Source organism: Melospiza georgiana, chromosome 6, assembly GCF_028018845.1.
Source record: "Melospiza georgiana isolate bMelGeo1 chromosome 6, bMelGeo1.pri, whole genome shotgun sequence".
NCBI classification, from domain to species: Eukaryota; Metazoa; Chordata; class Aves; order Passeriformes; family Passerellidae; genus Melospiza; species Melospiza georgiana.
Genome location: NC_080435.1, coordinates 20,346,627 through 20,613,622, shown reverse-complemented (window position 1 = coordinate 20,613,622; position 266,996 = coordinate 20,346,627). Strand labels below are relative to the sequence as shown.

At 39.3% G+C, this 266,996-nt stretch overlaps 6 protein-coding genes and 1 non-coding gene across 15 annotated transcripts; 5 read left to right on the top strand and 2 right to left on the bottom strand.

The window, feature by feature from the left end:
* The first annotated feature begins 58,457 nt into the window (after positions 1–58,457).
* EIF4G2 (eukaryotic translation initiation factor 4 gamma 2) lies at positions 58,458–70,368 on the top strand. Its single transcript, XM_058026649.1, has 24 exons — positions 58,458–58,522; positions 58,643–58,799; positions 58,932–58,970; positions 60,511–60,575; positions 60,707–60,772; positions 61,197–61,322; positions 61,663–61,765; positions 62,452–62,583; positions 62,677–62,743; positions 62,826–62,977; positions 63,394–63,504; positions 64,020–64,103; positions 64,189–64,287; positions 64,472–64,613; positions 64,704–64,864; positions 65,289–65,402; positions 66,171–66,296; positions 66,530–66,634; positions 66,719–66,934; positions 67,225–67,483; positions 67,698–67,902; positions 68,344–68,555; positions 68,665–68,786; positions 69,084–70,368. The coding sequence occupies exons 1-24, from the start codon at positions 58,458–58,460 to the stop codon at positions 69,147–69,149; spliced, it is 2,994 nt and encodes a 997-aa protein (XP_057882632.1). The 3' UTR covers positions 69,150–70,368.
* Positions 65,444–65,611, top strand: LOC131085367 (small nucleolar RNA SNORD97). The gene has a single exon (XR_009114630.1). It is a non-coding gene; the product is annotated as a small nucleolar RNA SNORD97 (small nucleolar RNA).
* Positions 70,369–84,847: 14,479 nt separating the features above from the next.
* Positions 84,848–105,589, bottom strand: CTR9 (CTR9 homolog, Paf1/RNA polymerase II complex component). Its single transcript, XM_058026859.1, has 25 exons — positions 105,506–105,589; positions 103,638–103,736; positions 102,641–102,880; positions 102,187–102,304; positions 101,518–101,607; positions 100,100–100,248; positions 97,664–97,771; positions 97,063–97,170; positions 96,704–96,940; positions 95,891–95,980; positions 95,659–95,787; positions 95,371–95,554; positions 94,731–94,819; positions 94,289–94,474; positions 94,029–94,116; positions 93,650–93,798; positions 91,508–91,624; positions 91,188–91,333; positions 89,724–89,795; positions 88,775–88,910; positions 88,211–88,357; positions 87,622–87,779; positions 87,211–87,307; positions 86,792–86,904; positions 84,848–85,932 (listed from the first exon to the last, which is right to left on the bottom strand). The coding sequence occupies exons 1-25, from the start codon at positions 105,548–105,550 to the stop codon at positions 85,521–85,523; spliced, it is 3,507 nt and encodes a 1,168-aa protein (XP_057882842.1). The 5' UTR covers positions 105,551–105,589; the 3' UTR covers positions 84,848–85,520.
* A 24,904-nt stretch (positions 105,590–130,493) lies between these two features.
* Positions 130,494–202,356, top strand: IRAG1 (inositol 1,4,5-triphosphate receptor associated 1). 6 transcript variants are annotated; one of them, XM_058026118.1, is made up of 22 exons: positions 130,494–130,716; positions 167,389–167,452; positions 170,469–170,546; positions 171,578–171,766; positions 176,713–176,813; positions 178,026–178,096; positions 179,432–179,605; positions 181,061–181,110; positions 181,529–181,570; positions 182,134–182,724; positions 184,524–184,602; positions 186,997–187,117; positions 187,964–187,994; positions 189,036–189,176; positions 191,203–191,334; positions 192,159–192,300; positions 192,973–193,022; positions 194,542–194,649; positions 195,828–195,895; positions 197,211–197,330; positions 197,947–198,078; positions 199,044–202,356. In XM_058026118.1, the coding sequence occupies exons 4-22, from the start codon at positions 171,698–171,700 to the stop codon at positions 199,282–199,284; spliced, it is 2,463 nt and encodes an 820-aa protein (XP_057882101.1). In that variant the 5' UTR covers positions 130,494–130,716; positions 167,389–167,452; positions 170,469–170,546; positions 171,578–171,697; the 3' UTR covers positions 199,285–202,356. The 6 variants fall into 6 exon arrangements, with proteins under 6 accessions (XP_057882101.1, XP_057882104.1, XP_057882100.1 ...); XM_058026121.1 differs by lacking the exon at positions 130,494–130,716 and adding an exon at positions 143,266–143,322 and having other exon boundaries at positions 199,047–202,356; XM_058026117.1 differs by lacking the exon at positions 130,494–130,716 and adding an exon at positions 143,266–143,322.
* A 94-nt stretch (positions 202,357–202,450) lies between these two features.
* LYVE1 (lymphatic vessel endothelial hyaluronan receptor 1) lies at positions 202,451–214,326 on the top strand. Its single transcript, XM_058026123.1, has 7 exons — positions 202,451–203,555; positions 205,157–205,515; positions 208,832–208,991; positions 209,098–209,237; positions 211,489–211,788; positions 212,550–212,628; positions 213,331–214,326. Exons 2-7 carry the CDS (start codon positions 205,434–205,436, stop codon positions 213,515–213,517), a joined length of 948 nt encoding a protein of 315 aa, XP_057882106.1. The 5' UTR covers positions 202,451–203,555; positions 205,157–205,433; the 3' UTR covers positions 213,518–214,326.
* A 3,148-nt stretch (positions 214,327–217,474) lies between these two features.
* On the top strand, positions 217,475–229,708 carry RNF141 (ring finger protein 141). 3 transcript variants are annotated; one of them, XM_058026211.1, is made up of 6 exons: positions 217,475–217,558; positions 219,411–219,610; positions 221,074–221,182; positions 222,147–222,328; positions 225,280–225,387; positions 226,924–229,708. In XM_058026211.1, the coding sequence occupies exons 2-6, from the start codon at positions 219,426–219,428 to the stop codon at positions 227,072–227,074; spliced, it is 735 nt and encodes a 244-aa protein (XP_057882194.1). In that variant the 5' UTR covers positions 217,475–217,558; positions 219,411–219,425; the 3' UTR covers positions 227,075–229,708. The 3 variants fall into 3 exon arrangements, with proteins under 3 accessions (XP_057882194.1, XP_057882196.1, XP_057882195.1); XM_058026213.1 differs by lacking the exon at positions 217,475–217,558 and adding an exon at positions 217,798–218,082; XM_058026212.1 differs by lacking the exon at positions 217,475–217,558 and adding an exon at positions 217,798–218,987.
* A 3,042-nt stretch (positions 229,709–232,750) lies between these two features.
* Positions 232,751–265,762, bottom strand: AMPD3 (adenosine monophosphate deaminase 3). 2 transcript variants are annotated; one of them, XM_058026640.1, is made up of 15 exons: positions 265,623–265,762; positions 262,298–262,523; positions 259,630–259,825; positions 259,081–259,246; positions 256,829–257,048; positions 254,257–254,386; positions 246,251–246,445; positions 245,872–246,003; positions 244,808–244,971; positions 243,527–243,653; positions 242,570–242,733; positions 240,443–240,563; positions 238,323–238,496; positions 237,151–237,261; positions 232,751–236,213 (listed from the first exon to the last, which is right to left on the bottom strand). In XM_058026640.1, exons 2-15 carry the CDS (start codon positions 262,516–262,518, stop codon positions 236,037–236,039), a joined length of 2,298 nt encoding a protein of 765 aa, XP_057882623.1. In that variant the 5' UTR covers positions 262,519–262,523; positions 265,623–265,762; the 3' UTR covers positions 232,751–236,036. The 2 variants fall into 2 exon arrangements, with proteins under 2 accessions (XP_057882623.1, XP_057882622.1); XM_058026639.1 differs by lacking the exon at positions 265,623–265,762 and adding an exon at positions 265,224–265,304.
* Between the last annotated feature and the right edge of the window lie 1,234 nt (positions 265,763–266,996).

The following is a 266,996-nucleotide window of genomic DNA, read 5'->3' as shown; positions in this document are numbered from 1 at the left end:
CTGCGAGCGCGGCGGTGCCCGGGGCCCTCCCGGCCCGGCCCCCGCGGGGATGCGGAGCCCCCTCAGCCCCGGTACCCCCAAGGCCACCGTGCGCAGAGCGGGACCCGGACCCCCGTGCCCGCACCCCCGGGGCTCTCGCCCGCCGCGTCCCCGCGGAACGAGCGGGGCTGCATCGCCGTGGGCCGGAGGAGCCGCTCCGGGCCGGGCGCTGCTGCTCGTGCTCCGACTGTGCCGGGTGCGGGACGGGGCCCTGCCCGGGCTCGGTTCTGCTCGGGCCGCTCACCCGACACCTGCCAGGTGAGATCTGATGCTCTCCCTCCTTTCCCCACTTTCCCTGTAGCTTGTGCTCTCCAATGCAAAATCCTCTGGGTTTAAAAAGCCAGTGAAAACTGTTTATTATTTATTTCTAGAGCACGGGATATTCTTAGAAAGAGCCCCGAGGATCGTCAAGTCAAACGATGGTAGGGGACTGGCCCATGTGGGCATTAAACTCGGAATCCTGGCCTTCTCAGCACCCTGCTCCAAGCACCTGAGCCAATCTCAGGGTCACGAGAAAAGTCCTGCCTGGGATGGGAATGGCTGCTGCCAGCAAGGGAATTCCTGGGAAAATCAGCACATGCTCTGCTAATGCTGCTTTGCACACCAGCGTCTGGAATGGCTCTAGGGTAGAACTGGCTGGCATCTGACACAAAAGCACAAAACTCTTCCCATAATCCTGATTTTCTGTGTTTTTCAGCATTTCCCTGATGGCTGTAAAGGTGCTGATGCTGTGTCCCTTTCCAGGGAGAAACGAGCAAGGCCAGTCCTGAGGGCTCCCTTGCTCCCAGGCCGAAGCTCTCCTGCAGTGTCAGGGCTGGTCCCGCCTGCCGAGGGGCGTTTCCTGCAGGTGAGCGCTCACAGCCCCGAATCACGGCGGGGCTGAGCCCGGCGCTGCTTCTCAGCCCCGGCGCTGCCCGGAGCCCTCGGGCCCTGCTGCTCCCTGCCAGGAATGTCCCTCGGCGCTCCCTCCGTGTGTCCCGGCCGGCCGGGAACGCGGGGCGGGAGGAGGCCGAGCCCCGGGAGGGAACCGGCCCCTCCTGTCCTCGGTGCGGGAGGGCAGGAGCTGCGCCTCAGTGTCCTGCCCGTGCGGGCAGCGTGCCGGGCACACCCGGGGCGGGCACTGGGATGCCCGGGCAGCGCTGGGATGGGCACGGACCAGGGGCTGCTCTGAACGGGCCCCGGAGCTGCTGCAGCCCGGACAGAGCCCCCTGACACCCCAAAAACACCCCAGGAACAGCTGCCATTGCCCGGGAGTGCTGCACGCTGGGTCTGCAGAGAGCCCAGACAGCAATTCCCGGTGCCACCTCCTGGAGCTCCCACACAGCCACCAGGGGTGTCCCAGCCACTCCAGTCCCTTCCCTTCCAGCCTGGGGACATCCTCCAGCAGCAGCCTTAAAGCCAAGGGAATTCCCCTCACAGAAATTCAATCCCAAGCAAGGCCCTCGGAGGTGCCCTAAAACAAAAGGTTAGAGTTAGATGAAGTTTTGTTTGGATGAAGTTTGGAGTTTTTAGGGAGCCAGCTGGAACTGCAGAACTGCTGGGAAGCTTGCACAGGTGGGTCAGCTGCAGGTGCCCTGAAGGCAGGGATGTGCATCCCTCTCCTCAGGGAAAAGAACTCCCAGAGGCCACTCCTGCCCTGGGCTGCTGTAAAACATCAGCGGGAGCCCGAGCCCAGGGGTGGAGCCCATGGAATTCCTGTGGAATGGGAACTCTGTCACGTGCCCATGGGGACATGGGTAGAATGAACATTTTGAGGTAAAAATGAAGTTTTTGGTAGCAGACAGATGGAAAATTTGGTGGGGAAACATTTGGCTGGGGGACGGGGGTTATAAATAGCAAATGCTATGGAATATCAACCTGTCCTTGTCCTGATCCCAGTGAGCTTCATTGGAGCCTCTGCTGGCTCCTGGCACAGCTGGTGTTCAATATGCAGCTCTGTGTAGGAATATCTATGCTGCAGGAGGCACTGAGAGGTTATTCCAGTGGGAATTCAGCAAGGAATAGAGGACTACAGGTATAATTCCTCTAAACTAGCAAAGCTGATACTGAACCTCAAATCTAGGCACCACATAGGGAACAATCTTGCTGCTACCCTGTCATCCAAAGCCCCTGGGCTGAGAAATTTCAGCAGCCAAATATATGGAATTCTCTAAATCCCAGTACCCAGCATCCCCCAAAAGGACAATCTCAGTCCCAGGGTGAGAGTGCTCCTGTCCTGATGCTGGCAGGACAAATTCCCTGCACTGTCGGCGCCGGCTGGGCGGGAGAGTGGATTGGCTGCCCGGGAAGTGCTGGGAGATGAGGCTGCTGGAAACTCATCTGAATCAGCTGAAATCATTCTTGCCCTGGAAGAAGACAGGAGTCAAAGCAGAACCCTCGTGGCCAGGCTGGTGGGCAGCAGCTGGATCCCCTCTGGAGGAAACCACCCTGCCCCTGCCAGGAGCTCTGACTGTTTGTCCTACCAGCTCCTGAGCAGTGTCAGGGCCACTGTGAGGGAGTTCAAATCCAAACAAACCCCAAAGCCCACAGAGTGAATAATCCCAACAGAGAAATGCATTGTTGTCAAAAAAGCTTAAAGATATGTTAAAGATGCTATGACAACATTGTAATGGCATTTCCAGGAACCTTCCCAATGCTCTTGCTTCCATTCTTACAAATTTTTAGTCCCTCAATGGGCAACTTGTAGAGTTTATCCTGGGATTTAGAGGTTGAGCAGGGTTGGCTTTGGATTGACCTTCACCTTTGGTCCCACTTTGTGCAAACACAACTTGGGCCAAGGTGGGTGAACTCATTACCTCAGCTTTTCTCTCAGAAATATCCCTGATTTATTACCCTGTAGATGAACTCAGATTTTGTCCCAAACTGTCCACTCCTCACCTCCAAAGTGTCCATTCTGTTCCCCACAGGTGCCCTGGTGATGCCAGGAAGGTCCCTTTGCCCACAGTGCCTTTCTCCTGCCCCTCCCCTGCCTGAGGCTGCTCCTCTGCTCACTTTCTCTGTCCTTGCCACACACAGTGGGGCACCAAAGGGGCAAGGTTTCAGAAAACATTTCTGAAGGGTAAGAGGGTATTATGTGAGTAAAAGTATTACTACTAACTATTAAACTAAAATTACTAATTACTATTAACTATTAAACTATTACCATTAACTAAAAATAATTAATAATTATTTCCAATTCCCAGTGAGAAGAACATGAACTCACCACCATTAAGGCCTGGCAGTTCCCTGCAGTGAGAGCTCAGTGCACATCCACAGAGGCAATTCCAGCATCTGAAAGAAAAAGCAAGAAGAAAAAGGTGATTTCTTCTCTTTCAAAGTTATTTCAAGTTCTCAGACCCAAACCAACCTTTGCCCTTGATTTTGGTGACTCCTGAGCAGTGGGCACAGGTCCTGTCACTCATGCTGATGGGAGTGATGCTTTCTGGGGAAATCAGCTGATTTCCAAAGTTCACTGCCTGCCCCGTGCCTGATCTGCACAGGAGAAAACCTCTTGCATGAAGGGATTTGGCTCCATCCAATCCCCTCTGCCCAGGCTGTTCCATGGGGATGTTGCCAGGCTGGGGCAGCACAGGCAGATGCAGCTCTCAGCCCTCTCTGCTCCAAACACAGCTCTGGGCTCTTTGCAAACTCCTCTGCTGTGAGGTTTTCTCCAGGAGAACTCAAGGAATGGCTCACAGCAGGTGGAGATGAAATTATCACCCAGGGAAGGAAAGGATAAATATTCCTGTAAGAGCCTTTGGGATCTGCTGGGCTGAACTGGGAAGGGGACATTCATTCCCTGCAGTGCCAGTGCACAACAACCTCCCACACAAAGCACAGACTGCCAGGTGGGGTCTGAATGCACCACTTGCACAAACCTCATTGTTCTTCTTCCTTTCAGGCACTTCTGCAATCCAACCCTGAAGCTGAGCAGCCCAAAAGCTCTGGAGTCTGCTCTGGAACAAAAGGATCCTCCCAGGGGTGAGGCCCATTCCCAGCAAACCCTCCCAACAGGCCCAGAGGCACCACCGGAGCTCCTGTAGGGGCTGGGAAGGGCTGCCAGGAGGACACAGCCCCAGGGGGTGGCAGTGGCAGTGACAGCAGCGAATGGCCACGGTGGGATGGCACAGCAGAGACCAAGGCCAGCAATGGCCACGGCAGCTGCAGGGTTAATTCTGCTCCCTGCGCTGCCCCAGCCCCGCAGGAAATGCCCGGGGGGGACAGAAACTCTCAGGGTGCACAAAATGCAGCATCTGTGCCCCTGATCCTGCCTGAGCTCAGCGTGGGGGGCCAACCCCCCCAGGGTCAGCCCTGCCCTGCCCTGGATCAGCCCCAGACACTGCCCCAGCTCCCAGCTGCTCCTGGGGCTGCCACCATGCCTGGCAAGGGGACAAAGGTGACAGAGCCCCTTTGGACAGGGCTCTCTCTGGGTCTCGGGCACTGGGGACTGCAGGGACAGCCTGAAACCAGGGCAGATCCCTCTGGGTTTGTGACACTCTGGGGACAGCTGGGGACTCACCCCACACCACGGCAGGGCCAGGGACCCTCCAGTGCAGCTGGAGCCCGTTGGGTTTGGCTGCTCAAACTCCAAAGCTCTGGGCAAAGATGGGATGAGTTAAGTGGTTTTTCCTGTCCTGAAAGAGAGGAGAAAATGGAAATTAGGTCCACTCTGGAAATAAAAGGCTCCTGGCTTTCCTAATTCTGTTCTGATGGTTCACTATGGGGTTCTATCCATAAAAAATGAAAGGTGACACTGAATAAAAGTGCCCCTTGTCAACATTTTATTCCCTACTATTTTAATACATAAAAAAGATGCCCATTTTTTCTTATCACATTCTTTGCCTAATTTTAACAGAACATTTTCATTCCAGGCCCCACTTGTGAGTTCCTGAATCCTTTGCCATTGGACTTTGGACAAAGGAAGAGAAGGATCTGTTCCCCACAGGTGTCATCCTGCAGGGAACAGCCCCTGTGCCAGCCCCAGCCTGGGCAGAGCACGCTGCCTCACTGCCCCATTCTGCATCCTGGCCCCACTCCAGTCTGAGTTTTCCCCCATTTTCCATGTCTAGAAACAGGAACTTGTCCTGGTCAGGGTGTAAGACCTTAAACTGCACATTGATCTGGGGGCTGTGACTGGATTCCAGCAGGGAATTCATGGTTCTACAAATGAAAACTTCCAGGGAGCAGCACTGAAAATTTGGGAGCTGCTGCTTCACCACACGGTGTCAGCAACAGAGAGAAAACACAAAATGTGTATCCAAAAACAGGGATAAAATGATTCCTCCTGCTTTCAGTGGGACCAGGGCTAATTCTGCCCTGGAGTGACAAAGTGCAGCAGGGAAGGAAGGAAAGGCACCTCTGCCTCACCTGCTGGGAACAGCACAGGTCCTGCTGCTCCTGGGCACTGGGAACATGTCTGGAGCCAGGAGCTCCTTCCCAGGCTGGAGGGGCTTTCCTGAAGCAGCACCTCTGGGAAGGAAAGGGCTGTGGAAGGCATGGAGTGGGAGTTTACAATAACAGTAATAGTAATAACAGTAACAATAGAAACAATGACATAAATAATTAATAATAATAATAAGGAAGAGCAGCAAAGGGAGCAGCAATAATGCCAAGGGAGCAGGGAGGCTGCTGAGCTTTAAACAAGGTTCGAGTGAGGCAGCATCTCCTGGTCTCTCTGAAGCACAGCTCCAGGCCTGGGATTCCAGGAGCAGTGCAAACTCCCACTGGCCAATCCCTGGATTTGCCTCCTGCCAGCACTGGGCACCTTGGCCACGTCTGGCTCAAGTGCTCCAGTGCTGCTGCCTGGAGGGATGGGGAAAATGGGCATTAAACCCCTTCCCACAGGGCTGGCTCTGAGCTCTGCCTGGGGAAAGCATTGGGCACCTCTGGCATTTCAATGAAATCAGTTTCCATCATTGTGAAGAGATCCTGAATAAACCCAGGGCACATAAATAAACCTTTCTCCATAAGGACAGCCCCAGGGAATCCACAGTCATTCCTATGCCTGCTCAAACAAACAGCAGCCAGTTTTTGGGGAGAGACTCCAGACTCTTGTCTCCCTCCCTGGCTGTAAAACACTTGCAGAGGCTTTGGAGTTCACACAAGCTTGTCAGGATCCGGATATTTAATTTCAATTCCATTCATATACTAAGGGATTGGAAGAGTCCTAAAGGCACCTCCACTCACACTTAAATTTTTAGCCCACTACCACAGATGAATTGGGATGTTCTTTTGTTAGGAACACCCCACCTTCCTCAGGCATCTCCATGTGGGAGATAAAATAAATGTGGACAAGAGTTTGGAATGCAGCTTCCAAGTCAAGCTCCCTGCTAGGAAATGACCCCAGCTCTCTGCTACCTTGGGCTGTTTCAAACACAGCCTGACCCATGTAAGAAAATGGAATCAACCCCTTTGTTCCATTGGCCTCACACCCCAAATTCCAGTGGGACAGACAAGTCCCTCTCCTTGGAAGGCAGCATCTCCTACCTGGAGCTGGGCCTTCCCCAGCCTTTGGTGGCCGCTGTCTCCATCCTCCCACACCTCCTCATCCTCCTCCTCGCCAGGCTTGGCTTCCTCACCCTGCAGAGCAAACACAGGGACGGTCACCAGCCTGCTCAGCCCGGCCTGGGCAGCAGGGACGGGCTGGTGGCACCCTCTGGATGTCACCCTGTGCCTGGCACCGTCCCTGCTCCGTGCCCATCCCCGTTCCTGCCCCGGCAGCTCCTTGGAACGGGATGTGAAACCACAAACGTTTGCTCTGCTGGGGCTGGCACAGCAGAGACTCCCCCGGGGCAGGGGCAAAGCTCCTGCTCCCACATCCTCTGCCTCCCACAGCCCTGCTGGGGCTGGCACAGCAAAGGAAACGCCTCAGCTCCTGCTGGAAACTCCCTCCTGTGCCCATAAACCCAGAGGCTGTGCCTACAGGAAAAAAACTTGTAAAAGTGAGATAATTTAAAGAAAACTCCTCTTGCTTCCTTTGAAGTTACTAAAAAGGGTATTACGTGAGTAAAAGTATTACTACTAACTATTAAACTAAAACCACTAATTACTATTTATTAAACTATTACCATTAACTATTAACTAAAAGTATTAATATTAACTATTATTACTATTAATATTTACATAATAATTTTTGGCTTCTAAATATTAATGTGTCTTTATTCTATCCAGTTCATCTGATCAGTAATTTAACTGATCCTTCTCTTACCTACTATTCTGAAAGACCACTTTTAATCCTTGTGGATACCAAACAGAATCATTATGTTAGCCTGGGAAACCTGTTGATGCTACCTTGGAAAAAGAATCTCTGTCTCTGTAGAAATGACAGCACAACTTTTGAGACAACAGGAAATCCACGAGTCACAAAATATTTAAGCTTTTTCTGAAAATAACTAAACTGCAGTGATGAAGTATTGGAGTACCTTTCAGTTCAGTTTCAGTGCTCAGTGTCCTGCCATGGCAGTTTTATTTCACTTCTCTGGGTTGCTGGGCAAGGAAAAAGCCTTTTATAGACATTTTGAATGATCAAAAAACTGGCTCTTGCCCAGAGAAGCCCTTCCACCTGGGAAAAGGCATGGCAGAAGGAGAGAGTTTGTCTTAAATACCTAATAGGGCTGCAGGGACATGGAAATCTGCTGAGCATGGCATGGAAAAATGTCACAGGTGAGAAGAGGTACAGATAGCAGAAATGAAAGAACAATTGGGCTTCACAGGTAGGAATGTGGAAATTACATGAAAAAGAGATTAATTCCACAGATAATTGAAGGAGAGTGCTGGGGATTTTCTGGAGAGTAGAGGCCAGCAGCATTTGTGTAACTGCATGAGTAGCAGCACAAAAGACTGGGATTATCTAGGTAATGCATCAGAAATGCCAGATCTGGGTGTAGATGCCGCAAAACTGGGACCAGGATAAAAAGCAAGAGAAGGAGAAGACTGGATAGGAGACAGGGAAGTATGCCAGCAAGGAAAAGGGGACAGGAAATGGGAAAGGGGATAATAAGGTATGAAAATCATGTTTGCCTTGGAGTGCTTGCTGGGAAGCATAGAGTTCCAACAGCTCAGCCTAAATCAGGAGCATCAAACCAAAGCTGTTGTTCTGGCCATGCCACACAGCCCAAACCAACTCCCATGGCTGGAGACACAGGAGGAAAGGAATCCTTTGCCTGGCAATCAAGGGATCACCCCCAGACAGGACAAGCACCTGAACAGTGTGACAGCAATGGTGCTACCCACTGCCTCAGAAGAGCCTGCTGAGTGCTTTGTGAGTCCTCACACTCCCAGTGAACTCAACACTACTGTGCCAATTGCTCCAATGTCACTGAATCCAACACAATACAGAAAGCAGCTCAAATACACTGCTGTTACCCTGTGCCTGAGGTACCAGATGAACAGAGGGCTTCAATAACCAAAATGAAACAAGAACAAAACCACTGAGTGCAGCAACATGCACTCATGCTACAGATTTAGAACTCAAAACACCCTTCAGAACAACAGATGTTGGGGTTTGGTGGTTTTGAACCAGTACATCTCAGCTTAGATTTGCAAGTATATAGGTATATTTAAAAAAACCCCCAAAACCACACAACCAAGTCTTTGTGCCATGTAGTAAATGTTTTATTATACATTTGATCTAGAGTTTGGAATTTCCTTACTGCCAGTAGAGGAGAGTTACACCATCACTGGCTGCCAAGAGCATACAATTTATAAATGACCTTGATAACAAACACACTTGGAACCAGGATGAGGACTACTCCAGATCCTTACAGCATGATTTACAAAGCAGTCTAAAACTGCCTTTTAGATAATCCTTTGTGTGGATTAGTTCTCAGTAACATTTTGCCTCAATGGACAAAGAACATGATTAATTCAGTAGGTTATATTCATCACAGCACCGAGTTTAACTACTGGCTCAATTTGGAGTTCCACCACCCACTTAAACCTGACATATATTTTCTGGCTGTATATAAATGTTAATTTTAGCCATTACTGACTTAGATTTTAGTAAGAACATCATTTGCCTCTCACTCTCAGAAGCAGAAAAAACTGCCAGTGGCTGGCTCTGCATATTCATAATTACTTCACATTTTCCTCTATATTTCTGAACATCCTGTTTTATGGAGCTTGTGCAAATACATGGGTGAGCATCTGCACCACAGGCTGGTGGAACTGTTAGTAACTAATAGGGGAAAACATCTTTCCATCTGAAAGATGCTGTTCCCACACTTTGCTCAGAAAGGATCACTTTCCATCACACAGATGTTTTTGGCCTAAAGCCTCTTTTCAAATGACATGCAATGCAGCAATACAAGCAATAGAGACACCTCATGACTCTCATTTGAGTTAATAGTCCAGTCATGGTTCACTTTCCTGTTTGCTGGACTTGATCTGCAGCTTCACATCACAGTTGCTAACTTAATTAAAGTAGCAAGGAAAACACAAATACTGTTAAATCTTGAATAGAAAAATGAGCTTGTAATGCTATTGTCTGTAATGCAAACTAATAGGGTTCACTAAAGAAAAGGGGCCTTATTTTTTCTAACTAGAGGAGAATACAAACCACTGAGTATGCCCAGAGCTTGCTCATCCCACTATTTTAGGCTACCGAAGCAATGACATGCAAACAGAATCTGACATAGGAGATGTGAGAAAAACTGGAATAACATAGTTAAAACAACCCCCTAAATTAATGGAGAAATCTAAAGAACAACTCATAAAAAGTGTTTATCTCTAAATTAATCTAAGAACTATCTTCAGAGACTCTTCATTTTCCTTTATTCTTTAAATAAATCAATTTATAAAAACACTGATCAAATTAACAAAGGCAGTATAATATTATTATTCCGTGTTTGATGGGACAAGGCTGTTTTCTGACACTGCTTAGTTGAAGTGGAATGGTCCTTGGATTGGAAGTTTTCCAAAGAGCCTTTGCCATCAGCAAAGAAGGCAAGTTTGTCACGTGCCCTTTCACTGCACTTTTCCAGGCCAAAGAAAAACCACACAAACAGTCTAAAGAGACACCCTGCAGGCTCAGTCCTTTCAGACACTGCAGAATCAGCTACATCTACTTAAATGCAGCTTTGGAAACATCACTGAACTACAAAGGCACCAGGGTACACCATCCTCACTGTGTTTGAGGAGCAGGAGTCCTTCTGAACACACTGCAAAACAGACATTTGTGAGCCAGCACCAGGCACTGGAAACAATATTCTAACATAGCAAGAAACCATCAGGATTGCTTCCAGTGTGAACTGAAGGGGTTTGAAACATCAACCTGGAAACTCTGCACACAGAAATCTTGACTTAAGTTTGTGCTGCAGCCCCACTCAGCTTTTTTGGAAAGGCTTTGTGCAACAACTACTACTGAAAAACCCAACCAAACAAACAAAAAACCAAAGAACTATTTTCCCCAAACCCCTAGACATTTTTCTTAGGTCCAGGAAATGCAAACAAACCCAGAGATTTTGAGATCTCTTCTGCATGTTGGAAACATTGCAGGTATTTGATAAACCTCAGTTAGTCATCAAGAAGAGCCCTTAGGCAAGCTTCACAGAGCTTCAGTGCTATTTTTAAAAAGCAGAGTACTCCTGGAACAGGACACTGCTCTGTACCAGTTGCCAAGAGTGTTATTAAGGAGTAAAGGAGTTAAGTCCTAGAAATGTAATGAGAAGGATTATTGCAACGTGAAGCCACCCTCATGAAACAGATTATATCTGGAAAAGAATTCAAGTCCCATTAGAAACCAATGGAAACAAATTTCAAAGTGATGGCAAAGTAATTTTCTTTCAAATTACTTAGCTAATTTAAATGTATTAAACCATTAAATTAACAAAACACATTTTTAAGTTACAGTGATTTCTTTAAAGAAACTTTAAAATCTCACTGGATTCAAACATGGTCTAAAGGTTAATTAGTTTTAATTGTCACATTAAAAAACAAACCTTTATCTTAAGGGTTTTAAAAATATATTAGGCCCCATCCTGCTCTTCCATTTCCTTCATTATCACACCAATACCACGTGATTGAATGAAAAATGAACAACTGCACACTAACAATTAATTAAGTCCTCAATGTCCTGTAAAACCAGCATGGAGAAAACAGCACTGAGAACAACTCAGGTAGCAGAACAAGGAGAGACGATTAAATTCACATGTATAAAAGTATCAGAATACATAAAAGTTTGGAGTTTATTCTGTCAAATATAACTAGCATCTTACCAGCTTTTTAATAAAGTATGTCAGGTGACACTATGTGAAAACTGATCATTTGAAGATTTATGCTCACGTGCACAACTATTAAAGCAGCATAAGGACCACCCATGGAAATCCAGATAAAAATAAGAGTTTAGCATAACCTTTTTTTCTACTTATGCACACTGTACCAGTAGGGGAGACAGGGAACTTTCAATAACTCTTTACAATTGCTCAGTACAAGGTGTCCTATAAAGGTAAATTAAGTGATGCTAGTAGTGTCATTCCTGTCAGTGGCACCATAAATCACAGCACCAAAGTTAATGAATCTCACCAGTTCAAGGAAGGTTCCACACTCACCTGACTGTGCCCACACTCTTTCAGTCTGATTAAACTCCACTGACATGGGAGCTAATCAGCTCCATGCAGAGTTCTACTTGTACCTGCGGCCCCTTCTGAGGTTATTTGGGACAAAGGAGGTTGTTCTTGTCACAAGGAGTTTCTTGGCTGCCTGCAGTTTCCAAGTCACTCTGCAGTTTCTAACTACAGCTTTTCTATCCACACCTTTGGCAACATCTGAAAATGCAGGAATATGATCTAGCTGTTCTGTCTACCTGTAATAGCATTAATTGATTTAGGAATTTCTATACAGCAATCAAAATTACCTGAATCAGGCCATAGTTTACAGTTCAGCCTTGCTCTGATTCAACATGAGTTTCAAAGCCCAAAACTCCAACAGAAAATAGGCTTAGAACACCTCATGACTCTCATTTGAGTTAATAGTCCAGTCATGATTAACTTTCTTTCCTGTTTGCTGGACTTGATCTGCAGCCTGAGCACCATCACAGTTGCTTAATTAAGTAGCAAGGAAAACACAAATACTGTTAAATCTTAATGAGAAAAATGACCTTGCAATGCTATTGTCAGAAGGCAAGCTTGCCTTATGTCCCTTGCTTCAGTGAACTAGGAAACCTTAGGCTGACTCAGCTGTACTTCTTACAGCATTAGCAATGATCCAGCCAGCATCACTCTGCACAAGAACATCCACAAAACCTTCCTGGCAGTGAGTTTCTCTTGGAGCTCATTGCAAACCTGTTGGGGTATTTAACATTCCTGCTCATGCAAGACCCAGTGCACTTCAACAACTTCAAGGTTCAACTTTTTAAAGAGTTTGATTATTGTTGTTCACAATTCCAATTTTCCAGGTTCCTTAGGTCAAGTGTGAACAGAGGCTGTTACACCAGAGGGAAGTTGGTGCACATCCTCCTCCCCTTATGTGGGAGCTCTTACAAATCCTATCAAGTTATGTCAATTTCACAAATATCCTGATGCAGCAAGCCAGGTTCATAATCCAGATAAAATGATCATTGGAGAAAAAGTCCCCACTAAACCCAGTAAAATAATCCATGCAATGACACTGGATTTACTCCTCAGCATGACAAATGTTCCTCTCTGTACCCAGATTTACAGATTAGCACCACAAAAACTTCCAAGTGTTCCTGCTGCCCATCCGTACATAATACATCCAGTATTACATCACACACAATCAGTTTGGTTCATGTGAAAAGGTCTGCTACAACATCTGATTGATAAACATCATGCACTGCACAGATTTTCTTTTGGAAAGCTGGTATTAAAAATGCTTGCAAAACTTTCAGCAAGAAAAAAATTTTCAGCAGAAAATATTTTGAGGGCTAGGGGTGAAACACAGGGAAAAACCCAGAGATTTTTTTCATACTTTTAATGCAGCAACTGTCAAAAAAGGCCTTCCTTGTGTATGAGGAGAAATTTTGTTCCTGTGTACATGTGAGAGTACAGACTGGCTTCTCCTCTGTTTAAAAATGTCTCCCAACCCTCTGCATCAAGCTTTGACCTACGCTCACTCCTGCCTCCACTGTGTTGATGTAATTGTGTGGGAAGTCACTTTACAAAGCAGACAACTGAAATACTTGAGTTAAAGGTATGAAAAGAACAGCTCAGTGTACAAGAGGAGCTCGGTGAATAAATAATCTTCTCAAAATGTAAGAGAAATGCCAAACAGGATTTACATCCAAGCATTTACTTCCATTGTGCATCATATATCAAGCAGTGATTGATTTTTTTTCCTCCAGGAAATCTTCAGTTTTATAGTTTTTTGCTAAAGACTGGAGATAAACTCAGCAAAGGATTAGAGGGGATGTTGCCCATGTGGAAATTGCTGTCTGAGAAACAGTATAACAATAGGGAAATAAATATTTTTCTAAAAGGTTCACAAGATAGGAATGTAAATTTTCACCTGTGCCTAACTAGCAAAAAAACCCCAAACAACCAACCAATAAAAAAACCCCAAAAACCTCCAACCCAAACAAACAAAAAACCCCAAACAAAACCAAAACCCACCAAAAATAGGTAATATCTAGGTTGTTTTGATAACTTGTTTAGATCCTTCTACCATAAAGACAAGGTGGATGTTGTAGACTTTTGCCTCATTTGCCTAGGAACAGTGGCCATTTCTTTTTATGCACTGAGTCATCTAGAATAAAATCGAGCCACACAAATCAAGACTATCATTCCCTGGAATTCTTTGAGAATAATGTTGTAAGAACATCAACAAGAGATTGGCAAAAAGAAAGGATCAATCTCCTTTTGAGCTGGGGGAAGAAAAGTGACTAGAAATATCAAAAGTTGACAGCTTTGCCAAAAGGGAACCTAAATCTTCTGAACTGATGTCAGTCGGTATTTCTTCATTTCTAAAAGAGCAAACACTAAAACCTCTGAAGTTACATCCTAATTCCACAACACTGCTTTGATGATCAGTGTTTAAATGTCAAAAGCTACAGAGGAAAGCTGAGAAACTTCCTGCAGAACATATGATGCAAAGCAACAACATAAATAACAAATTACAGCAAAAAACAAAAGTGTTTACTTTTCCTAATGAAGAAAACAATGGAAGCACAACATGGACAGAAAACTGAGCAAACTGATTTTACAGTGTTTGATTCATTAGCAATGCTTCATCCTTTTCTTATTAATTCCACACTCACTGGAGCCTAAGGAAGGAAAAATTCCCTATCTTCAGAAAGAAAATAATGTTGGTAGAGTAGGGTCATTTTTTGGTCTTTCATCCATTTCAAACCAGAGAAACTGTTTCCTCCTACCTTCTTTCCACTGTCAGCTTCCCCACAGCAGGAAATGATTTGTAGCTTGCCAATTATTTTCCTGATGACAACTTAAGAAAGTCTTCAGGACTCCCAATAAGACACTGAATGTACCTTAAGAGGTGAAATAAAGAAGTAAAAATAAGTCAGTTCTATATTTAGGGCATTTCTGAGACAGAAATCATAACCCTGAGTTGCAGCAAACAAGTGTTGAATAAAAAGGAGTGGGACAAAAATCACCAAAACCTTTCTCCCATTGAATCATGAAATAAAACAGATTGGTTCTAAATGTATGCATGCAAAGGCAATAAATGGAATAAAAATGCAAACTTTAAATACAAGAACAAATAAAAGATGGCATCTCTGATCAATAACAGTCCCTAAATGCCAAGACAGCCTCTGGGGAGTTAAGGTAAGTTGGAACAGGCTGGTTGTAAAGTCCTTAACATGGAACAGACTCCAACCAGTGTATCTCACACACTAAAACAATGGATGAAAACCCATAATTGTGCTGTAGATACCATTTTTAAAGCAAAATGTCCTATCCTTCCATCTCTTCAGGGACCCATAAGCAGAACTAGGAGTCTGATTAATTAGTTTTTCTTTATTTTTGCTACTTTGCCCTCTTTTAAGTGTCTACAGGCTTATATTGTTCAGCAGTAACATATTCCTGGGCTCTTACTTTTATTTGATATCATAGGTAGTTCCAATAAAACAGAAATATATTGATTTGTATTGCTATATTTCCTGTTTCAGTTAAAAAAAAATACAAGATTCATTCCTGTGAATTGGACTAGATTTGCCAAGCATGGAGAGGGAATTTCTCCAGTTCTTCACATTACCTCCTAGACTGCATTGATTTCATTTAACCCATGTATCTTAATCCTGGCCCAGGGACAGGATTCCTAAGTTGACACCTATACTCAATTTAATTTTAATAGTTTAACCTGTGAAGTAATTAAAAATGACCGTCAGGGTAGTGCTAGTCAGAACAGGATTACATGTGCCATAAATAAATTCAGTGTCTGCATTCCCTCACTGTGGTGTCAAACACACCCACTCCTTGTGTCTTGCTGTTCCACAGTTCCTAGAACTTCCATGATGATCTGTTCCTACCCATAATTCAGGAAATTACCTGATGCTTCAGGTACTACTGTAGCTGCCTCTTTTCTCTGCCTGGTGTAAAGAGCACAGGGATGGGGAGCAACACTTAGCTGCTTTTCCTCATAGGAATATTTTCTTCCGAGCTCAACTAAACCATTTCCCTTAGACTGGTCTGTTTCACTCTTAAAATCATTCCCACCATGAATTGGGACACTATTTGGGATCAATATTTTCCAGTCTGACTCTTAGCAACAAACTCCTGTATTAGCAGAGATTCATGGTGCTCCTGATCCCTGTTTGGATCCCTACCTGTGGGAATTCACAGGTTGCCTAAAACATGCACACATCCAAAATGCCACTTCTTATTAATTTCCTTAAGAAAACATCCAAATGCTACTTCTTATGAACTTCCTTATGAATTGTTGCATGATTCAAGGACAGGACTGGGGAAAATATAGTTTCCATTCCTGTTCAGGGAGATTCTTGCCATTAATTTTCAGGGTAGGAGATAAGATATGGTCCTTACATATGTTGTTTATCTTCCTTGAAGTATGTATTTTGTGAACCTTTTTAAGCCTATATTTAAGCCCCCTTTCTCTTCCAGGCCTTTATTTGGTTAGTTTAGATGAAGCAGTTGCTCTTCAGAAACTGTCAACTAAATACTAATTTATTTTTCAATATATAGAAATCACTTATCTCATTGCTACTATTACACCTGAATTTACAATCAAAACCACTGCAAGATATATTCCCAAATGTAAGAAAACAGGGTGCAGCTTTTTCCAGTTTAAAACAACAACAAATCAGTTAACATCTAAAGAAAATGCTAAATGCCCTGTTCCTGAAGCATGTTCACCAAACTTACAAACTGGTAGTATTCAATGGAACAGCTGATCTACATGATCACACTGGAAAACATCTCTGTATCTCCAGCTGAGCTCCAAGCCTGCATGGCTCTGTCAGGTCCTCAGGCTTCCCTCAGGCAAGGTTCAGACAATATTCACACACTAAGGGATGCTGTTCCAGCATGGAAACAAATACCAATCACAATCTGTGGGATCATCCTCAAATCACACCATTTTTCCTTGTCATAAGTTCCACATAATTTTGCCTTCAGTGTAATATATGTAAAGAAATAATTTTTTCAGAAGTCTTAATGTGCACATAAATGAACATAAGTATTGTGAATACAAGAGAAATAGACCCTTGAGAGCTTTTCTTTATAAAAACTGGTACCAGAACTGTTCTGAACAGCTGTAATGGGCTGTTCAGTTCATGTCCCTCCCTTTTGCCAGAGGGAAGGTGAGAAAAGCAGGGGAGATCACGTTTACCAAGTTCTGCCTTTCAACAGGAAAATCATGATGACTGATACTATGAGCTAAGCACACAACTGAACCAATTAATTCACATTTCAGTGCCTAACACAAACATGTTCAGGATAAGTTTCAATACCCATGGTTTTAAAAATTAATCAATTATTTATAGACACAGAAAAAGGGTTTAGGCCTATTATTATATTTATTAAATATCTGATGAAAGAAACCTGAGGGAGTATTTTCCCCACTTGTACATAAAAGCCTAAATATTACAAATGTCTGCTCTCACCTGTAAATGCCTGCTTGATCAGACTGTGTCAGCTTCTCATTTGTAGTCAATGACCCAAATGCATGGTCTAAGTATAACTCTGAAGGCTTAAACACTGCAGAATAGAATTATTTCAAGAAAAACATTTTATTTTGTACTCAAAAATTTAGCAGAAGTTGGAGAGTTAAATGAATGTAAATGCTCTGCTTTTTACAATGTAACTTTCTTTGAAAAAGAATAGATACAAGAAAGGAAATTAATTTTTTTGAACTACCTTGTACTTCTACCTCTAAACTGGAAAACTCCTTTTAGTAGAAGACCAGGCTTGAAAACACTGCTGCAACAATTACCTATAGTCTCCCAAAAATGAATCAGACTGTAGGGTATGAGGTGTAATTTTGGTTCCTAAATACTCAGATAATACCATCAAATACATTAATGATAATTATTGCTAATATTTTCAATGGAAATATCAAAGAAAACTGAATATAAATATTAAAAGTATATTTTTTCTAACAGGAACAAAGTCTGTATAGGAGTAACACAGAACCAAAGAGGCTGTATGTGGTGGCCCTGCATGAGCAGTCATCTCTCATTTAGCAGACACTGAAAAGGAATCAGCCTTTTCAGTCAGAGCCTAAAAGACCAAGGAAGGGCTGCCAAGAGCCCTGTGCAAGCTGCAATAATTTAGGCCTGCTTTTGTGTGTTCAGTAACTCACAGATGAGGCTGGAATACAAACACACTGATTTAGCATTTTGGGACATACACAGAGGAAATGTCACTGACAAATGAAAAACTAACTTAAAGCAGGTTGGGACTCAACCTCTTTCTTTGGGCTTGCATCAGCTGCTTGCACCAGCTCTGTGGGAGCAAAAGCCAGCAGGGAACAGAACTCCAAATTCATCCATGGGGCTTTCCTTCCAGCCCACATAAGTGCTTCCTATGATATGGATACAGGGAGGAGAGGGAGGCTCCTACATCCATATAAATTTGATCCCCTCTGCTCTGACTTTGAATCAAAGTCAGGTGACATTTGAGTATCAAAGACATGAACTTCACAACTCACCTTAGAGGAACTTTAATTTCCAAGTTTGTTTGTGACCAATATATTCTGACATTATGGCTGTCAAAATAAAGGGCCAAATTTCTGAGCTGTGTCATTGAAATGTAATTACAGAGGGGCAGTTTTGTGCTGTTCTGTGCAACCCTGAAGAGAAGGGCAAAATAAAACACCCCAGAATCAGGAGCATCCTGTGACAACCTAATGAAACACAGGCAACCAAAACATGTGTGTGATATATTTTAGATTGCTGCTTCTAGTAGATCATTGCAGAACATCAATTAATAAGCAGTTTAGCTCATTGGCCTGACCCAAAATGACTTTTGAGAGTGTATTCACTAGGGTCAAGTCTCTCTTGTATACTGAATTTACATAAGGAAGTGGTGGAAAGGAATGCAGTGTTGTCCATTCCATGCCAGCCACTTCTGTATTCGGCCATAGAAAAGCTACAATTGCAAGCAAAAAACCCCAAAACCATAAGCTACAATTGCAAAAAACCAAAAACAAACAAACAAACCAAACAAACAAACCAATCCAAACAAACAAACAACCCACAAAAACAAACAAAAAACCCCCAACAAAACAACACGAAAAAACCTTTCACAAAAAACCCCATAAATAAAAACAAAAAAAATTTTAAAACCCCAAAAATCACAAGCCCTCCCCCTCCAAAAAAACATAGTTCTAAGCGAAGAAACTGAATAAGGAAAGGTGAGATATCAAATATAAAAAAAGAGGAAATTTATTGCAGAGTAGTATCAGGTCTCCCAAGCACAGGGGAATTGTTTGAAATAGACTCATGAATACTTTCTGTTAATACCTGAGAATTTTATCCAAGTGCATCTCTACACTGTGAAGTTTCACAAATTCATTACCTCTCCAGAAATATGCTACAATCACACAAGTAAAACCTAGCTCAACATATCATCATTACCATCTTTAGCACTTTTTCTCCTTAAAAAAACACAGTTAGAACCACGAGATTAAATAAACATTTAAAAAAACCAAACAAACCACCAGGTATCAAGTTGATGCAGACAATCCCTTAGTGTTAAGTTCCCACAGACCTAAGCGAAGAGTGACATCCAGTGGAAATAGAGTTTATATCCTCTTGATGTAGCTCAAATTAAACCATATCACATCTGTACTATGAATATTCAGAGAGATCTGTCTTGTATTATACATGTCACTGAGAAGGCAAAGGCGTGCAAGAATGAAAAGCAGTACTGGATTTCCACAGAGATGACAGTTGTGCCACATCTTGATTCATTTGGCCAAAGAGACAAAATTCTTAATGGTTCACCAAAACAATTATCTGCCTCAGAGTTCACTGTTAAACCAGGGAGACTTTGTGAAAAAAAAAATTAAAAATAAGAATAACAACATGCTTCTGGTGCTACATTTGGATAGGGATTTATTGTCATTGATAACAAAGCTGTCTTGGGTAATACTGTATCCAATTCCCTAATGGCAATAAATATTATGAGGTAAGAGAGATAATGATGGAAGCTGGTATGTTTTGATCAAATGGAGCTGAACTGGGAACAAGCTGAGTAAAGGCTGACAAACTGATTTTTTTTTTTAAGAAAGACGGAAAAAAATCCCTTGTATATGAACAAGCCTGTTCCCCCAGTTCATCTCTTTGGATACACACCCTTCTGGATGGCAGGAAAAAACCCAAGGAGTCACATTTCACTGAGTCACAGAAACTTTCCTCTGTGGGAGAAGGGAGTATTTATGCAAAGGGGGATGTGCTCCATGTCACCAGCAGCCTTTCCCCCACTTTCTTTCACCCACAGGAAGGGAGATCAGCCATCCATGATGCTGTTCTCCCCTCCTCAGGTGCCCCCAGCAGTTGCAACACACTGGCCCTCACTCATTATTCCCTGAGCAGACTGGGAGGAAAGCTTCCCTGCGCTCTGGCTCCATTTGCACTTTCTTATGTTGCTTCATGTTAGATTCAACACATCTTGAGAGAAAGGATTGGGTAAAACAGGGCTTTTGCTTCCCATCACATGCCTGCAGCTAATGACTCTTACCATACCAGGTCTCACCTCTGCAAACTCACTGAAATCAAAGTCTCACAGAAATCTGGTTGGTGCTAGAGAGTCTCCCTGGCCCTGTCAATAAAGGACTCAGTTGATAACAGGCACTGAGAGAAGACAAAATAGGCAAATTACCACATGGTGATTGTCTGAATTTCTGTCATCCTGAAAGAACGCTCACTTCTGATCCCAGTTGCAAAGTAAATCCATACTAACTATAACTAGACATGGTTCTATGCCTAGACAACTTGAAATCCACAATCAGGAGCTCTTATTCAGCTGCTCACTACCTCTGAACTGCATAAAATATCGCCTCTGCAAGAAAAAATGGTGGTATTCTACTCCAAAGTTACATAATAACCACTTTCAGGGTATGGCAGCAATATTCTTCCATTGGGGTATTCATCTTTACAATATTCCAAAGCACATCTTCAAGTACTTTCCCAATATATTCCCTGGTTTCCAAATCAAATAAGCATTAATAAAGAAAAGATAACATTCATATCTCCAGCATTCTGCAGGAGATTGCATATAAAAAAAGACACTGAAGTAATTAGTGTTGAGTATTTTCCTAAATTCTTGGACAATTAAAGCAAGACCACCTTTGCTTAAGGAAGGCATCTTTCCAGTGCTTAGCTTTCTGTTCACAGAGTTTAGTTAGGGCTTAGTGTACTGGCAATCACTTTATTCAATTAAATTCTCTTTTTATAACAGTAAATTATCTTTTTATAGGAGAGAATATATATTTTTATATATGTATTTTATATATGTATATATATAAATATAAAATATATATAGAATACATATAAAATATATTTTTATAAAAATCACAATATAAATATGTTATAAACTATCTATATATTTACTGTATAAAATTATGTATGTTTTTATAACAATAACTATGTATAGTACCAGGTACTGTAGCATAAAAGTGTGTGTGTGAGTGATGTTCATTATTCAGAGTAAATCACCCTACACAATACTCTTTCCATCAGTAAATAGAAAAATTATTTTCATTCAAAGTGTCCTTAAGAGTCGTAGGAGTAAAGCAAGCCTAACCAGATGATCATTGGCACTGTCCAAGAGCAGAATTTCTCTCCATAAAATTAGGTTTTAAAGCCAAAAAGGACCAGCTTCTCAAAGACACAGCAGATGAGGTGCTCATCTGCAGACATAGAATCTCTTGTCTAATCAGGATGTGCTCTTTCTGTAATATTAGGAATTACTAAATGGGCAACCAGCTGACCAACATGTCATAACCAAGCAGTACTGCAAAACACAGGAAACAGAGTAAAAACAGAGCTCTGAAATCTTTATTTGCCTATAACAAATAGAAAGCATGCAGATCTTCTAATTAATGCATTGTAGATGGAGCTGGTTAAACAACAAATATGATTGAAAGTGTGAAGTATAGAAAGATCTTTCAGAGATAGAAACAGTGGCTATAATAATTGAGAATGATACTAAGTCTCAGAATATTTTGATGGGAAAGATGTAAGACAACTTGGATAAAAATAGAAAGGCATGACATTATGCATTGGGTACACTATAAGTTGATTTTTTCTCAGTAGAGGAAAGAAAAGCAATTCTTGATTACTGAATCCTTTGAAGGCAAATTGTCACCTTTTTTCCCCACTCATTTATCCCTCAGTCCTGCAGCTAGAACTGCATGAAGAGGCTTTTACTCTCTTTGTACTACACTTTCATTTTGGTAGGAGACTTCAGTGGAAAATATACCAACCTTAATATCTAGCACAGTTCAAGAAATATTCTAAGGATAGAAGTATAATCTGCTTTTTGATAGAATTCGTCAAAAGCCTGCTGTTGTCTCACCATAATTGAAAGCAGCCTGGAAAGTGGATAAAACAGGCCCACTTCTAAAACCAGAAATAGTTACTGAAAAGCAAAAAGGGATCATGGAGCTAGTACTGAGCATTGAGCACATGTTAAGGTGCAGCTCCGGTCATTTTTGTGTGGCTACCTAAGCAGCTACAACATGGCAAGAACAGCTTAAAAATCATAATAGCATATTGAAAACAAAGTGAAGTTCTTCCATTGCTTTAAAGCAACATAAATCCCTTTAAATCAATAAAGATCTGTGAAGGCTGCATCAGTTGAAATGCATATTTGACATATTTAAACTGGCTGTTTACATGTCACCATAACTACACTGGGAAAAATCCCACAAACAGGGTGCTGATGTCACCTGAACAGCTACGTCACAGCAGATTAAACTATGACCCAACCAATGAGCCCAGGACTGACTGAATCAGCAGCCATCCTAAGAATTCAGCTGTGAATCAAACTGAGCAACAGAGCAACAAGAAATTAGGAATTACTTACATCACAGGCAGAATAGAGCAAGAACTAGAGTCTCCTGACTAAACAGAGCAAGCAGGAATCAAAAAGGCTTAGGGATGTTTCTGGTCCTCAAATATTTCTGAGCAGATGAATTAAAAGGGTCCCTCAGGTCCAATGTCTGCAATGGGCAAAGGAGGAAAGGTCACTGTTGGCTGCACCAAACCTCATCAGCCTGCTCTGAGCTTTTATATACCCAGCTTGTCAGTGAAAGCTGACAGAATTGAAAGAGTAACTATGGGACAGAGGCAGCAAGTTAGAAGTAAAGAAAGGGGTTTGTAACCAGATTTAAAGAATTTGATTATAAAAGATGATGGGAATTTAATTTCACTTAGCAAAGTGCTTCACCTAGGGACAAACCAAAAGAAGGAACTGTATATTAAATGAGACAACTGTACTGCAAAGTTGGTGAAAAGAACAAATGAGGCTCCCTGAAGCCATTTCCATGAAGTTACGAGCACACACTGACAATATAAAAAGGAAAAATGGGTACAAAGATTCATTGCCCACAGAGAAAAACAGTCACAAAATATTGTTTGTAACTGTCAAGACAGGTTTATATTATTGCTAAAAGAATTTCTGGGAAGTACAATCTGTATTCTTACTCATACTTCTGAAGCTTTGAGGGTCAAGCAATCACTTAGGTCAGAGCTCCAGGTTTTCAGAGAACCTCATGTAGACATAAATCTGAACAGGGATCCTATAACTACTCACTACAAAATCAAGAAGAAGAACTTTTAAAGTATCCATGCTTTCTCCCTATTATTATCTCTGTGTCAAGGAATGTGGCCTGAAACACTGTCAATAGCGCTATGCAGAAATTAGTTGTGTTTTATTTGTCAAAACATCTTCAGAGGGAATGCAAGTTAGACTTGTTTTTTCACAGTGAGAATTCCGCTGGAACTATAATTAAATATCGAAGAAGCAAGATAAATGTGCCACTGGCACCAGGCAAAACTCAAAAACCATCACAAAAATAACAACAGAATATAAAAGTGGACATGAGTCTTCTAACAATGGAACAGTCTTTAAATGGACTGGGGAATATGTTCAATTTGCTGTAAATTATAGCCCTGATAGAACACTGCACATTAAGTAACAGCATTGAGTGGCTGCTATAAGAGGCATAAATTGTCCAGAAGTGCCCTGTCCTACAGCACTGCCAATCAATGTGAGTGTCTCTGAGGCTCTCTGGAAAATACCATTAGAGGAACAGTCACTGCAGATTGCTTGTGCTGAAACAAAAGCAAAGGCACTCAAATAGCAATAACAGCCTTGATTTGCTGCATGAGCCTTACTAGTAACAGTGCGGCTTAATGAATTCTATGAGGACCAGAAGGGTGTCACATTGGGGCAGTGTTTTTTATTTGGTTTGTGATGGTTTCTTTTTTTTTTTTTTTTTTTTTTTTTTTTTTTTTTTTTTTTTGTGGGGGTGGTGATTGGCTTTTCTTTGTTCAGCTTTTTTTTTTTTTGTTGAATTTTCTTTGTTTGCTTTTTTTTTTTTTTGCTGGGGTTTTTAATATATGTATTGCAGCAGCATCTAAAAGCATCATTAGAACTTAAAACTCCATTAGACTAGCAAAGCAAAACATTCCAATAGAAATAGCTCCCTGCAGAGTTGATTTAAAAGGGAGCTGGGAAGCAGTTCCTATGAAAAACGTCATAAAAGCAGTTCCAAAAAAACAGTCATAATTAATCTTCAAAATATTTCAGATCTTCATTTAAAAGTTGCAGATTTCACTTTTGGCATAGACTTCTTCAGCAAAACATTCTAAGTATGCAGAAAATATTTGTTTTTAAAAAAGAAGTTCTATACTTATTCACTACTCAAAAAAAATGTAATCTCATTAAACACAAGATAAAATTAGAGAATGGAAAAACACTATGAGGCAGACAAAAATTGCTAACATAACTACTGAAGGTACTTAATCTTTTGAGGCATCTGTATTTTAATATTTGCCTTGTTGCAGCCTAGGTTTCCCTCAAACTGCTGGGCTCTCAAAGACCAGCTATTTCTAACCTAAAACCCAGTTCCTCTTAGAGCAAGCTAACTAACCACATAGAATAATCATTTGTACAACAGGATAAAACACTGAACATCAAATCATGATCCAAAGCTTTATTTGAACACGAAGGTTATAGAGAAAGCAACCAAAAATCTAAATGTTAATGACTCTACTCTTACAAGCTTTGGGGAAATCTACATGGTAAGGAATTGAAATACTCTGTATGGTATTTTACCACTGAGATGTCCTAAATTTTTTAGAAAAAGGTTCGTGCTGCAATCAAAAGTTTTGTGATTCAAAAAATCCAAGGCCAAAATCTCCAAAGACTTAACAGTCTGCACAATTTTATCTTCTGACTGTATTAACACAGTGCTCTGCACACATAAAAGAACAAAACCACATAATAGTGAAGAATATTGACGGAGAGATTTAATTCCTTATATTCAGTCTATTAACTCAGCCATTATCCCCAGTGAGAATATACACTGTGTTGTATAAGAAAATGGCAAAAATGTATTCCATTAATCTGCAAGTGGGAATAGTTCTCTTACCTCAGGGAGAATTGAAACCATTTTAATTTATTCCAAACTGTGCCAGAGGCCAGCTGCACAAAAGCTGCTGCACAAATGAAAGTGCCAGCTCACCAATGATATCAATTCCTTACAAACCTTCCATCAGGGCCTCGAGTGCACCAACAGCCCTAAAATGACTTGGGAGCTGCAGCCCCAGGAGCGCTGTCTGAGGGCCCAGGGGACAACAAGGGACTGTCCTGCCTAGGCCCTGGTCCCTCTTGGCTCCTGGAGCATCCTCCCTCATGGGACAGCCAACACCTCTCTGCTGCCAGGTTCTCCAGAACAGAACTTCTCTCCTCAGGAAGGGAAAAGGCAGGGAAGTACCACCCATCCATCTGTTTGATCTCAGTGGCCAAGGTGTCAGTTAAAAGCCATCAACAGGATTCCATCTTTCACAGGTACAGCAACTTCCTTTCTTTACAATGAAAAATTTGTCTGCCTTTTCACTCTAATTAAATCACCAGTTCATCTCCCCCCCCCACTTTAAAACACTAAAGACAGCAAGTTGGAAATAATTGGAATAAAAGCAGAGAATGCAGTCAGTGCCAAGGCCTGCCAGAGGCCAGCCAGCCACTGCCCAAGGACAGAACTGCTGCCCACTGCAGCAGGGAGGAGACATCAGCTAAAGAGCACCACAGCAGCAACTAAATAAGAGCAAAACATCTGGGAAAGAAGTTGACGTTTCAATGATTCCATGACAAATTATAAGCCCCCAAATTATTTGTTGAGTTTGGCCCAAGTGTCAGGTAGTATGTTCTTTATTTCGCAACACGGACTTTCAGCATTTTCTTCAGACTGAAACTCTAAGAAATGTTTATATATCACTGTGCTAGTCTGTGAAGATGCCCATGAAAATGTTTCATTTTACAGACCCATTCACATGTAACTCTAAAGGACAAAGCTAAGTAGGAAGAATGAAGTGTTTTAATAAACAAAATTAGGAGACAAATGAGAAAACAATTCAGTAAAGGATTAAACTCATCCTTAAAAAAGGAAGGTGAGATTAAAACACTGCCAGTATATTGCAGTCTTATTTCTATCTCCTTTCTTACCTCATTCAATACCTAAACCACTTTGTAACATTCACTTAACAGCATCTTATTGTTATGTAAATTACCACCAAATTGTGTTCCTGAATTAAAGCATTTGGTTTGTTTTTTTAAAATTATCCACAAGCATATTCAGAATGCTGGAAAGTGATACATGGAAGGAGTCTCCAGTGACCCCAAAATGTCTGTTTCCTGGCATTGTACTCTCCCAGTCATTCGAGTACCATGAAGGCTTCAGAAGGTTTATACAATTAAATTCTTAAATTCAGAAAGTTTATACAATTAAAATATTAATTGGTTTTCTGCTAGTTATTTTACTTTTAAAAAAACCCAGATCAAACTAATAAAAGCAGAAAGCAGCTACAGTTTGGGATGCTTTTACTGTGCAGCCATTGCAGAACACATGCTGCTCTCCACGACAGTGATGATGGAATGTTGAGGCTTGGAAGGAACCTTCTGGATCATTTTAGTCCCAACCTCTCTGCCATGGGCAGGACACCTGCCTGAAGACAATGAGAAACAGGGAGCTTAAAACATTAACTTTCATTCCAGCACAGAATGCTGGAACTTGGTAATGAGTGTTTGAATAAGGACTTTATCTTTCTATTAATTTCTTCCCTCTCATTTCATCACGGAGGAAATAATTTGGTCTTCCTTGATGTAGCCACAATGGAAACGAAAAAGTGACAGAAATATAACTTTTCTGTAGGATTTAGGAGGGAGGGGAAAGAACAGGCTATCAGAAATGAAGCCTAGTTTTGGAAATCCATATCTTCTTTAATGGAGAGTTCTTTCATCAGCTAAAGACCACCAAGGCAGCAATTAAATAAGAGCAAAACATCTGGGAAAGAAGTTGATGTTTCAATGATTCCATGAAAAATTATAAGAATAAGCCCCCAAATTATTTGTTGAATTTGGCCCAAGTGTCAGGTAGTATGTTCTTTATTTCACAACAACGACTTCCAGCAGAGCTTCAGACTGAAACTCTTAGAAATGTTTATATATCGCTGTGCTAGTCTTTGAAGATGCCAGTGAAAATGTTTCATTTTACACACCCATTCACATGTAACTCTAGAGGACAAAGAAACTTGTCTTCAAGTTTCTCCCATTTCCAATTTCCCCTTTCAGATGCAATTAAAAAAAAGTCCAATATTCAACAGACAGCAAACTAATTGCTTGATAATGACCTTTTAAATGCCCAGATTAATGGCTTTAAGTGGAATTTTAATGAGTTATTCTGAGTATAACTAATTATTTGCTGTTTATACACATGTACATGAACAGAGTATTTTTGATTAAATGAAACTTCATCATAACTGTTATTCCAAGCTGCATTCTTTGCACAGAGCTATAGCATAGGAGAAGCCTACATATGAATATATTCACATAAACTTGTGCTCTGGCTTGACAAGTCTGTCCAGTGGCATGGTTTGAAACAGGGGATCCATATTCAAGTTCATGCCCTGCATGCCTCCAGGTAATGCAGGATAAACTGCTCTGAATCAAGAAGAGCAGAGATTTAAATTTAGACTTCCCACATTTTGTGCTACTGCTCTGTGCATATTGGTGATAGTCATACACATAATTCCCAAAATTAAAAACTGAAATTCTGACTTGAACAACCCAATTTCAGGAGAACAGCCAAAATATCTCATACTATTCTGGCATAAAAGAGGGAAACAACTTAAAACATCAGGAATTCCTTTAAAACAGGTGTAGAAAGTATAGATTTGCACTACAGCTTGAATTAGATTTGCATTTCACTTGCATAGGGCTTTACTATGAAAACCAAAAATTGTTTTCTGCAGGAAGGAGGTAAGGAAGCCAAACTCCGAATTTATTTAGCCTTTTAGTCAATTGACAAGGTGAAGACAGGTTTGTTTTGCTTTTGATGTAGTTTTTGTTTTTTAAAATACAAGTAATGTTTATTTTACAACTCTTCATTTCAATATATGCAACTCCTAGGGTACAAAGATTGAGAGAAGATAATACCTATAAAATTTACAAAGGACTGAGAGGAGAAGGGAGCATTCTAAGTTGTTTTACAAGCCTGGGATTGAGTGGATCAACAATTAATATCTTGAAATATTGGCTTCTTTCACAGGCCCATAAAACCAATGCTGATATGTGCTATGACATGGCATAAACTTGGACATAACCACTTGTACACTCGAGTTTGTGCTGAGCATTTATATATCTTCCAGACTGCACTGTCAGATGAACTGCATCCATCTCCATTTCAACAACTCTAAAACTACATTTCAAAATGTTTTAAATAGGTTGCAAAAAACTGCCTTTAACTGTGAGCCTGTCACTCAGCTACAGTGGAACTTCAGGATATAAAACAAAACCAAAGTACAGATAATAATTGAGTTCTTCTCACTTGGTCTTAATTGGGATTAATTCACTCTTATTTTGCTTTTCTCATTAAAAAGTGTATCTCATGTTATATGATATCTGCCACCTGAGATGTTCATATACAAACACAAAAGATCTGAAATTTACTTAGAATATCTATAAGAAAGTGTTTTTTCCCCCATTTGTTTCCCACATGATAAAATGAAGGTACTTACATGCCAAAAAAGCCACATTAACAAAAATTATTAAAAAGCGAAGTTACTTCTTTATCCAAAAGATGGACAAAACAAGCTTAAATATATTTTTGGAAGTGCATTATCTTATAGGTTTTCAGGAAGCAGATAGCAACTTCAGAAATCCAAGGCCAGCAAAACACAGAGTATCTCCAACTAAGAGAGCATTCAGCTTTACCTTTCAGCCAGACATCAACTTCCTTGTATTTTCAAACAACAGAGAAGCCAGAAATGGCATTCAGCCACTGTCCTTCATATCCTCACCTCTTCAAAGTTCTCCGTTGTAATTATTTACAAAAATATTTTAAGGGTGGGGGGGTGTGGAGATTTAACCATATTGAGGTAAAACGTGAGATATCTTGAGACATACCTACCATGATGTCTCACATTCTGCTAAACCCATTGGCTAAATTCCATAATAAATCAGTGTATTGGGTCTGACCGAGGTAAAATAGCTTTTATGTGCTAGTCTGTTCTTCATTGTAAAGCCTCTTGCCACAGCAGAAAAACATCATTAAACCAAAAGGAAATTATTCCCCCAAGACTGGGAAACTGAGGGCACCAAAAGAGAGTTTTCCATGAGTTAGTACACTAGCACAGCAGAACCCCAATATTGTAAGTTCATGGAGCAGATACTCCTGGAAACTGTGCTGAGGCACATGGGAAATAAGGAGGTGACTGGTGACCGTCAACATGGCCACACCAAGGGCAAGAAAGCTAAAAAAAGAAATTTCTCATACCTTTAGGTAGCTAATAGGAAAACAAAGCAATTTTAAGAGTCAATTTAAATAGGTTCTTTACGATAAAAGTCAGCAGAACTCCTCCAAGTAGCAGTATGTGCTATTACACTGCTGTGTCTTACTTCTCAGATGTCAAAGGTAACTTTACCCTCAAGAATTCACTGGACAAATGTGTGTACAGAATATTTCTTTTTTCTTAAAATAATTAGAAGGATATAAAGCAATACTACCTTTGCCTGATTGACAAGTTAATGATCTGCACTTCTCACACATCAAGACAAGCTAAAGAAAATTGAAACTAGCAGAGGAATTGAGATACCCATCACCATCATTAAGGGGTTTGTTTCCAAATAAGTACAGAAATTCAAGCTTTGAGGAGTTTGGCACAGAGTGATGCATTTGTCATTTAAGCACATTATAATCCTCTTGTGAGAGATGTTGTGTGACACACAGGCACATGGCATGTCTAAATGATAAACCACCAGCTCTTCACTGACTGGCTCACAGTTATTGGCACCTTGGTAAGCTGCAATCATTTCATATTTCCAGGAGAAAAGGAAGCAGAAAATTGGTGTGGCAGAAACAGAGAAAATGGCCATGTGCATTATGTGCTTCCAGGGAGAAAAGGAAATGTCAGCTGACCATTGGGAGTGCAACCAAACTCTGCTATTTCACCCTCATTTCCTATGGGGCCCAATGGGATTCATCCCAGGGTACGGCAAGAGCTGCCTGATGTTATTGCAGCACCTCTCTCCTTATTTTTGAGATGGTTTCATTGTCCACAGAGCTTCCACCTGACTGAAAACTGGCAAAAGTTCAAGAAGGGTGAGAAGGAAAACCCTGGAAATTACAGGCTTGTCAGTCTCACTTCAGTGCCTGGTAAAATTAGAGAGAAGGTTTTTCTGTCAGTCTTGGGCTCTTACTCAACAGATTCCAATATCTCATAGTTGTGATGTATCCCATGTTTGATCAGCAAGTTTGGAGAATATGCTCAATTAAAGGATATGAAGCAATTTGCTCCTGATTCAAGGTTTCTTCCTAATTATAAAAGTTAACAGCTGTGCACAGTCACTCCAAAATTATCATACTCTAATGCCATTAACCTTATATTCTACTTTCTGTAGACAATTTCAGTTTATAAAATACAACCTTTGAATAGATTTCCCCCCCCCATTATATTTAACAAAAAAAGAAGTTTTCTACAATCATGACACAAGGAAAGCATATTTTAAACCAAACTTCTCATGAAATACAGCTGGTGAGCAGAGGGGGACACAGCTGGCCTAAAACCTAGGATAGCCTAGGTCCTCAATCACATATAACCTACATTTTCATTATAACTGATATATCCTGATATCCCCAGGCTTCAGCTGGGCTTATTAGAATGTTGAAACAGTCAGTGTATTTTTTATTTGGAAGTAGAAAGGCAAAACACAATTTAAGAAAAAATTACTATTGTTCATAGAAGAGCCTAGCAGTCACCTATGAAATATAAAGTTCAACCTTGATTTCTCCTCAAAATGAGTGAGCTCAAATCCATGTCTTCCATTTCCCCAAAGAATGCATTAAGAAGCCAGCTGGAAACTATTCTACCACATTCAGCAGAAGCTGCATTATTACAAGGAAAATAATTCAAGTTTTCTTGGGCCCAGTGGAAGGATCACATTTGACAGAGCAACACAGCATCTCATCAATGATTCTTACATTTGTTATTGGTGATAGAAATTTTACTGGAAGCCAAAACAAAAATTTGAAGTATTCTTCATCTCAGACAGATGCTCTATTGAGTGGAATATAGAAATAGCACTCATTTTCTTGATGGCATAAATACAATTATAAATGCCTTGAAACCTGCTATCCACATATTTACTCAAAAGAATAATGAATCCATTAGTTTCTAGTGCTCAGTTTGTCAAAACTGAGAATGTTTTAATCACACTGGGGAACTTTCAACTACAAAAACAAGCAAAAAATGGACTCCACATGCCAACAGAAAGCAAGCATTTTCAGAACTGCAACTTAGACATGTGACTTTGACAAAAATTATGCCTTTAAATATATGACCTTTTGTGAGTTTCAATAAAATTTAGGCTTTTACTCTAAAATACTGAAAATATAAAAGCAAAAGACAGCCATGAAAAGACAAAAAGCATAAAATCCAAAATGTTTCAATATGTTACATTCTTCCACCATAATCTTCTGACAGTGGGTTGGTGCTTTTAAGGGATTAAAGGTCAAATAAGGCCTGCAATCTTTAGCAGAAGCAAAAACAGCAGGCCAGGAAACATGTTACATTTCTGCCTTCTCTGGTCTTACTTTCAATACACAATGTTACAAGGAAACAGACATGGCATTTTTTCATGTTTTTACCCAGTAAACACAATCCTCCAGTGTAAACTTACCAGATAGAAAGGTGGAACCAAACTGAGATCCTCATGTAGATGCTGAAATGTCTCATTTCTTCCTCCCTAATACAGCTTCAGGTATGAAATCATTCCACAGAATTTGTTATCATCTCCTGGATAATGGTATTTCTCTGCCTTAATGGTGGAAAGTATTTTGAAGCTAACTTTTGGGAACATACAAATTAACCTCACACCTGACAACAGCACTACATGAAGTGGAAACTGATCTGTTCTCTCTACCCCTCACAGTTGGCAGCTCCAACAAATGAAAATCTTGTTTGTGAAACACTTAGCAGAGAATTTTACGCCTTGCAAAAACAGCAGCACTTGACATGAGACCATGAACAGACCTCCTAGAGAGGCAATGTGACAGGAAGTTAATTTAAAAACTCCCCCAATTAGGTGTTCTTACCTCAGGTAATTAGATAATTGCCTGAGTAGTAAACATGTCCAAGAGAGTAATCAAACAATTGGAGTAACGAGGAGACAAATACCGTCACTGTTAAATGGAAAGTTAATTTAAAATCAGCTGCTCTATCAGCAAAGCCTGTTTTAAAATGGTGTGTGATACTATTAAATGAAATACAAATATTTGGCATTAAACATGGTCAAACTGTTCATACTGCACAATAACATTCTTAATAAATAACTGAATAAACTTGAGTCAAGCTCAGTCTGGTGCCTCTGAGAAACTAAAGCCTCATTACCAATATCATTATCTAAAACTAATTAGTAGTTGGTGATTGTAGCCTGCTGGCACTAGGAAGCTGATTAACATTCCTCAGAAACAAACAGGGCTGGGTTGGGGGAGGAGAGGACTATTTCCCTTTTGCTTCAGACTCAAAGAACAGAAAAGGAATTAAATATTTAATACCTGTGAACATTGCAGCTCAGTTTCTTTCATTAATCTGTATAATGGGCTGGTATTTGATGTGCTTGAGGCATTTTCATTTCTTGCCATGCGTTGAGTTCAGAATTTTTCGCCTGGTTGGATGACAGAAATAGAAGTTTTAAAAGTGCAATTAAATATTTTATTACCATTGTTTAATTAAATAAATACTGGATTAACTTGTCAAAGCAGACTTCACTGGCATACAAGAACAACATTTTCTTTTTTTCTTTTTTCTTTATGAATGTAATCAATGCCTAAATACAGTGATGATTAGTATAATTATTTTAAATAGTACTGGATGCATTCAGGGCAGAGGGATGGACTAATTACTGAGTATTCCACAGAAAACAGATCTTTTAATTTCCCTAATAATTTGCTATGTGACCCTTTTCCTTCTTTTTTACCTGAAGAATGAGTCCATTTAAAAATCCTACACTGAAGTTTAGGTGAAACTTCAAGTCCTTATCAGAAAAAAGCCCTGCATTGTGTCATAAGTCCAAGTTTCTAATTCAGTGGTCATATTAAGGAGCAAGATCTGCAAGTAAATTTCCAACAACTGAGATATGTGTATTGGAAAATTTTCTTTCTGCTACTATCCAGCCACCTTGAAAACCTGTGTTGTTATAAATAATCCATGTCCAGTGTAAGCCCCTGACACAGTAAAAGCTCAGATGAGCAAGGGTGAAGCTTCACCTGTATCTCTGCTGGTTTCCACAGGGTGAGGTACACATTCCTGTACATCTATATGAACATGCACAGACTCAGATAAAGTATGGAGAACAGACAAACCTGTTGACTGTGCTGAAAACAAAGCAGGGTTATTTTTCTATCTGTGTTTTGGTTAATATTTTGAAGCACTACATTGAGAGCTAAGACAAGACAGTGCTCTGCTGACCTCCAGTGAACCAGATGCTCAGCACCATGACCAAAATCCTCAAGGCTGCTTCTTCAGTTTCAATATCTTCCTTTGTCTGGGTGGGAGATTATCCCGTCCAACTTAATAAACTGGCAGAAAACTAACATTCATGCAGCCCTAAGTAAACAAAAATATACTACATCAGCATTGTAAAGAACACTAAGTTTTGACAGAAAAAGAAAAGTTATTTAAAGTAATATGACACAAAGAAAAAGCAGGATGTTGTACATAAAAGTCTTTCTGACATAACCTAAATACAAGTAGTAGACACTTTATTTAAAGTAATTTATTAAAAAGATTAATTACAACACTCACATAATGTGTGCAGCATTCAAAATGTGCCTTGGTGCAAAAAATACACAACTAGGACAAAATACTTCTAGAAACTAGTGAGCAGTACCAGTAAGACTGAGATGAACAAATTGAAAATGCTGAAGTTTCTTAGCTTTGTGTTTTAATGCAGATGATCATGAGGCAGATCAGCAGAAATGTTCACTCTCCATAGACAGCAACTGAAACAAATTACATATTAGGTATTTCTGGTTAGAGCAATAGTTTACTACAAGAATGGTACATTTTACATAAATACATGTCTGAATGCTGAAGAATTGCACAGTTTGAGTACCTGCATTCCATAATTCTAACCTGGCTTAGGAGGACATCATGTGGCAGAATAATATATGAACAGACACTGCAACCTTTCCACACAAAACCCCTCCTTCTGCAGCTGCTGCCCCTTGCAGCCAAAAATATTCAATACTGTGGAGAGACATAGTGAATGTAGAAGCAGTGTCCAAAATTGGGTATAAAGATACAAGAGATGATTATTAAGACGATCCGCAATTCTGATACAAAGGAGGGGGTGCATGACTGGATTCAGGAGGTTTCCTCAGTTACCAAGCCCTAGGCAGCCATTTTAAAATTTTGGAAGCACACAGCCCCATGTACAGTATTAAATTTCCCCCTTCTCTGCTCTTGGATCAAATTGCCTTTGCCAGAGCCCTACCAAAAGCAGGAATTTGTGCAAATGTGACCTGAAAGCATCAACAAAGAACTCCAAGGAATATATGAAAGAGCCCCATCCTACTTCATCAATGAAATCTCTCATGAACAACTCCATGATTACTAGAATGTGAATCAAAAAATAAGGGCTATTTCTGGATTTTTTGTTGCATTTATCTTAAAATCTATTTGATTTTCCTTGTCAGAGGCTGATAGCAAATTCTGATATTCTTAAAATATCAGATGAAGGTGGAATCTACTTACACATTAATTTTAAAATTTAAAAAGAAAGTGATCTGCTTTAGTTACAATACCATTCTATAAATTATGGAACCAATTCAGAATGTTATGGTATCAGTCCAGGAAACAAGAACTGAAAGGAAAAAGAATGCTGGACATAGCTAGAAATTCACCACTAAAGACCACAAAAGTTGTGAATGAGGAGAAAAATTCTGGAAAAGAAAATTTCAAGGAGATTCTTGTAATTCTTGTTCCTGCCAGAAGACATAGGCTTGGGTCATGCTACTTCCTTTCATAAAAGGCCTGAGATGAGCTCAGTTGGTCAGAGCATGGTGTTACTAACACCAAGATTGTGGGTTTGAACCTTGTATGGGCCATCCACCCAAGAGTTAGACTAAATGATCCTTATGGGTCCCTTTCAACTCAGAATATTCTGTGACCACAGAAGCATTCTTAAAGTATGTTTTTTCACTGATTTAGAAGAACTATCATAGAGACAGTAACACTGCTTTTCAATGCATTCTAAACTTAAATCCTCTCTATGGATGAGAAGAATTCTGTAATGCTGAATTTAAACACACAACTGAGATGTCCTGAAATATTTCTATTTACAAAGCTTTTGTAATCAGTCTTAGTCTGTTCATTCTCAGATAATCCTGGCATTTCTTCCATTACTACAGTGTCATTCAGCAACCCTGGATCTTCCACCCTATTCCTACATTCTTCATGTAATATAAACTGACAAAATAAGTTTGTGCATTCCCCTAAATCAGTGAGCAATCCCAGACTTATTTGAAACAAACCTCCCCAGAAGAGTTCTGACAACACAAGAAACTGCATGACCAAATCTGCAAGCTGGGTGACACTTCCAAGCACAGATCAATTAGCCAAGAAGGCTGAGCAAAATAATTGTGTTTCTAATCAGTGGGGTCCCAGAGCAGCATCCTGGCAGGAGCAGCTGGAAAGAAACACCTACATACCATATTTTCATGTGTATATCTTGGGAAAAAAGACCTTAATTAGCAGCAGTGAGGAGACCTGAGGCCTTTCAAGTTCATTAACAGTATTTTTTAAACAATGTAAGATATCTCAGAGCAGGTGAGGTGCATGACAAAGCAGTTTCAAGACTAAGTTTGGATGTTTTTAAAGGGAGTTTATAAGATGGGATGAATGCTGCAGCAGAGAGGTGGATTCTGTGATCCAGTGAGTCACTTCCAGTCCCACATCTCTGTTCTGCAGGCAGAGATTGGGAAAGTATAGGGAAAATAAAAGTAGCAACTTACAGCAACACCACAGCTGTTCACTGCCTTGGTCAGAATCAAACTTAAGTACAAAATAAAAGAAACCTGCTTTTCAGGTTATTCTGACAGAGAAAAGGGGAAAATTGCATGGTTAAAATCACACCATATAAAATGGGAAATAGGATCACCAAGTCTGCTGGTGACTACATTGAGTAAAACTCATTACTGAATAAAAAAATGAAATTGTCTTTATCTGGTCTCATCAAATCTGCTGTGAAGAAGTCAACAGTATAATAAAGTGATTCTTCTGTCATTCTTGCTTCCTTCCTGCTTTAACTGCTTTTGTTTTTCCTAGGCAAATCCATCAATAGGTAGAGTACTTTTAAGAAAGGAAAACCCCAGTATCGATGAAAGCACATTGGTGTTGCAGAGGAGACTTCTATTTAAAAAACAGATCCCTGCACATCTATTGCAGTGAAGGACAGAGGGATTACAGAGACTGTGCCACCAGAGCATTATTTTATCTCAGTGAAGGGGGAAAGGCAAAAGAAGAGTATTTACAAGTGAACACACTGTTCTTAGAACCCTGAAGGAACACCTCCCAAGGTCTATCTAACCAATACTCCCCGTGAGGGACAGAAATCTCTGTGTGCCAGCGAGGGAGCTTGCACAATGGGATTTCAGTCTCACCTGCCTCAATCAGCCCTGTCTGGTACAGCCAGTAGGATAAAATGCAAAAAGGAGGAATGCAAATTTCTTTAGTCTCAGTGCTCAGACAACAAGGAAAAGATTCTTATCAGCCAGCATCCAAAATAACCCAAGGTCAGGTTTCCAGGAACCCGGCTGCAGAGGGCACGCACTTGAGCGTCCAACCCTCTGCCATTCTCAGATCTCCTGGCTCCCTCCAGGCTCCTGATTTACATCTCCCACCTGCTGGGGAAATCGTACACTCCCCAGCAGTAGGATTTGTCTCATGGATTGCTGTTTTCTACATTGGGATTGTTGAAGTTCCAAACCTCAGGTGGCTGTTCCAGTTGCCTGGGACAGGATTGGGCAGTCTCGCTTGGCAGGTGTTCTGAAAGGATTTTGCATCTCATCCTTTCAGCAGTGAAGTGAAAAATTTCTTGAGCATCTGGGATGACATGTATTTGAGGTTTTACACTTAGTCAAAAAGATATTTATCCATCAGATGGAAACATGACAAACTAGTCTCTAAAGTAAGCATGTCTTCTGAAAATCTCAAGCCTGAGTCAATATCCGTAGCTGGCAGGAGACTGTTACGATTTTAAAAGTGTCATTGCACACAACTGAGAAAATGTCAGAATCAATCTTCCCTCTTCTTTATATAAAAAATCAGTTGATAACCTAGGAAACATATGAGTAATCTGAGTAATTGAGAAAAAAATCTAGTACATTAGAGGAGCTATTTATACACAGGGTGAGTCAAAATTACATTTGTTTTATGTACTATAATAAATTAATCCAAGATTTGAAAAATCTTCAATAGGGCCTGATCTACAATTAAAATCTTTTTCCAGCCTAGAAAGGTTGGCTAAAAGGATGACAAAAAAATCACAGCCCTGCTTTGAAGTTTTATGCAGCAATTCATTTCTTAAAGACATAAATGTATTGGAGGAAAGGAAATTGCTTTTGAGTTTATTTTATTGAGCAGTAGAGGCAAAAGAATTATCTGTTTATGCTGCTTTTATGTAGGTGGGAATTGTCAATGGCAGCACAGAAAACTTCAGTAGGAAACAAACTGAACACTGGGCCTAATCTAAACAACACATTTGACACTGGTCATCTTTGATATTTACTTCCAGCCCTGAACTTTGAAGACAGAGTATTTACCTAACTAGTAAGAGGTGGTACAGCTGTGTTTGTATTAGCAGACACAAATATTACCTTGATTTCCTTTACTTCCATCACATATTGTGCCATCAGACTTACAGAGAACTGAAAACATTTGGGCATGTAGACATAATAAACTCTTTCCTAGTAAAAAACTAGTGACCTTAGAGTTTTGATTGCACAACCTATCACAAGCCACAGGAAAAAGAAGATGTGACATTTCATCCTGAAGAGCCCTTTGTCAACAATTATTTGTTGAGGCAAAGTTCAGGAAAAAATGCTTTCTACTTCCTCACTGATAACATTTATGAATATTATCAATAAGATCTTAAGAATATCTTTAAAGTTTTTGTTCTGCTTCAAGGGACTTCACAGATTATCTCCACATAAAATATTAAGCAAATCAGAAAGAATAATCTGCATGAATCACCAGAAATTACTTGTCTTTACTCTTTGCAATTTTTTTCAATTGTTTTGGGGGAGTTTTAAATTTATTTAAATACTGCTACCTTTAAATTTATTTAAATACTGCTATCTTCTAGAACAGAAATTCATGAAAATGTTCTTCTCAAGACTTCATAAGCATGACCATGCTTTTGGAAATCAATTATTTCTGCAGCACCTAATTTTTTGTAAAATAACTCATTCTTGTGCAAGACTTTCCACTTGACAGACAGCAAATATCAACTCAAAGGAAAAAATCTAACTAAACAGTCAGATCACAACCCTATGAAACTCAAGAAGTTACACTCAAGCACTTACAATTTTCCCCCAGGAAACTCTCTCTGAGTTCTACAGGTCTTCTTGGTGAATAATTTTTGCAAAGTTGAGTATTTTTGGGGTCAGATCTCAGTACATAATTTTACACTTTCTTCCTTGCTGCTTCCTCAAAAAAGAGGTGCTTTTAACCTGCATAGTGCACTTACTCATTACTCATAAATTGGCACATCACAGGGAATTGTTATTCTTCTCCTCCATTTGTATCCAAAATTTGAAAGTTACCTCTGATTTCCCATCAGACACACTGAGGAGTTCTCACAGGTGTCACGTACTTCAGCAGAACTAATTCACCATCTTTACAGGGCTGCTGATAGATGTTTCAGCCTTAAAAGCATATTGACAGCCACCATTTTTCAAAAGACTTCAGAAGAAACCCACTTTTAAGCTTCATTTCAATCAATAATAATGACCAAAGATTACACTGGCAAAAATACTGTGCAGTTATTTGTTCTCTTAGGACTCAAATCAGCTGGCATTAAAATTCCTGACCCTCTCTGTTGCAGGTATCTTGTAAAAGGCTGGAGGAGAGAAACAGAGTTTTGGTATTTTTCAGTGACTTTTTTTTAAACCATAGTTGCTCAGCTGCTGCGTACATGTGAACATGCAGAAAGACCCAGAAAATCAAATTGAGAGTTGAAGAGAACACAAAAACCTGCAGGGAATTAATTAATTCTTACATTTTCCATTGCCTTTTTTCAAAAATAAAGGCCAAATCCTGAGGGACCAAGTAGCATTTACTATTCAAGCAATGGTTAGAATTACTCAGGCCCTAAATATGATTAAAAAGTAGATGTTCACAATAAGATCAAACCTCAAATGCTCAGGGACCAGAGAGTTTTTGAATGTGGAACACTACACTATATGTTTTTTTTTCTCAAATAGGATGCTGAGGATGCTCACAGACACCCAGCAGAATTTAAAAATATCTCCAACTCAAAGAAATTAAATGCTGCTCACCACATGACCTTAAAATCAGCAGTATGAGGAAAGGACTTCCCAGCTCCAGGGATTCTGCTGAGAAACATATTGGTTCTCTTAGCCAATTTTCTAGTGTTATGGCTCCTAACCCCATGCTAACTCTGCTGCCAGCCTTTTATAATCTGCAATCGCAGTTTGCCAAAACCTGCTTTACACTGGCAAAAGTCCCAGTGACCACCACACATGCTGATGTAGTGCTGAAGGAAGTATCACATGTGGAATGACAATATAAAGTGTTCAGAAAGGGGGAGAGTGAGTTTGGGATAAAAGAATGCTTATTTTACATGTACTTTTTGAAAAGACAGCTTTTCGTTTATGGATTGACTTCCTTTACAAAAGGCCAACAACATTCACGTGTAAAGCCACATAAATGCTGCAGCTCTCATGCTAAGGCTTGCAAAAGCTTTGGTACAAATTTCTACATGGCTTATTACCTCTGCTCACCTGCCCACTTACCTATTTTAAGTAAAGTCTGTGTAAAGAGTGCCATGGCCTCTGGCTTTGTGTTCTCACCTTGGTGGTGCATACTGGTGTTACTGGTTTCCACTGAGAGCCATCCCAAACACAAGTGCAACACCGCCTTGTGCAGACAGTTGTTTAAACAGAGTTTTGAATGCTAAGATGCAGGGTTGGATTCCATCCTGCTTTGTAGTCCATTTTTAGACTACCTCATGAAAATGAATGCATTCATTGCTCAGAGCAAGTCCTGCTTCATCTGAATGAAGCAGCAGAATCAGCCTCCTCATCTCATCTTTCCTCATGGGCTTCCGTGCTACAACTCCTGTAAACAATCACAGTCTCAGAAGACAAGCCTTGGCAAGAAATCCATAATTCTACTACTTTCACAAGCGTTTGAATTATATAACCTTCTTCAGTTCCACCATTATTACAGGACTATCACATTTCTCTGTATTCACTGCTGCATTATTTTACAGTACTGACTCACAAGAATAAAGGTAGCAATAGTATTGTCTGCAGCTAATGCTATGGAATTAAGTGGTGTACTGGATTTTATGCAAGGTTTCCAATTTATCAGTTTTCATTTTATGAAGAATAAAAATATTTGAAATCAGGGAAAGCTCTCTTGGTTGCAGCTTTAGAAAAAGGTAAATAGTGAAGGCTTTGAAATAGTAAAATCCCATATATGGAAGACAACTTTCTGTCCATGTACCTTCTATGTTAGTTGTGAAACAATGTAATCACTTACCAGGTGAGCCCTTCATTATTAACCAGACAAGTAGCTTCCCTTGTGAACACCTTTACACTTTACCATGTTTCCCTCTCTCACCCTAGCACAGAGAATAAATACTAGAATATTTTTTAAAGCATCAGTGAATACAGAGAAAATTTATTTTCAAAGGGCAGAAAGTACTAATTCCCTACAGTCTGTCAGAATATGTTTACTTTTCAAACCATCCAATCAGTGGAGGCATCTTTATGAGTTTGTAAGTTCACACCAGGAATATGCTTTTGAAGGGAATCTCCTGTTCATTCCCTCTCACCTCACCTTGTTTCATCCAGCCCAGATCAAAGAGTACAGCCAGATACCCCCAAAAGACACAAAGCTGAAAGATGTACTCTACAGACTTCGCAGAGCATCTCCTGTGCCCCAGCTATTGCTGGACTTTCAGTTCACAGGAGCAAACTGGAGCAAGTTCAAAGCACATTCCCTCCTTTCCACCCACTCACATGCAGTGTGGACATCAGGCTCTTGGCACCAAAGGCAAACTGGCTCCAACTGCGCAGCACCACTTGCAAATGTAGACCTGGACAATATTAACTCAAGGTGGTGGGCAGGCTGGAGCCAAATTTTGCACGGCAGGATGTATTTCCTTTTTGAATCTCAGCTTTCCTCTTTATAAAAGTTCCTTTGATTAAATCATTCTAAAAATAGATGGTTTTGTTTGCCTGGGAGGAATGGAGCAAGTTGGATTCACCTATCCCAGGAAGTTCAGGATGGAAAGCTGAAGCTGTAGCAACCCCAGCACGTTATCTGCATGCACAAAGACAATGTGCTGAATGTGTGGGCTACGTGGTTCCTTTTATCATGTCTAGAGTCTGCTATCAGGCTTATCCTGCAAATCCATCCAAATTTTCCCTGAAGGCTGAAAGCCTGTGTATTTATTTCAGCCTTTTTTTGTGGCAAGCAACTTCATCTCTCCACTGAAGCACTTAAAAAAAAAAAAAAAAAAAAAAGCAAATTTGGAAATCACAGCTAAAATAGGGAGAGAGAACTAGGAATATAATAGATTAATAAAGTGCATTTATTTATTCTGGGTATGAAAAACTGAGACAGGTTTTGCTGTCTTTGCAGCACTATTGTAGAAAGGCTGAAGAAGGTGGATGAACCAACTCTATCAAAAGACTGAAATGTTTTTTTAAAAAGAACCCTGATTTTTCTGTGCAAAAAATGAAAAATAAATGTACTGAACAGAACAGAATAATTCAGTTGGAAAGGACCTACAATGATCTATTCTAATTGCCTGACCACACAGATACAAATTTCTATAATCGAGATTTAGTGATGTATGTTAAGAAAATCATCCTATAAGAAATCAACACTACAGCATTTCTTAAGCAAAACAAAACTAACTTCACAAAAATGTAGGATTTTTTAAAAGACGTAAAAGATAAAAATATTAAGATTGCAGGTACTATTTCTAGTTTCTTAATAACTTACTATTTTCATGCTTCCATCTGTAACATCTTAAAGAATTAGACACTTTGCAACAAAAATCTCATAAGAAAACAAAGACTGGCTAGAATCTGTAGAAGAAAACAAGTAGTGTATAACTCAATATTATGTTAGGAATAATATTTATAGCAGATACAGCTTGGTCAGGTGTAGCATTGAGGACATGGTTTAGTAATTTAGTGGCAAACTTTGTGGTGGTGCCCCAGCACTTGGGGATCTTTTGGATCTTATAGTCTTTTCCAATCATAATGATTCTGTGACTCTAACTTGAGACTTAATCTAAAATTATAACTGAGAAAACAATACCAAACATAATAACTTCACTTTGTGGATATTGGACAGCTTAGTGGATTCCTAATGGGAGGATGTGCAAGCTTCTTTTTAAACTGAAAGCTGTTTGGTGGCTTACAGGGAATATTCCTGTGCAGTTTGGTTGGTTTGCATCAGAGATGAACATCACTGCAACCAGCACTGCTTGTCACCTACTTGTGCAGAGTAGGTGACAAAGAGAGAGGATAAATGCTGAATCTAAGAGTGAGATACCATTTCCTCTTTAGAAGTGCCCTCTTACTTTAAACTGGCAGAAAGGAAGGGAGAAACTTATTCAGTTTCCACGTGTTCTGTGTCCTCTGCTCCACAGTGTGCTTTTTGTGTACCTGATGTAAGCTGAGCACAGGCTGCCACATGAGCAAGCCTGAGTGGCCAGTGCCACCAGTATGCCCAGTGCCTGCTGGGCCCCAGGAAAAGGAAGCAAGTCTCTCACAGCACAAGCTCCTGTGTCCATCCATACTTCAGAAGGGCTTCAGCATCTGCCTTCCCAGCTCCTACATCCTCAGCACCACTGAAACACAAAGAATGGGGCAGAGTTACAGCTTCCCTCTGCTCCCTCAACTGTACTTGCCAGATTGCCTCAGTCCCTAAATACAGCAAGTGAGGCTGAGGAGGTGAGAAAAGCAGTGGTGCCATGTGGGAACCATAAATAATAGCAGTGCTATGACAGCAAAGCAGAAAGAGAGTTTAAACCCTCCCTTCACCTGAAGCCCCACTCCATGGGCTCACCCACAGGATGGGATCATTTCTATTTTTAAACACAGTATTTTCTAACATGAGTCAGTTACCAATCTATTTCTGATCTGAACAGGAAGGACAGTGGAACATCCTTAATCACAGCTGAACCAAAATTAGAACAGAAAAATGGATCAGTTCAGCTCCTTTATTTATACTAACCAACTTTAGGCGTACCTATTTGAAAATATATACATAAACTCCTCTTGCAGATCCTCAGTGAAGGATCAGAAGCTGGTTTAAAGAGAAATTAAAAATGCAGAATTGGGTAGTAGAAGGGGCTTGTTCCCCTCAAGGCTGTTACTTGGACAGCTGTAATTCAGCCAGCCAAGCCACCATCTAAGGGATGGTGACAGCAGCATGTCTAAAAAACACTCCTCTAAGAGTCACCTCTTGGTCACTCTTTGCTCAGCACTTGTCAGGCCACAGCCAAAATATTCTTGACTGGAATTCTGTGTCCAGTCTTGGCACTCAGCATAGGGGAGAGAAAGAACACAACAAGGCCCTGAACCTTGGAGATTAACTATGTCTGGAGCAGGACTATGAACCAGGTGACCTCCACATGCCCCTGCTGACCTTAATTCTACACTCCTGAGAATCCCACATCACACATATGTTAAAAGCACGTAATGAACTGGTTAAAAACAATCTAAGACAGCTTAAAAAAAAACAAAAGGTCATGCCAATGTGACAGCAGAAGTCCTTTTCTCCATGGCAGAACAGTGATACACTAGCAACAAAAATAACATTGAAGAAAATAAGAACAAATCCTTAGTAATTAGACAATGACATTACAGAGGACATATTATTAGAAGATCACCAAAATACACTGGATGACACTGGGAATGCAATCAAGCACCAAGATAGAAAATAAGAGCTCAATAAATTATTAAATGTATAAGCTTTGTAAAAACTGCAGAAGGACTGCTGGCACTACAACCTGCTAAAGCCCTGCTGTTGGTTTTCACACTGAGTCCTCTATCTCTATCTTGTGACAGATAATCACAGTAATCAAAATCCCACAGAAGCATTCATTAAATTAAGGAAGCATCCTGATGTAAAAAAAAAATGCAGTAATTAACAAATAAATCTCTATTTCTTTTAATCCAAAAGAAATAAAGAATTTTCAGCACTAAGGCTGCTTTTAAAGATAGGTACATGAGAGGAAAACATGTCTAAAAGGGGGGAGGGGAAAATCTGTGCCTTTTTCCAAGCTGTTTTGATTATTAACAACTCAGTTTCAAGATAAATTCCATATGGGTAAGATACACAGCATGTTTACATTTGACATTTACAGCTCCACTTAGGTAATTTTACAGATGTATGTATAGATAAGCACAGGGTCAGCATGGATACAGCAAACTGCTTCATACAGAGATGGAGATTTTTGATTTAGTTGCCTAGCAATAAGATCTGACTCCTGGAAGCTAACAAATACTGATTAGAAAACAGAATAGAATTATTTAATATATCACATGCATTATACAAAAAGACCATAAGGCTATTGAAAAAAGGAAAACATTAGGCCAGAAAAAATAAATTCTATTCAGTGAAATTTATCCAGGAAATATGTGATACTAAGAAACTGCAATATTTAGATTAAAGAAAGCCACAGTCTGTTCACTCTGTCAATACTTTTCATCGTTCTCCCTCTAGCAGAAAGTCCAATTCCATCTTGGCTAATGGATCTGACTTTTGAATTGCTGTGCTTAATTTTGTCCAGTCTTCTCAATAGTGCTTTAAAGGAGGAGACAGAGAGAGAGAGATTTTTAAAAATTGAATAGGATGAACATGATGGCACTTCTCTTCTTGGGAAACACAGCATGGTACTAATGGGAGGTTTGATGACATTTACTACACTGGGGGAGAGGAAGAAGTCCACATTTCTGTTTTACATTTTACAAAGAGCTTTAAAACTGCCCTGATGCCTTTTAGCACATTTATAAGGTCTCTCTCAGTTCTTTCAGTCATACAAATATTTTTCTTTCAGTACTTTAGCAGTAGAACAGGAAGATCACAAGCCAAGGATAGGCAGCCTACCACAAGTCCAGACAGACCAGGAGTACCCACATCTTGGATCAGTACTCGCATTGGTCTTTCCCCCCTTATAGTCTAAATTTAAATAGATAAGTCAACAATAAAACTGGACAAACAGAGGCCACTGGATAGTATTCCAGCATTATAAGCAGCATGGACTTGTAATGCACTACTCAGGCATTATTTAAACCTGAAAAAAGAACATGATTCCTATTTCTGCTATTTCCAACCTTTCTTTAAAACATTCTCCTTTAACAAGCCTTTAAAACAGTACTTCTCAAATCTGTTCCTGCTGGAGCTGTCACTTAACAGTATTCCATCTGCTTGGGACAGAAAGTCAAAAAATTTCTCTTGTGTCCTGTTACATCAGCATAAATCTTGAGTAACTCCCCAGACTTCCTGTGTGACGCACTCGCCCGGGGTTTGCCTACACAAAGAAGTAAACATGAAGGAAAACTCAATCTCAGCCCAGCAGCAACCCTGGCTCACTTCTGGTGGAAACATTCTTATCAGACAGAATAGAAAAGCAGCTTTTCCCACTCTGAATATGGGTTAAACTACTATGAACAAAGAGAATCCTAGTAAAATTCAAAGGTATAATCACATTCCATAATGAAGAGCTTTACAAAAATAAAGCTTTTATTTTTTAAAAAAATAATCATTCAGAAGCAGCATGTCTTCCATCTAGTCATAAATATGCTTCTTCTCAAACTTTCCCTAATTCAGTTTAGAGGTACTTTTAGATATTGGACACAGCTTTGCATTTTGGCATGAAAATATCCTTTCACTACCAGTTACACACATTTTTACAGAATGGTCCATAACTTGGTACTTAAAAAGTACTCACTTTTCCATGAAGACAATGACTTTATTCTTAATCTTCCTTTCCCAGTTGCAAAGACTATCACACAGACTAATTAACTACATCTTAATTTGGTCTTGTACTGTGTCTCCTTTGTCCTTGTTACAGCACTGTGAAACACCCCTAAATGGAACATAAATTATATTTAATACATGAAAGGTTGTAATAAGACAGGAATTTACATTAATTTTTTTTTCTATATTGGTCAGACACTATAATGATAGAATCTACACAAATCTAGAAAAGCAAAGAAAGAAGAACACACAAGTGAAGATTTTGATGTGTGCAACACAGTAAGTTTTTCAACTGGGGCTAATTTACTGAGATGCAAATCAACTGGTAGTTTCATTATGGTACTTTCTGTAGTATAATAATAAAAATTAAAATAAAAAACAAACAAAACAAAACAATCCCCTGAAACTAAAACTAAAACTACTACTACTACTACTACTAGACAGATTTCTAATAATGTAATGACCTCTGTGACCACCACCTACATGTTTAAAAAGCTAAGAAACAATAGTACTTATTTGCACATGTTCCTTAGAAGGCACTTGCTGTTTACAAAGATCTGTCAATAAAGAATAGATGGTCTGGGATGAAAAGCCTTGCTCCCAAGCTTTCCCACATGGATATACATCCCAGAATAATCTGGCACTATGAGAAGTCTATGGGGTTAACAGAAAAAATCATAATTTCATGGGGAAAAGCTGTAGAGGGAGTAGGAACACAGGGTTGTCTCTGATCTCTTGTTGATTCTCACAAGTTTTGTGCTATAAACACTGATTTCGGAGAGTTTCTGAAATGGAGTAAATTGGACAGAAACCTCAAAGGCAGAAGTAATGAATTTTCTCATTTGATACTGTGTAGTCATCTTTGCATCTATTCTGAGACCCCAAGTACAGAATCCAACTTTTACTTTTTTTCCCTATGTTCTAAGAAATAATAGCTTGAGCTATTAATTTCAATTTAAAGCACTGTAATTTGAACTCTGCTCTTCTCTCCATTTTTTAAATGTTGATCTCTTTTGACAAGTAACAAGAAAAGTAAAATAGTAAGTTCGAACACTTAATTCATTGTGAAAATATTACACCATCCACCCTACTTTGTATTTCCATGTCTTAAATAATATCCAAAGATCTGCTGTCAATTACATAACAAAGATCATATCTAATTTGTAAGGTGAATTGAAAGGAGCTGGTATTTATGAATGTATGAACCAAAATACTTCATGTTCCCAACCAAGATTCAGCAATTCTAGTTGCTTCTGGATAGTCCAGTGTGGAGAATGAGAAAAGAAGGTGCTCTGGTAAGTATTTCTATATTCTGTATCAAGTGTGACTACTCTTCTATCTTTTTATCTAAATTATAACCAGCACATAGCCAAGAAACTGTCATGTCAAATAAATTTCTTAATGAAACAGAGATAACACATGTATCACAAAACAGGTTTTATTCTGGCCTAATAGCAAAGGTTATCAAGCTAAATGTACCATAAATTCTCACAGTATTGCAAGCCAGGCAGTAATGGCACTCCTTCTTCAATTAGACATCAGTTTGATGTGCAATGTTTTAGGTAGCCTTATCCTCTTCCTTTTTTACCACTCAAACTACAAACCTTGCTTTCACTGACTATTTCTAAAATTCCTTTCAAAACTTAGTAACAATGAGGTCTGCATAAATCCTGCAACTCAGTAACAAAACAAAACAAAACAAAACAAAACAAAACAAAAAACAACAACAAAAAAAGACATTTTGGTGCACGACTATTTGTTGCGGTGTGTCTGATAACTATTCGGTACAGTTTTATCTAAAAATTTGTCTACTCTTTTTCTAAGTAACCATGCTTAAAACTGAGGTAAAGCATGTGTTGAACTCTCTCACTGTAAGCAGGAAATATCCATCCCACTTTCTGTGTTTGCTGTCCTGTGAGACAAGATGTTGTCCTCTGAATTCTCCCTCTCAGAACACACACCCTAAAAGCAAGAATCACTATTACAGTAGTCTGACCATAATGTTTTAGATTACAGGTAATTCAGGCTGTTATCTGTGACAGGTTGTAACACCACACAGAGGAGCTGGCATCATGTGAGGCCAGATCACTGACTGACATCAAAAGGGGCCAACAGTGTTTGCAGTTCTTTTTCTCCAGGCAGCGCCAGCTGCATTAGTAGTGATTTCCTTTCAAAAGCTCAGTGGCAGCAGGTCTTAGAGGGGACAACAGAAGTGACAATTTTGCATCTTGTAAAAGATCAAATGGTTTAAAACATAAGTGTCAGCCCTTTTAAGATCAGCTCTAGTAAGCCTGAGAAGTGAAAACTTGTGACATCAGTTTTGTTTGTTTATTTTCCAGTAAAGTTTCAAGCTGCAAATCCCTCTTTTGAATCCTGAGGTTCACTGTTTCTGAGGCCTTGCTGGCCAGGAGTATAAATGCTGAAATGTTTTGTTGGGGGGTTTTTTTTGTCTTTTTTTTTCCTTGTTAGTTGGCTAAATCCCCAAAAAACCAATTAATGTTGCTCAGTAATATTTACAGAGATTTTCACATCTGTAAACATAAATAACATGGTGATGTTCTGCATTTTCTAAAAGAAGCCTGAAGACTTCTTTTAGATTCTTTCTGCCTAAACCATGTGAATCAATGAAATAGCAGTTGGAATAGAGGAGCAGTAATTGACTGATCAAATTTTTCCATATCAACTAGAATGTGTTTTCTGTTGAAATATTCTTGGTCTTGATACAGACTTGCAACGCTTGAAACCCTCCTCTCCTTCAAAGATTTGTGGAAAGACACCACTATCAGAGTGGAGGAAGTCACTGCTGAATTTAACATATCAGCAACACAAATATCAACTCTCCAAATGCTGTGTCTTACCCAGAACTTCTGCAGATCTGGGCAGTCACTGGCATGAATATTGATGAAAAGACTTTTTGTTCTTACTTCCTTTGAAGAGTGACAACTATCTCCAGCAATTATAAAGTTAAATTTCCTGTTCCACTGTCACTGAACTAGATAAGATTACCCTCAAAGGTAAAGTACAGAGGGTTTAGGAAACTTTAATAAGAAGAGAAAAAGGACCCCTGAAGTATCCAAAATGTAGCTGCTAGAAGGGTAAAATACCTGCCCAGGTGTGTTGGGGTTTTTGCCTGTATTCTATCTGATGTTTCTGTAGGAGTTCATGATACAACTTGGGCAGGATGAAGCTTGTTGCAGATAAAATCTGTCTTCCATAACTTGGCTTTGATGGCTTTGCAGCTTTTGTGAACAAAATACAGCAAAAACTGTTAGAAGGGAGCCCTCTGCACCCAGAGCTCCCTCCAGTCAATGAACATGGAGTGTAACTGCTCTTGGCACCTTTCCTTGCCCTGCCTGTTCCTGCTGCTGCTCGCAGCTCACAGTGCAAAACAACTGTCAGTCACGTGTACTGTTCTCAAAGCAAGCACGTTCCCTGTGGGTGACCCTCTTGGCAGTGCATCACCTGGAGGTGCAGCTGTGTGCTAAACAGGGCAAGGGTGATGTTGGTTGGGCCCAGATAGGAGAATGGATAATTTCCTTCCATAATACAATCTAGCTTTGTACAAGTTCCTCCTCAGCCTGTCAGCTGGTGTGACTACATCTGTTGCTACCAGACTTTGTGAAAAGTGAAACTGAGAAACACAGCCTAGAGTATTGAAAAAAGATGAGAGTTTTATGAAGATTGAATACAGTTCTTGTTTTGCTTCACTTTAAAGGCAGACAGCTTTAGTCCTTATTTATCTGTATGAGGTGAACAGCTCTGCTTAAGTCCTCTGTTGTTTCTGTGTGGGTGTACACAGGAAAAGTTATTTTAATTATCTTTTTAATGACCACTCAAACTGTGCTATATTTCTAGATGTTCTTACTGCTCAAAATTAATTTGGTTTAACTTGGTTTTTGTAATTTACTCAGAAAGTGCTTTAATAATTTCATTTAAGACTCCTGGCTGAAAGTGTCCAGGTTCTAGTTTCAATTAATCCATAAACTGTGTGAGTTTGGACTCATCTTCCAGAGTGTTCTTCTGCTGACACATCCTCATCCTCGTGCTTTTAGTGTTTGTTACACTGCTATCATGGTTCTATATCTGTTTAGTGAAGGACATAATGTGAGTATATTTACCATATGGTTGCTGGGAGCAAGATGAATGGGGAGCTGACTAAGAATGTATTTATTATTTAAGAAAATCAGAGCCAAGGCGGAGAAGGACAAGTGTAGAGAACTCCAGAAAGCTTTCACCAAACTAACTGAGGATGGAAATACCCATTGGGCATAGTTTTAAAACATTATTTGTATATGTCTTGCCTTCTCTAGGTACTTTAACCCCTTATAGGAGTAAGAATCTGAGTTTGTGAGGTTTCTAATGCAGCTTCTGACCTGCAAAGATGGACAAACCAAACTGTCTCCTTTAATCAGAGCAAGTTTTAAATTGAAATTACTGACTCCTCTTTTTTGTAAGCTTTTCTAGCAGTTGTTTAGGAAACAACCATGACAAACCTGTTATTTACTCATGGAACCAGATAAATTATCAGGACATGAAGCCAGCACCTAATAGCTGTGCTCTCAGCTAACTCTCTGAGAGCTGCTGCAATTCAATAAATGAGTCAATAAAGTGTACAACATGGATAAAATACTGAGTGAAATAAATCCCTGATAAAACTGACCTTAAGTCAGTGGTTATGTCCTTTAGTGTCCTTTAGAGTTCCATTGCTAAAACACAATAGTAGGAGTTTGTAGAAGGAATTAAAGCTTTTGGTTAGCTCAGGAGTGGGGTTTATGTCTCTCCAGTACTTCAATCCTGAGAGGGTCAGGTCTTACAGTATCTGAATAACATTTAAGCCAGAAATTATCTGTAGAACTTACCCTGTACAAACTTTTGTAAATTCAAACCAATATCATCTCAGTCTAGGGATCCAGCTATTCACATGTGAAACAAATGTGTCTTTGGGCAGAGGAGTTAACTCAGATTCACTGCATGTGGGACTTCTCCTTCAGACACGCAGCATTTAAATGCTAAGCCTGAAAGCTTTGCAAAATTAGTATCATTTCAGAAAATCATATATGTTAACCAGAATAACTTCCTAGGATTAAATTTTGCTTATTTATACTGCTTCTACTTTAAAAAAGAAACAAAAACCAACAACAAAAAAACTCAGCAAAACCCAAAGCAAACAAGCACCCTCACCTTAAACAAACGACCAGAAAAAAACAGAGACAAACCCACTTCCTTTTGACCAAGGAAAAAATTGCTCCAGCTGAAGATTCTTCTTCCTACAGGTATTTTACAATAAGCACACATACAACTGAACTCCCCCATACCCCCATATTCACCTTGCAGCTCTTCTTGAGATTGATCCCCCACCAGAATACAGTGATTCCCACAGCTCCATGTGAGGCTGCAAAGCCAAACAAGCTCAGAAACTTGCAGAAGAACTACAATGGATTACAATAGGCTTTCAGAACCCTTTTTTTGAGACCTTCCAATTTTACTCAAAATTTCACAGAAGAGATTCTAGAGAAATGGGACCATGCTATTCAAGTACATTTCTGAAATAATTTTTACCTTTTGTTAATGATTGTCAATTTCCTGTTCATTAAGCTTGTGAAGCTGGCTAAGAGGAAATAATTCTATGGTGCTGAAATGGCTTGTATTGCCCCAGAGAATTAATTATTTTCAATCCACAGAATACATTTAACACTTTCATAGAATCATAGAATACTGTGGGTTGGAAGGGACCTTTAAAGCTCATCCAGTCCTACCCCCTGCAATGAGCAGGGACATCTTCAACTCAATCAGGTTGTTCAGGGCCTTGTCCAACCTGACCTTGAGTGTTTCCAGGGATGGAGCATCCACCACCTCTCTGGGCAACCTGTGCCACTGTTTCACACCACATTGTAAAGAAATTCTTCCTCTTACCTAGCCTGAATCTACCCTCTTTTGGTTTAAAACCATTGTCCCTTATCCTATCGCTACAGGCCCTATTAAAAAGTCTGTCCCCATCTTTCTTAAAAGTGCTCTTCAAGTACTGAAAAGCCACATTAAGTCATCCCCAAAGTCTTCTCTTCTTCAGCATGAACAACCTCAACTCTCTCAGCCTTTTCTCACAGGAGAGGTGCTCCAGCCATCTGATCACTTTAGTGGCCCTCCTGTGGACCAGCCTTTCTGCATGACATAAATCCATGCCACATGAAGCCAGAAATACCTACTGCTTGATAGAAGCTGACTACTTTCAGAGTCAGATCCAGCCTTTTTTTAAAATATCTGGCAATCTTCCAGTGTTTGTCCTGATTTAGGTCATGTTCTGGTAGTGGCTCTGGTTGTCTTCTCCCACCTCTCTTCCTAAAATGTCTCCGTTATGCAATTTCTTTAAAAACAAAAGAGGTTTCACCAAAATAGGAAAAAAATTACCTCTGCACTTGAGCAGCTGCACTCACTTTAAATGGATTTTAGGGACTAAAGAATGACAATTTAAAATTAATCTACAGAAATGCAAACCAATTTTAACATACTCTTAGTAGACTGGATTTAATAAAGGGAACCATAGATCAAACAATGGAAATGCTGTTTGTTGTAATCTAATGGTTTAACATTCTTGCACCTATTTAAAAACACAGGTTTGTAATAACATGCTCATGCATACAAATAATCATCTTTTTTTAATTAAAAAAAGATTTTGAACTTTTCAAATGGGTAACAAGGGAAAACAGAAGGACTTCACTGCCTTCCAAAGGTTAACCTGGATTTATAACTATTTGCCTGATTTCCCTGTGTTTTTGCTTTCTCCTAAGAACTGAAAAGGCAAAGTAGCTTTTCCTCATCCTTTTTCTAGCTCAAGTGGATCTTTGATCCCTAAATATCAGCAAATGTGGTCCTTACAGAAATATAACAGAGAATTAATGCTCTCTTTTTTTCACTAATAGGAATCATATTAATGGCAACCACTGATAACTATTATGCCTGAATATTACCTTAAATTGTCAGAAGCCATTCTGTGTTTCTGCCCATGGAAAAGTAAGGCAAACAGCAAGGACTAGCTCTTAACATCCAACAAAAGCCCTTTGCTACAAGCAGATAAATGTATATAAATGTTCTGTGGTGTATTCCTACTGGTTTTTCACACACAAACCATGACACAGCATCTTCTGCACTGAAAAAGAAAATACAAAATTAGTTTGGTACAATCATGTGCAGCATTTCAGTAACAGTAATTTCCCATCCATGCTTTGAGTTCATCAATAATACATATTTTTAAAGGAGTAATGCAATGCAGCTATAGGACATTCAGATGCTCTTCCAACTCAATCAACTGTACTTTGTGCTCAGCTGCAGTAGGTGTTTCTGAATATGATAAGTATTTCATATAGAAGATGATTGCCACAAAACCACTTAGGCAGGCAGATTACAATGGAATCAAGCCAATACATTCTAAAACTGATACAAGAATTATTACTTCTTAAACATCATACAATTAAACTGCAGAACTCACTAAAATGTGTTACTAGAGGGCCTAAAAGCTGTCAAAATCAGACACTAGCATAGAAAATAGAAATTCTAGTAACAATAAAAATTACAAATTATGGACATGCTTTAAGTTAACTCAAACATGAGCTGGCAGTGGTTAGGAGAAAGAAAAGCTCTTCTCCTGGCAAATAATGATAATTATAAATTTGAAATCTTTCATACTTTGGTGTAAGGCTGATGCTAATCAATATGAGAAACAGAATGTTGCAGCACAGCTCACTCTGCTGAGCTAAGGACCATGAACAAATCTGTCATTTTAGAAGACTAGAGAACGTGAACATTTTGCAGCTTATATATTTCACTGAACTGAACCTGATGAGATGGCAGTCACTGCTGGGTTTATTTTTTGGTTGGTTTGTCGTCCTAAACCATTCTGGGAATACATATGCAATCTTCCTCTTTGCAAGTTATGATGATTATGCATTAGTACAATTATATTGGCTAAAAATATTCCCTGCTCTAAATAGGCCCATGAAAGCAAAGCAAGCTGTGCTGCTATGGGCACTGCCTCGCTTCCCTCAGGTTTGTGTGTTTCCTACACAAACATTCCCTGGTGAAATCTCACTGTCTCTGACCCCTGACTATTCCAGGCAGTTTTCACTGGCTAACTCTCAAGTCACACTCCAAATCTCTTTCCAGATTTTGGAGGGAGAAGCACCGTAAGAGTCCTGTGCAATTGTAACTGCCAGACATATTGTTACACTTGAGAAATCCAGCAAGTCTTCTGAGTCTTAAATTGGGAATCAGGAGGTGGATTTTTAAATACATATTTTAGTATGTCTGGTTCTGAGCAGCAAGAATCCAGCTGGTGAGTTAAGGTATTTGATGCAGAATTTCAGAAGAAAACAGAATGAAAGCAAAATTTATTAGATGGAGGACTCAGTGAAATCTACTGCAAAGGATTTTCCAAAGGAAGGGAAAAGGGAAGGGACCTCCCAGGTGGTTTAAAGTGCACCACTGTCTAGAAGGGTTGGAATGTTCTTGCCTCAGTGAATAGTGTTAAATCAGTGCCACTCAAAGTCACCTCTACAGATATACAGAAGTTTAATACTAATATTCTGCAAATTAAAATCCTGCACAGAAAAACCACAAAGCCTTCTGCAATGCTCTGACACCATCCATGCTATATTGTACAATTTAGGCACATATCCAATGTATTATTAGTGCATTTCTCCAAGAGACAATGCAACCAATTCCTATAAAAGTGAATCTGCACAGTATGAATGGGTTTGTTGTTAAGAACATTCTGCTTCAATAGAAGCGCCAATAAAAATGTTTAAATGAAAAATATAGGTGTATTTTTCAGTTTGGGGTTTGGGCTTTGCTTTTTTTTTTCTTCTTTCCCCAGGCCTTTTTTCCTACAGTACAGCTCTCCTTGAGACAGGCTTCTATCACAGGAAAAACGAAATGAGTACATTTCACATTTGGTTAAATGTGTGTGCCAGCTACTTCATTCAGCAGGTGGGTCACGATGGCTTTGGAGAAAATAAGGCTCCCCTGAAAAAGAACAGGCTGAAAAAATGTTGGGAAAATTAGAAGGTGCAGGAGGTGATTATTATGTTGGAGAAATTAACATGAAATAAACTAGGGTGCAAACTGTCAGTGCCATTACTTCCTCTGCAGTAATTCTCTCCACGGGTGCTTTGGCTCACATTATCTGCATGTCCACACTGCATTAATGGGGCACTCTGAACAAAGCCGGCCCCACGGCCAGCAGGGGATGAGATGCAGGATGCTCTGGAGTGCTGCAGTGCCACATTGCCCCAGCCACCCTGTCACCAGCACCGTCTGGAAGCCCCACCCAGCAGGGCCCAGCCTTGGAATCACTGCAAGGCAACCTATTACACTGGGTGGGTCCTGGTGATTCCAGCTCAGCAACAGCAAGGGAAAGCTCTCAGTCCTGAAAGCTCCTTTCTTTCCCACATTTTGTGGGCTCTTCTCATAGGAGCCTGCCTGGCTTCTGAGCTCTCCCATTTGTGCAGCAAGGGGCAGCTCTCTTCCTCTCAGCCAGATGCTGCATCTGTGCCACACAGCCTGCAACGCAGAGGGTTCCTCAGGACACTTGACAGACATCTCTTCTCAAAATAACCAGTGGCAGTGCACTCAGGCTGGAATTATGCATTGATTCTGCAAGCTCAGACTCGCAGGAACAAATCCAGAACTACCACTATGCCAACTGGAAACCTCCTGATTTGAATTAAAGCATCACTGGTGTCCAGTGCAAGTGGAGGAGAGAAAGGGGGGAAATACAATGGGGAGGTAGAATTTGGACAAATTATAAAGGGTGGATAGGTGGATGCAAGGTGGTACTGCAACTGCTAGCCATAAAATTCCTTTTTGGTTTTTTGGTTGTTTTGTTTGTTTGGTTGGTTTTTCACTGTTTTGTTTGTTTGTTTGTTTCTTCTTCTTCAGGGGACAGGGGTTGTGGGGTTTTTGTTGGTAAAGTCAAGGGGACAGACTGAACAAAAGATTCCTTAGGTAAATTTTTTACCAAACAAACAATTGGGCTGCTACATTCTCAGACATGAATAATGGTGCCTTCCATGCCAAGAAGCAAAGGAATTTAAGGAGAGGGTGAGATGTAGAAAATAGAAGGCATTTCACAATTTTTTTGTCCTCTCATTATGGTTCACTGCACTCATCTATTGTACTTGTGCAGCAGGTCTCTGAGGCTGACAAAGTGTGGCACATGTGAAGGGATGTTATGAGCAGCCAAGCACAGAAACTTCTTTGGTTCCCACCTGCTGAAGCCAGTGTGGGCTATGGATCACCATGTATCCTGCTGAATCCTTCAGCATTCAATCCCAAAAAAACAACCACAGCTTTAATAAAACATTGCTATTCTTCTACTGACCAAATGTTGGGGGATTTTCTGTTGTTATGGTAATAAGTATTTTAAAGTATGCTTTAAAATAAACAATGAAATGTGACACTTTGTCACTATGTACTTACTATGTTTTGCAGGTTTCCCAATCTGTCCTCTGCCCTTCCCCCCCAAATATATATAAATTCTTAATTTTCATTTACAGTTTAACAGTGTTGAAATGCTTATGCTGGAAACTGAATGAGAATATTCTGCCAGCCCACCCAAAACAAAATCCCTGCTTTCTCTTCTAAGATTTGCAAGTAATTTTTGATTACTTTTCACTCTGAAAATGTTCAATAACCTTCATTGGTTCTAACATTGGTTTAAATCTTGTTGACTTTGCTGTTTCCTCTGTGCCCATTGTTGCCTCCTTTCAAGCTGGATTCCATGGATTTCAATGGCATTCTGCACAGTTCTGTTCTTGCAGATTTACTCATCAAGTCCAAGCTCTTGCAGTAGTGTGCATGTGGGAAAGTGTCATTATACAAAAATTCTGGTATGGTAAGTATCTGTCACAGTTGTGTCACCTTTATTCAACACAAATGAGCTCAAAAGTTACTTTCAGGTAGTTTGTTTGAGATTTCCCATAACACAATCCAGTGAGTAAATTGTGCTCAATGCTTACAGCTATGATATGGGGCAACCTACCTTGAAGAAGCTTCATCCCAGATAAGATGTAACGTAAGAACTCCCACATGACAGCCCCCTTTAAGCCTTACATATGTTGAAAGCATTAGGAATGAGGTTGGCTTTGGAAAGAAGCTGGAAGTTCTGCAGGATCATATGTTTGGACTTGCCATCTGCACGGTCCAGGAGTTACTACACGGATCACTTTCCCCCAGTCATCTGAACCGTGAGTCACACAAACCGAAAGCGGAAGGCGGCTGTGTGAACAAAGCAGATGTGGGTGTTTGTGGGGCTTCTCCTCACCTCTCCAGAGCCTTTCTCTTTTGCCCTGCCCCATCCAGGGCAAGTACACTTAGACCTTTGGGAAGCCAGGGTGGCAGCTACCTTAGCCAGCACCTGGGATGGAGGCCAGGCTGTTAAAGGATGAAACCCCTCACGGCTGAGTCTATGGAAGGCTCCATGACTCAAACTTCCACCTCCAGCTGGAAGCCTGGCCATCTTTGTTTTGCTTAACTGAGCAGGAACACTCCACTAGCTGAGTACTTACCACGACAAACACAAATGTCTCCCCCGAGCCCTGGTTGTCTGAGGGGTGCCTGCAGCCCTAGACTGGCCGGATCACGGCCAAAAGCACATACAGGGAAATAGTTTCCAAGCCCCAACAGCAAACCTGAAACTGGATCCGTACAGACAGGCTCCTGGAGCTCAGATAGCAAACCTCCTGCTCCGGGTCTCATTGCAAGCCCAGCGCTACCGTGGGCTATCGGCTCATTTTTTTACCTCAGCCAAACCCGAAATGTGGGCTGGCGGAGGGGGCTTAAATAAATTTATTAAATAAAATTTTTAAAACCCCAAACAAACAAAACTCTTACAAACATCTATATTAGCATATATAGACTAAGGTACCCTTCTGTGAACGCGCCTACAGCTCGCACGGCAGGCCCCTAGCACTGGAGCTCTGTGAGGGCTGCAGCTCGGCAGCATACGGCGCGGGGACGCGGTGGCCAAGCGGCCGCCATGCAGCGGCTGCGCCACTTGCACAGGCCCAGACTCCCCGAGCGGCAGCGCCAGCAGTATCTGGCGTAACAGCGTTCGTGAATACCGGTTCTGCACTGCGGCGGCGGCACGGCGCAACCAAACCTCCTCCCTCCGCCGCCCACCCCAGCCCTGGTACCGCCCCCTTCCTCGGCTGTGATTGGCAGAACGGGTGGAGCGGTCGGCGGCGATTGGCGGGTGCCGGCGGGAGGTGGGGTAGGTTGCGTGAAGGGTGATAAAGTTAGTGGGGCTGCCGGGGAGCGCCCGAGACGCGGCGGCAGCGGTCGGCGCTCTATGGAGGTGGCGGGGGGAAGCGTCGGGTTGGTGCTGCTGCTGCTGTGGTGACTCGGAGACTCGCCCTGTCCCGCGCGCTCCCCCCTTCCCCTCCCCAGCCCCGGTCCCCGGCTCCCTTCCCCTTCCCCCCCCTTCTCTTGCCTTTTCCCCTGCCCTTGGTAGCCGCCGGGACCCGGGGAAGCTGACAAGGCCTTAGGGAAGGTGAGAAATGCGGGAGTGGCGTGATAAGCGTGGATCTGGGGCCGGGAGTGAGCGGGTACTGCTGCAGCTGCAGCCTAAAATGGCGGCTGCCCAGAGCGGCCGCCATTTTCTTGTCAGTTGCTTGTCTGTTTCTCCCGCACAAAATGGCGGCCCGGGCCGGCGGTCGCTTTCGCTGCCGGCTTTGCGAGCCCTGCCGCCGATGAGTAAAGGCGGGGAGGAGCTCGGCAGCCCCCGCCGGGCGCGGAGGGGAGGCTGAGCGGCAGCGTTTCAGGTTAGAGCGGGGAGGCGGGACCGGGCAGTGCCTGTCCGTACGGGCCGTGCCTTTAGTGGCCTCGGCTCGGCTGCGGGATGGTGGTCTGGCCGCGGTCTGCGGGCGCCCACACTGCTCCCCCAGATTTCCCTTGGAGGGAGAAGCCGCGGCAGACATGGTGGTCTGAGGATCCGCATTGCTGGTGGGGGGTGGCGAGAGAATTTTCTATTTTTTGGTTTTTTTTTAAACTGTTGTTCGTTGGCTTTTCTTCGCGCGAGTGGAGAGTGGGCTGCCGAAGCGCGGCGTCAGCGCCTCGCCCGTGTTTCCTGTCTGGGGGCTCGGGCGCCGCGGTGCGGGGCGATACCGCCTGCTTCCCCCTCGTGTCTCCTGGGGCGGCCGCCCCGGTGCGGGGGAGCGGGTCCCGCCCGGCGCCCTGGCGGAGAACAAAGAGCCGGGCGGGCGCGGGCAGCGGGCGGCGCCCGCCGGGCGGGGCGGGGGGGGCGGCGGCGCCGCGCGGCGCCTGCGGGGGGCGCCCTCCGCGGCCGAGCCTTTTGTTCGCCGCCGCCGCCATGTTGTGGCCGCTCCGCGTGCCCGCGCCGGGCGGGCGGGGGGCTCTCGCCGGGCGGGCTCCGGGCGCATCCGGGACACTCCCAGGCTTCCCTCCCCGGGGCGTTTCTGTGCCCGTGCTCCCCGTTCCGCTACGTGAGCCATGCTCTGAGGCTCTTTATGCAAGCTGAAAGTCGAGGTGGTGGATGGATGATGCCTTTTTTTCGTTATTTGGTGGCTTAGTACGCCATTTGGACGCAGAATACACGCCTTTTACCGCATTAAGCGTGCGTTTTCTTGTCTGATGCTTTTCAGGATTTGGCTGCGTTTTTGTGCCATTATAAATCACAGTTTCTGAATCACGTCAGTAAAGGACTCACTGTGCTGTTTAAAAGAAAAAAATACTTGAGTTCTTTCCTGCGGGTACTCCTGCCTTTTGGATAAACTTGAGGGTTTTGCTCAGTCCATGGTTCCCTTGTCTCTTTGCCCTCACCCCCGCTGGGAAACATGGCTATAATGATGAAATCGGCCTTTCTGTGACTGTCCCATAGTATTGCATGAATGAAAGGTTTCTTAATTTTTGTAAAGTTCACTGTTGGAGGGTTCTCATTGTCGGGCAAACGTTTGTACTCTTTAAATTTAGATGTTATGGCTGATAGTAAACAAGTATAATATGAATGCTTGGTTTGTCTTTCTAGGTTTTGTTTTTCCCTACCCCGTCAATTTAATTTTATTCTTTTGAAGATTCTTCGTTGTCAAGCCGCCAAAGTGGAGAGTGCGATTGCAGAAGGGGGTGCTTCTCGTTTCAGGTACCCTTTGTTTGTTTGATGAGTAGTTAGCAATGGAAAATCTCCTTGGAGGGCATCTTAAATTAGTGTAATGTTTATACCAAAACGGGGATGTTTGGACTTACCCAGGATTCCGTGGTTGTTTTTAACAGTGCTTCTTCAGGCGGAGGAGGTGGTAGGGGTGCACCTCAGCACTATCCCAAGACTGCCAGCAACAGGTATGTCATCTTGCTCTTAGATTTGCATGACTTCAAAGTCAGAGTATGCTTGATAATGAACACAGAACTAAAGATGGGCTAGCTTTTAAGTTGTACCAGAAATACATACTGAGTTAGAGAGCTTTAAATGGTCTCCAGTCTGTGACCTTTAAAGTGTACCTCATGGTTGATAGGCAGTGCATGGGCATGGGGTTGTTATGTATTTACCTTAAGAAGTGTGGAGAGTATTTTTGGGTGCCAGCATTGTTGTTGTTGAGTACTTTTCTATGCAGCAGATGTTGCAGTGTTGGTAGGACTAATTGTGTGCTCTTAACAAAGCAAGTAATGGAATTGGTTTGAGTAAGGCATCACTGAAAGGTTAAAAGGGCAGTTCTTTAAATCACTTGTTTCTGTTTTACCAACTGTATTCTTCAAAATTTTGCAGCGAGTTCCTGGGGAAAACCCCAGGGCAAAACGCTCAGAAATGGATTCCTTCACGAAGCACTAGACGAGATGACGACTCCGCAAATGACAAAGAACGACATGATGCAATCTTCAGGAAAGTAAGAGGGTAAGTGCCTCACGAAATCACTTCTTTCCTTACTGTTTTCATGAGCAATGTGTACCTAAGAAATGGGCTGGAGGAAAGGAAGATGTGGGCCTTTGAGTTTGGGGGAGGTGTGTCCTTCAGCAAGGAACCAGCCTGGTAATCTAGCAGCAGAAAACACCTAAAGTAATTATTGTAAGCAGATTAGTATTTTCAGTGGCACTTAACTGAATGTGAAGATCTCAAAAAACCCCAGTGATTGGAAAATTGCACTTGAAAAAAAAAATAAGTTGAGTCTAAAGTGACTTGTAGCATGCTTAGAGTATCTGTATATTCTGATTTTGGGTTTCTTTTTCCTCTTTAGCATACTAAATAAGCTTACTCCTGAAAAGTTCGACAAGCTATGCCTTGAGCTCCTCAATGTGGGTGTAGAATCTAAGCTCATCCTTAAAGGGGTCATACTGCTGGTAAGCTGGTTGCATTTTTTTTTAACTGCAGTTTTCTTGCATGCTGAAAAGCAGGGGGTTGGTTGGTTTTGATGGGATACAGAAGTAGCATGAAAAATGCTTTTGTGTATTTGGATTATCAAACACCATGTCCCACCCCTGCTTTCTGTGTAAAAAAGGATCTACTGGGGAGGAAGTAGTTTTAATGGTTTGAGTTTCTCATTTAGAAGTCTCTCCAATTACTAAACGTGATTGGGCTTCTATGATTATTTTTTTTTAAATAAACTGAGGTGTGAGTTAGCCATCTTATTTGCTTGGCCTCCCCTTCTTCCTCTTTCCTGAGGAGCAAGCCACTTGGTTTTGGAAAGGCAACCACTGGTGACCTCTGGGGACACTGATGTAACTAATAACGTTGCTTTCTTTAAACGAGATCAGATTGGTGACACTAACGTAGGTGTTGGCATAATAAACTTGAGTTTTGGTGGCCAAGGATTACAGAGCCTTTTCAGTAGCAAGCAATGGCTTTTGTCCTTTGCTTCAGCATTGAGACTGGTGTTGGACTACAATGCTTCTGTGCTTGATTGGCAGGAAACAGGATGCTCTAGATGAGAGTGGTAATAAACCATTCTAGGTCTTGTAACTCAGTCTCCTAATAACATTTGCACCCTCCTGCTGCTTGCTGCCTCACTCACCCTGGCTCTCTGTAGATCGTAGACAAAGCCCTTGAAGAGCCCAAGTATAGTTCGCTGTACGCTCAACTATGTCTGCGACTGGCAGAAGATGCACCCAACTTTGATGGCCCATCAGCAGAGAGTCATCCAGGACAGAAGCAAAGCACAGTGAGTGCATCTCTCAATCTGCAATGGTAAATTTTGTGTGCATTTGTGACTGCCCTGATTAGCTTAATTGTTTTCTTTGTTCTCTGTTTGTAGACATTCAGACGCCTCCTAATATCTAAACTTCAAGATGAATTTGAAAACCGAACCAGAAATGTTGATAGTAAGTTTTAAATCCACTTATATACAGAATCTTTTATTCATCTTTTCCACAGCCATGTAAAATGGGCTTCTTTGTTTTCCAGTCTATGATAAGCATGATGGTCCCCTCCTCCCTGAGGAGGAGGAACAGAGAGCCATTGCCAAGATCAAGATGCTGGGGAACATCAAATTCATTGGAGAACTTGGCAAGCTTGATCTTATTCATGAATCTATCCTTCATAAGTGCATCAAAACAGTGAGTATTCAGATTGGGAGGAAGCTAGGAGCAAAGCAGAACTTCAAAACAAAATAATATGCAAATATTGATGCTGCTTTGAGAATCTCGGAGCAGGAGCATAAAATGGCACAAAAATGTTTCCTGACGATTGCTCATCCCCTACTGTTATCTTTTGGTGTGATTAAGAAATAAAATCAGCTTTGTTCAATGCCATAGGAATTTTCTCAAAAGGAAAATGAATACACAGGTGTGCCTGTAGGTGATCTAAACTACACACACTTAAGAATTGGCAGATCTTAATTTTAATTTTTAAGTCCGTTTCCCTTCAGAACAAAACAATGATTTTGTACATGTCAGTACTTCAAGTATGTTGCTTATTATAAATTGTCATTTATAAAATTTTTAAATCCTAAATTTCCCCTTTAATTTTTCAGCTTTTGGAAAAGAAGAAGAGAGTTCAACTCAAAGATATGGGGGAGGATTTGGAGTGCCTCTGTCAGATAATGAGGACAGTGGGACCTAGATTAGATCATGCGAAAGCCAAGGTATGTGCCTATCTAGTGCAGTCATTACTCTAATTAAATTATGCAGCTAAGACTTGATTGCCTGAACCTTCTGTATTCAGTATTCATAAGTACATAACAGAGGTTTGATTTTTTTAGAGAAAAGAGTGCCCACTATGGCTTCTAGACTAATTCTCTTGATGGAAGAGCAGTTTTAAACATTTTACCAGGATGTAGTTAGGGTCATCAGGAAATCATCTAAGTGAGAGTGTTTTTCTAAACACTGCTTGAGAAGATGTGCTGAGGAACTATTCTTAGCACAGCTAGATAATTGGAGATGTGAGAGTTTGGAATGTAAGCTTAAAACGAACAGAATTTTGGCTGTGTTGCTTATCTCTTCAAATGTCTTGATGCGTTAGATCTTTAGACTCTGTCATCAAGGAGCTAGAGATTGCAGAAAAGGGCAGCTTGTTGCATTATTTTGCGTTGAATGTCACAAGTGAAAACACTCAAGGCACTGACAGGATAATTCTCACTTGCAACTTTTGTTCCCCCAGTCCTTAATGGATCAGTACTTTGCCCGTATGCGCTCCTTGATGTCAAGTAAGGAATTGCCAGCAAGGATTCGTTTCCTGCTGCAGGTATGATGATTAAATGGCTCCCTACTGCTTTTTTTTCTTGCAAAATGGTCTTGAATCCTTTCCTAATCGCCTGTTCTGTTCCAAGGATACTGTGGAGTTGAGAGAACACAACTGGGTTCCTCGCAAAGCTTTTCTTGACAATGGACCAAAGACTATCAATCAAATCCGTCAAGATGCAGTAAAAGTGAGTGTTGTGTGTAAGGTCCAGAGCCTGCCTTGGTGCTGTGCACTTGGGAGTAGTTCTCACACAGTGTCACAGTTGGCTTAAGGGTTAAAACCAGATGGACTTCTGTAGCTGGGGGCTAAAAGCTTTGCTTTCTTGAGGCTGCTACTTGAAACTGACCAAAATTGTAATTTCTGTTTTAAAGGATCTGGGAGTTTTTATTCCTGCTCCTATGTCTCAAGGGATGCGAAGCGACTTCTTTCTGGAGGGACCCTTCATGCCACCCAGGATGAAACTTGACAGGGACCCACTCGGAGGGCTTGCTGATATGTTTGGACAAATGCCAGGTACCCTAACAGCACAGAGTGATGGGGTGGCTGTGGCTCTGCTGTGCTGAATAAGAACTAAAACTGTCATTTGTCTCCTTGCTGATCCAGGTAGCGGAATTGGTACTGGTCCAGGGGTTATTCAGGATAGATTCTCACCCACCATGGGACGCCATCGTTCAAACCAACTCTTCAATGGCCATGGGGGTCACCTCATGCCTTCTGCTCAATCCCAGTTTGGAGACCTAGGCAAATCTTTTCTGAAAAGTCAGGTAAGGGAGCTGTTTGCATGGTGACTTCAGCTTGTTTAGAAGCACTTCCTGAGATGCGTATGTTATGGATTAAAGTCTGCTTATGTTAAAAGACCTATTCAGATTTGATTCTGATAATTGCTGCTCAGCTGATACAAAAATTCTAAACCACTTTTTAAATAGTACAAAAGAAGTACACTTTTTTTTTTTTTTAACTGCAAGAAAAGGTGCATGTGGCTTTGGTGGGTCAGAACGGTGTGTTTTATTTAAAAGATGGCCCTGTTTTTAGGGATAGATGCTACTCTCCCACCACCCCTGCTCCTTCTTTCTCCCTTCCTGGCAAATAGAATCTTTGTTCCTCTGGTCCCTCTGGTACTACTTACCAAATGATGTACGCCACTCCATCATCTGCACTTCTTTCTCTATATCTCCCTTTCTGAAATAGGGGCAAAGCCAACTCTACCATACCCAGAATCAGGGACTCTTATCCCAGCAACAAGGACAGTCGAAGGATATGCCACCTCGGTTTTCTAAGAAAGGACAGCTTAATGCAGATGAGGTACATGACATGCCTACATTATTTACAGCCTATTCTAAATATTGCCCAATGATTATAGCAAGACGCGTTATTATGAGGACTAATGCTGGAACTCTTTCTCCTCCTCCTCATTCTCCTCCTTCTTTGTCCCTTCCTCCTTCACCTTTTACCCCCCTCACTTTCCTTAGGGTATCCAGCGTCCTATGAGCAAGACTGAGATATGAGGGCAATTTTTTGGGGTCTCCTTTCCTTCCCACACACTTCCAAGAACACTACTCTGACATCAGTTCCCATGCATCCTATTGATAACAAAACATTTAATTAAAACTTCAGAAAATCCTGAACTTTAGAAACCCTGAAGTGCTGGACCAGGTTAATTTTTATTTTCTTTTGTTTAGAACTGGCTAATAGGCAAAATTTCAAATGCAGAGTAAACTGCATTGTGATTTTGAGTGTTAACCAGACTTGTATCCCGATTTCTGAGCAATTTGGTAGAGTTTCGTTTTGGCTGTAAAATACATCAGCAAGCATGCTGATTATCTTCTTGGGTCTCTAACATACTGCATCTAAAAGGAGCATTTCCAGATTTTTATAGTAGTTGAACTAAATGCCAGTAACTTGCTTTTGGGGGAGTTTCAGAACACATGTGGCTTAAACTGTATTTGAGTATTAATATTGTAGAAATGGAGTCATGCTTCAGTGAGATCAATTGGAGCGAGTCCATGGCTGTGTATGGTTGGTCAGAATACTTGAAACAGTTTGAGTTTTTCTTTGACTTACTGTTTACAGATTAGCCTGAGACCTGCTCAGTCTTTCCTGATGAATAAAAACCAAGTGCCAAAGCTTCAGCCTCAGATAACTATGATTCCTCCCAGTGCTCAACCACCACGCACTCAGACACCACCTTTGGGACAGGTAAATACAAAAAATTCCTGCATCTTTTTGGCTATACTTTCCTGTTTGTGCTTGGAAAACTTAAATTTCATATGTGGGGAGACACAAGTCTTTAAATGCACAGAGCAGGACTTGGGAAAACAATATATGAAACCAAACCAATTTGAGTTCCATCTGCTTTTTATGTTTTGTAAAGCTTTCTATAACCAAAGGTAGATGTGCTACAAAGAAACAAATTCTGGTCTCTTTTTCAGCCGCCTCAACTTGGTCTTAAAACAAATCCACCACTTATACAAGAGAAGCCTGCAAAGACCACCAAGAAACCACCTCCTTCTAAGGAAGAGCTACTTAAACAAACTGTAAGTTAGTGTGCAGTAGTGAATCTTAGAGCTTTGGATGTGATCTTCAAAAACAATGTGTAACTGTGCTTCTTTCCTCTCCAGGAGGCTGTTGTGACTGAGTATCTGAACAATGGAAATGCTAATGATGCTGTCAACACTGTGAGAGAAATGAGAGCTCCGAAACACTTCATTCCTGAGATGCTGAGCAAAGTAATCCTTCAATCCCTAGATAGATCAGATGAGGACAAAGAGAAAGCAAGTACTTTGATCAGCTTGCTCAAGCAGGAGGGAATAGCCACCAGTGACAACTTCATGCAGGTATTGTGGTCTGATAATCTTGCAGCTCTTGTTTCTTGGCTCTTCATGGTGTTTAGCTGCTGCATAGGTGGTGTGCAAATACTGTTTTTTTAACTCCTGCTAGTCTGAGGAGATAAAAGTAGTACATGAACCTGTGAGTGGCACAAGAAGCAATAAAAGGAAGACATGCAGTAATTAGGCAGCTGGAACCTGGGATCCTCTTTGCAAGTGATTACAGAAAACATGAGTATTATGTTGCACAGGAACAGAATTATGTAGGAATTTAATCTGGTGTGTTTACTGTTTCTTAGGCATTCCTGAATGTATTGGACCAGTGCCCCAAACTGGAGGTGGACATCCCATTGGTGAAATCCTACTTAGCACAGTTTGCAGCCCGTGCCATTATTTCAGACCTGGTGAGCATTTCCGAACTGGCTCAACCACTGGAAAGTGGCACCCACTTCCCTCTCTTCCTGCTCTGTCTTCAGCAGTTAGCTAAGTTACAAGACCGTGAATGGCTAACAGAACTGTTCCAACAAAGCAAAGTGAATATGCAGAAAATGTTACCAGGTAAGATTTGCCACAGAGCTCTTCTGTTACCTGATCTAGAGTGAGTGAGATGTTGTTCTAGTTTATGCCAGAATAAAATAACGTGCAGGGTTCTCTTGGTGGAATGAGCTGTCATTATTGTTAAGAATGATGTTTTTTAAGGGGTGGCTGGAGCATGAAACTTCACTTAGAGATCTTGAGAAGTGCTTGACACGTGTCTTTGTTTCCTTGTCAGAAATTGACCAGAACAAGGACCGCATGCTGGAGATCTTGGAAGGGAAGGGGCTTAGCTTCTTGTTCCCGCTTCTGAAACTGGAGAAGGAACTGCTAAAGCAAATAAAATCGGATCCATCCCCTCAAGCCATCTATAAGTGGATTAAAGATAACATTTCACCCAAGCTTCATGTAGATAAGGGATTTGTGAATATATTGATGACCAGGTGGGATGCTGTTTTGATGTATTTTTAGGTATTTGTTCGGTTAAGCTACCAGTAAGGCACTAATTCTGTAAAGGCTCAAATGTAGCTCTGCAGAAGTCTGAGATGCAGTACCTGGGGAGACAGAGTGTTCTGAGTGAACCTTCTCTAGTAAAATCCCATTGTATTTGAGAAAAAGGCAAGTCTCCAGGCTTGCATCAGTATGTGAAGTGGTTTCTTGGGCAGGAAGTCTAGATCCATGCGTTTTTCTAAAATGCAGAGCTGTAACAAAAGCAGAACAAGGATTTTTCTGGTGTGCTCTCAACCATAGTACAAGTCTCTGTGCGTGCTCCTGACTACAGGTGGAAGCAGGATAGTTGCAGTGATAGCTATCTGAACTTTTTATATGTCGAGTGCTTTGATGTCTTAGTTTATACAACTTAGTTTGGCTTTTCTTCTGTCCAGTTTCTTGCAGTATATTTCTAGTGAAGTAAACCCACCCAGTGACGAATCGGATTCTTCATCTGCTCCATCTAAAGAGCAGCTCGAGCAGGAAAAACAGCTGCTTCTTTCCTTCAAGCCGGTGATGCAGAAGTTCCTCCATGACCATGTTGATCTGCAAGTGAGTGCTTTATATGCACTCCAGGTGCACTGCTACAACAACAATTTTCCAAAAGGTAAGTACATTGAGGTTTCACTTCAGTTGGCTTGTCCCTATATTTCTTAAAATTCAGCAAGTGGTTGAGAAGGTTATAAAGCTAACCAAGTTTAAATTGACTTTCATAGGCATGTTACTGCGCTTCTTTGTTCATTTCTATGACATGGAGATCATTGAAGAAGAAGCCTTCTTGGCATGGAAAGAAGACATTACTCAAGAGTTTCCAGGGAAAGGCAAAGCTTTATTCCAGGTAAATCTCCTAACATTAGAATATAGGCTTGTTTTTTGTTGATTTCTGCTGTATTGGAGTGTTTGAGAAGACTGCTGAAATGTGTAAGACTTGTAAATATCTAGAATCTTCATGGAATATTCCACTAGGAGCACGATGACCTGAATCTCTCCTATTGACTGGAGGCCTATGTGTAGTGCAAATGTGGATGGAAGTTCTTTTCAAATGAGATGGGGGGAGGAGAAGATGAGTGTTTTGTGGAAAAACCTAATGGGGAAACAATTCCTGCTCCCTTAAACCAATTTTGTGTAACTGCAGGTAAACCAGTGGTTAACCTGGTTGGAAACTGCTGAAGAAGAAGAATCTGAAGAAGAAGCTGACTAAAGAACCAGCCAAAGCCTTAAATTGTGCAAACATACTGTTGCTATGATGTAACTGCATTTGACCTAACCACTGCGAAAATTCATTCCGCTGTAATGTTTCACAATATTTAAAGCAGAAGTATGTCAGTAGGATATTCTCTGCAAAAGGTTTTTGTAGTATGTCTTAATAGTCTACAATAAAAATATTTTAGAGTATCTTCAATGTTTAGATAACAGTGTATTAGCAGCATGCAATAATTACATCATAAGTTCTCGAGCAAAAGCAGTCTGTTGCAAGGGTCTTCTTTGCTGCCAGTTATCATAGGCTGTTTTTAAGTTAGAAACTGAATAGCAACACTGAATACTGTAGAAATGCACTTTGCTCAGTGTAATACTTGAGTTGTTGCAATATTTGATTATCCATTTGGTTGTTACAGAGAATCCTTAACTGTAATCGATGGTTGTTGCCGTAATAGTATATTTGCCTGTATTTCTACCTCTAGTAATGGGCTTTATGTGCTAGGTTTTAATATCCTTGAGCCTGGGCAAGTGCACAAGTCTTTTATAAAAGGAACAGTTTACTTGCACAAAAACTGATCGGCTGAAGAGATGGTTTAATGCCCTTTGGAAGAGGTTTTTGTGGGTGTGAAACATGACATGGTGAGAAATTTGAATTGGTCCCTCTTACAGTACTGAAATTAAGTCTATTAATTTATCAAGACATGTTCATGCCCTGATTTTATATACTTGTATCTATCAATAAACATTGTGATACTTGACTTGTTTCTGAATGTCTCCCAGTAGAAAAGCTTTGGCTGATGACTTGTTCACTTAAGAAATGAAACATCAGTGGGAGTTGCCTTAGGTTGCAACCATCCTGAAATTATTTTTACACTCCTTGCCTGGATATGCAGATGAATTCTAAATAAGGTCACAGACAAGAAAAGACACTACAGATGTGACAGGAGGAGAATGATGGAGTTGTGCTGAAGAAATGGTAGGGGTTTGCCTTGTGGTCCAATGTATGCTTTATCAGTGAGTATGTGCTTTTGACTTGGTTAATGCTTTGAGCTTCCCCCCCAGGCCACATGCATGTTTCTGAATCAAGTGGCACTGTGTTAGCTGCCTGTTTCTCAAATCAAATTGGCAAAAAAAATGCCTACAAAAGAGTTGAATGATGTTGCATTGTACAGGCTTGAAATGTCATCTATTAAATACTCAAAACACCTTACTTCCTAGAACCTTGTCCCTAGTGAGTTTTTTTGTCCTCATTGATACTCAAGACTTACATTCTTGAAAGGTGATATAGTTGTAGTGGCTCCTGGACTGGAGTTTTTTTGCCAGTGGTGTGAGTGCTGGAGCCTGTGAACTGTTACACAGCACAGGAAGTGAAGTGGAGCCCAAGAAAAGGACTAGAGCTGATAACTAGGCTTGCTTTGGGGAGAGTTGGAGTTGGCAGTGGAGCACCATGTAATGCTGCAGCTGGGAAGGTCATGGTTTGCTTTGAAGGGCTCCCTAACTCTGGTCACAGCTCTGCCCTCCTGAGTGTTCTGAGCAATGGTCCATCAGGGACTTCTGCTGCTGCCCTGGGAGCTCCTATGCAGTGTGGAGCCCAGGAATTCCAGGGACTGTGCTCTACAAGCCAGATGACAAAGGCTATTGAGTTTGAATGGCTGGCAGAATTCATGGCCCCATCCCTGCATTTCAGAAACGGGGTGTATGAAGGGAGAGCAGGGAATACTGGTGTGGGTGGGGTCCAGTTTGGAGAAAGGAACGCTTCAAATGCAGTTCAGTGCCTCGAGGTTGAGAGCTGGCTGTGTGTGATGGAGCTTAAACTCCTGGGTGGCAGTGGTGAGCACTGACATCCTGGGCTTCCCAGAACACTTAGTGATATGTTGTTCTCTGAAACTCATGACTTTCCTATCTATGGAGTGATACAGTCACTGCTAGAACTAGAGGGGTGCAGGCTCAGCTGTGTGTGTGCTATAGGCACTAAGGTTGTGCAGTTCAATACTCACATAACAGGATGGACAAATGCAAGTACAGTTAGCGGGTTCATTTAATCCTAATTATTTCAAAATTCTGTTCTAGAATTGCTTTTTAAAGTGTAACAAGTGCTGTGAAGTGAAAGTTACCATTGTTTCACTGAGAGTGTTGTGTTTTTCCAAGTTTGTCAGTTTTTCCTTGAACTTTGCTGTTACTGCTGGTTGGTTTAGTGGTGTATGGTGCTATAATACTTCCTGTGTACATGGTCATCTCTATGTGAAGCATGTGATGCACTTTGCTCCTGTGCACTGCAGAGGGAAGATGGGGAGGAACCACAAGGCAGGAAAGAGTCGTTTCCAACTCAAGTTATATCAGAGGTGAGAAGGTAGAAGGATGTGCAAGTTAAAATGGGAATAGATCCAGAATCTGCAGCTAAGCTTTTCTGCCACATTTTGGAGAAGGCTGAGCTGGCAGCTCTGGGCTCCTTGCCACACTAACTAAGCCTTGTATTCTTGCCCAGTCTGTCCTTACTACAGCCTTATGTACCTGTGCATGGAGGCTTTGCTGCTTGGCTTGTTTCTAACTGACCACTGAGTTAGGAACTCTAATAGAGAAAACTATAGAAAGAACAACTAAAAATGCAGAATAAAACATAAACAGTAGAAAATGCCACTAAAAGGTGGAATTACCATCACATGACTTGGAGAATCCTCATGCAGTGGGAACAGCTCTGGGTTCTTCAGACTGGTGTAAAAATGGTGCTTACTGCAGTGTGCACATCAAAGTGGTCTCTCCATAGATGAGGAGAGGTGGTAGCATCTTCACAATCTTTTCTGCTGCTGAAGTTTTTAAGTGCTCAAGTGCAAAACTTGTGGCTAATCTGGAACAGGGATGGCTGTTGGTTGGTCTCACTTCTGTGTTCCTGTTAACTATGAGTGGCATTGTACTTAAAATGTAAACAGAGTGCTTAATTCTACATAGTAAAGTCACAGTCAAAATTAAACCACTGTAACTGATTAATTATAATGGCTTCTATTAATATTATTTTTGTTAAGGGTTGGGTATAATTATACTGCTAGGAGCATTGGGAAAAACTACATTTTACACATATTTCCTACCACTTACAGCAACTCGGTTGATACTCTGAAATTCAGAATTAGGTTGCAGCTCCTATTCAGGAACCCTCATCCTGTCAGGTGTGGGTTAGATTTTTGAGAAGGACCTGTCAGGGTGAATTCTCACCTGCTCCTAGAGAGTGTCACAGTTGGACAGCTGCTGCCTTGTCACTGATCACAGCAGTAGGCCACCATCTGTCCAAGCTGCAGTGGTGCTTAGGTATGAAATCTGAGAATTCCAGGAATGTGTTCTGATCATTCAATCCTGGAAAATCATCTATTCTAGCCCCTCTGTGATGTGCAGGGACACCTCCCAAAGAGACCAGCTTGCTCAAAGTTTCATTAAGCCTGGCCTTGAACAGTTACAGGGATGGGGCAGACACAGGTTCTCTGGGAGCTTGTTCAGTGTCCACCACCTTCATAGCACAGAATTTCTTCCTTTTACCTCACCTCAACTCTTTTAGAAGCCATTCCCCCTTGTCCTGTCAATACCTGCCCTTGTCAGAAGTCCCTCTCCAGCTCTTGTAGGAGAACCTTAAACAACCCCAACTTCAGCCTCTCCCCCTGGGAGGGCTGTTCCAAATCACCTGATCAGGTCCTAAAAGTCAAAACACCTTCATGACTCCTATGCAATTCTGTTTCTTGGGGAACAGAGTGCAGGAAGAAGCCTTACAGTGTGTGGGAAAAGGGGGAGGCTTGGGTCCAGAACAAAATTTTTTACTAGTGGCTTATCTGACCTGCTTTTTTAGCAGATGGAAGCTTCCCTCTGAATGCTGTTTGGACTTGGAGTGCTTTTCCCCTTTTTCCCCAGAGCAGTGTGTAAATCCAAACAATTTGATCATTTCAGTGTACTCCTGAACTGTACAAATTTAGAACACATCTGAACCATGAATTATCATGGCTTATGTTGCAACCCAGGCAAGCAGCTGCAGAGACTGATTAAAAAAGAGTCTCTTGCTCATTCATGCTTATTCTCAAAAGTGGATTCCCAGGGAGCTGGTACAGCAGTGTGAAGGGTGGTGGGCTTGTGCTCACAGGTACCTGAGAAACCCCCATTTATCAACTGTGGTTGCCACAGTGTTTGCTTCAAATGGTGCTCAGCTCCAGCCTTGTCCTGGTGTGGGGGGTGTGCAAGGCCTTGGGCTATGTGGCACCACTGATGTCACAAGGATTCCCCTCAATTTGGGAGGAGGTCCATACTTGGAAGCTGATAAATAGCCATGGTGCATCTCCTACATCAAATGATTTGAATGAATATGAGAAGGGACAAGAGAGTGAGTCTAGTGGCAGAATGGGTCAAAGTGTCACACAAAGGTAGTGCCTTTTCCCCTCACCTCACACAAATCTGTAAATTGATCACTGCTCTTCTTTTATCTCCAATGCTGTTGGCCACCAGCAGGTCCTCTTGTCCAGCAGGCAGGGATGGGCTCAGTTCAGGGGGCAAGGTCCTGCAGGCACATCTCTAGCCTAGGATGATTTTATCTCCACACATTGCATCTGGAAAAGCAAAACAGAAACAGCAGCTGAGCTGGGAGCTGTGCTCTGTGACAGCAAAGGGAAAAGCTGCACAGCTACAGTTGCATGCATCAGATGTAACAGTAATTTAAAGGAGATGTATCAACATGGCTTTGAGGTTTTTTTATGCCAGGGTGGTTCTACATACAACACAAGATATACCCCAAAAATCTTGTCAGTACTTCAGAAATAGCTGTATTTGTAATCCAGCAAGATACAAGCTGGTTACAGTATCTCCCTGGATCCACCCCTATCCTGGAATTTCAGAATAAGCTTCACTTCTAAAAGACCAAGAATTCTCCCAAACAGGTTCAGGCCTTTCCCTCTGACAGTCAGGGACTAGGATTCTTCAGGCAGGAGTTCCTTGAATAATGTGCCTTTTAAGTGGTGCTGTAAAGGCACACAGGCTCGTCTGGGTTTGATTTAGGGAGACCACATCCCTTTCCTTTAAGGGAGGGGAGTTGGAGAGGAGTGAACTGTTATTTTTAATGAGTTGACGAAGCAGCCATGGCAACAGTTACACTTGGCATGGATACATGGCTGGAGTGAGGAAAGCAGCCAGCTGAGGGGATTTTTATCTTCAAATATTTTGCAGTTTAGAACAACGTCAATCTTGCATTTAGTTTTTGTTTATGTTAGCAGTAGAAGTGCTTGAAGAATCTGGTGTGTGAAGTATTCCCAGAATGTTATTATTATCTAAGAAGCTGTGTAAAACCATTCAACTTTGTGAAAGGAAAAGGGATTTTTAACTGGTTTGATAGTGTGGAGGAGTTTATAGAGTTTGCTCTGTTACAAAATTGATGCTTCTCTTTTTGGTAGGACGAAGTGAAATTTGAGACATGGAAGTACACAGAGTTAAAACTGAAAGACAGGTGAAGGCTTGATCTGCCTTTCTTTAGGGATTTTGTTTAACCCTTTAAGAAATGATTGCACGTCCTTTCAGATTTCAGAGACAGCAGAGTAACAAACAAAGCTCCAGGCACATGCAGCATGCCAGCTTTGTGTTTCTTCCCAGTTCCTTCCCAGAGCCATAAAGCAGGGGAAGGATTAAAGCCTTGGGTTTTTCTATTTGTACAGATATACACACATACATATTATGTATATCCCCATTTATCTTTATTCCTTTTATTCCCCTTGGAGAAATGCCATTCAGTTACTTGATTATTTTAAGCTTAGGTTGTTAATATTTCTGAGTAACAGTAGAAGCATTAGTCCTAATCCCTCCTCCCAATATTGACAACAAAACAGGAAATGGCCTGGGCCTCAGCTGCCATGTTAACCTTGAACAGCCCCATGAGCTGAGCTCAGAGAGGCAGGGCACACTCAGTTCCACACAAAGAACATTTTTAAAGACAAGAGAGCCCCAGCCAGGCTGTGGGGAAGAGGCCCAGCACGACACAGCCATGAGAGGCAGGGTAGGTGCACTGCACTGCTTTTAGGCTGTACATAACTGATTACTCACTTCATCAACACAGCAGTTTCATTTCCTGCTCCACTGAAGGTTTCCATGGTGACCTCCAATTTCCCACAGTTTCCCTTCTATGGGATTGATGTAATTTAATTGGCAAGACCATGAAGTATTTAGCTGTGATGAAAGGCCCTTCATAAATTCAATTAGATAAATATCTCAGTAGATTTACCATGCAGGTAGGGACCATAATGCAGTAAAAGCCCAGCAACAGGTGAAACCTGACTGTGGCAGTCCAGGGGCTGGAATGGCTTTGACAAAACACATCAGTTATAAATACAGAATGTGCTATTATATCCCTATGGAATTCTTGCCAGTTCAAATTCCACAATAATCTTCATGAAGGACTGAAGTGCAACTCAATTCAGGAATCATTTCATATTTTACATTATCTCTTCAAAGACTCTACACACTTTAACTGGTTTGTGAGGGGAAATATCATTGATTCAAACTCTTGCTTTAGGAACAGGCTGCTCCTTGGATTGAACAATATAAATCCAGGTAATCCTGTTACTTCTGACATCACATGAGCTTTGGTTTTTCATCCTTCAATAAGGAACATAAAAAGACACTACAGACCGAGTTGAATCCTGGTACTACACCTGTTACCTGTACAGTAAGACAGAACCAACAGCTAAATTAGACACTAGAGCCTGGGAAGATGGGAATGGGCTTCCTACAGAACCTGGCTCAGGCTGAGAGCTCTGGATCCCAGCACATGCACCACAGAGGAAGAGTTTCCCGGCACTGCAACACCACAAACACTGTGCTGTCTCTGTGTACTCACCCCAGCACCTCCAGGAGCTTCCAGTTCCCAGATGCTGTTTGCCAGGCACTTTCACAGCTCCTCAAGAAGTAATCCTTAGTTTGCCTGACAATCTGAATAAAGCTTGCTGTTGGCATTTGCTGAAATGACAGACATAAAGCACAATTTGGGGAGAAAAACCCCTAAATGTAGCAAAAAAAAACCTCATAAAAGCACAATTAAGAAGGGAACTGATAGATGGATGCCAGCTGTATTTATGCCTGCTCTGGGAAATCTCCCTTTCAGTTCCTCAGTGTGATAAAGGTTCATGTAAACTTGATCCTGCTGGATTGGTCTAGGGAGGAAAGAGAGGGCAAGATTACATCTAAATGGGAAACTAATTCAAGTGAATAACAAAGGAAACATCTGAGCTCCTGGGGTGCTGGGTGGTATTCCTCTTACTTAACTATCCAAATGCTGGGTGTCTAGACATCCACACACTCCTGGGGCAGCAGACAGGAACAGGCTCCTCAGAGTGACTCACTCCTCCCACCTTACACAATTACCTTGGGATGGGATGATTTGCCCCCTGGGGATGCCAGGCCACGGGGTGTCTCTCTATAAGGTGTCTAGACTGCTAATTTTGAGATGTCTGAAGATAAATAAAATTCACTTAAATCACCTGGCCCTATAACACTGTAATAAAACGTGCCATTGTTGCAAGAGGAAAATTTAAGAATGTGATTGATCCAGCCCTTTCTTTTTTTTTTCTTTTTTTCTGATGATAGTATGAGATTGATGCAATTTGGAAATCAACATAGTAATTTTCTCTATATAGCCTTACAGTAACCCATTTAATTAGAATTGCAAATGTAGATCCTGCAGGATCAGGTGCAGGAGATACGTACAGCTCTATGGGAAAAAAACAAATCCAGCAATAAACATAATGAAAATCTTGGCCATAATGTCTCTCAAGGTCTCTGAAATTACTATTTTTTTTTGATACTGCCTTTTAAATGCTCATTTTAACTAATTGGTAATCATTATTTACAGAATTATTTTGTCTTTTTGTTTTTCCTTCTTGATTTTTCTGCTTCTGGAGACTTCAAGAGTTTCTCCAAACCACTGGATTTCTGCACCTCTAACCCACATTCCTTCCCCTTATCTTCTTTGCCCTGCTGAAGGGTGGTGTCAGCCCCATTTCCCTACAGCCTCTTCAGCTGCTACAGCTCTGAATTGCTGAGACAGCTCTCTCTGAGCCCAGAGGAGACAATTATGGAGTTTAGAAGCAGCACAAAGGAAAATAAATGCACATGTGATTCTCCTCACATCACCTTGTGCCATCTCCCTCCTCATTTCCCACCCTAACCGTTCAAGGATGTGAGATGAGTCCACCAAAACCTAAATCCAGAATGTTTGAATTAGGAATCTTGACACACAGTAAATTCTGGGTTGTTTTTCCTTGCTTATCCAGTTTTGTATCCCCGGGGCACTTCCCTTCAGACATCCAGGTTTTCATTGCAGCCACAAAGGCTGAACACTTAAAACAACAAACAGCCAAACAAAAAAACCCAACTAAAGACAATAAAACAAAACAAAAATTCCTAAAACACTGAAGAATGTGAGTTCTCATTGTTCTTGCAGGTGAGGCTTAGAGAAAGCAGCAGGTAAAAAAAGAATCAGGATCAAACAAGGTGGCAATACTGAATACAGAACTTGATGCTCTGCTGCTCAGGGACAACTGCATTAATCAAAATGAACTCCTGGGAAGCAGACAGGAGGTAAAGAAGCCCTGTAATCTGACAAAACTCCCTAGATTTATTAATATATCAATACCTTTTATTTAAGAAGCTTGCTTTGCTTTAAATTTCTATTTGTCCTCCCCTGATTGTCTCAGCTGGATTTTTATTCTTTTCATGTTCTACATGAGTGTTCTCCAAGATAACTCTCCATTATTCTATGCAGTCCCAGCTTGCTTTCAAAATAATCCTTTTCCACTTGACACTAATCATGGCTGTAATTTCCTTTAACTGAAGTGACAAGAACATTACCTTCTACATCTCTCAACTTCACAGGTCAATCTGAAATTATAGAGCAGCATTTTAGTTGTGAGATTAATGTTAACAACTGCTTTTGTTAAAGAATGAAAGTTTAAAAAAATAATCAAATAACAAATTCCTGAACATTATTCCCAGGACTGGGTGTGGATTTACACATTTGTTACCAGGGGCTGGAGCAGCACCCATGGCCTCTCAAGGCACAGCAGCTGACAGGGAAGGGAAGAAGCACAGCCAGGACATGGCTCCTCCTGCCCTTCTCTGCCCACAGCCTCAGCTGAATTCTGCTCACACTGTTCATTTTTAGGCTGACTTTGTTTTCTGGTCCCATGAACCACTTAGAGCATCCACAAGGAAATATGTTCTATGTGTTGATCCAAATGGCCATCTCCATCAGAGAGATGCAAATCAGAAGGATTTCTGCTTCAGGAAAAGAAATTATATGGAATAACCAGCCCTCCTGTAGCTTTTCTCCTGTATCCCAAAGTTATACCAGTGGCTCCCTTTAGTCATGTCAGATTTACTAATCCTTAAAAAGAGATCACAGAAATGCATCCTCTTAACTATTAATAGAAGCAATGTCTGAATTTGTAGCAGTGAATAGTTGAGCAAGCTGACCAGAGAGTTCACAGCAAAGACCATCACACCTGGGCATTAAACTAAACCCCAGTGGAAGGCAGGAAGAAGGATGCTAAATATTGGGCCAGAACCAGAAGTCTAGGGAGACACAATCACTGGACTGTACCTAAAGCAGCTCTGATTCTCTGCCCGGGACATCTGTGAGCCTGCAGGTTTTCCTAGTGAAGTTTATCCAGATAATCCATATAATATCTGGACTTTGAGAGGGTTTTTCATGGCTTTTTGGTTGTGCATCCCACACTCACCCCCCACTGCCACCCCCAGTGATTGGTTTGTGGTAGTTTTGGGTTTGTTTTTTTAAACAAATCATCACATGAAGTTTTCCCAAACAAAACAAATGCATGTGATTATTTGGCAACCTCCGTGATTGAGCAACTACAAGCACAGCCTCTGCTGAAGCTCTCCAGGAGATATTGATTAATTGCCTACAAAAAGTACTCTGTGAAAGCAAAGCAGCTTCATAGCTAATTTGGACAGGATTTGAATCAAGTCATGCCTGGCCAAACTCCAGCTCTTCAATGTGGGGATCAACAAGGATGACAGCTTTTAGGCAATAAAAGGTTTAATTCTGCAAGACAATTCTGGCCATGATTTTTTTTCAAGTCACAATCTTGGCCAGCACTTCAGCCTTTCTAATAGCAAAATGATGTGTTTATAGTTTTCTTTATTTAAATTAAATCATTCAAAACCAAAGACAGATCTTTTTCACTGGACTTGATCTTATGAAGAAGGAGAAAGAGGCTCTGGTTCTATTACTAATCAAGCAACAATGTTTGTCATTTTTTTAACCAAGGTACAATTTATGCTCCAAAAACCTTGCAGATCAAACAAAAGTTCAGTACAGCTCAGTAAGGAATCATCCTTACCCTGCCCCACAGCAGCTTCATGTCAGTGCTACATGAAATGTGGTCTTGGTGTACAGTCTGGATCCCACAGCTTCACCCACCCCCTTGCCACCACATTTTCTTACACATTTCTCAAAAGCAACATCAAAGACAAATTGTATGAAAGCCCTAAGAAATACAACATCACTTCACCTGGGATACAGCAACAGGACATTCTGCAAAAGTACAGCTGAAGGGAACTGCTGCTGTTTTGGGACAATTTAGGCCAAGATGGAGAACAATTTAAAACTTGCAATTGTTTTTCACTGAGAATAATTTCTATGCAAATATTATAGACACCACCAACCTCTCCCTTATAGAGAGCTTGCACTGCTGCCAGCTGAGGTGAATCTCGGGTTCTTCTGGGATCACAGCACAGTCTGGACCGGACAAATCCCTTTAGGTTCTTGTGTCTTTTATGTTACATTTTTCCTATTTTTAATGCATACTTCACTTGATTCTACTGTTACAACTTCCACTCTCTGGTTGTACAGTTGGATAGATCAATAGTTCTTGCACATGCACTGAATAAAGCATCCTTTCCCTGTACTATTTAAAGGCAACAGAGATTGAAACACTCATGGCAAGGCAAGTGTCTCTTGGGGCATTAATTACAGACAAGCGAGTGCACAGCAAAAAACCAACACAGAAGATCCAAAATAGAAATACAGAGACCCAAGTAATTAAGGATCAAGACTATAAATAATATCCATCTAAGCACTGATGTGACACATCATTGATTTTCTTTCCTTCCTTGCCCCTTCCAGTAATACCATTCTGTTTATATGGCAACCCCTAATTACCTCATAGCCATATCTTGGCCACTGCCTGGACAAACTTTGAGCAGCCCAGACTGCAGAAGAAATGAAGAAAACTCCAAGAGCTGTGGGCTCAATCTCCTGCAGTCCATGCGAGCTCCCCTGATGCACTGACCATAAAACAAAACAGCTGCATGAATATGGAGGTGTCAGTATGAACACTTTGACTAAAATCACCACCTCAAATTTGTGCATGAATGTGCTTTATTCTGCAAATCCAAATGAGACCCAATTCCTCTTTCCTTTTCAGTGCTAGTAAATAGCTGCTGACAATAATTCTTCCTCTCCAGCTGGTCTGGGACAGCTTCCCAAAAGAAAAAAGAATGTTACCTTTTGGTTAGACAGAGGGCCATGAGAATGGAACACACACTGGAATAATTTAGCACAGCATAACAGATACAGAGAGTTTAGAGCAGTTCAAACTCTGTTGAAAGCTGGAAAAAAGCAGTTATCTGTCTTTAAAGAGTAAAGATGGATGAAGAGATGTTTCATCTTCTCTGAGGCATCTTCAGAATTTACTTTCACCAGCTCAGAGCAAGACTGGTATTTAATAGTATTTATCAGTATTAGCTCTGCTTAAAGGAGTCTGTGGTTCAGCAGTGTCTGTACAGCCAGAACCTTCAGGTGCAAAGGTGAGAAGACTCCAAAATCAGTTTTCTCTAATAGAGGTGTGGAACCAGACAGAGGGAATACAGCATTACATGAGATTCTTCTTAAATTACAACCTCCTCTGTCCTATAGAATGAGCAGCCAGAAAAGATGAGCTCTCATCTACTGCCTGTGTGCCCTAAATCAGAAAGACACTTCTGAATTAGCAGATACAGTCTGGAACATTCTGGCTGAGACCTATCTGTCACTGAAGACAGACTGTGCCACCAACTCAACCGTACCTTTGACAGGAGGACTTCAGAACCAGAGTGGGCTCACAGCGCTCCTCAAAATGTCCAAGAATGCTTCAGGTGCTCCTCAGTGTGTCCAAGAATGCTTCAGCTGCTGCAATTAGCATGAGGGATTTGCATATGAGAGAGGCAAGAGAGGAGATTAAAGTGCTAAGAATTCTGAAGGGTTCAAAAACATTCAAAGAGCCAGAGCATTGCTTGGAGCATTCCAAGGCAAAAGAAAACACCCCAGAAGTCATTGTCACAAACTCACTCTCAGGTGCTAAACCCCCATGTTCTCCTCAGCTAAAAGTGGGCATTTGTATTTTAATCATTAAAGGCTGGGTGGGAAGATATGAAATTCTTGTCTGCTGTTGAGTCAAACAGCACTGCTGGAGTTCAGGCAACACCACAACAATGTTGGGGGCATCTCCAAGCAGGGAAATGCATAAAAGAAGGATGACACATATTTAGAAGCAGCAATAGGGACTCTTTAGCATTTATCATTTCAAATGCAGGTAAACTCAATCAAGTTTGCCAGCTCCAAGTACTTCACCACACCCAAGCTCTGGAAGCTGCAGTGGAAGAAATTTTTGCCTCAGGGCAAATGAAGAATTAAAAAGAAGAAGAAAACAACCCAGAGGCACTTAAAGAACAACTCAGCTATGATGAGCATTCTTAATCTCTCCAATAGTTATGAACCACAGGTAAAAAAGACATTACAAGCTGCATGACTACACATGAACTGTATACCTTCTTATAGCGCAGCCAAGACCAAAAAATCCTTAAGTTCCAAGTATTTCTAATGTAAAAGTATGAAGCTTGAGCAGATGTGGACCAAAAGTCACAGACAGGATGGAAATAATACTATTTTCAGTATACTGACTTTGAATTTCTCTCCTAGGTATTCCCATATCTGGTATTCCCTTAGAGTCTCTCTCCAATTCAAATCCTCTTCTGCAGAGCAGTTAGTGTTTAGACAAATACCAAAATACTATTATTGGAATAAGTACTTGTAGCTATGAGAATAATGAGCATTCAGTTACACATCTTTTTTCACATCCATTTTGCCAACTTGTTTTGTTACTCACATTAATATTGAATTTGTCTCTGCTCCAGCTGTATGAATTTTTCCAGGTAATTTCTGAGCTCTAGATTTATTGACTGTAAGGTAACTACCAATATTTAACAAGGGAGTCTAAAAAAACTGCAAAACAAAGTAAGGAGGAAAAAAATAAGGAGCAAACTTGTTCCAGAAAGCCTGCAAGTCTTAAAAGAAGATGTCAACACTAATGCCAGTTTAAAAGTTTGCTGCAACAAACACTGCTGTGAGCAGTGAAATATTTAATGTGGAAAGCAACTTATTCCCAGGAAGTGCCATTTCCTTATATAAAGAACTGATATAATTTTAGCTGCTGTACTCCTACCATAGGTCTTGCCTGGTCCAAACCCTTCCTTGGCAGCACATTACCAGATACATTCCTTGTTTCTGTGTGGACAGAGTACTGTGGTTTTCTGAGTTAAATGAGCAGAAGTGGACATTTGCAAGGAGAATGATCGATTTACACACAGATGCTTTGTCATTCAGCAGTGACAGCTACTCCTTCCCACCAAGTACTGACCTGGAAAAGCTTCTGAAAGAGAAAATTGAGTAAGTGGACTAAAAAACCCAAGAATTTACAAACACACACCCCAACCAACTCTCCTCTTCTGCTCTTCCTCCAAAAACTCCCCAAAACCAAAATACCCAACCCAGCAACCTTTTTTTTTTTGTTTGGTCAAGTTACAGTTGAAACATTTTGTGAAAGGCCAAATCTACAAATTTCAGAAGTGAGAGCAAATTCTACATGCCTCTTTCCTCTTGTATTCTGGAGATTATGTGCTGCTCACACAAAATGCAGCAACAGAGCTCAGCAGGAACACTTCCTGCAGCCATGGAACTGTGCATTGAATGGATGCAATGCACATCACAAAACTGTGGATGCAAAACACAAACTAGGAATAAAGCACTTCTCTAGCAAGGCAGTGTTACACTTCTAAGTTGCTGTATTTCATCCAGGAATAGATTACTGCTAAAAATAAAGGAATTTAATAGCTGCAAGCCAACCACCTACTTCAGAAGGCAAGGAATGCTGCCAAGAGAGAATTACGGCAATGTTATTCCACCACAGCACTTGCAAAAAACAAGCATTAGAAAATATGAATTAAGCTAAAACACAGCTTTCTCTCCAATTACAGCAACACATGACTTTTTACATAATCTTAATCATCCCATTAACTTTCCTCTCAAAGGGCAGAAAAAAGAAAATGACTTCTGGTTTTTGGTGGCTTTTTGATTCCTCTTTTGCTACATAAAAGCAGAGGAATAGTGAAGTAAAAGCATCCCTTGTCCCCTTTCTGTCCCTGTTGATTGGTCTCTTGTACATCACACAGTTCAAGCTGTATTAAGTCATAACCTCTCCTTATACAACTCCTTTCTCTGGAGAGACAAAAAATACCTCTCACAAGACATGTCTGAAAATCCCTGTTATTGTACACTTCCAGAAATCATTTCTCTCCAGCTGGATGTTAGGTCTGAAGACCCACATAGCACTTCTTCATCTAGAGCTATCTTTAGCCAACACAAAATATATTTTCTGTACATACAGCATCAAACAAAATCTGCAGACTTTTCACAAGGAAGACAGAATTAGTAACATCATAAAGCTATGACAGCAGAGGTGTATTTCAGGCAGAGAAAAGTTTCTAAGATCCCATACTAAGTGCTGTACATCTTTTTCCTTCCTATTGTTAAGAGCTGGCTACTCTCACACCTGCCACTGCTGTCTGTGCTTTGTTTGTTTCACTTTGCATGTATCAGCTTTCCTGAGCTGCACCAATTTCCTCACACTTTCCACAGCCTCATAAATGAAGCCATGTGACACCAAGCATTCCTAGCTCAGCTATCCACTGCTTCCCTGTGGTTCTGGGTCATGATTCAGCTCTGCTCTGACCCAGCAAACATGAGGGTTGTTCTTCTACTCTGATGCTAAGCTTTAGATAAGAACACAGATACAAACTTGATACCAAACTGAGCCACAAGGAGAGACTTCTCGAGTGTTCTGCATCCTGCTGTCTGCTATGGTTACCAACAGCCCACAAACACATGAACAAACTCATCCACAATGAGAACAGCTCATGCTCACAACAAACCAGAAATAGCAGCATGGGAAACTTCACTTTCTCTTAGTGCTTCAAGTGAGCTATCAGTAGTGACAATCCAGGCTCCTAAAAACAAGGCAACATATTTAGGCCATACAATCTATTAGAATTGGTAGCAATACACCATCCAGACCTACAGAATCTTCTCTTAGCAAATGCTTGACATAGGAATTAATGACCAATGAAAAAGAGGAAAACATTTCCTTTTCAGAACCACAGAGAGAAATCCAATTTAGTCTACAGCACAGCAATTTTTCATTGTTATTCCTGAGCACATTATGTGAAAGGACTTAGTTCCAAGCCATGTACTTACAATATAGGGAGGACCACTTCCTCCATAGAGATTCCAAATTCAACTTTTTCAGGTATTCTGCTTATACCTTCTAAGGAGTAAAATAAATCACTCCAAGCAAATAAGCAAGAACATTTTATTGTGACACTTGCAGCTTTACCTTTCTCAAGTAATACAGAGTTCTCCCAGATGTCTTTACCAGCCAATTTAAATATTTCATCTAAATCTGCATCACTAGTTTATAAAATTTCTCTAAGATCTGCACATTTTCAACTGATTTAACACAAAAACAGAAGCAAAAGAACAAACCCTTGAAAACATAAAAGAGCTGCATTGTGGCACATTTATTCTTTAATAGAAAGTAAGAAAAACTTCCCTACTGACCTTTACTCCGAGTGAGGAAAAAGATAAATATCCACAGCTCTTTGTTGCATCTGGTAGGATTTTAAGATCCATCTATGCATCTTTAATCACAGAACAAAGTTTCAGCCACACTGAACCACCTAAGGAGATTTTACGTTCCATAGTTTTTACATGCATTCCATCCTCGGTGTGCTGACTACAGGACAGAGATTCTGTGCACCTACAGTGGTTTAAATTTAAAAATACACCATAAGCCAACTCAGAGAAACATCCATCGGTAACTAATAGAAAGAATCACAAGAAGGTCTCACAACAGTTTACTAAAACATTAAGGTTCTTTAAATCACAGTTTTGAAATATAAAAATTCTATCTTCCCTGTAACTGAGATGTATTTACATGAACTTTTTAAAAATAGGGTCTGTAATTCAGCTCTAATCGCTGTCATCCGAGCCCCCTTCAGAGCCCTCATCATTGGACGCCTCTGGCTCGGACTCATTGCCAGAAGCTCTGGCAGACCCCTCGTGGTCAGAGCCCCTCTCGGAGTCCCGGTCGGACTCGGCGCTGCGCGAAGCCGGCCGCGATTCGTTCTCGGAGCCGCCGGAGCCGCGGCTCCTCCCCGACTGCACGGACTCATTGTCCGACTGCTCCGACTCCGAGCGCCGCCTCTTCCTCGGGGACCGGTCGCTGTCAGACTCCTCCTCAGAGACGCGGGCGCCGGACCTGCGGGGGCTGCCGGCCTCGCTGCCCGACTTGTTCCTGTTATCGGAATCGCTGTCGGAAACAATGCGTTTGCTGTGCTGCTGCTCCCCCTCCTCAGAATCGCTGTTGCTATTCCTAGCGTGCCTGTGGGGAAAAGCAGAGGGAAAAAATGGTATTAAAAGGCGCTCACTTTAGCTGATACATAAAGCAAGACACCAGGGTTTGGGTAATGCTAGTTGTGAAAAATGCCTATCATTTGTTTTTAAAATTTTAAAAGCTTAATAGTAATAAAATGGTTATAAAAACAGTAATACAATTAGAGTAATAATAATTTGGACAATTTGGATTAGGACAATATGAGTCAATAGAGACAAAGAGTCACGGACGTCCGGGTACCTTTTTTTGGGCAGCATAAGCTCGAAAAAGGACACCCGTTAACAGAGGATTAACCCTTAAAAGCAATAGCCTGTTGCATATTCATACACCTCATACATGATGCATAAATTCCATTCAAATACAGGATTCTGTCTGGTCATCCTCCAAATCCTAACAGTGCCTTTGAGGCGGGAAGAAGTTCGTTTCTTCTGAAAAGAAGGCAATAAATTCTTTTTCTCTGAAAGATTTAGGAGTCCTGTGACTGCTATCTCACTGTGAGTCCTTCCTTTTAAACAAAGTATCTTACATAGCATAGTTTCTATTTTAACATTTTTTCTAACCTAAAACTATATTTAACACAGTACTTAAGAGAATTAATACAGCATTACTTTCTAACACAACACATATAATATTCATTTTAATATTTACGAAAAGTCAATCATAAAATACATTCATTTTTCACACCAGTTTTAGAAAAATGAGTGGAATTAATTTGCACTGGGAAGGGATGTTGTGAGTACAATGAAAAACTTCTCATTATCTTCATGTTATCTCATTAACACTGCATTTTCTCTTGAAGGCATGCATTGAAACTCTAAGTTCATACAAAGTTAATTAAGGTTCTTACCCATCATCAGCAATTTTGAGTTTGTCCTCATCAGAAGAATCATCACTTGATGAAATGATGGCTTTTGATTTGATCTTTCCTTTCATTGAAGGAGGCAGACGCTCTGGTTTGGGCTGTATAGGGGGAAAACAAAGAGTTGCTTGTTAATGTGGCACAGGGCCCAAATGTACAAACACATTCAGAAAACCAGACAAGCCCTGAAAAAATTTTCCATTTACTATCACTTGATTCTAGATGGCTTTTCATCCTTGAAGCAGCAATAGCAATATGGGAGAAGGATAAAAATAAGCTCTAAGAGCAGTTTGCTTTAGGAGGTTTTGCTGTAATTTTCAACACTAATAAATCTCTCTTGACCAGGGTAATGCTGAACTCCAAATACATATTTAGAGAGTGATGCAGTTATTCAGGGTTTAACTTACAGCCTTCTTCTTCTCTGCTTTGGGTGGACGTCGCTTCTTAGGCCGTGGGCCGTTTTCGTGTTCCTCATCATCACTCCCCTCTTCTGCCTTCTGGGGTCTTGAACAGAAACACATTTTATATGGCATAAAGCATAATATTGCAAAAAACCCTTAAAAAATACAAAAATACCAGTCTCAAGAAATGTCCAGTTCATCAAGTGTTACTCCTATTTCTTTTGCAGAGTGGTTGCTTAAGTCTTATAAAGTATAATGTGTTAGTAAAAAATAATCTTGTGACATCTTGATACGAGTTTGTTTTTAAACTGTTACAAAAGACTGCAGAGAATTTACTTAAAAGCCCTGCTATTGCTCAGGGAAGTCTAATATTAAATTGAAATGAATTAAAATTCAATTAATTAAAGTATCAGCTACCTCCTCCTCTTCTTCTTCTTTCTCTCACCCTCCTCTTCTTCCCCATCCTGTTCACTGCCACTGCCCTTCCTCTTCTTTTTCTTTCTAGAGATGGGCAGATCTTCATCACTGTCATCATTGACAAACTCATCAAACTCCCCTGCTCCTTTTTTGGAACGCTGTAAGAAACACAGACAACACAACCTATTATTCACATCCCAGTTACAAAGCTCCCAGGAAACACTTCAAAATGGAAATTTAGCTGAACATATTCTGGAGAAATGAAAATACAGACCTTCTAGAGACTATGGCAAAGTTGGCACCAGAGAGGTATAATTTAGAAACTGATTCAGAATTGGCACATAAGATAATCTTCTGTTATTTTTAACAATTGAACACATTTTAGTGATGCCACCATGCTCAGAACTTTTAAGTATTAGCTTCCAATTTTGACATTTTAGTATTAAACCTGTGCAATTTAACTCAGTAGAACCTAGGAGTTTGAAATTAAAAACCTGTGCTCCTGCAAGAGACTATATATCAGAAGGGGAAAATTAAGGATTTAAAAGAAATAAAAAACAAAAAAAGAAATGAAAACATTCTGTTCTACCCTGCCTCCACCGCCACCACGTTTTTTCTCCTTTGATCCTTCTACTTCACCAGTGAACATCAGAATATTCTTGGTCTTCTCCACATATTGAGCTCTTTGTTCCAGAAGTTTCTTCTGCTCTTCTTTTTCTCTCAGGCGCTTCTCTTCCTGAAACACCAAGGAAGCCAACCATTACTGCTGTATTTGCACCCCACGGTGATTATAACAGCAGGCACAGAAATGATTTGCTGTCAGGAGACTGGAAAATTGCTTTTTGATGCTCTGTGTCACAGCAGAAGATGCACATGGCAAAGAAAAAGAAAAAGTTTTGTAAAAAAAGTTTTCTACAAAAAAGCCCATGGTAGAATAGGTAAAAGGCTAATGGCAGAACTTCTAGCACATCAATTAAATATTTCTGAGGCTATGGGGAAGAAAGAGCATCACCTGTTAGCTGCAATATTTTCAGCTGGCACTTCCTATGACTAAGAAAAACAGGTACTAGGTACCACCCCAGAGCAGCAGGAGCACATATTGTCAGTGTATGCACTTATAAAATGCAATATACAGAATTTAGTGGGATGAAACCTGTTCTTTAAGCAGTTTCTGGCGAAGCAGCTCCTTCTCCTGCTCCTGCTTGGCACGCAGCTCCCTCTCCTCCTCATCCTGCTTACGTGCCCGAGCCACATGATACTGGGCCTGGCTCAGTAAGTCAGAGCACTGCCTGCAAAATCAAGGTTCTCAGGTAAGGCAAGGTGGCAAACACAAAAAGAAATGCTTTTATAAAGTGCCTGCATCACAACACACCATTCATATCCCCAATGAACTAAAAAACCAGCTACTTGAAATAGCACAAAGAAGAGCAGTGCAGATTTTTGAGAAAATGAAAGCATTTTTAGTAAGCTAATTTATGTTCCATTGGATCATTTCACAACATATTGATTCACACTTCAAACGTAGCCAATTCATATACAGAAAACCCACACATGAACATAAAAGGAAAAATGCCAACCAATTTGGAGAGCTTCAGAAGTATAGTTAATAAGAACCTGTATTTAATCACAACAACCTAACAAATCTTTTTGGAAAGGTAGGGCAAAATTCAAGCTTTAGAAACCCCATAGTGTGAGAGTTAAGGTTGCATAAACTGTCCAAGTCACACAAAACATTAAAGCAAGGTGCTTTCAACCCCCTCTCAGCTGATGCCAAAATGACATTTTTTTAATATTGAAATTTTCTTCTCTCCACAAAGTGCTTCAATAATACCCATTCAGTGCAGGATGGCCAACACATGGTATTTGTATGGGGCTGTGGAAATCTTACAAGAATGTGCAGAAGTGAAACTCAGGAAAAGAATGAAACAGTAGCAGGGAGTGACCCTGCACTTGTATTTCTATCGTTCTAACAAAATGACAGCTGAAATTGTGGAATCTAGTTTTAATACTTAAAAAAAACCCCCAAAAACAGGACAAAAACATTCCCCTTAGAATCTGAATGAAGGACTTCTTTGTGGGTTGTTTTTGTTTTATTTTTTTACCTGGCTTCTGTAGCAGCAAGTGCCAAGTCAAATCTCATCTTATCACCTACTTTACTCAAGTAACTGAAGTACCTGGAGGAAATCACAAGAAACCAAAGTAAGCAAAGATAGCATTACTTACATATTTACTGCAATTTTGCCTTAAAACAAACCATTTACTCCTGAATTACAAACCTGTAGAACTCAACAGATGAGGAAATCCCACCAATTTCCTCTGTGCCAACATCTTTTGATACAGCACCTTTTAACAGTTAAAAAGTGCATTCAGAATACTCAAATCTAAAGCATTCTAAAACCACTCTGGAGAGGAAACATTCTAAAGAGAGTTCTGAGATTTCATATGCTGGCTCCTAGCAGTAAGTACATTGCTGACCTGAAAGATTGATTTATCTGTCACAGATTACATGCCTGAATTCAGCATAAGAGAAGGAAGGGAAACCTGTTTATCAAAAATCCTTTCAGAACAGCCTCCTTGACCTAGTGGAGAGGCCCTTGGGAATACAACAAACTTCCAAGTAAGATATGATGATCAGTGCTTTGAAAAGTTTCTCAAATTTAAAAGAAAATTACTTCTAACTTTCAAGATTGCCACCATTTCTTCCCATATACCCTCCAAATGAAGTGGTTTTGTGCTAGACTCAAATTCTTGGGTACATGAATATAAAAATTCCTTGCTTGAGGTCTAGACTATGGAGAGTATGTTCCAAAAATTGTAGTTAATAGGCAAAAATAAATTCATGCAACTTCTTCAAGACAACAAATAACAAGCTTCTAATTAAATTTAAGTCAGAACTTCCATCCTCAACGTAACAGCAGAGCTAGGAATGCACAAATCATGCACCAGCTACCCCTAGGAGAAGGATAAATGGTTGAAAGCTCTGTTCAAGGATGGTGACAACTGGATCAGATTAATCATACTGGTGTCTGCACAAAATTTTCTATTATTGCTTTTTAAACAGAACTAAAATATCTCAAATGCACTTAAGAAACTGTTTCTGTTCTTAAACTGTGACAGTATTTGGGTTTTACTTACCAAAAGGAGGGTGAAATTAATCTTTAGGGACTGCTAGTCATTAATTATACTTATGTAAGATAAACAGATTTGCTTTTAAGCCTTATAGTTGGCTTTGAAAGAAGTCATAAAACAGCATTCAAGTTGTAGAATAATTATCAACATCTTTTCAACTGTACATTTCTGGGAAGAAGAGCATCTTGGTCACAGCAAAAACAAAACTTTGACAAAGACATATTGGGACCTGGTCAAACAAAACTGGTTCTGGAACAAAATCTGAACACACAGTTTTGTCAGGCTCAATATTTTGTTTTCCTATTAGAAACTCTAGAATTATGTAGTGCCTTGTAGAAGATGATTGCTCTTCTAACCAGATTTGTGCTCAATACTGCAAGCACACTGTAAGGGGACAACAACATGGATTACAAGGATTAAAAACTAACGATTTTTACCTGTGGGCGAGCTCCAGCTCTTTCACAGCATTAAGGACTTCCTTCAGATTGCTTTTTTCATCTTTCAGGACAGAGGTAGCAAGTCTTTGCAGCACTAAAGCCACATTAAACATGAGGACTGTATCACTTGGAGCCACATGCCTGGCCTGGAAAAAAACCCACGTTTTTATGATAAACTACAACAGAAATGTGATACAGAAATGACATAAAGAGAATAAACACCATAATTTCAACCCCAGACCACCAAATTTAAAGAAACACAAATACACATCAACTAACAGTAATTTTATTCTGTGATCCATGATGTTCTAGATCCATACCTTTAACAAAGTTTGTTTGCATTCCTGTAATTTGCCACATTTGAACAGTGCCCGGGCCAAATATAACAACACTTCAGTGTTTTGATGCTTATAGAACTTTCTGAGGCAGTTTTCATACTGAAATAAAAGAAAAAAAATCAAAGTAAGAGGCAACAGTGGTTTGTTATTTTGGTTGGCAAACTCTAGTAAATGTTTCTAATCCCAAAAAGCATTACTGCTGATATGCCTTTTGTTTTTTAAAGAAGTGTGTTATGCTACATGGATGCCTCCCTTTCAGTGATCAGAACATTCTCCTATTCCATAGCAAGTACCTGATTTTTTCTAGAAAGTGGCTGCAGCCCAGAAGGCTCTGTAGGTCTTAGGTACAAAAGAATACTTTTTAAAGTAGCATTTACTGCAACAAAGTCCAACCAACATGACTCATTTGAAGATCACTCAAATATTCTCCACAGTATGTGGGGGGAATAAACAATCTATTTTCTTTATTCATATAATATTTTATGAATTGAAATATATCTATATACTAATTCTATACATCTAATGTAATTGGTTAAAAAAAAAATTCAGACTTTCCAGATAACTCAGCTTTGCTCTGTCCACCCAGCTGAGGAACTTACCCATGCCAAGGGATATCAGTTTCTCTAAAGTGTAAAAGATGACTTGTTACTATAACTTCAGTGGGTCTAGAATTAAAGGCTTAAAAGATAGCAAGTGTTATCATTTTCAGTAAAAAGCACCTTCTGTTTGACATACTCTTTTCTCAAGGAACCCTTCACCCTCTCTAAGCCTCCAAAATAGGAAGGAATATAAAGTAAGTTTTATTTGCAGCTCAAATACAGAAAAATTGCCCTGAACTGCAACACCTGAGGTTGTTACTCTTGGATCTCACTGTGTGGTGAGCACCTTCAGCATCCAAGATTCTGTGTTTAGCTCAAGCCTGCCTCAGATTTGTATGCTTTAGGGTAGAGAACTCAGTAGGATAATTATTGTGGCTGCAGTAAGCTGGGCTAGCAATTTCAATTTGTCTCCCTTTGAGTCCAATATAATGTATTTCACACCGTGACTGCATAGCAAAACCCAGGGAACAATAAAACACTTCAGTAAACAAACACATTTCTAATAACACCTTTTCTTAAATAAATCAGCAAATTAGTAAAATATTTTTTCTCCCAAATCAATAGATGAAAGTGATACCCACTCCCCCACTGCAATTCACTGCTTAAACAATTGCTAAAATGAGATTTTCATTAGGCTTTTTGTCAATAAAAATAGTCAAAGTGCTAAAAAAACAACAGACCCCATTCAAGCACAACAGAGTGAATGTGACTGTGTTGCCAAAGCTTGCTAACAATAGCTCACTGCAGGACAGTGACTACTGAGCTCCTGAGCATGTAAGAAAGGCCAGTAAACACTTCTTTATTAAGCATCACAAAAAGCTTCAGAATAGCTCTGAATGAAGTGTCTTTGAGCCTCAATAAGCATGCATCTTAAATGACACAAGTTTGTTCTTAGTTTCTGTCCTGTTCAACATATGCTGTGCTTTTAAGCTTATTTGTATGCTTTTCATCAACTAGTTGAGTCAATTTACTCAGAACAGGTTGACACTTGAACATTTACTTGCTTGGGCAGGTCAGGTTAAACTAGCTGACCTCAACAGCTTTCTCCCAACATGAATTATTTTGTGATTTTAACCGTGGTGAGTGAAATTACAGCCCAGTCAGCTTTTAGGATAACTCTTAAAGTATTTATGTGGTCATTTATAAGAACAAAAATGGGAATTGTTGCTATTTAAAAGAAAATCCCAGCAGCAAATTGTATTTACTTACTTTGGAAATATCTGCATGTAAATCACGTACAGTAACTACACTGACTGAAACCACTCTGGCTAATAATTTATTCCACAACCAAAATTCCAACCCTGCTACCAAAAAAAGTATAAAATATGGTAAGTGCTTTGTTACCCCATACCCACATTTGGCAGTCTGTTACTAAATCTAGACTGGACAGCCAACAGCTTGTTAGAAATAGGCCTAGAACTTGTTAAAACACTGCTCAGAAACTTTCCCAGCTGCCCTGACAACAGAGAGACATCTAGAAGTTATGTGAGCCAAGACAGGAGGTAGTTCTATGTGGAGATGTTACCATCTGTACAGCACTGATGTACTGCTTCTGCTCCACGTAGATGTGTGCCAAATTCAGCCACACATCGCTGATGTCTGCTGTGGCCTCTCTCACTTGGGCAAAAACATCACGAGCTTCACGGAAATATCCTTTGTGTGCCAAGACAGCTCCTGAGGGGAGAGGAACATGGACAGTGTGAGCTTCCAGCTTCATGCACTGTGCACTCCTAGCACAGAAAGTTCAATATACTTCAATAAAGTGCCCCTTCAAAAACTGACATAGCTGCCATTTCCTGGGCTCCACTCTACGGTGCTCAGGCCCTGAACAAACAATTCTCTAATAAAGCACGAGACTTAAGAGTATGATCACATCTGAAGCAAAACTAGAGTCTGATATTCACCTATGCCATTGGCAGCATACAAATTCTTTGGGTCATTCCTGAGGACTTGCTTGTAGATGGCTAATGCACGGTCTTGGTGACGTTTCTCCTGCAGAGAGAAATGCCCCAATTCATCACTCACTTCTAAAGTGGGGTATTAAAAGATCTACCCAGAGGTTTTATGGACTAGAAGATGCCAGACAACAATAAGAGGCTCTGAATAGCTAACAACATACAAAAAATAAACAAACCCACACACAGGGCAGAGAGATGCCCATTACCTTTTCTCTGTCTCTTGTGGGCTGATGGAGAGTCTGTAACCAGACATTGCCAAGAGCCAGCATGGAATAAGTATCATTTTGTGTGGAGGGCTGCTTCAATATTCTTTCAAATTTCTTCTGTCCTGGACCCCACTCTTGTTTAGCCAAGTGAAGATTGCCAATCAGAGACCAGGCATCTGGATGATCCTAAATAAAAATTCACTTTAAGTTACAAAAGCACTATTTTCCTTTGCAAGGGTTCTTTTTCAAGCATAAAGTGTTACTCTTTTTAAACATAATTCCATATTCAAAAGAACCCCAAACAAAACACAAGAGAGCAGATCTAGCAGCTCTCCTTCCTCTAGTTTAAACAAATTAAAAACACAAAAAAGAGGAAAATTAAATTTTAAGCTAACTTATTATTCAGAGTGTTTTAATGTTAAACACTTATAGGGGTACAAACCTGATTGATCTGAAGTGCCTCTTTAAACCAATCAGAAGCCTCATAAAAATTCCCTTTATCCCTGGCCATAGCTCCCAGGCGCAAGTAGCCTGAAAATAAAGATAGAAAATAAAATAAAGATCAGAGAACAGGTTAAAGTCATCTTGTACAACGAAAATATTGTCCATGCATCAGCTAAGGACAGCAAACACTAAGGCACCTTTCATATTCTATTCACAAGAAATATGATGTGAAGAAGGAACTTGTACCCATGTAAGGTCAGAGAGAAACTGCAGGTTTTGAAGAATTAGAGTATTATGAATCTGTTAAATTTGCTTTATAAGTTAAGAACAACTGAAAAACTGCAAAGAAATAAGGATCCATCAGTTACATAGTTCTCCCTCCACTTTAAATAGCTCTCCCATCTCCACAAGCTTTGGGAAGGGTATCTGCAGGTGACAATGGAAAACAAGCAGGAAAAGGCTACAGATGAGGCTGGGGCATGATGAGTGCTGCAGCTTGTGGCAAATAGCACAGGCTACTCAGCCCCAATGCTACTGTGAAAACAAGGGAAGACAGACAGGAGAGCAGAGGACACTGTCAATCAGAAGATTTTTTGGCATTATAAGGATGTAGAACTGAAATACCAAATGTTTCTTACAATCAACGTAATTTGGATGTTCTCTCAAAATGTTTTTATAGAGCTTTTCAGCTTCGTGAAATTCACACATGGCCTCGTAGAGCCTGGCAAGGTTGTAGGATGTTGTCACAGAGATGGCATTGTAGTAATGCTCATCATGCTCAGCCTCTGCTTTGGCACGATCCAGCGACGCCAGGAAGTATTTCTGAAGCACAGAGAGAAAAGAGCAATGAAGCACTCCAGAATGTCCTCAAAGAAAAACCTCAGTGTGACCAAGAAACGCCATTCAAACTGTGAGTAACTGCATACCTTTGCCTCTCCCAGGTTTCCCAGCCTGAAGTGCAGGGCACCCACGTTATTCAGGATCTCTGGAGGGACATCAGCCTGAACTTTCTCCTGCAGAATGCGTGTGGCTGTGCCATAGGCTGACAGAGCACCCTTTGGAAAGAAACAGAAAGTGGATGAAAGAAAGAAGAGAAAGAGCTCTACCTGCTCTTATGAAAAGCACACACACAATTCACCAAGTGAGTATTAATAATACCTGTATATCAGTCTGTTCTAGAATTTGGGCTAGCTCAATCCATGCCTCTACATCATCAGGATATTGTTCCGTGACTTTCTTTAAATGCCCCTGAAAAACAGAAGATAATTATGCCACTTCAAAGACACACAGCCTGTTTAAAAAATGGAAATAAAAGAGCGAAGGCATTCACCTTAACACTAGAAAGATATACCATACTGCAGAAGCAAACATCCTAAACATCTGTAATAAATCTGCATTAGTTTTCTTCCTTCATTATTCTATTCTTCTGTAGAACAGAACACCTGCTTCAAGTCTTAGAGAAACAAAGGCTATTACACCAACATAAAAAGCTAGAGAAATGTCTAACATTTCTTGCATTTATCTACCCAACATTAGATTTAAAATACCTTTCATTTAAAAAAGGTATTCACTGTCCTTCACTGTCCTTCCAGATAAGCGCAGACAGGACAAGTGCTTTCTAGGTATCACCAGCTGATTTGCTCTCTTCAGGAAATCATAAGCTAACTTCCCATCTTCAGACAATTTTATATATATATGGAAAGAATTCTGCCCTTTTCATGTACCAAAGAGAGACATGAGGCTGGAGCTTCTCTAAATTCCTGGACATGCTTTACCCAGAGCCCAGGGGAGTCTCAGTTCTGCCCAGAAGTTGTGACTCTTCACAGACAGGAAAACCCCTCATGAGAGCCCATATGAAATATTCCACATCCACAGCCACCTAACCCTGAGTTTTACTCAACTTAAGGAACAATCTGATTTCCAAGTTCTACTCTTCCAAATGAACACGATGCTGGTGGAAGGAAAACTCACCTTTGCAATGTCCCGTTTCTCTTGGTCTTCTGAAGCTGCATAAAGAGATCCAAGGATTTTCATAGTTTCATAATTGTTAGGGTAGGCTTTCAAGACTTTTTCAAAGCATTGTGAAGCATTCTCTTTGTCCCCTCGATAAATGTACATTTGACCCAATCCAAAAAACGGAAGTACAAAAGAAGATGAGGCAAACTGAGTGGCCTGGTAATAATACTGGAAAGCTTGATCATAATCTTCCTAATTAAAAGGAATTAAATGAAGAACAGTCAGTGTTTTTACAGGCAACCTTTGCATGAACTTTTATAACAGAGACTTTTTTAAAATGTGAGCTCAAAGGGGAGTTTTAAAAACTGCCCTACCTGCACATGAAAAGATCTTGCCAGCTGGTAACAGCTCTCTGCCTGCATTGCTTCCACTTCTGTGTTATGGAAAGCATGAAGAGCCAAGTGTTGTACTTTACCATAGTCCTGACAAAAAAAAAAAAAAAAAAAGGAAATTAAATGAAATTTGGAAGTCTTCACTTTATTTATGGTCAAGTGGTTTTATGATTTAAACATGGATAGCTGGAAAACATGACAAAGCTTTAGTCACAGCACTGACTAAATAACAATAGATTTAGTTTTAGCTGTTACTAATCTTTTCTATATTTCATGTTTTAAAGCATGGAAGAGTGAGGAGGGGAAAAACAAACCAACAAAAACTTCAACCAACCAAAAATCCAATTCCAAACATCAAAAACTCAAAACCCCTTCAGGACACAAAGTTGATTTTGATTTAAGTACATGTACCTTGGTTTTCTTGAGAAAAGTTCATACAAAATTTAGGCCAAAAACCTCACACTTCTTTATCTAGATTAACAGATATTAGTCACCTGATGAAATGTATTTGAATCTAACATCAAAATTCTTATTGTTAAGAGGTTATCAAGCATTTAACTGTAAAATTTCAGTGATGTCTTACCTTCTTGAAAAAGAAGTGATTAGCCAAGTGATTCAACACCATTGGATTGCTGGGATCAATTGTGTAAGCCCTAGAGAGGAGTTGAACACCATTCTTGATGGAATCAGCCTAAATGAAACATTGACAGGTATCAGCAGCACCTCAGTATCTGTATCTTATTACCAGCTTCAAAACCATTCTTCAGTCTAGGCTGCTCAGGATTTCTGACAACACCATACTGAGCTCACAAAAAAAAAAAAAAAAAAAAAAGTAAATTCAGCTACAGGCTTTTCTTCCTGCAGCATATAGGTGGAAAATAGGAAATGAAGCACAGCAGGACTTTCTAGGAATAAAAGAAGCAAAACAACCCAAAAGACTTAGTGTTGATGTCCTTTGACATGTCACACTCACAGCCTGACAGCTTTCCTTCTACTTCTACTATTCAGTGTCCCCAGTGCCAGCATGGTTTAGGTTTCAATGTTTTACCCAATTCATTCAACAGTGGAATGAAGATATTTTCATGTTCAAATTCTAAACAACAACTTTAGACCTCATTTTAAAATCAGTGTGAGTTTCAGGTGTTTAAACAGAAATATCACTGCATCAACTTACTCTTTTCTAAAGAAGCTTTACACCTTAAAGAAGGCTTCCCACAGGTAAAAATGTGATTTACCTACAAGTTCAAATCCACAACTGATAAAATAATTGCTTTTTATTTAGGACAACTATTAAATCTGTATCACAAACATGTCAGCTTAATATGTACTTATTTCTGAAGAGAAACACCAAAAATGCTATCAAGAAATCATCTAACAGCTGTGCTTAACTCTGTAATTATGATGAGAAGAAGCTGTGTTATTGAATAGATTAGGTTTTAAGAGGTTAAAACATAACATGAAAGCAGCCAAAAAATCAATTTCAGTTTGAACAGGTGCAATCTTTCCAAACCTAGCATAACAATACACCTGGATTAGGAGATACTGAGTATTTCCCGTGTTCATTTTCAAATGTTAATGTGGTTTATAATCCCACTGTGCATTTGCCCAAGTTTTCCAATACCTTGAGTCTCATGTCCAACTCATGAACCCAATCCAGTAGATGGGTAGAGGTCCCAAAGCTCTAAGTGCTTTCATTTAAGAAAAACAGATCAGACAGACCTCAATGAGAGCACAGCGTAATCTCAACCCTGATCTGACATCATAACATCTTCTAGGAGGAAGAAATATTGGAAATATCTAAGCACAAAAAAGATACCAATTAATTTGATATTCAGAGAGGCTCTTTTCCTCAGAGTGCTCTCCCTTCTCTGTGTCAACTCTTCAGTATTACACTAACTTTTACTACAAAATTGTGAGAACAGTTTGAAGTAAAACACAGGTGATATATTTCTTAGAAAGAACACAAAACATCTTTGAGTGGCTCAGCTTTTAATCACAGCTTTTTGAATCTTCAGGTGAGTGAGCTCATCCCTTGACTTCAGTCAAAAGATCTTCAGGAAAAGGTAAAGATACCAAATATTATTGATTTCTCATCTGTGGAATTTATTAAAATTTGACTCTCGAGTATTTTTGGTTCTTTCTGTAGTTTTATGAAAAAAACTCTTATACTCACTTTTTTTTTTAGTTTCTTCATGGAAGTAATAACAGGGTTTTTTTTCCCCTCACAAAGTAGAAAACCAAGAAATTTTCAGACTTTCTGTACTAACAAAAGATCTTTCCGTAGAAAGAAGTAGTATAGTTCTATAGAATAGTATAGTTCTATTGAACCATAGAAAGCAGCACACTAAATTTTAGCCACATACAATTATGTAACAATATTCATTTTTTAAAAAATACTTAAGGGTCTCATCCTCCAGTAATAATATATCTGAGATGGTTAATCATGCTAAGGATGTTATGATTCCAACTAAGCTATATCTGCATGTATTTTTCTAGTGATACAATACCTAGAAAGGTGGATCACTACTTAATTGTACTTTTATCAGCCCAGTTAAAATTTCTTCTTGCCTACTCTTTGGTTTACCATGCAGCATGCATGCCTGAATGTAACTCTGAAACTTGTTTGAAAATTTGTGCTTAACTCCTAAACTTCCATAAACCTTGTTCTAACCTCCTGGGAATATGTCTTTTACCTTGACTTTCCTTCACATATCTCATCATGGAGTTTTATTATTTTAAATGAAACAGTTAACCTAGCACTGTTTTTCTGTACCTAACTCTTCTATAAATAAGAGAATTGAAGATTTTTAACAACAGAAGAAAGCTATTCAGAATGTGCTGCTCACATCACAAGCACATACCTATAATATAATTCAATTGTAGCACAGATTTAAAATTATTCAACCACAGAAGTTATTACCCATTTCAAAACTGAACTATCTTCGAAAGGATGAAAAATTTGCTTTTTTTAGCTAAAAGAAAGTGAACTGAGCATGGATTCCTGCTAAGCCAGACCCACCTCCTTATTATTGAGCTCCAGAACAGCCAGTCCAACCAAGGCCCCGACACACTTGGAATTGAGCTCCAGAGCCCTGCTGAAGGCCAGGCGAGCTTTCTCCAGCTTGTTCAGCTTCACGAAGCAGTGACCCATTCCCAAGCGAACCTCGGCTAGAGAACAACAGGACACCACTCACAATCCCAAAGTTTCAACTTTGTGCCTTTTTTTTTCACAACCTGGAGCAAAAGCAGAGCTTTTCATAGTTCCTTAAAGGCTGTAAAGCCATCTAACAATTTGCTGGTTTTTTAAGGCAGCAGCCCATACTTGGCTGGCCACAAAATGAACTTGAAAATATTAGTAAGACTTTATTTCTTGATAAACCCCAGAACACTGATCTATTTCCCACAGACTCCAATGCCAAACAAATAAAAAATTACTTTTATGGGAATGTATTAAAAAATAATAGAGAAAAGCATTAAAAATTGCCAGATGGAAGGGCTGGACATTACTTAGGCAAGTTAAGTTCAGCCCAAACTAGCAGGTCTTCAGAAAATACAGATGAAAAACAAGTTAGCTGGCATTTCTCCTCAAATGATCAACTGATTCACATGCTGTTTATCATCCTCCAGCTTCCATGACCAAATACAGATGGGCTAATACAGAAAATTCGTATCATACTGCTCTTTCAGACTACTTGTGATAAAAGAGTATAGAGAATTTATAAACAGCAGTTTCAAACCTGTGTCCATTAGAAAAAGGGGAGCAAAGGAAAGATGTTTGTTGAAAACTAAGACTTTTGTAGCAATCAATCTTATGGTAAAGCAGACCACAGAACACACATTAACTTTGCAATAAACCTTTTCTCAGACAGGTTATGCAAGTCTATCACATCTCTCAAGAGACTTTCAAGTATTTAGGACCCTAATGTAAATACCTCAAGTTAATGTATCTAAATGCCATGTATCACTTTTACAGCCATTAAAATCACTTTCCCAGATTTTTGCATAAAGAAAATAATATAAAACCAGGAAAACTCACATCATACACTCTAAGCAGAATTTTGAATTTTATGTCTTGTTTCATTATTGTTATTTCTGAAGCCTTATTCCAAGAGCTTACTGATAAAGAAATTCTGCAAGAGTCTTGAATGGTTCCCTCCCTCTCCATACAACTTTAATTTCTCTTACATGCAAAATCCCATTTTCTAATACCTCTTTAAAGGGTAATACTCCAAAAAGAACAGGATTTTCCTAAACACAACTTCCTTCTCTAAATATTAAGAAATACTTCAGTCAGTGAATGCCTAAATCCCTCTGTAATGAGGGCTGGGATTCTCTGGACAGATATAGACCACAAAAATGCCCTTTGAATTTGAATTAGGAAGACCTGAGTTAGTTTGCAAGTACAGCAAATACCTCCAGTAGCAAATATTGTCTTACCTGGGCAGCCTGGATTGGTACGCAGTGCCTTCTTGTAGTAGGCAAGGGCTCCTCTATAATCCTTCTTGTTGAAAGAAATGCATGCCTTACCTGTTAGAACATACCAGGAATAAAACAAAGATTATAAACCAGAAATTCAAGTATTATTTGGTTAACTTGTGCTGTGCCCATTTTCAAAAGATACAGTTAAAAACTAACAGAGAATTCAGATGACAATTTTTCTTACCTTTGATGATGTCAAGTGTATGAACAAAGCAAACATGAAAACACATTAAATTTACATTTTCATATTTTTCTGCAGAAACCTAATTCCTTATTGGTCCAAAGGAAAGATACTTACTGAGGCTAGTAAACAACTTAAATTACAAGTGTACAGTCTGTTGACCCCTCACAAGTGGTAACTTCACCTTTAACAGAGTGTCCAGCTTCATTGCCACCACCAGGGAAGCATAAATAGCTGGACTGGATGGATGCCCATGGGTCTCAGAAGATGCCAGTTAGCACTGCATTTTTCCTAGCTCCTCCACCTATGTGTACTCCCCAAATTTGAATTAGTCTCTGCCATGTGTGTCTCAATCACATTCTCTCTACACACACCCTCTCAAGCACATAATTAATTCCAAAACTCAACCAAAGAGCAGGTTTTTACAAATATCCATAAACTCATACCGAGTAGGGCAGGAATATTATTTGGAGACTGGTTGAGCACGAAGTGGAACTGTGCATCAGCTTGGTCCATCTTGTCACCTTCAAGCAGGCAAAAGCAGGCTCTTCCCAACAAGTGATTCTAGACAAGGGAAAGAAAATGCAATACATTTATCTTTGTAAAATACGAAGTTTGGACCACATGAAAGATTAACTTACATTTATGAACCAAGAGAATACCAATCCTTCCTTCCCAATCTCCAAAGCTGACTGAAGTAGCTCTATCAGGTGTGCCAGGCTAGATAGAATTATCCCTGGTGGCACCACATATATTTCAGGTACAAGTTTTGCTTACGTATGACTTTAAAGCCTGGGCAGTTCCTAGTTTCCTTTTGGTGAACTAATATTTTTTAATATTTTTTTTTCTTTACAATCACTAATTTACAAAAGCATTTTTTTGATCAGATATCTGTTTTACCTGATCGTACATGATGATTTTGTCAGCCATAGTGTACAGCAGGGTGGCCTGGGTGATGAGCTCCTTCTTGTTGTCTTTGTTCTTCTCCTTCCGAGCCTGCTGTACATAGTAGGCTGCCAGGGTGTCCAGGCATGTCATCTGGTCCTTCTCGTGGTCTCTGTAGTCCAGGTTGCCATCGATGCGGGCGGCCTCCAGCAGCTTCACAAAGTCTTCTGTTTTGCCTTGCTTGTAATACTCCAGCTACAAAACACAGTTTGAACAGACACCACCACCCCAGTGAGTACAGAACACACCAAGCTGATGCTTTAGGTATCACAGACTCTTTTTCTAGGATGTAGGGATAAAGCAGAAATAAATGTAGGTATCATCAGAGAAAGGTTTTCTGATAATGCCAAATATTTTTCTGTGCTAGAATCATTGGATTCTAGATCATTGGCCTGGGATGGAAGGGACCTTGAAGATAATCTCGTTCCAACCGCCCAGCCATGGGCAGGGACACTCTCCTGATGCTCAAAGGCCCATCCAACCTGGCCTTGAACACTCCCAGGGATGGGCTATCCACAACTTCTAAGGGCAACCTGTGCCAGTGCCTCACCACCTTAAAACACAGCTTTTTGAGCTGTTTATAAGTGAAGAATCCACTGCTCTTCCTCTTCTGACGTTTTGACATTTAACCATACTTTCCACAGTGTAGATACTGCCCCCTCCTTTTTTATGAAGCACGTAATCAAAGGCACAAACCAGGAAAACTACGGATTGAGGGGGGGAAAACATAGAAAGCAACCCTCAAGAGGCACTGTTTCATGAAAAAGAGATTAAATTAAAATTCTAATATGCATATGTCAATCAGAAACATCTGGCCTATGATCAAAAACTGAAAGACCCCATAAAGTACCTGTCTGGAACTCAGTTATCACTCCTAAGAGTATGGAACTAGAAATCATGATTTGATTATGTGAATACAATATTTAAATACACAATTTGTATCCATACTGACCGCTAGGGCAATCCATATGTGCAGCTGGGTGTGCTCCTGTTTCAGAATACTTATAACTTCATCACCCTCAGGCAACTGATCAAAGTCAAGCTCAATAACCTAGAACCAAACAACACAGATCATCTTTTCACAAAGCATTAAAAACATTGTCTATCATTCAACTGAAAGGAAACTGGACCTGTCAGAGCATAAAACATAAATAAGTATTTGTGTTTAAACAAGGTTATGGACAAAGGAAGGAGAGACAATATATTGCATTCTGTACAAGATAAAAGCAATGGCCTCTCTTCAGAGAAAATACAAACCAATGTTTGGGATACAAGTGAGGGAGAACAAGCAGAGATCCTAATTCAACTTCTTTCACTATGGACCTCAAGCTCAGAATCAGCTAATAACCAACTTGACTGCACACTGCTGACTTTCCAAAACTTTCCCTACAGGTAATATAGAGACCTAGCTCAGAGACAAAACCTTCCAAGTCATCTGGTGTCAGAAAATCAATACCTAAAACTCAGATTCCTGAAATTTTGTAAAATCATCTCTATGCACTAGAAAATTAAGAGACTACTGAAGCAGCTGAATTTCTGAATATTCACAACTGTAGATATGACCAGCACACGACATCAAGAACTCTTCATCATTCAGGCATTGTTTTGTGAGTATTAGTCTCCCATGTTGATCTAATCTTTGATATTATAAAATGAGGAAAAAGGAACAGGTACTCCCCAGATGGGATATTTGGGAACACAATTTAACTGCTTATGAGTCCACCTTACTCAGCCATGCTGCCTTTAATAATTAGTCATCTGAGTTACAAGTTAATTTTACAGCAAGAAAGAAGTTGTTGTACTCTGATTACCAACGCTGGGGCTCCTCTATAGGCTGAATTAGAGCAATCCAGTTTATAAAACCTTCTAGTTTTGACTATACAAGACTTTAGAATACCAGCAAAAATATTTCTGCTTAACTTTTACTGATTTTAGTTCATTTTGCATAGCGCCTCTTGTTTGACAGATAATGGCCTTCATCCATCAACTAAAATAGTTATGAATGAGATATAGGTATTACTAACACAATAAATAAATATGGAAGTAAAAGAGAGCAGGGGTAACTAGAGAGGTATTTTATTGTATTCCCTAGTGATCAATTCAGAATTTTGGGATCCAAGTAGTCCTAGCCTGAACAGCAGCACCAAGATCACAATTCATGTTGACACCTCAGACAGACATTTCTGTCACAGAAGAAAATGCCCTTAAACATGTAAACACTACAGAACAAAGTAATGTTGTGAGACTTAAAACCTCAATGGCAGCCATACAGAAATTTGTTTCCATATATGTATTTGTGCATATATGAATGTCTCTGTGGACATGTATATATGTATGATATGTGTATGTATACAGAAGAGTAGGGATACAGATATTCACAGAGAATATTCTTCAGCCTGTAAGCATTGTGTTGCAACACCTTATTTAACTACACTATTAACTTAGTATCTGCCATGGAATGATTTAACGTCAAACTTTGTTACACGCTGCATATCTCCACGCACTCCTCCTGAACCTAACCTTGGCTTGTGACAGCGTACCTTAAATAAAGAAAAGTTAAACTAAGTTTTTAGCTCCACGGTGAAATAAGTTTACAGAGAGGGTCCTCTGCCCTGGCTGTGTCTTTGCGCCGCTTGAGGAGCACCAAGAGCCCCTGACACAGCAAAGCGCGGCGTGACCGTAGCCGGACACGCACCTGCGACCCCGCCACGGGGGCTGCGAGCGACACCCGCGCCCCGAGCCCGGGGCACAACCACGGGCGGCAGCGGCGACCGCCCGCGCCCCGGCACGGATCGCCCTCCCTCCCCGCGCCCGACTCGCCTCGTCGGTGTCCCGGAGAGGGATCTCGATGGAGCCCCGCGACATCTTGGCGACAGCGCTGCCGCAGCCGCCACTCGCTGGGCCGGGGCCGCCGCGCGCACTTCCCCTCACGGCAGAGCCCGACCCGGACGTGCTCGGGAACGGGGCGGAGCGGGCCGGGCCCGGGCTCGGCCCCGGGGCGGTGCGAGGGCGGTGCCTGCTCGCTCTAAACCCCGTCACACGCCTGTCCCCAGGAATTGGTGTATCTACACCTATGGATCACCGAAAGGCGATGCTGGGTGTCTGTGCATACAGGCACCCATGCACAGGCACCCAGCGGTAAATGGAGCAAGTTTACCTGGGGAAAGCTCCCTGGGCTGTGGGGCACGGCTCCCTCAGGCGGCGCCTCAAAAGCGTCAAAAGGTTTCCAAATAAACGCGTTAAAACGTGCGGGTTTTCCCCATCTTCGTGTAAATCCAAATGTACATTATCCGACTAGCTCAGCTGGTGTAATATTTTGAAGCGTATTTACTATTTTTCAGCCTCAGCTGGGCCAACTATATTGTAGTTAGGTGAATGTTTTTAATGGGAAATACGGAATTTGGTAACATTTGAGCCCGGTCTGTGTGAGGGACTCAGCCTCACGGAGGTGCAAAGTTAAGAAGGAATTCCACAATTGAGCTCCCAAACTGTGTTTTTCTAATTATGATGGCAGATGCATTGCATATTTGGATCAAACACAGCAATCACAGTAACCTATGATCCTAGGGGAAAAAAAGGGTACTAAGACTAAAAGATCCTCAGACACATTTCTACAGAAATTATTAAAAAAAACCCCCAACCTCCAATGTTATTTACACAGCCTGTTAAACCCTAGAGCTAACTTGATTCTGTTTTACAGCTAATCGTCCACAGAATACAAAACTTTGAATTAATTGATAGTCACAACTATAAGGCATTAAGTGAGTTAATTTTATTTTAAAAATAAGCATTAATTACTATAATCCTATATATTAGAGAGGTAATGACTAGATGACTTGCAGTGTCACCTGTTTTGTGAAGCTGAAGTAAATAGCATTTTTTGATTACTTAACATTTGGAATGTGACCATCTGATTTTTCTTCATGCACTAATTATTCTGAAGTGAGTTACCTGCTCCAATGCATTTACCAAATATTTCTTCTACTCTTTGAGTAAATGTCTTCCATAAATACCTATTTTAGAGAAATGTGGCAGGAAAGCAGAGTGATGTTGAAATTTATGGGGATGTGTATTTTTTGCACTAAAAACATGCTAGAACCAATGTTATGCAGAGCTGGATGCTAATTAATAGAGTTCCAAAGCCTTCTTTTCTGATTTATAAGCTAATTTTCCAGAAATAAAATACTTTTTAGATATTTTAGTTAACGCTGAAGCTCTTTGGATTGAAAAGACAGTCTGTTCCTGAGGTATTTGTTCACCAGTGGCTGCAGAAAACTAGATTTTCTCATGGACAGAAAATTAGTTTTAATGAAAGATTTTATAGGGTCAGACCTTAAGAGTATTAAGTCAAAGTTAAGGAGGGAAAACAATTCTTGCTCCCTGGTACAAACCTACTACACACATTTTAAATAGCTTAAAATTTTATTGCTATGCTATTGACTTTTATATTTTTTGAATCAGGAAGACTCCTTTCTATATACACTCATAATAATAAGTCATTGTTGGCTATGTAGCATCTCTTTAGTGTGTAAACTATTGCTCTAGTGAAAACAGCTGCTTTTTTTCACTTTATGAGTGCTTAGGGACATTTCAAGAAAAGAGGGTTGTTTTATCCTGCTGTCTTTTGTTTTTATTTCATTGGATTTTATTACTGGGGAAACTGAATTTACTACTTTTAAACTTGGATTGTTAAGAAAATCTTGTTAAACAAGAAAAACTGATCTAACAAAAGTAAGATACAGCAAATTGAACTTTCACTTGTGATATATGTTATAGACAGTAAAAAAAAAACAACCTCTGGAAACTTCATTATTATATGGAATTATAAACCTTTTTCAAGGATGAAAACTAAGCTTAATGAAAGTACTTTAGTAGCAGTATAAAAAAAGACCTCTACCTACCTAACCACCTCTCTTTGCAAGCAAATTACCACTTGTGCTTGAGGTGCATGTCCTTAAATAAATGATCCCCAATGAGAACCAGCTGGGTGTGGGCACACAGTTTGTGGGAATTGGGAGTGGGGCTGTGGCTGAGCCCCATCCCCAATGGGATACAGCTGTGAAAGGCAGGTGAGCAGTGTTGGAGGTGATGAGCCAGGGAGTGCTGAGGGGTTACTGACCAATCACCAAAGGGAGCAGAGGGCTCACAGGTGCAGTGCATCAGCAATAAGGAGTATTAAAATGTTGGGCTAAAGAACAAGAAGGGCAGATGCTTGCAGCCTTCTGAGGTGAGGTTATGTTAGTCTGTATGGGCTGACTGTTGAAGGCTTCTGATATGGCAGGGTGTTACTGTGTATGGGTTGGAGCTTTCTGAAATTGTTTGATGATGCTGTGTTTATTGTGGTTGTCTTAACTGCAATATATGCTGCAACAGAGAGCTGGCTATTTTAGTAGCAAAATATCTATATAGTCAATTTTTAGGGTAAAAACTCTGGGCTGTAGGAAGGGCAGTGGCAGAATGCACCTGGGAGAGCTGCACAGGGCCATCACAATTTATTAATCTGTTTTAGGCCCTGACACAATATGTGCATCTTGAAAAGGTAGTAAGGGGGTTTAGTAAAGTGCTGGGCAGGCTGGTTTAAAAAAGTGCTGAAAATAGGTTTAATGGTTATAAATTTTTTTTCAATTAGTTTAATATTGTCCTAGTTCCAGAGGCTGCTGTATTAGCTGTGTATCTCAAAGTTGTTACTTTAAGAAGTTAGGGTTTTCTATCCTGACAGAATATGTACATCTTGAAAAGGTAGTAAACAGGCCTAGTAAAGTGCTGGGCAGACTGGTTAAAAATGCTGAAAATGGGTTTTGTTTTTTAAATTGGTTTAATATTTTGCAAATTCCAGAGACTAGAATGCTGTATTACCTGTTTATATCAAAATTGTTACTTTAAGGAGTTAGGTTTTTCTATCCTGCTGGCAAGGAATGCTGAAGTAGGTCATATTAAATGGATTTTGAGCAATGTTATGGGTATTTTTTTCAATCAAAATTACATGAAGGGTAACAAATCAGAGCTGTAATGATGGATAGTCCCTACTGGTTTATTTAATGTTTCACTGGAATGTGTGGTGTTTTTACAGACTGAGAAATGTTTTTTGTAGCTATTAAAGCTGCAGTATTTAATGCTGGATTAAAGGATTAGTAACTTTTATTGCTACTTTTTTGTTTGTGCTTCACCAAATGATTGTGTTTGCCTTATTTATCTGATAAACAGAATCGTGTTCTACTGAGTTAGATGGTCACCTAAATCTACAAAATTGTTTGTTCAGCTTTTGTTAGGTTTTGCACAGATAGCCATCTACCACCTCTTTAGTGCATTTAGTAGGTATGAAAGTGTGGTTTAAAAACGTGGATCAGAGAAACAGTCTAGTCTTGGCTTTGCTTCATAGAATTTCTCTTAGAAAACTCGAGAGAGGCAACTGTAGGATGCAGGATACTTTTGTTCTGTCTCCTGTGGGGTTAATGGGAAATGAAAAGTGCCATAAGAAGTTAGCAGAACAAGTGCAATTCTACAGATTTAATTTTTTTAATGCTTAAATCCTCCCCAGTATTCTAAATCTATAGCTGACTATGCAAGCACAGTGTCATTATTGCCCCCTTCTGGCAAGCACGGGGTGATTCCTATTCGCACTCACTATCCAGTGTTGTGCTTACAGAGAATTTAGATTCACCTTCTGGAGTTTAATATTTTCTCTGCTTATAGTTTTGCATTTTCCTAGTGGAGTCACCTTTTTGGCTTAGTGTTTTCCAACATGTCAAACATGTTACTTTTCTCTGGAAGATGTGTTTGATAAACACTGAGTTGTTCAATGATGAATTTTATTTGAATGATAAACAAACACCTCATAAACAAAGAGTTACTGGGCAAAGGCCGATTATTCCCCTGCTCCTTTCCCTTCCTGGTGAAGGCTGTTTTTAGGGATTATGCATCAGCATGACAGGTTTGAAATGCCTGTCAGCAATTAATAGGACAAGAGAGGATTACACAAAAGGCTGTAGAGTAGCAAATGACCTTGCAGTGCTGAAATATGAAGAATGAAAGTACCACTGATTTTTGGTATAGAATGTTTGCTAGGAAAAACTGCTGTCTTCAAGACTTTAAACGGAGTTGCAGCCAGAGAGATTCATTTTTAATAGATTTACTTCTGATGAACTTCAGGAATTTTGCTATTCTGTATCATCTTTCTGTAAACTAAGAAATACTTAGTTTACAGAAGCTTCCACTTGTTCAGAGAAATACTGAAAAGAAACAAAAGTTTGAAGTGGGGACTACCCTGATTATTCTTTGCCAAAGCTTTCTTCCAAGAGAACTTCTGAGTTCTGATACCACATTCTTTGAAATGAACAGTACATTTCTAACACATTAAATCATATTAATGTTTCAATGGAAATATTAGCAGCTAACCCAAGAACAACTGAGATCTAGTATCTCTAACATCCTTTAGTCTTTTTGCTTAAATTAGTAGACATGAAGAGTTTGTAGTTTTTTTGACAGGTACTTGGCCCTAAAATGTTGGCATTTGATAATGACACTTGCTTTTCATAAAATGCTTACAATAAAATACTTTTCCTATTCAACAGAATGTTACTTGTGTACTGAAAATGGAAAGAAAATACTACAGGATAAATACAGATTTGTATGTCTTCTGCTAGTGTTATGGTGCTTTGGAAAACGTTGGTAAGTAGTGGAAGGACTTAATCTTATTTAAAATGTGTTCTATTTGTGTTATAGCCCTTTTAAAACAATTATTTGCATTCTGAAATCTGTGTATGCTCTCTAAACCCCAAGTTTTTAACAGAAAGCTTAGGGAAGGGAAAACATTATAGAAGCAAGGACTTGAGTGCAGAAATCAGTTCCAAAAATAACAATAAGCACTTGTGCTGAAATTCTCAGGAAGGATGAAGCCTGAGAATGAGCCTGAAGATGAAGAAAGCTTATGGGAATATATCAACAAATCTTCCTCTGTTTCCTGGAGGTGACTGCTTGTTCTAACATCCTTTTCATTAATGTGATTTATAATATAAACTCTATACTGACTTCTATATGTAGGAATTAAATAGAGGAAAACAACTGTTTTTCATGTATCTAACATCTGAAATCCTTTCTCTGATGATTTACTTTTCTTCTATGTCTCCTTTATTTTTTTCTCTTACAGAACCCTTTCTGCTTTTGTGTGAGCACCCAAACTGACAAGGTTTAAGCAGGTCAACATCCTTGCTTTTTGTGTGCAGAGTCTTATCCTGCCAGGTGAGATCTGAATGATCTGTTCAATTTTGCTTCACCCCAATGTTTCATTAACATCTCTTATTTTTTGGATAGCAGTATTTAATTTTCCTGGACACACTAATAACTTTTGCTCCAAGGGAAAGGACAATAAATATATGGGAGAGAAAAGTAATAATTCTAATTTCTTTCCCACTTGAGATGGAAGCTATTATTCTGCTGGATCCAATTACTACTTGTAAAGTAGGAATATTATCTGTCATTTATTTCATCCCAGGAAGATAATATGAACTTTTCAAACTTGGCTTTTATGCCAATGAATCTATGTTATGTCATAACACACATCTTGCTAATAATGCAAAAGTATTTTTTATCATCTTATATTGGGGGTGAAAACAATCAGATTACTTTAAAACTCCAGTGTAATAGCACATAGTGTATCGAGCTATTAATTAATTTAAGAAATGTCTGTTCTGTGTTCCTCCCTAGCACTTGATGTGTTTATATGCACATTCTTCTTGGAAGGCCAGGGACACTTTGTTCAGTGACTGAGAAGTGATGTGGATGGGTGCCATGCTCAAAGCCTGTTTTCATATCTCCTATCAACATGTAAGTTTACAATTAACTTGATCCATGCAAGCAGAATCATTTATTCTGGACTAAGCAGAAGGCTAGCTGTCTTCTTGAATTAAGGCCTGAGGTTGGAAGAGAACCAGTAAATGTTATCAGGCAGAAGCAAAAGTTATTTTAAGATGCAAGGAGGTACTGTCAGGAATGGTTCACTAAATCATTTGGGACCTATTTCCACATATTGCACTGTGTAGATGCTCTTGCTCAACTTCTAAAGCCATGTGGCCAAGGGGCAATGGTGGTGTGGGAGCAGCAAGAAATATTAATTTAAAAGTAATTTAACTGAGTACCTGTTAAATGCTACTTCCCAGAAGCAGATAACCACACTTAGAGAAAAAAATGTTCAGTCGTAACTTTTCAGGGATTCCTTCTCATAGGGTCCTCTAGAATTGATGTTCCTTGGTAAGTCAGAGTGGTTATACTGGGAGATACTGGGTTTAGTATTTCCAGCCTGTGTTGTTGATGGAATCCAGGCACAGCAGTAACAAGCTACTACACTAGAAATGTTGTATGGTGAACTGTCTGGAAACTTTGGGGTTTGCACTTAATAGAACAATATCTACCATCCTGAAAATGAGTAAGATGGAATAGTGTAAGGAATTAAATTGTTCTCTCTCAGTAAGATGTGCCTGGATGTGTACCTGGAGTTCTGAGCTGCTTTTGTTTGCCAGAGCAGTCAGGTACTGCTGGTGCCTTGCAGTCCTTGCTGCTGGAGTTGCCACCCATGCTGCAGCATGTTTATAAATAAAACCATTTCTAGCTGCATGCTCAGCCTGCAATGGAAAGTTGAGTTGTGTTTCTTCTGGCTTGCGCATTACCACTAGGAGAGCTACTGCTGGCACTCAGTCAAGAATTCTGTTGATTCAGAAGCCAGTAAAGAAATGTTCAGGACTGTGTTGCCTCTGCAAGTATGAGTAAAAGTTTATTTATATCAGTCAAGTGACTATACATGAATACAGATCAGACCATTCAAATGAAGGAAGGTGCTTTCACAAGTGACTCCTCCTTATCTGACTGGACTCTCATTTGTGCCTTAGCAGATAGATTTAGAATCTCAGGGTGCATGTATGGTAATTCATAATGTGCTAGAAACACAAAACTTCTTAGAGAAACACTTTTAGCTAGTTAATAACTAATTATGGTTTAGGCTGAATTCCTTTGTGTTCATCAAATACAACACAAGCAATAAACCACATTCTCACATTTGTACTCAGATGTGCTTCTAACATTGAGTCATTTTTTAACAGTGCCAAGGGTCTTTGTGTTTTCTAATATAATCTTAAAAAACCACACTTCTTTCTTAATTTAGGTATATGTAAGGAATATAATACTGCTAATCATCTGTCTGAAACAGTAGTTATGGAAGCCTTTCCAACCTTGTGGTGATCAGTTTCATTGCTTTGCCTGAACTTCCCTTACTGTTCTGTCCCATTCAGCAGTACACAGGAAAAAGATAGGGTTTAGCTTTCTTTAGTGTAATTTTTATCTTCCATGGGTGTGTAAACAGATCTTCATGAAAAGACATTGAAACACTATGAAGGATACCTGAAATGCTTTGAATTCATATATATGTGAATGGCCATGTCGCTTCTACAAATATTTTTTCTACTATCTTATCTCTATTATGAAAATACTTGTATAACTTGACCTCAGAATGGTTCAGTCATAGGCTATTATTGCTGATTAACTAGGGAATAAAGTCCATTAAGTGGGAACTCTTACTGGCCATTGAGACTGGTGGAATGCAAAAGAAAAAAACAGATTTAGAAATGATATGTCTAAAATAAGAGCAAGCACTTCTACAAAGCACTTAAAAGCTTGGAAATTAATGTAAAAATTGGAAAAAGATGATAATTTTGCCTAGAAATTAGGTAGTCTAAAAAATTGGAAGGGAGAACTTTGCTCTTTTGCCAACCTTTATAGCAGTTTTATTAAAGTTTAATTGTCAAACAACTGAGAAACTTCTAAAACAGCCAGTAATAATCCTGACAAGTGTTTGAAGAAGCTCTGTTGTGTGTTGTAATATTTATTTTGAACACACATCCATTTTAGTTGTCTTAAAACCTGTTTTGATGTTGTCCTCTTAAGTAGACTCTGCTGAGGGTTAAGACCTAAATTGCACCAGAATTCTTTCTTTACTGGAGGTTATAATTTTTTTCCTCTAACACTTGCAAAGTTTTGTGTATGTAAAACTACAGCTCAGGCAGGTGAAGATGAATGGTTCCTAATTATGATATTCCAAGTTTGAGAGGTTTCTCTGTCATGTTGTTTTTTAATTTCCTCTTTCAAGTTACCTGCATGCACCTGCTGTCGTTGTAGCAAGGGAGGCTGATAGTTCTTTTTGGCGTTTGTATTCTGGGAAGGATTGTTCTGTAGCTCTGAAGGCTGCTGTGAAATGTCCTAAATTTTAATGGCAAAGGGTGAAGAGACCTGCTTTGACCTTCAATACCCCAACAATTTCCAAACTACCTTGTAAAGGTGTTAATCACTTATATTCTCGCTTTGCTGAATGAATATTCTGCAGTTTTCCTCCCTTCCTTTGCAGGAAAGGTGTTAACACATTCCCATAACACACCCTCTCAATTTTTCCATGCAAATAACTAAGCAGGAAAATATCAGCAGAGGGCGCTATTGAGTTATAAATAGAGTAATAATACATTGACATTAGAAAAAAAAGTGTTTTCAGTATCCATTCATAGAATCACAGCGTAGTTTACAATGGAAGGGGCTCTGGAGGTCCATCCCTGCCTCAGAGCCAAATTCGAAGTTAGATACAATGAATTTGGCCTTGGTAATGTTTCTGCATTGCTGGGTCACCTGTAACAAGCTTCAAGCTGATTCAGTTTTTCTCCAAACCACTTTTACAGCCATTTGTGAGGCTGGATGCAGAGTGTGCCCAGAGATGAAGCATAGTTATTTTATATGAGTAAGACCACAAAAAAGTTGTTTAACCATTTCTCTTTCCAAAGTCAATAAATACGTTTATGAACAGTTGCTCCTCAACTTTAATAAAAATAGGCAATCATTAAAAAAATGCAGCTCTACAAGTATTTTGTCTGTTACTTCTGTAAGGCAAGATTGACCAGCATGGCACTTTCAATGTAGGTATTGTTGAAGCAAAGTATTGTTGATTTATGGGTTTTTTAAAAAGTATTTCTTACTCAATAGTATGATTTTATTTCTTTCCAATGACTTTACTGGAGAGCTGAGGTAGATAGCAACAAGAAGAATTTACAAGTGAGTACCACTCTCATGTTTTAAAGCCTTTTTTTCCAAAGATTTTGTATTGAATGTGTGGACAGATTTATAGAAAGCAGAGGCTCCCTCCAAATCAGTGAGTTTTATTAAGGAAATTTTTTCTTGTTTTGGTATGTCCTAGCCTGTCATTGTTACTTGAATTAATTCCAGTTCTTTTTTTCAATCTAGTTGCTTATATTAGCTCAAATTTTATTGGCTAAAATGGTAAACTGTTGAATTTTGTAGGATACAGCATTTTCCTTTAGCTTATCCAATTCTGCAGTGCTTTTCAAGAGTGTATTTGTGACAGAATTGCAGACTTCCAAGCCGAGGAACAAATCTGCTGTAAAATACTAATCTCAGTGCTACTTTAGGGAGTTTACTGACACTCATGTCACATTAAAGAATTTCAGATAGTTACTGAAACCTCTGGGATGCACTAGTAATTTGTTAATTGCCTTAAAGCAAATGTTTCACTACTGTCTTCAGTCTGAGAAGCAATGTTGTTACCGCTTTGTCTCTTTTTTGGGACAAAGTGTTAGTTGCAATATTTATTCAGGAAAAATATTTGTGATTTTACATACTAAATAGGGCTGTGGGAAAAGGTAACATCTGGGGTTTTTTTAATTCTTTTTTCACTCCTAGAAAAGTGAATATTTTAGGTATGGTTAGAGCAACACAAATGTTTGCCTATCCCTATGGATTTTGAGCTACAACAACTCATAAAGAGGTTTTGGAACTCTTAAAAGCACTTTCTCCCTCATTTAATCAACTATATTTGCATGCTATTCGCCTAAAATTTTAGCTCCCCTCAGATGCTGAGCTATCCCTTAAACACAAGCAGTGGGGTCAGTGGAATGGCAGTTTAGATTCCTGGCAGCTCTGCAAACAAATTAGCTTGAAGAGGCAAAAGGCTCCTGAGGCACAGGCAGCTGGGAGTGTTGCTGTGTATGGATGCAATACCAGCTGCTGTGGAGTTCTCTGCAGGCTGGGAAGGGCTGCAGGGAGCTGAGGTGGGACTGCTCTGTTAGCAGCAGAGGCAGGGTATGGGGAGGGCTTGGGCTGTGCTCCGTGCTTGGGCAGGTTTATGTGCTCTGTGGTGTTCCTGGAGCAGCAGCAGCAGCCTGATCTTTCAGCTACTGATAAAGTGTCTCCTTGGTGTCACAGTTGGAGGCAGGTCCAGTTGAGCAGGCAGGGTATGTTCATCCCTTATCTTTGATGAATGGGAGTGTTTGCCTTGTTGGAATAATATAAATTTAGAAAATATACTCCCAACTCAAATGGTGTGTGGGGGGGATAGAATATAAGAAAATAAAGACAGTGTAGAAAGTAATCTTACCCCTAAGGAGTTACAGCTGGGCCAATTATCAAAGATTAGGAACAGGCCTGACTTTAACAGGCCACAGCTGTAACCAGTGAAAGAAGAGTTCTATAAAAGAGAGGGGTGAGAAGGGAACTGGAGTCAGTTGGTTATTTAGTGAAGAACAAAGAGTCAGTGCTCAGAGGAGAAACCCACGAGAAAACACCAAGAAGGTATGGAACTTTTGTGATAAGGAGACAACTGTATGGAACCCCTGTAATAAGATGACAACAAAATGGTATTTAAAAAAAAAAAAAAATTTTAAAAACTCTGCAATATTCCTGGTTTCCAAATGGTGAAGACCACTTTATTTTTCAGTTTGATGACATTAGCAAAGCTTTTATTTTTTTGTATTTTATTTCAAAAATAAAAATTGCTATTAAACATGCAGATGAGCAATATGAGTTGTCAAGCAGAGGTAGGCATGAGCATCTGTTGAGGTAATGTGGTATTTTAGTGTGTTGGAAGATGGTGGTGTGGAGATGAAAGTTCTTGTGTAGTGAGTTTTGAATGTGGAAGACTTGGGGCACAGAAGAATTAAAGATCAGTTTAGGACAACTGCTAATGACAACCCTATCTCTTCTGAATGCTGCCCCAAACTGAAGAATGCTGGGCTTTAAAGAACAGAAACACTCACAGCTGGGCAGTCCCAGCAGTGACAATGGGGGAAGGGCCCCTACTGTAAACTTTTGTATCTCCTGCAGAAAATGTAGCTCAAAAGGGATACAGGGAGAGTGATGAGGGACTGACCAAGCCTTAACAGTGTGAGAGGTTTACTGTTGACTCCCAGGGTACAGGGGTGACCACCAGTGCAAACAGCAGCATACTCAGCACTCCTGCTGGCAGTGCTTCTTGCAGTGAGTGTTTGGAGTGTTCTTGGTGAAAAAGATTTCAAAGTCACACCTTGGATCATCCAGTTACTGAAAGGAGTTGAGATACATGAAATTATGTGGGAATAAGCTGTTACACCGGGCAGACTGCCAAAGGCACAGATTCCTAGAGCTTTCAGACAGGTACTACATCTACAGAGCAGTAAGTACTGACTTTAGCCATGACTTTGTGACATCAGTGTTATCCTGACTGATTTAAACCAAGCACATAGCACTATAGATCCTTCATTTAACTTCCTGTGTTTTGGTGTTCCTCTTCCTCCTCCCCCCAGCACAAACGCTAGCACGTTGTCCTCAAATGGCTGCCAACCAGTTTTGGACTCTCATTATGAGATTCTCTGTGTCTACTCTCAAAAAAAAGTAGAGATTGGACACCATTGTGTAGTTTTACATGATAAGTTTTACTTCACCTTTATAGCAATTATAGTGATGATTTTGTGGGCTTTTGTTACCTTAATATTGTGAAGTTGCAGTTCTTTGACTTTTACTATCAGGATGACCAATTACTCTCTTGCTGAGTTTATGTTCTGTTGCTATTCTAATGGGATGAGTGAAGAGAAGAGGATATTGTTTATTTTTACTTTCCTCTGTAGGGCTTTGGTTTGTGACACTTCTCTGTGAAATTATCCATATGTTTCCTTAGGAGTTTTCAGGGAAGACTTAAGTTCACTATTACACAAAAAAGGATGATATCCAAAGTGCTGCTCTTGTTTTGCTAAATTGAATTTAGTTCCAAAAACTGTTTAAAATCAGTGAGATTTATGTCAAGGTTGTTTAAATACTTTCTACATTGTGAAACATGTTAGAATGAATTTAAAGTCTTTCATTTCCCCAAATTTATTCTGCACCTCCAAAGAAAAATAGAAATGGAAGGTAATTTCTTATAAACACTTGTAGGGGCACTTACAATGTTTCTTGAATTCCTAGAATTAAAAGCAACTGTGTGTAGTGCATCTTCCCAAATCCATGCAGCTAATTATCTCCAACAAACTTTCTAAAAGCAAACAGATAAGATCAGTATATCTCATAAGAGGAGCTTTACAAGGATGCTCTGCCTCTGATCTGGAAACAAAATTGATGGAAATTTCCCATTTCTTTTGGAAAGACTGGCAGTGGTTTTAGTAAATTATCTATTGGCTCTTTTATTAGAGGTATGTGGACAGAGCAACTGTATAAAGGAAGGAAACAAGACTTTTGCCATTCTTTCAATTATTCAACCATTTTAAAGAAATAATAAATTACTTTTGGCTATATTTTCAAAAGGAAGGCCAGTGGCATCTTGGCCTGGGCCTGGAAAGATGTGGCCAGCAGGACCAGAACAGGGATTGTCCCCCTGTGCTGGGCACTGGTGAAGGCCACACCTCAAGTGCTGTTCCCAGTTCTGGGCCCCTCACTGCAAGAAAGACATTGAGGGGCTGGAGAGAGTCCAGAGAAGGGAAACAGAGCTGGGGAAGGGTCTGGAGAGTGCTATGAGGTGTGGCTGAGGGAGCTGGGTGTGTTCAGCCTGGGGAAAAGGAGGCTTAGGGGAGACCTTACCACTCTCTAGAGTGACCTAAAGGAGGGTGTAGGCAGGTAGGGTCAGTCTGTTCTGCCAGACAACCAGTGATGGGACAAGAGGAAATGGCCACAGACTGCATCAGGGAAGGCTGAGGCTTGATATCTGGAAGCATTTCTTCACAGAAGGGGTTGTTAAACATTGGAGTAGGCTTCTTGGAGAGGTGGTGCAGTCACCATCCTTGGAAGTGTTCAAGTGAAGACTGGATGTGGCACTTTGTGCTTTGGTCTAGTTGACACAGTGGTGATCAATGAAAGGTTGGACCTGATAATCTTGGCAGTCTTTTTACTTACATAGAACCTTAATGGTTCTATGATTCTGTGATCCATACAGTGTGTGCTCTGTAAAACAATATATGTGATGAAAAGGGGCAATGTTCTGGAGGCAAGATTAGGAATACAAGATGCTTTACAGCCTGAGTGAGAAAAGGGCTCACATGGGATTTAAATACTGTGGACTGTGTGGTAACTTACTGCAGCCCTTAAAAATTTAAATACAGTCAGCAGTTCAGCTGGATGGACAATAAGCAGCAGTGTCAATATTGTCTTGCTATGACTGCAAAAATAGTAAGGTTTTTATTACTGTATACACAAGCTTTCATCAACTTTGTAGAACTCTTGCATACGATATTATATAGTGTTGCAAGAAAACTTTCACTTGAAAAGTACAAACCTACTACTAAGCAGATGAAGGGGGAAATGACCTAGAAACCGATGAAACTCTGCTGATTGTTTAGATGTTGCACCTTCTTGTTATGCTTATGAACTGCGAAGTGGTTTGTTAAATCCATTTCCAGATGCACGACTTTTACACGAGGGTGTCTTTGAGCCAAGGCCTGTGCTGAAGGCTAGGAAGTGACAGGCAGCTGCTTCTCCTGGTGGGAAGCTGGAGCCAGCAGTGTGGAATAGACAGTGTGGTGGCATCTCTTGGGATGTGTATCTGGACCATGGATAGCCCCTCTTTAGGTTGGGTCTGGGGAATGAGGCTGACTGTGGCTGAAGAAATGCAGCCTCTTAAAATGAGTTTGTGTCCCAGATGCAGAAGGGTCAGAAGAAAGGGACAGCAAATCAGTAACAGGATGGGAGGGGGAGTCTGGTTTGCTGTGGGCAGGCAAAACATGAAATCCTACCTCACATATGTGAGTGTTGGAGGTGATGAGGAAAAGCTCCAGGGAGATGGTGGAGCCAATTTTGTTGTTGATCTGAAATTAGCTGCCTTTGATGTTGTTTTATAGTGGTCACATCTGGGAAGCTGAAGGCTTGAGTTTTAGAATCTCAGGTCTAGAAATTAACTCTCTTCTAAAATGGGATCTGCCGTGCTTATTTTGTTCTTGTAAACTTTGTGTTTGCATGAAAATAACTGGAAGCATGTGTTATATATATATATATATATATATATGTTTGTCTCAGTCTTGTCCCATGTTACATCTTAAAAATCAGTGGAAATATGTTTGGGAGCTGTCTGGCTTTGATTTTTGGGTTTTGCAGGGTTTTGTTTTCCTTGGCATCTTATTGAATGTGCAAAGGAGGTAGTATGTTCAAGGTTTGCTTTAGAGCTCTTATGCTCTGGGAAGTTATGCACTGTTGTAGATGACAGTGAAAAGGATTTTCAAGGTGTTTACAGATAAATGAAATTGTTTTCAAACATATGGAGGTGTGACTTGCAAGATCACAAAGTTCTGACAGCACTCAAGAAAAAAGGTAATGCTTCCATGAAAGTTAAGGCCAGGCCAACTTCTATAAACTGCCCAAAAAGCAGCTTACAGCAATTATAGACTTAGTAGACTGAAATATATTTAAAAAAAGGCATTCCAAGACCAAGACAAGTGCTGGCATGCTTCAGAGCTCATCTGTGTCTGTCTAACTTATCACTCTGTGTAACAAAATATCTCCTGTATAGGAAGTGGTGTACAGGTCCAAAATACCAGCAGGTCTGGTAAAACCCACAGTGTTCTCAGTAGGGAAAACCATCTAGGACTTCCATTAATCATAGAATGGTTTGAGTTGAAAGGGACCTTAAAGACCATGTAGTTCCAATCCTCAAGGATATTTGTCAGACAAGGATTTTAAGATAATGAGAACACTCCAGTACCTGGCAGCACAGATAGAACAATGTGTGCAGGCGCTTGCTGTGGGTGAAGCAACAGATGGTCAAAGAAGCTAATTATGACAATAACAACTTACAATATAATGAGGTGAAACATGCAGAGAAGGAGACAGCTGAGAAGTTCTGAGGATTTCTGAGTACCACAAGGCACATGAAAGACATCAGTTTATCCATTTAGAAGCTCCTGTGACCTTTTGTGTACCTTGTGTAACTTGGCCATTGGAGTACTCAAATGAAAAGGAGTAACTTTTAAAATCATAATTGACAAGCAAGCCTGGTCCTCTGACTGTTGGTGCTTCTTATTTTCCTTTTGCTGGGTATTCAGGAGTTGTTTAATTCTTACAATTCAGCAAACAAACAAAAAACCCCCACCAACACACAGAAAAGCAAGATAAAATTTTGAAGAAATACAATAAAACTAAAGTCCAATATTTGGCCTTTTTTTAATAACAAAAATTTTTAAAGCTTCCATGTGGAATTTACTAATTTAGAGTTAAAACTCTTTTAGAGAACTAAGCATTTTTAAATGGGGCCTATTATAATGGGACAAGTAAACACCTCTTAATGATTCTTGCTTTGCTCTTTCCCTGCCACTGCTGCCTCGTGTCCTCCCACCCCATGCAGACTTCCTGACCCTGCCACTTAGCAGGGCACTGAGTGAGCCAAAAGAGCTTTGCCTTGGCACGCTTCTGTTGGCTGCATTTGGGTTTCAGTGATGAAAGCCAGAGAGGAAACAGAACCCAAAAGCTCAACAGTCTGGCAAGAGTGCTGCAGAGCATCAGATGTGTAAGGCATCCTACTACCCTCAAGTTTTCCTCAGACAGTTCTTTCCAGACAAGTTGGGAGGGGTAGAGTGGAGCATGTTGTGTGCTTGGATTTCTTGGATTGATTTTTTTTTTTTTTAAATCTGAGTTTGAACTGCAGAATCTTTAGCAAGTTCAGACTTGAGCTCTTGTAACTGATAATAAAGCAGTAATGTAATGGTTTTTCTGTGTATCAAGCTAGTAAAGAAAGACAGCAATTAGAATTAATTAGGCTTTTAAAATTAGAATTAATAGGATTTTTGAAGACAGGTTATGTTAGTTTATAACAAAGAAGGTTGGTTGCTTTGTTTTGTCCTGTTTGGTTTGGGTTTTTGTGTTGTATAAATACTTCTGTTCATTTTGTTTCCTCAGGAGGTAATTATAGTTGTGTTTTCTTGCTATTTAACAAGCTGATATTTCTCCTGGTCATAATTAACATGGATGAATTTTTTATGGCAATACAATCATGTTACAGCAAGTGTAACAAAAATCCATAGTGATGACAATGGTATTTGAGACAGTTTATCTGTAAGCTACAGATAAAACACACTTTTACACGTTGTAGTTATCCTCTCACAGACTCATTAGCATGACATATATGTGCTTCTATTTTTCTAAAGGAAGCAGTTTGATAGATAAAAACCATCTCAAACAGCAGAGAGAGAAACTTGATCCACTGTTCAAATACACTTTTTTTAATGAGGAGAAAATGAGTCATAACTAAAGCAGAGGGAGAAAGAGATAAATAAAAGCTGCTCACAATAGCTGATAATTATTACAAAAAGTACAGTGCTGATCTGGGAATCTAGCTGTTCAGAATAATACATTTAATAGCAGCATTCCTTGCTAAATTCATCAGAATGAGTGTCAAAATATTTAATTGGAAATGCAGGCATTCCTTCTTGCAAAAAGCACCTTGAAAGACCTTCTTCTCACTGTGGCCTGTGCATAAAGCTGTGAAGGGACCAGCAATGTTCATGTCCTCAGTCCCTTGAGGCTCTGTCCAGCTCTCTTTAAACTGAATGGCAAAATTCTTGCTGGCATCACTGAAGTGGAGGGGGCCTCAGGTATGTGCATTTTCCCTGTAAGTATGGATAATGCTTTCTTTTTTCCTGTAAAAAATCTGAGCAGTCTCACTTGCATCCAAAAATGTCAGTGGTGGCCTTTCTAAGTACCAGTATTTTTTCTTCCTGTCCTCCTCTTCTGCCTCACCTGCAAGAGGTTTATATCTAATCAGGATCCATGTGTCTTTCTCTGTTCCTGGCATAGATTTACACTGGTTTCAATTGAATGTAGGATTGCCACCATGAAGTGTAAGCATGTATAAAATTAAGTTTCCTCCATATAAATTTATTACTTTTACCTTAATTTTATGGTGTTTGTATGTTAGTGTTTAGTAGTGAAAACTGGTAATTTACTTTCAAAGGGCAATGTCAAAAAGAAAAAATTTAAGATACACTTGCTCTTTCTTGTTTTGGCACATAAGGTAACCATAACAATGGTTTTGGTGGAAAATTGTTGGGACAGCTGTACATAAATGATAAATTACATGGACTGAATTTTAATGGAAATGGCTTTTTGTTCTCAGATTTGCATCTATTTAATGCGAAGGGAATGAATGCAAGCTTGTTCTTCAGTCATTTGCAGGAAAAAACCAGAAGTTTGTTATTGGTGTTTTTGTAAACAAATCCAAACAACTTCAATAAATAATGGAGAGAGAAGGAGGAACAGGCAGAGTGCTAACTTCTGATCATACTTACCCATCTGTGTTCTGTGACAGTGTTCCTTATTTAATTAACAGTAGTGCACAAAGATCATAACATTGTTTCTGACACTGTAAAATTAATAATTTTCCTGTTCTGAAGAGCTGGTGGTTTAAAAATGCTCCCTCTTGAGTTATTTAGTCAGTAAGAATAATTGGTGAGAAATTGACCTAAATAATATTACCAAAGAGATAGCTTTGCCAAGTAAAGCTGGTTTAAATATTTAAAAGAATGGAGATGCACTGTCAAAGGGACACAGATATTTGCTTCATTCTCCAGAAAGCTCTTTATGCATGACGGTGCACAAATACCTATAGGGTAAGGACTTCAACAGTGCTGGATGAAATCCAAGGAACTACAGTGTAACAAATAGGTTACTGGAAAAAACCCTGTAAGCTAGCAAAGGTCTCATTTGAGATGTAAAATAGGCAGTTTTATATTTTAGGGAGAAGGAAGATAATAAAACACTTTTAATGAAAAGAAATATTGATAAATAATACTGTTCTATTTATGCAGCAAAAAAGATCTCAAAATACAACATGTGGTCTTGAAAAAAAAATCAAATTTAACAAAGGATTGTCAGAGCAATGTAGAAGAAAAGCGAAAAATCCAAGTATTACTGAGACTATGATGAATTAGAATAGTTTTTCTGCCATCTTCCCAGGCCATGTGAACTTGAGTTTTCAAAATAAGTCCAAATCCAAACTGAAGTGTCATCTCTCTCTCATACCAGGTAAAACCTTTAGGAGAGGTATTTAAAACAGTAGAAGGAAAACTGTAGACTTGGCTGCAAAGGTTTCAAGCAGCCCAGTTGTAGATTTCTGATAGTGAAAAACTTAGAGAGGTTGCTACCATGCCTGCTAAAGGTTAAAATCCTTTCCAAGCAGTGAAGGAGAGCAGATGTTCAGCAGGTAGAATGTAGAAGCAAGATAGAAATTAGTCTTCCACATAAACATTACTGGATAAATATATAAATATGTAGTACTTCAGATATAGAAAATTAGAATGCTGCATCCAGGGAAATGGACAAATGATGTCTTCTTTACCTCATTGAAGCAAACATGGTTAAGGAAGCAAACAACTTCATGAATAAATTTAGAAATTACTGATGTGCTGAAATGTTTTGAGTAGAGCACTTGTGAAATTTAAATAATTTGAAACTTGTGTGAAGACTTCTATGTGAAACAAGTAGAGAAAAAGATTCTTTGAATAGGAATACTTTTGTCCTGTCTTAGCAGGAATAAAATATTGCTACTTCTTAACTATACAATGGCATGTGAGTCATTATGTAACCTGCTTTTTTCAGGTGACAAAGGCAGTAATTTTACCTTGACAATGGTTCCTTCAAACATAAACAGGCAAAAGAGTTGTCACAGATATTGCATGCTACTGGTAATAATTGTATCCCTCCCAAACTTCAAACAAAACCTGCTCTTGAAGCAGACTAGGGGTCTGAGATTAGGTCCTCAAAGTGATATTTAGAAGGCTTTTTTTGCTTAAAGCCTCTTAAGCAGCTGGCAACTGGTGCAGTTGCAAACTTGTGTTTATGTTGTATTGTTTATATTGGTGCCCTGGATTTTATGAACAGCTATGATTAAAAGATATTCTTCTGGCATTGTGCTATCCCCCATTGCCAAAGATACATTTTTTCCAATGCTTTTAGATTTGTGTTATCCCCATTTAAAAGGAAGGAGTAAATAACTTCTATAAGCCTTCAGAAATCTCTGTTAATGTCTCATGGCACTTACTGGGCCTGTCTCCATGTTTCTCTCCATCTTTCCCAGTCCTGTCTATCCTTGGGAACCTTCTTAAGCAATTGAATTTTTAAGTTTTGTTGGGAATGAATGGAATAATCACCTGTGGCTTCATGGTTTTGGTTTTGCTTCATTCCTCCTGCATCATGGCAAAAGACAAGCTCTGTTAATCACACTGGTGTCTTCCAAAATCATCTCAGCCTAGTGTTGTTCTTCTGTGAGCTTTCAGCTGAATAGGATTTACACAGGTGTCCTTGTCACCTTTTAAAAGAAAATCTTTACTTGAGACTCTGGCACAAACCCTAAGTATATAAATGAGTGCTGGTATTACTTTTGGATCATTGTCTTCTGAAGGATGAATACACCTGGGAAGTAAAATCAATAGAATGCAGAAGCACATAATAACAGTTTACAAAAACCAAAACAAATGCCTCAATCCAGCTGATAGACAGGTTTCATCTTTCTGTTCTCTGTAGTTGTTAAAAACACTTTCTTCATTGAGTCTTTTTGGTTTCATTTGAATTAAAGGCAGTCTGCAGTTAAATGGAACCTGCTGTTGTTTTCATCTTGTAAGCAAAGGAGATGTTTATCAGCACTTGTGTTATTTCACTGTACACTTTTCACACTGCAGAAATTTCAAAGCATTTACTGCTGTAAAACTGGGCCTGTTTTTGAAGAAGAACTCTAGCATTAGTTGATTTTGCTCGTAGAAGTGTAAATGGGGTGCAAAGTAAATTTCATGTGATTTTCTCATTTTTCTTTTTGGTGAAACTAGCTTGCAACAAGCTTAGATGATAAATGAGTGTTCTAATTTCTCTCTGCCTTGCAAGAAAAATTTAACAATATACAATATTGTTCTTGTATCAATATCCAATATAACAATAGTTGTACAGTTTTAATATGTGAAGCAAAGTAATACAGTGCATTTTAGCAAATGCTTTAGATTTCTAGAATAATTTTTCATTGTGTCTTCAGGTATTCAGTTTCCCCTTATCTTAAACAGAAGCTTCCAAGTGCATGGTGTTGTTCACAGTAAATGTACCAAATCTCTTCACTAGCTTTGCATCTGAGGAAAAAACCAATATATTAGCATGTAAAATGCTTTGAACATTGGAGGAGTACAGTATAAGAAGCAGATAACTTTCAGATATGTTTTAGTCAGTGCTCCCTTTGTGCATAGCAGAATTTTAGTCCCCTGGGGAAAGATTTACTAAGCATCAAACCAAATTATTGCCTTTTCTGTTAGAAGTCACATTTCTGAGTTTAACAGAGAGCTGACTTTGAATTGGAAAAATAGTTATCTAATTAAAAGCTGAAAATGACAATGTCAGGAATGTTAGTTATTCTGAGCAAAATAGTCAGAAAGCTGAGGGAGAGGAAATAAAGACAACTGAAACAATGAAGAATTATGTAAATTAAGAAATTGAATGCTGTTTGGGACGGCAGGCAATTTTAGAGAAACAATTCAGGACAAGAACTCTTAATCATGATTTTTCAAGCTAAATATGAGTGATAGTTATAGAGAAAGGTAAGACTTTGAAGACATTTGGAGTTGAGTTAGTGCAGTGACATTGCAGCTATCCCATCCCTTATAAGATTTTTTATTTCTTACACTTCTTTTTAAAAATGTGTTTAACTCCTTTTTTGGAGATATGCACTTATTGAAGGACTATATGATGCAGTATGGATGGTGTAAGCCAAAAAAGCCAGGCATTGTAGAGCTCAGGCTCCTTGTTTCTGGCTCTGAACCCACACAGACTACACATGAAGTCTCTAAAATCATCCTTTGTGCTCAGAAATGTTTGGATATTGAGTAGGGAGGCTGAAGAGCGTGTGGCAGCAGCTCTCAAGGGTTCACTCAGCAGGTATCACAAGTCATCTGCTGCAAATAATGAAGTGTGCGCTCACCCACAGCTAAACAGAAATTGAGACTGATTGAACAGATTCTACCATGTGAGGTAAAAATACTTTTCTTGAACCTCAGTGAGGAACGGCTGATATTTCATCATTCCTTAAACTAGAATAAGACCCATGTATAATATCTTTTTCTATGAACGAAGGCTTTAGGAGAAGTTTAAAATGTCCCAAGGATCAATTTAACTTTTTACTAAACATGCACATGAGTAATGTTCGCATATAAGATTATGGTAGATTAAATTTCAAACTGATTCTTGGATGCATTTGTCATTCAGCTGATGTAATGGCTGCTTGATTTCCTTTTTTAGCTGCTTGCTACTTCAAAGCACTTTATTGCTCTGTTCTAAAAATTCCATTAATTTATCTGTTGCTGCCTTTTATAGTCTCAAAAGAATGTCAGCCTTGCTGTGAGAAACGAAAGTACTGCAGGGAGGTGATGAAGCAGTAACTGCTCTCCTCAAGACTCAGCTGCATGTTCAGTCCTTTCTCCAGGATTGTTTTTGGAGGTGCTCAAGGCAGAGCAGCCTGTGGAAGCAAATGTGCCTCAGTTTCAAGTCTACACAGAGGCCAGAGCGGATTTCTGCTGGTTGTAGCTCTCATCCAAATGAGGTTTAGCAGAGGAATGTGCTGGTGGAAGACTGGGAACTGCAGCTTGTGATTTATTAATACGTTTTCTCCTCTTTTTTTTCATGAAGTAGAAAGAAAATAGCCTTTGCATGTTGAATTTACTATTCAAGCCTAATTTATTGAATATACTGACTCTAATACCAGAAATCAATCATCTTAGTATAGATACTACCTGAAACTCTGGGCATTGTTCTTGTAGTGCCTTGTTTTTATCCATTGCTTTCTTCTGGATAATAAGGCCAACAAAATACTTACTCTCTATTACATCAACTGTTTAAGATAACCTTGATAAAAGTTAGCTTTCAGCAAGTTTACCATGTGATCATTGATCATTGTGACTTTCATCACTGACTCTGACAGCTGAAATACTTTTCACTGGCCCTTCCCTGGTTTTTGAAAGCTGAACAAAACTAATTATCGAACTAGAAGTTTGTTCCCTTATTGTTGGTATTTCAACAGCAGTTGGAAAGTTCATTAAGCAATGCTCATTATATTTGTACTGCAGGGGCTGCTGTGTAGTTAATTCTGTCGTTAAAGAATTTAAATTAAATTTTGTGCATACTCAGCATAACCTTGTGTTACACACTAATGTTTAGTTTGAATTTATTGACTAATTTTTTAAACATTTCAATGCAGACTCTATTATATGTGTTAGTAGCCTCTAGGTAGAGAGCTCCCAGAATCATAGAATGCTTTGGGTTGGAAGGGACATTAAAGTTCTAGTCCCAGCTCCCTGGTGTGGGCAGGGATGTCTCCCACTAGACCATGTAACACAGATCTCAGTCCAGCCTGGCCTTGAGTATCAGGGATGGGGGGGTCCCCAGTGTCTCTGGGCAACCTCTTCCAGTGCCTCATTGCCCTGATAGTAAAACATTCCTTCCTAATATCTAATCTAAACCTACCCTCATTCAGCTTCATTGAAAACAAAAAAAAAAAAAAAAAAATCTTGAAGTAATTTAAAAGCAGAATTAAAGGTTGCCTTGTAAAAGTGTAAAAAGCAATCATTCAGCTTCCATCTATTTCTTTTTGCTAGGCCGTTGTAGTCTCTTTAGATGAGACGTCCCAGCCATTTCAAGTAATCCTTGTATTTACAGAGATGAAATGGGGTAAGCTATTGTGAATCTGTAGCAAAAGCTGTTCTGCTTCATAATTAATAATGAAAATATTCTTCCCCTTTCCAAATACTAAAAGGGCCTCCTCTGTGCAGAAGCTAATAGCAATGTATTTTGTTTCTATTCACATGTTGTGTTTTGTCCACTTGGGCATCAGGAGGGATGTGTGTGTGCTTTTCTCTTCTGCTGTAAGTGTGGAAAATGCTATCAGGTTTTCCTGATCTTGTATCTGAAGTTTCAGCACAGTAATTGGGCAATAGAATGTGAGCTGGTAGTGATTGTGCATGTAATCAAGCACGGGAAAATATTTTTGCTTTCTTGGCAAGGTGAAATACAAGGTGAATTTTGAAAAGGAAGAGAGACTAAGTGTGTGGACAGACTGTTCCAAAGCTATACTTTCTGTGATTCCATAACAAAAAGCAGCATTGTGCATATTTGTGTATTTGTGGGGCTCTGGTTTGTACATATTTGAAAGCCAAATTTATTCCTATGCAAGACTTGTAGTGTTAAGCCCATGTCTTAACCAGGCAAAATACAGTTAAGGGAATAAAATCTACTTCACCTTGTGCATTTAAACTTTGATTAATTAGCTTGTTATGGCTGGGAAGGTAAGATTGGGAAAGAGGAGCCAACTTTCTTAAAAGAGGGATTTAGTTTCTTTCTTTCCCTCTTACTTTCTGAAGAATTTCCCAGGGGCATTTGACTTTGCTTAAATGGATCATTATGGAAGGACCAGCAATCTTAGGTACAAACAGTGGGAACAGAAATTTCCTCTCCATTGCTCAAGTTGCTGCACTTTAGGAAGAGAATGAGGTAGTTATAGCATGCTAGGCTGTGGGAATTGAGGCTAAGTGTGGGGTGATACTTTGTTTCCTGGCACTGTATTTCCGTAGGTTACCACCTCCTTTATGCCTGTCACCTTAAAGCCTCTTTCCTAGCATCTCTTCCAGACACTGACGGCATTGCATGGTATCTTAGACTGATAATGAGTCTGAATGTAGATGCATTAAATTTTTGCACCCAAAAACCGAAATGTAAGATTCCTTTTTTTTTTTTTTTTTTGCTTTGTACAACAGTGAGTTTGAGGTCTGTTTTGACCAAGATATGATCTAGATCACCAGTCATTCATTTATACTTTTGTACTTTGCTTCAGGGTAGCATCCTGCCTCATCTTCCCTTTCAGAGGAATGGTGTGACTGCTGGGGTCTTCAGACACCAACATACAGTTCAGAGCAGTTGCTCACATGACCACTGTACAAAAGGGAATCCAACAGCTCTTCATTGCTGGACTCATGCCTCATAGTCTGATTTAGCAGAAGTGTGGCTTCTGCAAGGGGATTAGGCTGTGCAGTTGCAAAGGAGTGGAAGCCAAAGTTTTGACTTATGGTATTAGGAATCTATTAAAATTAGTGAGTAGACTTGATGAGGATAGTAATGCACTGAATGGCTTTATTGCTGAAGTGAATTTAATCCTTTTAGCCTTTTTGCAGAAATTACAAAGCTTGACAGGGTTATTAGTGAAGTATTAATGAAATCCACCAAGCTGTGAAGATGTCTGCAAAGTATAGCACACAAAACAGAGTTCATTTTTGAAGTTTCCAGGGGGGTAGTGCTGTGAAAGAGAAGCTAAATGGGCAATGGCAAACAAAATTAAAAACAGTAGCTTAGAGACAGACAACCTCTCACTTCACTACATCTAGCAGATTTTTGACCATCACTTTCCATATGAGTAAGTCTGGCCTATCAAGTGGGATGATAAAAAGAGATGGATGCTAGATAGTCATTTTAATTACCTGGATTTGTTCCATTGAAATGTGGTTGCCAGGATATTGTTGCCTGAGTTATATAGAAGACATGCAGATGCTATATTCTTGCTTGTACAGAGGATGAAAACATTTTTGCAAAGTTTTCCCATTTGAACATTTCTAACGCAATTGCAAAATCCTGTTTAATAGTCGTAGCTGAAGTGTTGCATTACCTCTGCTCCTCAACTTGAACAGAGAAGTTACTCTGGATATGAAGAATCCATCTGATATGAAAGAAACAAGAGAGACCTCAGCAAGGTAAGAGATTAAATTTGAGGCAGATATTTTAATTTAATTTCTGGTTTTATACTTGGATAAATTAACATTTTCAGATCAACTGAACATACTGCTCTACCAATCTCACTTTTATAGACTAATATAGGATTATGAAATGACTAAATTTTAAAGTAGGCTACTTCAGGCTGCTCACTGAGATGCTTTGCCTTGCAAGAGTATATATATACAAGGTCCCTGTTTGCCATATCAGTGACATATCAGTGCTAAAGCTGCACTAACTCAGCAAAGACAGCATAGACCTAATTAAGTTCTTGTAATGCCTGGACTGTCTTCAATATCTCACTTAAAGATGGCTTAGCTCTATTTGTTGTAGAGCATTAGGACTGCACAGGTTCAGAGGAGGACTTAAAAAAATTAGATTATGACTTTTGAGTTTATAGGGAAAGGAATAAAGTGGTTCCTGCAGCATAAACATGCAGTTATCCCAGAAAAAAACAGCACATAGGTTCAAAAGCTAATAGGCTTTAAAAAGAACCATTTTAATTCTTCAGTTTAATTCTTCCTTCCCTTTCTTACAATTGCATAAATAACTTGAATGTAGAACAGGTATGGGTTTCTTTAATCATCTCTGAATGATTGGAAAGGGCATAAAATTACTCTTCATGGCAGAAAATAATTGGTTTAGGGGCTACATATTTGGGTCTGACTTCAGTGATTTTAGATTTCTTCCTGCCTTTTAATTAATTCTCACATTGCTGAAGGCATTTTGGGGTTTTTGGCTTTTTTCCCTCCCTTTCCCTAAATGCTTCACTAACAAAATATTCTGAAATCCTGTTCATTAAATATTTTTACTTGTATGAACATATCATACTTCCTAATAACTTCAGGTTCTTTCCTGGGAACAATGTTTGCTTAACATTCCTCCTTTGCAGTCTTCATTCTACCATGGATTTGCAAACAACCCTTCTTCCCCACTCTTTGTTCTTGTGGCTTGCAGGAGTTAAATTCTCCTAACAGTCAGAAGAATTGTTCTAAAGTTCCTGTGATTTGGCTAAGAAGTAACATCTATTACCCTTGGTGACAGCAGGGGTGACAGCTCCCAGTTTCCTGCCTGATTACATTAAAGTTTTACTGAGGATTTTATCCTCCCACTTTTAAGAAGTTGTTTAGCAAAAAAAACAAAAAACAAAAAACCAAGACTTTAAAAAAAGTACTTGTTTTGTCATATCCTAATTAACTTATAAGAACAGTGTTCCTGACAAATCTCAGAAGGACACAGCATATGGAATGCTGTGGATTATAGGTTGGTCTGGATAAACAGAGAGGCAGAACATGAAAACTATAAGTAAAATCTTACAATTTTTATTTCCCTGCAGCTGGGTAGTGTCCTAGTCACCCACCATATAACTCGGTTTACCCATAAAAACATATGTTACCAATGTGTCCAAGCCAATGAAGGTGTACACAAAAGGCAAGGCAATTTTACCACACTGAGAAGGGGCATGAGGTGGTCTGTGGTAACCACCCCTGATACAGAATTGTGTTTTGTCCATTAGATTTCTGACTGAAGTGTCAAAAATTGGATAATAAAATGTCAGGTAACTGTTAAGTCGCTCTTAGAAGGAAAACAATCCTAAGCTTTATTTGAGGAAATACTGGAACTTTTCAAATAGTGCTTCTATTTTATTGAATTATCTTTCTTCCATGGCACTGATCTGGTAAGGGAATAATTTTGTTTTCCTCTAGTGCAACCACAGTTTGGTTTTAATTATGCTGAAATGTACATATTTTTTTCCTTCTTGGCTGGAGAAATCAAATGGAATTCACTGATGTTTTAGCAAACAATAGATACTTGGCTGAGGTGCCTCACAACTTAATGCTTATAAGGCTTTAAACATAGCTGTGCTCTCAAATTTTTCCATAAATATGATCACACTCTTCTTGCTAGGCTTTTGTTGGGCTCCTGAGCCCACAGGGCTTGCATGCAGTCAGCTTCCAGGATTTTGGTATGCACTGATATGCTTTCCTCCTTTGGCTCTGGCATTTTTCCTCTGCTGCTGCTTCACAGTAGTAGAAATCTAAATCCCAACTGTTTAGGAAACATCCTAAATGTCTGGGGGCTTGTCTTGTTTGAGGACAAGTAACTGACTAAGAGATTGCTCACATTACTCCATAGATTCTTTGTCTTAAGGCTATGGTTCAAGTCTTCAAAAAATGATACACTAGAAGAAACTGTAGTTTTCAGGGAGTCTTAAAACAACATGAAACTTAATGGCATGAAAAACACCCAGTTTCAAAAGAAACAAAACAAAATCTTCCTTTGTCTATATCTTGTCTTACCTGCCTAAAACAGTCTGAATGAATGAATCTGTCATTATTGTCTTCTAAACCATGATGTTCATCCAGCTTAGTACAGTTTATCTTGACTAGGTTTTTGCTGCTCACCTTGTCTATTTCTTATTTTCCTTTTTCCAGCTTTGTGAAAATTCTGCCAGTCTCCTCTTTGTTTCTGTGGACTCAGTCATGACTCATAACTTCTTCCCAAGAGACTCCATCTCCTTTTTTCCTCTTTGTTTAAAGATGACTCCCAAACACCATCCTTAAGATGGATAATATTAGCAGCTCTAGCTAACTCTGGCCAATATTCTTAATACTCTATTTTTATCGTCAGAGCAGTAGAGAAATTTCAGCTTTTTCCATTGTTCCTAGCTTGGTGAATATATCTACTCTATAGCAGAAAAAGCCCCCTTGTTCTATGGATCCAGCAATTTTCAGTGATAGTGTTGTACGAACTCTTAATATGCTTATATACATATAAAATTCCCCAAATTATTACCTATTCCATTGACTTCCACTTAATTTGCATATGTGCACATGTTGAAAAATATAGCATCACTCCAGCTGGATTCCTGTTGGTTTAGTGCCATAAGTCAAAGGAATGCTGGTAGAATTTGACGTGTAAAATTCCAATTGGTACGGTGACTTTTGCTGAGTTTTTCTTGCCCCCTCCTGGATGTCAGGTCATTTAACAGTTTAATCACCCAACCACTTGTGTAAGCAACTGTTTGTTACCTCTTTTATTTGATGGTGAGCTGCTTTCCTGCAAACATCAGGCTTTGGATAGACAGCTTAAATTTATATAGCTTTGTCTGCATCCTTATCAAAGGCAAAGGATGAAGTTATTCTGAACCTTGACTTTGCCACATCTATTTACTGAGTTCTGTAGCTTGTAAAGTTGTATAGCATTTACACATCCTTATTTAAGATTTGACTGTCTAAATTTTTAATATGACAAGCTGATAATAAGATTTTGCATCTTAAATTTTTGTAATTGCCTGATGTCAAAGTTGTGCATTTTCTCTACTCCAGCTGAAATAGCTTCTCTTTATTTAGTTGTCCTGTTGGCTGAATTGCTCCCAGTTCATGCCGATATTTCCCAATTATTTGCTTTTAACTGAGGGTTTTCAGAGCTTTGGTTCTGTTGAATGTAAACTCAGTCACTGCAAGAAACCATGAAAAGAGAAACCTAATTGAAGGGGTTTTTAAAATGTGTTTTGGGCTACAAAATGCCCAAATAGAAATATGTTTTAATCTATTGGGAAAAATGTATTTGCCAGACACAGCATTCCATGTTTCTTTTGCAAAGAAAGTAAAACAGGGATGGCTATATAAACAAATACCAAAAACCATTTTGATGTGATCAGGCTTTGAGGAGTTGATGAGAAGATGCAATGATCTAGAACAGATTCAAAGGTACAAGGCTGAGCAGCCCTGCTAGTTTTTAGAGACTAAAACTGGAAAAGAAACAAGTGTAAAAAATGTAAATGTAAAGAACATGCCTTTTGAATAAAGCAGAAAGAGCATAGTAGTTTGGGATTTTAAGAGGCATCAAAGTAGGATAGAAAGCAAGTTTTTAAGAAGTGTATCAGAAAGTATTACCCAACTGTGCCTTTCCCCAAAGAGGCATCAAATGCCAGAGTGAACAAGCAGCACTTTGGTTTCAATGTGCTGGTTAAGCAGCTTTTTCTTGGGGTCTCTGAAGCACAGTTTAACAAAGGATAATTGCTTTTACTCAAAATTGCAACTGCATGGTTTTCTGAGAGGACTAGGAATTCCCAGGAAGGAATTGTTACCTTGGTGGCTGTTTTTCACAAAAAATCAGCATGTTCTCTTTAAAGAATAATGCAATTGCACTGTACCCCAGCCAGGCTTCAGAGGGAAGGGAAGCCAGAAACCAGAAGTCATAAGATTTGATTGACAAGTTGATTTTGAATAGAATGCAGGCAGCTAGGAAACATTCGTGGCTTTGGTGAAAAGTAGAGACAGCTCCTAAACCACTGTGAAGTCATGAGATTAACTCAGGAACAGTGGAAGCATTTCCAGGGACAAGGAATGCTTGCTGACTGCTGACATTCATTTTTTCTAATAGAAGCAATCCCCTGCAAATGCAACCAATGCTGTCAGTCAAGAGAGCATGATGAAGCAATACTGAATAGTTTTCTTCCTTCCCCTGGTAAAAGCTATGCAGCTTGTTCTAGGGAAAACATCAGTCTGGGCAAATCTCCTTTGTTTTATGTCCATCACTGTGCAGAGGAATGGAGCATGGTTTTGTATCTATGCTTTGTTTACATTCCTTATAGTTCACTGCTCAGGGGTTCTGAGCACATGTGTGAATCCCATTCAGGGTGGAAGGAAGCAGATTTAGAAGTTGAGCTGCTGCCAGCAGTTCTCATCCTTCTGACTAAAGTCCAGATGAACATCTGGGGGATAGAAGGTAAAAAGTGGAGGGACTTTCAACCTGCATGTTTGCTCTCTCGTACAAAAGTAGAATAGGTGTTTCCATTCTGTTCCAACCCCACTGGAGGAAGAAAGGGGGAATGTGAGCTCCCTGCCATCCTGGGACCTGCAGGAGTACTGAGGCACCTGTTAACTTGGCTGTCTTACTGTACAGCAGCCAGGCAGAGCAGGACACCATGGCACTCTAAGATGCAGCAGTTAGAAATAATACTGGCAATTTCTTCTCTTGCTAAACTTCACTACAGTGGCAGCATCAGAATATGGAGTGGCTGGATTCAGGGTCAGTTAATAACCTTTAGATAAACTCTCCCAGTTCCAGGAACCTCATATCTCATCAGAGTTACTGGATTGTCACATATTCTTTATGTGTAAATAATATTTGAGTTGTTTTGGTTTTGTCCTGGATGGTCTTAGGGGTTTTTTCTGTTATGGGGTAGTATGTGAATGAAAGGTCTGAAGCTGTTGTGGGTGGAGATTCTGTGTTTTAAATGGAGCAAACACGATCTCAAAAAGCAGAATCACTTGCTCTGGTGATTACAACACAGAACCAATGAGTGTTTCATTGCCTTGTTGCAGTAGGACTTGATTAATCTTAGAATATAAATTTCCTAGTAATGGTATGTCAGTGTCATTTTGTGACAGTATATCACAAGGTGACATTGATTTTTATATAAAAGTATATGTATAGATATATGTTGGTTAAAGTATCTACTTATGAGATCTTTTAGTGTTAAATTTCTTTGTGGAAGACTGCTGTTAAGCTTAACATTTCCTTTGAAAGAACAGATAAGTATTTGCTTTTTAAATTCTGTGAATAAGTCAATGAAAAATAGAAAATATTGCTTACAATTAAATCCAACAAAACATCCCTAATTTTGCTGACATTTTTGAACAAAACACTTATGACTTTTAGAGTTAGGACATTCACCTTGAGGAGGATCTTAGGAAGAGGATATACAGAAAAATCACTGGCTTTTCATTAATAAACACCCACCAGGAAAATATGATCAGACAAATGTACAGGAACAAATGTAGAGAGGAGGTTTTAGGTTTTAGATCAGAGGTGAAAAAGACACAATCTAATTCAGAGGGGAGGATGAAAAGGAGCATGTGGAAGGAACAGGTAAAGAAAATGTAACTTTAGTCTCATTGATAATGGTATATCTTTCCAACAAATCATAAAATTGTATTTTAGGCAGTTCTAGATGCACAGCAGAAATGCAGTGTGCTTTAAGGGCTATCTGGCAAAAATTCCCACTGCAATGCATCCTGTTAAACATAATGAAGGTAAAGAATGAAGCACCAATAGCTATTTCTATAGGAAGCTGCAAAAATGTAAAATCAATGACTATTAATCTCAGCTTTGCAAAGGTTCAAGGCAGACAAACATTTAGCTATGTGCATATGGTGATAATGACTATGCATAATCAATTCCTGTTGTTTTCTGAAACTACAGGCATGTGCTCAGTAGAAATGTGTTATTTGAGACTTGTAAAAAATTAAAAATTGGATACTTCCAAAGAGGCAAGCAAAAATTATGTTGCAGTCCCAAATTCAGTCCCTTTTCTATCGAACATCAAGTAGCTTCTTTAAAATTTTCTAAAACTCTTATGTATATAGTGTATATTTAACAAATTTTGTCCCCCCTTTTTTTTTTGGAAACAGTTGAAACATGCTGAATGAAAAATAAAATTTTTAAGCCAGTCACTTCGACCCAAATGATCACATTTGTGTCATATCTCAAATATCTGAAACTGCAATGGAAAGTGACAGAGAACTTAATCTACAGACATTCCTACTAATTATATCCCTCCCCCCTTTTTAAAATGCACTACCTTAATATTGTCCAAGGAAAAGTACAACAACACAAACCATCCAATGAACCCTGCAGCAGTAATCCAATCAACAAAAACGTATGGTAAAACTTTTCTCTAAAATTCTACAGGTAAAAGTTTTCTGTCCATATTTTGGGAAACTTAAGAACAAATGACAGTGTAAAATTGCAGCATTGAAAGCAGGTGTTAACCAAAATGAGTCTCTGATCAGGATTTATACTTATTTTTACTTTTTGCTCTAGGAATGAGAGTCACTTACAGTGTACCTAATAAAATCTTCCCATATTGCTGCCTCAGAAGTTTAATATTACCATGTGGTAGGTATAAACTTCAACTGCAAATAATTCTTAAAATCTAGAGCTGTTAATTGAGTGCAAACATTCTGGATCAGTATGGGTAGGAGATATGTGAAACTTGATACCAGCATGAGATTAGCAATTTTTTATGATTATTTCAGCAAGGGAATGTCATCTTAAATACTTTTAAAAAATGTCTGTCTTGCATCCTTTTCCTACAAATCTTAAATATCTTCTTGCAATATTTTCATTTCTCTTGCACTAGACTAGAATATGGCAGGAAGTCCAAATTCAGTATGAATTCTGAATTCAGGAAGAAGTAAAACATTTACCAGTTTGGCCTAGACTGGTGTGCAGTACCAGTCTCCTTCAGTTGTACTTCAGATTACCAGATTATGCTATTATATGTCTGTACAGCCATGTGGAATGAGAAGCCTGTAATTCTTTGGAATTCTTAATTTCGGTCTTATTTCCCACAAATGAAGTGAGATGCAGCTTAGTCATAGTAATTACTAACCTCTCCACCTTTCCTAAAAGATCCCCTGGAAATAATTTTAAAACTTCATCCCTCCTCTTTTTCTGGAATTCTGCTATTGTAGATCCCATTTTAACCCCTCACCACCACCACCCCCAAAATCAGAACAGAAAATGAACTCTGATGGGAAAAGCTGTCTATACGTGATTAATTGCCTAATGGTAATGACTGTGTCAAATCTTCTGGAAGGTTTTCTTTGATTGATAAACTTTCCCTTTTTATTTCATTCCTCCCTCCCAAAAAAACCTCAAAACCCATCAGCTTTTTTTGTCTTTTAATTGCATCATCTTCCCAAAAGGATTTTCCTAGAACACAGGACAATGACATAATGTGTTTAATGTATTGCTTGTAGGCATGCTAAGATTTCAACTGCTATTAACAGAAATTAAAGCTCAACCCCAGAAAACAATTAATTAGACTAAGTGAAATGTATTCATGACCTTGGAAAATTCTATGTGTTCTAAAAATATTTGCTATATTTAGCTTTTGGCAGGCTAGGTTTTAAGAGCATGGAAACAGTAACTTCCTTGCCCACAAAGGTTTAAATTTCTGATACTGTTTTGCTTTCCCATAAGTCATTATAAACATCCTAATTTGGAACTCCATTTTTAAAACCACTTTCTTAAAGGGAGGAGGAAAAAAAAAGACATGAATATGGGAAAGTAAAATATAATGATTGCTGTAAATACTTTGACTAACATTTGTCCAGAAGGACTTGGGCATTGAAACTGTGTTTGTCAGTTTGGATCATTTTATTGATCATCTGGCAATGAAAACTGGAAAACAGATTGACATTTTGTTTCTTGGCCCCTGCCTGTTTCTCATATAGAGATTATTAGCTGGCTATTTTGGGACTGAGAAAAACCTTAGGTTTTTGTAAATAAAAAGATTTGTGGCTTGATGAGGAGGGGTTTTGCAGACACTTTAAGTCCTGGTCCCTAAAGTCTCAAATCTTTCCATCTTACTTGGGCTGGTTTACAAGATCATTTCTACCTCAATCATGGCATCAAAGCAAACTTGATTTTCCATTGTTGTGCATAGAGATGTTTTCTTTAAGATGACTGGGCTCTAGCAAACCTGTCCTTACCTCCGATAGGCTCTGCAACTGCATATTATTTTAATTTAGCATTTCTGATTCATGTGAGAAGCTTCTCCTTAGCTGGAGAAAATTGGAAGCAAATTTCCTGCATTTCAGAAATCTCATTGAGATAAGTTGCTGCATAAACATTACTAAAAGTTAATAAAGTTTGTTACATTTTGTGTAAATGATCTAGCATAGCTGACTGGAAAAGTGATATTGAGTAATCCCACCCTTTTGAACCAGCACACATTTTAGTTCAGTTGTTCTGGGTTGCATTTGGGGTTTAATATTCAGCAGAATGAGACCCAGATGGGAAAATTTTATTGCAAGTTTTTGCCCTTTTTTGTTTAATATATTAAGTTAACAGAATTGTTATTGGTTTTTTCCTCCTGTCTGGATGAAGCTGGCAGATAAGAATTGCATACATAAATAAGATTTGCACGATGGGTGCCATCAGATAAGAGAAGGTGACTTCATTTTTGTGTATACTATGAGGTAGCAACATACAAGCCAGAAAAGCAATTGAAAACACAAATCTGATGCAGGACTAAATATTTAAATTTGGAAAAATCTTTTGTCCAAGAAAACAAAAGGATACAGCAAAAATTTGGCATAAACTTTAACTCAGCTAACTAGTTTTTCCATATGGTTGAGAAATAAGATGATGAGAATGATTCAATGAACGAAATTGTCAATGCACATTGTTATTTTGGAGGGGGACAGAGATGCATTCTAATTGTGATTCAAGTGAAGTTTTAGCTGATAAAAACACCTTTGAGATGCTTTTAAGATGGAGCATGAAAACTCATGTCCTAGAACTCCAGTTTTAAGTGCAAATGTTATCAATTCTGCTGCAAATTTTTAGCCTGTCTGATGAATAATCTTTATACTTTAGTCACTGGATAAAAAGTAGAGCATGAACTCATGACTTGCCATTATGGATGGCTATTACATATGCCCAGGAGGGATCATAACATTTTAATGCAAAGTATCTTTAAGTCCTGAAGCATAAAACCTTCAAATATAGCAGTAACAATAATAATAAAGTAAATTTTAAAAAATGAGAATTCTCAAAAGTTGAAATGAAGATACTTACAACTATTTCTACACAAATATGCTATTTGAGCTAAAGTTCTCATCTCCCAGATTGCCCAGTTAAAGCCAAAACTAGAAAAAACCAAAGATTGGGATAAGATAACTTTTCTGGTGTTTCTAGACAAAGCTTGTGCTTGAAGTTCCTGTGTGGACCTTTCCTCTACTTCAGCCTGAGAGGCAGAAGTCTCCATTGATTCAGTATGACAAAGGTTTTAGTGCTTATGTTTAGTGCTGCTTTTCAACTCCTCAAAGGCACAAATAAAAATCTTAGAACTTGAGGAGCCCAACCCAGGAAACTGAACATTGCTGAGTTAAATTTTCTACTCCTGCACTGCTGCTTTCTCATAGGTCACAGAGCTGTGAAAAAGGGAAATGGGAAGGTAACTGTTGGGATGGGGGCACACACATGCCATAACCACCAAGCCATATGTGACTGCAGAGAACTGCATCTAGCTACTCTGAAATACTTCAGATACTTATAAAAAATAATTTCATGCTCTCCCAGGGGTATACAGTAGTGGAATACTGGCAGCATAAATATGTTGTGTTAAGGAGAAGTTGCCAAGCCATCTGTATCAGAATGTTAAAAAAAAAAAACAACAACAGATATCACCAAATCTTAAAAAACCAAGCAAAAATAATAGGTCTTGTTTTATATGGTGCATGTCAAGAAGGTGTAGTACCTTCTTGATAGAATTTTAACAATCTACTTGAAATAATTAAATTTTAGCTACTAATATTTTGTCATTCAATAATTTAGATTTTAGATAGCAGTTTTCACCTTTGGCCTGGAATCATTCGCATTAAACAAATCTCTGGGCAAAGTATCTGTCAAAGCTATAGAATAGAATAAGCAAAGCAGTTTCAGGAGCAGAAGATTGATGGAAGCTTTGTTTTCCTCCTCTTGTGAGTACCTTTAGGATCCTTCTGTGTCCCCTAAATCCTACCTAGACAGCAGGGGTCATGTCTGTGTGCTGCAAGTGGAGAGGCCAAACAAAACAAAACTGAAACTCTGCTGCTGTAGGTTTTCCCCATAGTAGGGACAGTAGCTTAAATCTGTCTTACAAGCACTGTTTTTTTCACTAACTCTCTGGGAACTTGAAAATATTGTGAGGCCCTGATTACTTTAAAAAATTTGGGCTAAATTTGGCCAACAGTTGTTGAAGGATGGTGGACCAATGAACAAGCAACTTCAGCAAAAGAGTTTTATTTCCCAGAGGACGACAGCACTGTAGGACAGTAAACAACTTGTTCTTGCCCAAATTGGGTTCAAAGCATTGCTCTGAAAGGGATGCAGATTTAACAGTAACACAACTTCTGTTGTAGGCAAATGAAGCATTTGACACTTGTGGCCTAGAAATTCTGAGATAATAAACCTGAAAAATGATGAGTTGCAGATAACAGTAAAAATTCTGTGACTGCAGATGGTTAGATGGAAGACTGTGCTGAGTCACAAGAGGCTATTTCAGAACTTGAGTTTGTGGGTAATGAAGTAGTAACTGAAAAAGATGAAAGGAGGTGTGTTAAAATGCCTTGTCAGAGTCAGTAATGGTGTCAAGTCCTGTATATGGACAAAGGATATGGATACCTGAAAAGGTACTGCAAAAACTGAGCTGCTCCTTTTACATGGGGAACAAGCTTAAGCACTGATGTTACAGAAGTTTTTCAGAGCCTTGTTTTCACTATGTTGATTTTTTGGAACTAAAAATGTCAGAAGTGTAGAATAATGGACTTTTCTAGTGCCAGCTGAAACATGATGTGGCACAAAGCAGGTGCTCAGCTTCTAATTTTCTGTGCTTTGTTGCCATCAACTCATCTTTGCCCAGTTCTCCAAGCCAGTCCCCTATGGTGCTCTCAAAGTCAAATCATCAAATCCTTACTTTCCTTTGTCTGTTTTGTTTCTGCCTTACTGCTCTTATCAGCTACTGTCAAAAGGCAGTCCTTTAGTATTGTTCACTGCTTTCTCTTAAAACAGCCCTAATATATCCCTTCAAAACTTAAAACTTACCATCTAATAATTTTAAATGCAATCTGCTGCTGTTTGGTTTTTTTTTTTTTTGTGTGTGTTTTTTTTTTTAAGCATTACCCACCTTCTTTTCTCTTGTCTTTACTTCAGTTGTGAAGGATCTTTGCAGAGGGTTTGGCTTTCTCACATTTAATAACTTCCCAGCACCTGGCATTAGAGAGCCCTCAGTTAGGATCTATGGATGTAATTGTAATACTAATAAGTAAATAGTCTAAAGTAGCTGAAGGGCTGAAGTAAAATCTCTATCAGTTTTAGAGCTGAGAGCTCTGAATCACATTCACATGATTGCTCTCTAGGTACCTGAATGTACTGTGGTAAAGGTTTTGGGTTTCTTTTCCCTCTTCAGGCCTCATTTGTAGCTACATTCTCTCATAGGATACAAGCAAATTCTGTGGACTTCATTGGGAATTATTTCTACTCTGCAAGTGGAGAGCAGAGCCCATGACTGGACTGAGGCCAGTGTTCTTTAAAAGTTCACATGCCTTCTATTTGCTCTCTAATTTAGACTCCTTCTGACCAAACAAAGGGAGGGGGAGAGGAATGAAAAATCATAGCATCTGTGTCAGTAAAAAATTCTAAGGGTTAACATAACATGATGTAAACTGTTTCATCTGTTCTTCCTACTTGCCCATTTAATCAGAAATGAGTAAGTAGAGCTTATATGCACTGAACTTGAAGAATGCTAATGGGATGCCTGCATCATGTTGTACCCAGAGTACTTATGCCAGAATAGGAGAGCCTTTAATTGTGTAATTCTCTTAGGCAAGAAAAGGTTTCTGAAGAATTACTTTAAATTTAAACTCTCATTTTAATGTTAGGCAGCCTGTTGGATCTCTGAGTTAAAAATTGCTTCAGCTTTAGTTACTAGAGCCAGATGTAACATTGACCTTAAATGGTAAAAGCTCCCAAGAGTGAAAGAGAGGCTGGCCCAAGGGGAAAGAGAGGAATAACTGAAGTTTTAGGTAAGTAATCTCTGTAACCAGGAATAAGCTCTTTTTCAGCCTGAAACAGAACGGAACCGTTTTTCCTCCTTAAAGGTACAGTACCTTGTTCTTGTGATACTGAGGAGCTGCTTCTTTTCTTCTTCTCCCCCACCCCTTCAAATTCTACCTCTTTGTCAGATTTTAGCTGCTTAAAAACTGGGTGTAGTCAATGCAACCTTGTTCTACTTGCAAACTATTTTGGACTATACAGGAATGAAAAAGGAAAAGCTGTGTTAATTTTCTAAGACTTGAATAATAAAGGTATGTAGTCGGTAATTCAAGGTAATCTGATTCCCAGATATTGTCATCTGTATTCAGGGAGTCTTAGGAGCAATCTATGTTATAGAGAAACAGTTAAGTCACAGATTGCTCTTTTTCTTTTTAATTATGACTTCCCTTTCCTCTCCTCATGCTTTTAACAGTGCTGGAGTGGTTCATGTTGGTGGATTATCTACTTGTCTGGAACTTAGCTTTTAAAAAGGTATTTCCAGAGCCATTTCTTTATACAGTCTCTGAGTTTAGTCCTGTTAGATGTAAATTAATACCACAAAGTTGTATTTAATTGGAATGCTGTGAAGAGAAAAACAAATATCTTTAAAGTCTTAAAACATGTTTCCTTTAGTATAAAAAAATCTCATTATTTCCTTTTCCTGATATTTTGGTTTTCAGTTTTATCTGTGCTATTTGGTAGCTATACTGCATTAAAGCGTATTTAATTTCCTTGATAAATTAAAACACATTTTTGTCTTACTAATATGTATATCAAGGTCTTCTTTTGCTTTAGACAGCAGAATGTAAACAACATGAAAGAATGAGGTCAGTGCAAGGAAGTGATAACTGAAATTGGGGACTTATGTTTCTGTTACTTACATTACTAGCAACTTGTGTTAGTGAGTTGATTTTTCAAATCTGCATAGCATGGCTTCACCTGGTGAAAAATTCTCTGCAATCAGTAGTGAATTTCCATCTCTGCAGAGTGATTAGAGCATAGATTTTAGTTTCTGCCATACAGAGATTGGGTGAATTTAGAGTTCTGAGTGTGGACAGTGTTCTTGTGAGTGCTGACAGTTACTGCATTTATGTTTCATATGGTAGGTGTCGTGTACACTTTTGTGAAAGTTTTCGTCATCCAGCTTCAGGAGGCTGTGAGAAACGAATCTTATTTGTTAAAGCATTTCTGATCTTGTTGCAAAACTTGTAATAGTTTTATTTTTCTCTGGACTATCATTATTGAACAGCTTAGTACATTTAGGTTAAACTTCTAGCAGACCTTCATGTTTTACATCAACAGTAATACCCCAAATCAACAATTATACCACACTTGGAGCCTAATAATCTAATGATGCAACTCACAGAAATATAAGTTTATTAGAACAGTGGAAATTAAGAATCAGTCCAGTATATGAAATGCTGAATACTGAGGGTCCTCACTTATACAATGTTCTTGTATTTTGGGCCTGGTTTGTATTTTTTGTATTGTATTTTTGTTCTGATTTGTTGATCTTGCATGTGTTACTTTACTTGTGAGGTTTTATGCAACCCTTCAGCTTCTGCGAGGGTGTACAAGTTTAGATGGATTTCTAGAAAGTGTTTCAGTTTCCATGACTTATTTTTAACAATGTCTAAAGGTTGGGATAACTAATCAGTGTCTAACTCTTCCAAATCTGAACCAAGTATATATTTCTAATACATGATATGGCACTTCAACAACTATTATTCTTGTGTCACACAATTCTTTTATTTTGTAACTTAGAATATGTAATGAATTTACCTATGTGTAAATTTATCTTCAGTAAAGATATTACGATGATAAAAGTAATTTAAATGTAAATTAAAATGTAAAATGTAATTTAATACATAAAGTACAATTTAATTATTTGTGTGCGGTGAACATTGTGTTAACATCAGCACTGATAAGTACCTAGGATTTTCATTGTATTTAACTTTTAGAAATCCACCTGCTTCACATTCTTCTGGATTAAGTTCTAAATTGTCTGTGAAACCTGTATACCTCCCCGCCTCCTATCTTTTTATATGTCAGGGACAGTTTTAATGACTACTGTTCTATTTATCTGGGGCCAAAACATTGGAAACTAAGAATTATCTAGCAACCAGATTCATCACTCCAATATTTAGCCCCAGCTGCTTCCATTCTCCTTTCAATCAGTCTGTTTCCTGATAGCTTTTAAGAATAGTTTGGTGTCAAATAACTTTTTAAAAAGTTATTTAGGACAGTGTACAGCAAGCTATAGGGAGTTGAACCTGGGGGAGACAGATATGAAAGCTTCTCCTTTCAAGGGTTGTATGTCTATGTTCCTCACATGGAGTTCTCCTTCCTCATCTATTTGCTGTTCTTAGACAAGTGTCTAAGTCCAGGAAAAAGAAGGATAAAATGGTTTGTGAGTGGAAGGGGAAAGAAAATCCTTGCTGTTTCAAGGTTTGTGGGCTATTTAAAGATCTGGGGGATTTGTGAGCAGAGATACATCTTTTTGTTGTCCTAACTTGCAGCCTTCCTGTAAACTAAGCAGAAGAATTTCCTTGTGATGTGCTCTCTGCCTGTGCTCCCTTTGAAAAGTGGGTCAAAGAGATGTTTTGGATCTCAGTATCACTGACAGAAAGGAAATCTGAGTGGGTGATGGATCTCTGTAAGCTTCTAAACCAATGACTCAAGACATGAATTACTGCTTATGTACAAGTGTAGAGCTGTTGTGGAGAGCTAAGACTGTGACTTATGGTAGTGCTTTAAATAATAACTCACCTTCCCTCCCTGGAAAGTAGATCCCAAGGATTCTGAAGAGGAGAGAGGGATTTGTTATTTAGAGCAAGTGGACTTGTAACCTCAGGTTTTGATGGAGAGCTTCAACTCTAATACCATCCCTGGATTTAATTCTCTAATCTAAGCAGGTAGACGTAATGGATTTTTTGCTTTATATTTCTTTTCCTTTAGGTTAATTTCAGTGTGTCTATCATTAATTTTATAATCTTAAAAAACAATCTGAGAATTAAATTTTACTTAGGAATTGCAAAACATATTAAATATCTAAAAGATTGAAACAAAACCAACAACAAAGATCACACACTCCCCTCCATTTCAGAGCTGAAATCAAGAATGCCTTACCATGTGCTTTCACTTATCCTTAAAATGTGAGAAACACAAAACCTTTAGGTATCACAAGTAATCTGGAACCTGTACTATTTTGGATCTCTAGAGATCTGTGGATTTGGACAAGTAAGGCCTGTAGAGAATGATCTTTCCTGTGCTGACAGAGATTGCTGGGAGAGGATGAGGGGAGCAGGGAGGGAAGCATGCAAACCTGCCAGCTAACATATGTCAAGTGAGTATGTAAACCCGGAAGTCTTTTCCCCAACTGGAGCATATTCTGTTGTGTTTTGTTGTGATGCACATACATACTTTAGAGTCACTGCTGTCCCCTAATTTATGTGTGAATATGTCTGGTGATTGTCCAAAGAGAGCTGCAATCTCATGGCTATAAAATACAGCCCACTGGATTAGTTACTGGGATTTCTACAAAGAGCAAAGGAGTTGAAAAGTTGATCTAACAAACAGCAGTGGTGGGGAAAGCTTTTTATGTTGGAGCTGCACAATCTTTTCTTACCCATTGTCACGTTTTGCATCCCAAAAATTAATGTGTGATAGAAATTCTGGGCTGCTGGGGCAAGTACAATAATTGCTTTGGGGTAGAGACTTGCCTTCTGAGTAAAATTATTGCTGTTTACATAATTCTGCAGAATGTTTTGTTAGGCTGAAGTTATACATGGGGAATTTGGCTCTGAGTCTTTGCTTTTGAAATCGTCAGCAAAGTTTCCATTGACTTCAGTGTTGCCAGAGGAGGCACTTAGTGAACACCACAAAGGTAAAGACTCTCAGGGCAATCTTAGTAGGAGAAGGTCTATTTTCATCAATCTTATTTTGGAATTAATTTGTACTAAAAAATTACAAAAACAGTAAAATGATAGCTTTTTCTGAAATTTTGGACAAGAAAGATCCTCTAACTTTTAAATGTTCTTCCAGTTTCTCCAGTGTCTTTTAGAAGGTAGTAGAATATAGTAAGGTCTCACACATCAATTAATGTTTCCTGTTAAAACTTCCAAACTTATGCTGTAACTGCTGAAGAGAAAAATTAAAAATTAAGTTGAAGGAGAGCTTGTGGAGAGGAAGGGAAATAATTTGACAGTGTATGAAAATTGCTTCCCAATTTCAGCCGCTGAATTTCCCATATTTTTCTTTATAAATTACAAATGAAAGGCACTGACCTCTGGGCTCATGAAAATAGAATTACATGACTGGGGCCTGGTTGCAGTGGAGGGTGGAGTTTGCCCCAGGAGGAGGTGCTAAATCAATCTGATGTTCTGCACATCACCTCAGACTGGAAAAGTCTTGGAAGCAGCCCTACATATTGTGCCATGTTCCCTTATGCCAGTGTAGTGGTGCCCATCCAGACTTCCCTGAGGGCTATTGCAGTTAAGAACTTGTTCCTGTTTTCTGTAAGATAAAATTTTCAGCATTGTTGCAAAAGCTGGTTTTAGTAACAGCAATAGTCAGTGGGGCAGACTGTCGAAACCAAAGCAGATTTATGAAAATTTTGAAGTATCTTAGGAACCTGAAGCAAGGTTAGGAGGGCTTGAAAAGGACTCAATGCATTAAGTAAACATATCTTTAAGGGACAGGGAGAAAGAATGTGTGGGATGTAGTGTAAAACTCAGTTTTTATCTTTGTGTTGAGCTTTTGGGATCTGTTTGAAATGTCTTCTGCATAAAACACAGCATTAAAATGTCCCTTCCAAACCTCATATATTATGTGCTAATGGAATATAGTCTCTGGAGTATTAACAACCTTGAACCCTTATAAGAAGCTCTTGATATTTCCTGTTGGATTCATTTTTTGTAGGACCTTGACATTTTCTGTTTAACAGATTGTTTTTCTTAGTAAAATGGCAGACATCAACCATCTCACTCTCTACAAAGCTGATGTATAATTGTAATGGAAGGGTGAATAATACCTAAAGATCCCCAAAGAAATCTGTCCTGTTGCTGTTTGGTATTTCTCTGTCTAGTAATGTGTTCAGAAATTACATTAAATACCAAGTGGTGGATTTTACTGATCACATTAGAATGAGGCTAAAATTAAGGACCCAGAGGAAAAATACAGCACACAAGAAAAATAGCCTGGGCTATCTTGGGAAGACTGTGGCCAGGAGGTTGAGAGAGGTGATCCTGCCCCTCTACTCAGCCACACCTGCAGTGCTGTGTCTGCTTCTGGGCTTCTCTGGACAAGAGAGGCAAAGAGATACTGGAGAGGATCCAGCAGAGGCCTCAAAGGGAATGTGAGGGGTCTGGAACATCTCTCCAGTGAGGAGAGGCTGCAGGAACTGGGCCTGGTTAGCTGAGAGAAGGCTGAGAGGGATCTCATTAATGCTTATAAATATCTCAAAGGAGGGCTAAGAGCATAGTTCCTGACACTTTTCAGTGGTGCCCAGGGACAGGATGAGGAGCAATGGCCATAAACTAAAACACAGGAAGTTCCATCTCAACATGAGGAACTACTTCTTTACGTTGAGGGTGTCAGGGCACTGGGACAGGATGTCCAGGGGGATGGTGGAGTCTCTCTGGCTACATTCAAAACCCACCTGAATGCTTTCCTGTGTCATTGCTCCAGGTGACTCTGCTTTGGCAGGGAGGTTGGACTGGATAAACTCCAGAGGTCCCTCCCAGCTCTAATTATTCTGTGATTCTTATTATGAAAATGATGAGTTGTATTTCCTTAAACCATCTAGCAAGTCAGACTCTTGTAAATTGCTGTTCCCATTTGGATTGTGTGGAGCTTTACCCATGTACATGGCCTATGAATCTGTCTCAGTGGACTTTGATCACTCCAGAGAATCTGGCTCCACTTAATATGAGGACAGTTTCTCTTTTTCTGTTGCTTAACAGGTAATGATCAGAACTGATGGATATTTTTCCCTTCGGAGCAGGACTTGGTAAATTTCTTGTACAGCTTTTTACAAAATGAACACAAATCCACCAGGTTTTCCACCTAATGTTATTCTTAGGTAGTAGTTGCTGATATGTTTTCTCAGAACAATGTCTCTCAAACTCATGACAGAAACCTCACAAGTCACAATGTATCTTACACTCATCTGTCAGCTTATATGATTCAGAAGTTGTGAAGCTGGGAGGTTTTTTCTTCCTTTTGAAGGTGGGTACTGCACAATCATCCTGTGTACTTATCTTCTGAGCATCTGCTTGGAAAATAAAACAACGTGCCTTTTTGACATCCAAGAAAGTGCTATAAAAAGTCTGTTGCTATGTTTAAATGCCTACACTCAGTTGCTATAGCAATAAAAATATCAAAAATGATGTACAAATTGCCACAGTGCATTACCAGCCCTTTCCTGGACAGGGAGATTGTGGGACTGAGATTGTGACAGGGGTGCTCAGTGTATTGGAGAGCAGGATTGCCCCATAGTTCCAGGTGCCCTATGGTGTCATCTGAGAGCAAAATGTGTCCCATGACAAATGTATCCCAAAATGTGTGAATCCCAAACTGTCTGGGTCAAATGGGACAGTTGGGTTCCTACTGAATTCAGTTGCTTCTTCATTACTTGTGTGTTGAATATTTGGACCAAGTTCCCATTTCTCTGCAGGATAAGCTGCTGAAAATGTTGACCTCTCTCTAAATTCTTTCAGTCCCATGAGAGCAAGTGTGAAAATCAGCTTACAGACTGCATCAGCCCATGTAGATTTTTCTCCCTGTAACGTCCCAGTGGTGAAATGTCCTTGTTTCTTAGGCAGTTATGGGCACCCTGCTATGCAAAAGAAAAGAAATTAAATAGTAGCTAATGGAATCTTTAGCATCTCTCTGGGGCTCAAAGCCTTGAACATTCAGTTGCTTCTTGAAGAAAGCAGGAAATTCAACTTCCTTCATAAAACACAGCAAGCAGAGGAAGGCATGTTATTTTGGCAACTGTAAGTTTGGTTATGGGATTGAATTGTTTCCTCAGACATTTCTATGCCTCGTTCTCTTGTCTCCTGAGGAATGTTAGAGGAAAGCCTTGGAGAAATGGAAACCATGTTTGAAAGCAAGATAACTGGTTCTCTTCATTCCAATTAACTTGAAGAATCCTCAAGGTTCAAATGAGATTGGCTCAAACTGCAGAACAGTGTGCAGGTTAATTTGCATATGGTAATTCACAACAGTCAGGTAATTATTTCAAGTATTTTCTTTAACATACTCTTAGAAGTCCAGTTGAGAGGTCTGATATCAAGAGTGTATCAGTGGTAGAAATACATACGTTAAATTTTGGGTTCAGTTGTTATTGTTTAATGCTCTTTTTTCAAGAGTGTTATAAACATGTTTATGAAGTGATTCTTAGAGGCAATGATGATACTCTGTACTTTGAAGGCCCACTTAAATTCTGCAGTACCTCTAAGTACATTTTGGGCTTTTTCATTTTTCTAAAAAAGACTGGATAAACTCTTGCCATGTACATGGATCACAGTTTTTCTCAAAATAAGGGCTGCAGTATTGCATAGATAGTTGCACCCCTCTCATTTCTTCTAGCTTGTGTTTGCAATGTCACTACGGTATTTTTCTATAATGACTCTTGAGCATCTTTGGGATTTGATTGTAATGTTTCAGTTTTGGTTTTAAGTGTTGAAAAATGTGACAATTTGCAGCTTTACAGCTGCACAAACTCCAGTGAGTGTGGAAGCATGTCAACCTCTGTGGGGATTCTTGTTTACTTTCCAGCTGTTCCGCATGGAGTACTGGACAATAACCTGGGTTTATCCTTAAATGAGAAGGTCAACAGCACTGATTGTGGGTTTGGTTTGTTGATAGCTGCTTGGTTTTGAGTTTTTTTTACAAATCTAATAGGGGAGTCCAAATGTTAGATCCATAAATATTTATTGATACTTGTTTATTAAAGTCCTGTGTAATTAAAATTCCAAAGGTTATCCTGTTATGTCAAGCTTGGGAGGAGCTTCTGTGGCTGCACACTGTTGTGTGCCTGTAAAACCAGCACATCTGTACTGCATTTACAGTATTGGAACTGTTACTGTTGAGAATATGTGGTCATGTGTATAACCTAATTGGGGAAGGGGAGAGGACAACAGAGATGTGTGGGACTTATAAACTATAGCCTTTATTTTTCATGACACTGTCAAATACTTGAAAACAAGAGACCTGATTTCTCTTAGATTTGTGTTTATAGCACCCTTACCACAGTTATGACATCAGTTTATTCTGTATTTCTAAGGTATTCTATGTAGTCTCTGTTTCAGATACTGTACATCTGAACTTGCATCTGCCATGGAAATACAAACTCCTAATATCTGTTAATTCCTGCATCAGCTTAGCTTCAAACTCATCACCAGCTTATGGCAGTGCAGGAGGAAGAGGGAGACCTGAACACAGCATTAGCTGCATAAGCTTTTTTCTAGAGAAAAAGTATTACATGGCTCTTGTTTTAGAAGCACATTTCTCTTTATACGTTGTCCACTAACCTTCTTTAAGTGTTAGCTATGCATTTATTCTTTCCAAAATCTATTTTTGGTATTGTTTTCCTTGGAGTAAAAATTATGCTTTTATTTTGGTGGTCAGCCAACTAACTTTCCTCCTTCTTCCCTGCCCTCCCTTCATTCCCTCCCAGTACCCTTTGAACTTGTCTGAGTTGTTGAATTTGGCAGGAGAGGATTGCAGAAGTATTAAACTCCTATAAGTGAAAATCAGTGGTGTGCTAAGAGAGGAGAGACCCAGCTTAGTTCTGCTATGAGGAAAGGCTCCACTGTGAGCTGAAATTATCAGTGATTCTGTTTGATCTGCCAGCTGGCATGTGTGAAGCTTAAAACCAGGCACAGCAAACGCTGTCTCTTGGCTCTCCAGACTGGTAGGAGACAAGGAGACATGTAAGCTTGCTGTGAGGGAGATAAGACACAAAATCATCAAAATAAAATACCCGAAGAACAGGTTTTGATAGCTCAGCTGCTTAGAAACAACCCATTTTTTAATGTAGGGAGACATAGGTTACTAAATTGTCTGTTTGTGCACTGCTATCTTTATTTTGGAAAAAATTCATAAATGTCTGTGAAACAGAGTGAAAGCTGCAGGCTGATAACTCCTGTGATTTCACACCAAGTTCTAATAGTTGGTGGCAGTCCATATGTTTGTCCGCTTTCCAAAGTGATGCAGAGTACTGTTAGTTTGTAACAGACACCCTCATCTATTTTGCAGATTTTTCCATCGAGGCCTAAAAGGAAAAGGTCTGAGGTTTCTGCAGGCTTTGGGAACAGGCTATAGACTCTGCTTAGCCTGCTCTTTAGGCATGTCACTCAGGTTCATGGGAATGTTGTTAGTGGACAGGTTCTTCCCATGGCAAGTAAATGTCAACCATCCGGGTAGAGGCAGCCATTCTAATTAGGCTTTCCTTATGCAACAGATGTTTTGAAGCTCAGCCAGGGAGAATAAAGTAATACCCAGAGACAGCAGCCCTTATCTGCTTTCTGGTCATTTAAAGAAGGCAGTTGGGGCTCAGGAATCTGTTCCCTGAAAACTTCCTTACATTTGAAGTGGTTTTTCCACCAATTGTGTCCTTTTGTGCATGTTCAAGGTCACGAGGCAAGCTCTAAGGCTGATGGAACTCCCGGAGTTCCATCATAAATGTTGCTCACTTGGACTCACTACTTTAGTTGCCCTTTAAATCACTTGTCATAGGTTTAGGGGGTCTATTTAGTTTTTTAATATATAGAAAAATACCGGTCTCTTTCTCTAAAGACTATTCAGAGTATGAAGATATTTGGTTTATGGATAAGGAGTGGTTTTGTTCTTCTCATTTTTTTAAAATAACATTGGGAAAACTAGCAACACTAAATGAATGCTCTCAACATGAAGAAAATTAAACTTTTAATGCCAAAAGCACTGATATAGTGTAATTGGTAACTCTGTAGTTGAATATTTAATGAAGCTCTGCAGTCTGTTCATTGAAGGAACTGATTGTAATTCAAACAGTCTCTGTAATTCAAATTTGCTTTTTGCTTCACCTCACTTCAAAGTACACTTAACACATTTAGAATTGAAGTGGATTTTTTCTGAGTGTGATAGAAAAGTGTGGTGCCATTCACACAGGTTGGCAAATTGTTATGGTAAGTATTGTAGTTGCCCTGTTTTTTAATCTTTGAAATTCCATTGTTCCTTCAAAAAATTGTTTCTGATTTAACTTGATAATGAGAATTTTAGAAAAAAAAATCATAGCTGGCTCTGACTTTTAAATTTAATATTTCCTTTAACAAAATTACATAAATGGCATGTTCAGTTAGTAACTTTATCCTCTTTGTTCTGTAAAAATATACTTTTTTGTTTTCAACAACCTTAAAGGCGCAACACTTGGAGGGAGCACTTAAAGACAACCTACAAATTCATTTTCTAAGTGCCATGGAAATTCAAATAAGCATTATTCTAACTAAGAAACACAACAACAAAAAAGTTTGTGTTGGAAAAAATATTTACATGCCTTAGAAACCTGTTCAACACAATTTTATATCCTGTTATTTGCAGAGATCAAACCGTATCATTGGTATTTATATTTAGATTTAAATTATTTTTTTTTTCATAGGCATAGACATTATATATTTTGTTTGTTAAGCTAGCTTGGCAATTGTTACCTGTTTCTAGTCAGTTGTTGGATATAAAGAAGAAATGAAGGGAAGATGTGAAAAAAGATGAGTGGAACACATTAAATATTTCTAGAAAACCTTATAAACTTTAGTTCTAAGTTCTGGCTTTCTATTTCTCTCTTATTTATTTTGATCTGTGAAGAAAAATATTGGGAAGATGATTTCCTAATTACTACAGCCTAGAATTTGGATACAACATTAATAAAGGGATTTAAGATTTTAGTTCTTTAGAATATAAATTCTTAGCCAATATAATTAAGAATTAAGAGAAGGATAGAAACTCTCTCTTTAGCTTACTATTCTTTCCACTGCCCCAAGAAAATTTTATGGAAGATAATCTGAAGTCACTTCAGGAAAGACTATTGTACAAAAATGATTATTTTTGACCTAACAAAGCTTATCTTGCTGGGCTTCTCTGTAGTCATCTGAGAAGCAAAATGTTCCTGCAGAATGCAATTCAGAGAGCCTAAATTAAATTCCTGATTTTTGGACAGGAAGTTAAGTTGATTCAAAAACAAGAAAAAAACCCAACAAACCAACCCAAACGAAGCTAACAGAAAAATTCAGGAGACAAATAGCCTTAGGCTAAAGTGAGTCCTCATGGTGGTTCCCTTTATACATATTCTCATGCCTGTCAGTATGTTGAAGGCAAGTGATATTAATAATGCAGTAGTGAAGATGATGAACAGAATGAAATGGGTCTAGGCTCTTCTCTTGATCCTTCCCCACAAGGAACATCAACTTTGCTGTTATTGGTTTTGGTAGGAACACTTGAAAGAGATCTTAGATCAGCATTTAGCAACTGTATCCAGCCATATCCCCCCTGATGAATCTTTGAATGGAAACAGCAATTTCAGCTGACAAGTAAAAGCAGATATCTGCATTGTCTGTGAGACAATTGCTTCCTCAGCTTATCAAGTTTTAATTTTTTAATATCAACTCTAATAACTATAATAGGAGTAATGCAAAGGTAGTGTTCACTTTTACTGAATTGATAAAGAGACACAAGCAAACTAGATAAAGTTTCATAAGGTTTAGCAAATCACAATACCGAAGGCAAAACTGAGCTTGAGAGCTTCAAGGGGAAGAGGGATGCTGAGGTGAGAATTTGGCTTTTGGGTGTTGGAAGAACTGTTTATGTTCCTTTACTTACCTCTACTCCCAGGATTTGATATTAGGGAGCTTTCTCTGCTTAGTCCTGTCCTGCAAGCCTTACAAAGGCAGGACAAGGTGTGACCTGCCAAGTTGAAGGCATAATTGTGTTGCAGCAAAAGAGCACAGGGAAAAGCTTCAGGTTTAGAGGCACACAAAATGTACAGTTTGTCTCTTCAAAGTAGAGAGTGGAAGCTTTGATTGTGCTTTGTGGAAAAAAAAAAAAAGTAGGTTTCTCACAAAATTTTCTAGACAAGAATTAAATGTAGTTTGTTTTGATCTTGTGCATCTATGATGGAGTATCTAGCCATAGTGAATGAAAACTTGGAATGATATATATTATCTCTTTGTTAAAGCAACCTTATTGTGGAATTTGTTATAGATTGAGTTTTCTGGTGCACAAGAGAAATAATACTTAGAGTGTGAAATAACTTTTAGAGTTGTAACATCATGTGGCCTTTTTCAAGTTTTTAATATCTCAGGGGGGAAGGCCACTGTATCTTAGACAAATCCTATATTTTTGTATTAAAACCTGATGTTTATACTGGCTGAACTAGTAAGAAATATTAGAGGAAGAGAAGAGGTATTTCAAGCCTCTATCCCAGAAAATGGATTTATTCCTACTGCTGTATATTCTGTAAGAGAAAACCAGTAGGAAGTGCAAGAGCATCTTAAGACATCTCCCCAGTTTGTACCATTGATTTGAGCTGAGATTATTCTCAGGTTTTTTCTGACTCAGACACGTGTGAGGCTTTGGACCAGGAGTGTAGGCAGCATTGTACAGCTGAATATATGTGACAGGGAGAGGTGTCATCTCAAAATAAGACATTTTTGCAGTGAGAACAATCAATGTACCAATTCACTGGTACAACCAACCCAGAGGTATGGTAGTGTCCTCATTTCTGGAGGTTTTCAAAAGACAGAGAAGATGCTCAATAATCTCATCCAGGCTCCTTTTCCCACAATGGATTGGTCAGGTCAATCTTTCGAGGTCCCTTCCAACCTGGGCTGTTCTGGGATTCAGTGATAATAAGTAGAAAAAAGATGGACAACAGCAATAATGCTTTGTAATTGAGAGCTGTGTAAACCTTCACACCAGTCTCAGCTTCTGATTTTCTGGTAGTTTCTGTATTGATTTGCACCTATGTCTTCTATTAAAAGGCACTGAAGACAAATGGGATTTTCTTCACAGAGTCATAAAATGGGGGATGTCCTTTAGTGTGTGTGTAAGCAAATGTGCCTGTGTGTGTAAGAGTGCAAATTTTGGGAAGTGCTGGTTTACTGTCATTTCTCCTGTGAAATTAAATTCTTTCTCTATGGTACATCTTAAAGAACTGAAAACACTTTCAGTGACCTGCCACCCAAATAGCCTCTTAAAAACATCTGAAGATTGCTCATCTGCAAGAATCTAAAACGTGACAAAGCAGGGAGATGCCAGACATTCTTCAGGCTGAGATATGTTTACTTCTTCATGGAAGCTGCTGAGGAATCCAGCATAGTATCATCCTGGGTCTTAGTCCTGGCTGTGCTCTTAGCATGTACTGTTTGTATTAACTAGAAAAATGTAAGAAAAAGTCCTTTTCTCCCATTGCTTTCTTCTGCCTGTTCTGTCCATCCATTTCTTCAGCATTGCCAATTACACATGGTGAACAAAAAAGCACTTTTCCTTTGTTTACTTTCTCACAATCAGTTTCTTGCAGAAATTGAAGCTGCTTCCACCACTGAACATGAGAGCTGCACATCCAGATCTTGCAAACCATTCATCTTATCTCACATAGGGATCATGTTCATGCTACTCCAAAAGATGAACCCTTCTTTGCCACTCACTGTTCTCAACATCTGCAGCTCAGGCCTTTCCAGGTGCAGGGGCTGTATAGAATGATGCTGTACATCTCCTCTACATGCATCTGATCTCTGTTTGAACTGACTTCTGTGCTGCAATTATTTTTCAACTGTGGTAATAAATTCAATTATTTATTTACATACTGTTGTGAAGGAACTTCTTTTCTACTCAAAGTTGCCTAGTAACTGCTTTTGGCATTCTTATCCATATGTACTGTGGGGAATTGAGGGCAGGGCAAATAATTAATAGGCCACCCTCTTCAGTCTATCAATCACTTTCTAACCTGTTTCTATCCAGAAGTGTCTTTTTTACATGGAAGCCATTAGCAATTGCTGACCAGTTTTTCTTCTATGAACCATTTGTTTTTATGTTGATGGGGGTTAGTTGTTGTTCTTTTGGGGGATGTGTGTGCTTGTTTTGATTGTTTTTTGTGTTTTTTGAGATGTGACTAGAACTGTTTTAAGGATTTGGTCTCATATTCTATGCTGTTTCCAGCACTTCCCTATTCTTGACATTTTTGCCTTTTTGGCTGCTGCTGAATGCTATTTTCAGAGAACTATTCAAAATTGCTCTGAGCTCTTTCCTCACTTGTAAAACATAATGACAGACTCTTATTTAACTAAGTGTTTTTAATTTTTTTTTTTTTTTGTCATGTGCATCTGCTTGCCTTTTTCAACTGACATTTTGTTATTCAGGTGCTCAATATTGCATAAACTACCTTGGCTGTCTTTAGCTCTGATTTTCCCATCTCATCTGTAATCAACTGTACAGACCTACTTTTCCAGATTCTTCAGGACTATGTTGAACACCTCGGCACCCATGGAAGTGTAATGTCTGCAGCACACAGAACTGCTTCTGTCCTTTTTCTTCCTTCAGTTACAGGAGGTATTTCTCTTTTGTCCTGTGGGAGCAGTTTCCTTTAGGTGCTTGATAGAAAGTTTTGTTCTTACCTCTCCTTGAAAAATACATGTTGCCTGTATTAAAATGCTTGTTGATTTCTGTAAAAGAATTTAATGAAATAACAAAGTTTAGACTGCTGGACAGTCCTGTATTAATTTATCATTCTTGTATCTGGATCTATTTAGTAATTAACTATTACATAAATTTCTTATCTAGGACAGTTATTATCTAAAAGTTAGGAACTAGGATGAAAGTCTTAAGTGATAATAAAGTTATAAAGCAATCAGTTCTCAAATCAGAAGTTTGTTTTGTTTGGGCAGAATAACAAAGCAGTTCAAGGTCAACATCAAAATGTTGAAAGAGATGTTTGGAAAGAATGAGTGTCCTTCATTTGTGCCTTTATCTTGGTCTCTAAGTCTTTTTATTTGCCTTCCATTACCTCAGGTAGATATTGCACAGCATTTTTTTCTTGGTATTTGTCAAAATGTTGTCCAGAGGCACTCTAAACCTCTAATTAACAGTAAAACTTTGGAGGCACTCCAATTTCAGCATTTCTTTTGTTTACATTACTCTTATCTATGTAGATTTATGATATTGTTAAAATTGCAGTGAGTTCCTATATCTTCTTTTAAGAGATTTTCTAAATTTACCTGATTTTGTATTTTTTATTCCATAATATATTAGAATCACCCAATCTTTTTTGTTCCCTAATTCTCTGCAAGTGTTTTAAATTTTAAATAATGGGTTCCATTACTTTAATGCAACCTTGTTTACTTTATTTGATATAAAGAAAGAAAAGAAAGGTAAGGTAATAAATCTTAATGTTTGTGGCTAATTTTATACTCATTGTTTATAAGTAGGCATATACTGAAGGCCATTTTGACTCATCATATATAAAGTTGTAAAATTAACATAATTAGATACACATGATAATTTCTTAGTAGAGCAATACTGAGTTGTAGCATAGTTTATACAGTGCAATAAAACTAAAACAGGACTAAGAAAACATGAATTTGGGTCAGTTTAGCTCAGTATTGAGATGTGATTGCTACTCCTTTCTCACTTTGTCTCCTTGCTCCTCTGCCAGGCTTTAAGCAGCTACAATGGAACAGGAGATGGTGTACAAACTCAGTCATTTGCTGCTTGTAAACTGAGGGACTGAAATGCAATTCCATGCCTTACTCACTGCTCTTACTGCAGATATGGAGTGCCCTGGAAAAACCAGACAATTGCAGTAGGTCTGATATTTTTGTGGCAAATCTTGACCCATGGCATGTCCTGGAGTTTTTTTAAAGCCTCATAGAATATGAATAACTCTGTTCCTTTTTATGCCATTCTCACATCCCCTATTTCGTTTTAGGTTTTGAGGTAAAAATGTCCAAACTAGTATATGAAATGCAGCTCCCAAAGCATAGAATTCTTTCCCTGTAGAAATAGTTCTCTGGTTTAAGCTCATCTCTTTCCTAGGGCCTCTCTGTGCACAACACTGATTAAACCATCCCAAATGAGTGTGGGGTTTTTTTAGATGTTGATGAGATGAGACTGTGCATAAAGCTGGTACATTATTTTTTGGATCAGCTCCTGGATATAATCAGGAATGGAATGGTGTTTTCTAAATAATTTTATCAGGGAAAGATTTTCACTGAAGGAAAATGAGGAACATTTTGCTCCACTTGGCTTGTGCTCTTCCAGAAGAGCAGAGCTGTTGTTTTCTTCAAAGCTTTTTTCTGAACTGTCTTATTACTCAGAAAAATGTGGGGTTTTGGTAAGGTTTGTGCCAGTCAATGCATAAAAATTCCTTTCTTTTTCTGATAGTTTTGGTTTTTATTATTAACTTTCCAAGTCCTAGGTTTTGAAAAACAGTAATTGAAAATGGCAGAAATAAGCTTAATAAACTATGTATTCTCAGAGTGTGGTATCTGGTAGCCTTCTGAAAGAAAATGAGAAGTTTTTTTCCTTACCATGTTTTCTAGGAGATCCAAGCCAATAAGGATAATTTTCCAATTAGAGTGCAAATTGTAAAGATCCTGAATCTAGAATTTTAACAAGCAGCCCAAATAGACCTCATTTTCTTCCTTCTGAGAAGAGTTTAAAAGTAAGAGGAATTCTGTGCTTCATTCACCTAAATCATCAAAGGTTAGCTTTGGAGATGCTGACTTCAGCCTGGTCCATATGCAGAATACACCACTGTGTCCTTAAAGTGAGGACACTGCAAGGAGATGGTTAAATTCTCCTTTAGGTCCTTGGTGTTAATACCTGGAAGACAAATAGAATGGTTGAGGTGCTTTTGAAGTGGAAGGTGTAAGAGAACATTCACTTCCTTACTTTTAAAGACACCTGAAAAATGAAAGGTTGAGTTGCTTTTAGCAATTTTTTGCTTTTTAGCATTACCATGTGCTCCCAGTCTTGAGATTCTGTGGGTAGAGGCTTTGTCAGATGTAGTGGAAAGGCAGCTCTGGAGCTGGTTTGGGGTGGTTTGTTTGGGTTTTTTTGGTACTGGCAATAATCTCTTGTCCCTTATTTTGGATTCTGATGGCATGCAGAACTTTGAGAACACAGGAAATGGGGACTTGCTTCTCTTTTCTCATAAACAACTGCTTGCTTTCATTTTCAGACCATCCTTTCTGCAAGTCAGCAAATCTGTTCTTTCTGAAGAGATGAAGCAGTGTGCTTTCTCCCTTTCCCCCACATTAAAATAAAGAGCTGCGGTTAAATTTTCCTGAAGCTACTGCATCTGGATTTCAAATAAGGATTAAAAAGGGCAAATTATTTACCCTATGATTTTGGCCAAGGATTCTTGATTGCAATCACTGGGAAGTCTCCTTCTGGCCACATATAGTTCATGCCAAGTAGCTGATTTGGGGATCTAAAAGCAGGCGAGAACTGCGACACTTCTCAAATCAGAGATGCAACCAGAGATTACCTGAGAGAGGCTTGCAAGTGCTACCTGAGATTAAGAACCCCTTGGGATGCTGGTATTTTCAAACCAGGGACAGGAGGCAGAGCATTGCTTTTCAGTAATCAGATAAAGCATCTGTGTAGTCACTCAGTTGTAATGGTGATATGATGCACTGCTCTGCTAAAAATTTTAGTCAGAACTCAGCTGTCCTCAGTCCTTTCATTTCAAGGCTTTGTTTGCACTGGGAGTTTGGACACTGTGTTTTCACACTATGAAGTTCTTAGAGCAAATTTTCCTAAACTGATGTACTTTTTAATTTAATTTTTAGAAGTTGTGATATTTACAACACAATTCAATTTATCTACTATGTAAAGGCTGCTTGCAAAAGGGTTCATCTCACAAAGTTCACCAGATGTTATTTATGACTGAAGTTTAACTCAGTGCTTGGCCTGTATTATAAAATAACCTTTTAAAGAATGCAAATTAACATATTACTGTGGGAGATATAAGAACAGCCATGTCATGAGCATGCCTGATGGAACAGTCTTTGTGCTAACAGCTTGTTTCTATATGATGTGTGAATTTGGGAGGATTTATTTCACCTCTGTCTTAGTTACTATCATCCTGTCTATTGCAACACCTTCACAGCTCTCAAATTATTAAATCAAATATGCTTTGTTGGTTTCACCTTGAAATTAATAACTGCCTCAATTAGCCTAATTAGCAAAAGAGGGACTCTGAGGAATTTGTTGCTGATTCAGCCTGTGCCTCACTGGAGGGTCATCCAATCCAATTCATTGCTAACTTGGCCAGTAAAATGCACATAGAATATCTTTGCTAAATGCATCAGTAACAAGGTGATCTTTCTGTGTCTGAATATTGTGGGCCTTAGCTTTTAAGTACCAGTTAAAAAAAACTAAACCAAACAAACCAACCAAGATCAGGCTTCATCCAAGCTACTGAAAGCCTGCCTTTACATAGTACATGAGTTGAATTGTGCTGTGAATATGCTGCCTCTTCCTATCACACCTTCTAAAAATTAAATTTAAATTAAGAAATGCATCAGTTTAGGAATGCTTACTGTAAGAAATTCGTAGTGTGAAAATAACACCGTGTGACTACATCTTGGGTTCTAGTCAGAGTATTTATGAGGTCCCAGAAGCACAGTCAGTAGCGAGGAATAACACAGCCCTCAGAAATCTGTAAATGATTCAGCAATACAGGCAAAAAAGTGTGTTTGCAGAATATTGTATTGCATTAATAGATCTTTTGAGAAAAAAAGAGCTTTTGGCTCCAATTTTGCCTTGACATCACCCCTGGATGAGACACTGAGGACTTCTTCCCTCACCCCACCTCTTTGGGGAATACTAAAATTGAGCCGTCATCCTTCGTATGATTTTTCTTGTTGTTGTTTTTGTTGCTGTTGCTGTTATACCTGTTTTTAGAGCTAGATATTTATAAGAAGTTAGTGTTGCTGCTGCCCTCAAAATTATCTATTTCTAGAAAAAAGCTTAAAATGTGGCATTACAAAATATTACTGCTTTTTCATGCTTCTGTATTGTGGGCTGGCAGGAAGGAAGAGGTGACATGGTAAGCTTTGTTTTTTCACAGACAGCTAGGCCTGCAGGTTTCATGTGTACTCTAGGAATAAAACTGGACTGTTCCTAGCAAAAGCAGCAATTCTTGTGACCTAACATACAGCATCCCCAGATCCAAACTGGGACATTGCAGCCTGGAGGAGTGAACTAGCAGGTCTGTAGAAAAAAGTAAGCAGTCAAAATCCACACAATGGCTGTTTACTTGAATAAGTTGATAGTGAAGATATTCCTGTCCTGGTATACTGCAGTACTTGAAAAAACATTCAGTGGACTGAGCCATAATACTTTTTTCATAAAAAGGAAGTGAAACACCTTCATGCTCTTTTGGCATGTGTTCATTTTTGCAATGCAAAAATAGATGTCCATGTATCACTAAAGTAAGCAAATGTCAATCTGATTGTGTCCAGCAAGGATAAAATGGGAATAAAATGCTTGTTTTGCTGCTTTGTCCTTTATCTATGCAAGATAGAAAGCCAAGTATAATCTCCCTGATTGAAAGGCCACAATTGCATTTGAGATCCCAAAGAAAGCTATTTATTGCTGGTTTGTTCAACCAACTTTGCCCTCTGGGATTACCCTTTGTGATTGGGAAAGAAAGAATTTAGTTTGATTTCTTCATTTGGAAAATTTTTTGCTGGACTAGCAACAAGATTCCTGGGTCACTAAGCAATAGTGTTCTGCCCTAATTGCCTTCAACTTATTTATGTTTCTAAGTCAGGCCATTGGTAGTAGTTTTTTCCAAATTATGCAAAGTTGATATCCTGCTGCCCTGCAAAGCAGAATAATTTATAGAATGTTTCTATGTAGAAATTGCTTTCAAACATTTTACTTCATATAGAAACCTTAAGGTTTTTCTTTAAAAAGTATGAATTGACACCAAGAAACACTGATTATTTTGTTTCCCCCTAATCTTATCTGTCTCCCCTCCACACAAACTTATTTGTTCTCTTTTTATATTGACTAAGAATATAGACAAGTGGCAATTTGAGAAAATATCAACTCAATCTCCCAACTCTGCCTACACCATAGACAAAAATAAATGTGTAACTAGAATGTGATGTATAATACATGCAGTCTATGAAACATACCTAAGTTTCTCCAAATCTGTGAGAAGGAGTAGAAGAAAGAAACCCAAGTGACTCTGTGTGACTGAGTACATGATGCTCATTTAGGCAAAAGCATGTTGGGTGGTATTATCATCTCCTGGTATTCTGAATGGTGCAATTTCTGTTGGGAGATTGATCAGTGCACAGGTCCTGCATCAGAGGGGTCCTTCAGCACCACACAATGAGGCACTGCCTCCTAAACAATTCTGCTTTTAAATAGGAAGTTGTCTAGGAGGAGGAAGAGAGCAATGTTTTTTACTCACATATCGTTTCAACTTTTTTTTTATTTATCCTGTTTTGAGTTCACTGCCTTTATGTTGGAATAAACTTTTGTCCAGGTACTTCCTAGCTCTGGGTTTGTTTTGAACTGTCCTCCTGAATGACACCAAGTGTACTGCTCTCCCACTCTTACCTTCACACTTCCTTATATGCTGTTCCTTATGCTTAGAAATCCTTGTTCTCCATGCCAAATATCCTCCCACTCTATATTCACATTCTTCCTTTAAGCTGCATTTCCTTAAAATCTATAAAAAATAATCTTCAAGTTAAGAAATATAGCAACTATGCATTGAGATCTGACAGTGTTCTGATCATCAGATTTGCTACTGTTGGCTGAATTCTTTAACTTATACATAATACTGAATAAATCAGGGATTCATTCTTCCTTAATATCACATGTACCAGCTTTTTCACTATATATATACACACACACATATATATATATATAAAATTTTATTTTAAAGTACCTCAAAGTTCATCCCAATGGGTTTCCTAGAGGCCACCTGCCTGAGCAGTGCTTTTTGTTGTCTTCTCGCTTTTCCAGCTGAAAGCCCATGATGAGGAAAAAAAATAGGGCAGTAAGACATCCTTCTCATAAGAGAGCTGAGTCGAGTATCTTAGGTACAGACTTAACCAGATAAAATTGCCATTTTGGAGTTCTGTCTCAAAAATATTTGTTCAAAGAAAAGCCCCAGAATGAATAAAAACTGCAAGTGAAGCAGAACATATTTTTTTCTGAACTTGTATGCAATTCTTAAAACCATTTGTTTTCATAGGGAGGTTGTGCTGCTTATAACCTCATTTCCTTATATTTTCATCAGTGCTAGATAAAAAAACCCTTGAAAATAAAAAAATTGCATCCAAACCAGAGTAATTTATAAAAGTTTGATTCATGCAACATTGACCCTTACTTGCCTCTAAAAAAAAGTGGAATTGGGAATTTTTCAGCCTATCTAAAATAGGCTTTCCTTAAAAGAAGTATATTTTTAAAAAATCTGGGTTCACTAGTCTAAAAAGCTAGTGAAATACTGAAATACTGCTCCTCAGTGTTTCTAAAATATGTACATTCTTCATCTGTTTGCTGATTGTCTGCAGCATAAAATTCAGCCTCGAATTCTTGCAAGGCAAAAAAAGTCATTGTAAGCCACTCCAAAGATGCTTTGCTGCAAGAGAAATAAATCTAAACACTGACTGCTAACAAAACAGAAACTGTAAAAACATTGTTAAAACAAATGAAGTTGACGTTTTACAGAAAGAAAAGTGCTATTTTTGAACACAGTTATGATCTTTTAGTAAGACCTAAATTTCCATTTAGCTATGTTAAAATGTTTGTCTGTGAGTGAAATAGGTCCAATTGCTTTTTCTCTTAATGTATCAAGGAAAAGCTAAAGCTGGGACCAGAATGGATCCTCTAGGAGTTAAGTGCAGAACTCCCAGAATAAATTTTCCACTAAACTCTTTGGAATTAATTTTCAGATTTCCTTAAACTCTGATGTAAATTTTTGATACATAATCAAACCAAAAGCCTTGTTGTAGGGGTTGGTCTTGTTGATAATGGAACAGCATCACCTTTCACCCCCAAACCTTTTGGTTTTCAGTCTTAACAGTGTCATAACTACACATTATTGGAGATATTCTCCCAGGATGCATGTCAGGCTGGACATGCATCAAAACATTTTACTTTCTGCCTGACCTAACTTTTCCTTTCTCTCATTCAAGCAGATTATTGAAAGCCATCCAGTTTTATGTGTTCCTGAGCTATGAGGAAAACAGGAAGCAGAAAAGGAGATTCTTTCCTGTCATGCTGTTCTGTAAATCAAGTCCTACATGTGTAGCTTGTAGTTCCAAGGACATTTGTAACCACTGAGTTTGAGGAGAGTTTTTTAAAGAATTGTATTTTCTTTCAGCTTTTGCTAGTTTCTTCCTTTAAAATATTTTTGTGACAGAATTATTCACATTCAACCCTTGTCTCTGAGGCTGCAACCTGAAAGTGTTCTGATTGTCAAGAAGTTTTATTGAAGTCACTCAGGAATCTCAATACTCAGGAATTAGTATCAGAATGAGAACAGATCCTTTGAATTCACACAGTGGTTGATGGCATGCCTACAGGCCTCAATAGAATTGTTCTGTATCCTAAAAGCAGAAACACCACTTTGTCTTCCAGGTTTTCCCTCGAGCAGTTGCATGGATTTAGTGTGGCTGGAACTCACTGAAGTTATCACAGAGGTGCCTTATTTTTGTCCTGGGGCTATGTCTCTGTGGTTTGGTTAATTGGCTGAAGCAGGATCTTGATATTTTGCAAACTGGAGGATTTATCATGAAAAACCACTCTTTTGTCATAAAACTGAGATGCAGTAGGAAACTACTAGTCAATTTTTTCCCTGTGTTGCAGACAATAAAGAAAATGTCTCCCAGTTTCCATGTAGGACCTTTTGTCACAAAGGGCAAGAATGTACATGAGTCAGCTTCAGTTGTGGCATTCTTTTTCCTTTTCCCAGTGAATGTTCCTATTATACAAAGATCTTGGAGTCCTAATGCAAAATTTCAAAGTGTTTCTATTTAGATATTCTGCATCTGTTTTTAGGGGGTTTGTTTCTTCTGTTGTGTTGTGGTTTTGGGTTTTTAAAATTTTAGGGGATAGTTAATGTATGCCAACAAACTGTATATCTTAAGCTATAATCATGCTTTGTGTTTGAAAACACTTTTTTGGTACAAGCATAAGAACACCCTGTTTTGCTCAGACTTTGAAGAAAGTTTACTGGGTCTTAAATACATCAAAGCTGCAAAATGTGATGTGAATTCCATGTGTTTTTACAGCTATACCAAAAGGAGTGCTAAAAGTTACCTTTTTAAATTGGTAATGTTTTACAACCACTGTACAGGAAAAAAGTTGCAAAAAGCCATTCAGAATTGTGCAGTTCAGCTGCTGCACCATGAACAAGTAGCTCCTGTTTTGACAAACGAGACTTGACCACAGGCAGCATGAGGTCAAGAAATATTAATAAAATGCTTTCTTAAGTGTTTTTTTCTGCTCTTTTTTTGTGTCCCCTCGTTAGGATGTGACAGAGCATTTGGGGTCAGGTGCCCAGCTATCAGTGGGGATGGAGTAAAGCACCTTTCTCTGCGCCCTTGCTGACATGGACTCAGCCATGACTCAGCCAGGGGAAGTTAACTGATTATACTTAACTTTCTCTGCTATGGTAAAATAAGTTGCAGAGAGAACACACTGAAAGCCAAGGGCCTCTAAATACTTTTCCCTTTTATGGAATAGAGCTCCCAGATCTCCATTTCCTGGAGATTGTACTCTAAGCCTACACAGTGGTAAAAGAAAGTTCTCTGCATTCACTGATCTGTATCTGACTACAAATTTGAGCTCAGGGTATAATTTTTTTCCTAACTATTTTAAGCAGTAAGTTTATAATAACAGACCAAAATGTTAGAAGCACTCCATCCTCTCTCTTATTTCTTTTTCTTACTTTTTTTTCTTTAGATTGTCTCCTCTTAGTGTGGGAATGAGCAGAATTTTGTGAAGTGGATAGGTAATTTGTTTGTGTGTTTTTTTCACTCATTTTGTAGGTGCACAAGGCTCATGCATACTGAAACTGTAGATCTTCACCCACGTCCACTCTGCCTGTGACATGTGAGTTAATCTCTACAAGTATTTAATTTTAAAAGATAATTTTGAAGCTTTTGTCATTTCTGAAAGAGTTGAGTTTTGGGGGAGATCATTTACTTTGATAAAACACTAGAATAATCTAATTAAATCCTTTGATAAGATAGAGGCAGCCCAGCGGGAGCTTGATCAAAGAAGAAAAAAAAAGAAATAAGAGAATCTTGAAATTATTCCCCCGCCTAGGATGCTAGTATGTGTTCATGCACCTTAACTGTTTTCAAAGGGCAGGTGTATTTTTAAGTTCTCTTTTCAGAGTCTTCAGGGCCAATAATTACAGGTGTTTCAATTGGTCCCTCACTGAATTGCAAATGTTGTTAACATCATTTCCTTCTTTGACTGAAACATGTCTGTTCTTGTGGAAAGGAGGCAGAGCTGGCAAAGCTCATGGCAGCATGATTCCAAAGGCTGTTCAGCTGGCAGGTGAGCCAGGTTTAGAAGCAGGCTAGTCAAACTCCACACATTCTAGCTCAGGGTTCAGTAAGGCTGTCAGCTGGCTTTGTAAATACAAGTGTGAATTTCTGTAAGCTCCAAGGCTGCACTCTGCCCTAATGCTCTGCTGAAAAAGAAAAAATGTACCTTCTGGTGATATAAAATTTCCAAGGATGTTTCTTTAGCTGCTATCTACATTTTTGAGATGCAGATAAGCTCCTCTAATTCTTGGAGAGTGTTCTCACAAAACCTCTTATTTTTGTGCATTTTGACTCCATTTGACATTTACTGGGGCTGTTTTCATTGCCCAACTAAAGGGGGCATAAGGTCACTTCAGCAGTGATGGAAGAACATTTATTCACTAATGTTTACGTTTCCATCTTTTCTAAACCTTTGCCTTTCCTACCAGTGTAGGAGGCAGTAACTGATTAGAAAATGGCAGAACTCCTTGCAGACCATGGTATATCCACTTGCATTTACAATATATGATGTTTGTGCTGGGTAAGCATCATAGTCTTTTAATAATATGGGCTACTGATTTTAAGAACACTACACAGGTTAAAATTAAACTTTTAGTTTGAAAGTTAATTATTTTGGAATTCTAAATCCTATAGTTTATTAATTGACCCACATCCTTATACTGAAATACCAAAATGCAGTACTCCTCACTTTGGCAGTGTAGTGAACTGCAGAAATGCAGTTGAGATGTGCTAAGATGGTGTTTGATTCAAGAAGCCTAAGAATATGAATAATTATGTGTAAGCTTTCACTGCTCCAATACAGTCCTCAGCACTGGGGTTTTCTGGAGTGATTCTGGGAAAAAATGGAAAGTCAGAAGAAATTTTCCTACTGATCAGCACAGAGATTTGAAGCTTATTCCTATTTGCAAGATATCTCTGTAAGGAAATCAGAATAGGGTTCTAATTGTGTTGGAGACAGCCTGAACTCAGTCCACTCCAAATCTGGGGGTTGTTAAGGTGGCATAAATTCATCTTTCTACCCTCTGTTTTCCCTTGGCAGTACTTTCTGTGCTGCATCTCTAGGACAACACAGCTTGGGATTTGTCCCTTTCTATTCTTAGACAAGCTTGATGATTTATTTCTATTTCTTTAAAAGTTTTTTTGCTTTTTAAATCTGAAAAATGAACTGAAACTTGATGTGCTTAATAGCTCTTTCTTGTTTCAAGATAAGTTGCATTACTTTAAGTTTAGTATGTACTAAGAACTCAGTTTAGACTGGGAATAAACCACTTTGGTGCAATAGCTTCTACAATTCCATGTAGGACTGCAAGCATGCTTTGGCCATGACTTGAAACATTCCTGATTTTTCAGGCCCAGCATTGGGTTGAATGTATCAGAACCATAATACATTCATAAGGGAAACACTAAGAGGAATTAGATAAATAGCCAGATTTATATTTTTTCTTTCTCTCTCTTTTTTTTTTTTTTTTTTTTTTTTTTTTTTTTTTTTTTTTAATTTGAAGTTGAATTCTTGCAAACTCTGAAATTGTGTTGGATGGCAGAATTTTGTAACAGAGATTAAAAGTAAGTCTGTGGTCTGTGTCCCTTTTTTTAGTTACCTTGTTTCCATCTCAGTTTCATGTGTTGCTAATAGTTGGTGACTGGGTTTGATACAAAAAAACTTAATTGTTGAAACATACAGCTGTTCAGTATCTGTCTAACCTGTGGATTTATTAAAATATACATAATCATAAATAGGTCTTTTCCATCCTATTAGGGACTTTATTGTTTTGCCTTAATAGCCATTTAAAAAAAATTATTCCTAGAAAGTTTGCTCTTATTTGAAGTCAGAGGGGGATAAAATCATGATACAAACACGAACTACCACTTCTGTAGAGTTAGAAAATCACCTGTAACAGGTACATGTCTAGAAAAGTTTGAAACATGCTCTCCCTACAGCATGCAGTGCTCTGAAAAATCTTTATGCCCACTGTTCAAAAAGAGTTAGAGTCTGTATCTTGGTCTTCATAACAATGTCACATGTGCTGCATCTTTTTCAGAGCTGTTATTGAGGAACTGCAATGATATAATTACTTTTTTCTGAACACACCAATACTTGTGTAGGATCATTTTTACAATCTATTCATTCTGCATTATCATGTGAGATGGCCTTGTATTCTTCTTCTAGTGAAAGAGAAAATTAAGTTTCCAACATAATGTGAAATGAACATAATAAAAGCATGGGTCTTAGCTGCTTCTGTAGTCCAAAGTTTTCACACATTCTGTAGGTTTTACAACACAGATTTTCTTCTGTGAGAGCTGAGGTGAGGCACTTGTCACTACTGAGACTCTTCAGTGTTTCTTGTGAATGGTTTTGCCTCTTTTTGCTTTAATTTTAAAGCAACAGATGTATTTTGACAAATGAAATTGGCAACCTCAATAAACCAGCATGTTCCTGAATACATTTCTTTGCCCACCCCTGAAATGGAAAGGAAAACTGTAGCAGGTTCCTTTCCAATGCAGTAGGCAGCAGCTCCTGGTGGAGACGCAGTGTGGGCACCAGGTGGCCTCAGCTGTGTGTGTGCGTCCTGCAGGCACCGCCGGGGAGCGCAGTGAGGCATTCATGAGGACACTGCTGAGGACAGCTCCCTGACTCCTGGGCAGGTGTCACAGTAAGTATTGCAACCCATCCACTGCCAATCCAAGGACTGATTTGTGCTTTGCACTGCTGATCCTCAGACTTTGGTGCAGGCTTTCATGCTGATGTTACCCTTGTGAATGCATTGCCTCCCCTTGATACTAATAATGAGAATTTTCTCACCTAATAGGCAGCGATTTTTTTTTTCCTTCTTTGGGCATTTCTGCTGTTTTGCTTTGGAAGTGTCTTGCACCTTGTTGTCTTGTGCAGAGGTACACCAAGTCTTTTCACAATTCACCTTGCTCAAAGGAGAAGTGCCATCCTCTAGAGTTCCAGTTTTGATCCTCTGAGATCAGAGATCATGCTCTGTAGCATTAAGGCTATTAGTTACTAAAGGCATATTATGGAAGAGATGACTGAGAGGGGACCCTAGCAATGTCTGTCATTATCTGTATGGAAGTGTCAGAGGATGGATCCAGACTCTGCTTGGTGGTGCTGAGCAATAGGAGAAGAGGCAAGGGCAGAAATGGATGCACAGGAAGTTCCACGTGAACATGAGAAAAAACTTCCAAGCAGATTGCACTGGAACAGATTGTCCAGAGAGGCTGTGGAGTCTCTCTCAGTGGAGATATTCAGGAACTTTCTGGATGCAATTCTGTTCCATGAGCTCTGGGGTGACTCAGCTTGAGCAGGGAGGTTGGACCAGATGACCCTGTGGTCCCTTCCAACCTGAACCATTCTGATGTTCTGTGATATCCAGGATATGGTAACAGGATGCTGTTTACTTCTTAGAGGATATTTAGAGAAGGCAGTTTGGTCGCATCATAGTGACAAAATGAAAATTGTAAAATGGAGGAAAGAGATGGAAATAGCAACAAGAACAGAAGGTTGTCTGTTTTGAATGCATTTGCTAAGTTGTACTTGACCCTGAAAGCTTTAGTTACTAAGACACAAGATAGCATTTTTAATTTAAACCTTAATACTGTTTGTTATTGTAAAGCGATCTCAGTTTTGGAGCATAGAGTTTTAAATGGATTTGATTTGTATTTTTGGCATCTAACCCAGCCTGCAGATCACGAGGCCTCGCAGAGCTTATGCCTTCAGGCTAACTTGAAACAGATACTGCCAGCAGTGCATGGTCCTCTTAGTCAACCTTGCAGCTCCACGTGCTTCACGCTGCCCACCATGCCAACCTTACCTGAAGACAAGGGACAAGCAAAAGAGGCCCAGCACAACAGCTCTCCTCCAGCCAAAGTAAGCTCTCTTACTTGCAAAGGTGTTTTCTGACACTTGCTGGAAACCTGAGGCTGAAACATGTCTGTGTATATTTAGGGGTTTATGAAATCAAATCTATTTGTTGCTCTGTATTAGGGTGTTTTGCTTAATTGATGAAGCTATGAATGTTCCTTCAGCTAAAATCCTTTGAGTTCCTTGAATATTTTATAGCCTAAGGGATGAGAACTTAAATTGCTCAAGTAGTTGTTTATCATTTTGAACTGGAGGCTTATAAATGGTTCAGAACAGACAGATATATATCAAAGCTGTCCAAAAATGACCTTTGTGATGTTATTAAAGCAAACTTTAAACTTTGAGAACAGAACTTAGGCTTGCACTTCAACAACTAGTGTTGCTTTTACAGATATAGAGGATGTTATGCAACTCATGTGTGTGTGAAAGATGGAGATGGGCTTTTTTGGTTTGCAGTGTTTCTCAGTGCTTTATTTGCCACAGCAGTAGATGATCAGACACTGAAACTAGTGAGAGGCAGGTGGGTGTTCCTCAGGCATTTCATCAGTTTGCTTCAAATTTGTGTGGCATCTCCATGTGTTTTCATTCCAGATAAATATGAAAAATCAGTAACAGATGGGTCTTCCCTATTTGCAGTAATCTATACCACAGATAAAAAGTAGCTTCATGCTTTAATAAACTGAGGTTGAATTTTTTTGTCTGTTGTTAGCTGAAGTAAAGAACCTTACTGTGATTAGGAAATCACAGGCTATCCAAATCATAAGTTTTAATGCAAACTGGTGTAAAGAAAGAGAAGATTTATTGTCTGGCACATCCTCAGTTAAAGATGAGACACTGCCATTAGCTTTGGGGACACTACATTCCAGACTTTAGGTGAAAACATCCTCTACTTTAACATGGTTGGAAAATACTGGCAGCAGTGAGCTCTGCAGTGATTTGTCCTGCCTTCCATCTAAGCTGCACATGTGCTGAGTGTTAATTTCCTGCCTTAAGATAAACAGCCCAGCTGGATACAAATCCATCAAGACTACCATCTGATAACATCTATTAGCTGAAGAAGATTTTATTGGGGCTTTTTAAACTCACCAATGTGAAATGCATTTTAGTACAAAAGACTTGCTGTATGAAACCTATTTAGAGATGAAAAATATGAAAATCTAGCAAACATCAGTGATTCTAATCCTGAATGTGCTTGTCAAGTGGGAGAAATGAAAATTTCCAACCTCCTAATATAAAAGCATTAAAATTTTAATACATTTTTCAGGTCTTTTAGATGTAGGTCTTAAATGGACTGTGGTAATGTGATCGTTCATGAATCAAGTCACTGTGCAAAATGCTTCATTTTAGATAGTGATTATTTTTAGGTGCAAAATTGTGGTGGAATGATTTTAACCAAAACACTGCTCATAAGCCTACTTAAGGTTTGCTACTAGCCAATGCTGTGAAAATTTGGTCTTGTTCATAGCTGTTGTCACTCTTGGCCCTTGCTGCAGGTCAAGTTCTACAGCCTGACTGTAAGTCACTCTAAGTAAAACAGCTTATTGTGAGATAAGGACTTGCAAGCAAGGAGAGGGCATCAGAAGGAGCTGAAAGCTAGTGAATTTGTTTTCTGCCATTTAAAACTATTTTCAAAAAAAAAGTTTGAAATTTCTTCTCATCTAGAGTGCTGTCTGGTGTCTATCACCTTCCTCATTCTCTTTCAGGAGAATCTTCCCCACCTTTTCCCTGCATGCCCAAATGCACAGATTGCAAAACAGTTCTGACAAAAAGAAAATGAACACCACATGTTCATTTTAATGTTTAATGTCAAATGTTACATCACATGTGCTTTCTGCATGCTTCAAGTATGATCATGCTTTTACATGATGGGAAGGCCTGGGTTCTATGTCTCAAATTTATTTTGAGAAAACAAATGTTTTCATTTCAGTATTTCTTAATGCAGCCTGTGTTTTTCTGAAGTTCAGTCTAGACTTTTAATTAATATCTAAGAATATGGCCAGGTTGCAGAGGGTTTTCTGTTTCCTAGTTTTCTGTTGTTTTGGGTTTTTTTCCGCAGTGCTTTAAAGAATTCAGGTGTTACGCAGTAAAGCTCTGTCACCTGGCATGGTGGGCCTTTCAGCAGAGTATCTTTGTATTCCTTCTCCCCTCACCATCCCGTTCATGTAAAAATCACCTGAATTTGTCTGGATTATAAACATTTCAAAAGCCCATTCTCTGTATGCTTAGTGAGGGCCTGGTAGAACTAAACAGCCAGAATGTCTGGAGGTTCTACTTCCATCCCTGATCCTCGTGGCTGTTCTGTTATGGACCAAACTGCCTGTGCCACCCTCTCAGCCTTCCACATGCCTCCCTGCAAGTCTGGGTGGCTCCTGGTCATCCTTGTGGAGCAGTTCCCTCCTGAGCCACAGAGGTGGAGTCAGTTTTACCCTAATTTTTATTTTTTTTTTTTTTTTTTGCGGGGGAGGGCTTTGGACAAAAAGGAAGTAAAGATTTGGGTAGCAGGGAACCACTGGTAGTAGGAGATGAGGCAACTGTTGGGAATAGTTGAGGAGCAGACGGGTCTGGAAGCTCCCAAGGGAGCAGAGTTAAAGGCACACAAATAAGAAAGTGATGGAAATCTTCTGTGACATCTCTGTAGAGTTGTACAACACTGCACTGTTGTGAGGCAGCTTAAGCTTCCTGTTAAAGCTTCTCTTCCAAGGCCTGTGTAGGGCAGCCTGAGCACTGAGAATCTGTAACAATTCCTTGTGATTGGAGCCAGCTGGCCATGCGAAGAGCTTCCTGCTCTGGCTGTTCCTGCCCCTCTCCTGGACAAGGCAGGTTTGGACAAACGGGGCCATGAGGTTTCACTTGTGTGGATCCTGAACTCCTATGGCTGCTGACTAGGATTAATGTTTTCTACCTGACCTGAACTAGCCTGGACTGCAAACTCCTTTTTTTCTTTTTTTTTTTTTTTTTTTTTTTTTTTTAATGAGCTGTTTTTAGAGTCCTAAAATGGGCTTGAGTGACTTCAAGGCTGTTGTTACATCATTCAGAAGTTTTTGCTTTCTGGCAGTCACAAGATTAGTAAAAACACTGTGCATGTGTATTCAGCTGCTTTGCCCTACAAGCAGGGGAGTCACCTGAGTTTTGTGACTGACAAAATATATTGTCACTTTTTAACATTTTCAAGGATATTACTCAAAATTGCTTTCAAGCTATTGTCAAAAAATGTCACTTGTGCATTTGAATCACATATGCTTTGGGATTTTAACATTTTCAGAATTGCAATGATATTTTTCCTAAATTTAAATCTTCACAGTGTTTTCTTGGCATGTTCCCCATCCTGCTCTCCTGTGACTGACAAAGTGAACTTGCCAAGGCAGTTCATATCAGAATTATGAGTATGGAAGTGTGAAGCTGCTTGAAAAAATTTTATTAAAAAAGTTTGCTATTTACAGTAGAATCAAGAATCCTAACTCAGGTGTCCAAATCAAGGCCTATTTCGCTGCCTTTGAGAGGTAAAAGGGTTATGCTATGTATTTTAATGTTATGCCATTTCCCATGTATTGTAGAGTCCTTTTACTTGATCAGAAAATGTTATTTCAAAAAGAAGAAAATGCAGCACTGGGAGAGATGTTGCAAGGAGTTCTATTGTAAATGACAGAAATTAGCAGTCAAGTAAGAATCAGCTTTCTTATGGAATAGAATAGAATGGTTTAGAACAGAAGAGACCTTTAAGGTCATGCATTTCCAACTGCTCTGTTAGGGACAGGGACCTTCCACTAGAGCAGGTAGCTCAGAGCTCCCCCCAGCCTGGCCTTGGAACACTTCCAGAGTCTAAAATTGACTTACTAAACTGCGACTTATTCATTCTGTTAATGCCTAAATTAGTGCTATTGCCACAGATTTTTCTTACCTGCCTTACAAATTTCTTGTGAAGCTTTGATGTAGTTTCAAGGAAATTTTAGACTCCAAATAACAAACTAAAACAAAACTCTCATGTTTATCAGTGCCTAGCAGAAGCAATTAGGATTTGAGAATTTAAAAATTATTCTTTTAATTTTAGAAGTCACTTGACAGCAGCTCACTGCTTCTGCTGGGAAGCTTTCCCTTGAGCTGTTTTCTCGTTTTAATCTGAACACAATACTTGGGGTAGAAGTAATCATTTTCTTAGCACATATGAGACATCCACATTGATTTATGCCAACTTGATGCATCTCCGCTTGTGATATCTCACAGGAAATGGATTATTTTTCTTCAGCTGAATGGTATAATTATACAGAAGGTGTGAGATTAAGTTCTTGAGGCAAGGTCTCACATTTAAGCAGGCAAGCACATACTAATATTCAGTACCAGCTTGCCAGTTTCTTTTAGCACTTAAAAATTATATTTTATTTAATTAAATTGTTAAATTATGTTTTTTAAAAATATGTTTCCAAGTAATCTGAGGGAAAACCACGTGGTGCTCTTAACAAGTTAACTTAAATTATTTTCTGGAGTTTTGAGTATCGTGTACACTTAATACTGTGTTTTTTTCAAGCTTTCATTATATATTACTATCATTTGGAGGGTTTGTGTGCTTAATTTAGCCCTGTTATACAGAGCTGCTTTTCACTCTTGCATTCAGGTCATAAATTCACCAAACTCTTGGACATGTACTTCACTAGAGGAATGGTTTGCTGTGTGCAAAACCAGTCTATGACTGCATTTTTAAAGCTTTCTCATTAGCTCCATGCTTATTGAATTTGGCTTGCATGCATTAAAAGTTTTTAAAGAAAACAGATATTCCAGGTCTCCATCATGTCTTCAAGTTTGTTTTGTCAAATTACAGCTAATTATGTCTTATTTCAATTACTTTTTCTCTTTTAGGTAAATTGAGAAATACACATTGTTTTCCACACAGACAGTCAATGTTCAGTGCTTTAAATTTCTGTTTAACTACATTTTTATATTTGTCATACATCATTCAGGACACAACTGTTGAAGGGACAACATGCAGCACACCTTCTATTGTTCTTCCAGAGAATGCTGTTACTCCAGATGTAGAAATTGATAAAAATCTGGTTTACAGGTACTGTATGATACATTACCAATCCATTCATCAATTTCAGGGGCTGTGTTTCTAAAACATTGCTCTGAAATGTATGTTGTGTGAAAATATTAATGGTGTATCTCTGTGAGTTGGTCATATTGCCTTTGCATTTTGAGAATGGTGTTTGGGATGCAGGTGGAGGAACAGGAATATAACTGAGACTAAAAGAGAAGAGTAACACAGAACACTGAGCCTGACAACCCCACTCACTGAGCTGGACAACTTAAATATCTAGTTTGACCACTGTGATACAATGGATTTAAAGCAGTTTTGGGCCCATTCACATAGATGGGACAAGAATACCACCTTGAGGTTAAGCATTTGTGAAAGTAAGTCATTGAATAGAAGTAGTAATCTTGTTTGAAGTTGAAAACTTCAGTTTTCAGTTATTATATTTACTCTGATAAAGCCTACTTCCTGACCTGGGCTTTTTAATTTTATTGACCTGCCACTAAACTTAAAATATGGGGAAAAAAACCATATAAAAATATATTTTGTAAATCTATAATTTGTTTGTATTTTAAAAAGTGTGCTGCTCCAAACTTCAAGATTAGTTTAGAGTCAGAATTTATCTGCAGCCCTTCAAAGGCAGAATTTTTGCAGGATCAGTATTTACATTTCTGCAGTTGTTTGAGACTTTTACTTGGTTTGCAGTTTAGAAAGATTCTATGGGAATGTCAATGTGGGAGCCTAAGGAATTATTTTAGCCATAAAATTTAGTTAAAGAAGCAGTAAAAATTCAGGAAGACTAAGTCTTTTGGGGGTTTTTGTTGGTGATTGGTTTTTTGTTGGGCTTTTTGGGGGTTTTTTTTGTGTTTTTTTTTTTGTTTGTTTGTTTGTTTGTTTTGGGTTTGCGGGGGTTTTTTGCTATATGCCATTCTTACATTATTTTTAAGTGATGGTAATAATCTACAGAAATGTACAGGTTTCCAAAGAAATCAGGTTCACAGTGAATGAGATTAATAGCAAATTTTAGAACTTCTTTGTTGGATCAATTTCTGCAATTTTCCTTCTTTCCACAATCTCCTCCATTTTCCACTTGTTTGGAGATGAGAGAAACTGCAATACATGCTTTTTGTCTTAATTTTTAAATCAAAGGGCTTTCATTTTAATATTAATTTTTAATAGGTAATTATGACCTCTTTTTGGTGCCATACTCCATGATTTTTTTGTGTTCACTTTTCTCCATAGGCCTCGGAGTCCCCATAGGAGACATTCTAACCGTGCCACCAGGAATTCAACAAGTTCACTGACTTCTGTTGGTAAGAAGTGATTATTCATTTCAGTTAGGATGTATTCTCAGAAAATGTGGCATGCAATGAGAACCTGTATAGAGAGTCTGACTATTGACCACAATTTTTTTCTCTGTGCACACTGTGTAATGCATGCACAGGGAACGCTGCTGGGATGTTGAATTGTGATCATGAGTTTGTAAGTGAACTGCATGCAGACCAATTTAGGGAAATACATACATTGTTACTTTCAGAAATTGTTAATTGGTGCATTAGCTTAACATCTTTAGAAGGCTCAACATATACATGCTTTATTTCTTGTAGAATACAAAATACTGGTTTTGCTACACTTGAGCTTCTCTTTTGTTGGCACAGGGAAAGTGTCATGGGACGTCTTGTCTCTCAAACTTCCAACACACAAATTTGAGTTTAAACCAAAACAGATATTTCACTGAAATTAGATTGCTTTACATATTCAGTCTGTAAGTATGGTTTTTGACATCCTTGAAACTGAACTAAATTTAAGGAAATTAAAGCCAAAGGACTTCTCTCTCCCCCTCAAAAAATCAATCAAAAACTAATAGTGAAACAACTCCACGCCCACAAACAAAAAACTCTTGAGTTTTTGCTGCTTGCTTAAATCCTTTACTTTTCTGAAAACTGATGGTTCTGTAATGGCTCTTGTCAAATTTTAAAATATTTTTCTCATATTACCTGATGACTTTCCTCCCCCTCATCCAAGCTGTTCTTTAGATGTTCTTAAAGCCATTTAGACTGACTCACACAGAAAGGACCTTTCTGACAACTGCCTGCTTTCTTTGCTGCATCATAGGCTGGAGAATTGTAAAAATTGGTGCTCAAACTTTAGTGTTTTCAACCAATTTAAATGCCACAGATTAATGAAGTGTTAAATTAATTGTTAAAACTATTGTGCATAAATCTTTGCTGGCTGAGTTTGTGGGTTCTTAACCATGAAAAACTGAACATGAAAACTCCATGAAGAAGCTCAGTCTGCAACAGAAATGCCATTACTGTAAGTTGAGATGGATCTAATGGCACTTTTATTTAGAAATGAGAAAAACTGCATTGGAGACACAGCTGGAAAAGCCAGTTTCACATATTCAGAGAATTTTTCATCACAGTGAATTAATCTTAGTGGATTGCCTGTGGTTTTGAGGACTTGCTCTAAACTTGGGATTGTAACAACATAAGGAATGAGCAGACATTAATTTTTTGTTCCATGCGAGCTCAAAGCTAAATTTATAGGTATAAATTTACAGGCTTGCTTTGAACTTGTTGCTCTTAGATGCCACAATATACCTGGAAATGGAAGGTCCAGCTCTAATTCTAACATTTTCTACATAGACAATAGTGGTCATGTGATTGATCTGGTGAATGATCCACTACCAGATGTCAAAATCTCAGAGGAAGACAAAAAGAAGAACCTTGAATTGTTAGAAGAAGCAAAGAAAGTGAGTGAGAGGTTCCTAACACGCAGAGGCAGGAAGTCAAGAAGCAGCCTCTCAGAGTCACCCACAGGTAGGGGCAGATCCTGAAAACCAGATTTTATATTCTCCTTCAAACATCTCTAAAGGCAAACATCTCCTGTAATCTATACATTGCTGCTGTTGCCATACTCTTGGTTAATTTGAAGGTCAGAATCCCTCATGTCCTCCACAAGGTTGCACAAAAACAGAAATGCCCCATCCATGTACCCAGATGTGTCTGGGTAAAATGGTGTAAAGTTGCACTGCAAACAGTGTAACAAGGCATGAAATATTTTTATTGAAAAGTGAAAAATGCTCACAAATTGTTGTTTAAATGAAATTCTAGTGACTAGAATTCATCCTGGGAAAAACATCCCCTCCAGACACAATTACACTGCCTCTTATTCTGAACATAGCCATAAACTAAGGTAAATGGACCAGATCCTCATTTAAAAGCAGCAGAATAAACTGTTTTGTTCTAGAATGTCAGTTGAAATTACTTTTCCTTTTATTTGAAGTGTTTTAAAAGTGGAACAAAATGCCATTTTACCATGAAATAGGACTTTCATTTTGCTTTGAAATGCCATTTCAAACTCTCTGGAGGGAAAAAAAAACCCCACAGCTATATATCACCTCTTTTTTATCCTAAATTCCTCATGAATCTTGTCTTGTGCTGTCTCCCCTCAGTGCTTACAGTATCATAAAACTGAAGAGAGCAAGGATTCCCTGTATCAATAGAAATTTATCAATTTTTGACAAGTATAAGACATGAAACATGCTCTAAACTCCTAATTGCCAAGTACAGCCTGGCAATTAAAATGACTTATCAGGTTCTGGACAAACACATGACTATGATGTTGAAGCTTTAATCTCATCTGAATTGTAAAAATACAGAAGGTACAAGCCTAGAAAGTAAAATCACCTTTTCATTTTGTTTATGCCTTTGTTCTAATGAAGCAGTTTCCCCTACTCTTAGTCCTAAAGTTGCACCCATAGCATCTCAGAGCAATTCTCTCTCTCCCACTTCCATCAGGTAAAATTATCATGAATCATTAAGGGAAAAAAAGACCTCTAAGATCATCAAATCCAATCATTTGCAGGCTCAAACTTTAACATATAAAAGCTCACAAAAAAAGCATTTGTTTAGTATTTCTTGAGAAGAGTAGATTTAAGCATCTGGTCCTGAATATGATGAAGCTCTGAATGCATACAAAATAGATTTTTAAATATACATATTTTTATTATATTTTTATTGCTGTGGTGTTGCAAGTTCACATGTTCTATTTTTAAAATTTTGTCAATACAGACTTTTGAGAAGCTTTAATGATGTTTCATTTGCTATGGGTTTGATTTGTTTTTTTCCTGTTTTAATAGTATTTTTGACATTTGAATTTTTGTCCTTCATGTATTATTGGAAACTGTGCACATATGGATTCGGTAAGGCTATATTAGTAAAAATTTTGAGCAAAATATCAGGATATGCCCTAATTATATGTGTATCTTTCAGGATCTGATGCATGCACAACCACTAGTATTGAGTCAGTATCTCCAGGGCAGGTAAGAGCTGAATAGTCTGTGCAATAATCTGGTTATTATGGTACTATATTATAATATGCTGTCCTTTTAGTCCCTAATAAAAATTGTATGTTTGGAATACCATTTTATATGCCAAAATTGGATTACTGGTACTTTCTCTGTACAGCAAGGGCCAAATAAATATTTAGTCTGAAGACAGAAATCTATGAAGTAACAAGGCCTGAAAGATCATGAAGATTTATTAAGTGTGGAAAATAGAAAAAGATGCAATATAACCCTAATGTATGAAAAAGCTAATCCCTGAAGTTATTTCATAAATAAATACAATAAGCAATGTAAAAATGATGAGATTCAAAGATCAGCTGTTAATATCTATATCTAATGTTAGATATGTGTGAAACAGAACCTTGTAAGCAGTGTTTTCAATTTTTTTTGCTAGAATAACAGAATTGTGAAAGAGGATGACAGGCAAACTGCAGAGGTAAGTGTTTCACATCGAGAGCTGAACAGTGTGCTGGTTTGTCTTAGCACACATATGATTTACTGATGGGACTGAAAATGCTGAAAGATTGTTCACTGGGTGAAAAGAAAATTACACTGTTTTAAGAAATTATGAAGCACCTGCAAAAGAAGTGTAGGACAGTGGGCTTGCCATTTGATCTTTTCATCCCATCATGCACCCTGCTCTAGCTCAATTAAAATCAATATACTAAATAACTTTAAATATCTGGTATAGCCATTTTGGTGTATGTCAGTGGTTTAGACTTTCCATGACATTAACATGCTGAGGAGCTTGGCTTTAGGAGGATTGATGTAATGGACTCTGGAATGGGAGAGGTTAACTCAAAAGTTCAGAGAGGAGATTCCAAAGTCAATATTCTTTAAGTGCCTTTTAAAAATTATTTCTTTTGTCAACAGCACATATTCAAAAGCAAATGTCACTGAAAAGGAAATGGCTTTTTACAATGAAAATCTGTCCTTGGGCAGGGGAAAAGAGGAATCTGGACTTGATTCTCTGTTTCATGTGTGTCCCTGTACTTTCAGAATGCTGCAAAAGGATTAATTGATCGAAGGCAGAATGATCAAAGAAAGATTTCTCAGGGAAGGTTGGTTCCTCGTTCTGCTGGCTTTGAAAACTCCAAAGAGAAGCTCTCACACCAAAAGGAAAACTTTGATCCACGTAAACATATGGATACTTTACCTAAATTCTCCCCTTCAGCTGGTGATGGTGGCAGAATGTCTCTTAATACTTGCGTGAATGTTTGTGAAAATGAACTTGGAAAATCATTCCTCAAGAAAGGGAAGGAAAATGATGTTCCTTTAAGAACCCATCTACCAGGACCAGGAATAGGAAATATGGACTCAAAGCTAAAAATTTCTGTTCCAGAAATGAGGGACCATAAAGTTCCATTTAAACCAGAATTTAAACTGTGTGGACTGCGTCCTCCTCTATTACGGGCTGTGTCCTGGGATAGCTTGGAGCCTGGACAGAAAGAGAAAAACCCTTTAAAATTACCATCTGAGGAAGATAAAAGCTTTCTTGGTAATAAATCCAACAATCAGGTAAAAGCATTCAAAGACCTTCAAATCCAAGTTCAGCCAGTTCGAATGCAGAAGCTGACGAAGCTCAGAGAGGTAAGTTCTGTCATCAGCTGTATCCTGTTTTAAAAAGGCATTTTCATACCCTACTAAGCTTTTAACTTGTTTAGAATTATTTTTATCACTGCAAGAAACAGACAGTGATAAAATGGGAAACAGTTTCAGCATAAACAACACAAAATTGATAATGTTTTTTCTTTGCAACTTTTCTTTACTAAATTGTAACCTGTAAGCAAATTCCATGGAATTACTCTATTTCTTAGTTCTCCTCAGGTATGCATCAAGTGCACTGTGGTACTTCACGGTGTACATATGCATGTGCTCTTGCATGTTTATATTTGAAGATCTCAGAGGACAGGAAATGGGTTTGTAATGATTAGTTGGTTATTGAACTGTCTCAGAAAATGTTTCAAAGTGTTCAGAGATGTAGAACTGGGCATCTCTGACAGCAAGGGCAGGTAGAGCATGTCCAGATTTACAGTTCCTAATTATAACCTGCTGCAAACCTGTCAGCTTCTAAATGAGTAATCTGTTGTTAAATAAATTCCTAAATAGTAAGTAATTAAATCCTAGGAAAAAAAGCAGAAACTTCATGAAATGATAAATCACCAATAGAAAGCAGTGAACATGTATCTATTGCTAATAATGACTTTTGAAAGAAAAAAAAGAGGCAGCGGGTACTTTCCTGAACACCCTAATAAGGAGATTTTCCTTAACCCCCAGTAGTTAATATTTTAAGATGAACATAAGGCTGACAGGTGAGGACCTCAATTCTGAACTTTGATTGATTAATTCCTATTGTATTGTTTGGGAATGGCAGCTTCATTATTCATCCCTTCCTGTTGATATAGCACACACATTCTTAGTGTGTATGTACTGGAAGTTTTGATTATAGGGCCCCATATAATTCCAGGAGCAATTCTTCCCTGTGAGGGGGCTGAGGCCCTGGCACAGGGTGCCCAGAGAAGCTGTGGCTGCCCCTGGATCCCTGGCAGTGTCCAAGGCCAGGCTGGATGGGGCTTGGAGCAGCCTGGGGTGGTGAAGCTGTCTCTGCCCATGGCAGGGGCTTTGTAACCACATGATCTTTAAGGTCCCTTTCAACCCAAGTCATTCTATAATTCTTAAATTCTATCATTTTGAATGACCTAGAAACTGATAAGCACAAATAAGAGAATAAAAAAGTTTTTGCAACTTGATCTATAATTCCAGTTAGGCAAGATTTGAGCTCTGTCTCCAGTGGGAATTGTCTACTCATAAACAAAAACAGATATTTGTGAATTTAAACATGTGAGAATATGAAAGAAAATGAGAAGATGATAAAAGGAGAAATAAGACAACAAGGTTTAATCCTTGAGAGTGCATTTTTCCCTACCTGTAAGGAATATAGAGGTAGAACACAGTAACAATGAAGCATCCCAAGTTCTGGTCTTAATAAAGTCAAAGTCTCATATGTAGGATTTTCTGAATTTCTTGTGTTATTTGGGATACTTAGTTATTACTGTGGCTATATCAAAATTACTTTTTTATTGTCAGGTACTGAAGCTGTCACTTACCAAAACTCTACATATCTACTTGAATAAGTGGCACATTTCACAAATCTCTGTTTGCATGACCAGGAATTTTTCTAAATAATGCCTGTATGGAATTTGAAATATGTAATATTCTAGAGTGTGTGTGAATTTATGAGTATCCTGGTATGTAGCATCTGACTGTAATGTAATGCAAATATCTCTATTATGTTTATTAACTAAAGTAAGTGTTTTATTTACATGTGGCAGGGATATTTAAATTGAGATTTGTAGTTTAGTTAGAAATATTGTTGTTTCTCTTCACAGGAGCATATTTTGATGAGAAATCAAAATTTAGTTGGACTTAAACTTCCTGAACTTAGTGAAGCAGCGGAACAGGAAAAAGGTGCAGTATCATAAAAACTGGAAAGAATGTTTGTTATATATTGATTTTTATAACTCACTGTTATGTGGGGGTGAGGAGAAAAAGTCTTAAAATCTTCAATTGCTATAATAGTTAAAGCAGTCATGGAGAACAGTAATAAATTATCAACAAGAGAGACCAATAGTGGAAAGTACCTCATTTTCTTGATGATTAGAACCAAGAAGATACTGTAGGTATTATTATAACCAAGGGAAAAGATGCACATGTGGAATGGAGTCTGGCTTGTACCTAATAGCTGTAGGACTGAAGTTTCAGTAACTTTCTGTAAAAACATTTCAGCAGTGATGGACTAAATGGATGTAAGTTCTGCAAGATACTATGGTCATAAGGGTGAGTATTATCCCTGGGAGTATAAATAAGAGATGGGATGCTTTATTCTTTTTTTTTTTTAATTATTATTTTAGTGTATGTGTGGCAAGTATTGAAATGGCATTTTCACTTCTGGTCTACATTTCCATGTCAATGACAAAATGTAAGGCCAGAAAAGAGTCATAAAGGTGTTTGAAGGACTGGAAAAATATGCCTTGCAATAAGTAGGATTTTTTTAACCTCAATTTCTGTGATTTTGAAGGAAAAATAAAGGAAAAGACTTTAAAGCTCTACATAAATGAAGAAAAAGAAATCTGGCACCAAATATTTTCTCCAATCTAAAACAAGCAAAAAAGATTTGATGCCTGTAGCTGCATTTTAAAAGATTCAGAATAAAGAGTAAAGATATGAACCTGAGGATAATTCAACATGTGGAAGAGTTAATTAGCAGTACTGCTTAGCTAAAATATTTAAACCAAATATGTCAACCTAAAATATTTAAGACAAAACTATATATTTGTTTGGAAGTAGTGAATTCAGAACTTGTTCAGTGTGACATTAACTGAAATGAAGATGGTTACTATGAAAGCAGCTGAAACTGATTGTCCAAGATTTAATCCAATGACAATTTCAATTTCTTTTAATACAGTAATACAATTTTGCTAATTCATACATTTGCACTGGGGCTAGCTTATCAGCTTTAAAGTTCCTGTTATACTCAGAGATGGTTGAGATACAACATTTCATGTTATGTCTGGAAATGGACTCATTTTCAGTGTGAATGAATAAAGATGAAAAAGGCTTCCTGTCCTCTATATTTAGTGATTGTATCTTTGAATTATTAGATATGATGATATTATTCCTGTCACTCTGTTAATGTATAATTTCCGAGAAATTATTTAGCAGGCTCTGTTTGAAACTATAAAATAGTTGCCATTTTACCAGCCTGCTACATAATTTTGGCAAGTTTGGAAATCTTGAGGAAAACATTGTGAATAAAATAAGCATTATTTTATCCAGCTTCTCAACATGGATCTCATGAGTATCAGAAGCTTTTTCTAGTCCAGTAAGTTTTCTAAATGGTAGCCAGAACTTTAAGGGTCAACTCCTTGTCCTCAGTGGGGAAAACAAGCAAGGGGTCAAATTCTTAGTGAATTTGTTAGGGAGACCTACTTCCTTGCATTGTCATAGAAGCCACCTTTTCAACTGGAGTGGTAATTTTGCTTAAACAATAGGAAATAGTCAGATAGTTCATTATTACTGTTATGAATCCAATGTACTGTCTCCATCATGGTTTTTATCAATGACAAGTTACTGTCACCTTCTGAGTAAACACAACTCTGCATCTACACAGCTAAGTGGAATGGATTAATTCTGGTGCCAGACTGGGTTTTATGGGGATACATGTGACTGTTTTTAAGTAAATACTGGAATTTTTTTTATATAAAGCAAATGCACAAAACTAAAATGTAGCTGGAAAGAATCTCTCCTTCCGTTCCATCTTTCATGTTAATGCTCTCCAGATTGACACACTAATTACATGGCAAGTCTAAGAATTCTTCTGTTAAACTTATGAACAGGAGAACTGTTCAAAGATTCCTTCCCAAGTCTGGGATTCAGGCTGGGGAATCTGCCTTTCCAACAGGAGAGTCCTTCATGAAATTCTGGTAAGACAGAAGGAGATAAGGGAACTAATATATGTGAAATTAAATAGAATTAAAATACAGAAGCTAAGTAACAAGAATTTTAAAGAAGTGTTAGCCATGTCTTGGTCCTTATGAAAGTGACAGAATCAGAGAATGTAAGTATAACCTTTATATCCTGTTTCAATTGACATACAGTGCAAACAGGTACCTGATGAAATTTATAACCATAAATGGTGTACAAAATCTGTAGTATGGTACATTACACTACATCTTGGCAAGTGGCATTTAAAGCCTTAGAAAATTACAGCATTCCATTACAAATTCTGAGCTAAAATATTCCAGAAAAGAATGTGTGAATTTTCAAGTAACATAATTTTTTTTGATCTGAAAATGTCTTTAGGCCCTTCACCTCTGCCTTCACCCACTGAAGAGGAGGAGACAAAGAGCAGCTCTGATGTCATGCCCAGCATTCCTGATGTATTGCTGCGAAAACTAAGAGTGCACAAATCCCTTCCAGGAAGGTAAAAGCTCGTTAGAAGTGGAAACACATCATCCAGGAGAAGGCACACTAATGGTCTCCAGCCAATTTCTCTCCATTCATTCATAGGGAGATAAATTATTGCATCTTAAAATGTGCAACACAGATTTACTGAAAAATTCTGGGGAATGCACCAGTTTCCAGTAACTGTTCAACTTTTAAAATTAGTTTGACAGTTCTACATAGAAAGCCTTAAACCTTAATTGCATGCTACAAGTAGATTTTCATACAGATTTTTCCACTCCTGGTTTCCAGGACTGGTGCTGCAGATATGTATTCATATTGAAAATATTATTTCTCACCCCCATGAAAATTATCAGGCCAGATGATGCTTTCCAATGGTAGAATTTGGGCATGTAAAAGTTCTGCAGTTTTTCTTCAGTTGACAATTTTTTTAGAGAAACTGAGTTTATTTTGAAAATATAGTTGAAGGACTCACTTGTAAATTCACTGATTTGGACTTTCTGAAACGTTAAAACAATCCCAAACTTATTCAGCCAAAAATGATTCCTCCATTCAGCCACATGGTTATGTAGCAAAACCACCAGAGCCTTCAGTTTTCTGAGCTGTCAATAAGGATTCTCTGTGCAGGTGAAATAAATATTTAACAATTATGGTGAAGGAATTGTTATATACACTATTTTATATAAATGAATGCATGAGGTGAAGAACTTCTTAGAGACCATTGCTTGATTGTAATCAATACAGAAAAGTAGTGGAAAACTTTGGAAACTCAAACATAATTTTGTTGTTCAATTAAGTATTAGAATAGCTTTGTTTTTAGAGAAAAAACTCATTAAAATGTGAATTTTTAAATTTTTATTTCTAGCTCCCCACCACTCACTGAAAAAGAAGTTGAGGTAAGTATGCTATTATTTTAGATGTTTTCCAATTTTAAGTGCTTATTTTAAGTCAAAGTGTGGTTATTAGAATGAGGTAGTGGGGTGATTTTTTTCCCCCAAAATATATTTCTCATTTAAAAAAAAACAGTAACAAAACACATGGAACTCCATCAAGACAACAATTTTGTGAAATATGAGCAACAGAGTAGGAGTAAGCAAAATATTTGTTTGTGTTGTTCATAGCAAAATAGTAATTCACTTTGGAAATAGTTTTAATATTCTAAAGTAGTAAAAAAAAAGGAAAGAGATTAAATAAGACCAGAAACTCAGCAATTTAAATTGCATTTTTATTAGCTTTGGGGCATTTTTAAATAATATCCTGCTGTTAGTTTACGTAATTTTTGCTTTCTCAGTTCAAGGAAATAATTTTGTTTGCAGGTCTCTATCTTGTAGCATTTTTTTTTTATATTTTAAATCACATACTAGTGAAGAAAAAGATCTTTTTTACAACACTGCAATTTACTGGAGCTGTTGGTGCCTTGTGCTTTGCAAAGTATTAATCCTAAGAAGTTAGGTAAAGAAAGAAATAATCTTTAAAAGCAGGGTGCAAGAGAATAAAAATGTTAATACTTCCAGGGGTAGGTGTTTATCCCTTAGATAAAACAATGCTCATGGTGAGCTCATCCCTGGACTTCCTCTGCACAGACTATCTGTTTAAAAACCCTGGGGACCCTTGGAGGAAGTCCAGCTAAAAAACAGATCCATTGTGAATTCTGGTGCTTCTGGTAGGCTGCTTCCTTCATTTTGTCTCTGCCTTACAGAGCTCCCAGAAAAACATTCAGGAAAAGAGGCAGCAATACATTTATTATTCCTATTTCAGTGGAAATAAATAGAAGTGATTTTTCAAAGAAAACAAATTTAAAAATACTTTCCATTTTTCTGTTTCACTACTTATTTAAGCGGAAAAGTTAGTTAAACATATACCTTATTCAGAAGTTGTTATTGAAAATTATATTACTGTGAGACTTATTGGAAAATGTCTTTTTTAAATCCAAACAGAATGTATTTGTACAACTCTCCTTGGCCTTTAGAAATGATAGTTATACATTGGAGTCTAGAATTCAGCAGGCAGAGAGAGAGAGAAATCTTACTGAAGAGAATGCTGAGAAGGAACTGGAAAACTTTAAAGCAGCCATTACGGTAAGGAAACTGTGGGAATTCTTTTCCTGAACTGTAGTGTACCTGAGAGTGCACAAACATCACAAATGTGTTTGACTTGTAAATTCAGCCCCAAAACTTCATTTTCTGCTGCTCAGACTTCTTGCCATGAGCTGCCTACTACTCTGAGTGAGGGCATATTCTGCCAGAGTGGGCCAGCACTGCTGGAAATGCCTACGGCATGCTTCCCTGGTCTAGCAGATTTCAGGAATAAATACTAGGAATTTGCTGTTCAGTTCTTGAAATAAGTCTGTGACATAGCTAAGAGCATCCAGAACTGCAGTTGGAGCACTGATCCATGCTCTCCTGGGCAAGACCTTCTTTACCAGTAAATTTGAAGTGTCCAGATATGAAAGATGCCAAAATAATTTGAAACTTGATTCCTGAGGTCTATAACTTGAAAGGCCTCTTAACTGCAGATACTAGAAGGCAGGCTGTGTGAAAGGAAACAGCAAGGAATACTTAGGGAATAGGTACAATCTCAGGCTCAGGTTCTAGGCCTGAGTACGCTTTGATTCCAGCTGTCCCTGCTGTTCCTTTACAGCAGTAGTTTCAGTCCTTCCTGCCAGCTTTCTCTAGGTTTTCTAACTGGAATAACAAAAAATTTGCTACAATGTGTCAACTGAAGTGCTGTGCGTGTCTTTGTGTGCAAAGGGAGGGATGGTTACACACCAGGCTGATAAATGAAATAGCCTTAGCCTCCCAGCATGCATTATTGCAGGGAGGTGCTGCCATTCTTATGAGAATAGTGAAGAGAACATGTGATTCTCCCATTTACTTTATCAAGACTATCATCAGTTAAGAAAATATACAATTAAAAAAAGATTGTGGTCACATCTTTTCATCTGGAATTCCAAATCTCCATTTTCAAATTATTGTTTCTGTAAAAAAACTATTGAGAATATTTTGCTGCTCTTCTCTCTGTTCCCTGTGTAAAGAGCAAGCAGAAACAGTCTATTAAATCTCAGGCTTTTCAGACTGAAACAAGTCTGTTAGATTTGCCATGGATTTCTGTCAAGAATCTCTAATTAGGCATCAAGTTTCATGTTGCCAGCATGGGACAAATGTGATTAGGATTTTCTTCCTTTGAGCAGTTCACATGCTACAGTCTGGCTTTTATAAGCTTTTTTACATGATTTATAGCAAAGTGGAAACTGCCTTCCCTATAAAAGCTTTTGTTCTGGACAATGGAATAAACTAAGAAGCAATTAAAAGCAGTGATGGCTTCTGTAAAATCTCTATCATACTAGACCTAGAGTTGTTCCAATCTCATTGAGAGGTTATCTTCATTTCTGTAGGACTGGCACATATTTTATGGCTCGGTGACAGTTTTACCAATCTTTCTGATTTTTTAAATCAGTCTTGTGATAATTGATGTGTTATTCAGAAACCTAATTTCAAGAAAAAGCTGATCTACAAGAATTTTCAATGTTTTGGAGAAAATAAGGAGGTTACAGTTGTCAAGAAAGAAAAGGAAACTCTGATATTGTGTGCGTGATTTGTCCTAAACATATTCCCTTTTTCTTTTTCTTGCAGTCAAATTTTGGTTGCAATTTATTATCAAGGTAGCATTGCAATTCTTAAGACTGTCTTATTTTCCAAATAAGTGAAGTATCATGGAACTGAAAGAACACATGTGGCCTTCTTAATACTTGTGCATAGAAAATTAAAATGTCCTTTGTCCCTCAGCAATCATTTTAAAGTGCTAGTTGAAATGAACTTGGCATTTGTAGAGTTTACAGGTGGCAGAGCATGTTTCACTATAGATTTCAGAAGGGAAGTATCAGAAATGTGCTGAGTCCTCTCTAACTGCTTAAACTGTGTTCTTGCAGTGAAGCACCAGGGCAGCAGCAGCACTGTGAGCTGGGTGTGCTGGCTGTGCTGGCACCCCTTGAGGCTAATCTCTCGGTGAGGAGTTCTGCCTGGACATTTCTACCCCATTTTGAGGCTCTGGCCATTCCATTTGAACTAAAACTATGCTGATAGAGCTGCTGTATTTTTGCTTCAGTCTTCAGCTCACCTGTGGCACCACTATGAGCACAGGGAAGCGTACCAGAGGCTCCTGGAGGACATTGCGGTGCTGCGGCGTTTGGCTGCCCGGCTCTCCAGCCGCGCCGAGATGGTCGGAGCCGTTCGCCAGGTGAGGGCACCTGGATCCACAGGTGCTGTCTTTGCCAGCCTGGGCTAGAGGTTGTGTTTTATTTGCCATTTTGACAGATTAAAGACATTAAATACAACATTGTATGTTGTATTGCATGAGCTAGCCGAATTGGACCTCTACAACCTGTCCAGACACAGATTCTTACAGTTGTAGTGTCAGGTAACAGACCCCTACAGCCTGGAAATAGAGTTCCAACAGAAGATTGTCCATTAAGCTATTTATTGTCTGTACAACAGAAACATATATTTTATTCAGAACGACAGCTGCATCACAAGAAACTAATTTCAAATCAGTGCAGCACATAATAAAAATATTAAGGGAAAAGAAAAGAAAAGAAAAGAAAACTTATCTGGATCAAAAAATTCATCTAATTCAGTCACTTGCCTTTGGCAATAGCTCAGTCAATTACAAAGAGTATGAGAACAGAATGAGTACAAGTAAGAACACATCAATACCCACCCAGATTTAAGAATGTTCCCTCTGCCCTCTAAAGTAACCAGATTGATGCCAGTGGCTAAGACCTTTGAGAGTTTTAAAACAATTGTGGTATACCACGTAAGTAATCAGATATACCCTGCCTCTGTGCCTGTGAATATATGACAACATCAACTGTTATATTCTGTGAAATGCATATGAATTGGCATTTTCTTCTGTCTTAGGAATTTTCTGTCATGGAGATACCAATATTTCCTTAAGAACAACAGCTCCAGATTTAGCCCTGACATGGAGCATACATATGGAGGCAAATGATTTGTTGGAGATGTGTAGAGGTTACCTGGATATTTCCCTCTTTTCTTCCTTAGGAGAAGCGTATGTCAAAGGCAACAGAAGTAATGATGCAGTATGTGGAAAATCTGAAAAGGACATATGAAAAGGATCATGCCGAACTAATGGAGTTCAAGAAACTTGCCAATCAGAATTCTAGCAGAACCTATGGTGCATCTGGTAAAGAAAAATAAAAATTTAGGGATTTGTCTTGCCTCTAATTCAGAGAGTTGTTGGTGCTATTAATGATTTAAAGTACTGTGAAGCCTGTCCATGAAGTTCTGATCTACAGGAGTAGATTTTCAAATGTTACAGAAATAAGATGCTTCATATGAGCCATACTTAATGCTACAGTACAGTAATTTGAATTCACTATCACTTACCAAATTCTGATGAGATCCAATCATATTTTCTCATGGCCTCTTGCAAATCCATATACTCTACACAGTTTTAATGCAACTACCTTTTAGGTCCAGATGAAGGCAAAATTTCATTATTAAAAACACTTTTCTTTTTACAACTTCTTCTTTCCTTTGCTGGAAACTAAAACGTGAGGATTTTCCTTTGCAATTACTCGTACATGGAGGCCAATAGTGGGATTTTTGCCTGATTCAGTGAAAGTAGTACTGATTTGGTTCTTTGCAATTATTTCAAATTTCTTGTGCATGTGTAGTTGAGAAGACAAGACAATTGAGAAGCTGTATGACAATACTGTATGACAATAAATACATGGTCACTTACAGACCCTGTTTAAATATACTCTGAGTTTGAAATATAAGCAAGGGCTCTATTAATATTGTTTAGAGATACTCACATAGTCTAAGACTGTTCTTTATCTTTGTTTCTGTGCAGAAGATGGGGTTCCTCGTTCATCTAGATCCATGTCTCTCACTGTTGGAAAGGTATTTCTGCAATATAAAGAAAACTAACATTTTATGAAGTGAAATTTCTTTGTCTATACTCAGTTCTTTGTCTATTCTCAGTTCTTTAGGCTGTGGTCAAACAGTGCTGGTAAATTCTCAATATTGTTTATGCAATTTATTGCATGTGCTTTGCAGTTTTGGATACACGACTTAGTATGGCTTTGTGCAATAATGGTAGTGCCTGATGTGAAACTCTAGTGTTTTATTTCTGCAAAACTTCCAAGTGTTGGAGATCAACTCTATCACAAAGCTTGCTAAAACAACCAGTGATTTGGAAGGCATGAGTCCCAGTATGAACATCATGAAATTTGGTGACCAGGTGCATTATACTCACTCTACTGTTTATTTTCATATTTTTATTTGATTGGTTCTTTAGGTTTAGTTTGTTCCTGCCACCTCTGAGTGTTGGGTATAAAGAATTACAACACAGAGCATGCAGAGGGCAAGATGGGATTTCAGAATGAGAACTCCATAGGTTGAAGCAGAGGTCTCGAAAAAAAGAATAAATTTAACAGGGATGAGTCCAAATAATAGAGAGGAGACAAAAAAGAAGCCAAACACTATAATGGACTTCCTACCATGGCTGCAGGCTTCCCAAAGTATTTTTTCAGGAGTACATTAAATAAAACTGTCATTAATTAATGGATATGGTTGGTTTTGTCTAGAACCAGAATCGTGGAGTGTTCACTAAAGCTGTGTTCACTTCTTTCCTGTAAAGTTGTCTAAAGAGCAGAATCTTAGAAGTGTTTGGATATGCACTAAAACAAACCTGTTAGATATTATAAGTGTTTTGATGTTTTTACTTAGCTGGAAGCATAGATTTTACATAGATTTTATAGGATTAATAATTTGGCTACTTACCAAATGACAGCAAAAAGTTTCATAATCTGTACTTGAACTAGAATATAGCATGCAATTAGCATGTGTTTGGCATAAGAGAATTTTTATGGTCTTTGGGAAATATAAGCAGTGTTGCATGATGGTCTTCTGTGGAAGGAATGAATGTTTTTGTTTCAGCAAATTATAATTAATATGTTTACATGTAATTAATATATCATACTGGGTACAGTATATCATAATAGGTACACAGCAAGATAAGAGTTTCATGTGTGACTTCAACATTTCCAGTCATTGTGACACTGGCACTTTCCCCAGTATCATTATGCATCTGCTTATCAAAGATAAAGGCCTATGATAAGAGCTGACAATATAAACTCAGAACATTTCTGTTGTGTGATTTAAACTGGGCTTTTAGTATGGAGGGAAAAGCATCAGCATCTCTGTGTCATATCTCATTTCACATTAAGCACTTGCCATACCAGGCAGTACAAGATGAATTTCTGGGAAAACCCATGACCTTTTATTTTACTTTTGCTCCCAACTCTCCTTTTCCCAAAGGAGACACTGACCTACATTTTTGCCCCACTAATTAACCCACAGAATTGTTCTTCATTCTGTCTTGTTGTATGGTAGAAAAAATAATTGTTGTTTCTCCCAGAATATGCCTCGAAGGAGAGTCAGTGTTGCTGTTGTTCCTAAATTTAACTCCTTGAACATTCCTGGTCAGTCACCAACAGCTTCACCTATACCTTCTATGCCATCCCTGGTAAGTAAAACCCACATTTTAAAGTTACCAGTTTTTGTCTAAACTATTTTTGCATAGGGGTAAGCCATAGTTACTGTAGAATGAAAGCTTTTTCATTAATTTAACTTGTTTTGACTCCATCCTGAAGGGGGTGGACAGAGGTAATTCCTATTGTGTAAGGGGATATTGCAATCTACCTCCATGAATGATTCCCTTTGGGAAGAGCTGGATAGGGCAGGCTGCTGATCCACAGGCACTGGGTATTGGTGAGGAAATTTGCCTTTTAATCTGAAGTAACACACAGGAAAGAAATAATGAAAATAGCTGTACACTGTAGAAGAGAAATTTCAACCAGAAGCCACAGATCACAGCTGGACTGCTGTTCTTCATTGCCAAAAATCCACTGAACAGCAATAAATGTAATTAATGTACAGAAATGTATGTGGTAGCAATTTAGAGGTTCTGTGATGATCTGGGATCACTGGAGCCATCAGCCTCTATATTGAATTTTATTTTGTTAAACTTTAATAAATTAAATGAAACTCTAATCTGAGCATAATAAATCCATACAAATGCTTTGGAGAAAACCTGCAAGATATACTCACTGTTCAGAGATGAGCTAAGATGGGACAATTAAAGTTATGGAGTTTTCTGTTAAAATATAGCGTTATTTAAATGAGGGTTTTGCTGAGAAGCTAAATCTATTTGTCTATTTTACTTGTAAGAAAAGCATCTGTTTGTGCAATTTATTTATTATGTACTCCAAGTCAATTGTTTTTTTGCCGTGGTTTATTATGAATTATTTTTATTTAAAATTTCCCATTAAAAACTCAGTAATAAATGCATCTTCTTAGGATAATAGGAGAGGAGCAAGAGAATAATTTTACTGTTCAGTGATCAATATATGAAGGAGAACATTTTCTGGGGAAAAATAAACAGGGTAGAAGGAAATGTCAGAGAAAATTCTTAGTGTGCAAGTCCATTGTTTGCTCTGGTTAATTGGAGCAATGTGGGAGCACCACATTAAAGATACTGTGCTTATGAATATGGGAAAGAAACCTGAGCAGCACACTGCCTTTGTTATTTCATTGAACACTCATTTGAAATTAATTAATAAATTTTAATTGGTATTAAATTATTTAGTCATGAATGTTAACTAATTGATGAATGTAACATTTATTGCTATGCTTTACTTACAGTCTGAATCACCCAGTAATGGAAGGAGCAGCCTAACATCTACTCCTGCTCTGCCAGCACTTCTAGAAAAGTGAGTTTTGTCTAGGTCATCTCAGTAACTATTAAATGATAATACTAAATGATAATTTAAAGAATCATATTTTGAAATACTGTGATATTCCTACTACTCATTAGAATGCTTTAAACATGCAAATTAAAAGCTTTCAACGTGTACATGACTACAAAATATTGAAGTTCATGTATTTTAGATTAGTGCTGAGGCAGGACAAAATTTATCCTATGTCCTTGTTTTACCTTGTGCTTCACTAAGAATGTAAGTATGCAACAACTAAGAAAACAAAAATGGGAAACCACAGCACTGGCTGCTACTATTCAAAAGAACTCTTCAAGATCTAGACCACTTTTGAAACTGCACAGAATTTGTGAGAAAATACAACTACCAAAAAACCTTATCAATATTTCATACCTAGGAAAACAAATCATGTTACTAAGTAACAGAGTCAGAACTTTAAATTCAAGTTTGAGCCTAAGTGTGTGTGCATGGGCCAGCTGGTCTAGTAGTGTAGAATTACCCAGACCAGCACAGTTTTGTGTGTTTAAGCACTTCCAGCTTGTACTCATGGTTTGTTTAAAGTCCAAGTGAAAATAATGTTTATTGTTAATATGACTTGAGAGAAAATCCATTGCCCACAGATTGTGTCTATCAGATGGAACTATTTTAGTGCCAGGAAAACAAGGCCTGTGAAAAGGGTGAGATTCCAGAAGTTGAAATGGGATCCATTGTTGAGATCATTAAACCTTGATTTTGATAGATCTGCCATATCTCAATCACTTAATCTTTCTGTCCCAGATAAAATAAATGACAGGAGAGCACTGCAGGAAGACAGCAATATAAACCAACTTATCTTCAGGCTAAATGCTCCAAAATTTACTTGAGAAAAGTTCTGGAAAGTCAGCACAAGAGAATACATAAAAGGCAAACAAAAACAATGTTTTGTTGAATTGGTATTTGACATTACTTCTGTTATGTTCCTCTTATGTGGCAGGTTACAATTTCTAAGATGAGTTTTAGAAAGTTGAGGGAAATGTTTTCATGAATAGCAAGTAAATGTCATGGATGAGCCAGGTAAGAAAGGTTCTTTTCTTTTTTAAAGAAGAATAAAAATGATAGTTTTCTTACCTTAGAAACATAATAATTACTGTTCTTAAATCACAACATCCTGAAACAAATATTTTTCTTGTGTTCCATTTTTTTCTTTTGAGAGACATTTCTCCAATGTACATTAAAAAAGACAAATCATGACTCACAAAATTGCAGCATACTCCAAATACAACACATTTCCCTGATGTTATTTTCTATCTGTCTGCTTCTTTTGTCTTGGCAGTGGGAAGTCAAATGGAGAACCTGACTGTGAAACCTCAACTCCTGTGCTGACACAGAGTGGGTTGGAAGAGATCAGTCCTGAAACTAAAGCCAAGATAGAAGAGGAAGCATATAACAAGGGGTGGGAATACCTGTTGTGAACTAAACCTGTAAAAATGTGCTACCAGATGAGGACATGTGTATTTAAAATTTAATTTTAAAAACAGTAGTTATGTTGTTGGTCTCACAAAATATTTCACAGAGCATGTTTTGGGGCAGTTTAAAACTTTGGAATCTGTTTCTGAATGTCAAGCACAGAATTTTGCATTATGTGAAGAGTGAGACAAATTTTGATCCTCTCCTGCAGAATCCAGCATGCCATCTGACTTTAGCACTGAATTGCATTTATTCTCCAGGAAAAAAGAAGTATCTAGAGGATATTCAAAATGATCTAGAGCCATAGAGAAATGTTTACTGGCTCCTTTACAATAGACAGAAATTGTTCTCTGTGGAGAACAACTTCTTTTTTGTTCAAAGTGATAAATTTGGTATCAGCTCCAATATAATCCTCTGTTCAGGAAGGGTGGCTGTCTGTGTGCCTTACTCATGGCCTTCAGCTAATTTTTACTCTTATTCAGGTGCTGCAACACTTCTACTTGTGTTTTATTGCATGTAACAAAACATAAAGCTAATTTTTCATTAGATCAGATCATGCTTATACATCCTATGCTAAGAAAGAAATGTTTTATATGCTAAAGATATCAGGAAGCCTTGAAGAAGGCCAAAGAACTTCAGGAACTGAAGGAAGAAGAGGAAGAGACACCCAAAGAAAGTCATGAGGAACATGAAGAAAGTGAAAATGAAGATGAGATAAAAAATCTGAAAAGCAGGTGAGACAGTAGTGTAATATGTCCGTACAAGACAGGCCACTTTTTTCTACTTGCGGTACCCAAGCAAGTGTTTTATCCTGTCCTTTTGCCATGTTTTCCTCCTGGGGAAGCATATTAAAATAACAGTATTTCCACAGAAAGTAATATTCTAACACAAGATAGTTGCCAAACACAAAACTTTTGATTTTGATATTTCAGTTAAAGCTGTATGTTTACATCATGATGCTTCATCTTGCTGGGGTTTGGTTCTGATTTGAGGTAAAAGAATGGTCCATAGAAGTTCCTTAGATGCCAAAATGTATCCCTGTGTGAATATGCACTGCCTTATAAAGTTTGTAATTCAGGAGCACAAACTGGTGCTGGGTGTCATTCCTGTCACTGGAGAGACACTGCATCCATCTGCACCCAGTGCTCTCTCTCTGTACATTACAGAGGCATTGAATGCTGGCCAAAGTCAGTAATATGTCCAATCCCAGGTTAAGGCAGGGATCCTTGCCTAATCCAGAAGAATTCCTTTCCATTCCATAACCATTATAGCTATAAACATCTGTTGGTTTGAGATTTCAGCCGCCTTCAGAGAGCAACCATCTCATTAGTCATGACACTCTTGGAAAGAAATGTTTACCACATATTCCAATGTTTAATTTAGTTGATCAAGGTATGAACAGTGCAGAATTTTGCATGATACCAAGCTCTGAGATTTGCCAGCTGACAGGTGGGAGAAATAGGAGTCAAGTTTACAATCGCCAGCTGTCTCACAAGCATTACTCATATGGAATAGTTGGAGTTGAAATATCTGAGTGTACAGCTCTCCATAAAAGAACTCTACAGGTTGATTCTTCTTTGACAAGGTGTTTGTCTAAGGAAAAAAGATGGTGCCACCTATGGCATCTTCCAAACTGAAAAGCTCAAGATGAAAATATTGTATTTGATTAATATATAATAATTTTCTTTTCATTTTACAGCAGACTTGAAGTCATCATTAATTATTTATATATCCTGTACCCCAAACTGTGCAAACACTGGAACGTGGTGTGGCTTGTGGTGGCTGCAATAGTCATTTTTGCTGTGGTGTTGGGAATCTACCACTCCTACAACTCCTGTGATGAAAAGTCAGAGGCAACTGAAGGGAAGGCCAGCTGCTCTGCGGCCCAGCAGTATTCCTGGTGGAGCTCAGGATTCCGACAGCCCCAACGCGCGGAATAACAGAGGGACAGTCGCGCCCTTGTGGTCCCTGAGCGAGTTTGGGTAGTAGAGCACCGTGTTTAAAGGTAGTGCTTAGTCATCCCTGTGGCTGCTCCACTGATCCCTTAGGCAAGTGAGTTACTCCACACCACCAGGTTTGGGATCCATGGTGAGCATTCCTTGCTAAGATGCCAATCTGATCAATAATCCTGTCTTTCCTCTTATTGTCAAGGACTCGTAGAAATAAAGTAGTGTTGAATCATGGTAAGGTTGTGGCAGTAATCAGCAACCTGCAAGACATTTAAAAGAATGATTTGCACAGGACATTGACATTTTGAAGACCATCATAAAACCCACATTTGCAGTTAATGCTTTACTTTTCATTTCCTGAATTTACTGTTGATTGTTGAAGTACTAATTGCATTTAGTCCTTTGGGTTTTAAGAGGCTAATTCATTTCCTTATTCATGACTATTGGGCAGAAATAGAAGCACTTCCTTGGAAGAATATAATTAAATTCTAAGACCAAATGCCTTGCTGCTAAAGTCATTTTATATGAGGAATTATCTATATGATTATTTAAATGGAATGCTAAGTACATGCATAAATGTTTTTTATGATATGTTTTAAGAATGGGACTACCACTTTTTTTTAAATGAGATACTCAACAGAACCTAAAATGGGGTCTAGGTGAAATAGGTGGCACAGCTGATATCATCCAATAAGTCTGGAAACTTCTACTATATAAAAGTTTCCAAAAATGAATGTATGCCACTCAGTGTCAGTACTGGTTACAGCCAAAAGTGGTAGCTGCCTGGAAGGGTCCATGTGCTACCCAAGCCCAAAACACAACAGTCTTGGACATAGGAAGCAATCTTCAATTCTTGATTGAAAATGAAAACAAATATCTTCAAACCTCTGTACAGAGGTGACCACAGCAAGTGGACTCTGCCCTCCTGCTAACACTGGAATAGGCATTCTTTGAGATCTGCAGCAGGAGCAGAGCTCTGAGAGCAGCCAGAACCCAACCTGTGCCTGCATGAATCAGGCCATGGTGGCAGTGAGGCCTTAGGAGAGCTCACTGCATGTTTTCAGTAGTTCATTTTCAGAATCTGATGCCAAGACCAAAACTGATCTGATACACTTCCAAAGCTGAGCTCATCTTTTGCCCAGATTTTTTGCCAGTTCTTCCTACTTGGGAGTTGTGAGTTCTTACACAAGAATATGAAAGCTTGAATTTTTCAGACAAGTAATTTGAAAAGGGTGAAGGCATTACCTGTACAAAACCCAGCACTTAGGGCTGGGACCAAAATGTGTGTCAGTGGAGGTGTGTCATTTGTACCTGCTGAGCACCACTTCTGAGGGAAGGTGAACCATGTTTGTCTCTCCATAGCTCCATTGGCCACAATGGCAAATCCAGTGTGACCCTCGATTGCACTCCTGTCCTGCATCCTCCTGGCATTTTCTGGTTGAGAAATGGGTCTGTTTCCCATCAGAAGGATAAGAGTGTTATGAAGTACTGTAATTTCAGTTCTGATACAGTCAATATTGTCCTGTCTTCTTTTGGTGGGAACACTGAACTTTAAGCTAACTGTCAAAGAAAATAGGTTTCTAACTCAGTCAGAAATGTAGTTCACGTACCTGGCACTAATGACAAATATCCTGCTGGTGAATTTTTGTTGGCCATGTGTTTCTTAGAAGATATTTATATGGGAAAAGAAAAAAAATTAAAAAAAAAAAAGCAGACCACTACCACATTTTTAGGGGGTGGGGAAGGGAGGCTATAAGCAATTAGAAGGTTGGGGTTTTTTATTTTTTTAATTTTAAAGTATATATATTGAGGAATAGTGTGCTTAAGGAAGTTCAAAAAGGATAAAGGGAAAGTGTGATTTGGTCTAAAATTGCAATTGGTAAAGAATAAGGAGAAGGTTTCTTGCAAATTACTTGGAATCTGGTTTAGTTAGAATTTCTGACTATGAAGAACTACTGTGACCTTTCATGTACTTTTAGTATTTGAAGAAACTTTTCAGTTGTTTCTTGAATACTGTACTAAAATCAACTTCTTTAACTTAAGATTCTTTACAAATAACATTGCTATCTTAATAAGACAATAAAATTGAAAGTAATTTCTCCTAAATATTTAGATTTTTCTATGCCAAAAATTATGGCACATATTTATGTGATTGTGGAAATGTTGGGCTGCCCTGAAGAAAATTAATTAACAGTGCCTGTAATTGAATTAATTTGTTTTTATTTACATCTGCACTGTTGTGAATCCAACAACTTATTTTAAATACACATGGAAAGTTGTTGATATCAACAGAACTCTCTAATTGCTTAGTGTTAAGTGTGTGAAAAGGTCTTTTTGGTCAGTGGGTGAATGAAGTCTCCATCCACTCTTAAAATTCAGCCCACTGGCTTTTTGTGGAATCAGTGCAAAGGGACAATTCCCATAAGTAGTTGTACTGATTTGAGCTGAACTACTTGCATGTCTGAGGTAAGTATAATTTAGCCACAAATGAACTGAAAGAGGCAAGAGGTTTTAATGGGGGTGAAAAAATGAAGATAAAGTTTACTTAAAAAAAAAGTTCTTTTTATAACTACTTTGAGCAAACTGTCTGCTAAAAATAACAAACCACAATGACTAACGGCACGCTAAATAGCTATGCTTATATTTTTCAGTTATTTGATTAAACACCTTTTGTTTAATAGGAAACTAGATTAAACTCAAAAACTATTCTAACTATAATTTTATCTGTTGGATATTAGTTTGCTTTATCTGGAAAAAAAAGCCAAACAACCTCTTCCATGTTCAAAGATCACATCAGATAACAAGAAACAGACCTATTATTTATGCTATTAACACTGAAATAGTTTTCTTGAGGTGCAATATTTATTTTTATGCTTTAACAAGACACATTTATGGTTTCTCCTGCACAGCACAAATGTTTCTAGCAAAAGGAATTTCAAAAGGGCACTATTTTTGTGTATCATATTTAAATTTGTAATATTGTAAGATTTTGCACAAGTGTGCTGGTATTGTACTGTATAGTATCACATACTTGAGTTTTGAAATAAAATTATGGTTTCAAAGTCCTCAGTGTTTTTACCTTAAAGATTTGGGGTGCTCTGTCTGCATATTGATGGCCGTGTCCTCATGAAATAAGTCCTGCCTTGTCTACACTGTTACATGTTTGGAGGATCTTGCTCTTAGTCTTCCAGTTCTTCAGGAAAATGGTACAGAAGAGGAGAACGAGCTCCTGTGTCAATGGAGAAAGTGTTTGGAAGCAGGATCATCCTCATCCCTGCCATGCCCTAGAAAGCAGCTGAGAGAGGAAGCTGAAATATCCTGGGGAGAGTTTAACTCCTGCTTTGGAGGGAGGCCACGTGTCCCAGAGGAGGCTGAACATGGGAGCCACAAGGGAAATTGTAACCCAAGGATTCTGGGTGTAAGGTCAGGAGTCTTTATTTGCTTTGTGGACTTGGGAGGTCTGGGACGTCTAGTGGGGAGCAGACTTGCCTGATAGTGGGTAGGAGTCAATCCTAAAGTTCTGAATCTCTGATGGTCCCCCCAGGGACAAACTCTGGGACATCAACAACCTGGAAAAGAATTACTGTTTCCATGGACAGACCCTGATATTTGAATTTTCTACATGAACAATTTTTTTGTTTCCTCTACTGTTGTTCAGATTTCAAGGTTCCTTTTGAAATTATTGTAGAGAACAGTTACATGTGTTCTGCCTTATCAAAAGTTTTCTGTTTAGCAATCCTCATCAGCGTTTTAAAACATGCTGATGTAAAAGGTCAGGAATTTTTCATATAGGTTACAATAAGTATTTAGGTCAAAGACTAATTAATCATTCAGCATAAGTCTGCTTTTTTTTTTTTTACCACACTGATTATGAAGAAGACACACCAAAAGGTTAAAGACCTTTTGTACTGTTACAGTCCAGATAAGTGATCTTCCAGGCAGTTTTGGAGCAGCTGAACTATAAAAAGGAAGAAACACACAAAAACCAAAGTTATTTCAGTCTTGCTTTGTCATTCTAAAATTCTGTTCTCCCTCTCCTAATCTGGAAGACCTTGTGAAGGAGCTTGTATTGTTTGGTGTTGAAAGGTGTTTATCTCATTTTTACAGCTAAAAATCCTACTAAACATCAAGAGTTTGACTAAAGGAACTTTGCCACGGTACAAAATGTTGCGATCTGGCAGGACAAGTAGCATGCAATTTTAAAATGTCAGAAACCCAGCTATTTATTAGTTTTCATGGTAGGAAATACTTAGCAGATCAAGGTAAGTTTTTTCAATGGAAATATTTCATTTAATGTTCTCAGTATTTTACAACCACAGTATGTAGTCCTTGAGACCTACAGAATAACTCATAATTTTTTTCTGCTTCTACCTTGTAAATGCCAGTGAATCCTCTTACAGCCTTCTTCAAGCAGGAGCTAAGTCTGATTACAGTATCTGACTCGGCCATGGCTTTATAGAAGCAGGTGAGTACAGCACAATAAGGGAGGGAAACAGAAATTGGAGCTAGAACTTTGTCTAAAGATCTCACTGAGTTTTACCAAATTCAGTTCCAAACCACAGCCCAAACACAACCCAATTTTCATTTCATCCTTGCTAATGGAGACATGATCTCACTGACCCCAGCATTCTCTTCAGGCCCTGTCTGTCTTACAGAGCACCATCTAATAACCCTGTTACATGCTGCTGCAGGAGATGTGCCTGTGCCCCATTAAAAGTTAATATCCCATATATTGACTGGGGACTTTCTAAATGCAAACCACAGTTTAAAGAGGTAGCTTTACACTGTTACACTTGTGTTTATAGGACTCTGAAAACAACCTGGAGACAGTGGACATCTGAAAGTTTGCTGAATCACAAGTTGAACATGATGTAAGAAAATCAGACTGTTGCAAAAATAAAAGACTGACACCATTTTGAACTGTAAAGCAGATATAAAGCAATTTATTAATTAGTCTTGACATTGGCAAGGTATCGCATGGAGCAAGGGAGTGAGGCAGCAGGGGTTTCTCAGCTGAAAGAAAACTGGGAGCAGAGGCATAACTCTTTAGAAACATAAAATAGTTGCAAAACATAAGGGAGTAAAGTATCTTCCATGTCCATTGCCAGCAGGAAATAAGTGATAGGCTTGTACCAGAGAATAGCTAAGTCAAGTTAGTGTAGGGAACACCTTTGAACTGTAAAGAACAGCAAGGCACTGAACAAGAGCATTAGAGGAAATGTTAGGAATGTGTCACTGGAAATCTTTGAGAGCAGGTTAGACAAACAGCTGTCAGGAATAACGTAGATACAGCAGACATGACTGACACTAAAGGAATTAGCCCATCCCTTGAACTCAATTCCTGCTTTTTGTTTATTGGAACCTCGGAAAAAAAATATCTGCTAAGACTTCTTGAAACTTTTAAAATTATAGCTGTGAGGACCATCTGTGTTTTGAATCAATCCAAGGGAATCACTCTTTGTTGGAATGTCACAGAAGGCAGCCGTGATTTGAAGTGGCTGCAACCTCTGTACCTATGGTCTCAAGGAATCCCATTTACAGTAGTGTATCTGCAAATCTCTAAAAAAATAGAGATTTGTTATGGGAACTACTTTTGCATTGGAACTGTAAGAAAAAAAAAAGTAAAACTCCATCAAGGCAAATAGGACAATGGGGAATGGATGCCCTTCCAGTTCCAATAAAAAAAAAAAAATCTTGTGTGGCATATTGTGTTACGATAGAAGATTTGTTTTATTTACCAGATGAATAGACAAACAGAATAATGATCTGTTCATCAGTAAACCAGGGAAAAACAGCAAAAGAAAACCTTCTTTCGAAGTGTTTACTGACTTAGCAGTGTAACAGCCTTATCTCCCTTCCTCAGCTGTGCTTGTGAATCAGCAGCAGTGACATTTTCCAGCAATCCCACATGAAAGCTGGTGGAAAGGGTGATGAGGGATTTCCGCTCCGTGACCTCGCCCTGCACTGGGACAGCCACCACGCTGCCTCTGCCATTCTTTCTATGAAGCACTGCACTGACAGCTGGAGTTGCTTTCCAGAAGTCATATCATCTGACAGCATCCAATACCTTAACTTTCCTCAGCACAGGAGACAAACTACCTTGAATTTCCTACTTTTCTGAGTTTTCCAAGCTGCTGGCAATGGCAAATTATCTTGGAGTTACCTCAGCAGTGTCTTTCATCTGGATTATGACATTCCTGGCTCAAAATTACTTTGTAACAGGTATGTAAAGTTCCACTTTTTAAAGTCTTGAAAAAAGTAGCTGGATTTACCAAAAAAATGTGGAGAAGGAGCGTGTGTAAATGTGTTTCTGGCAGAGAAAACCACAGGGTTTTGAGAATACAGTGCAACAAAAACTGGCATATAGGGAAACTTTCACTGTTGATCTAATTCAATTGTTGAAAATGCTGAAGCCTTTGAATCTAAATGCTACAAAACTGCTTATTTCAAAGATCTGGTATGGCATTTAGGATTAAGCTCAGATCCATTGAAATGTAACTTCATTTTGTATCATTTTAAATACCAGAGCAAAACATGACACCAGTTCTCTTTCAAATTCCATTATTAACTTGACAGAATCCATCCTTACTGCAGTAGCTGCTGGGATATCTGCAGATGCTCAATGCATACCAGAAGCCTCCAGATGCTTTGCTGTTTTTTAAGGATTTAATATTTGTTCTATTTGTGTTAAAGATCATATACAGTTATTGCAGACAATTGATTTTTCTCACCTACTGAAAGACTTCTGGACTGAATGAATTAGATACTCAAGTCCTGTTGAAATTCCACAGGATTGGAGTACCTAACAACAGTAGTGTCCTCCAGCAAAACCAACACTGTACAACTTCCACCATGGAAAGGGAGAGCTTGAGGAAGTGCCCTTCCTTGGGACACCTTCTCATGCACCCTCATGGCTCCAAGAGCTCCAGCTGAGCTCAGGGCTGATCTCCAGCTGTGTCTTGGAGCTGTTTTGTGGCATGTCCTATCCCCTTCTGTAGTGATTTGTTGTCTGGTCTTCACACATGCACTCTGGATTTAGGCTGTAGGTAACCTTGTCTCCAGGACAGACTTTCAGGCATGTGTAGAGCCATCTCCTGCTGCTCCCAAAGGGACTTTCTGGGTGTCTGACTCTCTGAGTGGCAGTGAAACCTGCCACCATCCCCACTGTGGTGCTGCTGAGATGCTGTGGGACTGTGCCTGTCACCCTGTACTCATGGTCCCCTTCCTTGTGGAGCAGCCTCATGCTTGCTGCTCCTTGACACCAGCAGCCAAAGGGAACTCTAATAAATCAGAGTGAAGGTTAGACACAAGGCAAAGAGAAAAACAACAGCTCCCCTCCAAAAAAAAAACTGAAAAGGGAACTAATGCACATCAAGGCCAACATCCACAGCTTACAAAAGCTGAACAATTTTCTTCCTGTTCTATGGTAACTTTGTCTTGCTGTGATGTTCTTCTGTCTAGGTCTTCTCACTTATTTCAGTAAACCAAATTATTAACCCAAGACCAAAATACAGAGCAGAATGTACCAGTACTCTGTTACCTAAATAGAGCAGAGCTTAAAGTACAGCTATGTGCAGCTCATGGACCAAAAAAGATAATATACTTCTAAAGGATTAGTCTGCCTCCTGTATAACTCAGTCATCTTCAGAACAGAGTTCAGAGGTGATTTAATGAGCTATGTAGAGACTTGAAGAGGTTACTGTTCTCTTTTTGGATTCCTTCCTCACAGTGGGAAATTAATATCTTTTACAAAATGTATCAATAAATCGCTGTTTTGTTTTAAAAGGCCTAGCAAATTTTAAGACACAACCTAGAGTCACTTTTCTTGCAATTTGCAACCTAAGTTTCTGGCACTGAATTTCTGTATTATGCTGTGTATCTATCCTGCAATACACATGTGACAATATTTGTCCTGTAATTGGATGACCAATGAGTGTAGCAGTTCACAAGTATCTAGGTAATTTTCTAAGATTTCCATAAATTCCTTTCAGTCAGCTGCTCAGCTTTATTTGAAATTTGTGAAGTTGGTCATTGAGAAGCTTTCTTTCTCAACGTTACATTTTTTACAAGTTGTGTTGGCTCAAATCTGAAGACAGGAAAATAATAGACTGAAAAGGGTAGACTTGAAGTCCTTGCTAACAGCACACACACCTTCATGGAGCACCAGGGCTTCTCTGCATCCCCCTGCAATGTGACTTATGTTCAGCTCAGGGCTGGATGCAGCCACAGTTTGTCTGAGAGGACTCCCCAAGGCATCAGTGTCTTTCCCTCTCTGCTGAGAAAAAGCCACCTGATTCAAAGATTGCTCTTCCTAATATTTAAACTAAATATAAGGACAGCAGAGGCATCATTTTCCAAAAGCCATTTCCAGCCATTTCCCACATCCAGAGGGAGCAGGAGCTTAAAGCCTTTCTGCTTTCTTAGCACTCCATACAAGCTTAGTCACCTTTATCCCCTTCTCATCACAAGAGTAGCTTAGCTGCCAGTTCTATGTTTTCATTCACAAAATTCGGTTTAATTTGTCTTGTTAAGAAGTCATGGGGTGAGTATGGAGGCATCACTTCATCCTGCCTTGAGAGTTCATGGACTCTCTGTATTCTGAAGCACAGATTTTATGAAATACACATTAATGTACACAACTAGTGAGTACAGTCTGACAAACATATTAAGCAAGGAAGTATCACCTGTGGTTATCTGACATGTCTGCAATGAAATGCTGAAATGTTTCATTTCACAGGGCAATTACTGTATGAAACTCCAAAATAATATTTTTTTCCCAGTAAATGCTCTCAGTAAAATATGGAGGCAAAATAGTAATACTCTTTTTCCTTATTTGTGCCAAATCCTGAATTATGTCCTATGCCCTTAACACAGATGAGAAAGAAGAGCTGGTGTAACCGGAGCTATGCACTTGCTGGTGCAGGTGTCACAAAGAGTGTGACAGCTGTGGCTATTTAAAAAGCTGCATGAACTGCCTGGAAAAGTGTTAAATTCACCTATCTCCTCTTTTCCTGCTCCCTGCCAAACACAGTAAATGGAACACTTGACAGTGGCTGGGGGATGGAAGCATCATGCAAAGCTAGGAAAAGAAGAAAAAAGAGTTTAGAATAGGAAATAGAGTTTAGAAGAAAATAGAGTTTAGAAGGAATAAGGAATATCAGAAATTATCAAATATTTTTTATTTTCTTATTGGTATATTAATTCCATGAGAAAATGTGTATCTCCTTTTCTGTTATATACCTTACTATCTCAATAACAAGGGTGTAATAACAGTATGAATGCCTTGGTGCAACAGCTAGCTTTAATTTATTTTTAAAAAGAAAAGAAAGAAAAAGGGCTGCATCTAGTCTAATGACAGTCAAACCATTTGAAATCCCAGACTACTATGTTTAAAAAATACATTCTATTTTTAAAAGATCTTTTATGCTAGAAATTAGTTTTCTGTTATCCTCAAGCTAGAAACTTTAAAACATGTTCAATTCAGTTGATCCTCAATTATTCAAATACTAACCTTGACTATTTTATGGCTTAATTACAGGTTCCATTAATTCACCTTGCAGGATCAAGGGTATAGGAATTTATCTTGATCAGAAAGCGAATTTCTCAGAAGCAAGTCATGGATGTAATCAATTCAACCTAGAGCTGGCCAGTAAAATACAAGTGGAAGAGGCTTTGAAACATGGCTTTGAAACATGCAAGTATGTGCCATCAGCTAGTGGCCCACTACCTTTAGTGAGCACCTTCACACCCAGCTGAGGCTGGTGACAAACCTCACACTAAAAGCACTGGTCCTTTTTGTTGCAGCTATGGATGGGTGAAAGATGGATTTGCTGTTATTCCTCGGATAACATCCAACCAGAAATGTGGTCAGGGAAAAACTGGAATAGTAAAATGGCAAGCTAGCAAGGATACAAAATTTCATCTCTACTGCTTCAATTCCTCAGGTATGTAAGCATAACAACTGCATTGTCTGTGTGTTTTGGGTTATATTAGATTTTTTAAATCTGCATGAAAAAAATCATAGAAGTGAGTAATTTCCTATAATTTGTTGACCCTTTCCCCCAGTCTTAAATATTGTCAAGCTGTTCTTAGCTCAGAAACTTCCAAGAAATGCAAAAGGTGAATTCAGTTAATCCCAATTAATAATGTGGTGCTGCCATTAAAGCTCTTGAGGAAGAGTTGTGTTTACCATTATATAATGTTGACACAATGCTTTTAATGTGTTTTGATTATTTGGCATTATAATTTAAAAGAGCATGATTGAATCTTTACCTAGGGTATCTGTGTGTGGCGTGTCTACTCTTGCAAAAAGGCTAGAGTGGGATACTTCAGGAAAATTGGAACTTTTTTTATAAAGGGAGGTCTATCCATTAAGCCAAATTAAATTATAAGCCAGATCTGCCAAGAGACCATAAAATTAATTAGATTCCTAATTGGTAAAATCCAACCGCTCTTTTTAATTTGCATCACCCTAGGTGTGAAAAGACCTGCCCTTCCCCTCACTGGCTATTTACAGACTGAAGTCCAACAGTAGAACTTGAAATAAGTTAGATCTCAGCACAAGATATCAATATTGTTTCCTAATGGCTTCTGTGGTATTAACTAAAAATAAGTAACTAGAGATATTATGTTCCTACGTGTCTCATATCTATGGTTATTACATAACAAATATTCCAATAATTACCCGAATAAAGCATCATTTCATTATTTATAATCAGTTCCTAGATTTGCCAGTGAGTTTTAGATAACAAGAGCAAGAGGATATGCAAAAAATCCTGAAAGTTTTCAGGAACACTGTGTGAACAAGGGTTGGAAAGCAGGAGAAAGATGGAAATGCAAAAATGTAAAGACCTGTGATCCTGTGAAGAGTGGAGGCTCCAAAGAGACTGAGGATAAAGGTGTAGAGAGAAGGCCTCTGCCACATGGTGATTCACTGCATGAAATGTGTTATTCTGCACTGAAAGTGTTTGTTGGGTAGACTGGGTAATGCTACAGGGGCAGCAAGTAACTCCAAATTATTTGCTTTGTTTTGCTTTAATTAAAAGAAAATAAATACATATATGCTGTAAGAGTGTGTGAAGAAAGTTAAGCTTGCTCAATGGTTAGAAAACCATTTAATGTATATTTCCCATTCTGCAGTCCTTTATCTTAATTTCCAAACTTTTGCCTGTTCTAGGCATTTCTTTGCATTCCAAAATATTTGTCAGCAGCTCATTTTGTCAATTTTCTTGTTCCAAAAAACTTGCCAAAAACTCTTGAAAAACCATAGTGGAAAAAGCGTCAAGGCCCTGCCCTTTGGCATTTCATTCTGTAAAGGTGACTGCGTCATCAGGCTCCCCATGGGGATTCACTTGGAAAACCGCACATACATCTTTTCCCTGTTATTTATGTTAACCTGGTTGTTACTTCAGTGAAATTTTTATAGCTTTACATAATACAGAATTTCACTAGCAAAGTAGAATTTTCTCATTTTGACAGGAGCCTGATTCAGAGCTTAGCTCTTCCAATTCCATATAAAACTTCACTTGCACCTACATTTTTATATAGACAACATCCACTTCTATTAATTTATTTAATTTCTGGAAATTACTTATTTTTCTTCAAACCTGAAATTTTTTACTTCCCATCTTCTCCTCCCCACTTACAATCAAATCTTTTTCTCCTCCCCACTTACAATCAAATCTTTTTATTATCTCACATTGGTGCCTGATTTATTTGGAACTTTTATGGGCTACATTTTTTTACAGGAAATCAAATTAATTTTCCAGGTATCAACAGTACATGCATATATTTTGAACATATATATGACATAATTGAAATATTTTTGCATATTGGATCTGCAGTTAAGTTGCTCCCTGCTCTGTGGGAAGTTATACTGTTGGGTTTTAAGTGCAGTATTACTCTGAGTAGTTTTCATGAGGGATATAGTCATTGGTTTGGAAACATAAAATGAGTACCATGGTTGCTCAAAGGAGTGTGTAACTATGTGAGTAATGATAAAAGCTGTAAAATCTAGCTTATAGCCACATACTTGAAATAGGATATATTTGCCTGGTTTGGGTAAAGCTTTTGTGAACAAAAAAATAAAAATTTCCAGAAGGGAAAGACTCAGGAACAATTTCAATAAATGTGTGTGCTGTAAGTACAAAACTGGCATCTAACACAAGTTTTATGGATTTCTTTTCCCTGCTGCAGATGTCCGGATTAATTCCTGTCAACCAGACCCAACTACACCTCCTTCATCAACTGCATCAAGTGATGTAACTGCATCTTCAGCCTCTGATTTGACTGAGAACACCACAGCAGTGTCTGCTGAGGCTGTGACTGAGGCAGGACAATTCCTGAGAAAGAGATTCCGTGTGGTGTGCGTGACTGAAACGCTCTCACCAACAGAGGCGCCCACCACCACACCAGTGCCAGAGGAGCCCTTCTCCACTGACTCTCCCAAGCTCACTCCTCACCTGGCCTTTAAGAATGATGCTGTTGTTTTTGGAGGTAAAGGATGTGGTAGATATTTAATGAAAAGAGCTATTTATGTAGAAGTCAGTAGACAAACTGTTCACAGCTATTTTTATTGCTGCTCCACCATCCATTTTGATATAGCTGAACCTAGAAGCAGAATAGGATTGTTTTGGTTTTGCAGAGCAAGGCTTATAGGGCAGAGGATTTAAAAATCATTTTTAAGAAAAACTAAGATCTGATTTTATACTTTATGATAAATTTTAATGTGAAATTGTGTAAGTTCTTTCTGGTTAATGTGATTTGAGGTAAAAAAAATACAGAAAAAATCTTGGCAAACACTGTCAGTGTAATGGAAAACTCACCAGCAGGGTCTTTAAAACCAAAAGAAGCCAAGAAAGTTTGAAGGCTAATTGTTCTTGAGATACAAGGTGAGTAAGCAATCCTAATGCCAGCAGTGGAGAAACAGACCAAACATGAGGAAAGGCATGCTAACTGTAAGGATAGTTAATAACAAGAATGTGTTCTCCAAACAGGTTGTAAAAACTCTCCAATGAGCAGATTAGAGAAATATCTGTCAGGGATGTCCTAAACACCAGTTTTAGGCTATCCTGAAAGAAATGAGCAGGAGTAACTCAGCTTTTGATCTTCCTAATATTCTATTCTTCAGTTCATGTGTATGTACTGTTATATGAGGCTGGTTTTAGAAGAATCCAGATTTTTGTTCTTAAGCCTTCAGGACATCAGCTTTAAGTACATAAATAAAAAATCTGTGCTTGTATCACTTTTATCTCCAGGTATCCCCACTGCACTTCTTGTACTGGCAATCATCTTCTTCATTATCTCTGTTGTTCTAGCAGTCTGTTATATCAAAAAGTAAGTTGCCTTTTTTTTTTCCTCTTTTGGAGTGAATTAACTCCTAGAGTGCAATCACTGAATATTTAAAATATATACTAAAGAACAGAGAAGTAGTCATGATAACATAATAGTGCTGCACAAATTTTAAAAATCTTAAACCCTGTTTTTATGCAGATAAGTTTGTTGTTGCTATAAAAAAGGAACACAAAAAATATTGCCTGCTTTTAATTGGTCAATCATGCCTAGTGTGAAATATTTCCAAATGTGTTAAAATAGCAACACTGAAATGTGCATCAGTTCACACATAAACCAGTTTTGTCCTTCTCTTTTTTTTTATGTCACACTCAAGGTGAAAGTTTTTATTATTGCACTATGATTTTGCTCAGAAAAAAAATAATTGTTGAACTCATTTGTCAAACTTAAAGACCTTTAACACAGTGCATTATTAAATGTTACTAAAAAGTGTGCAGTTCTCACACCCTAGCCCAGACAGCTTTATCATTGTGTACCACAAATCCTGAATATGCCTTGTCTGTTTTTAAAAAAAATACCAAAATATTTCTTTAGAAAGCACACTGCTGGAAAAAGTACAATGATCTAGCATGCCACTATCCTCTGAGAGACTTCTGCTTGAGTATGGTAATTTAATTCTAGCTGTTTAAGTGATACTACCAAACTATCCCAATATTTCTGCTTTACTATCTTTTTTTCTTTTTAAAGGTACAAGAAAACCTTACCATTTATAAACAAGAAGCAGCAAAAAGAAACAGTTGTAACTACCACTCTCAAAGAGACAAAATCCAATGACCAAACACCTGAGAAGGAAACACAGAATAATGGAAATAAGGTAGAAGAGTGTAAAACTAAGCCTGAGGCCACAGTAAAGTGTCTAGAAGCAGAAGTTTAAAGGAAAGAATGTACAGTTCTTGATGGAAGTATAAAATAAAGCACACAGAACTTGGCAGTGCTTTTAAACATAAGTGATTGTAAATACTCATATTTTCTCCATCTTTAACATATGAAACCTTGTTTTTTTAATGATTACATCTTTGGCGACAAATATTCTTGCAGAAGAACATGGTATCCTATTTACTTGAAATAAATTCTACAAATTCATATTACAGCTCATTTTTCATCTTTAATAAAGAAGCAATTAGGAATATGCTATTAACCACATGCACTACATTAACTATTTGCATGGAATTTAGATCAATATATACCAAAAAGGTTTTTATGTCTGGCTGGAGGATGTCTGCTAGCTTAATGCCTAAAATAAAAACTGGCACTGTAGTTCTTCCTCGTGTAGATTAGCTTATTTCCATTCAGTAGTTGCATGCTGCTTTAAAAAAAAGTCTGTTTACAAACAGAAGAAACAGTTCTGTTTACAAGGGAGTAAAAACTCAAAGGATTAATCCACTGTCATTCAAATGCCCAAAGAAGGGTACAAAGATGCTGATGTGTGTATGTGTATATTCACACAGCAATGAATAACTTAGAAGCCTCCATTGTACCATAAGTTACTGTTTTATTTATTGAAACCATTATCATTCTTCTAAATGAGATATTTGACAGAGGGAGACAAAAAATCCTTGAACAAGACTTATACTGGAGATCTTTTTTGTGTATTTATGTGTGGCTTTCATAATAAAGGCCTCAGGTGACATGGGATGTCTACAATACTCCCTAAAAAATAAACTATGGTGGATATGTTTGTCTGGACAATTTAGTCTCATGAAAACTGTCTCATGGTAAAAAGAATTGATATAACCATAATGTTACAGAAATAATTAGTTGTTATAACAACATTAGCAGTTTATCAAATATTTTCCTGAATAAATAATTTAGATAACTTATCTTTATGTTTGAAGGAAGTTGTTATGCCAAAGGAAGTTTTCTTCTTTCATCAGGCAGCTTGAGAAACATAGTCCTTAGTTGTTAATAATTTTTAAAATAGCAAACTAGCAATAGAACTGGTCACATATATTGTGTTTTCAACAGTGTAGGATATGGGTTATGAACTTGGATATTTTTATTTACATAAATTTTAAAATTTCCAGTGTTTATACATTCCACTAGTAATGACTTACAGTGTATTTCTAGCATTATACTTACATTATAAATACTTAAGAGATTCCCTGGGTTGTTTTTTGTTTTCTCTTTTTGCCTTTTTTTTTGATAGTTCAGAAATATTTTATGGCTCCAAGTGATTCAGTGCAGCTCTAAAAACTGCTCATTTCAGATGTCCATCAGCAGAATTTTAGCAGAAAAATGTGCAACAGAGGACAGCACTAGAAACAGCTTTCCCAGCCAGTTAAGTAACTCCCCTCTTGGCCAAACATCACAGTAACACCTTGTGTCCTGAATGAAGTGCTCTGTGAGGAGTAGCCAGCACAAGTAAGGCCATCAGGAGGAGCCACAGCCACCAGTCATGAAGGTGCAGAGTAGCAAATGGGCCTGAGGGCACAGGCAAACGTAGTGGATTCCAGGTAGTTTGGGAAATTTTAAAAATCTTCCTTCTGCCTCTCTTTTCCATGTTTTAGAGATTAGAAATTACCTGTTTCTCTATTCTTTTCTCTACAGCCAAGAGATAATTACAATGTTGCTTCTGTTCTAGAGCTAAATAAGGGCAATTTTTTTCCCTGAAGTGTTTACTTGCTAAAAAACATGTATTCTGTTTTAATAAGATATTGTCTTAATCTTTAAGTGTCTTATTTTATCATGCACCTTAAAAACTCAGCATTCATCCTGACCTTGCTACTGCTACCTGACCAATGCACATGGTTTGATCTGCCTTTCCATTTCACTACACAATTTATGCCAACACCACAAGGGCTAAAGGAGCTGTTACATTGTTCTGTATAGAATTAAGGCAGATCTAAGTACTAATCAACAAGTTCTCTATTTGATATTGTCTCTATGTAGTTAGCACAACTCAGTCACATTGGAAAGTAGAAAACATTCCTGCTCATTGTTCAATGGAATTGCAAGGGATGCACCTACTACAAGGCAAACAGGAAACATTTATTCAAGTATCTAGACCAAGAGTGTCAAACACCAAACCCTTAACTAGAGGTAGCAGAAACTTAAGAGAAATTCTTCATTATGTTTCTGATTTTTCTCAAGTGTTGTGTTTTTTTTTTTTTTTTTTTTTTTTTTTTTTTTTTTTTTTTTTAATGAGACCTTCTCAACAGTTCTGAAGCTCCTTGATGTGCCAGAGCTGCTCAAGCACCATGGACTAATAACTCATCCCACTGAGCAGGAGAGCACAGTCTGTTCTTGTCACTTGGTGGTAACACCACTCAGATTCCCACACTGAGGCTGCAGATGTCTGCTGACCTTAGGCAAAAGGGGTGCTTGGCCTACAGGAAACACAGCAAGGTTTCCAGTCCAGCCCAATCCCTGCCTGGAATATAGGGATGCCTTTGGCGTGGGAAGTACGCGTGTCCATGTGCGAACAGAAGCAGGCAGGAAGGGGAAGTACTACTCCTTTTCTCCTCTTAAAATTAAGAAAAAAAAAAAAAAGTAGAATTAAATATTACAGCATCAGGATGTGCATGACCCATAGGATGTTCCAGGATGTCTGTTTCTCAATTTATGGGTGTTGGGTTTTTTTGTGAAGAGGTCAGCCAGCATTGACCCTTGCCACTCACATCCACCGCCCACATCCTCCCTGCAGACTGGGATTTGCACCAGCAGCTGTGGCCTGGGATGATCCCACTGAGCCAGGCACTCAGACTCCATTAAGCATCATTTAAATCACTATTTAATAGAGCTCATAGTTAAGAGTGAAGGCACTGTGAATCCAGGACAGTGCAGCACTGAGTGTGCATCTCCTGAGGGTGCAGCAAGGGAAAAAGTGATCCTGTTATTGTCAGCCCAGCTATTACAGAGTTTTTCTTACACAAACCAGCTCTATACAGTACTTCTGCTGCGTATCAGAATGGATAATAGTGTTGCAAGCAGGGCAGGGACTGTCCCCCTTCACTGGGCACTGGTGAGGCCACACATTGAGTGCTGTGACCTGTTCTGGACCCATTAGGAAGGACAGTGAGGGACTGGAACGAGCCCAGAGAAGGGCAGTGGAGCTGGAGAAGGGTCGGGAGCAAAATTATTATGAGGGAGCTGGAGGTGCTTAGCCTGGGGAAAGGGAGGCTCAGGGATGCCCTTATCACTCCCTACAATTGCCTGAAAGGAGGCTGTGACCAGGAGAGGGTTGATCTCTTCTCCCAGGAAAGCAGCGACAGGATGAGAGGACGTAGGCTGTGCCAGGGGAGGTTCAGGTTCGACAGTAGCAGGAATTTCTTCACAGAAGGGTTGATAGACATTGAAGTGGGCTGCCCAGGGCCGTGCTGGAGTCACCGTCCCTGGAGGTGTTTAGGGAACGACTGGACGTGGCACTCAGTGCCATGGTCTAAGTGACGGAGTGCTGTTCGGTTACAGGTTGGACTCGATGATCTCAGACCTTTTCCAACCTAATCGACCCGATTGATGTTCAGGCGGGGCCGGCTCCTCTAGGCGACAACGCCACCGCACCGCTGGGTGCAGCGGCCTTACAGCCGGGACCGGGACAGAGGGAAGGAGGCCGAGGGCCGTGAGAGCGGCGGCGAGGGCAGAGCCGCCCGGGTCCCGCCGTGAGAGCCGCGGCGAGGGCAGAGCCGCCCGGGTCCCGCCGTGAGAGCGGCGGCGAGGGCAGAGCCGCCCGGGTCCCGCCGTGAGAGCGGCGGCGAGGGCAGGGCCGCCCGGGTCCCGCCGTGAGAGCGGCGGCGAGGGCAGAGCCACCCGGGCCCCGCGTCCGCCGTGTCCCGGCAACAAGGGCGCGAGCCGCGCGCTTGCGTCACCCCCGCGCGCCGCCGCCGAGCGCGCGCCTGCGCGGCGCGGGGGAGCGGGCGCGGCGCTGCGGTGCCCGTGGGGCGGCGGCGGCTCCTCCGCGGGACGTGCCGGGGATGCGGTGAGCGGGGACCCGCCCCCCGCCGCCCCTCGGCGCCGAGCGCAAGGCCCGGCCCGGGGGAAGCCGGCGGGTGCAGGCAGGGCCGGGCGGGGGGAGCGGGCGGGGCGGCCGTGACGCAGCCGGGCTGAGCGCGGCCCGTCCCGCGCTGAGGGCCGGCACCGGGGGAGGGCGGGCGGGGCGCGCCTGGGCCGTGAGGGGCCGTGCCCGGGCCCGTCCGCGCCGCTGGGGGCGCCTCGTGGGTCTGCGGGTGACGCGGGGTGTGTGAGGTCTTGAAGGGTGAACAATAGGGAACGTTTCATGGAGTGCCTTGTCGGAAGGGATTCACAGGGATCAAAGTCCAGCTCCTGGCCGTGCACAGGACACCTCAAGAGTCATCCCCGTGTGCCTGAGAGTGTTCTTCGAACGCTTCTTGAACTCTCTCAGAGTCGCTGCTGTGATGACCACTTCTCTGGAGAGCCTGCTCAGTGCTCGACCACCCTCGGGTGAAACTTCCCCGATATCCAGTTCTGCAAACGCCCTCGCAGGTGTTTCTCCCCTAACTTTTCAGTGCTGGGATATAGATGCTGAGCTGGGCAGCCCGCAGGAGGCACGGCGCTCCCTCAGGAGCTCGGGGGAGCAGAGCCCGGCGGGTCTGGGAGGAGGTGTCCGCAGGTGCCAGGTTGTGCTGCTGACGTGCGGGCCTGGCCGTGTGCTCACCGAACCCCGGAGAGCGGGGCAGGAGGCGCTGGAGCCTTATCGGGAAGGAGAAATGTCACTGGAGGGGGAGCATGTGTGGGAACAGAATTAAGTCACAATTCCAGCCATTAACTGGAACCTTACTGTGGTGAAATTGCATAGTACTTCAGTATGCTCGCTTGGTGTGCTGTGTTTTTCTCGCACCGTGGTGAGATCTCAACAGCTGTGAATTTTGTTCTGGGCGGGGTTGAGCCCAAGTGCTGCTGCAGCTGCCTGCAGGACAAAGTGCTGCTTTCTCTGTGGTGCCTCCCTTCAGGAGTTTGTAACGCAGCTCATTCAGACTGCTCCGTGTGTGAGTTTAGGTGGATGTTCTGCAGTTCCCTTGCCCTCACATACCTCCGTCTGTAGAAGTCTTAAAAGGGCCTGACACAACTGGTTTCCTTGACGAACAATGAACTCTGCAAAGAGGCATTTTGGGGGAAGTCAGATGCAGGGGGATGAAGGGGAGTAAGTAGATAAATACTCAGAGGGCATGGCATTAATCCTTCGGCAGACTTTTGGGGAAAAAGATTTGGGTGTGAAGGAAAGGTGAAGTAATTCAGAGTTGGAGACATTTGAGCAAGTCAGTTCTGTAACACAGCCTGAAGTTGAGTGTTTTGTGTGGATAGGGAGGTCTCTAAATTGGTTTACACTGACGTAGATTCCTTGGCTTACCAGTTTCAGAATGCTGTGGGAGTTCTTTTGATCTGCTAATGTAAGTTTGATGTAAGAAAGCTGATTCCTAATGTGGTGTCTATGTATAAAGAGACATTGATGTGCCTACTTGCAAACATTCTGATATTCACACTCACAAATATTTAGAATAAACAAAGTTTGTCATAAATTACCATTGTCATCTTAAGATTTTTTTCCCATTCCATTGAATGTATTTATATATGTGTGTGTTGGAGCTGAATCTGTGTGGAAAGTTATCTCAATTTAATATAAGTATTGCTGTAAGCAAAACAGTACATTTTTAGTAAGATTATAATGCCACATTCCAGACTCTTTGAAGTGTTCTGCATTGTTTCTGATGTAGCTATTCAGTTACTTGTGGAATAATTATTGTAGGCTAAAAGAAAGTGAGGGAGTAGCCATTCACAAACACACAAATGTAACTCTCAAATATTTTTGGCAGAGACTCCACAAGTGAATGAGAACTTCTCTCTGCAAAACTGAGGTGAAGAGCTTCACCATGGGTCAACAGATTTCAAACCACACACAAACTGTAATTAACAAGTTGCCAGAAAAAGTAGCAAAGCATGCCTCTTTGGTTCAAGAAAGTGGTTTCCTAACCTATGAAGAGTTTCTGGGAAGAGTAGCTGAACTCAATGATATGTAAGCTTTACTTTGCTTCTTTTTTTTTTTTTTTTTTTTTTTGTGTTTTCCAAAAACCTTGTGTGCAATATATTATTGTGTGCTGGTAAGCCAGAACTGGCCCAATGGTTTTGAAATTATCCTTCATTTCTTTATGTTTTTATAATGGTTGTAATTACACTTCAAAACCAAAGCATTTTCTCCTTAAATTCCTTTCTCTGCAGTCCTCTTCTTCCAGCAAGTGTTGCTCTCTCTTAACAGTTCACAAAAGGTGGTTTAGAGTCATCTTTTTGTTAGTGTCACCTGTGTCCCTTATTGTTCTCCCTTCCCCCTGAAGAGGCAATGCTGCTTCCTCTCTGCCTGTCAGTTTGGGTGGGAAGGAGGAGCAGGAGCCTGCCAGGGACAGCAGATCCATGTGGGCAGGGTGGCAGTTGGGACAGAGCTGTTGGTGACCATCCCTGGCACCTCTGCAGACGTGCCAGGCTGCTCCTCATTAAGGATGAGCTGTATCTTACTGTCCCAAACCAGTGACCTAGATAATCCCAAACAACAGGCTGCTTTTTTGTCTGATTTTTCATAGCCTGCCTTTTGCTAGAGCAGCACGATGACAGTAAAAGGAAATGAGCAAAAAAGCAGTGTTGTCATGTTTAGCCTGTGTTTATGGTACACTGTGAGAGTGATAAAATGAAGTGGAAACACACACACACTGAATAAGGGCTTTGTAATGTTTGCTGTTTAGCTAAAATGTGAATTTGTATTCAGTTTAGAAATTATCTTGGAGAGGGTCACACTTTTTTAAATGACCTTGAAAAACACACAGCTGTCTTCTGGGTAGGCACATAAATAGATTTTGAAGAACATAACCTGATGTTTTGCCTGAGACTCCAGGCATATATTAGTATAATTCACTCTAAATTACTGTTATTCAAGTAGTTTCTTTCTTTCCAGTGTTTACCTAAACCTGAAAATACTCTGATTCTTGTGGACTAGAATGTTGTGTCTGTGTTCCATTAAAGAAACAAGTCTTAGGTCACCTGACACATTCACCTGACTACTCATTATTAATATATACTAACAAAAAGTCACCTCATCAGCATATGCTGGTACTCACAGGCTTTTTTTTTTTTACATACCTGTTGAGGAAATAACTTTTCAGATTGGAGAAGAGATTGTGTGATTAGGGTAATAAACAGTGAGAGTATATGTGAATTTAAATGTCTATGAAGTGCTTGCTGGTGCTGGATCAGAAGACTTGCTCAACATTTTCTGAAGTTTGCTGTGCAGTTTAAAATGAAATGGATTGTGTATTCAATGACATGCTAAGAAAGTCATACTCTATAATTTGATGCCCCTGGGCAGTATTGCTAAAATCTCTTTTAGGGATAGAGAGGAGACAGGTGAACCATAAATAATCACACTTGGCTGAGGCTGCTGATATTTGCAGGTCCAGCACATGGCTTTAAACTGATGTTGCTTTGTTTCAGTACTGCAAAATTGGCTTCTGGACAAGACAAACATCTGTTGTTTGAAGTGCAGCCTGGGTCTGATTCTTCTGCTTTCTGGAAGGTGATCGTTAGGATAATATGTACCAAAGTAAGTGTGAACATTTTAATTTGATGGGCAGGTTGTATGCACAGATTTGAGGACTGTCAGTTTTACTTGTAAAATCCAACACCTGCTTCACATGTTTTGATACAGATGATGCATTCAAAGATGCTGTTGGAGATAAATTAAGTCTAAATGCTAAGTTTCTGCAAAAAGCACAACAACAAAAACATAGTTATAACTAAGTTTAAAGGAGTGATGCCTTCCAGTGGAGCTCTTACAGCCTTTAGTTACAAATGCAAGTGATTTGTGAGGTCAAGTAATCAAATGGTACAACAAACTGCCAACTGTAGATTTTGAAATTAGTAGTAGAAATTAATCAGATTTTCAGGCATTATCAGTTGAGCTAGTGTGCCTGTACATAGTCTGATCCCTTAGAAAACCAATCTAAAGATTAAATGTTTTAATTAATGACAAAACCTTATGAAGTTTGCTCTGTCTAATGAGGAGATTTTCCCCTCTCTATCCTGTCCTTAAAGGTAAAGTCCTTTAATGATCCTGAGTCCCCTGAGCAATCTTAATATGTGGTTAAACAAGGCAAACTCTGTTTGAAACCAACAATTGGTACTTTGCTGTTTACTCCTAGTTTTTGTTAAGGCAGCCATCACTGTAGGCAATTTTGAGTTCAGATATTAAATGACTGATTTTCCTGTGCCTGGTTCTAAGTTCAGCCCATTTCTTTGGGTGTTAGGTCCCTACTCACACCTGAATCCATTGGAGTAGTGATGGCAATTGCCTTGCCCTAAAATTGTGGTGCTGCCTGTGGTGTTCCTCACTCTGCAGCTGTGGGCAGTCCTGATGTGCTGAGGCAGATTGCAGCTTGTTAATGTGGTGAAGGGCACTGAGGAAGGAGACTGCTGCCTTACATGAGAACTGCAGGGCTGTACAAACATTCTGAGCAATGCCAAGTTAAAACCTGATAAGTAATTGTAAACAATTCTCATATCTTAAGATAAATAAAACAAGTGGCATCGTGGAAGCTTCCAGAATCTTGAACTTGTATCAGTTCACTCAACTTTATAAAGACATCACCAATCAAGCAGCAGGAGTTCTTGCACAGAGTGATACTTCTGAAGAAGCTGCTGAGAGCTGGAGGTCTCTGTCTTCGTGTCAGGCCAGCTTGTGGATGGGAAGGTATTTGGATACACAGTTACAGCATAAGCATTTTGGGAGTTGTGCTTCAAACCTGAACTGCAAATACCTGCTTGTTCTTGATAGCTGCAGAGCTTTGTACCATCACAAACAGGAACAGACACCTTCCCTTGCACCAAGGGAGCTGCAGTGCACTTGGGTTAATTCCTGAAATCTGGTGCTACCACACCTTAGCTTCAGCAGAGCCCTTTTAGAGATCAGTTCTAGTAGGAACATAGTAAATGCTGAGTGTCCTGAATAAGGGAACAGGAGGAAACGGAATCAGCTGCAGCTACAAATCCAGGGGGTTTGACAGTGTTTGTTTAAACACATTTTGTTATTGTTCCACTTAAACTTTCTCTTCCTCTTACATTTGGCATGTGGAAGTTCCCATCTGTTGCCACTAGAAACCCATCCATTATGGTAATAATTTAACTTGCAAGAATGGAAAAATGTGAATTGTCTCACTCATGCTGACCTTCTGCTTTGTTAACCAGAGGAAAAACAAAAGACTGAGGCCAACACCTGCAATAACTTGAGTTCAAACTGAATGTGAAAGCAAGAAGCCTGTCACCCTTTCCCTGTGTGGAAGTGTTGCTGCTACCAGTAGTTCCTTACTTTTCCTGAATAAGTTCATGGTCCTAACTCAGTTTAAAGTGAGGTAGAGCTAGGTTTTACAGGAAAAGGTAGTAAATGGTAGAGTTCTCTGTGTTCACCAGTGAAGAGCTGGCAGCCAGGTATTTTCATGAAACAGCCTGAGTGTCACTCTTCAGCTGTTGAAAGGAAAAAGGGGTCACCTGTGTTGTCACTCCACAGAGCCTTTTGGTTTTTCTGTCAGTGGATTGCAGAAGGTATTATTTTATTTTCATTTAATTTCCTGTAAATTGTGAACATGTTTGAGAAAGAACAGGAAAATTGCTTTCTCACACATTTTTCTGGAAATGGTCTTTTGCTTCAAACAACAAATCAAATAACTTAGACCTCAGTTACTTTGGCAAAACAACTTTATATATTGCTAAAGTCAATGAGGAGAATAAAAGATTTCCTGTATGAGTTTCTTTTTCAGTTTTTCAGACTTGGAGACAGAGGAGATCCTTCTTGTTTGTAAACTTCATTACTTGAGGCAGTATCATTCACAAATAAAAACAGAATATACTTTGCTAATATGATGAAGTTTGGTGAGCTTGTGTCTTACCCAAGTTTTGCAAGTTACTAAGGAAAATATAAGCTGAAGCACCTTCAAGTATTCTGCACCAATGAAATCTTCTGTATATTTTTCTGTGAAAACCACCCATTTGCCTAAGTTCTTCTCACCTTCAGACATTTTTCAGCTCTGCAAAGTTAGCCCTCACTGTCTAAAAATAGCAAGTGTTATCTGTTCAATTCTTTTTCCCCTGGAATGATACCCCATATCTCTACAACATCCACTTCCTATTCAGAGCATTCAAAATATGCCTAAGTGGTTTATACATTCTGATAACAAAGAGATAAGCATTTCCTTTGTCTGTCACTCCTTTATTTTACTGTTTCTTCAGGAACTTAGTACTGTGACTAAAGCTGACTTTGCAGAAGCTTTATAAATAGGCCTTGTATAATTGCTTGTGTAGACACCAGCAAATCTCAAAAATTCAAGTGCTATTGAAGGTTAGTACTGAGAATTGCATGGGGCAGAAAAACGAGAAGGGAACAGGTCTAAAGAACCCAGTGAGCAGGCTTCTTGGAAATTGTTGTCCGCATTGTATGCAAACTGCCATCTGTAAAAAAAACATCTGTCACTTTAAAGTATTTCTCCAACAGCAAATTGAAAAGGAAACCCCAAGGATTTACTGAAAGAGAGAACAAAGTCATGTTGACTGCTGTTTAGTAGCTGGCTATTCTGTACAGGTCAAAAATGAATCTGTATTTGACAAGCTCCCTTAGATACCTAAGCAAAAATTGTCTGGTGCGTAGTCATTAAGGTGGACTAACTCCTGAAAAGCCATTTTTTTCTAGAATGCTATCTCTGTCCCTCAGGTCAGAACAGGGATTCCCAAATTAGGGTTTTTGGAAAAACCCATGCATTTTAGAACAGTTCCTTGGTTGTTTTGGAAGTGAGCTGTGACCATAAAATTGCAAACTTTACATGTCTGGTTAGGCCAGTGAAAGCTGAGGATGCTCTGCATCTTTTTGCCCTTGAGAAGTCTTGATGGTGCCAGCATTTGAGATACTCCTGCTAAGAACATTAGATAAAGATACCTCATATTTGGGGAAAAGATATAAAATGTCAACATCTGTCTTTGGTAGTGAGATAATTTTTAAGCTTCCCCACCAACAGAAACACCAGGGAGTTTAACTGGAAAAGCTGTGGTAACAATCATCTTGAGAGTCCTAATTTGGGGAGCACTCATATGGAGCATATTGCAAGCTAAAATCAGCCTTTTCAATCTAGTGAGTAGTTCAGCCCCTGGCATTTTGATGCCATGTGAAATGAGTGAAGCTGCATTCTGGTAGTGATCCTCTTGACATGCATGTTTTTGTCTAGGATATAAACCAGCACACAGAAATTTGGAAAGTTCATTATGAATTAGTTCAGCCTGAGGTGCAGTGACAGGAAGGCATGTTCTTCTCCTGCCTTTAATGTAAACAGTGTTTCTGTTCTTTTCCCAGTCATGTGATATGAAACAGTTACAACTCCTCACACTTCCTTGTTGATATGAAAAGGAATTTACAGAACCCTTGGCAACACCAAAAGCACCTGACACAAATACTAACACAAAAAATAAATGCACATTCTGGCTTAGTTTAGTTCACTGCTGACATAGGCTGGGATGACATAAGTAGCCCATTCACAAATTAAAAGCACAGGTGTTTCTTTCTGGCCATCAGTAATTATTATGAAAAATGTAATAACTGGTGTAGTTACTGGGGCATAAATATCAAACATCTAGAAGAAAACAGTGTCTTCTCTTCTGCAGGGTTAAACAGCTGACAGATGAAGAGGAATGTTGCATCTGCATGGATGGGCGTGCTGATCTCATCCTGCCGTGTGCTCACAGTTTCTGCCAGAAATGCATTGATAAATGGTAATATACACAAAAGAACATTCATTATTTTATAGTATGCATGTTTCAGTTTGATTTGACAGATTCTGTGGTTGCCAAATAATTTAAAACTGAGTAAAAGCAGACTGAAGCAGAAGGAAGGCAGGAAATTTTGTAAAAAAGAGATGTGAAAATGCTGTTCAGCATTTGTTTTGTAATTTCTTACATCTTTTTATTCTTCTAAAATTGAATTGTTACAGTCTTGCTCAGAAACTTGAGAAGATGGTATATGCAATGCTGGCATGTTATGCTTCACAAATCTCATTTAAGGCTTGTTAAGACTGTGCAAATATGAAGGCAAGTTGGACTGTCTGTCACTTACTTGGGAAATAACTATCAGGGAGGTTTTTTTCCATATGTTATGCTTTCACTTCAGATAAATTGCATACAATTTACTCATTTAACTATATCAGACTCTTCCAGGAAGATATTTCTTCTCCATGGCAGCACCTTCAAATTTATAACAATGTATATAATGTGTACCTTACAGTGTTCAGCTTCACAGTAAATTGAACACCTTTTCAGCTTCTGCATCTCTGATACATCAGTTCTTGGAAAAGTGGGGGAGAGAAGAACTTCTTTGTGGAGGAATACAGCTCTTGTCTGACCATACAGGCCTTCAGGGATTAGGGAGGTGTCCAGGCAGTCTAGCATTAGGAGACACAGACCTGCTCTGTTCAAAAAGGGTTTTTTTGGCTAGTTAATGCAAATGGGTTTGCACATAATTTGTGCATAAGAATTTGTTTTGTGGCTTTTTGAAAGTGTTACCAGGGAAGTTACTCTTGTAACAAACACCAGGCTTCCACAAGGAAAAAACATTGTCAAAATCACTGGATCTCAGAATACAGCAAGTCATTTCTCTCGTCTGGGAAAATGTCCTAACATCTATCAGCAGGACAGGGCTTAGTTTAGTGACTGCTGGAGAGTGGATTATACACTGCTTTGGTTGATGAATCAGCTGAACTCCTCACTAAATTCCAGCTGCACCATGCTTTTTTTTTGGTCTGCAATTGTTAATGTTGATCTCCTCTTAATTAAGGCTTAATGGAGGCTCCCAGCTCAAAAGTTGGGACTCCACGGGACCAGTTCTAAACCTCTGTGGGCTGCATGACCCAGGAAAAGGCTCCTTCTTTTCTTTATCTTGGAAGCCTGTGGAGATGGGTTTCTAAGGACCTCAGCTGAATTCCTGAAGATAGGAAGAATTAATTTAGACAGTGAATTTCCATTTAAACTTTCTGGCCAGGTAGCCAGATGATCCTGTCTGACCTGAGCAAAGGATTAGGAGGAACATGATTCCAAATTTTCACTCAAAGAATGGAGCTGCATTCAGAAATCTTCCTCACAAAGAAAGAAGTTTTTAAACAAACAAAATAGATAGGTGGCTTAATCCAGTTAATATGATCATTCTTGAAGTTCTCACTGGGCTGGTTTTTGTTTGGGTTTTGTTTGTCCTTTTGGGGGCTCTTTTGGCTTTTTTGTGGCCAGCGAAAAGCACTCATTTCTGTGCCTTCCTAACAGGAGTGACCGCCACAGAAACTGTCCCGTGTGCCGCCGGCAGGTGACTGGGGCAGGAGACTCCTGGGTGGTGTCAGAGGCCCCTACAGAAGATGACATTGCCACTTACATCCTTAACATGGTGGATGAGGCTGGGCAGCCCCACAGACCCTGACCCTGCCCACAGGCTGATCGTGGCACAACCACTTGAAGCTTTTCTTTTCCCCAGCGTCTGGTTTTCCCCCTCCTTGCTGTTCTTCACAGTCTGTCCTTCCCTTCTCCCCTCGGCTGCTGTGAGTCTGCGCTGCTCTCCTAAAGCACAGGGGATCTGAGCAAGTCTCTGTGTGTGCAGTCCTCGTTATTGAACTGTTCTTTCAGCAAACTCTTGGATCATTAACACAGTTTACTTTAACAACAACGTTTGATGTTAATTAACAGTTCAACTACTGGACGAAGCAACTTGTAACAGCACAACTACAACTGCAAACTGCTGTTTGAGCATCGCAGTGTCCTGCTACAGAGATGAACCGTGGCAGATGGCTTGACCTCACAGTTCCTACCCTTCAAAGCAGTCCCTTATTCACAACTAATGTGAATAAAGATGATGAGTTACCACTAGTGGTTATTAATTTGAAATTTTACTGTTGAAACTTGAAGATGTCCCACTGCCTGTTCTTCAGTAGGAAGTTATTGCTGCTCTTAGTGTTTACAGATACTTAATCTGATCTGTTATGACTTTTAGTATTAATTATTTTAAATCTGTTTTTGAGAGTGTAGGCAGGTCTGTAAATGTACTTGTGCACTTCCCCTTATTCTTCTAACAAGACTTATCTCTTAGAATATTTTTTTAAATATGATATTTAGCATAGTCTTATTAGCTTGGAAACATTAAACAGTTTCGTACACAACCCTAAAAGCAGTAAATCAGCTTCAGTAGTTTTTGATAAAGAACAGCTATAATTATTTCTAAACATTGGGTGTATCTGAAGAGAATGCCTTTATTTGAATTAGCACTTAAGGTGTAGTTTAGTGTGATGCTGTGGCTTTATCTGCTCCTCTTGAGTTTTTGAAGTGATGAGATCAGAGTTAAAAGGTATATGAAGAGTTACAAGTGATAATCTAAGTAAGGGTGCTCTACTTTCTATCCACAAGTGCAATATGCTTTTATGTAGCAGAGGGAAACTTCTTTAACAATAATGTGGCTTGGACTGAGATGCACATGTGACAGCTTGGAAAAGGGATATCTCAACTGGAGTGCAACAGTATTTTGTGTCTAGCAGAATAAAGCCTTTAAGAGTTGAGTTTAGACAGTCTAAAATTGTTAGTATTCAGGAAACCCATCTTAGGCCTCTTTTGCATAAATAGTGTTATGGAAATGAGTGGCTACTGTAGAGAATTAATTTTATATATATATATATATGTATATTAACAAGTATTACTTTTTCTCACTCAGTAACCTCAAGTTAAAATATTCAAGTGTAGCATTTGAAGGAATAACAGCATAGATCTTGCTTACTGTGAGACTGCATTTTTTACCATAACTGTTAAAATTCCATGATGCCCGAAGGCTTAAGTCCTTTTGTCACAGACAGGTTCTGAACTAAAAGGCATGTGTGCATGTAGATATGCACATTTAGGTTATTTTTCTTAATTGGCTACAAAATAACTTAATTACATCAATTTGTTAAAGAATGTGCACAGAGTATGGCACCTGTTTGAGCTTGGCTTGTGACACCATTGTCAGATTTATCATAGGTTTTAAGACAGAGAAGCAACGTACCCTTCATGTTTCTGTCACCTGAGAGCCAGTATGGCTTAGTGTGTAAATCTGTATTTAGCTATGGAAAAATCCTTTTAGGAGTGTATATAGCTGAGAACTCTTTTTTTTTTTTTTTCCCCTTTCTTAAGCCATTGATAGCAATGAGATATTCTTCAGTAAATGTATAGAGTGTTTGGTTGCATAAAGGCAGTTGTTGTTTGGGCTGGAAATCGTTACTGGCCCAGGATTTCCCACTAAAATGTGTGCAGGTGTTCCTAATAATGCACCAGTTTGGTTTCTTTTTGCTTTTGAGGTTGCATTAGTCCATGTTCAGAACTTTCAGATAATCTTGGAATTTTTTAAACTTTTTATATCACTGGAACAGAAAGAGCATCTAAATGAAAGACTCAAGCTAACTTTATTTTTCAAGTACTTCAAGAATTATACTTCTGAACTGAAATTTTATAAGTTGACTTTCTGCTGAGAACTTACATGAACTTCTTAAAATGTAATTTTATAATGATGCAAACAAGTTAATTGCAGCATAATGACAATTACAATATAAACTAATGCAAAAATTATTTAAATAGTGCAAAAGTAAACTTTGTATTCTGTACAGCTTTTTTAAATTAAGTTGCTGTAATTCACACTGCTGTGATGTAGATACTGTAATGTGTGCCTTGTAAAATAAATGTACTGTATGTTATATGGAGAAATAGATACTTTAACACTGAAAACCTAGTAATTTGGTACTGGTTGGTATTACTTAGTCTGAAGTGCAACATTTAGCAAACAATTTTGGAAAAGGAATCCATTGGTATGGACATGGCAACGAGTTCCAGAAGTTAGATCTTGAAAATGTGAATTACTGCAAATAGCTGTTGGTGGGGGGCATTAGAATAAATTAACTTTCTTGTGTTAAGTGAACATTTCTTACAGGTTTAATGTGAAATTGTAACTTAAACATTAGAGATGGTATTAATAGCTAAGAACATTCCACTATATTAAACTTTGTGTATGAATTGTGCAATAAAGTTACTTTGGAAGAAATGTTAGAGTTCTTTTAAGCTTAAGGAATCTCTTGGCTTTGGTACCAGAGAATTGTGAAAACTGAGTTTTGATCCAAATACAATTGCATTGTACAGGTGGTGTGGTTGAAAGGGTGGCACTGTGAGTGAGTCAGAGCTGTCAAACTTTGAAGGGTTGTATCAACAAGGTACCTCAATGCAGCTCTGCAAAAAAAGAAACTGGCTCTGATTTGACCTCTTCTAGGGACACAAATAAATTGGAACATTCTAAGATTATGGGAAAAATTAAACAACTCTAATTCTTACAGGACAATATTGAGGAACATGTTTGTTTGGGGAAAGGATTTTTGTTTTCAGAGAAGTGTGGTACACTTTTACCCCAAGTAATTTCATCATGTTTCTGATGGTATTTTGAAGTGTAAGAATGCTAAGGTTTGGAGTAGTTTTTTCTTAATCTTTCCTTGTTTTATGTAAGAATTAAAATATGTAATTAATGTAACTCTTTCCTCTGTCTAGTTACTTGGCTTATCTGTTTGGATTTTTCGAAGCCAAGGCAGAAATGGGAGCAGAATTCATTAACAGATCAGGAAATTAGAATGGATAAAATGACCAGTTGACAGGCACAGCAGGAGGTAGGTGTACCAGAGCAATTAGCAAAGCTTTATATTTACTAGGTTTCAACTTTAGGCACCATATCAGTGTGATGATGGGCTGGTTTTTTGGTTTTTTTTTTTTTTTTTTTTTTTTTTTTTTGGAAATACACCGTTTCCCACCATTTTGTGGGAAATGGTGTATTTAGCTTCCTTCTCTTTCCTTTAAATAAAATTCTATACATAATTAGAAAGGTTTTTTAATCCATACTCTTTCCAGTTCTGGAAACCAGGCCAGCCACTGAGATCTCTGTGTTACAGGTTTGAACTGAGCTGTTCAGTCCCACCCCTGTAGAGCTGTATGTGCCAAATGGTTTATTTTTGGAAGGAACATACTGGCCATGGTTCTTTGTGCTTTGCATCCAGCTAGATCCTGGAAGAACAGCCTGTCAGGGAGCCCTAAGGATGTTTGATGTAAGTAGGAGCTGTATGTTAACCTGCCTGGCCTTAATCCTTACACTGCATATACAAATGCTTTGATTTTGTATTCACACACACTCTAGAATGGAAGTAATATGACAGTAATTAATTTCTTTGGGCTTCTGTTGTTGAATCATCCCTGAAGATAACTTGTCAGAGGTTTTATTCTCACTGTTTTAAGTGGGTGAACAGAATTTTGCTTTATGAGTGTGTCTTAAACATCAGTCATTTCAATTTTTGTTCACTGTCATTTCTTCCAATGCTTGATTCCAAGGCATAGAATTTATCATATAGCAATATTCTTTAAGGACTGAAAACTTTTCCTGCTGGATGTGTCACTGGAATTAGCCTGGATGGGGCTGTGTGCTTTCCAGTGACCACGGTGTGTGACCACCAAGTAATGTTTCACTCTGAGCCAGCCAGTGTTACAGCTGTGAGGGATAGGACAGCACATTCTGCTTTTGTGTCTGAGCTGCCAAGATGTTCATTAGCAGATCTGTACTTACCTCACTAACCCATCAAAATCCAAATAGTAAACACTGGGCATGGGATTTGTAGGTTTAACATTAGAAGGAATTATCAGTTTTGTGAACTTGGATAGAACTTTGTGTGTCTGCTGGAATGAAGAATACAATCCAATAGGTGATTAAATGAGCACTCTTCTTTAGTTCAAAGTGCTATTTAAAAATGCTGGGTGTTTTCACAAAGTAAATCTACAGTATTTGGAAACCTGCACCTCTGAAATTTGTAAGTGTAAGAAGGTAGGAGTTTGATACAACAATCTGTGCTTCCATGCTGATGTGGTTCTGACCCATTTTAACAGCCCTTCAAAAACATTTCATGTGAGACCTGTCAGTCATGGTGAGTGGCTAATGAAGCAGTGGTGTTGGTGTCTCAGTTTCATACAGACTGTGCTGTTTAACAGTGGTGTTCAGTGCTTTGAGAGGTGTGGGGGAGAAGTGCACATGTTGTCATATAGTGCAAGGGGTCCATATTGCCAGAGTTTCGTACCTTCTTGATGTTTCTTGTAGGCAGCTCCTCTAGACACTGACTCTTCCTTGTCCTCCCAGCAGCCAACTGACTCCAGTCCCCTCAACCAACCAATCCACTCTTTTATAACTCTTCTGATTGGCTACAGGTGTGGTCTGTTAAAATCAGGCCTGCTCCCAATCCTTAATAATTGGCTCAGCTGCAACTCTTTAGGGGGGTAAGATTACTTTCTATACTACCTTTATTTACTTATGTTCTATCCCCCTGCATGCACATTTCTCAATTACAGACAAACCTGTGCTCCTGTGCTTCACCAGTGCTGCTCATGTACAGAACTAAAGTTTGTGTACAGAAAGGGATGATTTTCTAATCTTAATCCAAAAATCTTGACTCCCTTATTGAAGTGGTTTGTGTTATGCTTTTCCTCAAAAGTCATGGTGACTGTAGCAGGATATCTGTGTTGATACTATTTATTTAAATGTGTCACTTGTTGGCTTCTTAGTTGGATTTTGTCAGATAAATCTGTTGTGCGTGCTCACAAAATCACAGAACCTTGAACTGCTCTGCCCTGAGGGTCAGGGCTGCTTTCCTGCTCCCAGGCTGGGTGCCTTGACTCTCAGTTCAAATCCACATGAGGCTCCAGGATCAGCAGGAGCTGCTGCGTGCCCTGCCCTGGGGCCCAGCTTGGATGGGCACGGAAGCAGGGGGGGCACCAAGACATGGTGGGGGCAGCAATGCAATTTCACTTTCAGAACTTCATGGCAGGTCTCAGTGGTTGTTTTGCATTAATACTGAATTGTTTTAAGCCAGATAAGCCTTTAGCCTCTTCTCCTAAATAGTGCTCACTCTCTTCCCTATCTCCACTGTTTGTTTTTGTTTTTAGTTTTCATGCTTTATTTAGGTTTAGTCAATTTAATTGTGATGGTTTTAGTTCTCCTTAAATGTGGGGATTGGGAGGAGCTACACTTTTTTTGAGAGATATACACACAAAATCCATAATCATATTCTTTTACAAGTCATTCATTAGTGTAATGTTTAATGCTTCCACAAGAGGCAAAAGATAAACATCATGTAACTCAGGCACAGAAAGAAAAAGCAGTTTTTACAGACACCTTTTCAGACTTAGATTTTAACTAGGCAAAGAGAACAGAAATGTTTAGCCACACATAGAGAACAATGATATGAGACAATAAGGTGGCTCTGGGCTGTGAAAAAAAAAAGAAAAGTATTCTCCAGTCGCAGAGAAAATGCTTTAAGTTTGCTAAAGTAACAGAACAGAAAGAATTGTTCAGGTTGTAAACATCAAATAACCATAATTAACCATTTCAGGTTGAAAGTATAAAATGCTTTTGAACCAACAGATTTAAGGAAGCCTCGAATAATGTTTGAGCCTCTCTCCTAATGAAGCAAAGAGTAAGTAGGATGTTCTTCCATCCTGCAGCAGTACTTACCCAGCTGCCACCTGCAGTGATGTTCTTCCAGCCCCTGAGTCAAACCAGCTGTGTTCTAACTGGGTTTGACCTCAGCACAGCTGGGGGGATCAGCCACTGCCCTGTCCTGCACTGGTGTCTGTGTACAGCAGTGACTTGTGCTGCATCTGTCTTTCCATTCCAGCCACAGCCTGAGACCTCAAGGTTACTCTGAACAGCCTCACATTAGTAAAAAAGTGAAACTTTCAAAAAGCAGAACAAGGCAAAGCTTAAGAACTGAACTTGGCAATCAGTAACATTTGCCCAATTAAAGGATGACCAGGAGAAATGTAGTAGTGAAAGCTTGAAAGAATGTCTGTTTATATTTCCCAAATATAATGCTATAAGCCCAATTTCCCCTTAAAAGCAGCATACAAGAAAGCAGAACTTGTGGTCGTGATCACTTATGTGTTACTGTGGTTATTGTCAGAATCACAGTTACTGTTCATTCACTGGATATGCAAATCCAGCTGGTTTTTTTTTTCAATAACAGCTACAGACCTATTAGAACCTGAGGTAAGGAAAGCTGAAAAGGTATTAAATATATACACAAATTTGGTGTAATTTTAAGGAAACTAAAAAAACATATAGTGACAACAAAAGCAGCACTAATAGGTGAAACTACCCAAGTAAAGCAATGTTTATCTGATGGAAATACTTAAAATTGAAATTCTTCATACCAAGCATGTTGCTTATTTAGCCTGGATGCAGATGTTTTTTCCAAGTAATGTTATGTTGATAACAGTTTATTAGGAAGTTGTACTGATTAAAAAACAAGACATTTGCATTTGATGCAGCTGAACAGCTTAAACCACTTTCTCAGACTTCATCCTAAACAAATGACACCAATCCTGAGACTGCATTCTCTGAGCTGCTAAAGTTCCCAACAGTGAGGCCAACAGGGGCTGCTGACTGAGAACTTGGGACAATTTTACTCTCATACAGCTGGACAGCATAGTGTGGTTTCCACATAATTTTTAGGGGTACAAGGAATACAAAATGTGGCACATTGCAGACATTAGGATGGGCACTGAAGAGCAGAAGTCAAATTCCCACCACCTGTCTGCAGCCCTGGTTTTGGATGAAAAGCCTCTGCAATCACTGCAGCTCCCTCTGCATGACATTGGCCAACTGTGATGGTAAGTGGATGGCCAGAGCTCTCCCTCTTGTGCCTTGGATTCCCTCAGAGCAGCCTTAATTCCAGGCTGCTTCCTGACATCTTTATGTTTATCTCTTTCTTGGGGTGTTCTTGCAAGGCTGCACAGCTATAGGAGGTGATAGGGAATTCATCCTTCCCCTGCTTTAGTGCCATTTCCTTGCACAGGAGAAGGGCCTGGCCTAGGAAATACAAGTGGCACAAGACATCTGGCTGAGCACAACATGCAGAGTTCAAAGGCAGCTGAACCTTGATGGGCCAGTATCAGTTACTGGCTTTTTATGCATTAATGCTGAATGCCTGTTTGAAGAAGCCCAGTGTCCCTATGCAGGATATTAGACAGCCATAACCCTGGCCTCAGATCCTGCCTCAGGGACTGGACGCCTTTGAGCTGAGTTGCTCTGCTGGACTCATAGGCATCCACACCCTCTGCTTCCCCAGCCTCGAGTCTTTTTTGGTGTGAAACTATGCAGCTTCTACAAGACATAGCTGCCATCATGTTATCACCTTTAATCCTTTCTGAAGTACGGTGTCATAAAGATGATGAAACAGAAAAAAGACTGAACATGATAAATACTCCAGTAGCTGTATTTTACTAACCACTTCCTCATAAACAGATAGTTTAACATAACATACCATGATTTGAAATGACAGATTTCAAGTGGGCTGGCTTCTGTATAAATAGACAGCTTGACTTCCCATTCAGCTGTAGTTGACTAAAATACAGACTAAAACAAATGTGTAAAAATATGTCAGAAGTAGGACCAGAACCAGGTCTGGCATTTCTACCACTGATTCATAAGAACACTTCCCTTTTTCAAGTAAAAAATTTCTTTTTACATGCAACCAGAATTATCTGCATAAATTTCTAAGTAATTTGAATGGGCATATCCACATATTCCCATTACAAAGCAATAAAAAAATGTTCTCAACTTTCAAGGCAAAATTTTCTTGATGTAATTGGATTCATTACAATCTATAATAGTGATTTTGACACAATGTTTTCCATTTGCTAAATTAAAAAGCATTCATCTGCTGTTCTTCACTGACATCCTACATAACAACAGCAATTAATTAGTCATTGAACAAGATTACCCGATGTTGCTTTTTCTTGTTTTCCAATGTAACTGCTGAAACATTGAATTAAAAACTGTATCAGAACACCTTCCAGAATGAAAGGGCAGCCTCAAAATTCTGCACCCCATAAAAACTGGTAATGAAAAAAAAGGTTAAAATGGTTAAAATTAAAAGTGTTAAAAGCCGTGACTGGTACTGAGACTTGCAGAACCAACTCAGGTGGGTGCGTGCTGTCAGCATCTGTGGGATCCTCAGGTGCACAGCACAGCTGCTCTACAGATACTCTTTCTGGTTTCCCAGGCTACGCAGCAGGGCACAGTTAAGACAGTATGAAACAAATAGTACATGATTCTGAGTTTGCATTTAATATTTACAGCAATCTTAAAAAGCCTAATGTTGGTAGAAACCAAAATCTTTGCAACGAGAATAATGCAGTAACAGGTAAACGCTGTTTACCTTCCACAGATACTCCCTTTGTCTCTGTACTGTTCAGTTATGTCTCTGTAGCATCAAAGACAGGTGATTTGAGGTTAATTAGCATCGTATCCTGCTTAAGAGGAACATATTCTGGTTTCTCTGAGTTTGTAACTACTTGGACAGACTAGAAATATCTTCTGTTCTCATGGCATCAGCCAGGAAGCTGAGTTCATTGCACAGAGTCTCGTACCTGAAGGCCATCCGGATCTGGGCGACATTTGTCTTTCGAATGTCATTTCCCTCAGGCCCTTCCTTGCAATAATTCACCCCTAAGAATTTCTGCTTTTCCTGTGAACGGAATTAAAAGTCAAAAGGAAGAAGTCAGTTCAACTGCTTTGACTTATTGCAGAAATAAGTGTTAGCTGAATGAGTCCAGCACAAGTGAAAAGAGCAGTTTCAACCAGCTGGCTGTTGAACTCTTCCTCAGAGTCTTAACCAGTTTAGGAGATTTTAAGGCCAAAGTTTATCCATATAATCACTGAAAAGTACACTCAGTCTGGCTTGCTAAAACCCTCTGGCTTGCTAAACCCTCAGTGTTCAGCCTTCACTGCCACATCTTGCATGTGAGAGGGAGAAAAGAGGCTTAGGTCTCTTCTGTTGGTTAAATGTCACACAAGAGGAAAATGAGTAGTTGTCAGCAGGGAATACTGGAAGCAACAGAATATACTCATGAAGCCCTTTCAAATACCAGTTTCTTCAGAGAAATGTTCTAAAGTGACACAGAAGAAAGAATGGTCTAAAGTAAGTCCTAAAGAAAGCCTTGGCTCTATAGAATTTTAAAGCCAAAAGGGAATTTAATCTAATCTGACAGCCTATCTAAACCAGAATATTTTCTGTAGTACTCCCTTTTAAGTAAAAATCCATGTCTTACTTATGACAGGCAGTTTGTTTTTACTTAATGCTATGACATGGTGCAGAAAATCACTGGCAGAAGGATATTACTCAAATAATTAAAAGTTTGTGACTGGAAGGACAACTGAGTATAAACAGAGATCTGGTCTCTCTACGTATTTTAAGAATTCCAAAACAAAGCTAATGGGGAAAAGTAATATTAATACTTTACTTGTAATGTAAGACTGCATAGTAGATAGTTTGTGACTATTTATGGAAAAGAGGACAGAAATGAGCCCAAATACATCACTTAGCACCTGCTATTCAGTGCTATTGACTTCTGGGATCCTGCTTGCCTTAATATTCACAGGAGAGGTTTTCCAGCCATACTTACCTTATCTGACAATCCACTCTGTAGAACGCTGTTTCTTGCTATTTCACACAAGTCACACGTGCTTAGTTTCCACACCTGAGCTGCAATAGCATATTCTTCCATGAGAGCTTCCTGCAGCACCAAAATACATTTGAGAATAAATTATATGTAAATAAGATATAAATGGGGATACGTACTCATTACTAGTAAGGATTTTATCCATGCTCTTTAGACAGCTGTGAAAAATTAGAAGTTTGAAACTTTAAAATCACAACTACTATGAAAAGAATTGTTCATGTCAAATTTCCCAAGGACTACTGGTTAATAATTAATAGGCATTGGGTATCCAGTTAGCTTAGTCTAAGAAATTGCAGCCTGCAGTCCAGATCCTTGGAGGCATTTCTTAGGCAGTTCCAAAGGAGCCCCCAGGGTACACAAAACCCCTGGAGCACCCAGTTGTAAAGCCTGAGTGCTTTTGCACATGGACATGTAGCAGGGCAATTTCTTGCTCCGGCGCTGCCCCGTGGGGCCGGCGGGTGTGGCCCCGGCGGGCTGGCCCAGCCCAGGACGGTGCAGGCTCCGTGGGACTGCAGCCGTGTCCCGGCCGGCAGCGGCTCCGTGCCCCGGGCCAAGGCTAGCGGGGCTCGGCTTGTCCTGGGACACGGGGCTGAGCGATGGATGGGCCTCTCTGGGCACAGCTCAGATCGGTGCCAGCCACAAACCAGGGCATTGCAGCCAGTGACCAGGCACTCCTGTCCTGCCAGGCCACCCAAGGGCAGGAATCTGTTCCAGCTCACTGGGCAAGCAGCTCGTATGTCATCATGAGATTCCACATCGTGTTTTTATTATGTACTTCCCCAGACTTATTAGAGTAAGGAAACTGGACTTTCCTGGCACTCTAGAGGATTGTTTATGAAGGCTCAAACCTCCCTTCAGCCTCATCCTTCATTTTATACTTCAACAGCCAACACTGGAGAGGCAAGAGTACAAAAGAAACATAATTAGGAAATCAGACATTTCCTTCTGAAGCCTAACAGTGAGTAGTAGACAGAGAATGAGGAGGGAGAATGAATGAAGTGACTGAAAGGCATGACACTATGTCCTAAGCAATGAAATAAAACAGTTTTCAGGTCATTTTGGACCCTTGTGGTGCTGTTGCCAAATTCAAAGCTGGTGCTTTTTGCAATTCCTACCTTTGTGTAATGAAACTGCATAGGATCATCTGTGGAGAGGGAGACGTGCAGGCCCTTATGGAGAAATTCCCGTAGCGGATTTTTGGAGTACTCCAGGAATAGGCTGTTGTTACTAAGTGGGGACATAGCAATGGGTATTTGTGCAAGATAATACAGATACTGGAGGACAGGACTCTGAAAAACAAAACACAGTCAGCATTTAATGGTACTATGGGATAATGGAAAAGAGAAGGATTTCCCTTGGATAAAATGGAAACAGCAATACAGGGGGAAAACCTCAGATCAAAAAATTTAGGTTGACCATGATTTCTCCAGGAAATATTTAAAAGTCTGAATTTTATATCTTACTGATCTTTATAAAAATAATTTATGTTCTTAAATTAGTCTGTTTAAAAATACAATGACTATTATTACTGTAGATTAGTAAGTGTATATATGACCATTATGGGCATTGCATTTGATACAGCTGCTTATCAGCCCCAAAACCTGAAAGTCACACAAAATAAATGGGGAAGAACTGCTAAGCAATTCTTTATTTCCAAAGCTCCAGTCCAATAGATAAATTTTAGGAGCAAAAGAAGTTTTAAGTTACGACAAGTCATGTGTTGCTGTTGTACATAATATAAATAATCTGTGATCACATCATCTTTATGACTGTTTTGCCTTAGCCAACCTATGAACCTCACAAGTGCCTTTATTAATGTTACTATGATTAGAACCTGCTATGCCATCTTATCACACCAGGCCATGCAAGAGAGAGGGAAGAGAAGAATGCTTTGGTCACACACTGCTTTAATGCTATTCTGTCTGGGTCTAATTTTATGAATTATTATTCTTGAGCATAGTATAAGACATGATTTTAGGTATATTTTTTCTCTGTTCTTGGTTACGTTGAAGAATACAGAGAATTTTCCAGCATTAACCAGAAAAAACTCATTTATAAAGGAACTCCTGAAAAATTACAGTAAACTCAGTACAAGTCTGCCACCCACTGACCAATTATTTTAATTATGAAACAGTGCCCTGAGGGTGGGATGAGTGATGGTTTTCATTAACTAATGTGCCAGGAACAGCATTTGCTCTGTCATAAAACATTTGTTCTATGTAGAATATTGTTGTGTCAAACAGCTATGTTGCATTTCTTGATCAAAATAATCAAATCCTTAAAGAACTTCTGAAAGAACCCTGAAGTACAGAAATGCCAATCAGAGAAAATGACCTTTGTTCCCATAGAGAAAAAATGAGAGCTTTCCTTAACTTCTTCTGGGACTAAACCAGGGACCAGTAGCAAGTCTAAAGTTTTAGATTTTGTTCACATAATTTTAACTCTGCTTGTAGTATCCAAAAATGGGTGCTGCCAAGTCTTTGACATATCTGAACAGTTGTTCTTCCTTCCCTGTGAAGACAAAGCTGTCTTTTTGTACCTAAGGAACAGGAAGTTCAGTAAAGCTTATTTATTTCATGGAATCATGAAATAGTTTGGTTTATAAGGATGTTCAAATGAGCTTATTTATTTCACTGAATCTTGAAATAGTTTAATTTGTAAGGGACCTTAGAGATCATCTGGTACCAACCCCCAGCAGTGGGAAGACACACCTCCCACTGGACCAGGTGGCTCAAAGCCTCATCCAACCTGGCTTTGAACACTCCCAGGGATGGGGCAGTGACAGCTTCTGGGCAACCTGTGCCAGGGCCTCATCATCCTCACAGTAAAGAATTTCTTTCTAATATCTCATCTAAACCTACTCTCTTTCAACTCCCCCTTGTCCTGTCACTACCTGCCCTTGCAAAAAATCCCTCTCCAGCTCTCTTGTAACCCCCATTTAGCTACTGGAAGGTCTCCCTGGAGCCTTCACTTTTCCAGGCTGCACAACCCCAACGCTCTCAGCCTTTCCTCACAGGAGCAGCCCTCTGAACATCTTCATGGCCTCCTCTAGACTCCCTCCAGCAGGTCCACGTGTTCTGGTGTTGGGGGGGATCTGGGTGGAGTTTCTGACCAAACTGAAGAGTTACTTGTGCCTTGCTAAGAAAGTGAACTAATGAAAAATGCCCATTTGGTGCCTTCTGTTTGAACCAGTGATGGATGTTTGAGCACACAGTGATTAGTTTAGGAGCAATACCTTTTTCAGGAGCAATCCATGAGAGATGTTGTCTGCTGTCAGAAAGGCAGAAACAAGGTGTGTGATAGACCCAGCTTCTCCACAGTGAGGTCGAAACAGGAAGGTGCACATGCCTCTTTCCCTGAAGAGATTAAAAGCAAGTTTCACTTAAAAGAAAGCAGTGTTCTTTATCTATTTTGGTATATAACTGCCAGTAATATGTAGATTTAAAAAGAAGAAAATTAAGTTATATATTCTCATACAGTTTGATGTGACATCTACCCAAGTTCTGCCTGTAGTGGGCTGCTCAAAAGGGCAGTTCCTTCTGCCACCAGACATATTTGTGTCTTCTTGCCTTCCCCAGTTACATCTCATTTAGCAACTGTCTACCCATTGGCTGAACAGCTACTGAATGGATTTCAGTGGAGTGAACTGACAGATGGAAAATTCAGTAAACCCATGCAACCTGTGGCTGCAGAATTCCTGCTTCAAAATGAGGGAAGATGGGGAAGCACATTGCCAAGAGTTAGCTAACAGTACCTAGTGTGATCAGAGCCTGCCATCTCACCAGGTTTAGTGTAGCATAAAACCACACCTTCAGAAACAGAGGTGATCTAGGAATCTTAGTTGTTACACCAGACTTCCACTGTAATTTCTAGAATTACTGAATTATTACCTGCATTAAAAATGATGCTGGGTTTGAGATCACAATGGATCCTGTTACGCAGTGCAGACAAATGTCCCACAAATATTTGGAGATATTCAAAACAGAATTTCAACAAGGAGTGTTAGAATATAAGGCAATTCTAGGGTGGAAGTCCGTAACATTGCTCCTGATGTGAGGATGTAATCCATCCTTGCTGATATTACCAAAGATATAAAACAGTCTTGTCTTGTCAGGGCTGTGTTGACTCAAGCAGGGTGATTAACAGGGTGAACAGTTAGTGACTCATTGGTGAGTTCTGTCAGTATCTCAGCTGTAAGGAATATTTAATGATTATCTGGGGGCATTTTAATACAGTAGTCAAAATGATCTTGAGGTAAAAAAGAAATGCATTAGTTCTGGCAGAATCTCTCTTTGGAACAGAAAAAGCATGTAGACTACAGAGAATGTAAAGGAAGTCAGGAGAAAGGGATGACTTTCCTGCAGCTACCTGCTGTGTGTCTTTTTCATTATAGAATTAAAACAGCTACACCTGATTGTTGCACATATGAGGTAATTTGAGGTGGGTGTTTGCATTATGAGTTTTGATCAAATAGGATGATTTTAAAAAATGCTTGAAGTAGCAGTGGGAGAGGAGAAATAACATTTTGAATGCTAACTTGGATAAAACTGTAAAATGACAAATCTGTGCACCTTATATAAGAAAATCCAAAAATGTTTTCTACATAACTAAAGTAATCTAAATAATGAAATGAAGTGAACCAAATCCCTTCAGGGTAAGTGATGACACTCTCATACTAGTGGATAACCTCACTGCCTTGGCTGGAGCTGTGCAGGTCAATGAGTCAGCTGCAAATTTAGCAATATAACCTCACATTGAATTTCAGGCATTCCTGAGCCTGATGTCAAAATCTGCCCTGACAGGCTGATGTCACGTAACTCTCTGCATTACTTGCCCAGACGTTGGTCTCAAAAATATTACACTGAGTTGAGTCAAGAAGTCTGCTAAAGGAAGTTAGCTGGATGTGCAGTTTGTAATTGTGTCCTACTTGGTCTGTCTTAATTCAGCAGCCCCTAAGCCAGTGTGCCACAATATTACTTTGTGTCTCAAATTACCAGGAGATAGCCAGGCACCAAGAGGCAGGTGCACTGTATTTGGGAATCTGCTGCAAAGCCAAGCAAAGGGCAGTGAGTGGGTTTTGTGGGGTTTCTTTTGTTTCATTTGGTATATGCAGTTTTAAGGAGTTAAAAATCCCCAAAACACACAAAAACATCAAACCAAGACCTTAATCTGATGCCTCTACACCTTCTGAATTCTTTGTTTGAATTAATTCTATCATTAGTATTTTCAAAATATCTCAAGTACTCAACTCTGTAATTCAAAATAACCCTTGCTTCAGAAGATCTGTAATCTAGACACTGAAATTCTGAGAGAAAGATACTGATTTTCTGGGAGCTTGTAAAATACAAAAGTGTCTACTTACCTTCTAAGGTTGTTTAGCAACATGATGTTGACATACATATAATACAAATAATAGCTATATGGGGGATTCTTCTCACTGGTCCAGAGGTCAGGGTTAAGGCTCTTGTCAGAGAACATATGGCCACTGTGTTTGGATTCATCATCAACACTGTCAAAGCCAGTCACCTGGTGGGAGAAGAAATTCCCAGAAATAAGGGGCTTCAAGAAGTAAACTTCAGTGCCACTTACTCTTGCTTCAGGACTTGTTTGAACAAGCATCCAGTCCCTCCTCCTTCATTTCCATCCCTATCCTAGCAGTCCTGCTGCTCTGCATCCTACCATACCATGCACACAGCAGGAATAACATGTTTTGTCAAAGTTTTACCCATTTTTTTTCTCCTGAAACAAACAGGAAGCCCAGGTGCACAAAAGCCTTCAGGCTCCTGTGGGGGTTTGCGGAGCTGCAAAACTCCCTAAGATCCAGACTAGAATCCTTTGAACTCATCTGCTGTCTTTGATAAGCAGCTGGAAGCAAGAGGTTCCCAGCAAACCTCAGAGCTGTGGTCTGAGGCACACTCAGAAATGTCTGTGTTATCCTTGTCCCAGCAGCAACATCCCACTTCTCTCCTGAGATCCATCACAGTCCACACAAAGCTTCCTTCTAGCTGCCTCCTTCTTGGAGACGAGTTCAGAAACAGCTCAAAGTGCCCATCCTGGATGATGATGCACTAGAGCATGTAAACATTTTTGGTCATTAATGAAAGGACAAATAAGTAGCTGCTGAGCTGTTTCTGAGGAAATAAACAGGTTATGTGACAATAGGACCTCACACAGACTTGTACTAAATTATGTGTCAGGGCTTTGAATCAATAATAACACAAGCAATCTGTGGAGAAGGAAACTTTTTTAATGTGTGGGAACAGAAAAAGAACAGTAGAGGATCCATTTCATACGAGAAAGAAAACCCAAACATACTTACATATTTGAGGAATAGGTGCAATTCTTTGTGGTCTTTGGGATTGATTGTTGCTTCAAATAAGGGTACAAAGATGTTCTCCAACATCTTCCCAAAACTAGGCAGAATATTTTTGGACCTAAATATGTCACTGAAGGGGAAAAAATAGACACATTCTTTAATAAGCTTGTGTTGTCCTTCACTTTCGTATTTTCTGTTATTTGTGTACATTCTAGAGCTTCAGTTCCACCAGGATTCAGAAATTCAAAGTTTATGCCAGGGCAGATTGTCTCTGTGCTCTGTTTCCTGCACTGCCTGGCACTCTGCTTCATCCAGGCTCTACTGAAGCTCTCAAGTGCTCCAAAAATAGCGACAGCATGCAGGGGCAGATGCTGCTTCAGAGCAGTGACCCTGTCCTTCACAGACATCCAGTTACTACCAGGGAAGATAATGAGCCACCTCTCATGAAGGATTCTGTTTCCTAAAGCTGTAACTACTCCAAATGAAAGCAGAACACTGTGCTCTGGTGAGCCTCAGAAATAAGGGATAGTACTACCATGTGCCACTAGGTGCAGGGCTTATTCCAAGTGCTGACTGTACCATGCATGTCAGAAATTGCTATGTAAGAAACTGAAGGAGAGAAACTTTCTCCCCAGTGAAAAGCACACTCTGGGGGGATATATGTGACTGTGACAGCTCCTCTACTCATATCCCAACTGAGACTTTTCAAAACATGAAGCTCAGCTATTAAGTCTGACAAAATTATCAGGGGAGACTGTATTACAACACACAGTATTGGAAACAAAGAAATAAAGTCCCAAAGGAAGCTTAAAAATTGAAAAGATCTGACAAGGATTTAAGTTTGGAAATCATCAGTCTGGGTTGTTTCCAAGTTCACTGTCATTTAGTCACTAAACTTGATGATAACAATTTGACAGAGCATTTTCTACTCCTTCATGGAATTCAAGAGTTGATTTATTCTTATTACTAAATTGTATTTTAATTGGCCTTTGAATGCAGCTTGATTTCACCCAGTTGTAATTTTTGGTTTCAAAGTCTTCAGACCTACAAATAATTCACAGTAGTTTTGAATTGCTTCATAAAGAGTAGATTCAATCCCCATCTCCTGTCTTCCACCCCCAGACTGTCAGGAAAACTGCACCAATGGTCAAAAATAAATCTCCCAAGCTATTGCTTATAAATAGAACTACAGGACAGCTAATAAGCCATCTAAATATTATCAGAAATTAAGTCAGTGGTATGATTTCAAACTATTAAGATTACCAAGAGCTCCTGATTACTTACTAGATTCTGGGAACCTGAATTATCCAGCGCATATTAGGGGAATAAACTTTATGCTTAATGAACCATTTTGCCAAGTTCAGCCATTCATCTGGAGACCGTCCATAAATGGATAAGCGGGGTTCTGTGTACTGGTACTTACTTTCTTCTAGTTCACGGGCTACTTCCTAGTAAGTAATAAATATATTTGCTTTAATATGGACATTGAGATCATTTACAGCTAGAAATATATGTATCATTGCATTTTCCTCAGAGCAGACATAACTGTATTGGTATCCCTTTAAAGAAAGGGAATCTCTTGTCTTTCAATCTATTGTTTTATTTTAGGCATCTAAATACTCTACTGGCAAGCTAACTCAAATATCATGTGAATATAACTTAACTGTACGTATAAATGGGAATAACTCTAACACCTCCTTTTAAAGGACAATGTTCTTCTGCAGTCCTTACTAAAACCTCTGTCAAACCTACTTTTAAGAGAGATAAATCAGAATTAGACTATTTAAACTACAGCAAACATCTACATAAAATACAATGGAGAACAATGGAGAATCTGACCCACAATCTATGGTAGCAAGCAGTTTTACAGCAATTAATTTTAGACAATACTTCTGTATATTCAAGAAGAGCTGACATCTACTACATCACAAAAACTACTAATTTTTTTGTTATAAGAAATTATTTGAAGCCTGTTGCATGCATGTGCAGATGCAGATTTATGCAGAGGCACTTCCCTAACAGCTCCTTCCCTAGCAACTATCAGTAGCCAAACAAATCCTAACAAAATACTAAACCAGTGAATTGACCCTCAGCTTCTCTCCATAAGTTTAAAACTACCCACAACTCAACTTTGAACTCATACACAGTTTATGTGTACGTTTCTACCTCATAAAACTGTTCAGAAAGCAGCAGGAGCTGGCTTAGCAGAAGTCTTCCTCTGAGGAATTGCTGGAGCAAGCCCAATACTTGGAATCACTTAACCATACTGTTAGGTCTGTATGCAATTATGACAAATCTATTACAAACCTTCATTTCTCTACAGCTGGAAAAGCTTGAAACTTATTTACCTTGACCATCCGAGCAAAATATTCACCACCAATATAATTCTCAGTCTTCAAATACAAGTCCCTCAGCTCACTGGCACCAACTGGATTGTACTTGGAATTGAATTTGTCAAATCGATGGAATGTTTGACGTCCCTGGAGGAGGAAAAAAACCCAAATAACCATAGTTTTAAGAACACACAATAGTTCATAAATCAAATTGCCCAGCATTAAAAGGCACAGAAAAGAAAAATCCTGTGATAACTTCTTTCAAACACGCACTGTAATACATGAAGTCAAATTCTGATTTAGTAAGTTATCATGCAAACATTGTAGGAACTAGAATTTTACACTTGGAAAACTTAGCTTTTTCCCATTTGTTTTGTCATTTCACTAGACTTACTGCATGGACATCTAAAGAGTCTACAGTGAGGTCATAGGGGTCCATGTGAAGGCTTTCGAAGACTTGCTTTAAAGTCATCTTCTTGCCTTTTTTCTCTGCAACAATCCTGTCAGGCTCCGTTTGATATGTGTGCTTAATAAACCTCAGTAAGTGCTTCTGGTTCATGCAGGCAGCAGCATGGATATGAGTGTCAACCTGAAATCAAAAGGTTATTTATGCTTATCATCCATCTACATAGACTTAATTAGCAAAGTATCTATGTCACTGACAACAGTAAAGCCTTATAAAATATTCCTTAAGCAACAAATGGTTTAGTGCCTAAGCAAATCAAAATGTTTCAGAACCCTGAGATTTTGATTTTGGTTGAATTAGTCAGTAAGGAGAACTGTAAGTAAAGTAGCCCTCAATTAGTAGTTTCCTATTTAAATAGGAACATTTTCAACAAGATACATTCTGAGTGCTAATCACTGACCCTGGGTTCAGATTAAACTTGATATTCCTTAAAGGACACTCTGACCCCTTAGTATCCTTTTACTTCATTAATGAATCAACAATGCCTCTCTAGTTATACACTCTGGTTATAACTATCCTTACCGACTGAAGGGACTTGGAATTCTCAGCCGTTTCCAAAAGCAGAATTCATTTTTTCAATGATATTTCAGCCATATGAAACATCTTACGTCACTAGTACTGAAGAATATTCATCTGAGATTTTTGTCACCATTTTTTCCAAGTTTAATTATAATACAGCAACTCATAACACTGACAGACTGTTCAGATCTTTTTTCTTAGACATCTCTTCACACTCTAAGGGGAGTGCAAATTCACAGAAGGGCTGAGAGTACTCCTTCAGGTTTTGTTGACAAATAAAGTATTGACAAGAAACAAATTATTTCCACAGGTCTTCTTTGCTTTTGCTCAGAAGCTTGCACTGCTACCTGAGCAGCCTCTATTGGAACACAAACCAAAGAAACAACTCACAAGATATGAGGGTGAGTTGTCATGTAAGTTTTCCTTGTGTAAGTCCTTAGTTAACACTAAAAGAACTTCTCAAATAAACCAAACACTCTGATAAGCCAGCTATAAGGAGCCACTGAAGCTAAATGTCTGAAAGGACTCTCATGCAGGACTCCTCTGTCCAGGAAACTGCAAACATGGACAGGAAAAAAGTGAGCCCAACACATTCCCCTTTGTGCAGTGACTCTGCAGTTTCACATTCTGCCAACAGAACTAATCAACATCCTTATCTGCTTTTAAGGATCAGCAGGAAACATATCACAGAGCACATGAATAAGCCACCCTCCTGCAGTGTAAACCTGGGTTTATGCCATGACATCCAGGCCACAGGAATGCCACTGCTTCACTTGACACCTGGAGTCATTTTATTTGCATGTTATATATACACAAGTTGTTGCAGCTTCACCCTGTGAATGTCAGTAGCATAAATAAAGACCAGGACATAAAACTGAATCCTAAACATTTAATTGTTAATCACTGTCTAATTCAAATATACCAGACACATTAAAGCTAAATGAAAAAGCAAGAAACATATTGCTGTCTCAAAGTACAGAGCATAATGTACATTATTAATGCACAGGAAACAATGATGTGTATATAAACAGTAAACACACCTCCACACAATGTATTCTCACTCTCCTCAGAGTACTTGTATAGATATTTGAGCCCAAGTGCATTTTATACATGAGCTTACTCAGGTTAATAAACATTCTCTGGGTTAGGCACTAATGTTGTTTACTGTAAACTTCCTGGAGCAGTGAAATACTACTAGGCTTGGTCAACTTGTTCAGTGAACAGCAGTTACCAGGCTTTAAATGCTAATGAAAAGCAAGTCATAAACAGAGAATACAGGTGCAGGGACCCTGAAAAAGTGTAGTTTACTGAATTTCAGAATGCAGTGGTTCCAGTAGTGGCTCAGCTACTGGAATTAATGAGTCCTGAAAAAAGTCAGAACAAACAAGACACAGCACTTCCTCCTTATGTAAATCAGCATGAATTCATTGCTGTTAGGAGGACAAGGATGGAAAGCAAGGAGGCTTTTTGTTTCTTTTGTTTGCTTGTGTGCAAAGATCACATTGCTTTTAAAATCCTGCTTCCTGTTGAGAAATAGTTCTCTGGAGTGTGCATTTGCTGTTCAGTGAGTTCCTGTGACATCTTCTCCAGTCCCCACAAACACATCACACACAGCCCTAGAGCTGAGCTCACCACAGTAGGTTTATTCTGAGAACAAAGATCTACCTTTATATATTTACTTTTTTTTGTTTTTACCTCTTCCTCCTCCTTCAACCTAAACATACATATCCACCAAAAGTTAAGAGACCCTTCTGGAATCTCCTTCATGCTTTTTCCAGAGAATATTCACTACTTTAGCTACCTTTTTTTACTACCCAGTATAATTTGACCTTAAAGAAAACAACAACTTCAGTAACAAAAAGTCATAGAAGACTCAAGTCTAAAGTCATAAGAGTATCACACAGCTTTTCTTCTCTATTGTATTTTTAGCATAAATGCAACTTTTTGGAAGGTTTCAAGGACTTGAGCTTTGAACTACCCTAGCATATATTTAGTGTGTATGCTCTTGTACATTTTTACCATGCAGGGTGCAATCCTACCTAAGTGAAGTATCTGAATACAGAATCCTCAGGCAGAGCTTAAGTGGGCTGATTTGGTTAGGCAGGTTATTGTCATTATCGTTGTTATTATTATTATTATGTGAAATGTTATAACGCTAAAATATTGTTACTAATTTTATTGCTATTTATTATGAAAGGCTTCTACTAAAACAATTTGAACAGACTGAATTCATACAAGGCTGACAAATACCCCCTTTGCCTCCTTCCTCCCCCCCATAAAAGACAAAGCCACTCCCAGTTTAAGATGTTACTATTTTGTTCCTCATACAATACATAAAATAAGCTGATGCTTTTCTGGACCATGAGTAACACAGCCCCACCACAAGGTTTATTTGTTTCTATTTGCAAACATTCTCCTTCCATTTTCAAATTCACTTTAGTGCCATTCCAGCCCAGTTTCTCCTTAGTGGAAAAAAACCCCGGCTGTATTCCCTTAACCAGACTTCCTGTTGCACTGCTTATTGTCCCCTCCCCCAGCAGAAAACCTTTCTCTCAAGGTCACATTAATCTTCCATGGAAAGAAAAACAGAATGACTGACAGAAGCCTGTCTTGGAACACAGTATTATACCTTCAGTGAACTCATCCTTGTAACAAAAGGAAACAGTTGTTTACATACAGGTTAAATTCTTGTAATTCCATCATTCAAGTGATGGTGGACATCAGCTTCCTTGCACTTAAAGGATGGTAGAATTCCCTTCACTCAGCAATTCTCCATGTAATGCAGCCAGGCTTTCTTTCTCTGCAGATTCCTACTGTGTACAACTTACAGCTTGAAGGAGTTCTCCTTGCCCTCCACATCTAAGCAGCACCAGCCTCCCTCAGCCACTCTGCCTACTCCCTTTTCTTCCTGCATTTCTCCTCTTTCCTTCCACTGTCACTCAGATCTCCACAAAAGCTCCATCTCAGATCTGTTTTATGGATGCTTGTCTGTGCATATCACAGACAGTGCTGCACTGAATTGGGCATATGAGCTGGATTCAGACTGATAAATACAGCAAAAAGAAATGCCAAGGCCAGCCCTTTTAATAACACTGAACTTCTCCAGGGCATGGATTAGTAGCATCCACAGCTGTAAACTGCCACATTTTCTAAACACATACACTTTCATTTGTAAATACTTCTAACCCAATAGCTATGGGCTGTATGAACTGGACACTGAATTCTCTGCAGGCTTCAGCGCTGATGTGAAGGGGAAATCATTCCTCATCCCACTGCTAGATTCCCTGCTTGTCAATACATTCATACTGCATCAGCTTTTCTGACAGGATGCAAAGCTTTATACAGTGGGATTGATTTTCTCCTTGCAGTTCTTTAACAGGCATGAGAGACAGAGGCACAAAATAAAAACTCTGTCCTCAGGTAGTGCAGGAATGCTCCTGGCAGCAGAAATAGTCCCTAGAGCTGTGCAGAGCTCCTTGGGAGCTTGTCTAATTCATATTTATGCCATGCAGAGCAACCCAGAAACCAGGAGAGATGACAAGAGGATCCCTGCATATCCAGCTTCTTGTCTGGCTGCAGAATCCAACGTGAGTGTTTGTATTCACACAAATACAGAAATACACTGCTGTGAAGAGAAAATCTCCTGTTCTTTTAATTACTAAAAGAAAGGAGAGAGGAAAAGCTTTCTTTACGGTCTCAACAAAATTTTTGCATCATAATCATTGGTGCCTTTACAACTGATCGTATTTTGTGCTCACTTGCAAGACTGAGGGTAGAGACAAGAATTTGCCTCAGCATCTCTGCAAGGCAGGAGGGGAGAAGCAGCGCTCAGAGCTCTGAAAGCACAACAGCATAAGAGCTTTGCTACCAGCTAACAGTGGCAAGGCACCATTCCATGTCATGCTGAAGGGACATTCCCTTTAGATCTGATGCTAACCCCTAAGTCTTCACATTCACTGTCATTTACATGATGAAACTATTTCATCACCTAAGTCAGTTAAGTAGCTACTGGGGGAAACAAAAGAAACCATTCTAAGCAAACTTAGAATGAATCAAAGCTTAGAGAAGATGAGGTATAGGTTCACTGTTCACTCACAAGGCTTGTAATCAAATGTTTAAGAAGCAGACATCTGCAAATTTCATTCAGTATTTTTTGAGATCTATAGGATTTAGTAGCATTTAACCCCACTCTAACTTTCCTTCTTACAGGTACAACTAGTGGTATTTCAACTCTGTGGTCATAAAAAGCAGCTAGAATTTACTTCCTCTTTGTCTAACCAATAATTAAAAAAATAAAAATTCGGTTGCAACGCCCTCATCCAATGGATGTCACAGCAGCTGTTGCAATGACATTCAGTGAGCATTCAGTAGGGCTGTAAATGCAGAAACTGCATTCTCCCACGCTCAGCTTCCCACACAAGGTTGGGCACCTGCACTAGTAAGCCTGCAGGCAGGAAGGTGATGTGTAAAAGTCACTGCTAGGACATATCCTCAGATCTAGTTTGCTAACACACTGAAATAGTGGCTATAGAAAGAAAGAATATCCAAAGAGGCTTAGGCTGGGATTTTTTTCATCTTTAGAAACTGTATCAAAGCTATTTGCACTGAAGGACACCTGCAATTCAGTACATGGATATCCATTACAAAGGTAGCAAAAAATGTTAGGTAAAAAAATCTCTTGGCTTCACAAAAAAAAAAAAAAAAAAAAAAAAAAAAAAAAAAAAAAAAAAAAGAGGTGTCTTCTCTGAATTATCTGAGGCTGTTGGGCCCAGAGGTCTACAGGAAGCCCTTCTCAAACAAACATATAGACAAGACACACACTGGTATGCAAACACAAAAACACAAACTCAGTTCTGAGTTTGTGTACCATAGAGCTAAACTCTTGTTCCTTCATTTCATTCTTCATAGTGCTATGTGGGAAATGTGTGTTGCCTGCACTTGGCTGTGCATCAGCTGGAGGACATGAGGAATCCTGCTGATGGCAGACTCAAGAGTCTCCTCTAAAGGTAGTGTTTTCCTCACAGACAGCTGTTCACCTCCTGTGGAGAGCCAAGGGCAGCCAGCCACACTGTCTCACCACCTGTGGGTTCTTGTCTGTCTACAGAAATACCTGTGTCCTTAGTAAAGGGCAGTTTTCCAGCTCCAGCTTGCAAAACTATGCAAAACATATCTTGGGCTGCATTCCAGTTAAGTTCAATATGCAAGATATAAACATGCATGTCCCTTATTTAAGATGAGCCTTGTCTTGGGTTTTAAGAATAGATGATCTCACTGGAGGAAAACTCCTATTAAATCAGGAAAAAAGTGGGGAAGGGGGCAGGAGGCAGGGGAAAACCAGTAATGGTTGGTTGTCATGCTAGCAATTGTTCCTGGCCAGCCTTCTACTGCACCTTTCTAAATGCAGCAGTGCACGTTCACTGACTGACCTTGCCACTCCATTCATATCTGTTCTAATTTTGGCATTTCCCAGCCATTACTTTGGCTCTTTCATATAAGCAGATTGTACCAGGACCTCCACACTTGTGTCTGAGGGATGTGATACACAAACTTCACCAACAGCCTTTGGGAAGGTGAATCCTGTTCCTTCCTTTCCTTGTGAGCAGTAAGCACTTAGGATTGACTTAACAGAGAGACATCTTGAAAACAGAAGCTGAGAAGTGTGGCTTTCAAATGTTTCACTGCTGATATTAACAAGGAAGCACTCCAGGGAAGTTACAGTTCCAAACATTACTGGGGTTAGCAAGACACAGGGAAAAAAAATGATCATCTGGGGGCTTACAAGAATTGTGTCTACAATGCAGTTTAATTTCCAGAAAAGTACTACTTGTGAGCTTGCTTCACAAAAGTACTTAGGCAAGATGAACTGTGTGCAGCAGGAATTTCTCAAGCAGTACCTGGCAGTAGAAATGGTCTCCAGCACAGCAGAGCAGGCTGGTTCCTGCTCTCTGGAACGTGCTCATTGCCAGAGGGGAAGCAACACACATTTTGGGCTTTTGAGCAATATGAATCCTTTTGTAGAGTGGCTTATTCAACAGCAGGTAATTAAAAAATAATTAAGATATGCCCAGAGACATTGAACATTTGCTTCTAGATCAAAAGCTGAACTTAGCAAGTACAATCCTGTTAATTACAACTTCTCACTAATCAAACTGATTGTGGTAGTCACCTAATCCACACCTCTGCATGCCTCAGTCACCATGTGTTTTATTATTAAAGTCTCTGTCAGCTACTGAAGTGTTTTCTCTCAATGTGGCACGTAGCAAATGTCTTTCCAGGGTTATGCAAGAAAACTGTCAGGTTGGGAGCTGAGTCTCTGCCACCTGAGTGAATTAGCTGACAGATCTCCCATCCATACATTTAACAGTCAGAAGGATGAAATCCATTAGAACTTACCTGACAACTCATCTGCTTCCACACTTGTGATGGACCCTGGGACAGTTTATTACCACAACACTAGCATTTTAGGGAAAAGCCAAGAGGACTTTTTGATGAACTAGTGCTAACCAAAACGTAAAAAGAAGGATTAGTAAACCCTGAAGTTGCAAAATAGAGAATTACCTGTTCCACTTGTGTAGAGAAACAATGCAAAATGGACCCAAAGTGGTTAAAACCACCAGCAACAATTGTGAAGAAATATCACCTATCAAAATGAAGCAGTAACTCCAGTAACTTCCTCTCCACTTCAGGAAAGGGAAGCAGCCTAACACTGTTGCTTCCATGCTTTGAAGGGAACGCATCTCCCTTGGGTGTCAGGAAATTAAATCAGCTCCTTGATTCCCCTACCTGTCTCCTCATTATAGCCCAGTGTATCTCAGAGGGAGCCAAGAATACAACTCAGATAATCTTTTTACTTAATATATCAGAGACTTTTTTTACCAGATACTGATGGCAGCATGAACCCTCAGTTTAGTTTCTGTGGGAGGTCTTTTGACATGTATTTAAACATCTATTTTCAATATGAAATGAAATTATCATCTAAAATCTATACAGCTGTTCCTACTACAGTCTAGTAGGACGTACCTACTGAAAGCAGAAAAATGCACTTGAATGTCTTTGAGTTCATTAAAATTAATTAAACCTCCATAAGGATATTTTTATTCATAATCCAAGTGAGCTTCATTTGCTTGACTCTGTTTCACTCTTTTAAAGCAATCTACACACAATTAAGCCCCCTTGATTCTGAATAAGTAAACAAATTAGTTTAGCATAATCCAATTAACCCACGCACATTCAAGTTCATTTTCCTGGAGAGCTCCCATGTAGAAAAACATTAACATTCTTAAAATAACTTAATTCAGTTGAGTGGTATGCACACACTACTTTGTGCATGTCATCTGCACCTCCCATAAGAAAAGCAAAACTGCTGGAACTCCTACTAAAACCGGTGTCATGCCTTTAATCCTTGTCACACTTACCTTTCTCACATTATAAAAGTCTCGATGGGGATTACTCTTCAGTTCTTTAAATTCCGACATCTCATTTAACATCTCGTGTAAGCTAAATTTAGATTCTAAAAAGTTAAGCCTCCGATGACAATATGTTTTTCTGTAAAAGAAAACACAAAAATGAACTGTAACTTAAAACTAGTTGTATTTCAAATTCATAAAGAACATCAGAGTTTCCACAGTAAAAACAAAGTTGGGGTGTTTTATGAGGTCCAAGACAGATCCATTCTTTTCATCCTACTGGTTAACAAAAATGTAAGCAAATTTCAGACCAAAGTTACTAGTGAAATCTCTAACAGAACTCTACATAACCATGTTATGTCCTTCAACTTGTCCAAGTATTCATCACTATACCTGTACATAAACTGCAGTCCTTTTAGTAATAATGACCAACGCATGAAACCTATAATCAAATGGATGGCAATTGCAACTTCTCTAAAATGGTACCTCCAACAGAACAATCTTCTCATGTATAACAGAAACAACTTGTCATCCAGCCTTACTCATTATGAATTTTTTTTAATCTTCCAAATTTATTTGCTTTTTCAATTTAATGTGAGAAGATTAATATGCTTAATTAAGATCCAATATGCTTTCATCTTTCATGCCTTGAGAACATGTATGTTGTGTAGAAATACTTTTTTCCAAAATAATTTCTTGTGCCCTTTATAGAAAATATGCTTTTTTGTTCCTGCTTGCCTACTCAGAGCTCCATCTTCACTTTCATCTTCTGTCATGTTTCTCCTTCTATTTTTAACCAATGACATGGTTTTTCTCTTCACCATCTGTCAATTCTTATTGACTCCACAATATTTTGGTAGCACTGTTAATGTAATAGCCTTCTTTTTCCTGCATTATTGTTGCCAATCTCTCCTCAATAGAACACAAATCCCATTACGGTTTTGGAAGCCTGTTTCAAACCCAGTCTCACAGAACCCAATACTAATCAACACCTGTTTGTCCATGCAGAAAGTCTGTTAAGTCATACTGTTGTCAAAAGAGCACAAGTCTGAGGAATAGGGGTCAGATTTCATCGCTTTACCAGCAGCAAAGATTAAAGAACAATGGTTCCTGATCTCTGAGCAGCTCCACATGTGATGGGCATAAATGACAGGAAGGCACTTGCTGCAAACAGCTAAACAATACCAAAAGAAGAGCTTCTGCAACAGGATTATGGGAAAGACCTTTTTCTTTTGGGCTGTGCTTTATTAGAGAGTGTGGACAAGCCTGCAAAAGCTTACTCTGAATTAGAGAAAGGAGCAGGTGAGTGACCTACATTCACCACAATGCTGAGTGTTCTGACTTGTCCTACTACAGCCCCTCTTACTTAGGGCTTGCTGTTACAACTGTGAGGTCTAAGGCTTCAGTGCAAACTGCAGAAGGGCCTTCAGCATGACTCTTGTTTCTGTTTTTTCTCCTCATCCTTTTATCTTCATTGTCTGTCTGGGAATGTAACACCCTGTAACTGGAATGTATTTGCCCATTGCTCTGTAACCAAAGCCTGGCACTGATTTGGGGCTGATAAGGCTGGCAGAAGCACAGGAGCTGCCTCCTGAGAAAAGGCTTAGGGAATGGGCCAGGCTTGTTCTGCCACTGTCACTGCATGAGGCAGACAGACTGACAGACAGGGGAAAGAATGCACCAGGTGGGGGCTAACTGGCCACAGTGACAGTGATGATCTCTCCCAGGCAAAGGATCAGCAATGCAGTGCTGGCACACAGGGCAAATAGCTCAGAACAGTTCAGGTTCCTGCTTAGTTCCATCCTAGAGTGGATTCTTTTCCTTTCCTGGTGTTGAGGCCATGAGAGATGGTGCTGTTTCCAATGCTCAGCCAGGAAGTAAACTTAAAACTGGATGCACGTGCTTTCATCATGCACTAGGCAAGGACATTGCTCTGTCATGAGTGTCACTGACTAAAGCTGTACTATAGTTGTTACATTTCTAGTTTTTAGAGACTTCACAAGAATTTGGCACTTCTGGGAAATTTTGGACTTACTTTGATTGTGCATACATAGGTCAGTTTTGCAGCATATGAGCAGTTAATTAACATCTGGAACAAATCAGACAATATTTATGTTGCTGATATGTATGCTCTACATATGCAGGGTTTCTCTTCAAGCAGCCAGAGCAGAACAGACATGAAGAAATTTAGGACAACTGTTTAAAAACCTCAGGTTCAGCATAGGCCAAAACAAAATTAAATTAAAAAAAAAAAAATTCAAGTTTCAGTTCCCATGCTTCAAGAAGTTTGGGTCAGATTTGACTTGAATGGAAACTCTTGACCAATTTCTTGATGTTTTTCTGTTAACCCCTTTTTGCCATGGTTGATGCTAAGAAACCAAATGAATGAAAGGTAGCCATAGGTGGCATTGTATTTTTTCCTTTTTAAGATTTTTCATTGTGCATTAATGCTTGAGAAAGGCAAAACAAAACATTACTATAGAATGGGTATGCTGAGGAATTAAATGTCACAGAAGTGAGAAGTACTAAGCCACAGGTAAGCAGCAGCCTGAAGGGGCAGAGTAACAAAAGAGGAACATACGTGGGGCCATCTGCAATTAGAGCAAGAACGTGGCTCAGGTCAAGGGTGTAGGTCTGCAGGTCAGGATATGGCAAACTCCGAGGCTCATTGAGCTCCATCATTTCTTTGCTGTCATAAACAAAGGGAATGCCACCTTTCAGCTTGATAACATAATCCAAATTGTCTGGAGCATCCTCCAGATTATAAGGATCTTCATTTTCTTCTGGGGGTGAATGGAAATCTGAAAACAAATTTACATTCCAGTTAGAAGAACTAACTTACACAAAAGGCAAAATAACTACAGAAAGAACTTCCTGCTTCTATAAAGCTTAATTTCTAACAGATCTCAGTATTTTCATTAAAATCACATTCAGTTACTATAAAAATCTGCTGTTACAACAAAGGTTTTTTCTGACAGGCTTTAGTTGCAGCCCCTCTCTAAAGGGGCCTACCTTAATTCAAATGTTGTATGTTATTCGAGTTCTCTGAACCAATGCATACAGATTTAATACTATTCTTTATTAATGTGTGTTGGAATGAGTTTGAAAATGAGTTGGCAGAAGTATTTATAATTAGGATGGTTGAAGTACAGTTGAGATTTTTGAACAATAAAGTAGTTGATGCCTTCAGACCCACATTCATTATTTTCTTTTCACATTCTGACTCACTGTAGCAATTTTGGAAGTTCGTATTTAAGCATAGAATCAGTTGGGTTTGTTGTGTTTTGATTGGAGTTTTTTAGTTTGTGGGGGTTGGTTTGTTTATATGTGGTTTTCTCGGGTGAGTGTTTTGTTTGAGGTTTTTTTAAGAATTTTTTTAATAGACTCAAGAAGCATAGAAGCCAAAAATTGTACAACACAAACCCACTCTATCTCTTGGCCTTCTGATCATAAATAAAATCACAAAGTACCAGAAGCACAATTGGGATTTGTTCAGTACAGTTTTGTAAAGCCTTTAAAAAGTTCACACACACTTCCAGGAGATTTAGCTAGTGTGAACACTCAAACATTGTTCATAACAGGAGTGACAATCATCACTTCTTTTACACCATCCTATTAAAGCAACCAGCACAAAGTGTCCTGACTGCATTTATATCAACTGAACTATATTCTTTGGCTCAGTCTTAAGGAGTTTCTTCTTTTACCTGTTCAGTTAAGCCACCACAGAAAAGTAATTACCAGTCCTTTTATTCATCTAGATCACCTGAATGTATGTTATAAACTAATATCATCCTTATCTCTAATATTCATAACTATCTAGTTCAAACTTCTGCTAATTAAGACATTGTGTAACAAGATTTCATTTTTTGTGTTGCAAGTTTAAAATCCTAACTGTAAGTAAGTTATTAACCTAATAATAACTTGGAAATATCTCCCTGGCAGCTGTTCCAAAATATCTTCCCTGTCTTGAATATTCAGTATACTGTCCTCTTTACACTCTTCCTGGAAAACAAACACTTGAAAACATATTTAGTCACCCTCTTTCAACCACTAAGCCAGTAATTGATTTAAAATGTCACTTCAATGCTGAAAATCAGTTGTCAGCACCATGGACACAACTACAGTGGCCCATCTGTACAGACGAAAGGTTGCTCCTCACAGCCTAATCCAGAAATGGGCAGTGCAAACATTTTAATGCACAAGCAAAGCTTTCAAGACACAACCCACCTAAAAGACAAAAATAATTTGTGACACACATAGTGGGGAATATGTTCCACCTAATAAGCCTCGTTGAGAGATCAGTTTATTTACCCAGGCAGAATGCCCAACAAATATGACTCCACAGCTTCCAGTCTTGACCTGGCAAGTGTAGCCTGCCTGTGAAATTCCTGACTCAGGGCTTGCTAACTGCCATGTCTGTATCATGCTTCAATTTATGATGTAGATGAGCTCATCACCCCTTTTAGTTCCATATGCCAAGATGAGGAGGAATGACTTCACTTTAAACCACAGCCATACAGCTTTTTCCTGAGGGAGCATAAGCATGCTACTTAACATCCCATTTGCTTAGGAAATAAAGTAATCAATGAGAGTGTAGTCTTGGTTTTTAGGTTTTGACAGCTTTAAAGTTCCAAATTAGATACAGGATTTATAACTTAGGCCTGTTAGTGATTCTCCACTCAATAACAGAATAAATTACAAAGACAGTCAGAAGAGATCATCACAAAAATACAACTTTCCTTTACTACAGTATTGCATGGATTTAATTCTATATTTTAAAATAATGTTTGAATTTTTTAGAACATAATCGAATATTTTTAAAAGGCTATTCACCTGGGTACACCTCATCTTCAACCTTCCATTTTTGATCCCTCATGCTGCACAGGTACTGGGATGTTGTTCTCGGGAAGCGATGGTAGGCAAGGCGTGAGTACTTCTCTCGGATGAGCAGAGCTTTCACCAGGCTCTTGGCAGCTTGTTCATAGTCATCCACTGTAACCTGGAAGGAAAACCTGGATAAATACCGGGAAAAAATAGCAGTTCTAGCATAGAAGTGTGTGGGGCTTGACCATAAGGATCTTGCCCAAGGTGTCAGTAAGCCAGTGACAGAAGCAGAATCCAAACACAATATACAAAACACAAATGTTTTTATTCTACTGTATATTACCTATTTATTGAACATCTGATTATGTTTTGATCCAATTTATTGTTAAAAAGGGTATAAAACAACCTGACCTTCACTGTCTAACAAATCCCTGTATTCATAAAGCCATTTAGATTTTATTGCAGAGAGCCATCATATTGGCATTTTATACTTTATGTACATATATGGGACCTTTTTTACACCCTCTAGATACAGAAAGTGGGAAAACAATTTCTTACCCCTGCACAGTAGTCCCCACTAATTGAAACTCTCTGGAATTCTGGTACATCATATGGCACTTGGACTGGCACAAAAGCACTTGGAAGAACTGGCGTTGCAGGAGACAGCACAGGTTTGGCCGGTGGTGCTTTCCATTCCTGAGGTGGAATTTGTAATGACAAAGACTGGGATCTAATCATCTTGAAACTTTTCTTCCTAAGAATTTATGGTATAAAACATAAAATAAGCCATGGTATAAAACATTTAATACACTGGAAAACTGATTACAGCAAAGAAATCACTCCCTAGGAAACTTTACTAATGAAAAATACAACAGAAAAATGCTGATTTTTTCATACCACAGAAAAAACACTGCTCAGAAAGTACTTGTGCTTTTAGCTTCTCTGCATTGACATTTCACATGATCTACACCAGACACAATTGCATTTACCCTCTAGGTGAATCCAATATGCCACAATTTATTTACAATTACTCTAAGATACCCTAAGGTTTTTGTTTCACTTCTCACAACTTCAGTTTCAGCAGTGACTGTGCAGAAGGAAAAGGTGATCACTGTGCTCTCTTTGGTAAGGGTCAATTCTTACAGACTGACAGCATCAGAACTCATGAAGGATCAGACAGAAACAAGTCAATGCTACATATGGAAATTGTTCTAAGTTATCATGCTGTTACACACACTTCCCATTCTTCCCAAAACTTGCAAGACCTAAAGCTCATCTAGTTGTCAGACAAGAGTAGGCAACAAAATTTCACATACAGTTATTCAGTTCAGCTCTTAAGGAAAAGGAGGAGCACCTATTTATTCCTTAGGCAGTGTTTGATGAGACTTGAGCAGAAGGCTGATGTGGTTATCAGAGTGATACCACAGCACGGATACACAAGTCCATTCCTCCCTTCAGGTGGAACTCATATAAATTTAAAAATGCTGCCTTTTCTCATGAAAGCTGTGATAGATGTGCACCTCAGATAAACCAGCTAAAAAAGAATGCTGTGTTTTCCAATGAAGTAATTGTAATACCTCAAGTGGAGCTTTGGAATATCTCTGAAGATGGAATTCATTTTCCTTACTCAGTTTAAATGTGCTCATGTGTATTTTAAATGTTCATATAATATATAAATAGTATGTTATAAACTACCTGTGATAACCATTTCTTTTGCACTGAAATGGTCCCTACTTTTCCAAGTTAGATACCAAAACCTTAAAATGTTAGTAAGAATCACTAACAAAGAAAAAGGAACACTGGAACATTCTCTAAAGCTTCATATTACTTCTGTGGTATTCCTAAGAATAAGAACATGCAGTGCTGGTACAATTAACACCCAAATTTCATCCTCTAAAGTACTTGTAGCCACCTTGGAAGTCAGCATCAGTTTTGAAAGGCAGTGTTTGATCAACTGAAACTGGAAACAGCACAAGCTGTACTTGTGTCACTGTCCCTTCAGTCCTGCAGGACAGGGATGATCACTTGTTCTGTTCCTACATGTAAACAAAATACCTATAATATCCTTTCCTGCAGTTAAACCTGTACAAAACCTGAGTTTGTTTCCATGAGACAAATTTTCCAAATTAAAAATGAAACACACTACTTCAGGAGGAAATATATACCAAATGTTTGTTTGACTGGAAACATCTGGTTTTCCCTTCTGTGCCTCTTTATGTCTATGAACATGCCAACTGGGAAATCCACTTGCACAATTCCAAACCCGAAGTCTCAGCTTGTATCATCAGTGAGTCATACCTTAATTTAACTAAATTGACTCTTCTCCCTTCTGTTCCAGAAACATGATTCCAAGTGTTGCCCAACTCTCTTTCTGCAGCTAACCAGGTACATGTGTTTAGCTATCACTTTCAAATGCTTTCTTGCCTGCCTGCTTTTTGAAGAGTCTGTACACGTCCAGCCCGTTTGGTGTCAGGCTGCTGCTGAGCTCATGTGACTCCAGAAACAGCCCAGCAGTCCTGTGAAGCAAGACACTGGAACAGGCTGACATCAGGGGAAGGCTGCCTCTCTTACAGAATAAAAAAAACCCCAAACTCACAAACTAAAGCAAGTCTGCCTTTATTAAAGCCATGGGTAAACCAAAGGTAGAATGCAATTTTTTTTTTGTTTAATGTGCACTTTTTTGGCTGACAGTGGTTAGATTTTATCTCTGTGAGTAAAGGAAACCTACAAATAACCTCATTATGCCAATACCACTTTTCACCTTACCCCTTGATCTTAAATATAAATTCTTTGCTTTCATCTATTTTTGCAGACTAAAGGAAGTATCATGCCACTGTCATTTTCTCTGTGTTAAAATTTTCTGTTTCTCTTAATGAAACTAGAAAAAGAGGAGGCAGTGTTTCTTTTTCTGACTCCTCTTACATTAAAGATTCTTAGGGTTTTGTTCATTTCTACCCAGCTATGCTGTTTATTAAATTTGCATGAGCAATATCTGTGCTATTGCTGGGAACAGAGCTGAGACAACCTGACCACTCCAAGCTCCCTGGGGCCCATCTGATACCTCCTTCACGGGACAGAAAGACATCCCAGGGGGGATCCTGGTGCCTGCTGCTGACCCTTCTCCTGGAGCAGTAAGAGGCAGAACGCTGTTTGCCAGGTATTTCAATACTAACTCAAACTCATTTCAAAAACTCTTTTCCATGAAGAAAGCAACTACAGAACAAACCTTTTAGCTGTTTCCACAGACTGCTGTTCTGCCAGCTCCTTCTGCAGCTCCCTCTCCTTGGCCTCCTTCTGCCCAATAGGGCAGTCTTCAGGCACGGTGAAGAGTGACAAGGCATCCTTGCTGTCTTCTTCTCGCAGGACTTTGGCAAACACCTTCTCTGCCAGGAGCCGCACCTGCTCGTCCACCTCGGAAATGTTCAGCTTGGGAAACTGCCGGGGCATCTCGCCTGAGAGGAGCACAGGTGAGAAAGTTAGAGCTACAGCATGAGGGATGAGGAAGATGTGCAAGAGATTGGGGGTTTTTCCATGGTATGCCTATCAAAATTCCGAGCTTGGAGCAAAATCAGAAGAAAGTAGAACAGCTCTGCAGAATTTAAACTAGCATGCAGTACACAAGAACCACAAAGCAGCTCTACTTTTGGAGCCATGCTAATTTGTGCATCAGGAACCTTGTGGTATACCCACAAAAATTCCTAAGCAATTTATGTAGAGATTTACCAGGAGATTCCACTTACTTGCACAGTCAGACAGACACTTATTTGTAATACAATGGATACTCAGCTGTGTGTCCTTGCCCCGAACCTGGAAATCACATTCACTCAGTTGCTTGCCTTCTTCCTTGCTCAGTGACTTCAAGCCAACAGGCAAGTTAGAAAAGAAGGTTGTACATTTCCACCTCACCCCATCCCTTGCACAAATCAGAAAGTCACAGAACTGCTGGGAAGTGGAATAGTTGCACAACAAGAACAAAGGTACTATAGTTAACTCGGTGACTCTTTTTTCCATTTGTAGTAGTTCATATCACATTTTTGAATGCATGTGGCATGCAGATACGTCATGGACTTCTATTCTTTTTGAAAAGTAAGATTTAAATGCCAAGTAGAAATGGGTCTTATGTTTTAAAATTTTAAGTAGCTAGGCTTTCATCATAAAATATTTCCGTTTTATGCTAGCATCACTACTAAAATGCCATCTTTATTGTTTCTTCTGTGGTCTCCTGGCTTTACTTTTATCCCATTTTCATACAATCCAGAATGTGCATTTAGCACAAATGGAAGCATTCCAGAGAGGAAAAAACACAGTGCTGATAAGCTACAGACCAGCATTATTTGTTGTGTACTATAAAGCTTTCTGAATGCCTTCAGTATGATGGAGTTTATAACAAATAAGATTAAATTCTTATTACATAAGTTAAAAATAGCTGCGAACATGTCACAGCAAATGGATCCAAGCACTGCCAGAATGTGAAGTCTGGGTCCAAAATCGGCATTTCAGAATTTCTACACCATTTTTTGGTTAGAAAAATGCTAATGTATTTTGTGAGATAGCCTTCATTTAAATAACGACACACCCTGGAAGCATGGAGTGTGGCAGTTTTTTTCTCTCTCCAGGCACAACTTATCAGGGCCCCCACTACAATTTTTCTGTAGGCATGCTGCAGGTTTCACATGTTGATATGTGATCCTTTTGATATGTGATCCTGTTGGTTTCAGCCTAAAAGACTCTAATTAATGTCCACCTGTTTTCACAGTTGCTTTGAGAACATTTTTGCTTTCATTCTAAAAGCAAATGTGGCAAGAATTAAATTGGACCATAACACAGCAATTTAGCAGTCCCCTACATTACTTTGCATTCTTATTTTATAAGAACCCATTCACATCCCCAAAGAAAAGCATCTCTGTTTTTAAAGAGCTGTGGATCTGACTGTGTTGTTTTCCGCACAGGAGAGTATTTGTTTTGCAATTAGTATTTATCTTTGTAAAGTCTTTGTAAAATCAAGTATAGCTACATAGGAAATTTAAAGATACATATATTTTTAGCTGAATAATTCAGTGACAATGCACTACCATATCTTAGTAGCATCCAAACTTAGGTTTGGTTTCTCAACATCAACCGCCAAGGAAGTCATGGGAGTCTGTCTCCTGACCTCACTGAACACAGTTGTCAGCAGCAGAGCCTGCCACACATGCAGCTGCCAGCAGCAAGAGCCTTTTGGGCTGCTTCAGCCAGGGAAAAACTCCCTTTATGCTTACTCAACTACAGTAAGAGTACTAACAATACTAGTACAATGTGAAATAATAATGTGTTTTCGACTGAGCAGAAAATGCTGAGCATTTTCCTAATTTAAATGGACTTTTTCCCAGAGAATTGTGATCACAAACAGAAATGCAGTAAGAAACACACTGCCTGAGAAGCCACACTGTGTTTTAAATCCTTACAATATGCTAGTGAAGAGACAGAGAGTATAGATGGAAGTACAATCCTTTACTGACACCAAAGTTTTTTTTCTTTCTTACAGAACCCAAGTTCATGCTCTCCAGTCGAGCATAAGATGCTAAGACACAGAATAGTTTGAAATGTACATTCACCCACATCACTGCTAGCTCATGGCACGGAAATGAGCCGAAGAAACCTAAAACAGTCATGAGGGACCTCAAGCAATACTTGTGCAAGCTGTGCCATCCTGAATTGGAAGAGGCTTTTGTATCCAGTATCCTTCTACTGAACTGCTGTCCTTTGCCCAAGGTGAGCAACAACTAGACGTTTTTATAGGATGGGAAATGATATAAATGCCACCCAGTAAATGCTCTTTTCCTAAATATCTCGATCTAATAGAAAGATTGGTTGCTCATTAGGTCTGCACCTATACAGAAGAAAAGAATGCTTGAAACATGCTGCAGTAAAAAAAATATTAATAGATGGCATGATTACTTTAAAAGCAATTATCGATCAGGCATTTAACGGCCTAGAACCTATACCAGGCACATGCCAGAGCCGCCTCCGAGCCCCGCGGGCAGCGCCGCATCCCAGCGCCGCGAGCAGGTGCGGCCGGGCCCGCGGGCGCTGCCGCCGCAGGAGCCCCGCACGGCTCCGGCCCAAGGTCACCGCCAGCGCCCCGGGCCAGCCCAGCACGGCGCGGCACTTACCGAGCGCCCCCGGGAGAGCCATGCTGGGCAGGGCCGGGCCGCCGCCGGCCGGAGAGACGCTGCCCGGAGCCACCGGCGGAGGAGGCGGCGGCGGGGGAGGAGCCGCTCCCGCCAGCTGCCGCCGCTGCCGCATCCACCCGCGGGCCGCCCGGTACCGCAGTGCCGTGCCGCCCGTGCCCGGCCCTTTATGGCCCGCGGGCGGAGGAGCCCGCTCGCCGCGCCCCCGGCCCCGCCGGGCCGCCCGGCTGCCCCCGGGGCGGCTGCATCGCGGCCGGGGCGGCTCCGCAGCGGGCGGGGGGCGCAGCCCGTGGGGCGGGGGGGCTGCCCCGGCCTGTCCTGCCCCGGCCGGCCCCGCCCCGGCGCGGGGGGCGAGCGGCGGGCGGGGCGCCCTGTCCGTACCTCTGTGAGCGCCGGCGCTGTCGCTCCGGGCGCCGGCTGCACCTGTGGCGGGGCACGGGCGGCGCCTCTCCCGCGGGGCCGCGGCCTCAGCGGCAGCCGGAACACCGGGGAAAGTGTGGCCCCTTCCCCTTCGGCGGCTTGAAGGCAGAAGTCGCGCTGTCACATGGCCCCCGGCCGGCGCGACAGGCAGGCAGGCAGGGAAGGAGGGGCAGGAGCTCAGCCCCACCTGGATTCGCCTCAGCGGTGCCGCCTTCCCGAGCGGCTGTTTCAAAACTCCTCCAAAAGCGCTTTAATGTAGAGAACTTGGGTTCGAGACCAGAAAGTCGTGAGGCCAGTGCAGAATGACAGCCGGTAAATGTGCTGGCGATGTGTCCCAATCAGAAGTGTTTTCAACAGCGTCTGCCCTTCAGTGTAGCAACGCGGTCCAGGTGCTCATCTATATTAAAAAATAAACAAACAAAACCCCAAGAAATTTTCCGGGTGCATAGGCCAAAGTAAATAATTAAAGCTCAAACCCAGCGTGACTCAGCAGGAATGAGGATATTAACATGTAAAATAATTTGACCTTATTTTGAGAGATTCTGGGCCCTGAAGCTGAAAGTTCTAGGGACATTTTTTGTGACTTTGGGTTACAATTCTTGGGGACTAACCTGAAAACATTTAGATATAAAAGTATCTTTACCATGCAGGAAAGCACTGGGAATGCAGTGAGTGAAGGTAGTTGGTGTAAAAAAAGGCGAGCAGAGTTAAAGGTAGATGTCCCAAAACTGAGGGAGCAGGTAGTTTTGTGTCCCCCCAGCTTGGTAGGCATAGAAATGCTCCATGCGTAAACCTCAGGGGATTTTGGCTTTGGAAACTCCTTTACTTCACACAGCTAGTGAAGAAATGAAGTGAAAAGAAAGGAGTTTTCCATCCAAAAAGTCTGAGTTGCAAAGAAGAGCGGATATTTTGATTCTTAGACAAGTGGCAGCCCCTTCACCCTGGTGTGGTCATAAAAAAGGCTAAGAATTATGGCAACAGCTGTTATATGAGACACATAGCAATCCAAAGCATTCAAAAATGAGTCAGCCATAATAATAAAAGAAATATTTAAAAACAATATTAATACTACAAAAATAGGCATTGTTTCTCAGCATGGAGAAAGGACTTATGCTGCGTGTACGTGCTTTTCCCACAGTAACTCTGGATGTCTTCATCAGCTGCTGCTGGCAACACCCTGACAAAATATCTGCCACCCAGGAAACCACATACTGTAAGTGTCTGTATCTGTGACTCACAGCTGCCCTGCCCATTTGAGATGTGAGTAAAGCACACCTGTTGCTGCTGGCCATTCAATACACCCGTTAATTCCTGTTAGTTCTGCTTCTTTCCTTT

Excerpts from the sequence above, each read along its gene's own strand:
- CTR9 (XM_058026859.1), bottom strand. The coding sequence starts at position 105,550 with ATGTCGCGGGGCTCCATCGAGATCCCTCTCCGGGACACCGACGAG. Across the intron at positions 88,911-89,723 it reads CTTGCTGCTACAGAAGCCAG|GCAGTGCTCTGACTTACTGA; the intron begins GTAAAAAAATAA and ends TTGATTTTGCAG. Across the intron at positions 87,780-88,210 it reads GTGGTGGCGGTGGAGGCAGG|CGTTCCAAAAAAGGAGCAGG; the intron begins GTAGAACAGAAT and ends TGTTTCTTACAG.
- IRAG1 (XM_058026118.1), top strand. The coding sequence starts at position 171,698 with ATGCCAACCTTACCTGAAGACAAGGGACAAGCAAAAGAGGCCCAGCAC. Across the intron at positions 187,118-187,963 it reads CACAAATCCCTTCCAGGAAG|CTCCCCACCACTCACTGAAA; the intron begins GTAAAAGCTCGT and ends TTTTATTTCTAG. Across the intron at positions 198,079-199,043 it reads ATAAAAAATCTGAAAAGCAG|CAGACTTGAAGTCATCATTA; the intron begins GTGAGACAGTAG and ends TTCATTTTACAG.
- AMPD3 (XM_058026639.1), bottom strand. The coding sequence starts at position 265,245 with ATGGCTCTCCCGGGGGCGCTCG. Across the intron at positions 262,524-265,223 it reads GGCTCTCCCGGGGGCGCTCG|GCGAGATGCCCCGGCAGTTT; the intron begins GTAAGTGCCGCG and ends TGCTCCTCTCAG. Across the intron at positions 237,262-238,322 it reads TGCAGTTTCATTACACAAAG|GAAGCTCTCATGGAAGAATA; the intron begins GTAGGAATTGCA and ends TTGGTGCTGCAG.
- LYVE1 (XM_058026123.1), top strand. The coding sequence starts at position 205,434 with ATGGCAAATTATCTTGGAGTTACCTCAGCAGTGTCTTTCATCTGGATT. Across the intron at positions 211,789-212,549 it reads TGATGCTGTTGTTTTTGGAG|GTATCCCCACTGCACTTCTT; the intron begins GTAAAGGATGTG and ends TTTTATCTCCAG. Across the intron at positions 212,629-213,330 it reads GCAGTCTGTTATATCAAAAA|GTACAAGAAAACCTTACCAT; the intron begins GTAAGTTGCCTT and ends TTCTTTTTAAAG.
- RNF141 (XM_058026211.1), top strand. The coding sequence starts at position 219,426 with ATGAGAACTTCTCTCTGCAAAACTGAGGTGAAGAGCTTCACCATGGGT. Across the intron at positions 219,611-221,073 it reads GTAGCTGAACTCAATGATAT|TACTGCAAAATTGGCTTCTG; the intron begins GTAAGCTTTACT and ends GCTTTGTTTCAG. Across the intron at positions 221,183-222,146 it reads TTAGGATAATATGTACCAAA|ATAAATAAAACAAGTGGCAT; the intron begins GTAAGTGTGAAC and ends TCATATCTTAAG.
- EIF4G2 (XM_058026649.1), top strand. The coding sequence starts at position 58,458 with ATGCAGCGGCTGCGCCACTTGCACAGGCCCAGACTCCCCGAGCGGCAG. Across the intron at positions 67,903-68,343 it reads GTGAATATATTGATGACCAG|TTTCTTGCAGTATATTTCTA; the intron begins GTGGGATGCTGT and ends TCTTCTGTCCAG. Across the intron at positions 68,556-68,664 it reads CAACAACAATTTTCCAAAAG|GCATGTTACTGCGCTTCTTT; the intron begins GTAAGTACATTG and ends TGACTTTCATAG.